Source organism: Polistes dominula, unplaced genomic scaffold (genome assembly GCF_049000335.1).
Source record: "Polistes dominula isolate Pdom_NZ unplaced genomic scaffold, Pdom_raw_medaka contig_73, whole genome shotgun sequence".
Classification (NCBI taxonomy): domain Eukaryota; kingdom Metazoa; phylum Arthropoda; class Insecta; order Hymenoptera; family Vespidae; genus Polistes; species Polistes dominula.
The window spans coordinates 5,220,035-5,462,329 of NW_028300951.1; the positions used below are offsets into that span (position 1 = coordinate 5,220,035).

At 29.1% G+C, this 242,295-nt stretch overlaps 6 protein-coding genes, 6 long non-coding RNA genes and 1 other non-coding gene across 32 annotated transcripts; 5 read left to right on the top strand and 8 right to left on the bottom strand.

The window, feature by feature from the left end:
- Positions 1 to 9,869: 9,869 nt before the first annotated feature.
- Positions 9,870 to 89,138, bottom strand: LOC149032659 (uncharacterized). Its single transcript, XR_016176433.1, has 2 exons — positions 89,004 to 89,138; positions 9,870 to 10,222 (listed from the first exon to the last, which is right to left on the bottom strand). It is a non-coding gene; the product is annotated as an uncharacterized LOC149032659 (long non-coding RNA).
- Positions 20,777 to 61,442, bottom strand: Tis11 (Tis11 zinc finger protein). The gene is made up of 3 exons (XM_015316192.2): positions 61,296 to 61,442; positions 59,885 to 60,309; positions 20,777 to 32,250 (listed from the first exon to the last, which is right to left on the bottom strand). The coding sequence occupies exons 2-3, from the start codon at positions 59,942 to 59,944 to the stop codon at positions 30,919 to 30,921; spliced, it is 1,392 nt and encodes a 463-aa protein (XP_015171678.1). The 5' UTR covers positions 59,945 to 60,309; positions 61,296 to 61,442; the 3' UTR covers positions 20,777 to 30,918.
- On the top strand, positions 83,150 to 126,004 carry LOC149032660 (uncharacterized). 4 transcript variants are annotated; one of them, XR_016176428.1, is made up of 5 exons: positions 83,150 to 88,491; positions 89,035 to 91,666; positions 91,958 to 92,013; positions 106,864 to 109,239; positions 124,330 to 126,004. It is a non-coding gene; the product is annotated as an uncharacterized LOC149032660 (long non-coding RNA). The 4 variants fall into 4 exon arrangements; XR_016176429.1 differs by lacking the exons at positions 106,864 to 109,239; positions 124,330 to 126,004 and adding an exon at positions 92,279 to 94,689 and having other exon boundaries at positions 83,183 to 88,491; XR_016176426.1 differs by lacking the exons at positions 106,864 to 109,239; positions 124,330 to 126,004 and adding an exon at positions 92,279 to 94,689 and having other exon boundaries at positions 83,179 to 88,491; positions 89,035 to 92,013.
- LOC149032661 (uncharacterized) lies at positions 109,275 to 112,233 on the bottom strand. The gene is made up of 3 exons (XR_016176408.1): positions 110,400 to 112,233; positions 110,191 to 110,286; positions 109,275 to 110,097 (listed from the first exon to the last, which is right to left on the bottom strand). It is a non-coding gene; the product is annotated as an uncharacterized LOC149032661 (long non-coding RNA).
- Positions 126,005 to 128,315: 2,311 nt separating the features above from the next.
- On the bottom strand, positions 128,316 to 131,131 carry LOC149032662 (uncharacterized). The gene is made up of 5 exons (XR_016176432.1): positions 130,282 to 131,131; positions 129,959 to 130,185; positions 129,440 to 129,864; positions 129,046 to 129,348; positions 128,316 to 128,945 (listed from the first exon to the last, which is right to left on the bottom strand). It is a non-coding gene; the product is annotated as an uncharacterized LOC149032662 (long non-coding RNA).
- Positions 131,132 to 132,115: 984 nt separating this feature from the next.
- Positions 132,116 to 157,360, bottom strand: LOC107063945 (echinoderm microtubule-associated protein-like 2). Of its 13 annotated transcripts, XM_089172381.1 has the most exons (20): positions 156,913 to 157,360; positions 156,328 to 156,367; positions 148,159 to 148,267; positions 141,600 to 141,830; positions 141,304 to 141,469; positions 140,965 to 141,078; positions 140,527 to 140,655; positions 139,996 to 140,064; positions 136,494 to 136,799; positions 136,322 to 136,394; positions 136,037 to 136,243; positions 135,614 to 135,851; positions 135,371 to 135,528; positions 135,041 to 135,298; positions 134,806 to 134,943; positions 134,604 to 134,720; positions 134,336 to 134,359; positions 133,894 to 133,981; positions 133,588 to 133,814; positions 132,116 to 133,479 (listed from the first exon to the last, which is right to left on the bottom strand). In XM_089172381.1, the coding sequence occupies exons 3-20, from the start codon at positions 148,202 to 148,204 to the stop codon at positions 133,354 to 133,356; spliced, it is 2,715 nt and encodes a 904-aa protein (XP_089028507.1). In that variant the 5' UTR covers positions 148,205 to 148,267; positions 156,328 to 156,367; positions 156,913 to 157,360; the 3' UTR covers positions 132,116 to 133,353. The 13 variants fall into 13 exon arrangements, with proteins under 13 accessions (XP_089028507.1, XP_089028506.1, XP_089028503.1 ...); XM_089172380.1 differs by having other exon boundaries at positions 156,328 to 157,360; XM_089172377.1 differs by lacking the exons at positions 148,159 to 148,267; positions 156,328 to 156,367; positions 156,913 to 157,360 and adding exons at positions 142,614 to 143,073; positions 145,247 to 145,483.
- Positions 157,361 to 159,456: 2,096 nt separating this feature from the next.
- On the top strand, positions 159,457 to 159,538 carry TRNAS-CGA (transfer RNA serine (anticodon CGA)). Its single transcript has one exon. It is a non-coding gene; the product is annotated as a tRNA-Ser (tRNA).
- Positions 159,539 to 161,297: 1,759 nt separating this feature from the next.
- LOC107063947 (MD-2-related lipid-recognition protein) lies at positions 161,298 to 164,808 on the bottom strand. The gene is made up of 4 exons (XM_015316135.2): positions 164,648 to 164,808; positions 162,568 to 162,693; positions 162,123 to 162,292; positions 161,298 to 161,484 (listed from the first exon to the last, which is right to left on the bottom strand). The coding sequence occupies exons 1-4, from the start codon at positions 164,793 to 164,795 to the stop codon at positions 161,401 to 161,403; spliced, it is 528 nt and encodes a 175-aa protein (XP_015171621.2). The 5' UTR covers positions 164,796 to 164,808; the 3' UTR covers positions 161,298 to 161,400.
- A 4,129-nt stretch (positions 164,809 to 168,937) lies between these two features.
- Positions 168,938 to 198,390, bottom strand: LOC107063948 (uncharacterized). 2 transcript variants are annotated; one of them, XM_089172389.1, is made up of 14 exons: positions 198,174 to 198,390; positions 182,088 to 182,389; positions 177,242 to 177,379; positions 175,456 to 175,526; positions 175,030 to 175,325; positions 174,059 to 174,351; positions 172,646 to 173,978; positions 172,124 to 172,304; positions 171,807 to 171,937; positions 171,424 to 171,572; positions 171,169 to 171,348; positions 170,426 to 170,530; positions 170,149 to 170,349; positions 168,938 to 169,987 (listed from the first exon to the last, which is right to left on the bottom strand). In XM_089172389.1, exons 2-14 carry the CDS (start codon positions 182,169 to 182,171, stop codon positions 169,826 to 169,828), a joined length of 3,324 nt encoding a protein of 1,107 aa, XP_089028515.1. In that variant the 5' UTR covers positions 182,172 to 182,389; positions 198,174 to 198,390; the 3' UTR covers positions 168,938 to 169,825. The 2 variants fall into 2 exon arrangements, with proteins under 2 accessions (XP_089028515.1, XP_089028513.1); XM_089172387.1 differs by lacking the exon at positions 198,174 to 198,390 and adding an exon at positions 182,831 to 183,378.
- A 1,467-nt stretch (positions 198,391 to 199,857) lies between these two features.
- LOC107063865 (uncharacterized) lies at positions 199,858 to 202,121 on the bottom strand. Of its 2 annotated transcripts, none has more exons than XR_016176497.1 (4): positions 202,020 to 202,121; positions 200,684 to 200,897; positions 200,488 to 200,580; positions 199,858 to 200,329 (listed from the first exon to the last, which is right to left on the bottom strand). It is a non-coding gene; the product is annotated as an uncharacterized LOC107063865 (long non-coding RNA). The 2 variants fall into 2 exon arrangements; XR_001475418.2 differs by lacking the exon at positions 202,020 to 202,121 and adding an exon at positions 201,112 to 201,226.
- A 1,356-nt stretch (positions 202,122 to 203,477) lies between these two features.
- On the top strand, positions 203,478 to 215,981 carry LOC107063968 (neuroglobin). Of its 2 annotated transcripts, none has more exons than XM_015316180.2 (3): positions 203,478 to 205,747; positions 214,188 to 214,368; positions 214,831 to 215,981. In XM_015316180.2, the coding sequence occupies exons 1-3, from the start codon at positions 205,554 to 205,556 to the stop codon at positions 214,984 to 214,986; spliced, it is 531 nt and encodes a 176-aa protein (XP_015171666.1). In that variant the 5' UTR covers positions 203,478 to 205,553; the 3' UTR covers positions 214,987 to 215,981. The 2 variants fall into 2 exon arrangements, with proteins under 2 accessions (XP_015171666.1, XP_015171665.1); XM_015316179.2 differs by having other exon boundaries at positions 203,481 to 205,747; positions 214,188 to 214,419.
- A 3,784-nt stretch (positions 215,982 to 219,765) lies between these two features.
- On the top strand, positions 219,766 to 225,369 carry LOC149032664 (uncharacterized). Its single transcript, XR_016176529.1, has 3 exons — positions 219,766 to 221,802; positions 222,336 to 222,365; positions 223,844 to 225,369. It is a non-coding gene; the product is annotated as an uncharacterized LOC149032664 (long non-coding RNA).
- Positions 225,370 to 226,171: 802 nt separating this feature from the next.
- LOC107063970 (protein gooseberry) lies at positions 226,172 to 240,185 on the top strand. Of its 2 annotated transcripts, none has more exons than XM_015316182.2 (6): positions 226,172 to 226,993; positions 232,517 to 232,830; positions 232,949 to 233,075; positions 236,958 to 237,132; positions 237,241 to 237,525; positions 239,311 to 240,185. In XM_015316182.2, the coding sequence occupies exons 1-6, from the start codon at positions 226,930 to 226,932 to the stop codon at positions 239,699 to 239,701; spliced, it is 1,356 nt and encodes a 451-aa protein (XP_015171668.1). In that variant the 5' UTR covers positions 226,172 to 226,929; the 3' UTR covers positions 239,702 to 240,185. The 2 variants fall into 2 exon arrangements, with proteins under 2 accessions (XP_015171668.1, XP_015171667.1); XM_015316181.2 differs by having other exon boundaries at positions 226,176 to 226,993; positions 232,946 to 233,075; positions 239,311 to 240,183.
- The last annotated feature ends 2,110 nt before the right edge of the window (positions 240,186 to 242,295 follow it).

The window sequence follows — 242,295 nt, forward strand, 5'->3', positions numbered from 1 at the left end:
TTTGTTTGTTTAGAACAATACTATCGACTTAAATTTTAAAAGAAAACATTTCAAACGATATGCTATTTGATTCTTGTTGACATATAAACATTTCTAGAAGGTTTTTTTTCTATTATGCTTTAAAGATCCTTTAACTCAGGTTAAATGCTGTAATTACTGTATCGAGATGGTTTTCTATTATTTTTTTGTTCTTTTTTCTGGAATTTTAATAAAATCAATTAGAAACGATTCTATGATCGTTTTTTATGAGTCACTCTATGTACATACGTAGTATCTATATATGTATTAAGTATGTATGTACGTAGTTACGTTTCTATACATATGTATTCTATACATATATTTCTATATATATATATATATATATGTTACAACAGTATACAGGTCGCTGACTCGGCGAACTCGACGATGACGGAAGTCGTCTCGGTGGAACGTTAAAAGGTCGTCATTTTTAAACAATACGGAGACCTCCACTTTGTTAATCCACTCGTTTATGTATATTTCATTTTATTTTTTTTTAATTTTTAATCAATACAAAATGATTTACGAAATATACAGAGACTTCCAAAAAAACAAGAAAAAAAACAACATGTGTGCAGATCACACGTGTTAAAAGTGAAACCTTCGAAAAACTAAGTTTCGAGAGAATGAGACAAATGCAGAATATCAGGTGTAAGAAAATTTATCTGTTATTTTTTATATTTATTTAGTTTTTTTATTATATATTATTATATTATTATTATAATATTATTATTATAATATTGTTATCACATTCAAAAATTATTTTACGTTTTATTGACATATAATACATAACATATTACACAGTAAGCACGTTCTCAATTTTAAGTTAGTAGTACTTATACTAACAAAGTACTAGTAGTACTACTTAGTATATTAGTACTACTAGTAGTACTACTAGTATACGCGTTTCGCATTCAGTGTACTCGGGCCTCGTAAACTCATTCAACATTCATAATTCATAATTCATTATGCATCATTCATCATTCATCCTCGTAAAAGAGCCTCGCAAAAGAGCCTCGTGAAAGAGCCTCGTAAAGGATCCTCGTAAACGAGCTTCGTAAAAGAGCCTCGTAAAAGAGCCTTGTAAAAGAACCTCGTAAACGAGCCTCGTAAAAGAGCCTTGTAAAAGAGCCTTGTAAAAGAGCCTCGTAAAAGAACCTCGTAAAAGAGCCTCGTAAAAGAGCCTCGTAAACGAGCCTCGTAAACGAGCTTCGTAAAAGAGCCTCGTAAAAGAGCCTTGTAAAAGAGCCTTGTAAAAGAGCCTCGTAAAAGAGCCTTGTAAAAGAGCCTTGTAAAAGAGCCTCGTAAAAGAACCTCGTAAACGAGCCTCGTAAACGAGCTTCGTAAACGAGCCTCGTAAACGAGCCTCGTAAACGAGCCTCGTAAACGAGCCTCGTAAACGAGCTTCGTAAAAGAGCCTCGTAAAAGAGCCTCGTAAAAGAGCCTTGTAAAAGAGCCTCGTAAACGAGCTTCGTAAAAGAGCCTCGTAAAAGAGCCTCGTAAAAGAGCCTTGTAAAAGAGCCTTGTAAAAGAGCCTCGTAAAAGAACCTCGTAAACGAGCCTCGTAAAAGAGCCTCGTAAAAGAGCCTCGTAAACGAGCCTCGTAAAAGAGCCTCGTAAAAGAGCCTCGTAAACGAGCCTCGTAAAAGAGCCTCGTAAACGAGACAATCGTCAATAAATTTTCCCTGTTTAAATAATTAACATAAAAAAATATCCGGTATCCTATTTACAAAGTTAGAACATCGATCGAATATAACGAAGATAATTTTAAATTAAACGACAAAACAATATTGTAATTGTCACCATTTTAAATAAAAAAAATATTATACCATTGTAAGAATAATAAATAAATAATTACGCTTATGTTTAAATTAATTATTAAAATTATTTATGATTTATATGTAATATTACAAATATATTAATATTATGTAATTATCTATTATTATATCATAATACTATATATATATAAAATATTATAAATTATAATATATATTATATAATATAGTAATTATTATATATTATTATAATATAATAATACAATAATAATATATATTATATATAAGTTTCCATATTTAATGGAGGAGTGAAATAATATTTTCTCACAGTATAATGAATTTTGGTGTATGATAATTGATAAAAAAAAAAATCAAACGACGTTTGTAACACCGATGAGAGTAAAGAATATATTTTTGATCAATAAATAAAAGAAAAACAAAAAAGATAAATAAAAAAGGGAAAGTTCCAAATTATCGATTGACTTTCAATCGTTTCTCAATCACATCCTGTGTAAAGATTATTATGTTATCGTGGTCGTTGGCAAAGTAAATAATTTATATTACTACTTATCGTGTAACGTATTTTGTAACGAATTAGTCTTCTTCCTTCGTGTGTGCTCGTCGGTACGAATATTAAGCTCGTCGAAGCGTCAAACCGACTAGATTATGCGAATTAAGTGGCCTTCCTCTCTCCCTCTTTCTAGTTCCTTTTCTTTCCCTTTCTCTCTCACTCTCTTTTCACCACAATACTAATGTAAGTAAGTTCCATTTCTATTATGTAAATAAATGAGAATATTACAACCTATGTCAACTATAATAATAGTTATATTTGATTATATTGTAAACAAGTTATGTATTTAAGAGAAATTCGTATCTAATTATCTGGATAATAATAATAAGAATAATAGTAATGGTAATTAATAACTATGACGATGACGAAGATTAAAAAAGAAAAAGAAGTAGCATAATTTTAGTTCTTCCTTTTTTTTCTAAATAATACCCGAGGCAAATATAAATTTATTATTTAACTGATCGTTCTATCGTAAACAGAATTTTTTTTATTAGCAACGAAAAAAAAGTCAGCTTGACGATCCTTGAAATTGGAAGATAAACGTGATATATATATACTTATGTGTATCTAGAAATAGTTTTTCTTTATGTTTTATAAAAGTTTGTGCGTATATATATATTGGGTGTGTGTGAGTATGTGTACAAGAAAGAGATGGACAATAGGTAACGCCCACACCTGTTCATAGTCGAGAAGAGACGAGTAAGTAGCTGAAAAACCTGATTTCAGAGATGAATCTAAAACGTGTCTAACGTTATAATACATTGGCGCCACAGCGTTTTTCTCTTTTTTTTTAATTATAAAATAAATTATAGAAAGTTGTTTTTGAATCGTTCTCATTAGATTCTTATATATGATTAATTAGATTAGTAAATTTTGCTTTAACAAATTTTTATTTCGTTTGAATAAATTTTCTTTTAAAATGATTCTATTTTTAATGTTTGTTACATAATTACGAGCAAGATATTTTAAATGTGTCGTGTTTATTCGAATCGAAAAATTATAAATTATATTTGATTGATATTCAAAATTTACGTTATCGTGGATCTTTGAAAAAATTAATCTTTGAATAAGACTTGCAAAATTTCATAGTGAAAACTATTGTAATTATATTAATAATTAAAATATTGTATTATAAATAATACAATAATATTGACATAATATTTCATTAATTATTAATTAGAATTAATTGATGAAATATTGGTAAAATAATATATTATTATATTACTTTTTTGTCTTATTCGACGCCAATGCGTTAGAAAGATACGAACAAGGTGAAGAAAACGAAACTAAAAAAAATGAAATGAAATGAAACTAAACAAAACGAAACGAAATGAAATGGAAAGAAAAGAAACGAAACGAAACGAAACGAAGGTTAAAAACGAAGGGAAATCTAAACGAAATGCAAAACTATTTTGTACTCGTTATCCGCCTTAAGTTCCGGTTTGTACGATATTCCATATGGAGACACGTGAAAGTTCGATTCGGATTCCGGATTAGATCCTAGACCATATACTTTGAATACGATCTAAACTGAATCAACACACCGTGTATATTTATATATAAACTTGACACTCCTTTATTTTGATTCCAAAATTTATGGAATAGTATAAAGGGTGGGTTTAAGAAAGTTTCCAATTATCTGTAAAAACAAATACTTTTATTATTTCTTAATGTTAAAAGAAAATTTAACCGAAATAAATAATTGTTACTATGTTATATATATATAATAAAACACATTATATGTATAGTATATATACATATAATATTATATTAAATTTATATTAATATAATTTTAATATTTAATTATAGTATTTAAATTTATTATAATTATATTTATATTAATATAATTTTATAAATATTAATATAATATTATTAATATAATATGAAATTGTGTGTGTGTGATATGGTATATAATATTATATGCATATATACTATGCATATAATATGTTTTATTAATTATATATACAATATACATATAATACTATATACTATATACTATATATACTATTATACGTATATAGTATTATATAGTAGTAGTGTATAGTATATATATACAATTTTATACAATAACAACTCAAATCCCATTTATAATTTTACCATAAATATCTTTCCAATTAATCTCGTCGTATTAATAGTACAAAAAATACTACGATATTTCTATTAACGAATCAACCATACTATTACGAACCTTTTTTTTTCTTTTTCTTCTTCTTGTTTCTCTTTTAAATGAATATACATATGTATATTACCCAACTCGAAACACATATTTAATTAAAATCAAAACCTTCACAAATGAAGTTTTCTATGTTTCTATACCGAGTATTCTATCATGAATAACATCATCATAATCATCATTATCATCATCATCATCCTCATCCACATCATTATCATCATCATCATCATCAACATCATATACAGGGTGACCCGAAAAGAATGTACATTATTAATTTGAAACGTGATTCTCCTCTTACTTCGTAGAAAAAGGGGGAATTCCATAAAAGAAGAACTAACGAAAATTGCTCGAAAGAGAAGAACGACGGTGGGTGGTTATGGCGGTGAGGGGGGGAGGAGGTGAAAGGGGGAAGGGAAGGGGTGAAAAAGAAGCCGAGACATCGCGAACGTTCTCGCGTAATACCGGCTTAATATTCCGGTCGACGAAACGACCCGATTACGAAAGCATGTTGCAAGATACCTGGTAATTCGATAATAACGTACGTGGTGGCTTTACTTACTTACTTATATGCACATACACATATAGAAATATACATATATGTAAGGAACAACGACAGAACGTTGACGGAATCATCATTGAAAAACTTTCGAAATTCGAATCCAAGTTTCTCATGTTTACTTTGATATAATACTATTCGCGATGATCATTCGTGATGAGGATAATAATGATGATGATGATGATGATGATGATGATGATGATGATGATGATGATGATGATGATGATGATGATGATGATGATGATGATGATGATGATGATGATGATGATGATGATGATGATGATGATGATGATGATGATGATGATGATGATGATGATGATGATGATGATGATGATGATGATGATGATGATGATGATGATGATGATGATGATGATGATGATGATGATGATGATGATGATGATGATGATGATGATGATGATGATGATGATGATGATGATGATGATGATGATGATGATGATGATGATGATGATGATGATGATGATGATGATGATGATGATGATGATGATGATGATGATGATGATGATGATGATGATGATGATGATGATGATGATGATGATGATGATGATGATGATGATGATGATGATGATGATGATGATGATGATGATGATGATGATGATGATGATGATGATGATGATGATGATGATGATGATGATGATGATGATGATGATGATGATGATGATGATGATGATGATGATGATGATGATGATGATGATGATGATGATGATGTGTGTGTGTGTGTGTGTGTGTGTGTGTGTGTGTGTGTGTGTGTGTGTGTGTGTGTGTGTGATGATGATGATGATGATGATGATGATGATGATGATGATGATGATGATGATGATGATGATGATGATGATGATGATGATGATGATGATGATGATGATGATGATGATGTGATGTGTGTGTGTGTGTGTGTGTGTGTGTGTGTGTGTGTGTGTGTGTGTGTGTGTGTGTGTGTGTGTGTGTGTGTGTGTGTGTGTGTGTGTGTGTGTGTGTGTGTGTGTGTGTGTGTGTGTGTGTGTGTGTGTGTGTGTGTGTGTGTGATGATGATGATGATGATGATGATGATGATGATGATGATGATGATGATGATGATGATGATGATGATGATGATGATGATGATGATGATGATGATGATGATGATGATGATGATGATGATGATGATGATGATGATGATGATGATGATGATGATGATGATGATGATGATGATGATGATGATGATGATGATGATGATGATGATGATGATGATGATGATGATGATGGTGATGATGGTGATTACGTGATCAATGTTTCACATGTGTGTGTGTAGTAATTACTTATTTATTATATTATGTATCGTTAATTATGACAGCAAACTGAAAGATTGAAAATGTTTTTAATATATTGTCACGATGAAATAAATTGATGATTGAATATTGGTACTTAAAAGAAAAAAAAATGCAAGATAATCTGAGGTCATTCGCTCGGACATTTCGCGGACGCATTTATATAGGAAATATTTGAGATTTTCTGGCGGTCATCCAAATAAACTGAAACGTACAAGTTCTTCTTCATATTTATCTTCATATATATATATGCTGATTCAATCTATTGAAACGTAGAACAAATTTTCTATTTTAACGTCACATAAAAAGAACATATATTTTACCCTTTTCCTCACACATAAAAGTTTCAATATAATAATTAACGAAATATATGAGACAGAAATATTAATCAAACTAATTATATTTCCATTTATTTCTTTAATATTTTTCAACACTTGTTATAAAAAGTATTTATGTAAAATAATATAGTCTGTACATTGTATACGATTTGTCAAGTATATTTTTGTATATTAATAATAAGAATTTATATACATATATATATATTATAAACCTTCACTCGATATTATATATATTATATATACATATAATAATATATTATACTAACATATATATACTAATATATACTATAATATATAGTATAATATATATAATATATAAAATATATAATATATAATATATAGTATAATAATATATACTATACTAACATATATATACACACTATATAGAATACTCGATAAATTAATATTATATTTTGTTAACAAACATTGATTATTTTTCTATCCAATCGGTATAACAATAATCATCGATAATTTTTTTTCATTAAGAATATTATATAAATTATTTAAAATAAATACCTATAATTAATATTATTAAAAATTACTATCAACGTGTGTGCGTTAGAACGAATAGAAAGATAATTCTTCGAGTTGATAAAAAGTTTGAGAAAGAAAGGTAGTTAAATCTTTATTATGAGCTTCCTTAAGAATAGAATAAAAATTAAAAAGAATAAAAAAGAAATAAAGAAGAAAAATAAAGATACGTATACACACGGAAGAAAATAACACAGGATAGATGATTCTTGATCATTCTCCAAAAGGTAAACGAGCCGCGAGGTCGCGTTCCTCTTGCTCCGTTCTCCAGTCGTCGTGATGACCTTGAGGCTCGTTTCCCTGTTCCGCATTCTAAAAATATTTACCCACTCGAAGGGTTTGCGTCAGGATGGATGGACGGACAGACGGACGGACAGACGAACACTCGAAATCATCCTATATCTTTTCTCTTTTTATTATTTTTTAGTTTTCTCTCTCTCTCTCTCTCTCTCTCTCTCTCTCTCTCTTTCTCATATTCTTTTTTCTTTCGAATTATTTTTGAAAAATACGATCCGAATTTCGATTACAATGTTATTTAAAATTATATATGTATCATTATAGATTTTATATTATTTAGATAATTGTAAAAGAAATAATATGACGCGTAAAATAATAAGAAAAGGATATGTTAAATAAATGAAATGATTTTTGGAAAGGATCAAAAGTTCGTGCGTTTATTGTGTTGTTTCAGATAGTATAATTCTTTTTTAAAGTCAATAAAATTAATTTTACATGCAAGTGAAATATTAATGAAAAGCACTCGAATTTTTGATTTACCCTATATATGCACACATTGTGGATGAATCGTGAAATTTAAAGGAAGAATTTTGATAACGACAGTTTGAAAGCAGTCATTTATATAGAGATTACTTAATCTAATGTTAATAATATAATAATTCATTCTTATATTTATTTTTATTTTTATTTAACATTTTATATAACTAAACTAATTACTCGTATATAAGGTAAGATTAACAATAATTCACAGTGCTGGAATCTTAATGAGTTTTTCGAGTACATGCGATTATTTACAATTTAACGTCGCCATTTTGTACGCAACGTTTGTACGCAAGCTTAAAAAGTTAGATTTAAAAATTAAGAAGAAAAAAGAAAAAGAAAAAAGAAAGAAAATACTTGTGCAACATCATGACTAATTACTCGAGTAAATAAGAACGATTCACACTTTCCCATGCCGTGGTGCTGCATACTATGCACACCACAGTTTAAGCAACGTATTAACGTCCACCACACTACCTCTTCTTGGACGAGGTCAACTGAACCAATCGTTTGCTGAAGAAACGTACGATGAAGATGTAAGTAAAAACTCTTGCCGATCGTTTCTCGTATCTTCGTGGAAGGTCAACCGGTTTACCCTCCGACGACCCTGGACGAACTACGTCACAGTATGAATTTTCGAATTCCCCTGACACTTTGACTTTTCCCGATCATTTTATTTAATTATAATATTTTATTTCATTAATTTTTTTATTTTTTTTCTGTTGTTTTTTTTTTTTTTTTAACAAGAATGAACGAACTTATTTCCATAGTCATGACAAAAAGAAATAAACTATATTATCTCTTCTGCTTAACCACGATATTAGATTAATCAGAAGGTATACATGCTGACTTATAAACATATATATTTATTTATATTATTTAGACTTGTTATATATAACAAGATTTTATATAGGCTAACAAATTTTTTTAACAAATTAATGCATTAACTTCCAATTGATCACGACGTGCATAAGCAAGAAAAATTATTAGAAAAAAAATTAGAATTTGTAATACAAAATTTATAAAAAAATTTTGTTATTAAATAGAAATTAAAATTATTATTTTCTCTTAAATAAAAAAAAAAAAAAGATGGCAAACATTTGCCATCTCATTTTTCGTCTGATATCACCAGGAAGCGTGCAGGATTAATTTTGTTTCGTAAAACGTCACACATAGGCCCAAAGTTGCTGGGAACATTCTTCTATAATTAAAACTCGTTATTCGCACCAATTTTTAATTGTATGCAGCGTAAACGAGCAAACGCTTTGCACTAGCGAGAACCCTTATTTATAGGGAAAGACGCCGCAAACCTATACTGGGACTCGATCTACTGCCATTGGTAGTCTTAAGGGACGCAACAGCGTTCTACCACCTGAGCTACTCAGGGACTACCGGTAAGGCAATAAAAAAATTGGAAATATAAGCTGTCTTAGAGCGAGACCGTGTAATAAGATGTCGTGCTGTAGGAGGGTTCCTACAATTTATGAATCGTGTTGTAACGAAACCGTGCTATAAGATGTCATGTTGTAAGAGAACTACTTGTATACATATATTTATTATTTATAATATTGATAAAGTATAGATTAAAATATATAAATATATATATATATATATATATTTACTCGAAATAATTCATAAATATTAGCAAACTAATTTTTCTAACAATCAATGCACAAACTTATGATTAATCGCGGCGTGCATAATAAGAAAATTATTAGAAAAAAAAAAATTACAAATTAGTAATGAAAAATTTATGTGACAATTTTGTTATTAAATAGAAATTAAAATTATCTCTTAAATAGAAAAAAAAGGATGGCACTTTTGTGCCATCCATTCTTTATCTGGTTTGTTTTTCCACTGTGTGGAGACAATTACTTTTTCTTTCAGAACAGTTTAATAACTTTATTCTTACTTCTCTTTTGTAACTCGTTATTTGCACCAATAATGCATGCAGCGTAACGAGCTAAACGCTATGAGAGCCCAGATTGACGTCAGGTGCGACGTTAGGATGTTGTCCACAGCTTCGGCTTTCTTTGACTTCACCCATGGCCAAAGTCAAGAAAGGGACCTCCCTTTGCTGGGACTCGATCCAATGATGGTTAGTAGTCGTGATGGGATAGTGCATCGCTACCATCTGGGCTATTCACGACTACCGGTTAGGCTACAAACAAATTGGAAATATAAGCTCATTCTTATTCATCATAAATAATATTTTTGTTTTTTCTCGCCCCCCCCCCTCAAACAATAATATAATTATAATATAATTGTACCAATAGTAATTATTGATAAAAAAATAAAAAAATAAAAAAATATTGAAACTACGAATATATTGTTATTATTTCATAATTACAATTATGTATTTTGCAAGAAAAATCGTCTAATCAATTTTTTGGATAATTAATTTCAAGTCGAATGTATTTTTCGAGTAATTATATGAAAAATAGATATCGTCGTTCGATTTTTGATTACTTTTTTTTGGCTTTCTTTTAATTTTCTATATTTTATTTTTATATCGTTGTTATATTATTAACAGACATTTAATTAACACTTTTGAAGTTTTTAGTTAATAAGTCGCATTGATAACGGAGAAATAATAGTCATTAAATGAAATTACGGGAGTTCGCGCAAATGTAATTAATAGATACGTCAGGGCTGCTTTTTATTAATATATCAGTCGTTCGTTCACCCCAAACGATCGCAAAAACAACGTCTCTCCTTTTATTATCGTTGCCAACATTAAGAAGAATCTCGTAGTAAAATTGTCGACCGTTACCAGTTATCCGTACATTTCCGTATAGCGTGTTTGTCGGTTTCGATAAGAGTTAGTAAGAGATAGAAAGATAAAAAGGGAGAATGAGAGGGATATATATATATATATAGCATACATAGATACCATAAGTCTATATAGGTATATATGGAATACCGTTGGTGAAACTGAAGTGATCGTCACGCACGATCGAACATTGAAGAAAGGTGGTGGTGGTGGTGGGCGGGTTTGAAAAGCAAAATCATAACACACCTTTCCTGGTTTGTATTTAACGAATAACTATGTCTAATTTCTGGTTAACTTTAAAAGTGAATATTAATGAATATCTTTTCATTTAAGTACTATGTAAGTCATTGATGACTGAATTTTCCATTCAGGCTTCCTCAATCTAACTATATTTTTTTTCTATTACTTATAATATAAGCTTATTCTGACGAGATTTTCTTACAAATTCGATCGGTCCTCGATAGGGTTGACAAGTTTTCATACTGACAGACAAGACTAGATTGAAAAGTTTTAAGCTTGACAAACGATAAAAGAATTTTCTTGTGTGTCTCCTTTTAAATAGAATTATTCGAAAATTATTCGAAATCAAATGAATATATGTTGCGTCAACTACTTTAAAATGATGAATATCGTATTTAATTATAAAATACAATGAATTAAAAATATCAAATATATAAATATATATGTATATATATATATTATTATTTATTTTTGATCCTATGAAAAATCATGTCAATGGAAATCTGAAAGTTTCGATTAATTTAATTACAATAGAACAAATTTATTCACATTGGTCCTTACTTTTTTTTTCAACGAAAAGCATTTCGATTTAAAAGATGAGACAAGTTCGAATAGAAAGACGAGTGTTGTGAGCGTTTGGATGTAACCGAGTCGAGATCCGGTGGCGACGACGACGAAGACGACGACGACAACGACGATGAAGACGAGATGGGAGAAAGGGTAAAGATAGCGCATTCGTGAGAGTGAGAAAGACAGAGAGATACACAGACAAAAAGAAAGAAAGAAAGAGAGAGATAGAAACAGAGAAAGAAAGGGAAAAAGAGAGAGATATAGTGCATTCGAGAAAGAGAAATAGAATGAGAAAGAGAAATGCAAAGCGGAACGATGAAAGAGAGAAAGAAAGAAAGAGAAAGAAAGAAAGAGAGAGAGAGAGATAGAAAGATGACTGGAATATGCAAGAGTAAGATAGAAAGAGAGAGACAGAATGGATCCCGAGAATGCGTGAGAGAGAGAGAGAGAGAGAGAGAAATATAGAGAAAGATGGAGAGAAAAGAGAGGCGAGTCAAATGTTAGCGAGTGCAAGCCGATGGAACGTCTTTAAGAAGACCAAGGAGGGACTTATATAAGAAACCAAGATGGCAACCGGTTGTCCCTGAGACTCACGACCACGCCACGTCGATTTGCCTTTATTATTATTTCGTGGATTTCTTTTTTTCTTTTTTTGTTTCTTTATCTATACTTATTTTTCGTATAAGCTAAAAGAAAAAAAAACGCATCTTCGTTAAACGTTAAACCATTCCTCAGCGGATGATGGCCCATATGGGTCCAACTGTTTCCATCATCAATGCCATATGAGTTTTTCTTTTGCTCCTTATCACCCGCCTTACACCCTCTCCCCTTCCTATCACCACTCTTATGAACGAATAAACGTTTCTTTAATTTGATCCATAGCTCTCTTTCGTATATGTATATTACTGTCAATTTGTTCGAATTCATCTCTCTAAACTCGTTTTATACTAACACTCCAGCTATCAATCGTTCAAGTTGCTGTTAGAAGTTAAATATATATGTGTATATGATATATTTTTTTTTTAATAATAAATCTATCGATAATTGCATGTATACTTACTTTTTATCTTGAACGGTCAAATGAACGCTTCAAAGAAAAATTATATACATATATATCTTTATATGGAATGAGTTTTTAACCCTTTGAGTGCTATGGACGCATATATGCGTTTGGTAAAAATTACTAACCTTATATATTAACCTATATATATATATATATATATATATAAAAGTTATTAATATTAATATAAAATAATTTAATATTTCTATTAATCAATGAAATTATATTCAGAAACAAAAACTTCAATTATTAAATATAATTTATTATTAGAATCTGGTTAATAATAAATTATTATGTTCTTAAAAAACATTTTAGGTAAAAGTATTCAGCACTCAAAGGGTTAAAGCCAATTTGATAATTTGAACAATATATTATATTTTCTTTTAATTTAAAAATGAAAATAATGTACATTTTATTTGATATTTTATATTAATCGAATTTTTTACAAATTACTGAACGCAGTTCTTTTGATCACACGTGGTGATTGGTTTCAGTGTTAATCAATGATTTTGTTCCAAGTTTAATAAGTTTTTATACGAAAATTTTTTTCGAATAAGAAGTTCCTTCGAGTGTAATGGATATTTATCTTAACTAGGTAGTCATTTTTTAAAAGGAATATATATCTTTATATATGTATACGATAAAACGTGTTCAATGACCGATGAAAGTCGTTATTCGATAAATATCTATCACCTATCGTAAGGTTTACGATGATATGTGTGTTGGTGCGTGCGCGCGTGCATACGTTTTTGCGTTAATACGCGTATCTCTGTGTGTCCCTGTGCTTTATTCGATAAGATAAAGACAGATAAATAGATAGATAGACAGATAGATAGATAAATAAATAGATAGATAGATAGAAAAGATATGACTATTGTTTAAAAATTATTTTCACGTTTCGTATTACATATACTTAATACATATAAGAATTTTTCTTGAAGAAATTCTTGTCTTATTGTTTTTGTAAACGAGTATTTTAAATAAATAAATAAAAATATTGGAAAAGAATAAAAGAAAAAAAAAAGAAATAATTTTTCTTTTTATTATCTCCTACAGCTTGTTATAGTCATTGGTCTTTTTATTTTTTTATTTTTTTTTATATTCTCTATCTTTTAATTTATCAGACAGTACAACTTTTATTATTATTATTTTTTTTTCTTTCCGTTTCTTTCTTTCTTTCTTTCTTTCTTTTATTTTTCTCGACTTTTTCACGGTACATTGGAAACGAGCATAAGTTACAAACGAGCACACAACTGAGCTCGTTAAGCTCGAATGAACGTACGATACAGACCAACTTGAAGTATTTTAAAAAGAGTTTGTATCAAATGTGCGATTATAATTTTCACGACTATAATGAAGCCTCCTCGGGATCCTAATGATGTAATATTCAAACAACAATTCTCTCTCTCTTTCTCTATTTTTTGTCTTCTCTTTTAACCAACTATGATGTGCTCGTTCGTCTGCCATACGTTCATCGTTTGCTCATCGTGTTTGTTCACATGTGACGACGCACTTACACGACATATCATCGTTGTGTGTCGTTGTCATCGTTGTCGAACAGAACACACCACTACTACCCACCACTAAACGAATATTATACTTTTCTTGAACTATATTATAAACCAATACAATGATAAATATCGTGTATGTCGAATCAACGAACAGCGATAGATGAGGGGTTAGTTACATTCTCTTGTAATTTTAAATTGATTATTTATCAATGATTACGGGAATGGGGGTTCATTGATTATGTATTTTTAAATGTTTATTTTTTTTATCTAGTATTTATCATAAAATTTATACTGTATCACATTGTATCATTTTGAACGCACAAACTTTTGATAATATATTAATTATTACAAAAATAATATAACTATAATAGATAATAAATATAATTCAATTTATATTATTATTCACGATATTAAATTATAATATATATGAATTATTTTATAGTAAATAATTAAATTAAATACGAAGTTGTAATCGTATAAATGAAATTTTGTGTTATCTTTTTATATAACTAATATATAATTAATATATAATCATATATATTAATTATATAAATAATATATAATTTATATTTATTTATTTATTTATATTTATTATATAATCATATATATATATATATATATTATCGTTGCAATCGATTACAAATTAACCGAAATTATAAAACTAATATAAAATATTGTAATTCTATTAAAATCAATATTGATCTTTTAATAAATTAGATAAAAAATATTCGATACTTAAATAGATAGAAAAAAATTAAATAATTTATTAGATAAAATAATTTTCCTTATATTATTATCTCTCGTGTAGATAATATATATATATATATATAAATTATCGGTCGAATTCTTCACTCGTTTTTAGATGAGATTTAAACGGTGGTATACCTACGTGACTGTGAATTCATTTTTTTTTTTAATTTTTTTTTTATTTTATTGCAGCGATAACACTTATTCTTATCTTCGCAATACTTCGTTCAATCGGATAGATAAATATCGTTCTCGATCTGTCCCGACTAACGTAAGATAATTTTGTGAAAGATGTGGAAGTGATTATTCTCGATAGTTACTCGATTACGATAAAAATATCTCATAAATTATTATTATCAAACTGGTTCCTCTTTTATATCGCAAAGCAATTAGATCAATTAAGATCCATGAAGAGTTGTTCCTAAGTTTTTCTAATTTTTTTTTATCTTTTATTTTTCCTTTTTTTACGCAGACTATACTACGGAGTCAGAGTAACTTCTTCACATTAAAACGTAATTCTACTTGTTTTCTTTTTTCTTTTTTACCCCTTTCTTTTTATCTTATTCTTCGTCAAAGTTAAAGCAAACTCTTTTTTTCGAGAGAAGAAAAATATTTGTTAGAAATCGCGTTAACATAAGTTTTCACACGAACAACGTTTATTATCTCACTACGGTAAGAAACCATAAGACCAAATCAATGTAATGTATATTATTCAAAGTATATGAAATTATAAACTGAGAAAAAGGCAAAAAGAAAAGAAAAAAGAAGAAGTAATGTAGAAAAAAAAAATTGTATTTTAGAATAAGTAAAAAATATATTAACGAAATCAATTAAAATTTAACGAAAATTAATTAACGAAAGGATTACAAGAAAATATTTTAGAACATATACTTTAAAAGTATTTAATTCATTTGTTTTTACAAATAAACACACACACACATACACACACATATATATATATATATATATATACATATGCCTGAAAAATAAAATTATATATATATGTTACCGTTAAAGACCGAAATTGGATAATGTTAAGATTCACATGGTTGCTTGTTGTGTGTTTGAAATATTAATGTATAAAAAATACATCCAAATATTCAGTCATTCACTGACGTATTTGATATGTGTTGATATTCCATGTGAATCCCATGTGAACCTTGACATTATCAAATATATATATATATATATATATATATATATATATGTATGTTATGTTTGTATGTATGTTAAAAACATGCACACAAAATGAGAAAAAAAAAAGAAAAAAAAGAGAGAGAGAGAAAGTAATATTGCATTAAAGAAAGAGAAAGAAGAGAGATAAGACACCGAATGGTTAAAGAGAGAAAGAGAAAGAGAAAAAGAGAGAGAGAAAGAAAGTAATAGTGCATTCAAGAAAGAGAAAGAAGAGAGATGGAACAGCGAATGGTTAAAGAAAGAAAGAGAACGAGAGAGAGAGAGAGAGAGAGAGAGAGAACAATCGAAAGAAGGGACGATGGAAGTCAAATGGCATCCGGGAGAGAACTGAATTATGAGTATGGTTGGGCTCGATCGTTGGCTGCCAAATTTCTTCCGACGTTACACATACGCCCTCGCTAATTTTAGTGTATGCTCGATGCCAAAGAAGAAGTAAAGAAAAGAAAGAGAGAGAAAGAGAGAGAGAAAGAGAAGAAGAGGGATGTTCGAATTTACTCGGAGGGGCGATACAAATAAAAAGAAGAATAATAAGAATAAGAATAAGAATAAGAATAAGAATAAGAATAAGAATAAGAATAAGAATAAGATAAATCTACATCGAGCAAAAGTATCTTCTCCTCTGGAGCCCTTCACGAAATTCCCCCCCCCTTCGTATGCCTTTTCGCATATCCAAGATCATTTTCTCTCCGTTGGTACATAAGATGAAGAGGAAAAGGGGGTTCAACGAACCTGTTGCAAATAAGAAGGAAAGGAATAAAATGCATGATGGTAGTTATACTCGAGTGGGTGGTGGTGGTGGTTTGTTGGTGAGTTGATGATAAACTCATTCTTATTTAACCCATTCCCTTCTGTAAATGACATATTTTTTTGTTACATCTTTTTTTTTTTATTTAGACACACGCGATCGTATAAAAGATCAAATTATATATTTGTATGCTTACGTATACATATGTGTGTGTGTGTGTGTTGGTTGATCCCCTTGGTTTGAAATTGGAAAGAGATACGAAATAAAAGATATACGATTACACGACACTCAGTGGGTGGTGAGTTTTTTACATGTGGTAATAAAAAAAAATGTTTATTGTATATATACATACATACGTACATATACAATATATATATATATATATATATTACAATTTTTACAACGATACAACGTCGAGATACAAAGTAGAATTTGATGATACAAAAATGAAAGAAAAAATATTTTCAAACAAAAACAAAAATATATAAATAATCGAATGAACGATTTTAATCAATTGTTCTTCTTGTCCATTTTATTTTTTCATTAAACAAAAAAATAAAAATAAAGATACAAGAAAAATTCTTGATCGATTATTAGAAAACAATTACTAGACGATTTTAAAACACGCCACCCGTTACATCTATCCTATATTTATCGATTAATGTAAGATCTCGATTGGTCTTCGGTACAAAAGTATAAATTAAAATTGGTTAGTAACAATCAATAATCTCTTGCAAACTCGAGTTGTTGTCCGATTGGTTCTATTGATGCAAACTCGGGTTCTTGCTTGCATAAAGTCGATAAGATTGTACCAAGCGAAACGGAACTCGCAGCTTTAAGAAAGTTAAACAGAGAGAGAGAGAGAGAGAGAGAAAAAAAATAAGAAAAAAGAGAGAGAAAGAGAGAATGTATGTCCGCATATGCATTCGAAAGAGAACGCAAGTTTTGCACCCAGTTCGTAAGCCAGTCCTTTGTGTTAACTATGTATATAAGTTACTTATACATAAATACACATACACAACATATATATATATGTGTATATCGACACAAAACGACATTCCACACGCGAGCTGATTTTTCTTTGACGCGTAAACGTCGTCGTTGTGTAGTCGTCGTGTCGGATCTTTTACCGGATACGATATTATATACTACAAAGCTAAAGACGTTTTATTCTATGTACGTGCTGTTCTTTCTCACTTTCATTTGTCATGTCAATTATATTTTATTTAATTACAACATCTGACGTTTTATTTCATTTTATTTCATTTCATTTCTTTTCTATATTTTTTTCTATAGAAAATTAATTAAATAATAAATCCAACGTTACTGGTTTATGTAATTAAGTAAGATAAACGACACCTGTACATACAATGTTATACGATCCTTCTTTTTTTTCTTTACTTTTCTTTTTTTACATCGTGTAATATGAATCTTTGTTATATGTAACCCCGTGTGTTAAGGTTTGGGGTTTATTATAAATGAAAAAATCATCTTTCATTGTTTCGAATGGTAGAGGGAATAAAAGGGAAAAAATCTCGTTTACGTACGCACACACACACACACACACACACACACACATCATCATCATCATCATCATATATATATTATACACATACAAACGTGACACCGATGATCTCATGAATATGAGAAATGTTTGTATTTCATTGATTCGAAGGTAATATCTTTAACTATCTTTTACTATGCAATTTTCTTATTAATGTCGGCATAATTTTCACCCGCTCACGATTACGCGTGGTATAATTATTTTGATATAAATACGTGTGTTTAGTTGTATTACTAAACCTCCATGAGTACAAGGGTCACAAATAAAATGATACACACAGATAAAGAGAGTTTCTTTGTCTGTTTTATTCGAGATATCGTCTGCAATTTTAGTTTTAAATGTACAATTGAAATATATACAATATTATGTTTTTTAAGATAAAACATACAAAATAATTAAACTATAAACTTGACTGTAATATATTTTAATAATAAAAATAAAAGAAAGTACATTTTCTAAAAGTTCATTGATGTATCCGTAACAAAGTATCGAATTAACTAATAATTAATAATTTATATTTAAATAAATAACATATGTTGTTAAATATTTTGTATTGGAAACAATCGTTAATAATTATGTTTTTAATAAATATATTAATTTATATATAAAAAGATTAATTTATATTTTTGTATTGTATTATCGAAAAAATGATATCGAATATTTTAATTGTTAAATAAAAATAAAATACTAGAGAATATATTACGTTAATTTTTCAATATTTTTATTTAATTATTAAATAAAAACAATACTAATACTTTTTATATTAAAAATTTCGACACTGATTATCGGTCAGTTTCAATACGCTTGTAATATTTTTAAAAAATTTAATTATTATTTTATTTTAAATGGAAAAAAATTAATAATAATAATAACAATAATAACAATAATAATAATAATAATAATAATAATAATAATATTAATAATAATAATAATAATAATAATAACGCTTTAAAACTATACCTGATTAAATTTTTCATTTGAGAAATTGAACGTCATAATTGTTTCTTTTTAAATGTTCAACAACTCCCGTTCTAACTTACCAATTGTAAGTTGTTATTTTTTTTTTTTGTTACTTTCTTTTCTTTTCTTTTTTTTATTAATGGAATGAATCTACTTTTTCGAGACTACTTTCAATCTATCGAAGAAAGAAGAGTGAGAGGAAGTAGTTTTCCAACCGGCTTTGTCTGCTTGCAGTTTCTCTCTCTCTCTCTCTTTCTTTCTTTCTTCCTTTCTTTCTTTCTTTCTTTCTTTCTAAGTCGTGAACTCTACTATGAAAAAAAAAATAAAATAAAAAATAAAAAAGGAGTGACGTTTAGCCGCAAGGAGTGCACTGCACTTCCTGTGACTCTTCCTGATCGAGCGTATAAATAATACAACGTATGTATGCATCTATATATATATATATATATATATATATATATATATATACTATGTGTATATATGTGTACACATACATACGTGCTTGCAACTTCGTTATATTCTTTTTTGATTACTCTTTTCTTTTTTTTCTTTCAATTGTTTCTTTTTGTAATAACATTAAACAAAATTAACTTGTTTCTCTTTCAAGTTTTTAATTATAAGATTTAAAATCTAAATAAACATCTTTCTTAACACTAGATTTACGAATTGAGCCAATTTGACTCATTGAACATTTGATTATTTTATATATTTATAAAATTTAAATACTATTTTTTGAAAACTTATTGGTTTTTAGTTACGTAATGAAATATACGTAAATATTAGTTCAATTCCTTTACTCAATCCTTTATTCAAACAATGTTATTACGTCATTAAAAAATAATGAACAAAACATCCGTAAATCTAGTGTTAATCTTTTTTTTATCTTATTATAAATATTTCTTGAAATTACTAATTATTTTTTTATATATTACGAAACAAATCTTCTGGATTTTTAATGGTCAATTTATAAGTTTATATTCTTTACTTACCTGCATATATTTAAATTTATTTCTTATTTCTATCTCTTTTTGCATATAAATATACGTGAAATGTTTTTTTTCTTTTAAACATTTATAGATAAAAAATTTCTTTTCAATTAATTAATTTTTTTAAGGAATAAAAATGGCATAAGTTTTAATCACTTATTTAATAATTATTACATAATATTAATAATAAATATAAGTCTTATTAATAATAATAATAATATTAAAGGAAAGGACAAAGGATAATAGGAATGGACGAATGTTTTCAAAAGCTTTATGGTGATAGATAAATAGGAAAAAAACAGAAAAGAACAAAAAAATTAAACAAAAAAAAAGAAAAGAAGTAAAAAAAAAACAAAACAGCATTACCAGTTTGGTTAATTTATTATAATAAAATTGTATTAAATAAATTCTTGTAGCATAATTATCACACTACGAATAAGAATTGTTTTTAAAGGAGTATATGTGTGTGTGATCATTGTTTTAATCGTTTAATTCGCATTATTTATTTATCTTTCTTTCTTTCTTTTTCCTGTTTTGACAACAACAAAATCCAAAAGAAAAGAAAAAAATAAACAAAACAAAAAAAATAATAAACCAAACGTAAGATCGCAGGAAAGGTTTGGCGCACGCAAAGTACAAAAGGAATAAATACAACAAAAAATTATAATAAATATGCATATGCATATATATGTAGTTAATTATACTCTGTGGACATAAAAAAAATTCGTTCTTGACATAATATATCTTCCAATCATTATTTCACATTCTCGTACACTCACCCTTTCCCAATTATAGAAACATTATTTTCCAAACTTTCCATCTATTGTTTAAACACGTATGTAAATATGTATATGTATGTATATTTTTATTATTATTTTATCACTTCTATGGTCCCATCAACGTGAAATCGTTCGAGTACTAACATAATTAACGTCCCACGGTACAAATTTTTATTCTTAACACGTTGAGCGCCACGTTAGTCATCGGTGGCTGACACTAGACTTTTCGTTTAGGCCGTGTCAGTCACTTGTGACTGACACGCTCAACTATTTTTTCAATACAAAATAACGTCTGTGGCCTGACGAGAATTTCTCTAAGAATTCGCGTGGCGCTCAACGTGTTAATTAGAAATTCAGTGATCTAAATCTTTTACTTTCATCTAATACAAATTTAATAATAATAATAATAATATTATTATTATTTTAATAAAATATACCATCAATATTATTTCTTTATTTTAAAAATTATATTCGTTGTAACTATTTAAATAAATGAAATAAAAAAAAAATGCAATATCTGAATTCATTTAGTATTAAGGATTATTAAAATATGTAAAAGGGTTGTTGAGAAAAATTAAATTTTATATATATAAATAGAAAAAAACAAGTAAAAACGAACTTTTAACTTCTTTGTACCGTCGACGTTCTTGTTCATGCGTATTTCAATTGAAATTAGTTTTTCGAACGATTTCTGCCAACCTATCATCAATTGGCTTTCGTACATACAATACAGATGCATATGCAAACTAATGCACACGCATTTAACAAACCTTTTCATTTAATATTGTATCACACCGAAGACGTTCTTAGCAGCTCGTAATTTGCACTATTCTTTTCCCTTTTAATTTCCGTTGTTATATTTACTAATCGTATTACGGTTTATTGAAAAAATTATAAATAATACCACTTTCTCTTCTATATATATATATATATATATATATATATATATATATATAAAAAATAAAACAAAAAGAAAAATTAGGTCGTATAGAAAATTAATCGAAATTGAAGAAAAAAATAAAAAAGAAAAAAAAACATGGGGGAACAGTAAAGCACAAAATAAAAAGAATCCCATAAAAATATATAGTGTACATACTTTAAAAAAAAATAAAATAAAATAAAACCAGAGGAAAAGAAAGAAGAAAAGAACAGGCCAATGAGACAGAATTTTGATCGTCTTCGTGAAGGGAAAATTGATTGGTGATTAGGTAAGAGGTGAGAGGAAGGAGGGGCGAGGGTTAACATATCACAAAGAGTTAAACATAGCAATTATTTATATCGTTTATTTGTATTATATTATATCGGCAAGTACGCTTATTTTTTTCTTCCTATAAATGAAATTTTCTCTATATGGTATCATCGTTCAAAAGGATATGAAAAAAAAAACAAAAGAGTAAATAATTTTGATCAAATATGTAAATTCACAAAATCAGACAATATCAGATAGTTAATAAAAAAAATTGAGCGAATTATAATGAATAATAAAGGAGAAAAGAACAAAATTGAATAAAAACGAAAATACAACGTAATTGCGTACCCCCATAATATTTTTTTATTATTTATAATAATATATATATTATTATAATTATAATTAAAAAAAAAAAAAAATTGTTGGCTTTTCCCAACCGAGAACAGAGATCGATATATTCATATGAGTAGCATTTTTCTTTCTTTATTTTATTTTTTTTATTATTTTTTTTTCTTTTTTTATTTATTACATGTTAACGCGATATACATACTATATATAACGCATTACTATGCTTTTAATGAACGTAGTATAAAATATTATATAAATATATAAATACTCAATTGAAAAAATAAATATATTAAATTAAAAAGAGACATACATGTATAAATGTATATTATATTTATTATTAATATTATATTTATCATGTATAAGTTTATGTGGGGGTTTTGGGGGTAGTATTTCAAGAATCAAGTCTACAACGGAAAGGTAAGTAGGGATAAAAATATTAATAATAATAATAATAATAGTAATAATATTAATAATAATAGATAATAATAATAATAATAATAATAATAATAATAATAATAATAATAATAATAATAATAATAATAATAATAATATTGAAGCGTAGGAAAAAGGGTGGAGACTCAAGGGGGAAGCTCGGAAGCTGAAAACACTGGAAACACGATACGAAATAATAAAAAGAAAAAAAAACTATGTTTTATTATATACGTTTATCGCTTATGAGTGTGTGTGCGCGTGTTGTCTATGTGTTTCGTGTTGTTTCGTATCGTGGCACAACTTGGGGGGGGGACCGCAGTTTTGATTAAAAAATCTTGTATGAAGGGAAACAGAATATACAATATGATATAATAATAATAATAATAATAATAATAATAATAATAATAATAATAATAATAATAATAACATAATATTAATAATATAATAATAATAATAATAATAATAATGACGATGATAACGGAAAGGAAAAAAGATTAGAAAAATAAAGAAAATGTAATGGAAGAATACCAAAAGGGGATGATGGTGATGGAAAACGAGATCAGAATTTCGAGGGTGCGCAAATGTGAAGAAAATATATATTAGCGTTGATAATAATTAACATTTTCTATTAGTTTACTACATAAATCGGTTTATTTTCTTATGAAAAACGTGCGCAATCTTTCAATTCTTGTCTTTATGCGCACCGCTCGTTGACAATTGGCCCCAAAAAACAAAAGAAATCTTTTAAGGTATCTTAAATGACGGTATTGAAAAATGACAGTAATCAATGTAAAACAACGGTGGTAGAGGAGTATCAAAATAGATAGTAAATATTAATAATATATAATAATTAAAAATGAAAAAAGAAAAAAAAAGAATGTATATATATATATATATAAGAGAGAAGAAAAAAAAGGAAATTAAATAATCATTAAATAATGGAAATTAATTAGAATATGTTTACACTAAAATTGCATACGTATGTATATATAGATGCATATATGTATCTATATATATATACATATGTATGCATTATTTGTCTTATTTTTTATGTTATATATGTATGCGTACATATATATATATATATATATATATATATATATATATATATATATACATACATACATACATATGTTAATGTATTGATATACTTGCGTGTATCATAATAAATTGTATATATATGTATATATATATATATCATGACCCAGGGCCAATCAATAAACAGTTTACCCACAATTACAAACGTATTATATATATATATATATATATATATATGCGTGCAGTTATATAATAACGAGCTTTAAATGCGTTCGGTCGCACACATCCTTTACGCAAAAATTTGCTCTCAGATGACATAAATTAATTAATCAATTCGAAATTAACGAAAGATTTCATTAATTAGAAGGGGTTTGGATTATAAGGATGATACACTATATCATATATTATTACCATAATATTTAAGAATATATATGGCAATAAAAATGTATATTACCTCTTGCATACTTAAATATTAATAATAGTAATAATATATTAACATTATTAATAATAATAATTATATAAATAAATTTATAATATAGTATAATGTAATATAATAATAATAGTAATAATATTATATTAATGATTATATTAACTAATAACGCTTACATTGTTATTAATTATTAATGATAGAGAGAAAGAGAAATAGTGTGAAAATGATTTCGCGTTCGTATGTTGAATTTTTTAAATTCTCTCTCTCTCTCTCTCTCTCAATTTCTTGTGCTTTTAAGAGTAAAAAGAAATGAATGAAAAAAAAGAATCAAACATTTTGGGAAAAGAAGAATAATAATTTATTATCTTCCTTTCATATCATTTGTTATCTTTTCGTAAAAAGTAAAAATAGAAAAAAAACAAATTGTGTAAAAAAACGTAAAATAGAGTTAAAGAAAAAAAATATCTAGATTCCTTTTTTTTTTTTTTTTTTTTTTTTTTTAATTTAATCAATGCACGTTGTACACACTTTGTTTTTTCTTTATAATTCTTTCCTTCTGAAATCATTTTTATTTCTTTCCTCAAAGTAACACCCTTTTTTCTTTCTTTTTCAAATCAATCGAAGTTAAGAAAATGGAAAATAATTCGAATTTGTTCTTATTCCGAATCAATCTAATAATCTCTTTTATAGAGACATAAAAAAAAATTGAGAAATTTTCATTTCAAAAAAGAATAAAAATAACATTGTTCGTTATTTTCATTAAATCGTCGTGAAACATGTATGATTTGTTTCTTTATCAATACAATAATAATACAATAATGATAACTATAAGGATAGTATTAATAATAATAATAAATTTAATAATTAATATAAAATAATAATAAAGCTTAATCTACCTTTAATATATGGGTATAAATTAAATGAAACTTTCTTTTAAATAGTAATAATAATAATAATAATAATAATAATAATTAATAACAGTTGTTGTGTTGTTGTTGTTAGGCTAACTATCTTTCGATAAGAAGAATATGACAGTTAAAATGTGTGTCTGCTTGTGTATGTCCTATGTGTGTAGATATGTGTTTGTTATATTATATGTGCGTACGTATATATATGTACAGAATGTATTCGATTTTCACAAACCACGTCATGTAAAGATTTGCGTTTTCCTTTTCTTTTTTTGTTTGTTAATTTTTATCGTTTATATTCTTTCTACTTAAATTATTGTATATTAAATATCTAGGAGTAGCCAAGGTGACGAATATAATGCAAAAAAAAAGAAAAAAAATTTTTCTCTTTTTTGTTTTGTTTTTTTTTTTTTAATTTTGCTCTCCTTTTGAATGATCTTTATATACTTAATAAATCTTTTAATTTATTTTTTTCTTTTCCTTTGTTAATAATATATGCAGTCTTTTTTCAATGCATTATTTTAATTACTTCTTCGAGTCGGGTTTGAAACATAACAGTTTTTAGTTTATCCAAAATAGAAAAAAAATAGAAAAATAACATATAAATTGAGAAAATAGAATAATATTAGTTGGAAATATATAATTTTTTTGTCTAACGACAATAAATTCGGCACCTTTCTCCTCCTCCACCTCCTCTTAACCATTTGTTTTTTTCTTCTTTTTAATAATAGAATATGTTCTATTAATATTAATAAAAAGATATCACACATCCTCCTTCCTTAGCATTTATGAAAAAGAACAGTATTATATATATATATTTATATATATATAATATTTGCATGGATTTAAATATACTACAAAATACGATTTTTGCTCTTTATCACGATGTATTGTATTAATATGTATTTTTAAATAATTATATATTATAAATATATATATTTATATATATATTTGTTTTGTATCACTATTTTTATTTACTTAATATTGCTTCAAAATAATTTATGTACGTATTTAAAAATACAATCAAATATATATATAGTAATAATAAAAAAAAAAATAAAACAAAAATTAAATGCAATTACACGAATGACAATATATTCTTCATCACGATAATAAACAATCAAAAAAATATGCATAAGAGAGGAAAAGTGAAGTGACCGATTGACGAGTTGGAAAGGGGGAATAATTCTACGAACGAATGGAATAAATAGCATTTATATAAATTATATTATCGCCGATATAAATAACAATTCAACTACTCCTCCAAACACCCACTTACGTACTGATGTTACCAAAAAAAAAAAAAAAAAAGAAAACATTAAATAAGAAGCACACGTGTATGAGTAAATATTTATGACTAAATTTGTTTTGATTCGTTGAAAATAAAATTCTTCGCGCCCACGCAAACAAAAACCCCCCTTCTTCCCAAACCTCATCGCACCACTACCCGTCTTATACCTTTTTCTTGAAAATTATTATCTTGCCTGAAGAACATAATGTAGTCTTTCGTATAATAGTACCTGGGGGGGGAATACTTTTATACTCAAAATTTACACCATTATGCAAATCAAATTAGATCTTTTCCCTTTTTTTTCTTTTCTTTTCTAATCAAATTCACTAGATACAAAATTTATTGATACATAGATTTGAACAATATTAATTGATTAATGTTATTTTCAATGAATTCGAATAATAGTTATTCTTCAATGTGTGTTATTGAAGAAATAATTATTTTCTTCTTATTTTCAAAAGTAAAATTATATGCAAGAAAATCAATGTGAACATTTTGTTAATTACTCATTGAATATATTATATTCTGGTAATTACTTTTAAATAAATACTCAATGTGATTTTTTTTCATGGTAATAATTAAAATGTTGCATTTCTTAAACAATAATTTACATTTGATATTAAAATTTACAAATTTTTGCTTCTTTTTCTTTGTTCTTTTCTTATTATTTTTTTTTATTTCTGAACAAAAGTCTTTCTAAGAAAAAGCAAAAGTTTAATATTTTTTATTCTTTTTTAATGAAAAATTTTGATTTGCATAATTTATGTTCTTTTTTTTAAATCAATTTTGAGCGCAAAGCAATCACTGTATCTAAGTATTTAAATATATATTATTTTTAATTTTTTAAATTAATACTCGATTTTAATAATTTTTTTCTTTTTAAATAAGAATTTTTGGTAATGAGAAAGACAAGACAGACAAAATATTAGAATAACTTTTTTTTTTTTTGAAACTAGTGTGTCATTCTAAATGTATTTCTTCTTGCACATGATGAATTTTTTAATTTTTTGTAACAAAAAGAAGAAAAAAATAAATAATAAATAATCTCGGGATATTAGTCATTGCCGTTGGATATTTTTCTAAATTATTTAATTATCATTCCCTTTCTTTTTTTTTTTTTAAATAAAAGAATAAATCGATTTCAATTCCTTTCATTTTTATGCAAAGTATTAATTATTAAAGAAAAATGTGTATCATCTCTTTCTTTCAATCATTCATTTTTTTTATATCTTGTTCTTTCGCATAATTACAACTACGATATAATTTATAATAATAATGGAAGACGAACGAAGCTTATAATAAACGATTATTATTGTTATTATTATTATTTCTTAAACAGGGAAGGGGTAAGAAGATTAATTGTGCATGGATATATATCTGTATGTATATATATATATATATGTATATATAAAATGAGAAAAAATGAGAAAAAAATGTAATAAATACAAAAAAAAAAAAAAGAAGAAAAGAACTAGAAAAAGGGGGGGGGAAATTACGCGCGTCATAATATATTAATATTAAATGTTTTTTTATTTTTTTTTTTTAATCTAATCGTGTTTGCGCAATTGGTCGCAATTTTTTTTGTTCGTCTTCTTCTTTTGTGTTGTTATTTTTTTTCCTATCTCTCACTTTTTCTCTGCATGTGTACGCACAACTTAGCGCATATTTTTCGCTAACACAGATAAAAAATTTGATTAAAAAAAAAAAAAAAAACAATACGCAATTTATAATTTGTTGCAATTATTGTTACGTTAGTTATCCGTTTTATATTATCATCGGGCGTCTATATATTATATTATTGTTTGTTGCACACAAATCAAATCTTGTCAATTATTGTTTTTTTTTTATAAACCCCGGTGGTAGGGCAGTAAAACCCCTGTAGTTGTTTTTTTTTTCGAAACCTCATCTCTAAGTCGTTATACTAATTTTCAATTAGTAAAAAAAAAAAAAAGAAGAAAATTTTCGTTCCGTTCGTTCGTTCGTTCGTTCGTCCGTCAGCTTGTCTGTCTTCCTTTTTATTTATTTTTTCATTCATTCAGTCGATTTTTTTTCCTTTACCTCTGGAGAAAAGAGTTGTGAAGAGAGATAAAAAAAAAATGAAAAAAAAAAAAATTCATCAATTTTCTTTTTTTCTTTTTAACTCTCTTCTACCTTTTCTACGATAAAACATCTCACAACTCATGTCAAAACGACAGTAGTTCACGATAAAAAACAAAACAAAAAAGCAAAAAAAGAAAACTAGCAAAGAGAAGAAAATAATTAGAAGGGGGGAGGGAAGGGAGACACGATCAAAGAAAAAAAAACCCGAAAGAAATAATCAGTAAATAAATATACCCGAAGAAACGAAAAAAAAATTATCATTTTGTTATTGTTGTTATTATTCCTATTATATTAAACGTTTTTTTTTTTTTTTACAAATTCTCAATGGAAATTATAATATTGCAACGTTATACCTGCCCCGGATTTAAAATGTAACTGTATTTTTTTTATAAGATCCTCGTGTGAATCAATTATTTATTAATTAATAAATAAATAAATCAAGGAAAGAAATACAAAAGAGAGAGAAAGTGAGAGAGAGAGAGAGATGGTTACATCTTCCATAGACGTTTTTGTTTTGTATTTTTTTTACCCTTTATATATTATTAAAAAAAGAAAAATAGTAAGAAATAAAATTATTATTAATAAAATAAAACTAAAGTCCAAAACACGTGGAATAAGAAAAAAAAAAGGATTTATTCTCTTCTTTTTTTGCCATCTTCCTCCTTCCTCTCTCACCTCTTCTACTCTAATCCTCCTATCTACAATGAAATTTTTATCAATTATCTCTACTTTATGTAATGATACCATTTTTTTCCTTTATTTTGTTAAATAATATATAAATATGAATATAAATAAAAATATAAATATAAATATAACTATATATATATATATATAAATGTGTACATATTTATATATATATGAAAGATTCACACGAGATGATCCTGTCACGATATTTTTCCGGGATAATTTTATTCATTGTTCCGAGACGTAGTTTTTTTTAAAAACCAGATATTTAAATCTAATGAGTAAAAAAATATGCAAAGAAAAGAAAAACGAACGCCTATCAATTAGTTAGAGGGAAGAAAAAAAAAGGGGGGATTAAATCTCTCGTTTAATTATCATTGAAAGATTTTCCTCTACTAAAGTTTTTTGATTGATAAAAAAAAAAAACGCACGATCTAATTAAGAATAATATGTTGTTGTTATTATTATTACTTTTTTTTCCTTGTTCTTAACTAATTTAAAATAATAAGAAAAAGTTTTTAAGAACGCGATCGCTAATTACAGAATAGATAATATTTAAATATATTGAAATATTTAAAGTGTTATTAAGAATAATAATAATAATAATTAACTTATCTAATCTAATTTAATGATGATAATAATAATAATAATAATATTAATATTAATAAGAATAATAATATATGAATTATTTAAAATAGTTAGTAATAATAATAATATATAATAATGAAAATAATTAAATTAAAATATTGAAAAATAAGGATATGAAAGGTGGGGAAAAAAAGAGAACTTTAAATAGTAGTTTAATAACTAATAGTAAGTAAACTACTTTTAAAGATGAGTTGCTCAAAAAAAAGAATTCTCTAAGAAAAGAGAAAAGAAAAGAAAGCACCAGAAGAAATAGAATTAAAGAAGTGAAAGAGAAAATGCTTTAAATAATAAGCGTGAAGAAAAAATAAGAACGAAGAAAAGGAAGAAAATGATCGATCTTAACCCTCCCCTCCTTCGTTCTTATCGAAAAACAGTAGATAGAGTAAACAAAAAAATGAAATTATTTTCTTTACGTAATTTCATCCTCCTACTCCTAACTCTATTTCTCTCTAAGGAAATATTTTTAAAAAATAGCTTTTTTTTTAAATCGATGGAAATTTGCAAAAACGTCGTTTAAAAAAATACGATGTGCGAAAAAGAGGAAAAAAAAAGGAAAAAAAAACCAAGCGCATATGTTTTCTTTCAAGATGTTGCAAAAAGAGAAAACACATACAGGCGCACAAGTGTAAGATAGTGTAACGATTAAGAATAATTAATTTAGATCTTAAGATTTTCAAAGTCACCAAGGTTGCTACTGATCCTATTGAATACGGGTAACCTTGACTCGGCGTTAGGTGATAACGGTGATGGAGTTCTAGGTGCAATGTCATCGGAACTGAGGGAGGAACTGCAAAGATTCGTGTGAGGACTTGGAGTTTGTCTAGGTTCGATTAATCCAAAATTATGTCCAAAACTGAATGCAGTTGTCGACAGGCTATTACTGGCCGTTAAGTTTCCTTGTTCGTCGCCAAAGAAACTTGCCATTGAATTGGTGGGTGATTGACTGAGACTAGATGGTGGTGAACCGGAATCCGCAGAACTACCAAGTGAGAAAGTTGGACTGAGGTTCAATGGTTTTGGCCTGGTTGATCCAACGATTGAACTACTCCTGACGACATTGGCACAAGTTTGACGATGATGATGATGATGGTGATGATGATTATGTTGCTGCTGTTGCTGTTGTTGTTGTTGTGGCTGGTGATGATGTTGCTGTTGTGGTTGTTGTTGAGTCGAGCCCAGGCTTAGAGAATTGGTTCGGATCAAGGGTGGAATAAATACATTAGCTGAACTATAAGCTGAATTCAAAGAATTTGTTCTAATTAGATTTTGGGATGAATTGTTAGCGGCGGCTGTTACTGCAGCAACTGCTACTTCTTGAGGCGAACTAGCAACAGCAATCCGTTTGAGCAAACCGACGTTAAAATTGGTAGAATTCAGGGTAGGGATGTTGTTGTTATGAGTAGCAACAGTACCGGAAACTACCGTGACTGCTGTTGTTGCAGCATTACTGTTGGTGTTGTTGTTACTTGTTGTAGTTGTACCAGCATTGTTAGATACGGCTGCTGCTGCGGCTGCAGCCGCCAGAAACGGATTAAGACCCAAGATGTTTGGCTGAGGTAAGCCTATCTCGTCGCTAACCTTCTGATTATGTATGCGTGCCTCTTCGAAGTTGTGAATGAAGTGGCACCGTGGTCCGTATGGACAAAAACCAATTGAATGGAAGGTGCGACATAGCTCAGTCTTATATTTTGGATGACGAGCCAAATTTCGTAATTCGGTATACCCATGCGCGAACTGACACTTGTCCCCGTATTTGCAGGCGCCACTTTCCTCGAACGGTCGGCAAAGTTCTGTCTTGTAACGGGACGTTGGTTCGCTAACGCTCCTGTCGAGTTTACGATGTTGTTCAATCAACGTCGTCACAAATGATGTGTAACTACGACGAAGAGGTGCGTGACCCCCGCTCGTTGCATTGTTACTGTTGTTGACAGATGAAATCGGTACCACGCTGGTATTTGCTGTTTCCTTGCTCTTCGTAGAATTCGTGTTCTGCAAAAAGAAAAAAAAATTACTTTATAATTGTAATCAATTAGGTGTTTTTTTTTTGTTATTATTCTTGTTGTTATATTTTAATCTACATGTAAGTTACAATACTACATTATTAGATATACACAAAAATAGAAAAAAAATCTAATGGGAGGAAGGAACCTTGACAGAGATTACAAAACGAATTATTACGTAAAGCTTTGATTCGATAATGATAGTTATAGTTTAATAATAAAAAAAGAAAAAAAAATATAAAATAAAATCTCACATTATTTTCTGATTCTATATGATATTGAAAACGGAAACCAGTAAACACACTGGCAGTTCGATATTAAAGAAAATTACTTCGTTCAAGGTTTTTCTTCTTCTATTTAATAGTCTATCGGAAGTATTAATCTTCTTTAAATAACGGTGTTACTTATAGTCGTATTAATTGATGATAGTAGAATAAGAAGAACGTGCGCTTGGTAACTTCCTGAAGATTGTTCTCCTTAATTACGATTTTACATTTTTATGTTAAAGACGGGATTAAAACTTGGGATCGTAATTTCCACTTTTAGAATCTTTTACAGATAATAATACTTGATACTTTATTTTATATTTTTTTTCGGGTAAAAACTACCCCCACCCCCGTAAATGTTTAGATAGAAAGATTTAAAAAAAAATTAAAGAAAATTGTCATTATGGAAAATTTTCTTATATTGTTGAAACAAAATTGTAATATGTGTGTGTTAATATATCGTCAACAACGTTCTATCATCTTCAGAAAAACATAATAGAAATAAAGATCTTTTGTTGATTATATATTTCTTTCTCTCACTTCTTCTCATACAAAACTATTATGATAACTAGTACAATACTATTATAATTATATACGTGTATACGTGAAAAAAGAAGACAAAAGTAATGTAACTATGTGATTTATCTTTCACGACAACGTCGTGAGAATTACGCCATATTATTCGAGTTGTTGACACTTCGAAATCCTCAATAAGACCGTATTTTCTCTTCTGATAAGAACACGTCTTGAAAAATAAATTGTTACAGTTTTTTTTTTTCAACCGACTGAATTCTAATAATATAAGCAACAAAGAAGTATATAAAAATAATAAAAAGAAAATTATAAATATAATACTAATTTTATTCGAGGAATTATCTTGAAAAGTATATTAATTCAAGTCTCTATTTTCTTTTCTTTATTTATTATTTAACGTTTCATCGACAAGGTTGTTGTTTTCTTGCTGAAGTAAAAAATAAAATTTTAATAATTTAAAATTAAGATATAATAATAAATGGGAGTTAACGATGTCAGTAAATCTAAAAGTTTTGACTCTTCTATGGAACTAATTTTTTTCTAATTAAACTTCGATTAAAAAAAGAAAAAACAAAACTAAAATCAAATAAAAAATATTTGGTCAATTTGTTTTGTCGAGGTTTTACATTTTTTTTTACTAATCAACATTCTCTTGGTGCGCGCATAAAGGAAATTTTGCTTTGAAAATATCTCGATGCTACTTTTTTGCTTAGATAAAAAAAAAAACAAAGAAAAAAAAATCTAACAGGTAACACGGAGACTACATTATTCTCGAGTATCGCAAAACTTGAGAAAGAGAGAAATCACGCAAAACACTGTACACACAACAAGACGCACATACACGGTTGATGAATTTTTTTTCTTTTTTTTTTTACACGTTCCTTCATCGTTAGTTTATCATCACGTTTATAATACCAAAGTCCTTTTAACACAACGAAAAGAATAACGAGCTTGTGTGTATGTGTGGTGTTAGATTGTAGTAAGCTTCGGTTTCTTTAAATGACACATAACCAACCAACACATCGAGAAATCGTATTGTCATAATCGACGACGATATAATAACCGTCCAAGACCGATTTCTCATCGAAGTATACACACATAAACATCTATCCGTACGTGTACGATACTCACACAAACACAAAACATCATTCGAAACACGCACACAAGAATACATATAGGTTTACATGATATAAACGCGAATGGAAATTTCCAAGCACGAAAGATAAGCAGTCAGATATATATATATATATACACACACACACATATATATATACACACATGAACGTGCGGGTAGTCAGTCAGCAACCGCCATTTTACATTCTCAGCCAATCATTTTTGTCCCCTAAACCCCACTCTCCTTTCCCAAACTTTAATTCGATTTATTTTTTCGATGTTTATTATTCTTATTTTCTTTTATTTAACATTGATTTTCATTCCTCCTTCCTAAACAACAATAACTATTTTTAAATCGTATTATTGTTGTGTTGTTGTTTTTTTTGTTATTATTTTCGAAAAGATTTAATACAAGTTTGGTTTCATTGGTAGTCGTAGTCGTGTTGTCATCATGGCTGACCGGATATGTATGCGCATTATCGCATTTAACGTGTTTCTAAATTATTATTTATATAACCAATGTTTTTTTACGCAAATATATACATATATACATGTTCATACTTATTTAACGTAGCACACCTATATACGTATTATAATAATACGTTTATAAATACTCTTATTTGTGCATTGTTTTCTTATCGGAATATGTTCGATGTATTTATTACGTATGTATATATGAGAGAACAAGATACGAACGAACATAATTTTTACTTCTGTAATTTTTTTTTTATCTGTTATCTTTTTTGTGGTACTCAGTAAATAATAGAAAAAAAAAATAATATCGAAAGTGTATATGTGTGTATGTGAAGTTTATATTACAGAAATACACAAATGATCTTCCTCAGAATATATTATATTCAGGTGAAAGACAAATATTATTTGAATTTTCGCGGTATTTATTTTTTTTCTTCAATATTTGAATGAAAACATTCAACATTTATCCTTGCTTGGATAATTTCGTACGATCTTTGAAGGAGATATGCAAAAAGCCGTGCCAATTTTAACGTTTGCTCGTTTATTAACGAGCTTATAAGAAAAAAAAAGACCACGTGTTACGCATGATAATACACACGCAAACACACACACACGCGCATATATATATATATAACTATAGATTACAATAAAGAACGAGAGAGAGAATGTTAATCACGTTTCCAGATATATTCTCAACGAATTTTGATGCGTACCGTTGAAAAATTACGTCACGTGTGTTTGTCCATGTTTAATTTTCTATACGATGAATAAAAAAAGATGAATGAGAGAGAGAGAAGGTATATATGTGAAGAAAGAAGAAAGACAGGAAAGGGAAGGGAAGGGGGGATTTGGGTGAGACGTTAATTGAGAAAATAAACCATCGAAATTTTCCCAGAAATGCTGACTCTCGTTTAGATTATATTCACGATGAGAGTAAGTTCCTGAAACTATTAAAGAGAAAGAAAGAGAGAAAGAAAGAACGATGGTGTGTAACAGAACACATGTTTCGTAAAGTAGCAGAACAGCAATAACCTTCGAATACCCATTTACTATATTCTCGTGGAGGAGAAAGAACTTCGTTTTGTCTTGTGTCTTCGATGATTCACCGAACAAGACGTTTCGTAGCATCGAGACTAGACATCACCAACCCAACTAGTCATTCTTCTCTTTCTCTTAAAATGATGACTTTCCATCTAAACTACCACACGCTTCTTATTCACTTTTTTCTTATTCTTCTTCTTCGAACACACACAACAAGTGTGTGTTTAAGTGAACACTGCTGGTTGCTAATAAAGACATAGGTATGTACTGATATGTGTATGTGTGTGAAATAGCACGCTTGTGTTACACGAAACGGAAATAGAAAGGGAAACTTTATGTTAGAAGAGTTATTAGACAGACTAAAGGGATAAATTTAAAAATAAAGTTAAAAATATATATTTTGTGTTCAATGAATAAGTTAACTTAAAATATATACTACGCGAATCTGTAGTATATATAAATAGTTTTCTTATTATTAAGATTATTTTAATAGACAGACATATATTGTTATACGATAAATTATAATATTATATAACATTAATAATATAATATAAATAATATTATAACATAAATAGACAACATATTGAATATTTGAAAGAGATTATTTAATTTTCTAACTTTTAAGTATACTAATCATTATAATCTTAATATAATAATTCAATAGTTTTGGTATTTTTTTTTATCTTTTCAATATTTTTAATATACCACATTCTATTACAGAAATAAAATATTACTGAAAAAGATTAAAAAAAAAGTATTATCACATTTTCTTTTTAATTTGCGTATTGAATTATTAATAATAATAATAATAATAAAGGTAATTTAATAATAAATATTTAAACATATTGAACATACTATATATAATATATATAAAAGATAAGCGCTCAGAAGAAACGCGCTGAACCGCACAAAGAACCTCTCTCAAGGTTGCAAAAGTAGCAGTAACAGCACAACGCACGCACGCACGCATGCATGAATGCACTTTCGTGTGCGTGCGTATGTAGTAAATACATAAGATGCGAAACGTAGGACGAATGTGCGAGCAGTGCACTGGCCGTCTTTTCTGCTGCTGCTTCTCTCCCTCCTTTTCCTCTCTACCCAACTCCCTCCCCCCACAACCACCCTCTCTATCTCGTATATTTTTGCTTCCACACATTACGGCTTCCACTTCGATATCCAAGGAGAAATAATATCTCCTTGGTTGTTTCTTGCTTGCTTTTGCTTGCTATCTTCGCCCACTCCTATTGGAGATCAACTATATGTGTGTGTTGTGTGTATGCATAATTCCTGTATATATATGTATGTGTTATATGTGTTAACAAAACTCGATTGCTAGCTTTACTAAGTTTGCAGTACATAATATGTATATATGTATGATATGCTGTATATATATATATACGTATGTATGTGTAGCAAACTCGATTGCTAGCTTTGCTAAGTTTGCAGTAATACGTATGCTGTTTATATGTATGTATGTATATGTGTATGTATGATATATGTATATCTATATGTACGTTTGTATATATATCTATATATATGTATGTATGTATGGATGTGAGTATATTTATTTCTACCTCTCTTTTTCTTTCTTGCTTTCCTTGTACGCAAATTAATCAGAATTCGAGTATTTCATAATTAAGTAGAATTTTGTGTTTGTAATAATATTAATAAACGTTGTTTTATCGAAATTTAAAGAAACGAGATGATAAACGCGTCAAATTTTATCTGTGACAAAATTTTAATGACGAAACACAATCGAATGGTGGAGAGGTGGGTAGTGTTAAGAAGGATAAAACGACCGACCGTTTCTTCTTTTTTTCTCTCTTTTAAAATTGAATTGAAAGAAGAATATATTGTCATAAAGATTAAATGAAACATATTATAAAAGAAAGTAAATATAAAACAAAGGAAAAAATATTTAAATTTCTACTAAATTAAATTACAAAAATATGAATATAGTCGATTAACCCTTTACAGGCTTTTAAAGATTGACCTTTCAATTCTTCCATTAAATAAGGAACAATAAATACTAGTAACTAAATATACCTTCGAAATTTGGTTTTAATTATTTTTTTGTTGAAGGGTAAAAAAATTATCTCAAGAAAAAAAAAAGCACATTAAAAACGAAACATTTCTTTTGGCAATTAGAAAATACAAAAGACACGTTTAAAAATAAACGTGTGACTTAAAAAGTAACACGTTTTAGGAATAAAATTATTATAATGATCAGCCTCGAACGGGCAAAAATTACAAGATAATGCGAGACGTTATGAATTTACATAATTTTTTTATTTCATAATAACAAAATTGAAAATAATTAATTAGATTTTTATCGTGTTGGTACAAGGTTGCGATCGGTTTAAATCGTTGCAGATCGATGATTGCCACTGATATGCAACGACGTCACGTTGTTTACGTTGCAAATCACGCGTGTTACACACTGATTGTGAGATCGTGACGACTAACATTCATGGTGATACTACTACTACACACAATCGGTGACTGGTACTACCAACCTTCTATCTCTCTCACTCTCACTCTCTCTCTCTCTCTCTCTTTCTGTCAAGATATATATATATGCATCATCGTCGTCATTTTTCATTCCAATTTGTTCTTTTTTCCTCTTACAAAGTACCATACATATATATATATATATATATATGATAATATATGTTATATGTATGTTGATAATATATATATATAGAGAGATGTAATCTACAACAACCAATCTCTTTTGAGTATTTTCTAAAAAAAAATACAGCGATGATGTTTTTTTTCTTTTATCAATTATTTCGATAAAAACATTAAACCAGAACCGAATATACGATTAAACAAATGAACGTTTATATTGATTTAATAATAATGATAATATCGAGTTGTGCGTTTTGCAAAAAACAAAATTGTTGATATTTTATTATTAAAAAAAAAAATTTAATTGATTAAATAATTTAATACCATTCAGCTTATATAACAACAATCAATAAAATAATTTATTCGAAATTAATATGTGAAAAAAAGAAGAGGAAAAAGAAATTTAAATTAGAACGATTGCCTTGAAAATTAAATCACAAAAAAAAAAGAAAAAAATATATGTAAAATTAGTTTTTTTTATTTATAAATCGGCTTAACTTTATTTATCGATTTGAAAATAAATTAATGACGATTAATTAATACGCAAGCAAGCAAGCAAGCAAGCAAAAACACACAAATACACATGAGAATTTCAGGTGAAAGTATGAAAGTGTGTAAAAGATAATCGAGTCATCTTAATTTGTTGTAAAAGTAAGTTGCGATTTATTCGATCGATCTTTAAATAAATACGCACATTTTCTTTACCGCAACTATTTTTTTTCTCCCCCTTCTCCTCCCTACCACTTTTCTCTTGTATTTCTTCTTATAAGCAACATGTATAAGAGTAATTTTGTACATAATATACAAGTCACGCCATATATAATAAATCGTAAGTAGGAATTGCGACACGCGATGCGAACCCAAACCCAAACCCAAACCCAAACCCAAAACCATACCCGAACCAGTTTCCCTTAAGAGATTCAGAGATTCAGAGATTCGTTCTCGTGATCGGAATCTTCGTGTACGAAAAAAAACCAGAAATGAATAAAAAAAAAAAAAAATAGAAAAAAAATACGAAGGAGACGACTATAGCATCGATCAAGAATATGATAATTATGATTACGATAATAATGATGATGATGATGAAGATGATTACGTAGTTTCAGTGTGAAGAACCAAATGAGCAAGGGGAAAGGAGTTTACCAATTTGGCAAGAAAATTCATACTAATAAAGTTGCAATGATATTCATTATTGTTATTGACACATGACACATGAAAAAAAAAAAATGATTAAGAGATCATTAGAGTGCAATATTGCGAGAATGTGTACTTCGAAAAAGTATACTTTCGACGATCATATGTGTTTATTTGTTAGATGACAGTATCTGACATAGAATACTACCGGAAAGTAATTTATGTTTTTTTAAGTATACAAAAGGTGACCTTGTATAACCCTTTATACAAAAGACCTTGATAAAGTCTTTAATAATGCATAACATAAAAATAGGTCTTGTTAGTACAATGGAGGAGGAGCTTTGACTCGAAACCATAAACGAATTCAATTATTATTGTGTATAGTAACAACTTAGAAGATTCTCTCTTTTAATTTTATTATTATTATTATTATTGATTCATTTTAATTATATGATTATATTTAATTATAGACTTATTAGTTTTGTTACATAAATGATGTTGAATCGTTAATGATTCCATATTTATGATATGGTTTACTATAATTACTGTGTTATGTTTTTTTATATACTATATACTGTAATATTCTAATATAGCATAGAATAATATTGCATAGAAAAATTCTTTATTAATAAAAAAAAAATACTTAATAAATTAGTAATTATTTTTTTATATTTGTTGAAAACCGAAACTATAATAATTAATTAATCTAATTTATAAAAAAAAAGAAAGAGAAATCTATAAATATATTATACTACGTATAGTATACTACTATGTTAATATACTTTACATACTATACATTAGTATATTAGTAATTTTAATTAGTAAATTATATTATTATGGTATACCATAATAATATAATTTATTATATACCAAAAGATAGAGTGAAAGGGGTAAAGAAATCTGGATGCGTTAAGAACAATGCCAATCAAAACCCATAAAAAATTTTCGAATTATTTGTGTATTAGTGGAATATTTTAAATATCATACTATACTTAAAAAAAAAAATTTTAATAAAATAAAAAAAAGAATAAGTGACAAAAGATTTTCTCAAAATAATTGATAGATTATTCTGATCAATTTTCAATTGGAAATAATTTAAACTGCATTATTAGACTTTTCTTCTCCACCCTTATTTCTTTATTTTTCTTTTCTTTTCTTTTTGTTTCACTCTCTCTCTCTTTCTTTCTTTACTGTTTTTCTTTCACCGAAGAAGGAACAGAAGGAACAAAAGAATCTCAAGCGGAGCAAACGAAGGAACGTTTCGCTTTCCGGTGCAGACGAGCGTATCACCCCTCTGACTCACCTTCGCAAGAAGGTACATAGATTCACATATATATATACACACACACACACACACACACACACATATATATATATATATATATATATATAAGAATATACACATACATTTATAACATATTTTTCTTTGTGGAACACACGTTAACTGCATTTGCTTCATGATTATTATTACTATTCCATCGTATGAACAACAAAAAGAAAGCAAAAATTTATGAATAATCGAAAAAGTAATAATATATTGTTTTTTTTTTATATAATATAATATAATAATTTAATCATTAAAAACTACTATTTCTAAATTAAACTTTCTCCTTTCGCTAGCCAGTTTACCAAGCAGCTAATTCCTTTCTCACCTGAACAAATATTTTCTCGTTCTCTTCTGGATATAGATTTTATATTATCTTATTCTTTAGTTACTTTAAATTCATAGGGGCATATTATATTTGTAATTTTGCCAAATTGGTTTTGAATCAATTATCAATCGTTGCGTGTTTCTAGGCATGTTTTAATTTTACTAACAAATTTGCTGACCTCATATATAATATATATCATATAATAATATAAATAATTAATTTATTTATTTTATTATATATATTATATTATATTTTTATATTAATATAAGTTAATAAATTAGTAATTACTATCACACACAAACAAACACACACGCACGCACGCACGCGGGTATTTTTTAATAGATAAATTACTATAGATTATTAAATAATATCTGTCGTTAATCCTTACTTGGATTACATAATTTAAATCTTTAATAAAAATAATATGCGAATGATTTATATTGAGAATGTTTCATTGAATATAAATAATAATTTCAGTTTAAATTAGAGTTTACGTATATATATATATAAAAGAAGCAAATATACTGTTATGGGTCCCACGGTTGAGCAACCGGATTGACAGTGATTCACCCCACCCCCCCGAGTCCTTCCCCCATTGGTCAGTCGTTCAAATTGCTGCCTGTGTTTCAAAGATCACGGAAAGTGGTTTCTTTACTGTTCTGTTCAATTCTGGTCTTCCTTGAAATCCGGTTTTTTCTTTGGTTCATTCTTTATCTACCCGTTCGACACATGTTTCCTTTTGTAATCCTTACTTAGACCCATCTTCACGAATCTTTCTAACGAACAAGTTTAAAAAAGTAATGGGACGAGAAAAAGATCATTAAAAAAAAAATATATATAAATATCGCGGATAAACTATAAAATAATTTCAAATAACGAGCTGTATTTTAGATTAGTATGAATATTTAAAATTTTTCTCTCCCATTTTATTGTAATTTTTTTATTTAATCACTTGCGCTACAATTTAACTTCACGGTTGTGGGGTTCTGTACGGTACAATATTGCACTTTTTTGAAACAATATCACTGAGTTTACTATTATTTTTCATTTTACATATGATGGAAATTTGATATAATGTTGATATAATAAAAATAATATAAATCTATTTACGCGACGTGTTCACCACGCGCCTATCGACGTGATGTAACACGTCGCTCGCAGTTTTGAAACAAAAGCATCTCGACGTGCGTGACACGTTTTTATAGCGCAAGTGGTTAATATTACTATTAATATTACTAGAAAAGAAATGATTAAATTAAAAAAAAAAAAAAGGGAAAACAAAAAAAGAAACAATTTTATAATTACAAGTGGATGTATTATACAAAAAAAAAAAAGGAAAAAATATTTTGAATTTTGTGCTAATAGTTTTGTTCGATACTGTACCCTAGATATACATAAACCAGGAAGTTCTTTTTTTTTAATTTTTTTTTTTTTTTTAATAAATCATTCTTTGAAAATACTTTCGACGAGACATAAAATTTGAATAAAGATAAGTGACAAAAAAATAATTATTTGCATATGTTTCATGTAATATGTATTACATATTAAAATATTTAAATTAAAAATTTAACTCGGATATGTATTCATGTAAGCTTTAAACGATTCGAGGAATCTTAAATTTATAACTATTACTGTTCGATCATTATTTTGCAAAACTATAAGAACTAGCAACAAAAAAATGTCTTAAAATAAGAGGATAAAATCAAAGGTTAAAAAAATAAAAAAGAACAACTAAAATGTATGAAGATTAATCTTTCGAAGAACACTTCCTTGTGCGAAAGAAAAAAGAACTTATTCATCATAATTCGTTATAATATCAAGGTCACAGTATATGTATATATATATATTATATAAATAAACACACTACATCATGTTTATGTGCGTGTGTTAATACAAATTATCTTTTAAGTCTATGACACACCCAAGATGCACGTTACAAAAAGACAACAACAAAAAATATCAAATTATTTATTAGAAAAAAAAAAAGATTAAAATTGGAATCGGAAAAAGAAAAACCTGTATGAAGAAAATATTTCAACTATGAAGAAAATAAAATCGTAAAAATAATTTTTAAATTTATGTTAATTAAAGAAATATGAGAAGAATCCTTCAAGAAAGTTAAAAGTTTCATAAATTCAAGAATATCTTCTCACATAAACACCACAAACGTGACAAATCAAACTTTTCTATGGATAAGAAAAAAAAAATTCTCATAATGTATGTAAGATACGTGATTTTGTATGTGTGTGTGTGAGAGTACAGTGAATGAGCAAATGTGAGTGCATATTTATGTCTATATGTATGCATATAATGCACTCATGTATGGGTAAAAAAAGCCAGTCAGTCGTTTCCATATATATATATATATATATATATATATATATATACATAATATACCTAGTACACACATACATTAACAAACACATATGCATAGGTAATCTTTTATGCGTGTTTCTTCTTTGTCTCTCTTACTTATATCCTATAGCACAGTATTTTTTGTCTCCCTTCGTTAACCAACAGTCTTTCTTGTCTAACACTCTTTTCCTCTTCCGACGTTTACCCCTTTCGTTCTTCTCCACAGATTTCCTTTCTCGTAGAATACTTTAAAAAACAAGAAGAAGAAAAAAAAGAACGTCGTTGGAACACAACGTCTTTCTTCTTTAAACTTCGTAGGAAGTAACGTGGAAAAAAATATAGAAGGGCGCGAGTTGTATTACGTACAACACTTTTTTTCTGATTGATTTTTTATTTTTATTTACTTCCTTGAAAGATATTTTTTTATTTTTCTTTTGTTTTATATGCACACGCATGCAACACGTAATATCGTGTGCATAGTTATTGTTTAATATGTAAAATAAGATGAAATATTGATCAATTATTTGTTTGAAATAAAACAACAATTAAAATAAATTTCAAAACAACTATAATAAATCTACTAAAATAACTTAAGCAAATGAATATGTATAATAAACTCTAATGTATAACTCTTATGTCGCTAATAATCCCTAATGGTTGATGCGACATTAAATAAAACTATATATAAAAAAAAAAAAAAAACAAAAACAAAAAAAATTACAAAATAAATTATTTTCAAAAATATTTTTCTTGACAATACTGAAATACATTAGAGATTAGAATTTTAATATTAAAGTTTGGAACCTAAAAATGTTGAAAAAATATTTTTGTCCATCAAATTCATTTTGATATTAAAGAAAAGAAAAAAAAATATTTAAATCCTCCCTTGTATGTTTCAACATATATTTTTTTCTAAAAAAATAAATAATGAATGACTTAAAATATTAAAAATATATTTCTTATAGTAATCTTTATACTATAAATAAATTCATTAGTAAATAAAATGTTAAATTGAAACGTAAGATGGAATATAATTTAAATTTAATAAATAATTTTGATTCAATGAATGTCGAAGTGTAAAAAAAAAAGAACGCTCCATTGGATGCTTAGAAACGACGTTTAAAAAGTATCGACATGTCCTTGAATAAAGACCACCACACGTCAGTCGGGTATCGATGTCATTGAGAGAATAGAAACGACCTTCCTTACTTTTTTTTTTTATTCTTTTCCTCTTTTCGAAACTTGTCCTTGATACGACAAAGGAAAAGGAAACATGACTAAAGGTGTAAGCAAATTATTATAGCAATGCTAACCCTGATTCGTTCATGATCTTTTCTTCCTTAGAATTAGTTCTGATAAATTTTTATTAAACGTTTATTTAAATTCTTTTGCAATTATAAAAAAATTAATTACAAAATAAATTATAATAATTGAATATATAAAATAATTGAAACTTCTATACAGTACGTTTTTAATATATTATAAATAATATAAATAATATAATATAAAAATAATTTATTAATTTTTTATTAAATATTTTATTTAATATATATAATAATTATATTTTATATATAAAATTAATTTTATATTATTTATTATATAATTAATTATATAATAAAAAAAATTAATGATATTAATTTAACAGTATAATTATCTATTAAAATATAAAAGTTATATTTAAAAAAAAAACCCCTAAATATTAAATAAAATCTCTATGAAAATTTTTCAATATAAAATTAGATAATTATTAATTGAAAAATATTATTTTTTAACAAAATAATTTTCAAACAATTAAATAAATAAGATATAAAATATACGTGGAGTAGAATTAAACAGGTTTATGAAAAGTTTCCATATACGTAGAACGTTATAGGAAAAAACCTATCATGTTTTTTCCCCTTTAGCCTCTTAATACTTTAAAAAAAAAAAAAAAAAGTTCATACCTAAAGAAAACATGAATTTCAAATTGTTTTACTTAGCAATATACGCGTATTAAAAAATTCGCAACAGGTCGCGAGACAAATTGCATTCGAAGAAATTACTTCGAACATTTTACTTTGACGCAATCATTTCTAAGAGTTAACAGTTTTCAATGGAAAAACCATAAGAGCAATGTTAATAATTATCTGACAATAGAACAACTACATTTACATAAAATAGTGTTCGTTAATATGCTTTTATAAAGGTACATGAATTAAATATACATAAACCTTTATCCTATACGATAAGATACGTGTCTGCTGACTTGTATAGTTAGCGTATGTAAGTATAAAAGAATTATGAATCATGGGTACCTGTTAGATACATTTTATGAATGTATATAAGCTGGTCAAAAGGCCAAGTTCAATAAGATATGAATATTCCTGTTGAGTCATCAACAATCATCAAATTCTCTCCATTACCATTACCTTTACCATCACTTCATCCCTTCACCCCTCACAACAACTACCGGAACACTCTTTACCCACTCGTTCAAAGTTACCTTCTTAATCTTATAATGATTTTCACACATCGTTATCTGACGTTTTAAATTCACCTAAATCTTTATTTTATTTTAATAACATACGTGTACGATGATATTATACAATAAGAAAGATTATTATTAATTGGTAGCAGCAGTTTTACATGCTTTGTGTATTTTTTTTTTTTTTAAATAATTAAAACAATACGTGTTATGATGCAATTTCAATGGTATATGTATTTTATTTTTTATTTCGAAATAATTGATAAGTCGTTGTGAAAGAATTTAATTGCATTGCCTTTTTAAATGTATTTTATGACGAATCTAGATTTTTTTTCTACACGAGTATGATGATGATGATGATGATGATGATGATGATGATGATGATGATGATGATGATGATAATTAAACGATGTTTCTTTTTTTTTTTTAATTGATAATGAAAATAATATTTTAATTATTTTGTTGGAATCTTATTTATCGATAATGAATTTATGAGAAAAAGTTAGAAATATATACTTATTTATTTTTTTACGGTCTTAGAGAATATTTCATCGCTATATGCGAGTATATTATTCGATGCCAATATTTAATGATTTCATATTTATAATATTTAAAAAAAAAGTCATTTTATCATGATTATTGGATATTGATATATATGGATATTATATTAAAAAATACTGATCAAACATTTCTAACTTAGATAATTTTATTATCAATCTATGCAATACTGTTCACCTAAACTATTAATATTTTATTACAAATATTACTTATTTCCTAAAAAGAAAAAAAAATAATTCGAAAAATTACAAAATATAATAATATATTATATATACACTCATTTATATTATATAAAATATAAATAAAAAATATAAAAAAATATATATATATATATTATTTTGCATTTATTTTAAATAACTTTAATAAATATTTGTTAGAGATAAGAAATAAATAAAAGAAGGAAATACAAGATATAAAATAAGAAGAGAAATGTATATATGCGTGACCTTCGATCTTGCAATCGCATCGAAAAGTCAAGTAATCTCGAATTTTTATCGTTAAATAAAAAAAAATAGGAATTTATTTTCCATCTAACATAAGAGGCATTTCTCTCTTTCCTCGTCGTTGAAAAGGTCATATACATACACACACATAATTGAGGGAGACGTGTGAGGACGAAAATAAAAAAAAATAAAAAAAAAGAAGATAAAAAAATAAAAAAATAAAAAAATAAAAAAAATAAAAAAACGAAAATGAACTTATGTTTATGTACACACAAAAAGGTGAAGTTCAAAGATCGTCTTGTCTGAATGAAAATGGCGGAAACTTAAAACCGCCTTATGTAATATAAAACACGGTAGACGCATTTCTATTTTAAATTTAAATTTAATTCATTTTTATTTTGTTTCGTTTTGTTTTTAATAGTGAATTAATTTATTTTTCATCCCAGCAAACTTCTACGTATATTTATAATGTATATAAGTTATTACTATACAGATATGCGTAATCACGTACACATAAGTATAGATTAGTGGTTGAGCAATGTAAAATGTCAGATTGACTAATGGGCCATGTAACGATTTTCAAATAATTTATTTTTTATATGAATAATATTTTTTTAATTTTTTTTTATCGGAAATTATTCATATCTTATATATACAAATAAATGATAAAAAATAATATTTTGTCGAGAAAGAAAGTTATCTTGTATACCTTGATAAGAAACACTATAAATATTTCAGATCTTGAAGAAAAAGAAAAAAAAAAGAATGCTTTTTGATATTATTAAACATTTGATATTTTTTTATTTAGATCTAAATAAATTGTATCGTAAAAGATTACCGATCAACCAATCCAATCTAAAATACTTTTCAATGAAGCGTGTAACGAAACACACTTATTGCAATTTTCCTTGCAACAAGAATGACGTAAGTAAGTAAATAAGTTAACAGTTAATTGAAATGAATAATAATTCATTTAACACTGCTAAAAAGTAATAATAATCAATTGTACGAGTAATTAAAAAAAAATACTATAAAAGGATGCTTTTAATAATAAACATTTAATATTTATTTTCAGATGTAAATAAATTGTACCGTAAAATATTATTGATCAACCAATCTAAATACTTTTCAATGAAGCGTGTCGCGAAACACGCTCATTACAACTTTCGTTTCGACAAGAATGATGTAAATGAATAAACAAGTAAATAATTTTACAGTTAATTGAAATAATTGATAATTAATCTATCATAATATATAGGGTTGACAAGAAAGTAATTTCAGTTTTTTATTGTGAAATAAAACTCAATTGTTTCTATAAAAAAAAAAAAAATGAACTTTAAATTAAATAATTAAATTTTAATAACTTTTTATACAAAAAATGAATTTTAAATTAAATAAAAAAAATTCTAATATTAACAAAAGAAAAACGAAACAAACATAAAACGCTATCTATTGATGCAAGCCGAAATTACTTTCTTGTCAATCCAATACTAAAAAGTAATAATATAGATAACAAAAAACAACAAATAAACAAAAAGTAAAATAAAATAAAATAAAATAAAATAAAATAAAATAAAATAATAATTATTTACACAGATCTTTTCGTTCGATTCGAACAACAAATGAATTTTATAAGAACCGACTTTACTTTCGTCGTAGTTCGTAGAGTAATGTGATCATTGCAACGATAATGTTTAAAATAACATTTTCTTTCTTCTTTCTTTCAAATGCACGATATATAATATTTTAATGAACGAGATAAAATAAAAAAAAAGAAACAGATAAGTAGTACAAGAGACACGTTTTCGAAGGCGCGTGTCTTTGAGTAAATCAAGCGTGAAAGTGAAATCGAGAGCCGAGTTCTGAGAGAGTATATAAGAAGTAGAATAAGAGGGTGGGTAGGTAGGGGGAAGAGTTAAAGAGAATGAGAGAAGAAGGAGGGAAAGATAAGGAAGGAAAGGAAAGGAAAGGTAAGGTAAGGTAAGGGAAGGGATAGGGTAGAGAGGGAGGAGGAAAAGAACTACAAGTATATTCTCTTTGATTCGACACTCTCGCTTTCTGCACTTCGTAAGCATGTAAAGTAAGGTAGTACGTATGTAAGTAGTATGTATGTAAGTAGTATATATGTGTGTTAGTACGTATGTATATCTATGTATGGTGTGTATATATATGTGACACCACAAGTATGGTATAGAGTAAAACCAATTTTTTGAGGCGCCATTTTTAATTGACTTTCGAGTTTCTCTTTCTCGCCTCTTTTATATACGTCATTTAAGAGGATAGATATATATATATATATATATATGTGTGTGTGTGTGTTTTGCATGTGTGTTGTCTAGTATATAGGTCAGAGAATTAATGGGGAGGTGAGATGGAAGGGATATCGACCTAAATATTTTCTACTATTTATTTCAACCAAGAACTTGTGATTATTTTGAAGAATAAAATTATTTTGAAAGAATTAAATTATTAAATATTACAGATTATCTATACATTTGTTTATTTTGTATTTTTTAAATAGAAATATTTATTTTCCTGTAATATCTGTAGGTGTGTGTGTGTGTGTGTGTGTGGTTTGTGAATCTGTAAGAAGTACGATTCCTTTGTACGAAAGATGGGGTTGAAAAGTTTTGAGCAAATACAAGAAACATATACGTATATATAACAACAAAAAAGCAAGGAAAAAGAAATGTTTTTTTAATTTAATAAATAATATAAATTAATTTTTATTTTATATTAATATAATAAAATATAATAAAAATATTTAATATTAATTAATTAAGATAAAGTTCAATACTTCTTCAACCCACGTGTAGTAGGTAGAGGTAATGTTTCTCATAATTAAAAAAAAAAATAAATAAATAAATCAAAATATATTAGTTAGATGTTACAGAAAAATGTTATCCGTGTCAATGGCATTAATTATACGTGAATAATAGCTTTTAATATACTATGGGGAAGGGGGAAATAAAAAAACGACAGATATGAATGTAAAATGCTGTTGAGATAAAACGAAAAGAAAACAAAAATATTAAAAAAGATAGAAAGATTACTTTCTTATACGAATCATATATATATATATATATATGTATACATACACTAAACATACACATGCATATACGTTGCAGAGTTGTACGATAGAAACGTCTCGTGTGCAAATGCTTTATATCTCCGGACAAAAAGAAAATATAATTTAATACACGATACAAGAGCAATATATCGAAGAACGCGAGTATTATTATATCGCAGATCAATGGCGCAAACAAACTGAATAAAAAAAAAAAAAGTGATAAGTACTTTTTATCGAGTCTACACTTCTCGTAATAACGGAGATTACTGTGCAACCAACACAACCACGGTATAATAATAATATTAATAAAAAAAATTCATATTGAAAAAAAAATAAATAGAGAAATAAAAAAACTTATTGTGGTTAGCTATTTCTCTCTTTTTCTATTTTTACTACTCGTATAAACACGCTCGATTCTCGATAGAATGCAAGTAACAACAACAACATCTCTCTTAATAATCATTTCTAGACAGGTGGGGAAAAAAAAAAAATATTTTTGCACTTTGATCTGATGATAATAAAATAATAACCATCTCTCTACTATGTGACACTATTACACGAGATTGCTTTTTCTTTTTCTTTTCTTTTTCATCACCCAGGTAACGCGTGGCTCGTTATGTGTATGTGTGTATGTGTGTACGCGTAAGAAGAGAAGAAGAAGAGAGAAGGGTGTTCGTAATATAACATCGTCAGAGAAGTGATATTTATCGAAAGGTTTCTCTAAATAACATCTTGACTTTTTCAATCTAACGAAAGATAAGAAACAAGGTTACGTGCACTTGGAGAAAATTAAATGTGTCGCAATCGATACGTTAATGGAATATTCTTTTCTTTTCTTATATCTTTATCTTAAATTATCTTCTGTAAAGTACTTAAAAAATAAAATAAAATAAAATAAATACATACATACATGAAAAAAACTAACAACAAATTATTTAAAAAAAAAAAAGGAAAATATCAAAAAGCATAGGGTTCCACGAAATGTTAGATACGGTCATGTTTACAGGCGGTGTAACGCGTTCGTTCAGCAGAACTCTTGCGCACAAAGAGTTGGTAAGGTCTTCTCTCTCTTTTACTCTTTTCCTCATGGACCTCTCCTCCCATCACCCCACTTCCACCTCACCCCCTATTACTATATCTTTCGTTTGCTATCTCTCTCTTTTGCTCGTAAACCTGAAGCCAACAGGTTCCTCCTATACACGCCTCCTCTTTCTCCCCTCTTCACCCTTCATCCTCCGCTCTTGTGGCTTGCGTTCACCGAGAGAGTATGTTTTTTGTTGTGTTGCTGGCTTTTGCTTGTGCTCTGCGTTGCTCCTGGGTTGCTGAACAACACGTTGCTGCTCTCGCGCTTGGGGCGAGGTTTCCGCTTTCAGAAAAATCTAGAAAACCTGGCTGATTTTGCACGTGCAACCAATACAGATATACGCTGACCGATACATGGTACCAATATATATATATATATGCTTTATCGTGTGATAGACCGAAATTGAAGAATGTCAAGATTCACATGGTAAAAAATGTCAATGCATACCAAATGCATCGATGAAAGAACAAATATTTGGATTTATTTTTTTATATATTAATATTTCTGACATATACCAAGCATTCATGTGAATCTTGGCATTCTCTAATTTCGGTCTTTCATGGAAACATAGGTTATTCGGAAAGTTCGTGCCGATTTTGACGAAAGATAGAAACTCAACACAATTAAGTTTTTTTTTTTTTTAGTATATATTTATTCAATTATATATAAGTGCTATTTTATTTCATAACCTTTTTTTATCTTAAAGGGTAAATTAAAAAGTTTGTCCCGCCAGAAAGAACTTTTCAGGTTTTTTTTCAGACAACAAATTTTGTGCCATCTACCGACAATCAGCACGAACTTTCCAGATAATCCAAAGATATATAGAAAGACAAGATGATTTTATTTATATTAGTTTAATGTTCATTTTAAAATTCTAATTAAAAAAAAGATTAAAAGGAATATTATTTAAAATGGAAAATAATCTCGTTTATAGTATTATCGTCTCTATTATATTTGTTTTACATTCTGAAAATCTTTCGGAAAGAATTTAGAAAGAGAAAGAAAAAGAATTATACGATTTTTGTTTAGTTTAATGATACTTTGTTCTTAAAAATACCAATTTTTTTTTCTAGTCATTAAAAAAGAATTTATAGAAAAAATAGGAGATCAAGAACAGGAGACAGGTTGTTCAGTAAGTTTTTCTTATACATGCTCACACATACACACACATGTAACTAAAAGATTAGTTAATCAATTTTTTGTTCAACCATAATCGAAAGAAACGTGGAATGCTCTTCTAACTATCTTTATTTACTCATCTATTGTACACATAATTTATAGACTTTCGACATACAAGTTTATTTTTAGAGAAAGAGAAGAAGAAATGTGGTTGACCATGCTCGCGATATTTAAACGAATCATCGACCTTTGCTTTTACGATGACGATGATTATGACGATTAAAAAAAAAACTTATGTAATTAAAGTTGTATTATCTGTTTTTCTAATTATCTAACTAAAAAAAAAAAAATATTTGCATGTTTATATGATATTCTATATAAATCTTAACTGACTTACTACTATCATCAATGTTATATATTCTACTACACATATATATGATAATGACGTCACTCGAATCGTAAATATATGGAAAAATACTTATCATACTTTGGCGCCGGAGAAAAATACAAGATTATCTTTTACTCTTTTTAAAAAAAAAAAAAAAAACAAAAAAAAATGAGAAAAAAATATATACGAGATCCTTTTTTTTTTTTGTATTTAGACGCAAGTAAGTTTTTATTTGCACGCATTAATATTCATTTATATTCGTATGTTTATATGGGCGTATATGTACGAGTGTATCAGAAAAGCCCACGAGATGATGTGCATACGCATAAGCGTATACACATAACGCATCTTCTTTTAACTATTTACGTACGTGAATTTTATACTTAAACGAAGTGATCGGTACGCACAATCAAAAGAAAAAGAAACAACGAATACCACCCAACGATTAAAAATAAGAGGAAAAGAAGAGAACAGTACACCACACCACACCACACCACACCGTGGAAGAGAAGAGAGAACATTGGCAGATACATATATTGCATTATTCATCAGTAAATACATAGTTAGATTACAATTACAAATTACCTTTAGCTATGTCACAACCAATACTCTTTCATTTACCATTCAAGCAAACAAATTAGTCAACGTGTTCTTGGTGATCTTTTTTTTTTTTACACTCCTTGGGCTTGTTTTTATCATTTTATGATTTACATCTACCCTTGGATGAATATTAATTATTTTTTTCGTATAAAAAAAAACGAATCTAAAGTTATTTCGTTTCCCGTACGCAATATGTTAAAATACATATGAAAGCATTAAATTTGTATGGTTCACAATTATCTCCAATAATCCTACACAAATTGTCTAACATCGTATAATATAATTATTTTATTATTGATCATTACAAAATATTTATTAAAAAGTATAAGAAAAAAAAGAAAGTAAAGTTTTAAAAGAGTGAAAAATAAAAAGATTTGTATTGCACAATTAATAATAAATAAATAAAAATAAATACGATAAAAATGAATATTATTTTAACATATATACGTGTTCATATTTGTAACGACGGACAAAGTAATAATGTTGAACAAATTGATTCGATTATATATATAACAAATAAAATACTGAAAAAACTACTGTTATAATTATCAATAGAACACATATACACACTAATACATCAAATAAGTAACAACTAATCAATAAAACAACGTTCTAATCTTTAATCGAAATCGAAAGGAGGCGGAAAAGAATTGAAGAAAAATAATTTGTCATGAGAATAAAATGTGTGTACACTTGAAATTTCATCGTCATTCGCATCGTGAGTAAACCAAAGGCAGTAAACCAATTAGGAACTTTCGAACGTTGGAGAAAATGGAACGAAGGAAAGTGAAGGTAACGTCGTTTGTATATATACAACATATGTGTGTATATATATATATATACGAAGTTTACTATATATACTACTCTTGGTGTGTCACAATCGAAGCCTAAAAATCCGTATCATTGCGAGACGTTAGAAAGTTTTAGAATCGTTTCGTCGTGCTTCTTCTATGAAAGGCACGCACGTTTTAATTGTGGTTAGAGTACGAAATATCTATTCAAACGTGACCAGAAAAATAAATATCGTTTCTAGAATAAGAAAAAAAAAAAAAAGAAAAAAAAAGGAAAATTTCGAAAATATAATAAGATAATAAGCTATTCCAAAACTTAGCTTTCTAATCTCCGATTATAGGCCTGCCCCGAAAGTCGGTGTATCGAACTGAAAAATGAGAAATGTTGTTTCGAAGAAAGGTGGTATTTAAAATGGCAGCGTATCGTGAATCCAATAAAAATTTATACCTTCAAATGAACATCCAACTAAATATTGTAATTCGATTATTAATTCAATATTCATTTTTATATATAGTTTTTTTTTTTAATAAATTAATTTTTGGAACACACCTTGTATATTATTAGAAATTTCTTCTTTTACGTTTTATCGAGATCTTGTATGCATTTGTTTGTTTGTTTATTTATTTATTTTAGTCGTTCATTAAAGTATTTCAGATCTCTAACAATATTAGTAAATAAACCTAATCTCACTCTCTTTCTCTCCTCGTTTTTCTCTATCTTTATGATTTTTGGTTTTTCTTCTACAGGAACCGTTCGCGCACGTCATCATCATCATCATCATCATCGTAGTATTTTCCCTCTTGCTACGAAAATATGCTGGCGGGAAAATAATCTCACACGATTTACGTAAGAGCAAAATTCGAAGCGCGTAGGTAGAATTGTCGAATATCTTTTAAACGTATAAATGTTCTTTTTGCCATCAAACAATGACGATTATAAATGATAATAAGAATCGATGATAATCTTTGTAACATTTTTAACGAAAAATTAGGTGAAAAAAAAAAGAAAACAATTTATATTTCCCGGACTTTTTTTTCACGTCGTCCGCCCTCTTTGATGAGGTGTATCACATGACACACACAGTTGGCGGGAAAACGGCATTGCATTCAAATACTATTTGCATTAAATGTTGTCTATATATTGTGTTGCGTGATGCTTCTTTTTCTTCGAGAAAGAAAAAAGAAAGAGTATTTTCGACAATGTAAACCAAACAAGTTTTCTCACACAACCTTCCAACACGAAAGTCGAAAGTATCCTAAACGGATGAACGAACGAATGAAAGAACGAAAGGAGTTTCGAAACCGGAGAAATTGCCGATGAAAGTGTCTCGATGTGCGAACATAACAACATTGGTCAAGTTATATACATCAAGAACGTTTTAATGATCGTTGTGTGGCATTTGGCATTTTAAAGAAAAGAAATATAATAATGTCAAAGAAAAAAAAACAAAAAAGAAAAAGACAAAATAAATAACTTATCGATGATCTATAATTATTTCTTTATGAGAGATATAAACAAAATAATAATAAATAATTACTATTGAATCGTAATTGTAAGAATACTACAAATATACAAATTGATATATATATATGCTTATACTAATAATAATAATTATTATTATTAATACAACGACTTTAATTGTGTGAATGTGTAATTTCAAAACAATTCATACCGTTGTTGTCTAATCAAGATAAAATTTGCTATAATTATATTAATTTACACAATACGTCTTTATAACGTGACCAACTTTTCACATTGATCCCTACGTAAAAAAAAGTTAAGAGAGAAAGGTTCTTTTTTTTATTTCTCCACAATTAAAATCTTATAATTAAATAACTTTATATTTCTTCGCGTTATAGAAAAGAAATAATACCAAATTTCACGTTTCAATTTAAAATGTAATTATAACTTAAAAATCTTTCATATCAATTACAACAATAAATTTCTGATTTTCTTTCACTTGGTGCGACTTTAAACCAACCGATTTCGATGAGAGTAAATAATAATAAAAGACGGGAAATGATAAGCATGTTCTCTTTCATAAAGGGGAAGAGAGACTTAAACCGGAAGTCGTTTCAACTGTTGAAATGAGAGTAAGTAAGTAAGTAAGTAAAGTAAGTATGAAAGAAAAGAAAGAAAGGAAAGAGAGAGAAAGAAAGAAAAAAAATAAAGAAAGAAAGAAGGAAAGAAAAAAAATAAAGATGTATGAGTAATAATAACGAGAGTTAACGACGAACTAACGATAAATCTTCGAGAACGAAAACGATACGTCCTGCTGATAATATAATGTTGGAACACTCGATGTACTCGAATATAAGGGGAATAATATTGTTGGTATATATGGTGTGTATATTTAATATATGTGGTTCACAGTGTGTTCCAGTAACTGAGGACTTTCGTGCGTTACGCTGAATGAAAAAGAAACGATAGCAAGAGGAACAACTCGCGAGAAAGGGAAAGCCATCGTGTAAATTTCCTCGCTTACTTACACATACACATTAATATATACATTAACATACACATAAAATATTAACGTATTACGATAAATTAAATCAATTTATAAAATTAATATATACGTTTATGTACTCGATGATGATAGTTAGAAAAAGAAAAGAAAGAAGAAGAAAAAAAGAGAGAAGGATAAATAAAAACCTCCTTGAGGATTAACTTTCGTAAGTTCTCATGTGGAAAAACGAATGTCCTCGATTTCCTGCGACCATGAAATTATGTCACGGAAATATTGGCTCTCTCGGAAAGCACGAACAACGAGTACACACCACGTTTATTCTTCTTAAACAATAATATATAACGAATGAACGAAAAGAAATAATCAGTTTTGAATGTATGTGTGTATATATATATATATATATATAACACGACACAAAGAATATCCGGATAATTTTGCGTTACGTATTTGTAGACGATGCGATAACTACACTACTACTACTACTTTTAAAACTTCATTATTTTATTTGATAATAATTTTTTTTATTTTCTATTATTTCCTCCACCCACACACATATATATATATATTTTTTTTAACTTTCTTTTATGAATTTTGCTATAAAGAAAAAAAATAAAGAAGCATAGTAATAACGAAGTGCACAATAATTTTTAATTTTATTTATGGACTTTGTTATAAGAAAAAAAAAAGAAGATAAAATAAAGAAACGTGTAATAATAATGAAATATATATGTATATATAGGAATAACACGTGTGTGTGTGTGTGTGTTGTATGCATATTTTATGTATCGAGTTAACTTGTTTCTTCTCTCTTTTTATTTTATTGAGTCTCACACACACCGATCGTCGATTTCTTCTTCTTAGAGTGTAGACTATAGTCACGGTCCGTTGCTTCTCTACAAGTGCCAACAAAGTTTTCTATCCCTCCTTTAACAAGATACCTATCTTTCTTAGCCATTCCCTATCCTTCTATGTAATAATGTATGCGTTGTACGTGCGTGTATATATATATATATATATATATATGTATATGTATGCTGTATAAACTCATATAGAAAAGTGCGCATGGAAAAAATGTAAACACGTTGGTTGGGAAACGCAAGTAAGAAAGGCAAGAACGATTTGATTCAAAAACATGTATTATATATATATTAAATAAAAAAAAGAAAAAAAAACAACAAATATAATCATCGAAATTCGTTAAATCTAAATTTAATTATTACACAATCGTGAAAAGGGTTTTTAGGAATAATTTTGTCTAACGATCGAGTTAAGTACGAACATAATTTGTATTTAATTATTCTATGCTAAACCCTTTTTGTTTTTTTTATGTTCCCTTTGAGTCGAGGAAGAATACAACGAAAGAGTAAAGGTTGAGTAGGAGGTTTAAAAAAAAAAAAAAAAAGAAATAAGAGACAAATAGGAAAGTTTATAGAAATATATGTGTATAAATAAAATGTCACGAAAGTACGAAGAGCTTTTTCTGCTTTTTTTTGTTTGTTTTTTTTTTTTAACGAGAACGATAGTTCAAGAACGTTTGTTTTATTTTGTTCCCTCTAACCTCACCACCACCTCCTTATCTTCCTCCTACCCCCCACCTCTTCTGTTATTCTATTTCTCAGAAATTTTGAAAAACATTTCTCTAAACTAATCGTAGATAAACGCGAAAATTCGTGACTATTTTTAACACGTGTTATACAAATCTTTAATAAGTAATCATCAAATACAGATAAATGTACATAAATGATAATATTGTTATCTTCTTTCATATTAATTATTATTATCGATCATACGAAATTTCGTAGAAATTTTTGTCGATAGAAAAAGATTTCGATTTTCTCTTTTCTTTTAAATATCGGTAAAGTAACGTTTGAAAGTTCTAATAATAATTTTACATCAATCAGAAACAAACATAGTTTAATTATTTACTTGTTTTTCTTTCTTTTTAAAATGAAATATTCACTTACATTCTTTCATATATCGGTATGTAAAAGATGCGTTATAATCTAGCACCCCTTTACCCCTTTCTACTTTAGACATGTATTTCACGTTGTCTGTCATGCGATAAATTACGTATTACCAAAAATAAATCTATCAAAAAAAATGGCGGGCTATCGAATCGTATCATAAAAATGACGTGTTTAATTCAACCACTTTCATTACACTAATATATAATAATAAATAACCAAAATAGTATAATAATTCCTAAACTATAATTTCTATCTAATTCGTAATTAACAAAAATAAATAACTAAATAAATAAATAGATATAATCAGAAAATATAGCATTCGTATAGAAAAATGGCGGGCTATTGATATCTTTCTATAACGAAAATTCGATAAATAATCGAACCGAAATAAAAACCCTGATTAAAAGCAAAATAAATAAAAGAACGTATAATCCAAAAATTTCCCCCTCCCCTACCTAGTCGATAAAAAATAAAAGTATATGTTATAGTTAGATATATATATTGAAATAAAGAAAATATTGAATAATAGAATAAAATAAATATAAAAATAAATATTGCATGTGTAAAAACAAGGTGCTAGATAAAAAGATAACAAAAAAGAGAGACAGAGAGAGTGAGAAATAAAAAAAAATGTTTAAAAAAAGAAAGAGAAAAAGAATCCCAAAGAAAAAGTGATGGGCCATAACGAAATGTCTCATCGTAAAAAAATGGTACTCGAGTGAGCAAAAGAGAGTCCCACCGAGAGAAACTCGAAGGAGAAACTGAAGAGAACGTTCCACGTTGTGTTTCGTTAAGGTGAGAGTAGTCGTCGTATAGGTTTCTCGTATACTTTTATTTACGTCCCGATGAAGAGAGTCTTCTTTCTCACTTAAACGACGTTCCTTTTTATTCTCTTTTTCTTCCTCTCACGCTCTTTCTATCCTTACTATTATATACATCCATCCATCCATCTAACCTATCCAACCTACCCAACCCAACCAAACCCAACCATCTTTCTTCACTCTAAAATCTTTTTCTTTTCTGATCCTTTCCGGTTGTCCAAGAGAACCGGAGAACTGTCTCTTTCTTTTCATTTTTAAGAAAAAGAATTCGAAGGACACGAATTCTTATCAAATAAATATGATTATAAAGTTTCAATCTATACTACAAGAATAAGAATAATAATAATGAAGAAAAATGTATATAAAATAAACAATACACCTAAATATTGTTTTTTTTTTTATTTTTTACACGATTTTGATTCAACACTATTTTTATTTTTATGAAAAAAAAGTTTTTCTTTAAACGGAATTAATTTTTCTACGTTCATTCGAGAGTATAAACAACAATTATATTTATAAAAAGAAATTATTCTTCTGAAAATGCTATATATATATGTTTTTTTACACGTATTCTTCGAGAACGTGTCTATCGTGTAAAAACATAAATTAGGTGTATACATAAGTATAGAATAAGTGTTATTGAGCATTACCTTAAAGAGAGACTCGCTGCATTCGAATACGGACGAAGTAGTCATGACGGCAGTCGACATGTTCTTTCAGATTTTCTTCTCTTTTCTAATTTCTTTTTTTTATTATTCTCCTCTTCTCCTCTTCTCCTTTCTTCCCTTTCTTTTATTTCTGTTGTTGTTTTTTTTTTTTTATTGATGCACAAAAACACTACGTATCCGTTCAATCTTGTCTTATCTTCCCTTTTTATTTTTCTTCTACTTGAACTTCAACACTTTTTAAGAAAAAGAATTATAGTTTTTTTTCTTTCTTCTTTTTCTTCTTCTTCTTCTTTTTTCTTCCTCCCTCCTTGTCTCTTTGTCTTTTACTATTTAGAAAATAAAGACCAAAGAGAGAAACTCTCGTTCTTTCTCTTCCTCGTCGTAATCTCTTCGTAGTCAACGAAAAACTTCAAAAGAGCACAAAAAACGAAGATGAAAAAATTAATTATTTAATATTAATTACATGTATATATATTTTTTTATTTAATTCTTTGTTAAATAATATTAATAAACTGGCACAATTCGACGTTAAGCGTCGTCGATTCATCGAATGGTATATTTACGTCGAAAACACAACACGTCAAAAGTACACCGGGAGAAGACAAGTTATTATTTGTCGCTATATATGTGTAGTAAGTATAATGAACGAAAATAAAAGTTTTTTTTTCTTTCTTTAGAAAGGAGAACGAAAGAAAGTAATGTTTAAACAAAAAGAAAGAAGAAAAAAAAAGAATAGAAAAGAAAAGTATTTTCGTTGATATATTATATTTGTATCATTACAAAAATTTATAGTTTTCTTCGTATCCCTTTGAAGTGTTCGTTTTAAAACGAAACAACAATTATCGAAATAATCTTTGCGATTATTATTAACTATTACTACTATATTTCCAAACGTTCTTCAATTCTATAAATATCGTAAGAAATTCGAAGTTAAAAATTGTTCTTCTTCGTTTAAACTACAAAGTCTTTCTTTTCGTTGATGTTTTGTTGAAGGCACGTACATAAATATATAGAGTAGTACTTTATCTATTTACGATGAGAGAAAAACACTTCTTTCTTTATTCGTTCTCCTTTTTTTTTATCTATTATTCTTTTCTCTTCTTAGATAGGATAAAGAAGATAAAGAAGATAAAATAATGACAAAAAAAATATCAACGTGGGAATACGAACGAAGAGCACAACAACAAGTCGACGATAATGTTTCAGTTTGTTAAATGGTTTTTTGTTGGTTATAAAAAAAAAGAACTATAATAACAATAATTCTAGTAATAATAATAATAATAGAATAATAAGTAATAATAATAATGTGTACGTAATGATTAATATAACGAAAACAGAAAAAAAAACCAAATAAATTATTGTAACAAGCCGGTTAGGCTTTTGCCACACTTACTAAATATATCTGTTATATTCTTTCGTCGAGGAGATGTTCCTCGTTAGACGCCCGATTGTAAACTGCCGCGTAGGACGTCCGCCGCTCCTAGCGTCGCACACTCGTATGAGATGAGAAGAGTGGGGGGGACGTTCGGAAGCCCGATTGGTGGGAGGGTTCCCGGGACGCGGCACAGCTGATACCGGCCAATCGTGAGGCGTGTCGCTACCCCTCATTTTATCGTCCCCTCTTTCTCTCCAGTCTTACGGATTACGAAGCATCCAGACGCAAACCGGCAACGCAGCATCCTTTCCAACAACCAATCGGAAAAAGCTTCCCCCTTTTCGGACCAACTTACTCGTCGAGTTGAGGCTGTAACTGCTTTCGCGCGCCCATAGAAGAAGAACCCTTCGATTTTCAAATCTTTGTATATTCTCTTCTCTATACTCTGGATATAGTGTGACTTGTAAACTTCTTTGTAGTTTGGTTTCACTGCTCAAAGCGACGTGTAACACCTCAACTTAACTTTTGACAGGAAGACATCTAATATTCCAATGGTTTTTCCCCATTAGTAGAAAAGTTGACAATTAGATGAGTAACAAAGAAAAGAAACAAAATATATCGTCAGAGAGAGAAAGGATAAAACGATAAAGAATTAACGTGTTTTGTTTATCTATTATTGATTATTAAAATATAAATGTATGTTAATCATAAATTTTCAATCTTTAAACTCTATGTCACAACAACTTTTACTCTATAATGACTAACTATAAAGGAAAAGAAAATAATTTGAATCGTATGAAAGACTATTTACGAACACCATTTTCATTAACTATCACTAATTGAATTTCTTTTTTTCTTTCATTAAACAACTTTAATTTAAACACATTACAGTTACAAATTTTTGTTCTTTTAATTAATCAATCTTTCATCATCCACTTTAACTTTCCCTCTAATACGGTTACATCTTTTCTTTTGACAACGAAGAAATAAAAACTAAAAAAATAAAGAAAGAAAGAAAGAAAGAAAGAAAGAAAGGAAAAAAGGAAGGAAGGAAGAAAGAAAGTTAAAAAGAAAAAAGTATTGCATAGAAATGTCAATGGTTGGTTGTGCATCGTTCTCAGACATAACAGAGCATCACGAACGATCCGTTCGAATGAAAAGATCCAAGCGTGAATGAAGTCCAGCCTTTGCCCTCACCACCATCACCATCACCCCTCTTCTTCCCTCTTTGACCCTTCTTCTCTTCTATCTTTCTTTTTTTCTCTCTCTCTCTTTTTTCTCTTTCTTCTTCTGATCTAAAGCGGTGGTAATTGGTGGACATTATTATGATCATTGTGCCTCTTATACATCGGTGTGTATCGTGGACAAGTATCGTACTCGTTTGAATCGGAGATTCGTAACAATACGACGACCTCTTCTTTTCTAGCCGTCGACCCCAACGCCTCACCGATCCCTTCTAATTCCTTTCTATCGAGGTTGGTTGTGTTGAATCACCCAGAGAACAAACCACACACGAGAACAACCTCGTCGTCGTTGTCGTCGTCGTCGTCTATGTTCTGTTGAACTTTTCCAATCGTACGTAAGATCGACACTTTCTTAGATGATCAATGAGAACCCGTAATCATAATAATAATAATAATTATTATTATTATGGTCGCACCTACGAGATATTTTTAATTTTTTATTCCAAAGGATATCTAATAGATCCAATAGATCTAAGAACATTATGTTTATTTATTTGCATTTACAATTAATAAGTTTAGTTAATAAGTTAAGAAAGAAAAATATCTAAATGAATAGAAAATAATTTATTTTACATGTGTCATTATTATATATTTACATGTAAATTAACGAAAAATGTGCCTTATTTATAAAGCTATTAACTAATTGACGAAACTGAATTAATTTTGGCAATCGAAAATTATTCATGACTCGTTCGTGACTAGTATATCAAACGGATTTTCCACAAAAGAAAGAAAGAAAGAACCCGCATGGGTCAAGCTGATAATATCCAAACGACACGCGTAACACGGCCACCATGAAATTGAACTGATTCCCCATTTGTCGATATATTTAGCTTCATGAGAATCTCTTCGGGGTTGAAAACACACCCCCCATTGGTAAGCGTTGGAATGGAGAACCCTTATATGCCCGTATGTTATAAGTAATAATCCAAGTTCTCTCCCTTCTAATCTCGGAAAAGAGGTTTCAATCATTTTCCCATAATTATTTGTAATGATTATATATATATATATTTTTTTTTTAAATAAGACTATCATGTATATTTTATTATTTTATGCATTGTAATATTAAAATAATAATTAGAAGAAAATTAATTAATCGTAATAAATGTGAAACAACTATTCTAAGAATGAATTGATTTTTTTTTTTTATTGATCTATCAACAATTTTATACGAAGTTAACTTTCTATTTGATGATTTAAAAATCATTAATGCTTACTCGTTTTTCTGCGACACTGTTAATCATCATCCGATGAATTTATAATATTAATTTTCAGTTTATCGTTAAAAATAAATTAAAATTTACAGTTTAGGAAATATCTATTATGATTTGGAGTTCATGAAAAATATTCTATGTTTTGAAATTTTAGAAATTATTTTATACGACGATATGAGTAATACACATTTGCTCGAGTCCTCATTAAAGATAATTTATTTTATTTTAAAATGATAACTACCCTTTTCAGATAGAAAATCGAATTGTACGAATCGATAGATCGAAGTTGAGATTCTTCTGAGAATCTTAAAGGCCAAGGTAAAGACACGCAGCCGTAAAGAGCACTATAACGATGCAGGTAAATGCACGCAGGTAAACCGGATAAGATTGGCCAGAAGCGATTGCCAATCGGGATCGTTTTAACTGCATCTTCGAGTCAATTTTCGTCTTTCTTCAATTTTTATTATATATGTTTATAATATACATTATAAAAACGTATATATATATATATATATATATATATATATATAATGTATATGGAATAGTTCTCGTTGCTAATTAATAATAAATAAATTTTTGTATATTTATATCGTTGAAAATTGTCCTCATTTATGAAGATTGTAATAGTAGCTGATTAATGTTGATAAAATAATAAATATATTTACTAAATTATTCGTAAACATATTATCAGATAATACTAACATCAACAACTGAATAGAAGTCCAAGTAAATGTTCATTATTTTTAATTAGTATAACAGAAGAATTTTTATAACGAAATAAGAAAGTTTTAATATTTTTGAGGAGAAAATTACTAATATATATATATATATATATATATACATGTATGTATAAGAAAATAGTTCAATTTAGAAATAAACACCATTAAATTGATGACGTTCAAATTTCTATAAAAATGAAATCTGAACGAAAGTTAATTATAACCGATAAGATAATTTCCAATATAAGTATATATTTATTAGTTTGATTCATAGAAATCGCGTAAACAAATTGTCAGATAGTAAGACACGTAGATAACTTAATATTCATTCAATTAAAAATGAATTATATTTTTAGTTGCGATAACGAATAATCTTTAAAAAAAAAAAAACTAAATCTTTCGAATGACGAAACGGAATTAATGCTAACGTATCATCAAAATGATTTATCCTTGAATAAATTTTTGTTTTTCTTGCGAATTTAGACTAACATATTATACATACGTACACGCACATAGCATATAAATACGCGTATACGAAATATGCTGATGACGACGAATTATTTCTTTTTTATTTTTATTTTTATTATTCACATTCAAGATTGCGCTCTTAGATTAAATTCGAATAACAAAGCTGATCGTGCACGAAAAAAAGAAAATAATATAATATTACAATTACAATCTTTACTAACTCGATGGTAAATTCATAAGCAGTCTCATTAAAAAGTTAAATATAATTTTATGTTACAATACTATAAATGTTTATTGTGATATATATTAAATTGTCGTCTTATTAAAAATTTGTAAATAATTTACGCACGTGTTGATTGATAAGAGTTTTGACCGTTAGCATAAAATAAATTTCTTTTGAACCTATAATTTGAAAAAAATTAAAAAAAAAGAAACGATGAAGGGTTTAAAACTGTTCAACCCAATCTTTGATTGATACATTAATAATATAATACATATTCTACAAAATTATGTACAAATAATATAATATTTTATCAACGATCGTATAAATGTACAAAAAGATTGTGCATAACGATATTTGTTTAATAAATCAAAATAATATCGCGTCAAATAAATCAAATTTACAAGATCGTTGTTACTTCCAATATATATATGTCTTTCTATTCGATTTTAAACGTTTTTAAGATCACATTCGCTCCACCCACGATACCCTAACTAACGACGCATATAACGTCGCACTTCATAAACGTATGCGTCCTGTATGGCTCTCACTTCCTTACAATTCAACCTGACAACTTTCACATTTCCTCTATTGATCTCGAATTAAGAAAGATCGTGTAGTCGTGAGCGCGTTTTAATTTAAACGTCACTTCGTGTCGTTTCCTTGTAATCCACCGGACCCATGCAAACAAACACACACATACATACATACACATATATTCAGTATACGTTCGCATACAACGTCATTATCGTATTCTTTCGTTCTCTTTCTCTTTCTTTCTCTAACTTAAGTATTCCTTTCCTCGAATGAACGGTTCTAAGGATCTAACTTTGCTCGTTATAATCGAAACGAGGGCTTAATTTACCGTCTCATTGTGTCGCAGTTTTTTATTTTTCCTTTTTCTTGTTCATTTTTTTTTTTTCGTTCCTGTCTCTTACATAGCACGTGATTTATATCATCATTTTTATCGTTAACGTAAAAGGCGATCGATTCGAAACGTTAGAAATGTATAGAGAGGCAGGCCGGTTGACGTGTAACTATCCGTTTGTGTTTGACTCTAGTTTTTTATTTTCTTTCTTTTTCATTTTTCTCTTTTTTTTTTTTATCTCTTCTCTCATTTAATTGACTTTATTTTATTAACTTTATATATTTACTTATCTTTTCATTCCCCAGAAGAGGTGACATATTTTATTTTTCTTTCTTTTTTTTTTTACCACGCCTTCCGAATGAGATTTCATCCAAGCTCCATGTTCCAGACTCCATCTTGTTTACACTTCCCCCTCCCCCTATTTTTGCGAATCCCTCGGGATGATTACGAGGGGTGTGACTAGCACCAAAAATTTCGACCTATCGTGTTATACCCTTTTCCAATATAGGGTCTTGACTTTATTGTTCGTATTTACTTTTCAATTGTATTGCACAATACATATAATAATACCTTAAAGGGGTGAGATATTTATTGTAGGATATTTTTGCAATTTCAAAATTAGACACATACGAAATAACACCAATTTTATAAAATTGTATAAAAATGACGATAATAATATTAATCTTTAACGACGTGTTAATTTTGATTTTAAATACTACAGTAACGCTTGTTAATGATTGAGGAGTCGAATTTTTGATTCGTAATAATTACCAATAACGATCCAACTATGTATTTGAAGCAGAACGCCAAAAATCGATGGTGCCTGAGGCGTTAAGGGTTAATATAATAATCGAATATAATTTGTAAAAAATGATGAAAAATATTGTAAAAGAAAAAAATTAAAAAATAAATTAATGAAACAGAGTAATTATTAACTCGAATTGCAATGAAAGAAGAGAGAGAACCGACCGGAAATGATGACTCGGAAAAGAAATCGAAGGTTGTCAGTGCATACGGGTTTAAGGCCGTACATAACTACTCTCTCGGCCACGTAAGAGAGGTGTTTGCGAGATAAACAGACGCAAAACTATCGAGGTTAGCGATACCTCTCTCTCTCTCTCTTTCACTCGATTGACTTTCCCTTTCTATCTATGTGTATCGTCCCGAAAGCTAATTCTTTTAAAGAATACTCTTTCTTTCTCTCTCTAGAGAGAGAAAGAAAGAGACTTTTTTTCTCATTCTACGTCAAACGATACCATAAATGTATTATATCTATATATATATATATATATTATATTTTAATTTACTCGAAATATTTCATAAATATCAGCCAACTAATTTTTCTAACAATTAATGCACAAACTTACGATTGATCACGTCGTGCATAATGAAGAAAATTATTAGAAAAAAAAAATTTACAAATCTGTAATAAAAAATATATGTGTAAATTTTGTTATTAAATAGAAATTAAAATTATCTCTTAAATGGAAAAAAAAAGGATAGCACTTGAGTGCCATCCCATTTATAAGAGTAATAGACTTTCTTGGAAAATTCTTTCTTAAAACTAAGATATAATTTGCTCGTTATTTGCACCAATGTAATGTATGCAGCGTAAAGCGAGCAACGCTATATTTGTGGCAAGCGAACTTTGTTTATCCCGCCGTACTTCTTGGCTTTTTCCAAAGCCCCTTGGAGATAATCCTGGCAGTGGTCAAAGTCAAGGAGGGGATCCCCACCACTTATGGTACGCTAAGGATTCGATCCTGCGCTGGGTCTATGGGATCACTCGGTTCGCTAGCAGTCGTGAAGGAAGAGTGCCTGTCTCTTACCACCTGAGCTATTCAGGGACTACCGGTTAGGCTACAAACAAATTGGAAATATAAGGTCATTCTTGTTTATCATAAATAATATTTTTGTTTTTCCTCGTCTCCCTCAAACTATAATATAATTATAATATAATTGTAGCAATAGTAATTACTGATACCAGTCAATTAAATAAGAAAAAAAAATAAAAATTATTGAAACTACGAATATATTGTTATTATTTCATAATTACACTTAAGTATGTTGCAAGAAAAATCGTCTAATCAATTTTTTGGAAAATTAATTTCAAATCGAATGTATTTTTCGATCCATTATATGAACATATATTGTACGTATTATATTATATGTATTATATGAATATAATAAACATTGTCGTTCGATTTCAAATTACTTGTTTTTAGTTAGAGTATATAATATAACAAAGTATTACACAAATTCTCTTTTCGCAGCTTACTCTTTCTTTCTACACGCCATAATTCAAAGGCCTTTATATGGTTTATCCATACTATAGATAACCTCTACAGTGACCTGACTTCTGTAAACGATAAAAGAGACGAGAGAGAGGATGGTGCACGACAAGACAGGACGTTTTCGTTATCGATTATAGTTAAAGAAAAAAAAAAATTATAAAAAAATTAAAAAAAAAAAGGAATCACTTGTTCTGTTGATAAAACTTTGATGTTCACGAAACCACGCACATAAAATGTTATAATTTTAAATTGTATAGATAACACAACGTGAAATTTTCTATTTTGATAATTACGATTAAAGTTGAAATTCAATAAATAATTATATTATTCGAGAAACGTTTGTAATTTAGTAGGAATTTCTAAATGATTATTAAAATGAGATCTAACAATGAGTTAGGCAATAGGATCTAGATCCAAAATGTATCATTCTATCTCGTTAGAAATGAAACGATACATAGAGAGAGGGAGGGAGAGAGAGAGAGAGAGAGAGAGAGTTTCCTTTTTTTCATATTATTGATTATGGTAATGAAATATTCGATTTTAGTATTCTTTCTTCTTTTCTTTTTTTTTCTACTATTTTAACATAACACGTGTCGAACATCTGTCGATAGAATTTGTTTTTAATGATGTTAATTTCGACTCATGTTAATCGACATTACGAGAAGTATAAATTAATAATATTATAATCTATTACACAAATTTCATATTATTTAAAATTGGAATATATCGATCAAAATTGTATTTTTATATGATATAACATTAACATAGATATAATAAAAAGAAAATATACACAATTTAATGAAGTGACTTTGTATTTAAAATTAAAAATTTGTCAAGAAAATAGTGAATTAAAAATACTAATGTAAGGGAAAAGAAATATACAATATCAAAATAAAATTAAATGATTAAATGATGAAAATAAAATAAAAATTTAAAAATTAATTTAAATTAATTTAATAAAATTATAATTTTATTATAAAATATTATTATTATTATTATTATTATTATTATTATTATTATATTATTACTATTATTATTATTATATTATATTATTATAATATTAATATTAATATTAATTATAATTAAAATTAATAAATTAATAATAAAAATAAAATTAAAAAAAAAAATAAAATTGAATGATAAAATAAAAAAAATAAAAATAAATAAAGGAAAATGTAGACAGGAAATAACGAATGATCGATTAATTTCAGTTCGTCACAGAAGATGTTTAATTATTATTATTATTATTAATAGTATTACTAATAGGTAGGTTCTCGCTACATGATCGCATACAACTTTATACACAGATGTAACTATTTTAATCCCAAAGATCTGTTTTCGCGAGTGCCCTTCGGCCACTTCCGTTGCCGAATTAGAAACTCCAATAAACGTTCTCTTTCCACTAAGCTTTCACAAAGAACTCCTTGTTTGACCAACTGCAAGAAGTTTATCCCCTTTTACTCATTCCTCTTTTTTCTTTCTTCTTTTTTTCTAATTCGATCTTTTAATATTATATACTTTTTTTATAATAATATACATAAGTATATTTAATAAATTTTGAATTTATTTAAATTCATTTATTTTTAATTTTTTTTTTTATAAACTTTTACGATTGAAATTTTTTTGACAAAAATGAAAAAAAAAGGTATTTTAAAAACAATAACAATTACTTTTTCTTATGTGAAGCAAATAAATAAAGTGTTTTGAAAAACACGTGTGTGACAAAGATTATTTATATTTATAAACATTATAAAAATTTATATTAAATATTACATTAATCATGATAAATTAAAACATTATTTTCTTCTATCGTACATTTCGTTTAATTTCCAAAAAATAATTAATAAAATATATTATAATATAAATAATATAAAATACGCGTAAGACCCATGATTATGATCAAACGGTAACCATTTACAAAATATCGATTAATTTTCTTTATGAAAAAAAAAAAAATAAAAAAAATATAATAAAAAGAGAATTTAAGAATTAAATATTAAATATTAAATTGCAAGTAACAATATATTTAATTTACAATGAAACTTCCTCTGGATTTCTCCCATCCACCTCACAAAAGATTTTAATATCAAACTCTCAATTTGTTTTAAATAAAATTAAATACAAAATTAAAATGAAACGTTTAATATTTATTGATAATATTATTTTTCATAAGATTTTTATGAGCATGTAAAGTGTTTTTCTTTCTTTTCGATCGAAATGCAGAGGGTTGAGGGAATAATTGAGAAGACGGGGAAAGGGAGGGGAAAAGGGGGAAGGCAACTTTCGCTTCTTAAAAAGTCAAATACGGTTTTGTCGACGAATTTGAAGTAGCAAGAACAATTTCGCGAGTTTATACAAAACCGTGGTGCAAAGGAATATGGGTTAAACGTTTTCTTACATATGTATGACCGAATACGAAATATATTTAACACTAGTCGATCAAGAACAAGGTATCGATACGTATATCGAAATAAGAAACACGATCGTATGTAAAAGAAAATTTGTTGAATGAAAAGAACAAAAACAAAAACAAAAAAAAATAGAAAAATAGGAAAGAAATAAAATAATCGTTATTTATTTGCAATAGATATTATCTCGGTAAGTGGTAACAAGAAAAAAAAAGAAAAAAAAATTATAAAGATAACGATTTGAATGTGTATATCGTATATTATAAATATAAATGTATTTATGTATTATATTTTTTCTTTGATTGAGCATGACGTCATAATTAAAATAACATCGAATTGTTATACGAAGAAATTACTCATATTTTCGTATTTCTCTTTTTCTTATTATTACTTTTTTTTATTATTTTATTTATATATATATATATTATATTATACTATTTTATATTTATTATTATATATTATATATTATATATTATATATATTTTATATATTTTTTTTTTACTATTAATACAAAAATTTGGATATTTACCTGTATTGTTAAATAAACTATTTTTAATATTAATAATAATCGCAGAAAAAGTGGCGCATAATTTTTTTTTCTTTTTTTTTTTTTTTGAAAAGCATAAAGGTCTTTCAACCACTGTGAAAATTGGGACTATAATACATACATCGTTTTCTAGATGGGTGGTACGACCATATTCGACAGACCTTAAAATTCTCTTGTCATCCTGCTTTATGGTAAATCCTTTCTTATGTTCAGGTTAAAAAAAAATAATATTATAAAAACTTCTAATATATTTTCTATATATATATAAAAATTAATGATCCCAGGGTTTTCAAGGTTACGCAGATTAGTTTGAATCGTTAAGATTTGAACGTGACGATGATAAAAATGACATGAAAAATGTACGGAAAAGTGTTTGTTAGAATATCGCCGAGAAAATCTCAAGGAAATCCTAGAATGATAATTAATACTTATTGCTGTTAAATTATCCGTTATATAAGACAGATGGAAGAGTTACGAGTTATCTTTACCGATTCACTTCGCTGCTCATCATCGTTCCACCATTTTTCAATCATTTTACATCTATTTGCTCCGTGACCTTTTTGTACGTTATTTAAATAAAAAAAAAAATAAAAATATTCATAGATATATATATATTACTAATCTGTATACTATAATCGAATAAATTGGAAATAAAAAAATAAATAAAAAAAAAACAATCAGTCAGCTAATAAAACGTGATTGATTTTGTTAAGATAATCATGCGTATGAATTTATCCAAAAAAATGATGTCAAATGTGTATATATAGATAAATAATAATTAAAAATATCTTCGCGTTGTAGAACTTTCACTACAAAAAAAAAAAAAAGAAAAAGACAGAAATAGAAATTGATGTAAAGATAAAAGTGAAAGTAGAGAAATAATATCTTGTTTAATCATAGAATAAGAAAGAAAGAAATAATAAAACAAAAAAATAAGAGAATCAAAGATAATTTTATCGCCAAACTGTTAGTAATAATAATAATAATTGAATTTATTAATTGTACTACGTGAGACGAGAATTAGAAGATGATATCTATAACGGTTCCTTTTACGCATCCTTTTTTTTTTTTAATTCTATTTCTTTTTGTATTTTTTTTTATAGAAGCCACATGTGAAAAGAGGGTTCTACGCACCCCCATATTACAGACTTTGCAGGTCCCTTAACGGTCCCCTAGAATACGTTGAAGTCGTGAGAAAGGAAGGTTATATCTCTGTAACTGATTTTTCTTAATTGTAAATAATTAAATATAAATGATTTATATTTATATTATTATTTATAATAATATAATATACAATGTAATATAGAAAATATATATTTTATATTTTATATATTAATATAAATAAATATAATAAATAAATATAATAAAATTAATATAATAAAATATATATTATATATTTTCTATGTTATATATGATTTATATTTAATTTTATATTATATTATATTATATATTATATTTATATTTTTTCTTAATTATAAACGTTTAAATATATTTCTTGTAGAAACAAAATGAACAAAGGTTAAGAGAAAGGGTTAAAAAAAAAAAAAATTAAAAATGAAAGGAATTCATTTGTCATGGCAATTGATATTTCCAAGAAAAATTTAAATAAGAAACGTATAACATTCTTCTTATAAAATATATTTTTTTTTCTATGAAAGAACCCGATGGTGTTGTGCAAAAGAAAAAGGGAAATAAGGTTTTATTTCTGTTAGATGTTCCGAAACGATAGGAACTTTTAAACGGTCTATTCTAAAATTCGAATAATATTGAAAGAAAATGTTAAGAAAAGCATCAAAAGACAGGATTCGTTTTACCATTAGGTAGAAAAATTTTTCCAAGAAAGGAAAGGAGAGGAAAGGCAAAGCTAAGAATGAAATATATTCAACTATAAGAGAAATCTTTTTTTCCATTCCGAAAGAGGATTAGTCGAGATAGATGAAGTAAAAGTTATTTTTGCCAGTTAATATTCTAAGAATATTTCAAAGATTTATTCCCGATTAAAGCAGGTAAGTAGGTAAAAAGGATAAATTCGACATAGCAAATCTCTTCTGTTTGAACGTTTTACGACGCAAAAGCTCTTTTCATTATTTTATTTCTTAACAATTCGATAGCGATATGATTTATTTTTATTTTGTGTGTTTTTTCTTTTTTTTTTTTTATAGAAATATTTAAAAATTTCGATTTCAATATTATTTTTCAACATTGAAAATAACAAAATTAATTGCAATCCAATGAAATCCATAAAATGTGAAAATCGTAAGATTTTTAATATTTAAATGATTAACACATGAATTACTAAATAAAAAAAAAAATAGAAAACTATTTCTTAACACTAGATTTACGAACTGAGCCAATTTGACTCATTTCAAATTTTTTTGATACAAATATATATAAAACTTAAATATTATATTTTTAAAAATATATGTTGTTTTTTTAGTTACGTAATAAAATATATGTAAATATTAATTACTACACTCTATTCAATCCTTCATTTAAACAATATTTGTAAGTCATTAAAAAATATTGAACAAAACATCCGTATATCTAGTGTTGGTTATGTTGTATAATTAAATGAAATTTTGTTGGGGATAAGAATTTTGGAACAAACCACAACTTCCTTGAATATAAGATAACATATATACATATTTATTGATTAGATGAAAAAAAGAAAAAAAAATTGAAACAAAGAAAGGAAATAAGAGAAAGATCATTCAACGTCCACGAACCGCAAGTTCCGGTGTAAAGTTTTCGCATTTCTATGAATCCTCGTTAAACGACGAAGCATGAGTGTATCCGTGAAATTGTTTTAGTGTATACAAATGTATATTCGACTGTATTCAGAGAAGCTTTGAGAAATCCGAAAATAAAGCTTCGATATGCATGGCGTTGAGCTTAATAAAACGTGCATAATGCGCGACCTCGAATTTTGAGAGACCTATTCTGTATTTATACATGAACATATATATACACATGAACATATACACACACATATATATATATGTTAATGTTATAATATATAGTTGTTATTGAAATTCGTTAATTCGTTATAAATAACCAGCTAAACTATGAAATAATTATACATGAAAGTAAATGTGGTTATATTACTTCAATTAATTCTAAATAAATTTATAAATATAAACATTAATTATAAAATTGAAATTAGATTTTGTTTTAATATACTTGACTGTAATGTACTGTCATAAATTCTGAGATAAAAGATATGTAGTTTTTATTTTAATAATTGATTAAAATAAATTTAAAAATAATATGAAAATATTACTTTTTATATATATATTAATTAATTAATAAAAATTTAATTAAATTATTATATTATATTATATATATTATTTTATTTTAAATTTAACACTATTAAAATATTAAAACAATTTATTTTCCAAGCAATATTGATTTGAAGAAATTCATTTGCGTTTCATTCGAAAATAATTAATATAAAAATAAAACAAACCCGAACAATAGGAAACTCGTTTATTTAATTATTCATTTTTTTCTTTTTTTTTTTTTTAAATCTCGTTCTGTTAATTGAGAAAAAATTTTGTGTTGATAAAAAAAAATATTTCTTTTGGAAAAGGAACCAAGAACATACAATTATTCTTATTAAAATAAAACTTGTGGAATAATTAATACGAAAGTTTAAAGAAAATTTACGAAAGTTTCACGAACGTAAAGTAAAAAATTTAAATGGATTAGCAAAAATGATCATTATCGGCGCCATGAGAAAGTAATTAGTATAACCATGAGAGTTGTGGACGGTTCAACGTACAATATTAATCCTTTGACTTGTATACAAGAGGATAGAACAGGATTTGAAGAAAAAAGACGGGAATAAAAAAGAAGAGTGACAAGGAAGAAAGAAAAAAAGAAAGAAAGAAACAAAGAAAGAGAGAGAGAGGAAGAGCAATAAAAGGGTCGTAAAAGGAATGGAAAATCCGGGTTCAGTATCTGATAAAGAAAAAGAACGAGACAACAAAATTTCTTAGAAAAAAAAATGGAAGAAAAATTCTAGTAATAAGAAACGCATCTGTATTTTCCTTCCAAACTTTTATTTCTGTCTCGTTCTCTCACACTCTCTTTGCCTGCTCATCGGACCCTTTAGAAGCTTCACGAAAGTTGTTGCAAGAAAAATGAAGAAAAAAGAAAGGGAGAAGGGACTCTTTCCTTCAATATCCCTTAAGTCCTATTTCATCTTACTAACATCATAGGTCTTCTCTTTTCTTCTTTACACATAACACGCACACATATACCTTTTACGTACATATACAAGCACAAATATACTGGTATTTATATATCTACACGTTTTTCCTTTCAATTGAAAATCGTTCCTTCTATTATAAGACACCTGTTGTATACTTCTAACCCCTATCTCAAGATATTTATTTATCTCTGGTCGTAGAATGAACGTTGTTCAAAACTTACGTTATATGATATATATGAAAACGTTATTGCATCGAGGATTCTCAACGATTTTTCTCAGTTTTGTTATTTAAATTATAAATTTTTCAAAATACAAAAGATTCATAGGAAAAATATGTTGAAATCGATTAAAAAGTTAGACTAAGGAGTCAACATTTATATTAATCGAACAAAATAATTGTTCTTTTATTTATAATATTAATTACTTTTTACTATACACGTTGTTACACACTCCTTTAGAATTTAGAATATTATTTTTTTTATTATTTTTTATTTATAATATGAAATGTTGTATTTTTATATAATTTATTTTTCTTTTTTTTTCGTAAAAATATAAATAATATTTCTATGATATTTCGAGAATCTATGGATGAAACGATTATTGAGAATCGAATTTTTAGGATTTATGGATAATATTTGAGAACCCCTGTCATAGAAGAATGAATGATGATTGTGGTAAGGAAAATGGTATGTGACAGAATGAAAAGGAATAAGGGAAGGTGGATATTATATATAGGACCATGAAAAGTTTCTAACAACCTGTAGAATTCTGTCCGTGAAGTGCATGTGCACCTACCAAGACCTTTGACCTAGTTCGAATCTTCCCCCATTTTTCTTTCCCCCAATTCCCTTTTAGGTATTTTTTTTTTTGTTAGGGAAACGTTTCTTTTTTACCTTTTTCTTTCTTTGTTAAGTCCCCTTTCAGAGATTTTCCTTATGTAATGTTATACTAGGCACGTTAAAATTTTCACGAATAGCAAACACTTGTTGCTGCTTTCTTAAAAAAAGAAACGGATATCAACAGATCATAAAATTTTTATTAATCGACCTTTTTTTTTATGTTGATGCATTGTATTAAGCATGTAATATCGAAATTAATGTAAAATACTCCAATCGAATTTCTCTGTAATTTGGAAATATTATCAAAAGTAAATTTTTGTATATTTATAATATTATTTTTACGAGAAAGATATATTTAAATACTATAAAGAACAAAAAATAGTATTATATTTTAGATATTATCATTATTATTATTATTATTATTAGGTATAAAAAAATAGTATAATAGGTATAAAAAATAGTATTATATTTTATATATTATTATTATTTAGGTATTATATAATATTGAACAAATTGATACGCGCAAAATTTGTATTGTTATATTAATTTTGTATTTATAAATATTTTTTTATTTCATATCGTTGATAATGATAACTTTTTCCAAAGTTTTATGTATTTATACTTGACAGTTGTATTGAATAAAACATGAAAAATAAAAAAAGAGAAAAATTACGTATAAAAAATAAAAAGAAAATAATCTCTAATCAAAATAAATTGAAAATAATAAAACAAAGAAGCATCTTAGTATGTGGCAAATTTTCTATAGAAAGTGAGAGGCATACAAACCTGACATTAGATCTTAATATTATACTAGGCATGATTCTCGTTGAATAAGGATATATAGTAAATGATTATTTCGTCTTCTCATTCACGAGAGAGAATCAATCTTTCTCTCTCTCTCTTACGTTCCTCCGATGACTCGGGAATAAATTTTTGAAGTTACGCTTATCAAGAGAACGCAAATATACGTATGATGAACGTATATACGTAAATGTTTACGTAGAGCACACATATGTATCTAAGATACACGTATGTATGTAAGATACGCGAGTGTAAAGTATAAGTTAAAAAAAAAAAAAAAAAAGAAAGGAAGAGAAAAGAGATAAACAGAAAAAGAGAAAAAAGAGATAGCAGTGTGCGTGGGATTAGATAAAAAGAAAGAAAAGGGAAAGTTTTTTTTTTTTTTGATAAGACAAACCAAGAGAAAGAGAGAGAGAATGACTCTTCCATTTGATAAAAACACAACGAGAATAAACACAATAATCATTCGAATGAGATACACAGCCCCCAATCGTATTTCCTGCGTTTTATATTTTTCTCCAAAAATTGATTATGACAGTGTTGAAATAAATATTAGAAATCAATGATATTTTCTCAATGTTAAATTCGAAAGTGCACCTAATTTTATCTTCCTTTACGATTAGTCACTGTCTATTATTTTCTTCTCGTTGAACCATTTATCTTTCTATTTTTTGTTTTTGTTTTAACTTTAATTTTTTTTTTTTCGATATTAATATTATACATTTGATATTTTTATTTTCGATACAGTACATGTATATTACGTAAAATATTATAAATGATAATGTAACAAATATTACGAATATATTATTTTTCTCATTATTTATGAAAATATTAATTAATAATAAGAGTAGGATTCGTATCACACACATAGTTGCATTACAAGTTGGATTATAATTGAAACAGAGTTTTATTTATTGATACGATATTTTATTATATATATATTATAAGTATATATTACATAGTATATTATATTATACTACTGTTACTATCTATATATATACTAATATAATATTAATATATTATAATTAGTTCAATTAAATTAAATTAATATTATAAATATATATATATATATATATATATATATACTAATAATTTATATATAAATAAATATATTTTACTAATAATTATATATGATAATAATATTACTATATATTATACTATATATGTGTATATACTTGAGTCTGACATTTAAATGATTGACAATATTTTCACTTTCTTCTTATTTTTTATATTTCACTGCAGTATACCGATATTTTTACACTAAAATATAATTCGTACAAATAGCTACATATATTCGTACAAATTTTAGATATCAATCCCAATAATACTATCTATGATAATTAATACTAACATCTAAAACCCTGTCGATATTTGATTAAAAAATATTCTATCATTTATTTCAAATATTACCGAGACAAAGGAAAAAGAAATACTTGAAAAAAAAAATATTTAAAAAAAATAATAGTCTACCTAAATAAATAAAAAGAACAAACCCTTACCGATTGTTCGTATTTTAACGTATTATTGTTGTATATTTTCCTCCCTTACTCTTCCTTTTTTCTTTCTTTTTATTTATTCATTTTCCTCGTACGTGAAACTCGAGAAATATTTTTCGAGAGTGTCGTTTCTCTCAACAAGACAGAAAACTTGACTTCTATCTTCTCTCTTCTCTCTTACGAAACGTGAAACGGATTCGTTTCTCTTTCCCTCTCTCTCTCTTTCTCATTCTCTTTCTCTTGTACCATCGGCAGCCTCGCTGTTCGAAAAGATCAACGAGCACTTTCTCCAGCATCGAATTCTCGCTCGTGATCGCGACGACGAAAGTCGGAAACGAATCTCTCTTTTTGCTCTCTTCTTCTCTCTCTCTTTCTTTTTCTTTTTCTCTCGTATATACATATATACATATATTATATACATAAACGAGAAACATTTACAAATTCATTTTAATGTGTATATATGTACCACATCTTCTCATGTGAAAGAGAGTTTCTAATTTTGGCTTGACCTTCGGAAAAAGTGGGTTAAATAATCATAACTACCAAGCTTTTTGATTATAATCCATTTAAGAAATAATCATTCATCTAGATTATCATAAAAACCTACCGTAGAAACCATTTTTTAAATTCTTGCAAAACCAAAGAGTCACTCTCTTTTATTTTTTCACATTTTATTATAAACTTGACTTTTAAAAAAAGAAAAATTAGGTAGGAAACTTTTTCAATTCAATTCTTCCCTCGCATATATTATATATTTATTATTTTATATTATTGACTAATATACATATAATAATAATAATAATAATAATAATAATAATAATAATAATAATAATAATAATAATAATTTACAATATATAATATAATAACCATAGACTGTATAGAAAATATGCACAATTACTTTAATATATTCGGTCGGCAAGAAAGTAATTTCGGTAGTAAGTAAATATATATATATGTATATATATCTTATAAAATTATATACATATATTAATATATAAAACCGAAATTTCTTTCTTGCCAACCCAATATTATAAACAATCGCGTTTAACATAATACAAGTTAAAAAAAAATAAAACAAAATACTTACAATCCGACGTAATACACTTTCACTCAAATATGAACGAACGAACAAAGTTATGAGTTATAATTTAACCTTTTTTTGCATTATGTGCCACTATAGCGGCTTTTGCGGATAACATCCTTTAAAATATATATCATACCTAATTTTAATTATTAATTATTATTAATAATTAATCTAAATATTAATTTTTAAAGTAAATTGTTTAAGTATAGTATATGTGTATTATTTCTTTGAAAAAAATTATAATTTAATCATGAAATACTTCGTAAAAATGTACTCGTTTACAGAGCAGCCATTGTTCGTCACACATCGTAGTTTTATCGTTTACACGTAATTCTCGTTGAATTAATAAGTAATATTAGAGTAATAAAAGTAATATTAAAGAAAAAAATAAAAACGACCAAGCGAGTAAAGGGGTATAATAATAACAATAAACAAAAGAAAAACAAAAGATTACGTTTTCCTTTCTTAGAAAAGTAGAAGCGGTTGAGTCTGGGAAAGAAGGGAGGGTGTTTGTTGGGTTATCGAAGATATCGTTGGAAGAGGGTTTGCTATGTTTACGCTTCTCTCGAGTCTCGACTCCTAACTCACGTTTTTTATTCTCTTTCTTCTTCTCCCCCTCCCCCTCAAGATTCCCCCCGCCCTTTCCACCACCCCATCTTTTCTACCTCCCCGTTTGCTCCCTCACAGTTGCTAGAATCGTGATCCAGACGTAGCCATATCGAAGGGGTCTGACCTTGAAGGGATAAAAGATCTCTCAGAGATGGTTCACAGGGGGAAGAGGTTCTCTCTCTCTCTCTCTCTCTCTTTTATCTGCCATCTTTATCTCTTTAGTCCTCACTCTCTTTCAACTGACTCCTCGTTCGTTCTCTTTTTCTCCCTCAACTTCTCTCCGCTTATACGATCAGTCATTTCCTCCCCCTTTACCGCCTACCACCACATCACCCGATCCCACCCTACCTCTCCCTTTCTCTCTCTCACTCTCTATTTCTTTCTCTCTCTTTCTTTTACTACTCTTACTCGAGTAAAGAAAATCATCCTCAATGAGTCTGCGTTTATTCTTCCTTTTCTAACAAACCACTCTTTCTTTCTTTCTCTCTCTTTCTATGTGTATTTTTTTTTCCTTTTCTTTTCTCTTTACGTCTTCCTACTTTTATTAACACAACATCTTGTTATTCAAAATTTATAATTGATTTACGATAATTCGAACAAAATAATATTTTAATAAGATAGATAATAATAGTTTTTTTATTTCTCCATTTTTATTTATCTGCACATATATACGTGTGTATATATGTATTTATTTATTTTTTACATTTTTTTCTCTTTCATTTAAATAATACAATTTTTTTTTTCGTCTTTCTTATTCTGTCTATTTATTTCTATCTCTTTCTCTTTCTCTTTCTCTCTCTCTCTCTCTCTCTCTCTCTCTCTCTCTCTCTGTTGAGTCAGCGAGAGAAACTGGCTCGATTCTATCGACAAAGATACTAGATGAGGAACACGATCTCTTTTGTAGGTGTTCAAGTGCATACGTAAATGCGTGTGTGTGTGTGTGTGTGTGTGTGCGTGCGTGCACGTGTTTATAAATGTGTGAGTTAGTTATATCAATTTCTTTAGAATAACAGAATGATGGTAGAAGAAACACATTCTCTCTCTCTCTTTTTCTATGCGTACACTTGCTTGCAATATTTTTTTCCTTTTTTCTTTTCATTTCATTTCATTTCATTTCCTTTCCTGTCCTCTTTTTTTATTTTGTTCTATTCTTTTCCATTTTTTTATCTCAACATCTTTTTATTCGACACATTTAACTGGTTAGAAGAAGATCGTTAAGTATAATTGAATAGGATCAACAAGTTTTTATTACAACGTAGAAATAAATTCCTTTTTTTATTTTTTTTTCTACAAGGCTTACAATTTTTCTACCCATCTTCTTAAAAATTGTACGTTTCTATCTTTTTCAAAATTATTTTTTTGAGCTTTTTTTTCTCGTTTAATTATATTGGGTTGTTCGGAAAGTAATTTCCTTTTTTTTCTGACACAATAAATGCATTAGTTGATGTAAGCCAGCAAATAACGTAACGTGAGATCGGTGAGAAATTAAATTTATCAAATTCAACTGTTTATGCCCATTTGAAAGGCCTAGGTTTAACCACGAAGCGAAAATTGTTTTCATTTTCATAAAAAAAAATCGAAATTACTTTCCGAACAACCAAATATATTATTTTAATCGTACAATATCTTATTATATAACACATTTAACAATTTTTAAAATTGCAATATTAGTTGTTGATGGAATCCAAGACGAGTATAATATATTCAACGATACCTACCACCACAGTCAGCTCAAGTAGCTAGTCGTATAAGTTTATATTTACAAAAAAGAAAAAAAAAGAAAAAAAAGAAAAAAAAAGAAAAAAAAAGAAAACGATATTCATATATTTAAATGTATTTATTTATTTAACCGTCAATATATAACGTACGACTATACAATGATAAGAAAATACGTAGATGTATATGTATATAGGATAAGTAAATAAGTATGTTTTAAACGTTGAATTTTTCCAAGAAACGAGAGACTTGTCTCGGTTGCTAATTAATCATTCGAAACGCGCGCGCCTATAGTAAACGATAGAATAATATATTTTACTATTGGTGTTCTCGTACGTTTTTTCCTTCTAACCAAGATTTCCTTGTAACCAAGATTACACCGATCGAGATAATAGACATGGATGTAATTATCTGTTTTGTAAAAAAAAAAAAAAAAAAAGATAGTGATTGGTTAAATCAAAATTCGTATACGCGCGCATGATGTATATTTATACTCGTTTACGTATTAAAAAAAAAAAAAAACAAAAAGCAAACAAGAACATATGAATCATTTTCATTGCAAATAAAAACATTATAGATGTAGTGAAGATTATAAAAAAAAAAAAGAAAACTAATTGACAATTAAATTATCGATCAGTTATAGTCATCGTCGTACAAATAGAAAAAAGAAAAACAAAACTTTATGAAAAATATTTTACAACGTTTAAAAAGAAAATACCCTACGTATACAAGGGTGGATGGCTTTTTTGTTTTTTGAATAAAATTAAGCGTTCAACGAAAAACAAATTTGTTTCCACAAACATGGTTATTTTACTGATTTTTATTCACAGAACAAAAAAAAAAAAATATAACTAATCTATGAAAAATAAATAAAATTGATCGTCAAGCATAGAACCAAAACCAATCAGTCGTCGTTATAGAAAATGACAAATCATTGAAAAAACGTTTAATAAGATTTTCGAAAAATATTGTATACGCGGTACGTGTAAGATCTGCCAGATATATATCTACATAAGTATATACGTAAGTTATTTTTCAAACTATCGGTAGGGTAGGAATATCATTCTCTCAAAAAAAAAAAAAATAAAATAAAAAAATAAAAAAAAAAGCCCAACAAGTTATAAAAGAATCGAGTCAGAAAGAAAGAGAGAGAGATAGAGAGAGAAGAATGAAAGAATAAGAAAGAAAGAAATAAAGATACTGTGGTGCACGTGAGACTGGTCTCACGTGTAAGGTTTGCCGTATTAAACTACCAATGGACGAGGGTAGCGAAATAAGAAGTGGGGATAGATAGGGACGAATGAACGGAGAGGTTTCGTGTTGAAGATTTCACGGTAGGCGACTGTATACTTCGATACTGATCGTCATCGTACGCGTAGAAATGTATATACGAAGTGTCGTGTTTTATCTTTCTACAGTTTTATGGGTCTCCTCTTTTCTTCTTATTATTTTTCTTTTTTTTTCTTTTTCATTTTGTTTTTTTTTTCCTTCATTTCTTTCCCTCTTCTTATTCCATTAACACAACACAACCATCGTCATCGTCATCGTCATCGTCAAAACTTCCTTCTTCTCTTTTCCACCATTTTATCTTTTCTCTACCCCCTTTATTTTTTTCTACTTGTGCCAGGTTAGTGTTCATTGTCGTTTTTAAACGCCCATTCTCCTCGTGGTGTCACGAACAAAACACATAGCAAAGAATGATGATAGTAGGAATAATTTAAACCCGATAGAGAGAGAAAGAGAGATAGAGAGAGAGAGACGTATACATATATAATATTTATTTTAAACGATCGTCATCGTAAATTTCATTCGAATTGATCTTCTTTTCTTACCAATCTTTTCTGTTCTTTTATTTTATTCAACTTGTTGATCCATCGTATAAGAATCTGATCTTTTCAAATAGAACGAATGTGATCCTTGCGTCGTTCGATTTGTATCTCATTAGAATTTATTGACACGGTTATCGTCAATTATTATTATTTTTATTATTATTATTATTATTTCATATATCTCCTTACGAGTTTATCCTTACTTCTTATTTTTTTTATCTTGACCATTTTTATATTTCTTTTTTTTTTCTTTTTCTTTTGATCTCTTTCTCTCCCAAAAGAAAAAAAAATTATATTATATATATTTTTATATTATATATTATTATTAATTATTATATTATATATTTTTCCCGTCGGGGATTCGATACAGCGAAGTCAAGGATACTAGATCCCGACGTTAGCCATTACAGTATTGACGTAAAAGATACTGGTAAACGTAAAAATTTTTTCAAATTTCTAACCCTTGTTTTTTTAAAAATACTTGACCACAATTAATTGTTAAAAGGTGCAACATATTATATTCTTAATTTCTACAACAGGTTTTAAAAAAAAATTAGAGGTTGCATATGATTTTCCGTGTTCCTGTCAGTCAACAGCGAATCATCCATATCAAGGTTCAAAATATATATATATAGATATCACTTTTAGTTATCTTGTAAATTGAAACGATAGGAGGACGATCAATTTCTCTTAATAATCGAATGATCTCAATTTCCAAAATATCAAAGAGACATAGAAAGAGAAAGAGAAAAAAATACGTGTTAATTTGTTTTAGGATACAGTTCGCGATAGAATTATGAAGGACAAAGTTTATAATTTTAACACACTGTCATAAATATCGAGGCCTTTTCTATTATCGTTTATTTATTTGTTTTTTTTTCTTTTTCCTTTTCATTCTCGTTCTCGTGCAATTTGCACAAATTAAATATGCGCTTCAGACCATTTTTTAAAACAATATTAATGAACAATGAACAGGGCTTTTAAATTTATTATACGTGCTTGTTTATTTGTTTGCATTGTTATCGATTAAAAAAGTATTATTTTATTTTATATTTGGAGGCCGTTCCTGACGTAATTCTTCATTTGGTTGTTAAAGCAAATCAGTGATAAACAATTATATTTTAAAAATTATTGTGTAAATGGTTTACATATAATGTGCACGTATTTGTGAATATATGTACATAAATACGAAGAGATATTACAAAAAAAAAAAAGAAAAAACAAAAAATATAGTAAATCAGAATTGAGGTTAAAACAAAATGTAGAAAAATAAATTCTAATGCTAAAGGTTACTTTTAATGATGAAATAAAAAAATGATTTTACATTTTATAGTCTGTTGATAATTTAAAAGAATGTTTACAAAATAGATTTCGTAAATGATCACAAAACTCGCATGTCGACGTAGACAATTAGTAAATAATGAATTCGCTTTATCTAAGAAAAAATGTAATAAATCGTTAACTAATTACATCGTAAACAATAATTGCTCCTATTACGTGATCTTCGTTTACGAATGAAATCTACAGATTTTTAAATAATATATAAGGCACAAATTCGAAATATGAAATAACAAAATTTGTTCGAAATTTTTTTTTTCGGAATAACTGCATATAAAATTTAATTCATTTTATTATTTACCTACGTATAATAAAAATAATAATATAGATATAAATAAATATTATATATATAATAAAATATTATTATATATAATAATTATTAATATTATATATTAATATATAATTTATATATATATATATATCTATATCTATATATATATAGTATACTAAAAATATATATATTATTCTTACTAGCATATTTTGTTACTGTGTCATATAAGTAAAAAGAAAAAAATAAAAAATAAAAGAAAAAAAGAAAATAAAATATATACTAATAATCGTAAATGCGAATAAAATGTTAAAAGGTGCCGAAAATAAAAGGAATATTTAGTTTTACAGTTATTTCTACATTAGTCCAAATGAAGAAAATTTTTTCCATCGTAGAAAATTTTGTCTCAGGTTAGGGATGCTTTCTTAAGGTTTTCTTAAGAAGACCCACTGTAGGGTCTTCCCCCCTTACTCTTCTTTATACTTCGTTCTGTCCTGCTGTGACCCTGAACACGTGGGAGATTCATTTTTCAAGGGATCTAAGGACCTGCTCGTCCACTCCTCCCTCCCTCTCTCTTCTCTCTGAAATTCTTTTTTTGTGTTATTTTTTTTTGTTCCCCTCGTTCGAACGCCCTGCCCTGCCTTCTCAGCCGTTTCTTCCAGCTTCACTTCCATCTTCTTTTCCATCTTCTGTCTCTCTCTCTCCCTCTCTTTCTCTCTCACTTATTCGGTCTTCTCTACATGCCGGTTTCTCTGCCCCAATGGTGCAGGACTGTCCAAAATCTTTTCTTATTATAATTTTTATTTTACTACCCTTGTTCTTTTTTTTTCTGGTTTTTTTCTATTTTCTCTTTACTTTTTCCTAATCACTTATCTTAAATTATTTTATATTATATTTTATATTATTTAATATTATTTTCACATCGTTTTTGGACCTTTCATAATGTTAATTTTTAAACATAAAATTCGATTTATTTATTTAATATTTTTCTCTGATTAGGAGGAGGTGAATTTTTCTTTTTTCTTTTACAATGTTTATTTTTCTTTTATTATCGACGATCAAACGATTAGTAGTTACGATTAATTTCTCACTCTAACCTTTTTATAATTATTTATTATTATGAACGTTATATATAGGTTCGAACAAAAGAGCAAAGGCGTAATGACGCTCAATCTAATCTTCCTAAATGATCTAAACGATTATAGCGCGTAGCGCCGTGCACGGAAACACGTGATCGTCGTATTATTCATTAAAGTCGTGCTATATAAATGCATACACACACACATATATATATATATATACATCTATGTATATACTTACGTCTCTACCAATAATAACACTCTCGAAATGATTATTGTCGATTGTAACAATACTCTTGTGTATGCGTTTGTCGACGATGCGATAAGTATTATATTTTCGTATTATAAGGTTTTATCTAACATAAATAAAAAAAAAAAATTTTTTTTAACTCAATGACAAATAAATACGTTAAACGTAAATGATTGAACATGAACATATGTAATTATGAGATGATAAATTACTTCGAAGTGTTTCAAAATTATTTTAATTTTATTAAACTCGATTGAAAGAAAGAAAACAAGAGAGAGAGAGAGAGAGAGAGAGAGATAAGGAAAAAAAAGAAAGAAAATATTCAAATAATATTTCTATGGTTTTATATTTGAAAAAGGGAAAAAATAGTTAAATAAAATTCCATGAGTTTATTGTACCTGTTCCCATGGTAAGGAAAACTTTTGAACGTGACTGTACCGCACTGGGTTGTTTACATTTTAACCGATGGCGATGTTGCCAAGTCTACGGACCTGTTGCCCACGCCGTCGTTCATCGTCGTCGTGGTTACATTAATCAATTCCTTAAATGATGTACGTGCCTAATTAATCCATACTTTGTAAATTTGGTAGTCTTTGTCAAATTTGATAAGATACTTTTTTAAAAAATTCGTTTCAAAAATTATCATTTTATGTTATTCAAGATACGTACCGTTTATTATGAAAGCGATGTAATTCAAGTTTGAAACAAATTGGAAAAAAACATAATTTCAATGTTTTATTTGTAATTAATATAAATGATGTTTCCATAATATTTTGTTCAAAAATGGTTTTACATTGTATTTCCTGATAAACGGTCTATACATGTGTATGTGTATGGATTGATTATAGCTAGTGCTTTATTTTTGTAAAAAGAAAAAAGGTATCAAAACGTAGTTCCAATATGTTACATCATAAAAAATAATCAATGAGATTATAGATAAAACATTTATTGAAATGTATCGCTATGTGCATAGTATCTTTTGATATTTAAAGAAAAACAATTGTGTAAAATTAGAAAAGATAAACACATTTACACAAAGACGAGATAAGAAAAAGAAAAAGGTGATTAAGATCAGCTAAATCAAAGAAAATATATTTTAGGTCTTTTGAAGAACGTCTTATATTAGTTAGGATAAGTATCTTTAGAGGTAAACACTTGAACAATGATAAAAGACCCTTTTCTGATAGTTTAAATTCATCTTTTCAAATTTTGTTTGTAGAACGATCGATGTATATCTATATACGTATTAAAAAAAACATATATATATATATACACGTTATGAAAATTAATATGAAAAACAAAAAATGTTTCGTAAGCAAGAACAACATTACTGACTGTTCTTCTCTACCGTTTATCGTTTCGTATAACTTCTCTCTCTCTCTCTCTCTCTCTCTCTCTCTCTCTCTTTTCTTTATCCTTCTTTTTCTTTCTTTCTTTTCCTAATACATCCTTCACTCTTTCTACCATCTTGAAAACGTTTCGCGCGCTACGAAAATATCTTTCCAACACAGGGGGGCCCCCCGAGAAAAGGTTTAGCGCATAAAGATATTTTAAAACTGCACAAAGCCGCCACCGGAGAGAGTCCCACCGGAGAGGACGAAAATATCTCTTCTCCTTTCTTTGCCGACATGAACGAAGAAAGAAAGAAACAAACAAAGAAAGAAAAAAGGACGGAGGAGTGGAAAGAAATTTTCTTTAGGAAAATTAACGGTATAGTTTATAAATTTTGTGTCTAAATAAAATTTATACAATTATATATTTATCGCAAATGAAAAGAAGATAGAGAAAGAGAGAGAAAAAGAAAATGACGATATTTATTTATTCGAAACAACGATAAAAACAACAAGAATAAATAATAATAATAATAATAATAATAATAATAATAATAATAATAATAATAATAATAATAATAATAATAATAATAATAATAATAATAATAATATATACATATATAAATATTATTTATTATTATTTATTAATATTATTTATTATATTAAATATTAAAAATACGAATAATATTTAACTAGTTTATTGTAGCAAGATAAAATAAGAATAATTTTCATAGGAAAGAGGAGGAAACGTTTTCCCATGATAATTCTTTTTACTTTATCGATATATTGGACACAATAGAAGAACGAACGATAAAAGAACCCTCCCCCCGCCTGTGTGTATACGCACGGGCAGTACCGGCTACGTGTGCACCGCTGCTAGGCGACTAATACCTTTTTGTGTCTCCCCCTCTCCAACTATTAGATGCCGCTACTGCGCACCGGCACCCGAGACAACTTCCACCACTGGCCGTCGCCGTCGCCATCTTGCCGGCAACCGAGACTGCGCTCCCCACCACTAGCTGTCGTCGTTTCGCCGGTAACCGAGACTGCGACCCTCCACTACTAGTTGTCACTGTTTCTCCGGTAACCGAGACTACGCCCCCCCACCACTAGCCACCGCCTTGCCGGGAACTGAGACTACACCCCCCCTTACCATATGTGCCCCACTTGGAGGCAGTTCTGTGATAAGGTGCTTATCGTATCCGGTTCCCCTTACGACCGCCTCGTCAGCTCGACAAAGCTCAATATTCTCGCGACTTTATATTATATATGTACGCGTTAACACAACTTCCACACCATTGGGACTGTAGTATAAGCGAAATCGTTTTAACCTTCTCTCTATCTTCTTTTTTTTCGCATAATCGTTACTTTAAGCCCTTATCTTTCTCTATCTCCTTTTTCTTTTTTTTGCTTTTTTTTTGCTGCCGAGTTTGAGAAAATTTTACTATCTATTGTAGAGAAAGGTTTTTCACACGGGTTCTTTTTCATTTATTTGTTTTTGTTATTTTGTAAGTTGACATTTTTCATTTTTCTAGAATATACTAGGTATTTGATATAAAAAATAATTTCTATAATTTTATAATATAATATTGAATGTGTTGTATTAAAAATAAATCTTATTCATTAAAAAATTTGGAAAGTTTTCATTTATTTTATTTCTTTTTCTTTTTACTTTACCATTTTTATCGGTGACTGTGATGAGATCGAAAGTACCGGAAATATCGATCTTACGTTTTTATCTTGTCGAACCTTTCTCTCTCGTCTCTATCACCAATGTGGTTTAGTCGTAAACGTCTTGAATTCAATCGAAGAAATCGAAGTTGCACCGAGTCCGAACTCATTAATCGTACTATTTCGTAACTATAGTAAATACGTAAGTGATATTTTTTTAAATCATTGCACTAGAAAAAAAGTATTGGTGTTGCGTAAAAATCGTAATAAATTATGATCGAATCAACTTGCACATAAGTGGTGCGAGTTACGTAAAAATAAAATAATTCAATTGTTGTTTGATAATCATTTGATTTTCGGTTCTTTTTTTCTTTTCTATGATGTCATAACCAAATTTAAATTACGTCATGAGGTCGAGTAAGTCAACAAATTCCTGTATAAAATCGAATGCATGCAAATGTTTAACTCTCAAGATTTATAAGTTTACAAAAATTACGTGAAAGTAAAAAAAAAGTAAGAAAGGTAAAATATACAAATGATAATGCAATAAAAATAATAATAAACTTATATAAAATAAGATAAAAATTAACATGCAATTTTTTATATTGCAATGTAATCGATATTTTTTTTATATTTTTTTTTTATAACTATTTTTTTACTTGTAATTAACACGTGTATGTATTATAATATACCATAAGAGTTTTTCGTTCTTATTTTCAATAGCTACGAAATTTGTCACAACTTTACCTTTCGTAACTTTATTTGAATTTTCTTAACCAACATGACCGTAATACATAGTATAAATTTGGTCCTGACTTTGTGGGACATCCTGTATATGCTATTTACATGAATATATGTATGTATGTATATATACATATGTTAAGGTCGGATCTATTACGAAATCTTCGCACGGCTTTCGGCGCATTTCTTACACACCAATGACGATGTTTATCGTTTTACAAGGACGATTATAATACTTACTACATAATACTACTTAATGACTTTTTCTATGGATTAAACGAATTATTATTTGGCTTATCTAACAGTGCTTTTTTATTTTAGCTCACTTTGATAAAAAATCGAATGATCAAATTATTAGAAAAAAAAAGAAAAACAAGAAAAACTATTCAAATCATTTAAAAAGAAAAAAAGAAAGATGATAATTAAACGTACGAGAAATAATTTCATTAGAGTAAATATACTTACACACAACTACGACACTTCGACTGTATTTTTTACGTATATATAATTATATATAAATATAATATACATGTTGACAAATAATACAGTATACAAGTATCAAATGAGTAAACTATTACCAAAGAAAAGATACGAAAAGTCAACTTTGGTCATGGTTCGTTAAAGTCCTTCGAAAATAGGTGAACAGGACGTTATGATGTTGCGAAACGAGTATGTGAATTGAAATAAAAAATAGCAAATAAAAATTAAAAGAAATAATAAATAAAAGAAAAGGACAGATATATATATTATGCGTAGATTCAAATTAACCTTTGTCCTTTCTGTCTCTTCCTTCCTTTCTTATTATTTGATATCTTTTTCTTTTTTCTTTTTTATATTTCTTTATTCTATAATTTGATATGGTTCCTCGCAATCTTGATAACGTCCAAATGTCAAGAGGTAAAAATAATGATAGGAAATTTTTTCATGATGTTTTCGTTGTTGTTATTTTTATTTTTTATTTTTTAATTTTTATTCTTTCAACGTTTTTATTTATTTCTCTTGTAAACTTTTTTCCTTTTCTTTCAGAGTCGGTGTAAGAACCTAGCCCGTAAATCGTGATTTTAATGTCTTTAGAGAAACAACGACTTAAGAATAAGAAAAAGAGAAATAAGAAGAAGAAGAAGAAGGAGAAGAAGATGAAGGTAGGAAATGAACGTCGCCGTTTCCTTTGGAGTCGATGGCCACAAACGTAAAATAAATTTACGTTTGAGATTTTGTTAAATATTCCGCGAAGAACCTTTAGAAGTAGTTAGACATGTATTTTAGTTATGTATTAGATATGTAAATGCAAATATATATACGTGTATATGTGCGTAACATAAGTACTTAAAATTTTGAAAATTTCTTTAACGATCGTCGAATATATAAGTAAATAATATATAATATATATATATTATTTTTTGTTGTTGTTATTGTTGATGTTTCTTGTTCAGAAGAAGAAACGTTCAACGTTAAAAGCCGAATTATCTGTTTCTCGGATATAACCTGGGTATGTAAGTACTTAGGTATGGTAATCTTCTTTCACACGTTGAAATTTACATGTCTATCATATTCGTGCGTGTAGAATATATTATATGATTATATCTTTTTTTTATATTCTCTTATTTCGTATTTAAATTTTATCGAATAAAATATAATTAGAGAGAGAGAGAGAGAGAGAGAGAGAGAGAGAGAATAATTATTGACAAAAAGTATATATTATTATATTATATATTATATAAATATAATATAATTTATTTCTAATAAATATACAGGGTGATCTGTAACTGGTGGTACAAGCGAAAAGGGAGTGCAGAAACATGAAAAAATAAATCGAAAATGTAGAATAAATATTTTTCGTTCAAGGCTTTATTTTCAAGAAAATCGACTTTGAATTTTCGCAAAGTACGCGTGCACTTGATCATGCCTCGTTATAATAGACTTACGAACTTTTCATATAAGAATAGCCTAAATATATATATATAGGTTAATTCCGAAAAGTTCGTAGGGTATTTCTGAAAAGTTCGTAGGGTAATTCCGAAAAGTTCGTAGGTCTGTTATAACGAGACATGATCAAGTGCACGCTTACTTTGCGAAAATTCAAAGTCGATTTTCTTGAAAACAAAGCGTTAAAGGAATAATATTTATTTTATATTTTTGATTTATTTTTTTATGTTTCTGCACCCCTTTTCGCTTGTACCACCAGTTACAGATCACCCTGTATATATCTGGTATATAAAAATAAATTATTTTATAATATAAAACAAATACACACACATACATTATATATAAATCTTTTCATGTATCACATATCATTTAAATGCGAAACGTAGATCGTATCAAGTATAAATATATAAATTTGTTCACCGTAAATGTATAAAAGAAGAAAAAAAAATTAAAGTAATTTTATATCAATAATTAAGAAAGAAAAAGAAAAACAAATATTTCTTGTTAATAATATCATCGAACGAATAAAGTTTGAATTCGTTGGAGAGTTCGGTTAAAGTTCGACATTGTCTTTCTTTTGAAATGGCACGAGTTGACATTAAAGAAATTTATTTTTACATTTGAAAAAACAAAAAGCATAGAAAAGAAAATAAAACAAAAAGAAAAGAAAAGAGACAAAACATTGGAAGGAAAAGTGACGACAGAATACGAACCTTTATTTGTACACAATTTTTTGGAATATTTCGAACACCCGGTATATATTTTATCACGTTAGAAAGTGTCGTACTCGCGTGAAAGAGCGTTCATCGAATGGGAGAGCTAAACGGGATAAGAAAGTATACGTTATGGTATATGTATGGTATGTATATATATATATATATATATATACCGTCAATGGAAACTTACATCGTCCTACGACGATACATTATATGAAGTAGAAATTGTTATGCTCGTCCGATTAATCGAGACAAATTTGATCTTAAAGAAAAATAAAAGAGTGGGAGGGAGAGAGAGAGAGAGAGAAAGAGGAAAGAAGAAAAGATCGAATGTAAAAATTGCAGTAAAAGATACAAAAATTCGATTGAAAAAAATTTGAATGTTTTTATCATTACAATTAATCTTCTTACAATATGATTTTGCTATAACACGATTCATATATTGCAAGAAACTTCTCTAGTAGCACAAAATATTGAAAAATATTGAATACATATGTATTTAATATTAAAAAGACATTAAATCTCTTATACATACAATAAATGGCATTCTATAAAACGGTTTAGTTCTAACACGATAAGAGAATTGCGAACAATATTTGTACGATACTGTTACTTTTACAACACTTGATAACGTAATTATTGCTTGACATATTTAAAAAGTATATTATCTTAAGCGAAGGAATAATGAACTTCGGGGTCACGTATAATAACACGGTTTCACATAATGCATATCATTTTTTCGGAACTTATTTTTACCTTGTTATAGAAGAAGTTTTTTTTTTATTATTAATAGAGGAATATACAATTAATTATCAGCGAGAATTATATTACTGACGTGATACATTGACATGAGTTGTAAGTTCAAAATAATATTACATTGATAAGTGTTAATTATAAGAGAGTTATCTGTATTTAATTATACTTTATTTATTTATTTAGTTTTTGTTTGTTTGATATAATATAATAAATCGTCTCGCAAAAGTTTCTAGTTTCTTTTTAATAAATTTTAATTATTAAGTAATGTAGTAAGTAATGAAATTTCTTTTGATAAGCTACACTTTAAACATTTTCAAGCAACACGAAAAGTGTAAGCTCTCGAGAAGGCAACGATGTTGTTTGTTTTTAATGTTCATAAAGGGTTATTAGATTTTGAATATGTATGAAGGGAAAATTAGGTATATATGTCCTGCTATATCATCCTAATCGCTTATCACGCACGATTAATACCAATTACATCGTGCCTTTTTTATCTCGATCATTTATCGAATGAATCCCGTAGAAAGCCTCGCTCGCACCTCTTACACACACACCTCGTTCTCATCGATATTATCTCGAGAAATTATTGCGTTTACCGTAACAGGTCGTGTGCATTTCACTTGAATATCGCAAGTCATTTCCTCTTGTAGGATTTCATTTATTAGTTCTATTAATTTTTTCTTTTTTCTTGCCTTCTTTTTCGTTTCTTTCCTTTTAACTCGATCTGACAATTTCTTGCAAACATAAACACGATAATAATAATAATAATAATAATAATAATAATAACAAAATAATAATAATAATAATAATAATAATAATAATAATAATAATAATAATAATAATAATAATAATAATACTTTGTATTGATTTAATATTATGTCGGTAAGAATTAATTAAAATAAAAAAATATTTTATATTCATATAATTCTTTGAATTACGAATTTTTTCAATTATATAAGAACATTCTAGTTCTTGTCATAATTAATTTCAATTAGTAAGCAGATTTCTTCATAAAAAGCTATATATTTCGCAAAACTTGCAAACGTTTTGGATTTTGAGTTTTATTTTATTTTTCGTAGCATCTTTCGTATTTCATTTGGATTAGCACAAATAAGCATATTCGTGTTAGAAAAGATATTTTTATGAAGAAAGAAATTATACTTTATTTCACTTTATTTTATTTTTATAAATTCAAATATTCATTTTCTTACAGTAATAAATTATCATAACGAAAAATTTAAGAAAAAACGATTAAGAATCTTATCATTCGATAAAGATATTACCCCGTCAAAGCAAAAATACTCGAGTTATATTTTTTAATGATACGAACAATTATTATTTATCAATAAAGAAAAGATTTAACAAATACATTTCTAAATAAAGAGTATATAAAAAGTCTATAAAAAACGTATTATACGTTTTTTTCCTTTTTTTTTTGGATATATCATTTTAAATATATATATCTTCCAAAGAAATACAACGAAATATCAATATAAAATTTAATTTGCATTATTGACAATTTCTTATCGTTGTTTTTCTCAATATAATATATATTTATATTGAATATATTTAATTAAATTTAATGTATATTTTATAATATTAATAAAATTATATATTTATTATATTATTATAAATTAAATATATAATTATATTTAATATATATTTTATTTAAAATAAATATTTCTTTATCAATATATATATTAAATTATAAATATTATATATATTAATATATAAATATATATATTAAATATAAGAAATAAATGTTCTTATACCTTAACAATTTTTTACTTATGCTGAAATCACATATTTAAGAAATTACTGATAAATAATATCTAAAGAAAAATATTCACGAATTCATATAAAAAAAAAAAATAAAAAAAAGAAGAAACTAATAATAATGATCGATGCATTTGATTCGATAACTGTTATTCAAAGAACAAAAATACATACTAAAAGAATAAAATAAAAGAGTGAAAGAGGAAAAATGCGATAAGGATGGAAAGAAGATCGAAGTAAAGAAAAACAAGTAAAAAGATTAAAAATTAAAAAGAAATCAAAAACAAAAAAAAAGAGAGAAAAAAGAAATATAAGCATGATCTTCGGTGGTTACATGATAACGGTTGAGAACACCGTTCCACGGTCAGGGAGAAGTCACGAACGCAAAAGGAAAGAAAACTAAAGGTAAAAGAGCTTTGTTTGGAGAGGAACGAAGAGGGACGAAGAGAGGAAAAGGGATGGATGGATGGATGGATGGACGGATGGGTGGATGGAGAATGAAGCCAAGAGAAAAGGATAGAAAGAAGGAGGAGAAGAAGGGAGAAAAAAATGAGTAGAAAAATAAAAGGAATAAAACGACTTCAGAAGCTACGAGGAGTCAAGCAACCATCACCATCGTGGTTCACCATCACCATTACTAACACCACCACCACCATGATCAGTATCACCGTCACCAGGTCATTGTTGTTGATGATTCTTTGTCGAATATATTATCCCATGAGTGTTTTGTAATTAGAAACGTTCTTACAGGAATGATCTAGATTTCGTTAAAATAGAAAAAAAGGAGAAGAAGAAGAAGAAGAAGAAGAAGAAGAAGAAGAAGAAGAAGAAGAAGAAGAAGATTAAATGGAAAGTTTCCAAGTAGAATGATCGAAATAATTTAGAGTTTTGTATACGTAAGTAACTATATATACATATATAGATGTATGCGACAACACATATGTGTTACACATGTTCTCACGTTCGACCAATTATCCTTTCTCAAGAGCGAAATTTCACTTCCTGGAAGAGATACCTAAGATCCTTTAGAACCCCCCTCCTAATGCTAAAACATGCAGTAGAAGTAAAAACAAAAAAACGAAGTTGTCCTTTTTTTCGTAGCATTATTTAACATAAGTGGCAGCCAGTAGTTCTGTTGGATTTTTAATATGTTTATCTGGTTTATGTCACTTACATTTGTTTCCGAGAAATGACCGTAGAAAAAAAAAAGAAAAAAGGAAAGAAAAGACATAAAAAAAAAAAAAATAAAAGAAAATTTTTAAGTTTACGATATACAACAGTTGATCATTATTTTTGACAGAGAATTGTCGAAAAATAGAGAAAATGAGAGACAAAGAGAAAAAAAAAGTTTCTGACCTGATAAAAGAAACCCTGGACCTATCTTTTAGACCATTTCTTATCCGAGAAACGTTTCGAAGAGTCTTATCTTCGTTTCAAACGTACTACACCCCACAATGTGTGTGTTGTCTCGATCTTTCAGTCTATTTCTTTCTCTCTTTCTATTTCTGACTCTTCTACTCTCTTCTTATATCTCTCTCTCACTCTCTTTCTGTCTTTCTGGTTGTCTATCTATTTTGTTCTTACTGTCTGCATAACCATCACCAAAGCCGGTTTTGCTCAGGAAAATCCTACTACGTCGTAGTTATGATCCTGTCGTACTGCTGAGTAGGACAGGTGGTAAAGATGTTTATTAAAATTTCTTTTGTATTTTTTACCATCATTTATTATACCGTTTGATATTTGAAAATATATGTATTTCGATATCCCCTACTATTAGGATCCAAATAAATTGATCCCCATATGTGGGCTGAATTAAAATTCTTGTATATAACTATAATATAGAAATAATTTAATTCCATGGATAAATTCATTTCTGTTCATGTTTGGTTTTTTTTTTTTTTTAATATTTGAGAAATATTGTTATCGATACTGGCCATAGTTTTATTTATAAAATACAAGAACGCTTATTTTTTTCTATCGAAGTTTTATACTATTTTTAGTTCACACTCATATAATATGAGTATTTTCAATATAAATAATAAATTTTGTCAAAAGATTTTCAATAGATCGTCTGTACCGATTGTAATCATTGGGTCAAGTTTATGTCAGATTTATATAATAATATAGGATACTATTTTTTTTATATAAATACTAACATTAATTAATATTTTTTTTTCATAATACTGATCATTTATATTATGTGTTATTATCAGTTGTCAGGTTTTTATATTGATAATTCTCACCTGGTAAGTTATAAATGGCTTCAATAAATATTGTTCAACACACAAACAAACAATTGTTAGTTTTTTGAAGGAATAATACAAATATATGAAATTATTAATTATTAATAATTTTTATTATTTGTAAGTCATTTTCCACATGACTTAAAACCGATAAGGGTTAATATTGAAATTATTCGTAAACTTGTATAATCACTTTCAATGTAAGAATTTTTCACAAATTTTACATGCTTCAATTAATATTATTTTAAAATAAATTTCTGACCAATAATAACGATGAAATATATATTTGAAAATTTTTTTACCCTTGTCTTGTTATTTTTATTTGTATTTTTTTCTTATCCAAATCAAAATGTAAATATGCATGGATCTTTTACGGCAACATGAAATATCCTCGATATATGATATATTTTTCCTTTTTTTTTTTTAAATCTCAAATGTACATATATATCTTTCGTATCAAGAGTTTGATATATGCACGAAACGATAAAGATAAGAAAGTAAATATCGCTCATCTTTTATAAATTTATTTATTTTTTTTAAATTCGATAAACTCTATCTATCTTTACGTTCGATCTTTTAAATAATCATACCAACTACGTTAAGAGAAACATTTTCTCGTTTTTACGGACATAGAAAAGAAAATGTATAAATAAAAAAAAAAAAAAGAGGAAAAGCAAAAGAAAAGACATTAAGGATGTCTTTTATATACTTTCTCAGCATGAGGTCTTCTAGCAAAAACATTCAGATCATACTACTACAATTTCTTGCATCATTCAAACATTTGTAACGAACATCTTGACATTCATTCTTTTTATCTATTAACCTCTTATTCCTTATACAATGAACATTTAATATACGTTTGCAATACCTCCACGAAAATCGTACCATAAGTATAGATTTCATCATAAAAAAAAAAGAAAAAAATAAAGGATAAATTTTGATATTAGCAATCACTTAGGTTTTATATTCTTTGTTCATTTTATACGATTATTTTCTATTAATGTGCTGGTGAAATATTTGTTTCTTATTTTTTTTTCTCGTTATCAATGACCTTGCACTTTTCGTATCGTACTTTAAATTGTTTTTTAAAAAGTCATGCCAGAAAATCTTTCACTTTTCGTTTTGTTTGAAAATTTTCTTAATATATTTTTTTTTCTTTTCTAAAAAGAAGTTTTACTTTAAAATAAGAACGAGAGAAAGAGAGTTTTAAGACAATGGGCGATATTTTAGTTTGAAAAATACACGAGTATACTCGGCATACTCGCATATACTCGCGTTTTATATTTGGCGACATGAACGTATCCAAGCACGTGGGCTGACTCGTATCGGTGTCATTCACAAGAGAACAAAGAAACCAAAGTATATAAGCAAGTGTGTATGCATATAAACGATGATGTACACGATGACCCTATTACTTTAGAATGGAGAGAAATAATGTACGTAATTTATCTATTTTTCTTTATTTTTTTTTTTTTTTTAGCATAAAAAACATTTCCATTTTTTTGAATATTTACAAATATAATCATATAAAACATTTTTCGTAACTGTTGTAAAAATATATAACAAATATGTTCTCGTATTTGATCAAATTGATCGGAATGTTAATTATAAAAATAAATGGAAAATTTTCTAATCTACTATAGTAAAATGATAAACTTATTCCTTATCTTAAAAGGCAAATAGTAGTATGTTTGGTAAACGATAAAACGATTCTTTCGTTAGAAAAGGAGAGAGAGAGAGAGATAGATAGAAAGAGAGGGCTTCGTTGAGATGGGTAAAGGCGAATGCACAAACGGTTCCTTGTCCTTCTCTTTCTGGTTCTCTCGTATTTCGTTTTTTGGTAAAAAAAAAAAATGAGAGAAAAAAGAAGAAACATTTATGAATACACCCCTTTCACGTTCGTAGTGCGTAGTACTTACTTGCTAAAGTTTTATGTACACACGTATATATGCGTATGTATATATATATATATTTTATATGAAAGGAGAAAACTTGATGATAAAAATAAAATAATAAAATAATAATAATTAAAAAAAAAAACGAAAAAGAAAAATAAGTAATGTAACATCGAAAGAGGAAGGATTCAAAAATGGGGAGAAAATTTTGTGATTTTTTCATCACGTATGGTGGTAATATTTTTAGATACCCCTACAGCAGTTCTCCACTGTGCTTTTCCCTCTGACTAATACTTCTCAAGAAGTTCTGTTAGAGTATGAATAACGTAGCAGTATTACCAACAAGATTAAAAAAAATTAACTAACTAACAAACAAACAAAAAACGAGGTTGGGCTAAAAAAAATTTCTACCCTTCCTGCATCCGTTCTCTTTTTCTTTTCTTTTCTCTTTTATACAGTAACATTTGAAACATTGAATATTGTTTGTTTATCTTGCAATTGAATAAAAGAATTTTAATTGTACAATATATTCTTGCATTTTTGACATTTGTAAATAAATTTATAATAGAATATTTAGAACAATTGACAAATAATCATTCCGTTACAATATATTTCCAACTCTGTGTTAATCAATAATAGAAATAAAATTAAAAATATTAAAACAATTGTTGGTTACTGACAATGAATTATATATTAGAAATATATTAGAAATAAATGAATGAAAATCTCATATACATATATGAGAAATATTATATTAATATTAATATTAATATAATAGAATATAATAAATAATAATATATGTAGTATATATTTTAATATAATAAAATATAATATATATTATATTATATTATATTATATTATATTATATTATATTATATAATATAATATAATATAATATAAATAATAAAATTAAATATTAATATTATATTTGAAATATAATGATCGATAAGTTGCGTACAATTTTTGCCACATTTATTTATTTAACAAATAATCGAATTGATTTATTGGACCAACTAAATAAAATGTCCGATTAGCAATGAGTTAATAAGATACTCATTAAAAAAGAACACTTTAAAACAACGATAGACATTTAAAAAAAAAAAAAAGAAAAGAAAAAGAAAAAAAATGTTTTGTAAAAAACTTTTCTTTCGTAATAAGAGCCATGGAATGGGATTATAATCGCGACAAAAACAATAACAAATGTTACAGAGATGTGTCAAGTAACTTTTCTTCGAATACTCGATATGTTCTAGAACGATGATGCAGGTCTACCCCTCCCCCTTCCTCTTCACCCTCTCCACACCCCTAAAGATGGTCCATCTACCCCACCTCGAAAAGGCAACAACAAGACGAGGACCACCACCGAGCGACGTGTTTTCTTCTTCTCTTCCTTTCTCTCCCTTTCTCTCTCTTTTTATCTTTCTTACTTCTCCTCCTCATCCCACCCTCTTTCTATCTTTCTCCCTTCGTCGAATAAAACCTCGTTCACTTTTTCCGATGACTGTACGTTTCTTGGAATTACATGGATCTCTCGCACCAGACTCTTCAGGCTGGTTCTTATACGTACACGCACACACATATACACATAAATATATATATGTTCACGTAGAGACACAATAAAACGCATATATAACGCAAGACCCATAAATGTGTAAGTACACCGCCTTGGACCATCGCTTACCTCTGGCCGGCAATGTTTCTTATACGTACGTTACACATATGCATTTACACACATACTTATACATTCTCACACACACACAAAATCATACATATAAAGAAACCTATAGAAATGTATGAGTGTACACCGCCCTGGACCATCTCGCTTACCTCTGGCCAGTAATGTTTCTTATACGAACGTAAACACATATGCACTTACATACACATACAAAATCATATATATAAAGAAACAGAAAAACCTATAAAGATGTGTAAGTGTACGCCGTCCTGGACCATCTCGCTTACCTCTGGCCGGCAATGTTTCTTATACGTACGTAAACACATATGCATTTACACACATTCTTACACCTATTCACAAACACAAAATCATACATATAAAGAAACTTATAGTGATGTGTAAGTGTACACCGCCCTGGACCATCCCGCTTATCTCTACCAGTACAGTATTTCTCAGACTCCAGATGCTTTCCTTCGAGAGATCCACGATTTCCTTAAACCCTTCGTGTCCATCCACCTCCCTCTTATACTCCTTTCGTCCTTGTCTTTCCATTGCAATTTCTCTTTCCTTCTCTCTCTCTCTCTCTCACTCCTTTTTTCATTTCTTTTTCTTACGATCTTTTTATCGATCTCTCTATCTCTATCTTTACTTCTTCGATACTCGTTCATTCACTTCGTCATGCATCTTTCTCTCTTTCTCTTTTTCTTTTTCATTTTATTTTCATCCCTTTTTTTACATTTATTCGAACTATATTCTCGTCTTTCTCCCTCGCTTTCTCGTGAACTAGTAGACGTGCTCGTTTATCTTTTCTACCAGCACGTTCGTCTCGTTCCTGGTACGGCTGTGTATGTGTGTGTATGTGTGTGTGTGTATATAAACAACCATTTCTCGCTCTTTTCATTCGTCCGTATCATTAGTCTATCTCTCTCACACTCATGTCATCGTTATACCACCAGTTTATTCTTTATTTCATTCTCTTTCTGTTTCTCGTAATACTACCAATATACAACCAACACAACGTTGAAGTAAAAACGTATAACACACACGTCGCACACACATACATATCATACATGATACATGATACACATGAACACAAAAGTTGGATACACATACTTACTCGAGATACGCGAATTTGAATACTTGAATAAGATTTATATTATATGTATATTATTTAATATAAGCAGACGATTCTCGTTATTACTGTTTCGTATAATCTTTTTTTTATTCGTATTTTAATTTTATTCGTCCATATTTCTTTTCCTTTTTGTTTTTTATTATTTTCAAATCAATGATAAAAATAAACTCTGTGAAATATATGAATCCCGATCCTCCCTTTTCGCTCGGTTCAGCATAATTACATGTACGATGATCGAAAAAAAAAAGGAAAATATAATACATTGTACCTTCCAACCCTTATTTTGAAAAAGGGGACGGAAAAAGAGAAAGAAAAAAAAGATAAGAGTTTAAAGGATGATGAGGAAGAAAAAGAAGGAAGCAAGTTTGAGAAGTCGACGTCCCTGAAAACGGCACGACCCTGACACCTTCTTCTTCTTCTTCTTCTTCTTATTATTATTATTCTCCTTCTTATTTTTTTATGTTTTTTCTTTTTCTGGAAGATCCGAGAGATGGTTTATGAAAAGTTGAAGGGATGAAAATGATTTTTCGGTCAATCATAACTGACAGGAGACAATTTCAATATGCAAACGTAACTTATTGTTAATTGTGATTTATAGAACAAAAAAAAACAAAAATAGTGCTGTGGTATTTTTAGTATCTGTTGCGAATTATATTATGAAATATTTCAATAAAAAATATTCTCTTTTTTTTTAATTCTTTATCCAAATGATGGTATAATATTAGTATACGCCTGATAATATTAAATTGAGTTCTTTTATGGTATTTTTTATATCTTAAATATAATAGATGTTACGGGAAAAATGATCGAGAAAGAAAGGAAAACCCCTTGGTAAAGCTTTTTCTATATATGTCTTCCAGTTTAAAGAAATTAGAGGTTGTATAAAGATCGTTTTGCTATATTTTCCGAGTGCATCTAATAATATAAAATAAAAAAGAAAGTAACTTTAATATAAAATATATATCATTGAAATTAATTATTTATTGTTTTTAATTTTATTATTCTCAATAGTATCACAGTGGTAATATCGTCTAATTGTAAAAAGCGTGAATTTTTGTGGACAATACTGCTGTACAAAAATATCAAATTACCATCTATTTAATATATATTTTATAAATATATAAATAGGAGAGAGTGGATCGAAAAGTTTTGAATTTCAAAGTGAGTTTAATTGAGATCAAAAGAAAATTGGTTCTATGCTAAGCTAAAAAATTTGTCAACCCTCACCCACGTAAATGCAAACAGCAAAAAAAAAATCTAATTTAAGAATAAAAATAAATCGATAAAATATTTAATTAAAATAATATTCTGAATCGAACATGTTTAGAAATATCGGTCAAATAAATATAGTAAGTATAAATTTAGAATCTGTTGCCAAAAAAAAAAAAATAAATAAAAAAATTATAAAAAGAGATGAAAAACAATGGTGACCAATGGTGAATTCATTCTTTTACTTGGTTACTTTGAAAAGCACTCTGGTTATATCGTTCGACTCGCCACCGTGCTCGCCATCGTCGCTTTTTCTTTGTTTCGCTATTGGAGGAAAGGGTTGGAGAGACTTGGTTTCTTTCTTTCATTCTTTTTCTTTTTCTTTCTCTTTCTCTCTCTCTCTCTCTCTCTCGAAGTTTGCCGAGCCTTGCAACGACGACTCTCTATCCAACATGGCGCGAGGAACGACACGAAACGATAAGAACGAGCTTGCTGCAACCGAGAAAACCGGCCTGGCTCCCTCTCGTCTTTCCTTCATTTTGTAAATTTTGAAAAAAAAAAAGATAAAATAAAGATAAAAGAGAACAAAAAATCGAACTCGATCGAACCATTCGAGTATTCATTTATTATAATATAATTTTCTTAACTTCGTTCTTTTCTGATAATTATTATTATACGTGATTTTTATTTTGTAAAAAAAGTAATATAAAAAAAAAGAAAAAGCATTGATATTCGTTGGTTTAGTTAGTATTTTTTTTTTTTTTTAATATTTTCAATCGATATAATAAATGAGGATAAATTAAACGTTTATTGCAAGATAATGATACGAAAATAAATTGATATTATAAAAAAGAAAAAATATACTTGTAAATAACCCATACTTTTTTGATTTTCATCTGAGTGAAACGAAATAAACTGCTACTACTACTAATTGTAAGTATTTTATTTTAGAAATTATTTATGAATAATTAATACAAATATAGAAGAAATAAATAAAAATAATATTAAAAAGAAGAAAAAGAAGAAGAAGAAGAAGCAAGGAAGATTCAAATAACAACGAATTATTTGTTTTATCTCATGATAATAATAATCATCTGTAACGTCATACAACTTTGTTATCTCTTATCACATATCTGTATTTTGAAAAATGTTATTTAATGTTTTTTTATTTTTACTTTAACATCTCTGAATAAATTATTCATTCATATAAAAAAAAAGAATAAAAAATTCCGTTTTCTTACGTATATAAATTATATTGTATATAATTTCTTTTTAAATATATATATTTTCTCTTTTTCATATAAGTTCATTAATATAAAGGAAACTTTATAATATGTTTAACCAATAAATTACGTTCAGTAGTAAATATTTTTAATTGGGTTTCGAAAAATCTCCATGTTTTTGTGTATCCGTGTGTATATGTGTATATATTATTATATATCTTTTGACGTAAAATAATAACAGATCGAATAACCGAACATAGAAAAATTTCAATACGTATTTCTCCTTCAACTGACCAACGAAATCTTTCTTCTTATTAGATGTTTGGTCTAACATAAGTGAGCGAGCTATAACACCCTAAGAAAAGTTGAAAACTTTGCGTGGGTTCGTAGGTGCACGATTGAAACATTTATGGGGGTCAAACGTCACACAACGACGAGTTTACGCACTCGCCCTAGCACGTACACTCGTACCGAACTCTTTGAAAATGGTTTTTTTGTTTTAACCAAGAGTACACATATGAGAGAAAGAGAGAGAGAGAGAGAGAGGAAGAAAGTGGGAGTGTAGGTGAATCTTTTTTTGGATTCTATTACTCGTGTTGAACAAAATTAACCATCACGGGTATATTAATTTATATTTTGATATATATTATTCTTATAATAAATGTAAATAAATGATTCTATGACTTTTTCTTTTTTTTTTAATTACGTCTAATCTCGTGATTTAATTATTAATTATAATCAATACCAATGTGAAAAACTGTGTGGTATTATTTTGAATAATATTTCTTTGAAACGTTTTATTCATTCATCAATATCCAAATGATTCAATGCATCTTCCTTCCTTTCGTTAAATTGAAAATTAATTAATATGCACACACGCATACGCAGGTTAATTCTCGTTAGGTAAAAAGAAAATTTCTCGAGAAACGTCACCTAGACTCTTCCCACGCTTATCCATTTATAATTATAGCCTGGTGAATTCCCCGTTACGTTACTTGCGGGAATTCAATGATTTCTGACGAGACAGGTTTTTCGATAAAAAAAAAAAAGAAAAACAAGAAAATAAAAAAAAGAAATAAAAAAACAATAAGGAAAAGAAAAAGAGATTATCTTCTTATTCGACGAGTTAATTATTATTATTATTGTTTTTTTTTCTAGATCGACGACAGCTAGCAAACATATTATGAAACTGATCTAATATAATTTGCATAATTTTATATATACTTTGAAGTCATATATGAGACTTTTACATACAAACCAATTAAACTAATTCCAATTTAAGAATTTTCCTTGTAACAACTCGTTGCGCTCAATGCAATTTTTCAATGATCAATAATATTTTATATTTGAAATAAATGTCACTAATAATATAATTATGTTTCATCGTTGGATAAAGATAATTGTTATTGAATAATTATTAACGATACGTGTCAAGGTATTTAATTAGATTAATTATTTATATCATATTCATTCCGTTGAAATAAATTCTATTTTGAAAAAATGAACGACTAATATTTCTATTGTTTGTTATAATATTGTTATTGTAATAGTAATCAAATAATAACTCGAAATAATTTCTGTATTTTCTTTTTCTTTTTCTATATGTTGCATCAAACGTTTATGTTAAATATTACTGATGCAAGGGCAAATTTCACGAATGATAATGCAATTTTTGTTCCGATTTTGATAATGTTGTAAAACTTAATGTAAGATTCTAATTTAAATTATTTATTATGTTATGAATTAAGTATACATAGATGTATATATATATTCTTATATGTACAGATCGGCATTGGACAATGACAATTTAAAAGCAGACGTGTGTGTGTGCGTTCAAGCAAATTTTTCAATTTGCACCAGTGCAGCACTGTTATTGTCGCTTCTTCGGTGAATTACCAATTAACGGGTTAAGCGTTCGGTTAAGCAATACGAGCAATCGACGATAAACGTGTGTTGTTACTTCGTATATTCCATAGATGATGATAACAAAATATATTTCTTTTATTCTATTCGTCTTTTATTTATTCTATCGATCAAACTCTATCACTTCCTTTTTTATTCTTTTCCTTTCTTTCTTTATACGAGACTGAAGCTATTTTACCTGACATTTGAAATTCAAGTTTCTATTGCCTAACCTAGCCGAATGATCAAAATCGTTGATCGTTGATAGTTAAACTGGGTTCCATATTATTACGTTGGCCAATAAGTAATGTCGAAATTTCTTCTAGTTTTTATTTAGTATAAATACATATGTATGTATGTGTGAATGCATATATGTATATAACGTATTGTATTTTGTATTTTATATTCAAATAAATAACGATATTATAATATTTTTTGATTTTAAACATCTTTGGTATTATATATCTAAACAAATAATAATAATAATAATGCGAAGGTTGATTGAAAAGTTTTGAAATCATGTCGAAAAATAAAAGTTAAATTTTTTGTTAATCGAATTTTTTCTACCATTTTATATCTCTAAATAAAATTAAATTTGTGTATTATGTTGTTAAATATTTTGTTCTTGTTCCATTGTAAAATATTTTATATTTAATATCTGTATATAAACGATATATGAACAATTTCGACGTTAATTATTGTTCAATATGATATTATTATGAAAATAAAGATTATTTAAAAGTGATAAAATAAAAACAGAGATAATAAGTAACAAAGAAAAGATCAGATTAAACGTTATTGCATACGATAACAAATGTTACCCGACACTATCGTTGGATCAAATTTTTTCTCGCACAAAGAACATTTCATTCCTTTTAATTATACAACACTGAGGACGAAACTTTTACGAATGTGCGTTTGTAAAATAAATCAGAATAAACAAACATAAACTGCACTATCTGGTAAGAAAATATATTAACGTATAAAACTTCGAGATGTTCTATCCAATTAAACATTTAATTACTACCCACCTTTTACCTCAGAATGTGTTTAGTCTACATTTTGCATTATGCTTATGTCGTAAGCAGGTTCAAAGTTCATCAGTGTTTTGCCAAACCATTAACAAGGGATGACTGCAACGAGATAATGCTATTACAAAAATTTATTGAAATATATTCTCGAAATTAATTAATGTTTCTTTTTCTAATTCGTTTACATTAATAATAAATTAATATTGTATATATAACTTATATAATACTATTATTATTATTATTATTATAAATGATATTAATGATGATGATAATTATTATTATTATGATATTTACTATATATTTGAATATTGGTTATTCTATTACAATATGAATAATAAATATAAGTTTTGAAGGATAGACAAAAAAATGAATTTTAATAAAAGTTTCGAAGGTACCTATAATAACAAGTACATACGCCATTGTGGCTCACCTCGAGCCCACTAATATCTTTTCACTGTGGTTTTGAACTTTGCTTCGCGCAAGCGCGATGACTCGTAAGAGGAAAAGCCAGGGTAGGGAGACCAACGTGAAGAAGAAGAAGAAGAAGAAGAAGATGATGAAGAAGATGAAGATGAAGAAGAAAAAGAGGGATGCATTGGCGCAGGAGTTCTTTAAGGTCTCCTCCTTTATTTCATTTATTCACTTCAACATTTAAAAAAAGAAATATTATATTAAATACTATACCAACTCTCGACAAACATTTAAATTATACTAAATAGATTATTGTCAAATCACTATTACATTATAATTATAGAAATTTAACATTTTATTTATAATATTGATGAGAGAGAGAGAGAGAGATCAAATGACGGATCAATGAATTTGATTTATTATTATTTTTATTTAATTTATTAAATAAATAAAAATTATATTTTTTATTTAATTATTACTTTTTTATTTTATCCTAAGGATGTATGATTTTTTTTCTTTTAAGTTTTAGATACGTCAAAGCTTGCAATTAATTGAAATAAAAATTAATGTAAGTAAGTATGTAAGAACGAAATATATTTCTTTGATAGATAAAAAGAAAGAAAGATAGAAAGTAAGAAATAAATGATAGAGAAAAGAAACTAGAACGTTTACGTAGCAGCAGAAACAGCCGGTGGCACGACCTCTTCAGCCTCTACTGATAACTTCAACTGACTCGACAGAAAAATCATATTCCGTTATCACTGCAACGTCTGCGTCAATCCATGTTTATCTAAGAGACTTGTCGAGATAACAATAAGTAAGTTATACTTACTTACCTATTTAGAAATTTGCTACGATAGACTTTAAAACGCGTGTAACCTTACATATATTTGTGTGTGTGTTGATAATGATGATAATCTACTAGGTCAAAAAATTGCCAACACATTTATTGCGTTATATAGATTTATTTTATAATATAAAAATAATCATAGAGTAATCTATAAAAGTAGAATTACCAGTACGGTAAAAAATAAAATGAAATGTTTTGGAACTCTTTTCTCGTTGAACTTTTTATTAAAAAAAAAAATATCATTCAAATGAAATTTAAAAGCAGCTCTTTATTGTAATCTTAACTTAAATATTAATAAAATAAAAATAAAAATAAATAGAATTAAATATTAATTTAAAAACAGCTTAATTTTTTATGTCACATACGTACACACTTCTGAAATTTTATTTTATTTCAATTTTAATTATTAATATCAATGCACTTTATCGATATTTAACTAATTATATTACTATATTTCTTTAATAATTAGATTCAATCCATTTACCTAATAAATAAATAAATTCATACATACATACGTACGTACGTGCATTTAATCAATGCATTCGATATTTGGACATTGATGAGTTTCAATATTGGCAATTTCAATTTGTTGTGTCCCTTTTTTTTTCTTTTCTTTTCATTTCTTCAACAAATTATTTATAGAAGTTTAGATAGGCAGAAAAATGTTTTATTCTAAAAAAAGATTATGAATCTGTGTGCACTCACGTTACCGTTATCGCGTTTGTTTTCCTTGAAAGAACGCAACGAACGAACGAACGATTGCATGCTTGGTGAGGCTGTGTAAATGTCAGCTAGATAACGGGCTGCTGTCTGGGAACGATTATTCTAATGTAAAAAAAAGAAATGAAAACGTTCAGAAAAAAAAAGAAAGAGAAATATATTATAATCAAATATATTATAAAATATGTTACGTCCCACCTCAGATTTTCAATAAAATTCTGTATTGCGGTAAAGCTAATTAATCTTTTTTTCATTTTTATTCTCTCGTCAAATATTTAACTTCCATCTTTCGTCCTTGGATAAAAATAAAAAAAAATAAAAATGATATTGTACAAGAAAAAACAATCAAATAATAAAACGTTTCATCTTGATATTGAAACGATCGTGTCAGCATAAAAAGTAATTACATTTTGTTTATATATATTTTTGTCCTTTGTTTTTTCCTTTCGTCGTTATAATTAATAACACAGGTGTTTTTATGAAAATAAGAAGAAAATGGTACTTGTAACACTATTTTAAAAGAAAAATCGAATGGACGTCCAATGATTTTGATCGTAAGAATGACGTCATTTGAACGACGCCAACCAGGGTTCCAACATTATTACGAGAAGGGACTATTTGACCCCACTCATTGTTTCTAATCCCACAATAAATTGAAGCAGCTGTACTGGCAATTGATACAAATTTACGTACAGTCTGGCTCATAAAGCAGAACGATCTTACTATTATAGAAGAGAGAGAGAGAGAGAGAGAGAGAGAGAGAGAGATAAAGAGAGATGTCGTTTGAGTTCAGAGTTCGTTTTTCTTTCTCTCTGTCTTTTTTACTCTTTCTCTCTCTTTTCTTCATATATGCGTTGATCGAACAGCCGCTCTTCTCTTTAATTTATTTATTTTTCCTCTTATCACCACCGCCGTTCGTTTCACCCATCTGGTGGCCAGTTTTTGTCCCTGTGACAAACTTTCATTATACTAAACTCGAGACTTAACCCTTTAGAAACTCAATTTGTTTCTTTTTCTTTTCCTTCTCCCGGTTCCAAGTAAAAAATTGTTTTGGACAAAAGTCGTTTATATTTCTTTCTTTCTTTCTTGTTTCGTTTTTTTTTTTATAGTATACATTGCCATTAAAAAGAGTTAAGGTTTCGATTATAAAGTAGACCAAAAAAAATCCACAATAACAAAATTAGCCTTGAAAGAAACACGAAATCTTCCACTACACACACACACACACACGTAACACATGATAAGTGACATAATATTCTTCTCTCCTTAGAAATTAAATAACTTTGGTATAAACGATTTTTCTCGATAAAATGTCATACATTTTTATCATGAAAATGTACAAAACCATAACAGTAAGTACACATTTATTACAATAAAATAATCATCATTTTCTTTAAAACTCTCATATTTTCGTTTTCGAATAAAAACAATGAACGAGTTCCTAACATAATTTTCTATCGAATTGATTGTTTCAAATTTATGTAGAAACCTGAACCATTTTTACAATGACCATATTTTCTTTCTCTTTTTTTCATTCTTAAAATCAACAAAGAATCCAGGGGGGGTGGTTTGGTTGGAGTCAGACACATAACCAAAATTCCGTCATATGTTTTCTTCTATATTTTTCTCTTTCTATCTTTCTTATAGCACCTTCTTAAAGCCATAAAGACAAGTCGTGAACACATGTAAAAACAATGGACATTATACATGCCAGAGACGAGACGTTTCCTAACCCACCCCCTCCCATTCCTCTCCCTTCCTCCCTTTCCATATTCTCACCATCTTTTTCTACAGACTCATATCACTCCCTTTCCTTTTCTCTCAATTTTTTTATCTCTCTTTTCTTTTATCCCATTCCTCTTTTCTCTTCTCTTCTCTTTTTTTTTTGCTGTCATAATTTCTTGCCTCTTTTACCCGAAGTTGACATCAGCGTCACGTAGGAGACTTCCTACGAACCGTGTGCCTTCTTGAATACCTAAAGTCCCTTTCATACATACATACGTTTACCCTTAGTTGAAGGATCATCTCGTATGTCTTACGAGATCTTCTATCGAAATAATGATTGTTTATTTCATTCTTTTATTTCATTCTATCCGATCGAATACATATATGTATAAATACATTTTCTTTATTTGACTCTCGTCTATTGTAAAATACAAGAATAAATATTTAAAATTAAAAAAATTTCATTAAATATTTGAGTAATTAAAATTGAATATTATTGGTTGTTCGATGAATCAAATATTGATATCACTTTTTATATTGTTTTACAAATATAAAATATTGGAAAAGTTGTTAAAAATATGTTTAAATATTTTTCATTTAATTAGGAAATTGTATTTATAAAAAATACCTATTTCCATTTAGAATTATGGAAAATGACGGATGGTTTAATAAACGATAATTACATCGTTTAAAAATAATTTTCTAACTATCTGAAATATTGTTAAATATTCATAATATTCAAGTAAAACGTGTTCAAGTATTTTTTTATTTATCGAAGCATCTTAATGGGAATTGGAGTACTTAACGGATTGGATAGGTAATAGCGTTCTAATAAGAACAAGTTTGATTATAAACATTTTTCAATCATGTTCGCGAGAAAGTCTCGATATCGCAATCTTATTGAATTTGAGAACATCATTGATCGAAGGATAGTTGGAATCGTATTGGAAAAAAGTATGTCATTTAGACTTCGAGAAACTCGACCTCTCTGCTTGTTCGACATCTCTTCGCAAACGTTCGTATATAAGTAAGTTATATGTGTGTGCATATATATATATATATATATCGCGAAGGAGCACGCGTTGTCCTTTTCTTCGCCCATTTCACTTTTCTGCTCAGCTGCTGACTGTTCGAGTACGATACTCGTGTTCACGATGCGTTCACTACGATGAATTACGTTACTACGACAAAGACAAAAACGACCAAGACGACGACAACAACAACGACGTATTGGAATTCAAGAAAGTCAAAAAATTAGCATGTGGCAGCTGATGTTAAACTATACAATTTTTATTAAATTTTAAATCACCTGCTAACATTTATTTTCTCTATCGAATGATATATAAATATTAAACATTCTCTGTTTTTTTTTTTCAAACGATCCAATTCAACTTTAAATATAATCATTTTTCTATTTCATTTCAATATTAATAATAATAATAATATTTATAATCAAAATATTATCAAAATACTATAATCGCTTATTTATAATAATATATTTATTCAAAATATATATTGATTCAATACGTGAATGATTAATGAGATTTTTCTTAAAAAAAAAAAGAAAAAAAAATAGAAATACCGTAACTATTTCGAGAAGATTTGAATAAGGAATTCGATGCCAGAATCCTTAGCTATTTGCACTTAATTTCCCTTTTAAGGCGAGCCCTTGTACGTTCACGAGTGCACTCCGCCTCTTCAGTAAAGCTCCTCTAGCCAACGTGCACTATTTTGTTTTCGTTTAAGTGTACGTGCGTATGGGTGCGTTAGTGTACAATACATGTGTATTGAATCAGAAATGAATTCTCACATGCAAACACGGTACTAACTAGTGCCAATGTATGCATTGGTAATATATATGTATATATATATAATGAGTATGTGTGTGTAGCTTTTGAACGAGTGCACTCTTGTACAGTCTGTGCGATAAGCATAAGATGAGTACACTCGATCGATCGTTTTCTTATCTATACGGTGAAAGATATTACAAACATTCTTAATCTTTCGTTTAATTGGATTCACAATACGTCAATGTGATAAGAATATTTTTTGAAAATAAAGTTAACATTTTTTAATTTTTTTTCCACGATTTAAATATTAAAAAGTATTTCAATCGAATGATTTTAAATTAAACGTATCAAAAGTTATTACATTCATTTTATACGGTTTGTTTTCTCTTTGAAAACCATGAAATGTTATTCTCCATTTTATTATAAGGAAGAAAACGTATTTTTTTTTCGTACTACATATGTTTGTTTATTTCGCAATAAATAAAAGAAATTAATCGAAAGTATGAATTAACGGTAAGACATATTTAATAAGAGGTTTATGAAAGAGGAATTGGAGGAACGTAAAGAAAGAGAAAAGCATTCAATCGAATGTCTCGCGTATCGAAAGATAAATTATATACTTGAAAGATTATCACATTGATGACAAACTATCATACCTGCCATTTCATTGCTTATATCTTTCTATAATTTAATAGCTTTGTCACTTTCCCTTTTTTCGATTTCACTTGTTCATTTTCCTCATTTCCATATTTCTTGTAAAGTTTGTCTTTTTTTCTTTGTTAATTTCATTTATTTGAGCTTTGTCTTTTATTTGGTATGTTCTTTTAATACTTTTATCTGATTGAATAAATCCATCCCAAAAAATGTCTATTTTAAAATTTAAAAAAAAGAAAAAAACAAAAAATGAAGATAATATATTAAAAAAGTAAATCGTAATCGTTTCGTCTTATTTCTTCAATAAATTATTGACGATCAAAATGGCGCGTCGCGAATTTGCCTCACCCTTCTCAGCGTTTTTCCAACATGGCGTCGTGGTTAGAAATGACTCTCGTAGTTACTACGTTAAAGAAAAAAAAAAAAAAAAAAGAAAAAATAAGAGACAAATAAAATTCTTGAACAATTTGTAATGGTTTATAGAAAATTTTTCCGATCGTTAAATAAATTCACGTTCAAGACAGAAGAATAATCGTCGTCTCTCGTAATAAAACGATAGGTCGAAGGCGAAAGTTTCCTTCGTTTCTCGCTTTCTCCTTGAGAGATGATGACGTTCGAGTCTCTCGATGGTCGAAGAGAAAAAACGTAAATATATAATTATCGATATCGTCGTCATCGAAGAAAGAAGATAAAATAAGAGAAGGAAGAGGAAGAAGAATAAGTAAAGAAAGAAATTGAATTTGATGAAAGCATCTACTAACTTCAACGCAGACTTTCAAAATACACCGTCAATTGCTAAACACCTGTCGTAATTTACCGGCCATTTATTTGCATGAGATGACGTAATCCGAGGATCTCTCTTTAGAGGCATAGATTTAAAAGAAACAAAAACAAAAAAACAAAAAAAAAAAGAAAGAAAGAAGGTGAACAAAAAATCTCAAATAAAATGAGACATCATTGGAAGGTAATCGGATGAAGATTAACATTCGAGCCTGATTTACAAATTTCTTCGTGTTTTATTATTATTTTTTTAAATATATTCTCGATCTTTCTATCCAATAAGTAAGAATTAATTTCGGAAAGTTTCTGTTGAAAATTTTAAATATACATATTAATTATACATGAGAGAATGATACTGTCGAATGAAATCGGTAAGATTCAGAGAAAAAAGATTTAATAAGAACTTTTCGATCTCGTATTTCTTACGAAACGATTCTAACCCCTCTCGTATGTATCTACGTAATTTGCCTTATCGTTCTATAAACTTCTTATCTACTTATGTTATTTCACTCCGGTAAATGTATCTCTGTTATAACTGATAACTTTTATTGTCGAAGTCATGATTAATATATCTACATATATACGTATATGTATTATAAATTAGTCTAGAAAGTTCATGCTGCATTTTAAATACGAATACACCTAGGTGCATTAATATATATAATAGATTAATTAATACAAAAAGTACAAAAAACATTTTAAATATCTATGATCAGTTTTGATAATAAAATATTAATATCTAATCTGAACGAAACTATTTAAAAAATATTTACCATCTCATTTATTTATATAATATTGATAAATAATTATTTATATCTAACAAAATATTTATCAAAATACTAACCAAATGAAATTTAATTAACCGTCTGGTTCTCATAAATTTCTATTTTTATTAATTTTTAATTTATAGAATAATATCCATTGGATATTTCAATCGTCAGGAATAATTTCTAGAAAGACAATACGATTCTTGGTGTGTTAATTATAAATATTAAATTATAAATAAAAAAGAAGAAAAATAATAGCCAATAATAAATCTGGCACATATATTGATATAGATAATAATAATAAAATGTTTTCCTTTTAAGCGATATATCACAAAGATTTTCTTTTTTTTGGTTTTTATCTAACGTTTTTGACGACGATACGAAGATGATAACGATGACGAGAAACGTTTGTCAAGTCACGCTCGTTCACCAGTGTAGAATCGGTCAAAGTATACTTAGAAGACGTTATGCTAGGACGATCATATATTTAAACTCTACGATTGGTCGATTCGCTTTAAACGTGATGCTCTCAAGTGGTTAAAGAGTTGACGCTGATACCTAATGACAAGCGCCTCGTTGTGTTCACCGCAGTCGGTCAACGTCGAGCAATTACACAATTCACCTATAATAACAGATATATTCAATCGGATAGAGCCAATAAAACATAACGAATACGATTCGCTTCGTGCGTCGATCAACATTTTTCTAATTTTACTTAACTTTTTTCTTTTCCTAACCTTTCTCAATATCGCATTAACAATTTTTTTTTTTTACACGAATTCGTTTAGAAATTTTCTCATTTTTGATGAAACGGTATAATGAATAACATTTTATGAAATGATTGTAAAAAGTAAAACACGGAGTGGTTGGATTTTATAAAAGAAATAAAATATATAAACGTATAATAATTTAATAATCCAAAAAAAGAAATAATCAATGTAAAAATCGTGGAAGAAGTTTCGTTGCAGTCGCATACTGAGTTCTCCATGCATTTTTCTTATTTATTCTACGAATTTGATTTATTGGAAGATTAGGTCAATGTATTATTGTTTATTACTTAAAATGAAATCATAAAAAACGTTCTACTATACATACATACATACATACATACATTTATATACTCAAACAAATATAATATACGTGCATACAATAATATCAATTAGTATATCAGTATTCATTGAATATCATAGTTATTTCATCTCATCAATACGTCTTTGAATTTTTGAAACACTATATACATATATTTTATGTATATCTATAAACGAAACTTCATTCAAACGGTTATTAAGAAAAAGAAGAAAAAAATTCTCGAAGAAAATAAAAAGACTCATGATAGTTTACGATCGTTCGTTGCATTGTCACCATCATCATCATCATCATCATGACCATCATCGTTCGTATATACATATATATTTGCTACATACATGGTTCGACCGACAAGATTGAAATACCACGGCGTATGGCTTTTCAGTGTGCATCACAAAGAGAAGCCTTCAGTGGAAAAAAAGAAAAGGAAGAAGAAGATGAAGAAGATGAAGAAGATGAAGAAGAAGAAGAAGAAGAAGAAGAAGATTATGAAGAAGAAGAAGAAGATGAAGAAGAAGAAGCAGAAGAAGAAGAAGATGATGAAGAAGAAGAAGAAGAAGAAGAAGAAGAAAATGAAGAAGAAGCGGCGGCCATGACGGCTTTTGCTGGGATGAGTTGCACGAAGGGGTCAAAGGCCGTAAACCCGCTCCGATGAGCTTGCTCGACGCGATAAATACTCTCTTAGGAGGACTATTCTTCTTCTTCTTTTTCTACTTCTTCTTCTACTTCTTCTTCTACTTCTTCTTCTTCTATTTATTTTACTTATTCCTCTTCTTCCTTCATCTTCGTCGTCTTCGACCAAACTACGATACTTATGAACACGTTTAAAAGTACTAATTGATGTTAACCATCCGAAGTTGTATTATGTTGTTAAAACAAAAAAAAATACATAAATATATATATACCAATAGAACTCTGTATAAAGTCTCTTATTTAATGTTACACACGAGATATATAATATTTTTATAATAATTCATAAATTTAATCAAATGCTAAAACTATCATTAATTAAATGTATACCTCTTTCAATTAGATATGGTGTCAGAGAATTGACGTTTCTCTGTTTAAAAAAATGCGGCTTTTTTTAATTTTTTAAATACAAATTTTTTACCATATAATCAGTTACCGACAGTTAATTCCTTTTTCCCCCTCCTTTTTAAACTGAAAAAGAATCGGTAAAGTAAATTTAAAAAGTTAAGTAGATACGTATAGAAGTGTGTAATTCATAAACGCCTTTTAATTATTAAAATTTTATAAATTATTATTTAATTTTATAAATAATATTTATCAATATGTCTGATACACATATATGAATATTTCTTACAATTTCATTCTTATATACATATACAAACATTTGAACAAATACGAGTAAAAATCTTCATTTAAAAATAAAATTAATTAATAAATAAAAAAAATATCAAACATATTAATAACTCTGATCGAAAAAGAAAAGAAAAGAAAAGCAAAGAAAAAAGAAAATAACAACAATTTTAATGAGATTGAAATTGTACTTGATTGAATAATTTTCCTTTTTGAAGGAAAGTTTCTAAACGCAAACGTCCAACGTGCGATCTCGTAAGTCATCGAGAAAGAAACGGTTTTCTAGGTGAAACCACGTAACAATTACTCGACGGTGTGCACGAGCGAGTTTGGTATAAATACATCGTTTCCTTAAACCACCACGTGCCGGAAACCGGAATTCTAGGCAAAAGCACGACCGGTCGTGCGTGATATCTCGCGAGCACGTTTTATCCTACGAACTTATAGTACATATATATACATGTATTTATGTATGTTTCATACATAGATACATGCTATATGTGGTAGCAGTTACACGGCTCACTTTCCATCCTCAATTTAAGACTCCACGCGAGCATCTCGAGTTTTAAAGTATATACCATGATGTATTATGATACAATACTACTAAGAACGTTCATTTTTTCGTAGTGACTAACATATTTATTGGATCAATATTTTTTCAACATTTTCCATCAACATTTCAAATAAATGATCATTATTTAATATTTTATCAGTATTTAAATATTTTACTTTATTTTCATTGAAATATTTTATTGCGGTGGATTAGAAGTTCAGGGGTTGAATCTATTAGGATTGAAAGTTCAAAGGTGATTTGAAAAATTGATTGAGATTTTTGAAAGATTTTGTTTAGATTTATCGTTGGATTTGCAGTTTTATAATAAAAATGTTTACAAATATATTATAGTCGCAATAAATAGAAATGTTTTTTTGTATCGAGTGATGAATTTAAATAGGATTGGTATCGAGGAATTATATCGAAAGATAGATTTCGAAATTTTACACAAGATTTTCATTGAACGATAAAATCAAGTAGTAATAACGAATTTGTTTGAAACATTTAAAACAGTAGGGGGGGCTGATGAAAAATTGTCCATGTGTTTTTCAAGGATAACTGGAGTGTCAAACGATTGGGAACGATCCTATTAAAAGTTTAAATTGTTAGGTTTAATTCCACATACGCTTACGACCAGGCTATCTGACCATCTTTCGTTATAATGAATACAGATTCTCTTTCGTTCGATAAGCGTGGAATGAGACAAAAAAAAAGAAAGAGTCCGACGATAAAAAAAAAGAAAAAATAAAATAAAAAATAAAGTAGTTGGAGAACGTGTAAATAAATGTAACGAAGTAGGCACAATAAAATACGAAGGTAATTTGAAAATCCGCGGCTTATTTTATATTGTTAATATATGTGCTCATAATAATGAAAATGATATAAATCAAAATTTGAAAAAAAAAATTAGTTTATCAGTTATTTTTACACTACATTATTTTAAACTGAATAAATTCAATGTAATTTTACGATATTATCAAAAAATAAACCCTTAGATAGTGTTTTTTATTTAAATATTATATAGGAATCATTTAGTGTTCAAATGTAATCTTTTAAATATTTCAAAACTAAAGATATATAACTTACCACCACTTTCATAATTATGGACACATATACATTTCATTTCTGGAAAGTGAAAAACAAAGTAAAAATTTATTTTACCAAAAGCTTACTATCAAAATTAATAAAAATGTTGATCGTGCAAATAAAATAAAATAAAATAAAAAAAGAAAAAGAAACAAAAAATTAAACTGCTCGATCAATCAAGCGAAATGAAGGTAAAAAAAAAGATGAGGTAAGAAATAAAAATTCCCATTATTTTCGGCTTTTAACACGAACGATCGACGAAAAATAAGAATAAAAAGATGAAGAAAAAATTATAAAAAGAAGAAGAAGACGAAGGAGGAGAAAACAAAAAATAAATAAAAAAGATGGAGAGCCAACGAAAAAAGATGAAACCGAGGGAGGGACGACCCCTGAGGGCCAGAAGAGAACCCGTTTTACGACTTTTACTTCTTCTTCTTCTTTTTCTTCAACTTTTTCTTACTCTTTTCTTCTTCTTCTTTCTTTCTCTCTTTCTTTCTTCTTACTCGAAGAGCTCACCGCATCGCCACGTTCCGCGCGGGTTTTTTTTTATTTTTTACTCCTTTATTTCGCTTTCGTTACATCGCGGACATTTTCGAACAGGGAGAACCGCGAACAAGTTCGCTACTACAGTTTCGCTTTACCAAACCTTCGGTCTTCTTCCATCTTGTCCGTTTATTCGATCAGGTATTTAAAAGTCCTTGAAAGTTGATTTTCATCGATACGCGTAATAATATCCATGATCGTTTTGTAGAAAAGTAAAAAAAAATAAAAACCTACGCTATTTATTGGGTCAGTATTTTTTTTAATCGTGTCCGGTCAACTTCAATAAATAAATGGTCTCAATACACGTATAATAAATTATTAATATGTAATACAAGCGGTTAGTATTATAACCATTAATACAGAAACTGACATAAGTTATAATAAAGTGTAATATATATATATAATCCTGATGTAACCTTGATGCAACGCTGGCCCTTCTATAAATACTGATCATATATTTAAAATATTGCCTCATAATTATTATTTATATTGCAAAAAAATATATTTAACAAATAAATTATTAACGAAACATAATCATTGACGTAATATTGTGAAGATGCGTGATAAATCATTGATAAATTATTCCATAAATGTAACCTTTTTAAAATTATTGACAAATTGTATCACGTTGTGAATCATTGACTAATTTATTCTGTAGACACATTGCAAAATCATTGAACCATTTTATTCGTATACACGTCGAGAATCCTTGATTAACATTGTAAAATCATTGAAATATTTTATCCTTAGATAAATCGAGAATCATCGATGAACTGCATCCTAGACCGATATAAGATAAATTGTGATTTGAAATTGAAATTATTCGAAATAATTTATAAAACTCGAATAATATAAAATTACTTGTAAAATCAGTGATTAACTTGAACTTTCCCCGCGGATAATAGAATGACCCCGTGGGTCATGGATTGGCCATCCAATGCCCTGGGACATATAAATCATTGCATCAGTTTATTACAAAACAGAATCACATTGACGCACAAATACTAAACTAAAAATCGCTTATTCATTTCACTTATCGTTTTTGATTAATTCTTCAATATGGTAATAACACGGTAATAAGAAAAATATGTAGAAAACAACATTAATATCACGAAGAAGAGAAGTTTTTGAGTAGAGTGTTAAAACCTATTAGTATTATTATTATATTATCATTATAGCCCGCATCTTGATGCACGAAAGTATAGTATACATTTAATGTATTAATACACACATACGTATATACGTGAATACATACAAAGGACGAAAATAAACGAGCACACGACTACTCCTGGTCAATAGGATTTAGAAATTTCTTATTTTCCCAGCCCTTGTCAGCCCTTACTCGACTTTATTCATCCACGATGTGGTTCCTTTCTTTCTTATTATTACCGGACGAGCTGGTCGCGTGTTGCTAAAATACGGGCTCTTAAATTGGAATAAATTGCTATGGCGTTGGTACCGTGAACGATAAGAGTATATACGATCGCACGACCCTCCCTCTCTTAGCTAGTACGCAAACCTCGTCATACGTTTTTTTCCCTCTCTTTCTCTCTCTTTCTCTCATTCTAGATCATTCTTCTTTCTTTTGTGGTTCAAGGGTTGCATGTTTGCATTCAAAGCTCGAATTTCTTCCGACGAAATTCTGTTTCGCGTTTATCCTCGTGAAATTCAAAATCATTTTCGTTCGGAGAACCCTTAGAAAAATTATTTCAAAAATAACACTCTGAAATATTTCTTCCCCTACGATAAATTCGTATTTTATTCATTAACTTTCACGGTAAAAATATATTTTTTTTCTACGAAAGAAAATTCCTATATTCAATATTTGTGCTGTTTATTTTATAAGTGGACTAAATCCATTTTCCAAAAAAGGCGAGTCATTTGTTACCTATATTTTTTAATTTAATTTAACGCAAATTCTTCAATATCTCGATTAGAACATAAATGGATTTAGGCTACTTTTAAAATAAATGGCTTATTTATTTGTTCCAATCATTTTTACGATAAGAAAATTTTCTATTCCATTTTCGCATTTATCGTGTTAAATTTGTACGATAAATTTGAAAAAAAAACTCACAAAAAAAACAAAAGGAGTATTATTGTTATAGAAAAGAAAGAAATTTCTTTGATTTATTTTTTTACCAATGTATAAATAATCATAGAATCTGTTTTGACAATGGGACGAGGGAAAAATATTGTATCTCCTTGTATTTCGTAGTACGTAAGCATTGAGATTCGCGTTTCATTTCAATTGGTAAATTCCACGACGCGAAGCTCACCAAGAGCCAAAGTGAAAGTCCATTAAGTGGCGATAACAGGTGCGACAGGTTCGAAGGATTCGTTCTTACTCGAAACGACGTGCATGCCGTTTTTGACGAATAACAGAGATCGTCGATCTAACCAATCAAGAAAGATGGAGAGAGAAAGCAACAGAGACATTAATGTGACTTTCCGTTTTTACGAGAAAATCGTTTAACGGACTTGAATCGATCAAAGTTTACGTAATAATTACGAAACTTTTGGAATTTCATGCGTGCGTTAGAAAGAGAAAGAGAGATAGAGAGACATAAACGAACAAAGGCAAAAATTATAAAACATTTTTTTTGTTTTTCTATCCGAAAAGATAAACCCAATTTGAATTTAAAATCAATTTCAATAAAATTATTTAAATACAAAATATATAATTGGCCGTATAATTGGTCACACATTTGTTTTTTATTACATTATTAACATTTTAACGAGTATTTATTTTTAAAGAGACGAATTGTTTTGTCAATGAGGAATTAAAAATAAAAATAAAATAACAAATTTTCTCATCATGATGCTAAATAAATTAATAATACTGACGGAACGTAATAAATTTGTTAATTAAATGTTAACAAACGAGAACATATATTTTGTATTTAAAAGAAAAAAATCCCTACACAAAACATATATAAAACAATTTTACCTTCAAATATAATATTATAATTCAAAATAGAAATTAAAATCATCTTTATTATAATTACACAATTACGCCATTGCGATCGGTAATCTCAAACAACAACGCGCGACGACGACTTTGTCGTCTTCAAAAGTGTGGTCGATCGTGAATCACGATCGTGTGTTGTAAGCTCGTGTCGCGTTATTATAATAAGCCGGATAAATATCGGCAAGCAAAAGGCACGACACAATGAAGCAAAAGAGAAAGAGAGAAAGAGAGGAGAATATTTTCCTCGTACGATTTCGTTGTACTCATGACTTCTCGAATAATAATCCCAGAACGGAAGGAAACGTTGCAAAGAAGCGACAGGAAGTAACTTCCGTGTTATTTGATAATAAACGCGACCGTATGATACATAGATGAGTCAAAGAGGTAGAAAAGAAATAAAACGATTACTAATTATTAACAAATTATAATTTACATAAGAAAAAAATAATGATGAAACTGATAAAAAATAGAAACAACGAATGTTAACGATTTTCACCGACTGATCATCGTGAATTCAAAACTCACCACTTACGTAATTATTATACCCGCTTTTTTAATATCTTATTTCATTGTTTAATCAACGAGTTTTAAATGAAATATTAAATTAATACCAAAATGAGAAAAAACAATTACCTAAAATATTTTCTTATAAAAAGAAAAGTAGATTATAAGAGGGATTAAATCTGAAAAAAGAAAACTCGTACGGTTTAACGCGGAGCATATGTTATAATGTAATATGTAAATTTTAATCCGTTGTAAAATTGATATCCTTATCATAATAATCCTAATATTTATATAATATTATATATATTCTTATATATAATATATCCTTATTATATTGTAATAACGCTTACTTACATAAATAACATCGTATTTAAATGTGTGTAGTTTTCTATTCGTTGTACTCGCGAATTCGTAAACAAAGATTCTTTTTCCTAGAATCTGTAAATTCAAGAAGGAGAGTTCGATGAATGCTATTCCCGTCTTATGTGAACGCATTCGAACGTTCGAGAAGCGTCTCTGCAGTTCGAATAATCGAATAAAACTTTTTTATGCTCCTAGGTGAAAGAGGGGAAGAAGGAAAATCTAAAGAGAGAGAGAAAAAGAAAGAGAAAGAAAGAGAAGCGTAGAATGAGTAGGGGAAAGAAAGATAACAAGTATAAGAAAAATAAAGAAAGCTTTAAGTCCAACCACGAAGAAGCACCTTTCTGTCTTTTGCATTCGAATCGGGAAGCCGTGCAGCAATGCACCTCTTTAAGTATTCCTCTCATAATGTCCCTATTGCCGCGTCTGATTTCCTTCTCTCTCTTTCCTTCTCATTCCCATTCTCTTATTCTCATTCTCATTCCTTGGCATTGCGAAGATATTTACAAAATGTATCGTGGCCGATGAACGAGAAGCAGAAGAAGAAGAAGAAGAAGAAAAAGAAGAAGAAAAAGAAGAAGAAGAAGAAGAAGAAGAAGAAGAAGAAGAAGAAGAAGAAGAAGAAGAAGGAGTAGGGTTCGGTGATCCTGAATAAATATGCTGAATCACCTTGAACTTTCTCACCTCGGCCGAAGCTGTCAATCGGGTCCATGCAAAAAATAACAACAAAATAATACTAGAATATTAAGAAGAATATTTTAGCTATAAATATAAATATAATAATTCCAATTTTATTTTCCCTCATTATCACGTAAATTAAAATTATAAAAAGATAGAAAAATTAAAATTATACAACAAATTTTCAAAAACATGTTACACCTTATACATACGTTAACACAGCTATACATATATATAGTATACTTGAGTCTACATAGTTATGTGGTACATATTTACATAATAATAGCATATACTTTTTATAATTATATACAATAGTAGTGAAGAACTTGCGGGGGTCGTGAGATTTAAACTCTCCTCAGGACATTTTTGGGCAGCCCTCGTTGGACACCTGCGAGGATCACGCCGTGTATAAACGATGGGTTTGAAAGAAGAACAAGGAGAGACGGGAATAAGAGAGAACGAGAGAGAGAGAGAGAGAGAGAGAGAGAGAGAGAGAAATAGAGGGGAGGAGCAGGAGGAAAAAGAAAGGCGGTGACCGTGGTAAAAAACGAGATAAAAAATGAGACGCATCTCGCAGAGGGGTAGACCGGTTCGTCTGGTCCTTGATTTGAAGCCAAGAGTGTCCTTTTTCTTTTTCCTTCATTTTTATATTCCCCCCTCCCTCTTCTTCCACCCCGCCTTTCCTTTTCCTTACCTCTGCTTCTATCTCTCTCACACTTGTTGCTCTCTTTCACCTCCCTCTTTCTCGTTTTCTCTCTTCGATCTCGATCCTTCTCTTATCCCTTTCCTCTCTCCCTTCACTCCCTATCTCTTTCTCTTTCTCTCTCTTTCTTCTTTTCACTTCATTTCTTCTTTTTATCTTTCTCTCTTTCTCTCTTTTATTTCTCGTGTCTCTCCCGAGCCCAGTTTTAAGGGCGTCGCCTGGTATCACGTCACAGTGGTTGGTAGACCACATACAATTTATATTTCTCCCCATACTATATCGAAGATTTCCTCTAATTGGATCTCTTCCCCGTTCCTCCCTACCCTCCTTTTCAAGCACCGCTTCTTCCCCCCGGTTTCCCTGACGCAACCTTGTTTAATGTAACGACCTGTTGCTGCGCATTGCTCCTATCGTTAAAAACATTTTTCTCTTTTTTATTTGCTACATCTTTTTTCTTTTTTGCTTATCGAGATCATTCCATATGATTTTCATTTGGTTTAAATTTAATATATTCATCTATATTTTTATATTTTAAATATAATATATATTATTTTATAATTATATTATAAATATAATATATTGTTTAATATATTTATTTGAAATTTATTGAGATAATTTTTTAATATGTCTTGTATAAAAACCAATTTAATCGAAATAGAGCAAAATTGTTTCATGTGTTGGCACAAAAAAAGAAAGATTAATTGAGCACGACATTTATTAATAAAATATTTTTCAAGATGTTTAAGCGAAAAGGAAAAAAAAGGACAAAAAAATTGTAATTAATTTATTGGTAGATTTAAATACCGATTTATTCAAAAATACGAAAGTAATCGATTATGACATTTATTTTAATGCATTTAAATGAAAGATGATTATTTCACGAGATTTAAATACGAATCTCATTTAATATAAATGATATATTTAACGAAAAAACATTTGTTAATTCGATACGTTTGAATAAGAAGAGATAGTTTAAAACACTCTATCGAGTTTAATTATGAGAGAGATTGTAAAACACGACGACGTCTTCGAGGACGCGTTTCCATGGTGTAGAAGCGTTTCATTCATGAAAATCTTGCAACACGAACGTTATACGATTGATTACATAAAGCTGTATTTAAACTTTCTGAATATCTCACAGTAATAGAATCCGGAAATTACTTTTAACGAATCTTATCTAATATATTGGTATAAGTATTTATTTTTGGTACAATATAATATTTATATAATACGTGGCTGTGTATTAAAAAGTTTTGAACTTCGACAAAAATATTTATTATATTTTTTTTCTTATAATAAAAATTAGCTTGATCCAAGAAAAATTGTTTCAACGTAGGGCTCAATACTTTTCAACTTTCTCACTTGTAATATAACAAAATGATTTTCACACTTATTATTTATATTTAATAATAATTAATTTAATATAAATAATAATGATAAAAAAACGACAGATGACAATAAAAATTTCGGTACACCTACTGCATTTACATTATATACTTATATATTTCTATCTTTTAAAAGGTCAATAGTTCTAAAGAAAACAAAATAGTTGAAACAATTCATAAACGGGGAAAATTGCACAAGTATATTGCCTTAATTAATTTCAAAATATTTCATGTACTAGCAAGTTTAACCAAATTTTTATTCCATAGTGTACATTTAAATTAAAATGTATTTACATATATAATATATGTATACTATATATACCACTCCTTAAAACTCTCATTTTCACTATGTCCCGAGATTAATCATAAGAACAAAGAGAAAGATAGAGAAAGAGAAAGAGAAAAAGAAAAAGATAACTACAATGAACACACGAAAGTGAAAAAGAAAGAGAGAAGGTAAGAAGCAACGAGCAATCTAGGGAAAGTGCTGTCCTACTTGCGCGCACCGTTCACTGTTACCATCGTTTCTCTACCAGCCATGACGATCATCATCATTGATATTATTATATTTAACAACAAAAATAGAACATTGAAAGAACGATTGTGCATTGGTTAGTTTTCATGGTGTTTGATAAAAAGCTTTGAAAAAAAAAAGAACTATTAGGGGTACCGAAAAGTAATCAAAATTTCTTCAATGAGTACACTAATATTTACTTTGTGTCAATGAAAAATCGAAGGATTTTTAAAAAAGGAATTGAACAATTTCAAGATAATAAAAAAAAAACATATACAAGATATAAAAAGAAATACATAAAAAAAAAAGACTTTTCCTTTCAACGAGTTCCTCAGACCCGACCGGTTTATTCTTAAACCTTTTCTTATCGTCCTCGAAGAAACTTAAATCGGAACTTCACGGTTATGTGGAATGCGAGAACGTAATGCATTTATAGTTTCATTATCTTCACCTATCTTTTTCTCTTCACTCCCTATATGTAAAATATGACGTCAAATCAAAACATTGTTTTGTTATATTCGTCTCGCGGATCTATCAAAAATAAATTTCTTATCTTATCTTATTGTTCTTGGAGAGAAAATAAATTCGACGACTTTTATATTTTATTTTACAATTAGATTAATGATATACATATACTTTTTATTAAAATTTACTTTATAAAGAACAAATTTTAAAATTTAACTTTTAATTTTGATTATCAAAATTTATACGCGAAAATGTTATATATTTACAATTTGATATTTGAAATCGTTCGTACGCGAGTTCTATTATTTTGTTATAATACGAGAAAGAGAAAGAAAAAAAAGGAAAGAGAAAAAAAGAGAGAAAGAGACAGAGAGACAGAGATCATACATAAAAAAAATAATCATTTAAATTATTTTTATTTCTCGACTCGGAATATATATGTATACAACTTCGTTATCATGACGGTCGAACAACTTGTTTGTCAGAAAGAATCATTTGCAACAACTCCAATGATTAGGTTATGTATTCTCTCGTGAAATGTAAAACAATAGTTATGCGTTATAAAAGATTCCTCCAACGAAATTGCGCGTGACAAAACTATATTAACAATATAGAGTGTAGATGATAGGGACAATTAACTATTATGAATGACTGAGCCAATCGAATGGTCAAGTGGTAACAGAACGTTAACCCCCAATAATGCTATGTTAACTATAAAGTCTATCAATATAAGATATACACATAAATCTATGTATTATATTTTATATACCATCCGTACAATACATCCATAAAAAAGAATTACTCATATGCTCGTCAATAATTTATTTAAATAATTACAACCAGTAACTCGTGCCGATTAAGACCTTTCATCCTCGGCATAATTGAGCACTGGAGAGACTTTAAATAAAAACTCACGGTTTAGGAAGTTCTACGATGGCTCCAAAACACTCCTACTTCGCAGCAAGTATTGTAGTCTGACCATGAAAGACGATACTCGATTAGCCATTGAAGAAGATCCATCAAAGAATTCATCCAACATCATTGAAAGGAAGAGAATCCATGGTTATATCTGTAAAATAAAATAGAACAAAATGATAAATTATCTAGAATATTATCCAAAATTATATAAAATAAAATCGAATAAAATGTAAATAAAAATGAATACTTACAATGCATTCCAATGGGACGAAGCTCAATGGCATCACGGTGATGCACACCTCGCGTGAATCTAATAACGCGGTATAAAGGAAAATAAGAAACTATAGATGAGTTTCTTATCTCGAATCCGAAATTTTATTATACGACGAACAACACTGACTCTATAATTCGCGTTTGATTTTAACTTATTACTCGCCCGATCACTGATTCTACAACTAATTCAAAGACTGCATTGCATGCAGTTTGATGATACCACTATAACCACTGCTTTGGTTATTACATATGGGCCATTCGTGCACGATTGCAATCTGAAACTGAAATAAAAAACAATACTATTAATATCATTACTATAACAGAAAATCATTAAAATTTTTGAGGAATTATTTAATACAAAAATATACTCACTTTAAATCTTTATTGATGAATGCACAATGAGTTTCCATCCTTAGGATGACGATGATAATACACAAATAATGACTATAAAACTGCATTACATACAATTAATTCAATTAACACTAGATTTATGGACTGAGCAAATTTGATTCATTTCAAACTTTTTTGTTACATATATATAAAATAGAAATATTTTATTTAATTTTAATTTAATCAAATTTAAATTTAAATAATTTTAAAGTAGAATATTTGTTTTAAATATATGTTAATTTTTAATTCTGTAATGAAATATACATAAATATTAATTCCTCTTCTCTACCCATTTTTTCATTTAAACAATGTTTGTAAATTTTAAAAAAATAGTGAACAAATCTAGTGTTAAACGAATTTTTAAATGAATTTAATTAATAAAATGTGAATACCATTCCAACGATGATCTGAAACACAAATAAAAATAAAATTATATAAATCATTGTTATATAAAAATTACTATAGTTATTGAGAAAATGTTTAATACAAAAATTGACTTACGTTTTTTCTTCATTGATGAATGCACGATGGGTCTCCTACCCTTAGGATGACGATGAGCACATGTTTAAACCGAATAAAAGAAACTTGCGAGTTTCTTAACCGAGCAAACGAAACTTTAACATGCGACGATCAACACTGAATTTACTTGTCGACTTTTTTATATTTTATTTTAATACGATGCAACACACGAAAACCTCATTGCCTACGCGCTCGATTGCAATGATTTTCTGAAACGTAACAAGAAAACGAACAATTAGTATCATTGTCGTAGTAAAAATCCATTGAAATTATCATAGAAATATTTGATAGTAAAATATACTTACTTTTAGTCTTCGTTGATGACTGCAGGATGGGTATCCTACCCTTAGGATGACGATGTATAAAATAAAATTAAATAAAAAGTCTGAAAAGCTGAAACATACTAAAGACTATATTACAATATTTCCTGTAAATCATTTCTGAAGGCAGGGCACACATTAAAACCATTGAATATTTTATCAAAAATATTCAATAGTAAATAGAAAGAAATAATTTAATAATCTATGAGAATTGACATAATTAAAAGTTAAAGTTATTAAATATTTGTGAAATTGATCAAAGTATGCAACTATTTGCTTGCAATATTATATACCAAGTATGTAATGTTAGTAAAAATATTAATGAAAAATCTTTAAAGTTTTCTAAATAAAACAGTAATTGTATCAGTAAACTCAATGAAGAGTAACATAAAAAATAAACCAATTTTTAAACCATTCTATGCAATGAAAAACTTTTTAAACTATTAAAATCAAAACGATAACGTTAAAAATAAAATGATTAAATAATTTAATACGCCTCATTTTCGTTTATGTTGTCTCGTCGAAGGATAGAAGGCGAATAGGAAGTACGTTACTACGTAACCTTGCTAGAGGAGACTTTGGGAGTGTCGAACGCTCGGCTATTATACCTATGTTATCGGCTGTTTTCGTTTTGTCGTCGACTCGAGAAATACCTGGAAATATAAATACACATTTATAATAGCCTGTATGTCGAATGTATTGTTTTCTTATTCTTCCTCTCTCTCACTCTTACTCCTTCTCACTCACTCTCAATTTCTCTCACTCTTTCTGTCGTATTTCTATATGCGAAATATACTTAAAAAGAAAATAATGCTCACCTCGACGTACATAGAGAAGATAAAAAAGTTGCCACACTAAATATTAAATAAAATTATTTAAACTTCTATAACAAATATAAATTTAAATATGTCCGTGATCTTTAATGTGTATTTAATGCTTGAACCATGATATGGAATAAAATTCCAATTTCGATTAGGTAAGTATATTCTTTATCAAGTATTTAATTATATGTTAGAAAAACTGTTTACTGAGCTTTTCATTCTTATTTTCATATATTCGGATTTTTTAGGATGATTTATTTTTGTTTTGGACCTTTCTTTTTATTTCAATTTCTTCCGCGAATCTTTATTTTTTTGTAGCACGATGCATTTGCTATTGTTCGAAATATGATTGAGTGCTTCCATTTAGATTTCTTTTTGAAGATATGTTTGTTCCTTACATTTTTGTTGCACTTATAATTCATACTTAGTCCACATTTGTTGCTGAAGTCGCACACGATTCGAATAGTAATTGGTCAAAAGCTTTATTTAAAATGAATATTATTTGCTCGTATTTAGACTATTGTTCAATTTTTATTTTTCTACTACATTCAGACTATTTAAATACTTGGAAACAGTTAGCTCGTTTATGCATATTTTAAAAATTAGTTTTGCAGGTTATTTATAAAAAAAAAAATATCAAAGTTATTTTCATTCTTTCTTACTAACAACTGCAAAATGTATATTATACATACTTACCTAAATATATTTATTTAAAGAAATGGAAGGCCAACAATTAGAGAATACAAAAAAATACGAACGTAAAGAAACCCGACGTGAGATGATGGAGAGAAAAAGATTGCATTTGAGACAACTTTTTGCAAAGGAATTAATTGAACAGGAAAAATTATTACGTGAATTGGGCTATAGTTTCATTAACACACAATATTGATTATATTTCTTTTTATCGTATTTTTGCGTTACTTTTCTTTTTCTTTATAAATTGAATAAAGTTTGTTTACTGAAATATATTTTATGGTAACAATCGTGTAAAGAAAATATTGCCTTAGGGAGCATTTATTATAATACGTTAATGTTACATATACGTGTTTGCATTTGTGATGTAATATAAATAAAATAGAGATATATCTTACAAGGTGATAATGAGTGAAAATAGATTGATTCTCCATATTTTTTCTTAGACTTTGAATCCTTCATTCTTAGACTTTGGTAAAAGAGTTCAAACCCAAAAATTATACAAAATGCCAAAAGAAGATCTAAAAGTTTAAACTCCTTTAAAAAAATCTTACTGTATGTACACTTTGTAATAAGATTATACGGCTAGAGACCTATTATTCTTTTCTCTTTTTTTGTTTGTTTTTTTTTCTGTTGAATTTTACTTGTACATGATATTTTCATTAAAAGGTATATAAATGGCAGATATTTCCTTGTAATTAAATTCCTATGTAAATGTTTTGAGGCTAATCATGAACAAATACAGTACAAGTCGTGTCTTATGTAAATTGAAATGAAACATTTAAATAATAATATTATAATAATAATTATAATAATAATAATGGTAATAATAATAATAGTAATAATCAATTAATGAATCTGACTTGCACACATTAGATCGAAAAGTTCTGCATTTGAAAGTACAATGCAAATTGAAATCACTAATTGTAAATACAATATACTTTCTAATGGACGGCATAATACAGTATGCGCGTTATATTCAACGTTACGAGCTTTCTACGAGTTCCTTCTTTTTATAATAGGACATTCCATATTTCTTTCTTCTTTGTCTTTGGATTATCTCAATCGTCTTTTATATCGTTAGGAACATTGTAAATTTGGTGTATAATATAATATATAGAAATATAAAGTAGTTGTACAGATCGGTTAACATTCTTCAAACAACAATTATGAATATTCAACCATACACGGAATGTCCATGAAGTTAATTTTTGATTCTTGACAAACATTGAAACATTAATATTAAATGTGCTACATAAAAGAGAGTAATTATTAAATTATCACATTAATTATTCATTAACAATATATTTTATCTCTTTCTTATTAATGTTAAATGTACGTGTATACCATACCATTTCGTTAATCACAAATCATTTTAGAAATAATAATGACATTTTCATTACTCTCTCGGTCGTGTTATTTTACAAGTAAAGTAAGCTCGCTACGTGTCGACAAAGTGCACTTTGAAAATATATGTAAAAATAATATATATGTTCTATTAATTAGAACAGAATTTATCTTCCGTTTAGTTTTAAAGCGTAAATTAATTTACTATCCATTGAAGAACACTGGTGTCGCCTCCACCTGTAGACACCAGTCTTGTGTCATCTTGAAGGAACGATACATTTGTCACATGACTTGAGTGACCACCATAGCTATGATGTAATGACTAAAAAGAAATTTTAAAATGTCTCATAAATGTATAATTTTATATATTTATAATGTTTTTATATTCGTAATTCTTATTTTATATATGTATATATATATATAATATTACTTTTGGTTGACAAGCAGGATGTGAGAATAATTTGACTTTTCCAAAATCATCTCCCGTAGCAAGAAGTTTCCCATCTCCGCTGCGACTACAATTATTAATATCTGTACCATCTGCACCTTCTGGCCAAATACCAATTGTTTCAAAAGATATTATGCAGGTATGTGTTGCCCAATTGACATCTCTAAGGGTGGAGGGTTGAGATATTTGACGACAAATACCAGGATTCCCTATAATATAATTCATAATATATAACATAAGCATCATTTTTTTAATGTGGATAATTATTAATGAAGATTATATACTAACAAAATAGAAGTTCATAATCTCCGCTATTGCTACGTAAGTATTGTCCATCTATCGACCAATCCAAATGAGTTATGAAACTAGAATGTCCCTGAAATAAATAATGATGCACATATATATTTCAAAATGAATCATAATAATTTGAAAAATCATGACAATTTGTGGGAAATTATAATTTGTTCATTCGTTAATTGGAATCAATCTTTTTAGACAGACGTGAACAGTTTCTGTTTCGATTATTATGCGTTTAGTCATTTTTAACGGATCGTGAAATATATTGTGAAAGCGGGAATTACTATGCGTGCTCATGTGAAGCAATTTATCTACAAACTTGTAAATAATATTTATTGTAATGTGAGAGTCGTGTTCTCTTTTTTTTTTTTTTTTTTAAATATTAACATAATATATTTTTTGTATTTTCAAGCAACCCAAATATAAATCTTACTCCGTGCCTTCGTATCCGCTTGGGCTAGACAGGAAGAAAAGAAATACGTTAAGTAGCTATGTACAGTTGAATGTATAATCATAAAAATTACCTAATTTAGCGTTTATAACACGACCGTTAAATAAAGTAACATTAAAATAATTAAAAGTAAATTTACACAAGCTATAAAATGATAATTATTACATGATATAAAATGATCAATATACAATGAATGATATGCAATCAATGATGATGATAATAAATATGACAATAATATAAATGAACATACCATACATCTGCCGACTCTACTGTATTTAGTAGCATCTTCATTAACTTGATATATATAAATATAATTATCTCTTGAACCAAGTGCTAAGAGATTTCCATTTGGGGAGAATGTGGCCACCTTTTAACGAACAGAAAAATATTTTATCATTTAAAACTTCTTTCATAAAAATATATCATAATAATTTATCTAAAGAGAAACTAACTTGAATTGGTTCTGACCCGTCTGTATGATGAGTATAAAGTTCACGCGTCTCGCTATCAATGGCCAACCATTTCCCAGATACGCAACCAACTACCATAACGGTACCCTCAGGAGAGAAACCGATGCTTTGTGCTTGTTCCTGTATAAAAATTTTTAGTTAGGGCTATTCTGAAAGTATTACTGCAAGTTTACGAATAAACAGACTGTATATATAATATTAAAAATATCAGACGTACCCCGATATCTTTACTCCATACCACAGTATGACTAAGACTATCCCACATTTGTAACAATCTATCATGACCTGCTGTTGCGAATTGAGGTAATATTGGATGAGCTGCCAATCCCCAAACTTCTTCTGTATGTCCTAACATCGCCGGATTGAATCCCATTTCTATATCTCCAATGAGAATGCAATTTTTGGTGGTACCAATCAATAATTGTGATCCTCTACCTTCTGATAACGTTCGAATTCCACCAAAATGATCTTCAATCTATAAATCAATATTCAAATCATTTATACTCTGCGATAGTAAATCGTGAACATAATTATCTTATTAATTTACTTGTGCTTCTTCTCCTGTTGGATTTAATGATCCATCAAAGTGCAATATTCTGCCATCCTTTCCACCTCCAGTAATAACATTTCCATTTTTCAAAACGCATATAGAAAATATAGATCCTTCGTGTAGATTTCTGACCAATCTGGATATGGTGTTGGTACCTTAATTTAAAAGCAATTTTTTTTTACATTTAATATACATTTATTTTATTTATATTTATATGTATTAAAAGTAAAAAAAGAATACCTCTTGCCCAAACAATAATGTTGCCATTACTGTCGCCAGTAAGAACATCTCCATTTTGATTAAAAGCGACACACGTGACGTATTTTGGTTTCTCTCTACTTTCAAATATACCCATTCTTTTATACAACATACCGCCACTGTCCAAGGACCAGAAAGATACGTGCCCTTTACCGCATGAAACAATTTGATTTCTTTCGAGGGGATGCCATTCGGCACAAACAACCGTGTCGACGGAACACTGCAATTCATTATTATTATTATTATTATTATTATTATTATTATTATTATTATTATTATTCAGATATTTTGTAATATTATCATTCAAAAATATGCATATTTATTTTCCACAGTATAATTCAGAAAGATGTTATTTTATAAATGAACAAAATGATATGTCGTAAGAAATATTGTAACATGACGTACCTTCGTTTCTGTCAATTTAGAACCTTTGTCACTTTTTTGCCAATCCCAAATTGATATATTATGATCGGACGTTTCGTCGATAGCACATAAATAATTACCACCGTCCGCTTTCGAGAATGACAAACAACAAATCGATCCGTCAAATTCGCCGTTACCAATAACGCTCAGTGTGGCTAAACTAACCGAATTCCATATTCTGATGCGTTGCTATAAAAGGAATATAATATTTATTTATTAATATGGCATTATTTTTCAATAATTCAATTTCAATATTCACAATCTTACCAGTGCATCACGTCGATCTGAACCACAGGTTTGCCCAGTTGCAACTACCATTTTATTTGGGTGTATCGCAATACTGAAATTTCAGTAAAATCGATATAAAACAAAATTCAATTAATTTAAATTTTAGTTAATTCAGGCTATATTATGTCAATGTAAACGAATTCTAACTCACCATTTAACATCATCCGTGTGACCCAAATAATGTCTTTGACTGTGTTCTTCCATATTATAAAGTACCACCACCGCAGCAACGAAATAAACGATCTCGCCAGTTGGTAGAAGATGTAAATTGCTACGGCAATCTCTCCCTCGATATCCATAGACCCAATCTAATTTGAGTTTACTTTGCGGTGGTGTTGTTACTTTGTGAAGATCGTAGTGATCTATCATAGGTGTTGGAACATATAAAACGACTGGTCGTCCTCGCAGGTACATACGAACGGTACCTTCCTCCTCGTTATACTGCATGTCTCTGGTACTGTCAAATATAACATTAATATTGTTAATTTTATATAGTTAATTAGAGCGAAAAATAATTAAATTGAATTAATGATCAATCATCGATAGATCGTTCATGCTGACTTTCACAATATCTTGAAATAATTTTCTCTTTAATCTTGACTATATATATGTATAATAATGTATATATAATGTATATATCTGTATGTATGTATACATAATGTATATATAATGTATACATAATGTATATATAATGTATATATCGAAATAATCGAACGAGGAATATAATAACATATATATTTCTCGTTCGATTATTTCGATACTAATAATTAAAGCAATTAGTTCAATCACTTTCCAACATTCTCGTGTGCGACCAGAAAATTTGAGGGATCGTAAATTGCTTTCCAAGGGAGTCAGTAGACCGCATGAACCGAACGTTTTCCTTCTGAGGCTCGATTCACGTGGGTGTGTCTGACACACGTGTTATCTATCTCAACACGTATAAAAGGTATCAGGTCGTAATTACATCGTGTATGAGTTACGTCACCCTACCGGTTCAGAACGGAACACACAAAAGACGTTCTCTCCTTTTTTTAGACTCGATCGAAAATTCCTTCAAAGGTTTTGTGAATACTTTTTTTTTGTTCGTTAATTTACAAAATCATTTTCTCTTCAATTATTGTACGTAAAAATTTTCATATGACAAATGTTTAAATGATTCATTAGAAAATCCATTAAACTACATCACAAAATGAATTTTAATGTTAAATATTTAGAAATTTATACAAGGTAAACCATTCAGAAAGGATTTGATTTTGAGAATATATTTGGCTAAAAAATACAATTTATTTTAAAAGAATATTAAGAAAATTTTACAAAGAGAAATCGGTTGATGTGGGGAAGGGGGGGAGGCTTAAGGAGGTTTAATTTTGGTTACTTTCTCTTACTATATCTACAGATTAAATCGTTCGTATAGGTGATTTTTTCACGAGTATATAGATTTCCAGGTAAAAGATTATTATTTATAATTATTGTTCGATTAAAATTTATTGCAGGAAGGACGAATACTCATTGAATTCTTCTATTTCGTCATAATTGGCGCAATGATACGTAAGCGTAGATTATTACCTGTTATATTGAATCGGATGATCAAACGATGATTGGCCTCGGTTGGTAAAACAGAATAAGAGAAAGAGACAGCAAGGATATACGTTGTCTGGCTCTTTCTCAAACGTGTCCTTCGAGTCTTTCTTTTCGATTTCGCAAATGTACGAGAGACACGTTACTTTTTATTATTATCGTTATTGTTATTATTATTACGTATGTTCGTTGAAATGAAAAAAATTTGTTCGGTAAGAAACGTTCGACTGTGCGGCTCGCGCATTACTGCAACCGAGAAACACTCCTGATTTTTCATAATGACGCAGCTTCTCCCCTCTCTTTAAAACTGGCTTCTCAGTGGCGTCTCTTTATTTCTTTTTGCCCTCTTTTTATGCTTTTTTCTTGTAACGATCGTATAAACCATTTTGGCACACTGAACAAAATTCTCAGACAGACAAGAAGACTTTTCGTCTTATCGATTTTTGTACGATACAAGATTTCATTTCAATTAGATTTTCATAAATCGTAATATTAATTACAGTTAATTTTCATGCGGATTATTTTGTTATAAATTCGACGAACACGACTCGTGCAAGTTAATGAATGAAAAAAACGTCGACTTAAGGTATATTCGTTCAGGTGAAAAGGCAGACACGAGATTTTTTTAGAAACTTTGATTCACTATATATATGTAATATATATTTTTTAGAAACTTCGAATTTTCGATTCACTATATTTTTATTCTTTTTTACAACACTCTTTCTATGTAACTATGACGTTGATTGTATGTATGTATGTATGTTGTATGTTCTCACTTGATTATGTTAGCGTTGAGATAATCACATTAGATTGAAGGTTTTCCCGATCAACCTGACCTTTCATTTCGTATATCCACATCACCGATGTTCAATCAACGAGAAAAAAAATACAATACCTTTTCCTGTATTTTTTGTTCTATTTTGTTTTTTTGTTCTGTTTTTTTTTTTTTTGAATAGAGAAAATGACCTACTATGAGATTATAAAATCACGACCCTCTCTCTTTTCTCTTTCTCTGTCTCATTCTTTCTCTCTCTTACATTCACACAATCAGTTACTTCCCATGAAGGCTATCAACGATCACGCTTGTAGACACAACGAAAACGACGTTGTGTAAGAGTAGGAATCATTCTACTCACTTTCTTCGGTAACGCAATAGTGCACTTCGCACTGCCGTGTTAAATGAGACCGTCTATCACGTGGTGTTATGGCTTCGTCATGTTTGCCACTGTAAAACGATGCTTCGCAAAATCTTCTATAAATATTTGAATTATTATATTTTTCTTATTTATTATCTTTTTGCTTTTCTTTCTATTTATTTATTGTTCTAATTCAAAAGAAAAGAAAAACAAATAGAAAGGCAAAAACAGAAATGGTTATTAAAAAAAGAAAAAAAGCAACTGTAAATCATTTCATTGTTTTCTCTCGTCTCGGTAGAACGAGAACAATCCTCTTTTAAGGTGTTGCGGTATTTAAATTTTAAAATAGACATTTTCCTTGCAACAGGCCAACTAGGCCCAACCAACCAATCAACGGATCTACATACATCACCCAACTACCCTTACACACACATATACATACACAAACACCCCTTTTTTGTTATAAATTATGTATGCACGCCTTTTTCAACTTTCATTTCTCTTTACAAAGGCGCGAACAAGCATTTCCTCATCTTCCTGAAGAAGATTTTCGTAGTAGAATAATTTCTTTGCATGCGAGGTCGAAGGTCGGCTTACCAAAGTTACGTTCAATTCACGTGTGCTAATAGGAATAGGGTATATAAGGTTGGATAATGAACGTTTATCGTGGCTGCCTTTTGACCTCAAAAACTTTTAGGATTCTCGTAGAAATACTCACGAGAGATAGCTGGAATAGCTGGAATTCCCTTTCTAAATAGTTGTCCGTTGTCCGTAAAACACTCACGTATTATTTCCAACTCGTGCGATTGATAGCACGTGCGATAACGAGATAATATAAATACGACAATAATAATAATAATAGAAACTAGGATTGCGTGATAGTGTTAAAATGAAAAAAAAGAAAAAACAACTAGGCAAAACTTTTTCTTCTCTATTTACCCGTGTTTGACGTTGTTCAGCACCGCGGGCTTGAAGAGGTTGAACAGGGACTTGGTGGATGCCGACAATCTATAATGAACGAAAATGCAAAAAACGAAAACCATGCCGTGCAGAACAAAGGAGAATATTACTAAACAAAACAAAAAAATAAAAAAAGATAGTAAAACACAAAAACGATCCACGAAAGCACGTCGAAAATTTTATTTATTATAATATTATTCCACGATATATCGTGTAAAGGTAAATATTGTTAATTATTATCAAACATGAAAGAAAAAGAAAAAAAAAGGAGATCAAAAAAATGATCGACGAGCTTTGAGTATCGCGTTAAAGTAAAATAATAATAATTAAAAGGTAAGCAACGATTCTTTTGCAGTGTGTTGTAAAACAATAGTTAGATATTAAAACACGAATATAATAGAAAACCAAACAAAAAGAAAATATAAAAAAAAAATTAATAAAAATTAATAAAGTGCGAATATTACATGTATTACTTATGCATTATGTGCATAATGAAAATCATAGACCTACCTAGCACCAACGAGTTGAGAATTGCTTCCTTGATTTTGAGGAGAATGCGTAAAGTCTCCAGTTGATGACCACCTTTTTGCTCTTCGCAAGCTACTCTGTGGTGGACCATTTGACCTTGTCGTGGGTGACCTAACGATCGAGATTCGAATTCGAATTTAATGAAATAATAAAATAAAATAATCTACTAGCATAAGCCCATTGTCTTAGTCCTGTTTTTTTGTTATTTAAATCGTTTAAATCCTTACACTTTCGTTTGGTTTATTACGCCAGTATTCAGGATACACTTTCGTTATGGCCGAGCAAACATATTACATAGGTAAATAGTACATACTCTATTAGCATTCCAAGCGAAGTTTCAAAGATGGAAGCTGATAAACGTGAAAGGCTCTCTTGCTAATTTATAGAGAAAGAGGGTAAGGGAAGGGGGAAATGACTTACCTAGCAATTGGTAATGGCGTGGCTCGTGGACTTGGTGATGGCACCGGTGAAACACTACTACTGCTAGGGCTATCCGAATGTAAAGAACCCGTTGATTGATAATGGACCGATCTTCTGAAAATGTCATTATACTTTTCAAATATTGTCCGAAAATAACTTTCAATTATTATTATCGTCAATGTAATAATATATTCTAAAGAAATAAATGATTATCTATTAGATTTTATTAATAATATCAAATGAAACGAATATTATCGTAATATCATTTATTGGATGTATTCAAATGTTATTGGCATTTATGATTATTTAATTTAATTATGAATTATACAATCATTATACCTCTGTGGAAGTTGAGAAGAATGCGAATAACTGACCGGTCTCCTAGGACTGGAGTTCGCATCCTGAACATCCTGAGACGATCCAGATGATGATGAGTTTCTAACATTGGTACCACCACTTTGACGTAATCGCAAATCTTTCTGAGGCACCGAATTTTGTTGATTATCTGAAATAAATGTACGATATTATCGAGAGAAAATACACACACGAATGATTTGTAAAATATCAAAGGAATGTTGTTTAATTTATATTATCGAAATAGAAAAAATCAAAAAGAAAATAAATAATAGTCTTACTTCTAAGAGAAACATGGCCGTTTCTTAATGGCGAGGATACCATTCTCTCGTTTCTCCTCTCATTTCTTTCATCCTCTCTCTTATCTCGTCCTTCGAGCTGAGAAATTCGCCTTAACGCGTCCGCCAAAGTAGCACGAAGACAAACTATCTCGTCTCTTTGCGCCAAGGATTGCCTTTCGAGGTCTGCGACTCGACCCAACAAGGATCCAGTCTCGCATTCCAACATTTCGTCTGGAAAAAAAAAAAACAAAAAAAAAATAATTTATATATTATAAAAATGATATTATAACATGATAAAACACGATAATAAATCAATAATTATTTGTTATGATGTTATATATGATACTTTTATTTTATTGATTAAATACATCATTTATGATGTTCTCAAGTATTAAATAAATTTACAACTTTTTTTTATTATGGTTGAATACGTTAGGTTGTTTGTATTTTCTTTATCATATAAAATTTTTTTTATCAATATTAATAATAATTGTTTCCTAATCAGTATTCTAATATTGTTTTTAAAATCTTTTTGACAGATTTTGATATATTTTTATACATCTTCATATATAAAAAACGAATAATTTTCGTTTTAAATAATAATTTTTAAATATTGTTTTAGTTATTGTTCAACACCACAATATCAAATTGATTATGATATTTGTATTGAATTTAAACAAAAATATAACATTAGTATGGATAGGAAATATGCGAACTGTCGGTATAGATGTAATGTCAATATAACAATAAATGATATCTAACCAATCCTAACGTATTTGAATTTAAACAGCTGTGATAGAAGGAAAATCAGAAATATAAATACGTAATCACTCGACAATATTACCAAAAGGAGAAAAAATATCATGAAATAACGCGAATAATTATTGACTTACCTTCTTAATTTCTCTAATATATCCTCTTTTTTGAAATAAATTCACAAATGCCAAATATATATATATATATACGTATAAAAGAAAATATTTGGATGAGTGTTTTCTCGTACTATGTACTCACGCCATGCTTGCTCCGCCTCGTCGATTGTATCCATCGTGTCCGGCGTGGACATTGCGATTAACCCTTGCGATGACCCCGGCGTATTAATACGTTATTCAATTGAATAGATTAACGAACGCAAACAGAGCCAACGTACTCTCCGGCGCCATACTTCTTATTCTTTGATTATTTTCAAACGACGAAAAAAATATCTTTTTCTTTTATTAACTTTTCAATGAATTATTTTTCCAATGAAATTTTTTATTTATATCTTTTATCGAATTATATTTTCATCCAAATTTATTTATTTATTTATTTTTAATAAAGATTCTTTTTTAATATTACTAAGATTTTCATTGTTTCCGTTTCTTGTACACTTTCGACGTAATCGTGTTGTAATCGTTTGTGTTATTATTGTTGTCCTTGTCATAACAATACTCTCGAACGAAACGAAACGTTTCAATAGCATCGTATTTGTAAGCTAACGAACGAGAAAAATTATAAACTTTTGTTATTAATCTGTGAATCGAAGATAGAAAAGATCGATATCACCATCGATCACTTTTTTTTACAGATGAACGTAAAAGGAATTGGAAAAAAATAAATAATAATAAAAAGATATGGTATTGGAAAACATTTTATCGGTCGAGTAGTCGTGACTCGTCGGTTTCGTCGCCGATAAATACTAGCCAATTAGCGTCGTGCAATTAGCGCTAGAAAGCTTCTAGTCGTTGCAAGTTATGTACACAGAAACGCATACACTCACTCACCCACCCACCCACATACACATACACATACACTTGATTCTTTTCTTGAACAGCACGAGGTAAAAGATAAGAATCAACCTTTTCTTTTTAAATTAATTCTCTCTCTATGTTCTATCTTGTTTTATCTTTGTAAAAAACACGAAAGATCACTCGAAACTGAGATAAAAGATTATTTAAATATTATAAAAAAGAAAACAAGGAATGTTGAAAAATCAGCGTGGAAAACGTCCGCGACTGTTAACGTATAGGCGAACGTTTTAATAATACTCGTGTTTCCTCCTCGTGTAGTACCTCTCCGAGAGGCGTAGTTGGACGAATTGCGTTATGTAAGATAACATATCTATGTCTCTTTCTCTATTTCCTCTCACTTACTCTCTTTCCTTAGACTTCTCGTTCAATTCATTCACTCACTCACTCGTTCGTTCGTTAGTTCATTTGCTCTCCTTCTTGTCTCTACTACCAACTATACAACTGCAACTACACAACAACAACAACAACACAACTACAACAACTATCTCTTTTTCTCTCTCCTACTTTTTCTCAGTCACACACACTCTCTCTCTCTCTCTCTCTCTCTCTCCCTCTCTTTTTTTTCCATCTTTCTTTCTCATACACTGTGGCTCGTTTGCTATTTCTCTTTTGAAGTTACGGAAAAGCATATAGAGCCTTCCTCTTTCAGTTTTTTACGCGCCGGTGCTTTCCCTTACCGCGTGGAAACGACGATAACCGACGAGACGGATGGATGATCGACCGACGTTCGTTCACTCTCTCTCTCTCTCTCTCTGTCTCTCTCTATTTCTTTATTTTTTTTTGTCTTCTACTAACCCTTGTAACTTCCCTTCTTTGTCTTTCATCCCTAACGAAACATGTCTTTTCGAAAAAATAGAAAAAAATGAGTATCAAAGGGTACGACTCTATCCAGCTTTTCCTTTTTTGCTTTTGTTTTTGTTTTTTGTATTTTTCAAGGGTGGATCTTATACGTTCGTGTTTATTTCGTTTTTACTTTTACGATTTTACGAATCGTCCTTTCGTCAAATTTTAATCTTATTTTTTTTATTTTTCGTTTACTCGTTCGTTATCATTTTTTTTTGTTCTCTTTTTATTTATTTATTGTTCTTCCCTCGTTAGATTTATTTGATCAATAATCGCAAAAAATAATTAAAATATAAATTGTATTGAAATACTGATTTTTAAGATTTACACTGGTCGATCGAATTATCATTTTTGTTGAATTTTTATTTTCTTTCTTTTTTCGTTTCTTAATATATTTTTTTTGATTTATTAGTTCTTTCTCTCTTTCTCTTTCTCTCTCTCTCTTATTCTCTTTCGAAATTTCGACAATTAAGATATAATTAAAATATAATATTATATTTAATTGTGGATTTGTTGTACTATCGAACAGATATTTCATAGAAATATTTATTTAACGAAAAACTTTTTTATAATTTTTTTATCCTTTGCCGTTAATTTTGACTTTTTCACACAATTAAACTTTTCATTAAAAAATAAAATCGAATTTAAACGTTAAACGCATTTTGACGTGTTGAAGGATGAAGAAAATTAAAAAAAAAAGGATGTTTACTACGAGTTTGGTAAATGTAAACAACGATCGACACGTCTACTAGTGTTTTGGACATTCGTTTCTATTTGTATTTTTCTTTGAAATCGATTGAAAGTTCTTTGAACGCGAGAAACCTTCACTGCTTGTATACGACTTGAGAAAAATGAAAAAACAAATAAATAACAAAAAAACGATAAAAGACCAGATAAATAAATAAAGAAATATATCAATAAATAAATAAACAAATAAATAAGTTCAACAATAAATAAATAAATAAATAAATATAATATTATATTTTACACGATCGCAGTTTTATTTTCTATTACCACCGACACTTTCTTCGTACGGTCAAACAAACAAAAAATATATATACATATATTTAATTTATAAATAATATTTTCTTCTTCTATCTCTCCCCCACATACTTCCACCTTATTTATCGTTAAATATAAAATAAATAATTTTTCTTTTTCACGAAAGTAACACGTTCGAAAACTCGACTGAAATTCCGCACACCGCGACACGTGTGTTTTCCCTGCGGTCGCCCCGACGTTACTGTCTGAGCTGACTCCAGCTGCTTTAGACGCGATCAATACGTTCTAGATAGTCGAGATGAACCAGATAAAACGCAAAGCGCGTTAACTGTAGGATACCGAGATCACTTACATACATGTACACATAATATATATACACATTTACATGATTATACGTACGTGAGTATACATTTACGCATTTACCAAATCAATGGAACTAATACTTGACTATTTCGAATAATTTTCTGAATAAGATAGTTTATGTTGCCTTCCCTCTCAGTCACTCCACCATCAACACAACTATAACCCCCTTGCACCGCTCTCCTTTTATTTTTCTTCCTTACTCTTTTCTATTCTTCTTTCCTTTCCTATAACCCTCTTTCGTCTTCTTCTATTTTATCCACGATATTTAAACTTCGATTTTTCTCCCTTCGAAGATCGTCCTGAATAAAGGATAGGTCGTATCCTGTATTATAATGGCGCACCCTCATTCGATATATTACCAATCATAATGCATGAGGTCCGGATGTCGTTTCGATTTCATTTTGCAATAATAAATATGATCGTTTTTTCTATTGCATTTTAACTTGATTCTTTTATCATGTCGTTTTATTAATTGATTTTTCTTTTTTACTAATTTTATTTATACATTTAATTAGATGATTTGTTTTACTTCGTATTTTATATATTTCACTGTATCTTCCATTTGTTTTATTCGACACAATTATTATTCCTTTTATTAATTTATTTCATTCGCAAAGTTTTACTTTTTTCTTCTCCTGTTTCATATTATTATTATTATTTAATTTTAATTTGTCATCTCGAGTACTTTTTTTATTATTCTACTGATTCACGTTTATCCAGGAATTTATGGGGGTCGGATGGACGCAAGGGTAATATTTGCGACGCCAGGATTCTTCGTCGGTCACCATGGTTATCTACGAGCTGTCATGGTACACGTTTCATGTTATACGCGTTCTTATATTATATAAGAGTAATATGTCTGATCATTTTCTTTTTCTTCTTTATTTTTTTTTCTCTCATGAGTCGAAGAATTTAATATTAGTACATTATAATTTAACGTGTTTAAATATCATAGATTTTATTATAAGTATAATTTTTCAAATTTTATTTCAATAAATTTCGAAATTATTTTTTTCTTTTTGTAAGATTTAAAATATAAATTTATTCTTTAATAAAAAGAAATGTTGAATAGAATGTTAGGAACAAATTTCATTGTATGAATAAATATATAAATGTTTTTTATAAGAATATTATTATCTATCAACGAGTTAATATTGTTTATTAAATTATACATACAATAATTATTATCTCATTTTCTCTTTCTATTTAGAGTGGAATATCACCATGGGGTGATTAATTTTAAATTTTAAATACTTTAATTCAAAAAGTTATTCAAATTTATTTCTCCTTTGTGACACTTTGCAAAACTAAGTGTGTACTTTATAATAATCAAAATATACACTATTTATACATACAAAAAAAAAAACGAATAAAAAATTCCATTAAATAAATACATGTTGTATTATTTTTAAGAATGTTTAGTAATCAACGTGTTAATTATTCGTTTATTAAATTATAGATAAGATCATTGTTATCTGTTTTTTTTTGTATCTAGTTGGTATGTATAGATAAAAAAATAAGATGAAGAAAAAGAAAAAGAATTAGTTCGACGAAGACGAAGACGTACGCGAAGATATTTATAGGCTGAAAATTCGCACATATGTATTTTCATCGTAGGCGTGACTCGTTTCTGCGTAGGTGGCGCATAATTAGATACGTAACGTTAATAATAGAGTTGAATACGATTGAAAGGAGGTTTCATCAAAAGTGCCTGGCCTTTTTCCGGGTTCTTCTTTTTTTCTTCTTTTTTTTTCCCTTGTACATTTCGAACAATCCAAAAATTTGTCGAACTTTCATCACCAATCGAAACATCATTTTCTTCATTTAATTTGGTTTTATATATTTTCAATGTTATTTATAATGCATTTGTATAAAACAAAAAAAAAAGAATACAGGGATAAATTGAAATTCTACTTAAAACAATTGGATGCTATAGTTAGATCAAAAATTGATCGATTGAACGAGCAGAAAATTAATGAAAGAACAGGATGAGTTCGGGCACACCTTCGTGTAACGTCATCGTGACACCTTGAATGGCTTATATAACGAGTGCCACTGTGTGTTACACCAGTGAGTAGTGTCCATCGTATGTATATCTATGTTTGTATAAGTAAATTTATGTAGACGCGTATGTATGTACGTGTACAAGCATACGAGAGTGGATATTTTCGTGCGAGCACCTTCGTCTCTTTCGTCCATTGGAATTTTTTTTTTTTTTTTCTAACAGCACGATAACCTTGAACGTTAATTTCGTTTTCAACGACTTCTGCCAGAAACTCTCTGACTTTATTCTAGATTTTCAAATAATTCAGCACGCGAAATAAAATAAAATCAAATTATAATACTTTCTTTCGTGTTACGATTATATTAAAAATGACAAATTAATTAACAATTGAAATTATCAAACAATCGATATGGTTACTTCATTATTATTAGAATAATGTTAACAGAGAGAGTTTTTAGTTTATAAGATAAATTAGAAATGTGTTAAAGAATAAAATGTATGTGTGTCGAGTGTATAAATAAAGGTGAACACAAAAAAAGTCAAAAAATAATTTTACCCATTTCTTGCTTCGCTTCGTGTGTCTGATGCCCGTTTACGCGCATCGTTGACTTCGAAGTTTCCTTTTCATACTTCTGTAAAACTTCGTTGAACGATCACTCGCTTTTCTGTAAAATAAATAAAAAGAAATAATAATTAATGAGATGAAAGGTAAGATTGCTATATAATAATCGTTTTTCCTATCAGTTTCATTTATCATTTTTTTGTAGATACTTAGAAAAATATTAAATAAAGTTTGTAACATAAAAATAGAGAAAGAAAACGAATAATAATAATAATAATAATAATAATAATAATAATAATAATAATAATAATAATAATAATAATAATAATAATACTTTCTCAAATAACAAACAGAAGATAGGATAGCGTTGAGACAATAAAAATCAAATAAAACCTTTCTTTGAAACTTTTTTTCAGATTTGCATGTTCAAGAGTTTACAGATATTTTCTTTAGTTTAGTTTTAATAAAATATCACGTATTATTACAATGATCTAGAAGAAAGAAATAGAGAAGGAGAGAAATCGAGATTATTCGACGACCAGTACCGTTTGTCAACGGACCGTGTATAATACAAAAATACATGGAATGTGGAAAACGGGTTGTTGAACGTGCAGCGAACTTGCGCTTCGACCAATGCATGGACCCGCATATCTCGCGATTTAGAAAGGTGCACATGCACGACCGTATGCACGTGTGTTTCCAGAGATACTTGACTGACAATTTTTATTACTTGCTTGGGCGCCGGATTATTCATATATTTTCTTATTCCTCTTTCTTCTTTTTATTTTACAATTAAAAAGAAAAAAAATATATTAATTTTTTCAATCAAATGTCATTTCATGACATGTGCAAATGAAAGTTTTTATAAATGTTTATTTTTTACATTTATTTTATTTATATTTTTAAACATTTTTGTGTGTGATCGATATTTTGTAAAATAAACTTACGTTATATTTATATATGATAAGGGCAAGGTTGCATCACGAGTTATAAATACTGACGATTTATTTAAAATAACCTAATAATTTATATATATATATATATACATATAAAATATTTATTGTCAGTATTGGTATAAACTTATTATCGATTTGTAATAAATCATATTTTAATGTAAAATATTTATTACGTATAAAACAATGAAATGTTATTTTACAATTTATAATATCAAATTTAGATATTACCTGTGTCCCTAAATACCATTTCATTTGAAAACTTCTATTTTTATTATTATACTATGCAAATAACGAGAGAATTCTTTTTTACGGATGGAAAAGGAAATAATAAAAAGCGATTGAATTTCCTGCAGCTAAAAGCCATAATGGATTTGAAGGGGGAACGAAAGTACACCGTCAAAGCTGCCAACCCTTTGAGCGTTTCGAATTTTGCGTCGTGAGCTTCGAGCCTTCGACCCTTTTCATGCTTCGAAGGCATTTACGCTTTTGACCCTTTTTTTAATTTTTTTCTTTTTTTTCTGTTTCCTCTACGTTCGTTCATTCGCTCGGAAATTTGTTCTCGGCCTACGCAAAGCGTAAAATACGAACTACACGTATTTGCGTGTGTATGGGTTTATGTGCGTGTGAATGATACGGGAAAGATAATTAATTTCGTGTTACTTTGTCGGTAAAATCGTAAAAAGGTTGATCTTATTTTTTTTTTCAATTTTTCTTTTTAAAACGATCATAAAATCATTTATATATATGAAACTAATACGATAATCTATCGTATCAAAATATCTTTATTCTGCCCATGAAATTGAATAATTAAATACATTAAAAGTATACTTTATTGGTATTCATTTATAATTATATAGTTTTGTTGGTTCAAAAAAGAAAGTAGTACATTATTATTCTCTATACTATATTAAAAGCTTGATCTAAATTATATGCATATAGAATTAATTTACATTCATATTTAAAGTAGTTAAATTACTGCTATAATATTAATTATTTTTTCCGTATCTTTCTTTTATTATACTTTATTCACATTATTCATAATACTCTCTATATATATTAAAATTTTAATTAAATATAAGGAATACATCAAATGTATGATAAAATTCTAATATACCATGCATATGTATATAAAAATTATCAGACAATTCGCTTAGAAGTAAACTTACAGAGAAACCGTGTCACGTACAGATCGGAATTGCAAATCAATAGATTCGAGATTAAGATCATCTGCTAACGTTTAATTACCTCTATTAAAGAAAAAAAAGAAAAGGAAAATAAAAGAAAAACAAATCACTAGTAAATAACTTTTTCTTTCAATGGAAAATATCCTAAAAAGTTTTGTGTGATTTAAATCGAAACTTGATCGTCGGTCTTGTAAGGCAACTCTTAAAGAAAAAATAATCGTAAAAGAAGTGTCAGGTTCGGCTATTTCTTACGAAGCTGAGAGATCGTTGAAAGTCCGAGGAGAGAAGCGAAACACAAAACCAGTAAGCATTGACCCGGCCAGAATGCTACCTTATTGGTGCATAAGACCAGACCCCACGGAGCTTATTTTACAAGATATCGTGTGCGTACTTATCTTTATATAGAATATATATATTCTTGTAAATACAAGAGTGATGTATGTGTTCTTTATTCTCCACTTTAAAATTACACATACGTTCCTTATATGTACTTCAGACGACGATGGAAAATTGGTTCACCGTTCTTCGATCCATAAACAGATACGAATCCTATCATAATACAATTTTCACTTAATATATCTTATCAATAATAGAACATCAAAGTAGATTAAAAAGTAAAGATTAGACAAATTCGTTCGAAATTAGTCATCGTAATAATAATAATTTTAACTCGAGGAATTCAAAGAAAAATAAAAAAATGAAAGAAGTTGTTAATTATTTTGTCTTATGTTAGTTCATTAATTCAGTCAGTCATTCAGTCAGTCAGTCACTCAGTCAGTTAAAATATGAGTCTGCTAAAAGTGAACGAAACGAAGGTTAATTAACATCAAAGCGATTTAACTTTACGTTAATTGAAAGATATATGATATGTTAGTGAAGAAAATAACTTTGCACGTATACATTAATATTTATGCACGTATTTTATTATACATATTTTGTTGACGTTTTATATAAGGAAAATGGTGTCACTTTATCGTACTTTCGTGACTTTCGACTTCTGCATGGTCGTCGAACCTTTTTAAATAGAGCTCTCGGTTAATTCGAACGATAGGAGACTTCATGGTGTATTTAATGAAACGATCCCGTAGCTGAAAGTAGAGCGTCCTTTCATTTGAAACAGTGGGAAAGCACATGTTCGTAATACCGTTAAATACACCTAAACACACAACACCTAAACTTCCGCTCGTTCTTATGATCAACGAAGCTATTTTTTGTTTTCTTTTTTTCTTTTTTTATTTCTAGTTTTATTATCAACAAATCGAGTTCATTTCCCGTAACGTCAAATACGAACATTATTATTTTATTCCATTATTATTCTAATTGAAATCGTTTAATATCACATGCAGATGTTTAATTTTTTTTTCTTTTTAGGAAAATATAATATTTTATTTTGTAAATTATAAATAATATATTCTTTCGAATAAATAATATATATATATATATATAAAGTTGAAAGAATAGAAACCGTTAGGCAAGATATTAATACGTTCGACATAGCATCAGTATTATAGGAAGGGAAATGCGTGATTAGAAACTAGAAATGATGACCGCTACTAAGTACAGTGATTTTATTTAACGTCACTGTCTATGCTTCCACGAGCATGTTAATAACGTGAACGATATAACGTGCGAAAAGTGGCAAATAACTGTCTGCATCTATCTTCTGTTGGTCTTAAAAAAAAAGAAAAAATGATGAGAGTTTAAAACACAGTTCTAAACGATCCTTTCAACAATCGTTTCTAAGCATTAAAGAGTATCGTTTCTCGAAAGAAAGTCATCGTAAGAGTCTTCATCATCGTTATTCTAGATTATAATTGATCTATCATTTGCTAGTATATCATGTATTACATCGTAAATTAATTTAACATAATTATATGAGTACGATTGATAACAAGAACAAATTTTTATTGTCATTAATTTTAATAATTATATTCGAATTCTTATAGATAAATTATTAAATTAATAAAAAAGGAATAATTTTAAAATAAAATTTTATCCTCAGGACGACAGTTAACATCAAACTCGTGGTATAATAAAAATACCTTTACCGGATGTAAGAACAATTTTAAACATTTTTTCTTTACAAATCTAATAAAAATATTAATAATACGTGATTGAAGAAATATCGAGTTAAAATAAATAAAATAAATTTTTAAAATAGACAGAAAAATAAATTACTTATTGTAAAATAATTATTTCACTTATAACAATTAGTAAACCAACGTGTTTTTTTTCGGTAATATAATTTTTATTGATACACCAGATAGGGGATATAAAATTGATCACACAGAATTTCATGAATCTAAAACACACATGATTGAAATATATTGAGTTAAAATAAATAACATGAATAATCTTCTTAAAGTCAGTTGGAATTCCAAAGGATTCAAAGTATCGGTACCCACTCGTGGACACCCACTTAGGCAGCTATTCCTAACGTGGATAGTGGACATCGAGGTCAGTCAACTGCAACGCGATGTAAGCTATGCGTTAGCAGCGTGCACACACGGTGGAATTAACACATAAGCCTCTTATATATACGCGATTGCATCCGTGACTCTCACCGTTTCGTGTTCATTACGATAATTCTCGTTCGCTACCTTGGAAGGTCAAGGAAGTTACTGAAATATTTTTCTTTTTTTACCTTTTTTTTTTCTTTTTTTTTTTCTACAAAAGTATTTCGTATCGTTTCGTTTTGCAAATATGTAATAAATCAGGACGTGTTCTTTTTCGTACGTTTAGTATTATGGGTAACGAATGCCAACCGGTTTAGACCTTGACACTTATCGCAAATAGATAAGAAAACGTTGTCAGTACATTTCATTACGATACATGTATTTGTCTGTCTGTTTGTGTAAATATGTATATATGTTTGCATGTATGTATACATGTATGTGGGTTTATATTTGTAATACGTATCGCAATATTATGTGAGATAACAACGCTTTGCGTGAGTACTTATATTTTATTTTCTTTCTTTTTCAATGTTGCATAATAGTTTTTTTTAAACAAAAAGAAATACTTGTAATTTTGTCCCCTCCCTTTCTCTATTGTTCTTTTAACGAGTTGTCCATATAAATACTTACGAAAATTTTTTTTTAAATATTCATGAAAAATAATTATTTAAGATTATTGTTCAATAATAATGTTATTATTTTTATATTTTAATATCATTTAATTAGGTCTTATAGACGCATTTAGGTATATTTCATTAATGTTGAAAATTCGATGGAGGCGTTTCTTATAATCGCATGAAATAAATATAGTAAATGTCGTTAACTACAAGTGGGTCATGGCCAGTTATTTGGACGACGTTCACTTCATGAACGTGAACTTCTCAGCGAAATATATTCCTCTTTACGATTATGATGCGTTTTAAATGGAAAAAGAAAAAAAAAAATTCAAACGTTTTTTAAAATGTTTTTTATTGTAATACGAATAGAGATAATAGTTTCTAGGACGAGTATATTAATTGTAGATTTTGCGTGTTGGATTTTAATTGAAAATCAAGTTGTTACGTACGACGAAACGTTGCTACTTAAAATACTTACTTTATACCGCGAGAATTTCTCACGACATTCAGCATCGTAATTTTTTTTTTCTCTCTCTCTCTCACACACACTATTGTTTTACCTTCGAGTCAGCAAATTCCGTTCGAAAAAAAGGAATTAAAAAAAAATATATATATGTATTCTCGTAACGTTTCATTCGGAAGAAAATAATTAAAGTACAGTAAAGTACAGTGAATCTCAGAAATATTTGAATATTCTTGAAAATTGAATAACATTTTTTTACATTGTAAAAAAAAACTTTAAATTTGTTTAAAAAATTGAAAGATATTATTATAGCGTATATATGTAAACAATATAATTTCTTTCGTTCAAATAAACATTTTCTTTTTCTAATGATTATTATTAAATTTATATATAGTAAAAATTGATAAGTCCTTAAAATCGTAGTAAAATGTTTTACGATAGTAATGGCAATATAATCACGATTTTATAGATCATTTAACAAGTGTAACACCACACGTTCTAGAATTGGCCAATTTCACAGATACGCATGAAAAGCAAACATCAAAAGTTTCGAGCCAATGTTTTTTTTTTCGATTATACTTTTATTACTTTTTAAATGTTGTTTTTCGTTTAATCTGAAATCTTTTCAACTTATTCTTCCGTACAAAATAACATAATAATATAAAGAATCGAAATATTTCTATAGAATTCAAAAAAATAACGTATATAAGAAAGTTCACTTAGTTTTTATTGATATACTTTCGAAAAATAAATGAGTCAAGATCGATTTTCTTCAAAGGAAATACGATGATCGACCACTTCCTTTCGGCGTCTGGTATTCATCTGCCAGAACGGGATGGCTTTTCACTGGTAAGAACGACTTTCTCCGTGTCGAAGGAATAATTGAAGCACGTAAAAGCATTCTTATATATGTACTTGTAATGAATATAGGATAAACAGTATAAATAAATACATACAATATATATATATATATATATATATATATATATATATATATATATATTTAACTATTATACGAGTACGCTATTTAATGAATGACTATAATAACACAACACCTTTACACAAACATCACGTATCACAATTATATTTATATAATAAATACATATACATGTAATGTATATGAATGTATATATGCAGGTAATATATAATAATAGTTAATAAATTGTGTTATGCACGAATGCAATCGAGAGTGATTGGATCCGCCATTGTTGCGGTTGAAATGAAAAATCACCTCGACCTTGGCGAACGTTGGACAGATTGGAACCAAGTATAATATTAAGTAGTAGTAACAACGATGTGCCAATTCTAATCGTATGATTTAACGAAACAACAATGAGTTCTCAAAATAGATATGAATCATGGATCGTAATAAACGTTTTGTAGAAACTTTAATAACTTCATCGCGATTATCTTTACCTATCTAAAAAAATTATCTATGATAAAAAGCTAATCCATGTATCTGATTATTAATGTTAAAAACATAAGCGTACGTACGTCACGTGCCGATACATGTATTTTATTATATATACGTATATGAATAATTGATTAGTTACTTTGAAACGGTATTACAATCTTTATTTTTCTAATAATAAAAAAATACTTTCTATTGATATACGTTTTAATATCGTTCATAATTATTTTAAAGATAAATAAATTATTTTTACTTTCAGGCACAAGTTTTTTCAAATAAATTAAAGAAAAATAATAATATTTGAAAGTATCTTTAACTAATCATAAGATTATATATCACGTATTTCTTACGTATGTATTTGTGTCATTAGAGAGTAAGAAAAACAAAGGATCAATTTCAATAAGATCTTCATCTTAATCATGATCATCATCATCGGATTTATCTTTCTAATTATTCGTGTACACCGATCACGATATCCTTGTGCATGTATGCATATTTCACGTTGACGTCACTAAAGCTCACCTCGTCCACTTCTTCTTCCTCTTTTTCTTTTTCTTCCTCTTCTTCTTGCAAAGGTATTCGGCCATTCAATAGCATAGCTTCGAAATTTAAAACCAGCAAACGATAACACGAGAATCGATCGTAATAAAAGTTATCAAGTTTAAAAGATAATTCATCTTTTTAGAAAATTCTTCTTTAAAATAACAAATGAAATCATCTTTATTTATAATCCGATAATAAATGTAAGTAATTATCATACTAATGCCTACTCTAACAAATAAACAAAATACCTTTTAAAAATTTGTTTCTTATCCATAAATTTCTGATATCACCAGATAAAAAAAAAACAATTAATCGTACTTTTCGAAAGAATCCAGGTAAAATGGTAGAACGATAATGTGTTTCAAAAAAATCATTTTTACTCGTAAACTCAAAAATAAATGTAATATATCTACTCTAACATTTTCGTAATAGATTATTTGTGAAAAAAAGAAAAACTCGTTTTTGTTATCGACAAATTGACGACATTACTGGATAGAAAAAAAAGAAAGAATATTCACACTTTTCGTACATACCCAGGTAGGAGGGAAGAAGAACACGTCAAGCGAATCTCCTCTTGAATGGTGGTCGCAGCAAACACAAATACACACATACACGGTTTTAAATAGATTACAAAAAAATGTATACATATACATATACATATAAATGTATATAATATATAACTATATATAAATCTATTTTATATATATATATATATAATATAAAGAGAAACACACACGCGAATAAGGTAAAGAGAGTAAAGTTATGGGTTAGCTGTTTTCTCTCATAGCGGGAGCACAAGCGAAACGATTTTATGGGCGGAGTCGGTGCAGCCTCCCGAGAGGATATTTCCCCAGGAATTTGCATACAATCCTGCCGGAGTACGATACTACTCCCGACACAAGTATTCCGCGAGTGGCAAACAGTTCTAGCTAGCTAGAACAGTTCTACCCAACTCTCTGGAAAGTCGCCTTAGCACTTCCTTTCTTTTTTTCTTCTTTTTTTAAAACCCTTTTATAAAATATATCTATTTTTCTTTTTTATATTTTCACATTTGAAAAAAGAAAAAACGTCCTTTGTGTATGATAAAACTTATTTGTCCAACAGTATATTACCCGTACCATTCACTTATTAACTATTATAATATTTATAAGTGTCCTCTTGCATCTTTTAGTCGACTACTTTTTTTTTATTATTCGTCTCCCCTCCCCCTCGGTGTATGTAAAAACGAATTGCTGACGAGAAGGAGGGAGAGAGAGAGAGAGAGAAAAAAAAAAGAAGAAAGAAAAAGAACGAAGGTCAAAGGAAGATCCTATGGGTCCCCCTTATGATGAGTTCTTCTTGAAGAAAGTAACGTCAAATTTTTCGAGGAGAATGATACTTGTGTGGAAACGATTATGCTTCTTATTTTTATGTGTTCTCTATCTCTCTCTCTCTCTCTCTCTTTTTCTTTTTTTCTATTTTTTCTTCCTTTTTTATTTCTTTCTTTCTTTCTTTCTCTCTTTACTTGTATCTATTGAACAGCACCGTATACAAAGAGGCAACCACCACCTTACGCTCGAAAACCCAAGCGAGCACTGCTCGCGCCAACAGGTGAGCCTCGGCTTCAGCCACTGTCGACAATTTTAGTTCCCAGTGACGTATCAACCGGTGTGGCGTCCTTAACAAGGGCAACAGGTGTTTAAACGGATATGTTTCTACTATCTTTTTTCTCCCTCTTTCTTCTTTCTCTCTCTTCCTCTCTTTCCTCGAACCCCTCTATTTCTTTCTTTTTCTATCTTTCTATTACTTTCTCTCTCTTTTTTTCTTTGTCTACTTTCTTTCGTTATTGGTTTAATTTTCTTCGTTATTTAATAACTCTAACAATCGTTTGTCTCTTAATTTAATTTATCGACCGGTATTGTTTTGTTTTTAATTATTTCTTTTTATGTTCTATTATGTTTTTTGTTGTTCTTTTTCTTTCAATCTGTCTATGAGAGATCGTGTTTAATTGTTTAAAAAAGAAAATATTGTATATAATATTGTATATTGTTATATTGCTGAGATTAGTACTTTGTGTTAATTAATATTTATTTTCGTGTTTATTAAATTATTTATTATCGTTGAGGCAAAATAATAACTATATATTGAAGTCAATAATTTTTTTAAATTAGTACTTTAAATAAATTATTGGTATTTATAAAAAAAAATATTTATATGTGACACTGATTCAACGTTGTTCATATTATAAATATTGACAAATTATTATTTGTATTGAACAAAAGATTTATATATTATATTATTTTACCATTAGTTTTATAAAATATTTACAAAAGAATTTTTAACATATCGATCAAATAAATAGAAATGAATAATAGTATTCTATTTCTTTTCTTTCTATTTATGGTATAAATTTGAATACTAATCTTTACTAAAATTGGTCGTAATAATTATTTGTATCTATATTTTCATTCTTTCCTTTTTCGTTATAATAATTCTACGTTAATGGAGAATACAGCCAATGACAGTTGTTAAATTTCTGCTAGCAATTATAAAATATACTCACGGTTTGAGTCATCAGTCCAATGAGAAACGCAAAACGCACTTCGTTGATTTTAATGCGTGTCTTTTTCATTTGCTTTTTTTTCTTTCTACGAGTTGTTTTCGAAAGCAAAAAGGGGGAGGAATTTATCGAAATTATTTCGAATGTTAACTCATTCGATGAACGTTGCGTTTGTTTGGACATATTTTGAAAAACGATTGTGATTCTTTACTGTGTCTTCTAAAAAAAAAAAATATTAACCCACGTCGAAAATAGTTTTCATTGTAATGTGTCCTAGTTTTTGTGTTAATAGATACAACACGTGTCGTCGATCTCATCGTTAGATCATTCGTCTCTTACCATTTTGGGATCGTTCAGGGAATATCATCATCTCTTATTCCTATTAATTTTTATTTTTAATCTGGAAAATATAATTTTCTTGAAATTCTACATTTTATATAGCAATTATAATATCGGCTTTTATAATTTTTAATTTATTATTGAACGATATTAGGATAAAATTATAACGTTCAAAAACAACGTATAAAAAAAGTTAAGTTAAGAAACTTTTATTTATTTTTAATGAATTTTATATTAAGAAACAATTGAAAAGTTTAATTTATTAATATGAGGATTGAGTTAATGAAATATGATTGCAGTTTATTTATTTCAAAATATTTACAAGATATAATGTAATTTGATCACACGCCATCTCGATCTTTAATTTGAATGTTTTCCTTACCGACAGAAAGCACAAAATTATCCGTCAATGATAAAACTGGTAATTACCAGATGGCGCAGCTTATATCATTTATTGATTTTTTTTTCTTTAATAATTTTAACGAAATGCATATTTAATTATAATAATAATAATTAAATTTATTAAAACAAGAATGAAAATATGTGTAGTATAAAATAATTTTGAAAACTTTGATAAACAAAAAGCGAGCAAAATTGAAATCAAAGTTTAATAATATTTAAAAACATTTTGCATTTACAAAGTCTATTATTCTACGTTAAAATATATACAAATTAATTGTCTACATAATAATACTTTTATCATTTAATATTATTATTAATTTAATAATTTTTACAAATTTATATTACCTTATTAATACCACTTTTGAGCTTATCCTGTACACGAGCTGCGGTGTCCGAGTGGTTAAGGAGTTGGACTCGAAATCCAATGGGCTTTGCCCGCACAGGTTCGAATCCTGTCCGCAGCGAACTTTTTTTAAAAAATTTTTTTTACATTTATACAAATCAAAATATACAACGATATATTTATCTTTAATTAAATGAGAGAAACAGAATTTTTTCGTAGTTTTAATGGATAAGTAGTTTTTTATTTATTATTCAATTGCTACACAATAAAGCGGACAAAAATATATATGTATAATTACTTTTTTAGAATATAAATATTTTATTCTTGAATAACGAATCTGTAAAAATTTATATTAAGATCCGTTTATTATTTATATTAAGAATAGGATCCATTGTTTAATAAACAATTAGAATATTCTAATTATTCTTCTACGATGTCTGCATTTTTCATACAAATTAGACAAATTTTTGTTTCCTTATCATTCAAGCAAAACAATAATGATCAAAATTAATTATTAAAATGCATTGTTATGTTATTACATTTAAAATAAGATTTAACTAAACAATTTAAGTTTAATTATATACAGGATTAAATTTATCATATCACTGTCCTGTCAAAAATTAATACCATTTTATGTGATACGCATTAGGAAAAGTTTATTTTTTCAATGTAAATAGAAAATAGGGTAAAATACGAAATTATTTTTTAATTATAAATACAATAAAAGTTTAAAGAAATTGTTGTTTTGTTAAGATTCTGTGAGTATAATAAAACGATTATTCGTCACGAATTATTTCTAACAATCCATAGATGGCCTCACGATCTTTTTTTCATCAAAGTTTGACGAAAGAAAAATACTAGAAACATTTAATGCACTTTTTGTCATGAATATAATTTAATTTTAAACTTGTTAAATTTACATTTTGAATAATGATTCTGAAAATATTATTTATTATGGTGGCGGCTACCAGAGTAGAGTTTACAGAAGAACATTGTACAATTATTATTTTAATTTGTTCAAGAAAACCTTTGAGAAGAACTTGATGCAGTAGCATGATATTTAATTCATTAACGAAGTGTTAAGAGTAAACGAGACGATACACATACTACTTTTATATATAAGTATTTATGTACATATATGTACACACGTGTATGTATATAGTTGTATAGAAATGGTCGGTAGTTTTTACAGAAACTTAAGAGACGTTAAAAGGAACGTTGATTACTCGTTTCTTTTCCATGACCCCGCTGTTTGAAGAGGCATTGAATATTTCTTTCTTATTTTTTTCTTTTTTCAATTTTTTATTTTATTTTTTTTTTTAGATGCGTACGACATTTATTTACAAAAGAAACGAACAAAAAATTATTATCTCTATTATTTATTAGAATTCCGTGTAATCATAATAAATAATTAATTAACTTACACACACATATAGACGAACATGTTAAATGGAAAAAATAAAATTTATTTTGTTTACGACAAATAAGGGAATTTTTATTAATTTTATTTTTTACTAAAAAAAGAGGAGAAAAGAAAAGAAAAAAAAATTATAAAGGTCTCTCATAAATATGAATTGTACATCAAGAGGAATTTTTATCTCTATTTTTATAAACAGAAAAGTGAGAGGACCGATAAACGTGAATTTTCTAATAATAAAGATAATTTTATTTCACATCCAAATGACATTCGAATATTTCTTTTTTCTTTTTCTTTTTCTTTTCTGACAAATAATAAAAATTCTCATAAATATAAGAACACAATTAAAATATTCTTCATTATTTATTTTTATCGTTCAAATAACTGTCGCATTGTTAAGGGAATCACGTAAAATTGAACGAAAAGTTTATAGAGAAAAAGGTAGGATTGAAGAAATAAATCGTAAAAATTAATTTTTATTTTAATTATTAAATCACAATATTACAATGGTCGAAGTTGGATGATGATTAGAAAATGGACTTTAAATTATAAGCCTATTAACCTCATCATTTGTGTAACTTAATTTGGAACATGAAACAACATTCTTGTTCTTTCTCATTCCACATTTTCCACTTGAGGTCGTACGTTCTCTGGAAATGAAAAAAGAAAAGATGAAATCGTTGAAATAAATTTGGAGTACGAGTTAAGCGTTTCGTTTCATACGAGACAGGATTTTCCTCTCGTTGCACAAGCTCTTATTCAATATATATAGATATGTGTGTATGTGTATGTGTATTTAAATATATATATGTAGTATATCTATACGTGTGTTATCTCAGTACGATGATAACAAGAGAGAAAATGGCGCCATATTCGCTTTTAGGAAGATAAAACGATGTCACTTTTATCTTTCTTTTTGTTTTTCACATTACGAAGAGGCGAAAGGCCATGGAAATGCGTCTCGTCAAAGGACAATGGGTTCTTTTAACAACGTTAAATATATATTTACATGAATTGTATATGATACTCATGCATATATATATATATATATATATATATATATATATGTTAGTGTCTATATATTTATATATTTACTTATTCATCCATTATTTATGTATTGTATTTTTCTATTTATGTATGTATATGTATGTGTATGCGAATTAATTAGATCTAGGAAAATATTTCGCGAATAATTGTGATCGAGAGTTAATTAAAATGATTGCCAGAGAAAAAGAAAAGAAATATATAAATATATATACGTATAAATCATTTCAAAAGATGCACTTACAACTGGGAATTTTTTCGAGATAAATAATTGAACATTGTAAGTTTGTTTTTGACCTGACACGACCGGACATTTAGTCATCGTGCAAGCATCACTGTTCATTCCTAAAAATGGAAGATCAGCCAAAGCACTGGCCCAATATCCTCGAGTTTCTAATTTTTCTCCGTCGAAGTCTGCAAAAAGAATGATTTTATAATTAATTTCAATTATGTTTAATTAAAATAAAAATATTTCGATACTTTATTTAAATATCGTATTATTATGCTATGGTAGATTAAACAAAATATATATATAATAAACTTATTAAGCGGTAATAATTAATCTAGTGACGATGAAATGAATTAAATTTGAATGTTACGGATTATGTTAATATAGGTATACTTAATATAGTTAAATGTGCGACTTGAAAGTAATATGGCAATTATAGTGAGTTAAGCAACCTACTTACTTGGTGTATAATCAAAACTTATGCTCGAATTATGTCCCCTCTTAATTTTGCACGGTTTGTTTTCAGCTGCTTCTCTGCAAGGATCTACTCGTACCTCGTGTATAGTGCAATTGGATACTGCATCGGCTGTAGAAAAATAAAATTATTATACACCATTAACGTTACGTTTCCTTATTCAATTTTGGAAATATTCTAACAATTTCTTAGAACTAACACACTAGTATTACTAGCATTCCTGTTATTTAAACCAAAAAAAAAAAAGAAGAATTCTAAAATCAATATTTTAAATTCATAATTATTTTAATTTCACAATTAACGATAAGAAATATTTTTTAATTAATCTTAAACATTACGCGTATTTTATTTAATTCATTGGAAAATCATACAAATAAGATTTTATTCTTGAAATAAATTGATAATCAATATTTATAACGATTATCGCTAATATTATTTTACGTATTTTGATTTAATTTTATTAATATAAGTTCCGTAAACAAAATGATCGACAAATAAATTGAATCATTTAATTAAAAAAATTAATGAAGAAAGTTAAATTAAATTCGTTTAATAATATTTGTAATTTTTGATGGATGTTTTACATCAAATATATTATTTAAAATATTTTTATGAACACACAAATTCGACCAATTTTTTATTACGTTAGAAAATTTATCGAACAACAATTATTTCTCAGTGTGATGTAATTTCGTAGAAATAACTAAACCAAACTGAAACTAGATGAAATCGATGTGCAGGTCAATGTACGCCGACCTTTACGACATTTGATAAGCAAAAATAAAAAGAAATCAACGAGTAAACATTTTTAGTTGGTTTATCTAATTTGTAGTCGTTCAGTACCAATGTACTCAAAGATAAGCAGTATGTATTTTTCCCTTTATGTAAACAATTAATAAATAAACATTCCTTGAGTGCATTTTGAGTACTATCAAACGTACGATTAATGATTAATCGATTTGTTAACTTTCCAATTATTTCGATGCTGTTGGATAATATTTTATTTAATGATTAACACTATTAAATAAATGAATGTATATCTAAAAACTGGCTAATTCAAAGTATAAATGCGATAAAATTACTAGGAAATTGTAAAAAGAATTTATTACCTATCGTAACAAACGAAAAAACATTTAGTGAAACATAATTCCTATTTTAATAAAAAAAATTTCAAAATATAATAAATAAATAAAAAATAATTGAATTAATATAACATCAATTTTATTATCGACATTTCATATAATATATTTTTCCAGACATCTGTTCAAATTTAATTTGAAATATTTCAATTTCGAATAATAATTTGATATTATATTTATGCAAATAATACGATACGAAGAAATTAGTTATTAAATTTATAAAATCAGATATAAATATTTAAACGAACTCAATGTTTAATATTATTTGATTGTTCAAAAAATTCTTGATGATATAAAGAAAAATGTATTCAACCATTACAAATATTAATCGACTCTTGAACTTATTGGGCAATCCACATCTATACCTTTTTTATCATTCATGCATACATGTATACATCTAATTCTGTTTTTATATTATTTAACACGATCAGTCCAAATTCTAAGAAGAAAATGTTGAAAAAATTTATAATTTATTGTATTATTTTTGCTGATTTTTATTTTTTAGTACTGGAACTAATTTTCTATTTTTCGATAAATTTAATATATTTATTTTTTTACACGAATTTTCGTTTAAACATCGGGTACGTATCTATCGTGTAAAATATATATATATATATACATCAGATTCAGTTTGTACATTATTTAACACGATTGACCCAAATTTATAGAAGAAAATATTGAAAAATTTCATATTTTATTGATATTATTTTTGTTGATTTTTTCATAGAACTAGAACTTTAATTTTTTAGTAAATGTAATATATTTGTTTTAGTTTTACACGAGATTTTCGTTTGAATGTATTCTTCAGGTACGTATCTATCGTGTAAAAACAGCATTAGACGTCTATATTTTTATTTTTTAATACAATTTTGTTTTATCTTTATATAAATAAAATCGAAAATATAAGACTTGTTGAAAACACTCACGAGTTGGTTTGGGACACTCGCGAAAATGTACGACTTCCGCATAGCTCTTGAACGATGACAAAGCCAGCAAAAGCAGAGCGACAAAGACGAATTCACCGTTTCCGTTCATCCTCGGTCTACGGTACAGAGACGAGTGAAAGAAAAGCATCGTCGAGGGTCGCCTCAGAAGGCGGATAACGATTGAGATAAAAAGTAAGAGAGAGAGAGAGAGAGAGACAGACAGACAGAAACAGAGACAGAAAGAGAAAGAGAGAAGGGAGACGAGGCCATAGGTCAATTGAGATAGTATATCTTTGCTCGTAAGGAAGTTATATCGGACCTAGTATTTCGTTTATTCGTTCTCTTTTCTTTATGATGAAGTAAAAGTAGAACTTGTGTATATATATATATACATATTATGTACATAACCATGTGTATTTGTATTACATGTTTCTCTATCAACGTCAAACATTTATCGATGTAGACTTTCAAACGAGAGGGAAAATATATATATTCGATTAACGAAGAAGAAACTACTCGAAATATGTACGTTTGTAGGTATTTATACATATATACATATATACATATATAGATGTATTTATTCTCACGCGAATCAGTGGACAACGCGTGACCCAGAAATGATGATGTCATATTTACTTGACCTCTCTTTCTGTCTCTCTTTTCCTCTTTATTAAATCACGTTTCTTCTCTTTTTCTGACAAGTACTTACATGGAAACGATATAATATCTCTTTTTTATTTTTTTTTCTAGTTTCTTTTTGTTATCGTTCGAAAGAAAATGTAATTTTTTAATTGCAATGATTTTTCTATCTTGAATTATTCGTAATGTTAAATTATTGGACATTTTGTGATAGTTTATATATAAATAGATATATCGCTGTTATTATTATACATTATAAAAATGAATAATAAACATAGTCCTTTTTTTTCTTGACGTTGTAACCACGTGGCTGTCTTGTCTTCGGAGTTCAAAAGTTTACTGCGTAGATGCAACTTTTCAATTATTGTTCGCTGATAGGAAACTTATCACGTATACGAAACAATATTTAAAATTTATATATATATATATATATTGAAGTTGTTATTTTATATTTTGTAAATTGAAAATTATTGAAAATTATCTAACTAAGAAAGGAAATAAATATTTAAAAAAAAAGTGATTTAAAAACAATTACAATGTTTGTTACAATGCTTATATGTATAGATACTCTCTCTATATTAATTCATAATTATTTATAATAATATTTTAATAATTAATAAAATATATATAATAATGTATAATTAATAAAAAATAATAATTTTTCATTTTCGAGTATAGTATAAATGTGTAGAAAAAAGAAAGAAAAAAATAATTAATAATTCAATAATTAGTAAACTCGATAAACATTATCAACGTAAAATAAGTTTGAAAAAATTAACTTTATTTTTACATTTTTGTTTATTCTTTTTGATGATATTTCTTGTCACGGTTAATAATCGTCTTCATTGACGCACATACGTATATATATGTATATAAACATATATATTATGTATATGTATGTGTATCTTTGAAGTATATTGTCAGACGTTTGGCACATTGACCCGAAGCCATTTCACCCTATTTCATTCGTGGCATGAGATCGGTCAGCTTTGATTCGTCGCAGACATAATGAACCTGTCGTATTTGACGATGATAGTTAAGCTGAAAGTTCCCAAAACCCTTCCCGTTCCAACCACTCACCCAACCCTGTCACCCCTCCTTTTTTTCCTTTTATTCGTGTAACTATATTTATACTACTTACGTGTCGCTATCATTTAAAGTATTATTCGATCAAAGAGATTTGTCAGTCACGCATTATTATAACGCATAATTTATCGTCGTTCAATCTTATTCAAAGATATACGTTCATATATTTGTTTCTTTTACTTACGAAATAAAAATTATATATTATACTTTAATATTTTTGATCGGTATGATTGAATTATGAAATTTAAAATTTAAAAAATCAAATCCTTGTGTGTTAGAATTTTCGTTGCAATAAAATTTTTTAATTTAATATTTTGCTCGTCTCGAAATTTACTGATTCGTTTTGATTGGCATTTGTATTTATCCTACTTCATTACTCTTAACTCTAATTCAACCCTAATTTTATTCTGACCCTATTTTAAGTACAGATCATTTATTTAATATACTTTTTACCTAGTTTTATAGAACAAAATATTTAGATATATAAAATTGTTGTTTTTTTTTTAAATACTTGCTATATAGTAAATCAAAGTATCTATTTTTATAACTCATATTTATTGTGTTTATTTGATCGTACATAGAAATTTTTATTTTCATCGATACGTTAGAAAAACAAAATATATTCTATATATGCATTCATTAGAGATTCATTCGATATATACACATTAATACATAGTGTCAATGAAAAATATTTGTACAATAAAGTTGAAAAATAAAGAGAACAAAAAAAAAAGGACCAATTTTTAATCGGAAAATATATCTTTCTAATCTATAAATTAAAATATACATAATACTATTTAAATCATGCTGATTAAATATATGTATTTATTATTCCAATACATTTATGATATAATAAATGTAACCCTTACAATCATTTCTCACCCCCTTTCACCCTTTTTTTCTCATTCACTCGCATCATTTGGTATTCAACAAGAGAATTGAAATGAAATTAAATCATAAAACATTCGTAAACTATTTCAGAAGTTAGTAGTAGTCGTAGACAATACAAAACTGACAAACAGAAGGGTGACGGGGGAGGAAGTGGTGGCAGGGAAAAAAAAATAAGAGAGAACGACGAAATGAAAAAAAAAATCAAAAAAAAAATAAAAGAAACATACTCAAGCGCGGGAGTTCGACGATCGCACTTTTGTCCTCTCTCGCAAGGAAACGATCTCTCATCTGCGTCAGAAAGAGAGAAAAAGAGATAGAGAGAGAGAAAGATAGAGGGGTGGGGAAGGGAAGAGAACTCGGCTTGAACGATGGCGTGGCCTCGGATGACCAATCAAAGACGAGTTCACTAGAAAAAATAAATGGCCACAATTGTTAAAGTATGCATTTCCTGAATAAAATACTTACTTCTCATTTTTAAACCACTTACCGATTCTTCCCAATATTTTCAATTTCTTTTTATTCAATTTTTTTTTCCTTCTTTTTTTTATATCTCTCTTTTCTCAAAATCTTCAAAAGTTTAAATTACTTTCGTTCATTCTCAATTATTATTATTATTTGTTTGTGGGTTGGGGTTTGGGGTGTTGGTTAGGAGTTAGGGGTTTAGGGAGGAGGAGGTGGAGAACGAAGAATTTGAATTATTCGTCGAAATGATAATGACGTGAGTCCAAGTTCTAGTAAGCCTATTATTATTTAATTCTCGTAATTGATATCGATTAAAGTCGATGTATGATGATCATCATAAGGCTAAATAATTATGGATCGACGAGGCGTCAATTATTACGTTCTATGGCCGAGGTCAGGGGCCATAATAACGGATCACTTTGTTCGACTTACGGAACGGCGAATGTTCACGTTTAGAGAACACGTTGGTTTAATATGCGATTATTCAATTGAAGATGACGATTCCTGGTCAAGTAGAAACTTCATCATCGGGCTGTCAAAGTAAATCATTTAAATTTCCCGCCAAACTTTTGTGAATTCTTCATATTAGGATTCGCGTAATACATTAAGATACATTTTATACGACCAATACCGATAAATTTAATATTAACTCTAACTATGTAGATTACAAATTTATAAATAGAGTATTATATATAAAATTTGGAATTTAATTAAAATCGATATATGTGCCTATAATTATGAAAGTTGTCTAAGGTAAGTCATATATCTCTAGTTTCGAGATATTAAAAGAATTACATTTGAATACTCTAGATGAATCCTATATAATATTGAAATAACAAACATTATATAATGGTTCAGTTTTGACAATATCATGAAAATTACATTGAATTTATTTAATTTAAAATAATGTGGTGTTAAATAATTTATAAACTCATTTGTTTTGTATTTTGACTTATACCATTTTTATAATTATGTGTGGGCACAAATGTATATTATATAAATATCAATAATAAATGTAACGTGCGCGAGATAAAAGCCACGAGTTAAAGATTATTATTAGCTTGACATTATTTTTTTTTTAATATTATTTTCATTTGTAAATTTTACATCCAAGATTTGTATTGATATATTTTTAATAAATTAGAAGGATATATTATGTTTTAGGAAAGAAGAAAAAAATTAATTCAATAAATAAATTTATTGCTTGAGAAAGCTTATGTCGAATCGTTTATTAAATACAAGATTTAACAACACAATAATAATAATAATAATAATAATAATAATAATAATAATAATAATAATAATAATAATAATATTAATATTAATAATAAAATACAAATATTCGTAGCTATATGTCGTCGTATATGTCATACGTCTCTCTTTGGCAAACATACATTTGCGGATCTTGATTTCTAGAGCTCGCAAGATTTAACTTACGTGCTTTAAAAGTTTGGGAAAAAAAATTTGAATTATAATAAAAAAATAACGAGGGAAAAAGAATTCGCAAGAGCTGGTATATTGTTAATCTTATGTTTTTCTAAAATAATCTAGCCATTTTGTTCATTCGACTTAATATTATATTATTATATTATCGCTAAGTGTTATAATAATTACTAATCAATATTAATTATCGTTAACCATTAAAACATTACCAGCTGTTGCTATTCTTAGAAAATATTTACTATACACGTTATATATATATAACGCAAATAATAATAATTATTATTATTACCATTGTCATAGCGATTAGTATTGTATTAAAAATGTTTCATTTAAGTGATTTGTATCAATAATATGATTAAAATATCCTTTCAGTCGAGGCACAGATACACACATACACACATTTAACGTGCGTTAGATCGATCCTATGTACATTTTGGTACGCTTAAAAACCTGTCGGATTGAATAAAAAAAGAAAAAGAAAAAGGAGTAAAATAAAATAAAAGAAATGTTAAAAACAAAGATAAAGAACGTGAAGAAAGTTAGACAAAAAAGAATCGTAAAGAGAAAGATAACAAAAAAAAAAAAGAAAGAAATAAAATATAATAAAAAAAAAAGTCTCTCGTTATCGTCGGAGCGATAAAAGAGGGCGTTATCGTTTCATACGACGTATACAGCGTCCTTGCACACGGATATCCTTGCCTCCTGTAGGATTCTCAGCCTTGGTCCCAAGGGTATTCCCATTTTTTGTAATCTTTCCTCGCTCAAGTAGGGCAACTCCACCATACCGACCTTTTCCTTCTCGAAGGCACTCGCGTATTTCTATGAAATTGGAAAAAAATAACCAGTTTCGTTTTGAATTCAACAAGTTTATCATCTGAATTTTTTCTACCTTCGGAATTAATGCTTTTATATATATATATATATATATATATATATATGTATATATTTTCTTTTATTTTTTTCTTTAATCATTTACCAACCTCATACCCAAGTTCCCTGAGGAATAGTCTGATGAGGGGTGGTTCCGTTCCGAAAAATTTCGTCAGTTTTTTCACCCTCGATGGATTGGAAAGTGCCGGTAATTCGGAGTCCTTTATCAACGGCTGGGACTGTGATCTCACCATTGCCATGCTCGTTTGGGTTCGAAGTGCTGCGATTTCTCCCCTTATGTTCTCCATTTCCTGCGAAAACCTGGTAGTAGTGGAGTCTTGCGACAGTCGTTTCGATTCCCGTTACAATTTTCGCGTTCTCGCTCACCTGCATCATCATGTGTTGGGTTCTCATCTCCGAGCTGAGATGTGCCACAGAACGTGCCAGCGTCACCACGTGAGATTCAAGCAATTGAAACCTTTTGTTGATACTCTGAAATAATAACGATAAATAACACAGCTAATCGATTTCTTTAACGATAATTTTTGCACAATTATTTAACGATTATTATTGCAATAATAAAACAAGATCTTTTTTATTAACTCTTATCGATCTTAAGTCACGTAGGAAGTTATTTATAAATAAAAATATGTCATTAATAATAAAATAATTAATAATCTCATATATTTGTAATATTCTTTCAAAAAAAAAAATAATAATTTCTAATAAATAATAAGTTATTTTTATTGCATAGTTACTGAAACCACTTTACAACTTATGTTTGTTAGAATCATCAATATAAAAACCTGACGAGAGACCGATAAGGATTAATATTAATTTTAATAGTTTTAAACAAATTATTTTTGAAACGTAAAACCGTTCCCTTCACGCGTTAAAAAGCATTTGTAATAAATTGTAGAAGTGACACCAGTTTATGATGTAAAAAAAAGAAAAAGTAGTACATAAATAAAAGTAAGTAATAATATCATCCTACTTTTCGTTAGATATTTTATTAATATTTAATAAAAATTGATGGCAGGAAATGGTGGTACGTTAAACTTGTGACATTTATATTTCTTACACACACATACACACGCGTACACATATATAATCTTTTCGCTGGTGCTAACCTTGATGTCTTTGGCTTTTTTCATACGATCGTCGATCATGTGTGATCTACGTTTATCGTGATGTCTGGTGACAGGTCTAGAAGATACCGATGACGTTGGTAAAGACGAAACGGATCCATAACTGGTCAGCCCTCTCGTTTTTCGTCTCTTTTTAACACTCCCACCCAATAGTTTCAATACCTATAAATACCGAATTGTAGGAATTGGGGATAAGAAAATATATTTGACAAGTGTTTTATACTATTAGATTATTACCTCGCTGTACATATTTTCTAAGCCCTCCAATTGTTTTCTAATCGTTCTCGCGTCGTTGGTACTAAGATCGGAATCACTGCGATCCAACATCGAATCCAAATCTAGTCCGGTCGTCGTTGACGTCAGATCAGCAACTTTCCAGTCAAAAACTAACATAAGTTATTCTCATTCGTCCATATGTATCATGAATTATTTAAAACAGGACTTTCATGTGCAAGGTTTATTTATATAAAATCATGAAATTTATTAAAACGTGTACGTGTATATTAATTAATAACAAGGAAATTGTGAAGAACAGTCCTGATTTAGAATTTCTTGGGGTATCTTTTGTCTTTTCTTTTGATTATTCATGAGAAATAAACATAATAAATCCTTGAACTTACGATGAGAGAACTTTTTATTCGAATCTTTTTTCGATGTCGAAGCACCACGATGTTTAGAACTGTTTAAGAATCCTCTTTTCTCTATTGCTTTGCCATAATCACCGTAACTCGGCTTGGAACCATACGGCAAACTGAAAAAGATATTAATACACGATCGATTATCCTTTTAACGTTTACCATGTAGCAAAAGGGTCGTCGATTCGATTTGAACGAATCGACGGGTTAATAGAAATTCGAAGGTGAATTGATGCAATGACCGGAAGTAGCATCATCTCTCGTTTATAGAGGAAGATGGGATCCGTTTGAAGTCACGTTACCTCGCCGAGTATCGATTTCTTGGCGTTCGTGGGCTTTCATGGGGTGACAGAGGTGGTAGTGGCGGTGTCACAGACGATACACTTTCGGATAGAGTCGAATGTGCCATAGCTGGTATGTCTCTTGGCTCTAAAATGCTTCTCAATTCAGATTCCACTATATCGACCCACTCGGAATCTTGCGCTGTTGTTAAGTGGGACAGAAAATATAGCTTTTATAATCTGCTTACTTATTTTTGTATCTGCCAAAAAGATTATCCAAAATGTTTTTTTCTTTTTTTGGTTTCATCTCATTTAACGATCGAAAAGAAGCTAAACGATAATTTTAATAAAATCCAGATTCGTATTATAGTTTTTCAATAATTTTATATTAAGAATGATAGAATCAAGATATTACAGTATCATATAATATATGTTGGTCAATCAATAATCGTACCCTTCATCGGACAGATAATATCTGTTTGAGAGATTATTTCAAATAGAAATGGAGGGGGATGAAAATAAAATATGTATGAAAATACGTACTTTGCGTCAAATTTCGATCCTCCGGAGGTGGGCGCCTTCCACTCGAATAAACCGCAGAACCTCTTCCCGAATCGACGTTCGAAGAACTCTGGCCAGCTTTATCGTAATCCGAGCCAGATCCTTGATTTTGTATCTTAAGTCGAGCGATACCCTGTTCCAATTCATCCTTTCGACTGTCAGATTTCGCTGCGGAATCTTTAACCGAGTAGGAGGAACCAGATTCTAGTCTTTTAGTAACGTCCAATCCTAAGGTTTTTGAACTGGCTCCGATTCTCGTACCTTCCAATTCGCAATCTTTCGATATTTTACCAACAATCGAATGATTATTATCGTGTTCGCTTCTCCTTTGCAATTCTTCGATCCTTTTTTGTACGGATATATTCTCCGGGGAATCTTGATTATCCTGTTGTATCATGTTAACACTAGAATGTTCATGATCTCTCGTGGAAGATCTAATCATTTCATCCCTGTGTAAACCAAAGCTAGTTTCTGGCCTATAATCCTCCTTTCTCTGTGAACCGTTCCTACCAAACTCGTTTTGTCCTCGATCTTCCACGGTGATCTCGTACTTCTCCTTATCCAATTGATCCATCGTGTGATTCTTTAGCCCATCCACCACTCCACCAGGATTTCTCGATGCCTCGCTAATGGCTCGTTCTTCTTCGTAAGAGAGCTGAGGTTGAGAGGCTGCCTTTTCTATTCCCTTAGCCGAATTTCGCCTTTGGAACTCAACCTCTTGATTTGTTTCCGATTTCATATAAACTTGTGGTACACCGTACCTTGGCCTACCTTGAGCATAATGATAATATACCTCTTGACTGGATATCCTTAATTCTTGATTTTGTCTAGAGGTACTTGGTAAATCGATTTGCGACCTGGACATAGCTTGTCTTGCTTGCTGATACTGTTGGTACGATACGCTGTTCGGGAAATATGTTTGCTGTTGTTGCTGCTGCTGTTGTTGTTGTTGTTGTTGTTGTTGTTGTTGTTGTTGTTGCTGCTGCTGTTGTTGTTGTGGTTGCGGTTGAGAAGTATTTCTCGCACCGGTTTGTTGACCCGTCATTTGTTGCTGATGCATCTGCTGAATCAATTGACGTTGATGCATGTTTTGAGCGTGCTGTTGCGCGAATCGCGGACTTTGGTGATGATTTTGGTTCTGATGCATTAACTGTTGGGTACTTTGGTACGGTTGACTCATATGTTGCATGGTATTTCCTGTTTGTTGTTGTTGTTGTTGTTGTTGTTGTTGCTGCTGCTGCTGCTGTTGTTGTTGTTGTTGCTGTTGTTGTATCGGTAATCCGTGCTGTTGTTTCTGTACCGCACTATTCTGGCCCTATTGTATTAGTTGAAAATAATCAAAAGCTTAGTATATTTGTATTTATTAAATTCTAAATAAAACTTTGATAATTATACCTGTCCCTGAGTAGTAGGATTCGAATGTAGTCCTGGATGAGATTGTTGGTTGGTCAATTCGACGGTCCCTTGAACAACGTAATCTCTGGCTACATTTGGCACCTGTTGACCACCTGGCGTAGATTGTACAAAAGAAGGTAGTTGAGTTTGATGGACCGTTTGTACTCCACTAACCGGTGCATGATGAGTTACGTGAAGTTGCGCACTTTGCCCCGGTAAGTTCGGTTGAAGTTGGCCAGGTAGTGGTACACTTTGTTGATTGCTCTGGTAACTGTACGAATGCCCGTATTGACCTAAATCATCGATATCATCCCAGATAGTACACGTGTCACCTATGTTAATTATTTTCCGAGTAGAGAACACGATCAAAGATCGAGGAAGTTAACAGACACAATTGGTCCAATTCTCATACTTAGATTTACAATTGTGTAACGAAGTTATACGACGAAACAGAAAGAAAGAAAGAAAAAAATCAAATCCAATCGAATCACTCACGCGAGAGTTCTGTTATTTATCGCGAGAGTTCGTTGCACTGCGCATTGACCGAAGAGAACGCGTACGTAAGAGTAATGCGCGTTTCTCATTAATAAAGATTGTGTTGCTAATTATAGCAAAGTACATTAAGTCTCGCGATACGCTCGTTGTGCATGCTTATATTATTATTATATATATATTATAAATATATTATAATTCCATACCCAGTCATAGACCGTGTCAGAGAATTCTTTTTTTTAATTTAAATTTCATTTTTCATACGATCGATCAATTCTGACATATACATATTATATTATTTATTTTTCCCATTATTATTATTATTATTATTATTATTATTATTATTATTATTATTATTATTATTATTATTATTAATCTACAAAAAATATGATGACGATAAATAGTCCTTTTCTTTTCCTTCCTCGATCAATCGATAACCGTTCGATAAAATAAATCACGATCGGACGAGCTCGTTTTACCGTAAGCGTTTTTAGGATATTGCTGCATATTGACAGGAGGTTCCTGAGCACGTGGTTTCCCGTAAATGGCTTCCTTCTTTTTCGCTTCCTCCTCGTCGATACTCTTACTGGGTTTCCTTAACTCGTCGGCAGCGTTGTTCAAACTCGCTTCCGGTTCTGGCTCAACGTCCTTACGATTTTGACCGAATCTGCTTGATATCATGTCCTTTATAGTATGATAGGTCCTTGACAATGACTTTGATTTATCCTCGTCGATCTTTGTCGATCTTGAGACCGTGGTACCAGTTGCGGTTGATCTAATAAACATTTCAATGTTTCAAACAAGAAAAAATAAAGTTATTTCCTATCGACCAAGAATAAAAAAAAAAGAAAAAGAAAATGATTAAATGAAACTAATGGAAAAAAATGTAATCGTGAAATATTTACAACGAAGATTCTTGAGTCTGTTGATAATTCCTCGTTTGAGTTTCTTGCCTGATCTCGTGCATTTGATTCGCCTGCAAAATAAAATAGAAAAAAAACAAATAGAAAATAATTATATCATTGATATTCGATCAATAATCAATAGTTTATTCTTATGGGATTCTAATCGTTAGATATCATTTGATTTGATTCATATATTTCTCTTTTTATTTCTGTCCCTACGAAAGGAATGAAAGAATGAAAGAATGAAGAAAAGGAAAGGAAAGAGAAAAAAAGTATCAAAGTCATTACAAAGACTGACAATTTTTCCAACAAAAGTGATTCCATCGGTGAATCCCAGAAAATGATTCTCTTTCGTAAAGGGCAGTGGACGGCTAATGGCTCGAGGCGGTTGTAAGACCGAAGCGCGTGTGCGCTTAAGCCACACATGGAATTTCAAAGTTGTCGGACTGAATTCTCCGGTTCTTAGGAAGGGATGCGCTTGGAATAACAACGCTTTGCTTGGTGCAAAGTAAGAAAGAGAAAAAGAAATAAAGAAATAAAGAGAGAAAGAACCTCCTAGCGTGGTGGTTCTCTTCTCTTCTCTTCTCTCAAGCATAGGGCCCTAAAGCAACGTATCGTGCATACGGAAAAAGCTTTTCTGACTTATGACTCTGCACGGATACCATCGTCAGGATTACGCGCGTTTCAAAGATAAAAAAAATGATTATTTTTGCTGCTCCCCCTACCCCTCACCCACACACCCCACTCTCCCTCTCAGAGAAGAAGAAGAAGAAGAAGAAGAGGAGACCGAAAAACGTCACCCCCGCGGCCATTCTCTACGGAATTCATGATCTTACTAAACCTAAGGGTTTTCTACGTTCAGCTTTCTTTTATCATTCATCCTTTTTCTCTCTCTCTCTCTCTCTCTCTCTCTCTCTTTTCTTTTCTTTTCTTATTTGATCGCAAACTTCTTCTAAACGCGACAACACCCGAGATTACTTTTATACATCTGTACATGTATATATATATATGGATTTTCTATCACATATTCACGAGAATCCCACATTTTATTTTCACTTTTCATTTTATCATATTCCGTCAAAGTATGTCATCAGGTACGTGTACAAGTATATATGTATATGTAATTCTCTTCACAAAGAAATACGGATTTTTCAGTATGTATTTGCTATTATTTTTTTTTCTTTTTTACCTTTTCCCAAGTAAATTAGATTGTACTTCTAGAATGGGAAGGTAGATAATATATTTGTTGTTACTATTGTTATTATCTTTCGTAAGTCTGTAATGTTAATATTGCGTACAGTAAGATAGTATATTATAACGCAACTGAAGAAACTAAATATAGTATATAGTGGTAGAAAGGATTGCATTAATGAAAGGATATTGTAATATATATTCTCAGCGAGTATGTGATAAAAATCTAAAAAGAAAGCTTACTTGACTGTCTCTTTCTCTCTCTCTCTCTCTCTCTCTCTTTATCTTTTTTTTGTTCATTCTTGTCCGCCTACAATAAAACCATACTCGAACAATTAGTTATCAACGTGGGTGTCGCGTTCGATCGTGAAGTTTGAAAAAGATAAATTGTGTTACGTACGATTCTTCGGATGTGATTCATTAATTAAAATTACCCAAGAGTACAAGTAAGATAATTAATTGTCACGAATGTTAATGCCGAGTTATTTTCATTTAAAGATACTCTAAGGTGTTGGTTGGTTAGTTGGTTGGTTGGTTGAAACGAGCTTGGTAGAAAGAATAAGATTATGGTTATATTTTTTTTTCTTTTTCTTACCTCTTGTACCCAAGCTTGTTGCTTGATAGGAGCATCCGGTGCGATCGCTACTCTTCCGGCAGTCCTCTGTTTGTACTCATGAAGAATGGGAATCTTGGAATTCTTGTCTCCTGACGACAGGACCACCTCTCGTTCTATCTGTAATCGGAAATGCGCGAATTCCTTTTATACTTATTTTATTATTTTGTTTTGTCTTTCTTTTTTTTTATTATCGAAATAGAAAATGGATGAAAATTTGATACCGGATTGAAATGTAAGTGTTATTGTATATGTGTGTATTTTATAATGAAAAAGAACATTTTTCTTTTACTTATCATATTCTTTTTTTTCATTTATCAATCATTATCAAGAGAGATCAAATGAATTTATTTATAATATTTATATTGGATTTTTAAATGGATTTATTATTGATTCAATTTATAATGCAAAGATTATTAAGATAGATAATACGAGTTAATTTAATACTGGATTTAAATACATTTAATTATTGTATGTAGGAGAGATTGAAAAGATTTTACTCTTTTATATATTTTTATTTCACATTAAACTCACTTTTATTTAAAAAGAAAATAAAAAAATGTTCTTTCTCTCAGAACACTAGTGTAATTTATTAAAATGAAAATATATATTCAATTCAACTTTATTTATCTTACGAAAAAAAATAATACCATTTTTTGAGTCATATAATTAAATATATATATATAGGTATAATATAGTTAATATTATCAAATCAAATTAAATTTAATACATGAAATTGTTAACACACGACAAAAAATAAGTAATATTTACGATTTCATTAACTTTAAGCATGAAATCTGAGATCCAAAAAAAAATATATAAGTGCATACATATGTACATATAGGACATCGCATTTATTCTAATTTAATGACCAGAACAAACGCTTATGTATACCGTGTAACGAGAAGTTACAAAGCAAATTTTGAGGAGACGCCTAGCATACTTGTGTTGTTGGTATGGTGAAAGGCAGTGAATTCCAATAAAGAGAAAGAGAGAGTAAGTGAGAGAGAAAGAAAAAGAGAGAAAAAGAAATAAAAGAGAAAAAAGAAAGAGAGAGAGACAGAGAGAGAGAGAGAGAGAGGGAAAGATTCTTTACTCTAGGAACATGAAAACGGAAGGAACAAGATCTTATAGGAGACTATATCGTATACATATATACATATATATATGTATATATATTTTTCTCATTCGCATTCGAGATTGGAGATTCTTGCATTGACAATGTTAATGCGAGAAAAGACGACGATGCACATGCGCTTGGTACCGAACGATTCGATCGGAAGGTACTTCTTGCGTCCATTCCCATGATACACGACGAGAAGTCCCTCGGAGAGAGATACATCGAGACTAACCTCGACGTATGTTCTATATACAGGGTGTTCCATTAAAGTTCTTAAGGAACGTATAAGAGTCATTTAGAGGAAAATATATAGGTCAATCGATGGTCTCTTATATACTTCAGAAGAGAAACAAACGTCCTTTGAGAGAGAGGTAGTACTTAAATTTTATCCAATCGTAGATGGATAAGATTCTTGTACGATAACAAGGGACAAATAACTCTATTTGTAGTAAAATATTTACTAAAGACGCTTTTAAAAATGTATTAAGAAAAAAAAAAAACAACAACAAGAAAAATATTCAAATCTCGTTGTACTTTAGAGATGATTGAATGTTTTTATAAAAGTAATAACTTCGTGGCATAATATTTTAGTAACGATTTTAAATATTCTTTTACGAATATTATTTTTTTGTCTGTATGAACTTCTTTAAATAGAAAAAAAAAACAAAACGTTAAATTGAACACACCCGTTATATGAGAAGATGCATCTTGTGCGTGTAGGTGTCACTGAACCAAGAGGAGACGACTTCGGTTAAAAGCACTTATTGTTAGTCGTACAAAAATTGTGAAAAAAAGTACAACGAATTGTTGTTGTTGTTGCAGTTGTTGCGAATGAGATTATCAAAAATCTTGGAAATTAAGTAAGTAGAAATAAGTAGGTTTATGGATAATTGAGATGTAAATTAGTATTATATAATATTGATAAGACTTTGTTATTGTAACAATACTGACTCACCTAATTTGTTTGACTCGAATTTCACGCGTAATGAAAAAGTGTGTTTAAAAAATCTTTCGGTTTGAAAATCTCATCGATGCTAAACATAATCTAATTGTAAGAACAATTTTACCGTTCTCTGTGCTAACGTAATTTCCATCGTATATACAGCGATTATTATCATGGACGGATAAACATCTACTTTTGCGGCTGGTGCGGAATAACGCATTACATTGCACGCGCATAATTTCGACAAATACGGGAATTGCATATTTGTTTCGCGCGAGTTACATTTCCGCAAGAGATGAAAGATCACAAAATCTAAGATGTTCGTTTGTTAATATGGTTACTACTACGTAATCATCATAATTTTCTTAAGAAATTCAACTTATTTTTTTCCATTTAGTTCATTCTTATTTATACGTTAGTTAGCAAAACTTGAAGTAACCTTTTTTAAGAATCACCTTATATATACTTCCTCCTATTTAGTTAATTTTTTTCATAAACTAATTTATACACTTATTTCTTTCTAATAATAGTAAAAAAAAAAAAAGGAAAAAAAATAAGACAACACATTATATTCTTTTTCATTTACACAAAGTTATGCAATATATTAGGAAATTTATTGAAAATTTCATAAATTATCCTTTAAATATTTATTATCACATTTAAAAGACTCTTTAAGTATACTTTTTAAATAATATTCATGATAACAATTTTTATATCCATCCCCTTTAATCTACATTATCTTAAATTCAATACAAATACGTATATTATACTTTCATTTTATAAAACCTTTTTCATAAAAGATTATCTAACACGTTTAAATGACCGATTACGATACAGATAATATAACATTGATAATCATATCTAATCGATGGTCGAGAATAAAGACAAAAAAACATTCAAGAAGGCTTATAATAGATTATCATAAACCTATATAGATAACGTAGACGAATAATAATGCAAACGATTGTAATCGTTCACCGAATTTTTTCGCCTTCGGGGACTTCCATAAAAAAAAAGTGGACTATCTAAACGGCTATCGCAACAGTTCTGGCTTCCGGTAAACGGTAATAACGACTGTATGATGCCCCCCCCTCTTTCCACCCCCTCCCACCTAACCCTTTTACCATTTTGTACCAATGAAGTCCTGAGAATCTGAGAATCTTCCCAAGAAACTAACACACTGTTAAACAAATAAAATACAATGGAATGCTATTTGAAAATTTCACTACTAGTCCAGTGTCCGTGTTTTTTTAATTCGATCATTCTTAGCTTAAGTATTATAATATATATTATATTATATTATACATAGTTCTCTCATTGCTAATGAATAAAGTGTTAAATCAAAAGAAAAAGAAATCTATGTATAAGCATGATGTAGAAGATAAACGAGTTTAGGCATATTATGGAAAATAGATCGAATTAATTTGATTTTAAATTTGCAAATGTATGCATAATTGGGAGATGGGTGGGAGGGAGGGAGGGGGAGGGGTAAAAAACCGAAGATACCAGGATTAAAGGAAAATAATTATTTCTCAAGTGAAAAGAAAGAAAAGAAATCTCAACTTGTTATATATATAGGGATACTCATATATATACCTACTTGCTCAACCTACGTATAGCGTATAATATAGTCGGTGATCTTACGGTGGCTTTATACGGGAGCTCTTGAAATAAAGAAAATAAAATTATCGTATCTTTTCGATAATAATTTTACCGGACGTTATCGAAACCTCGCAGTAAAATTCACCAACACACTCGAATGCGAGTTTGCTCAGTTGAATGCATATATATTTATAAAAAATATATATATTTATATATAAGAAAAAAGTAAAGTATAAAAAAATAAGAAAAGAAAAAAGAGAAGGAAAGAAAAGAAAAGTTTAAAGGATCGTAGAGAGATACGAATAAGGTTGATGTCGTAGGACGTAGGGTATATCGTGTCCTATATATATATATATATATATATATATATATATATATATATATATATATACACTTAGACACATGCTCGTTTATGTTCGTGAGCATGTGGAATAAATGCAGTCAGTCCCTCGTTAATTAACTTACCGCACCATCCATGACGCGTACCACCACCTACGTTATTCTTTACGTACCTACTATCTCCTTCGTTTCTTTTCCTTCTTATTTTTTTTTTTTAAATCTCTTTCCTTATTTTCGATTTTTCAATTCGAACAGTTCAAAGATCTCTCGACAAAAATTTCTCGTTGAAGTATAACAAGTTGAGATTTTTTTGTTTTTCATTCGAAAAATAATTATTTTCCTTCAATTCTTGCAATTTTGGTTTTCTTATATACATATATGTAAATATATTTTTTTTAAATATTATTTAATACATTATATATATTTATATATATTAATATTTTATAATATAAAAAAAATGTACACATATAATAATGAAATTAAAAATAAGTTAATGTTGAATTATTATATATATATTTTTTTATATTCTTATTATAATAATAATAATATATATATATATATATATATATATATATATATATATATATATATATATATATTATTTTTTCTTTTCTTCGTCGAAATACCTTAAATTGTATTTTGCAATTTTTCTCATTGTAATTGAAATATTTTTCATTGTAAAAAGGATTTATTTTTAAATATTCGTATCACATTCAATGAATTCATGAATGAAAAAAAAAATTGTTGTTTGAATCGTCACATATTTGTTAATATACGAATCTGTCTCTCAATATTTATTTATTTATTTATTTTATTAAACTTACCGGAAATTTGCTACTGTGAGTTTGCAAATTGGCCGCCTGTTGAGCCTGACTCGAACTCTGTTCCTCACCGTAAAGCGGTGGCATCCTGTATTCCGGTGCAAACGGAATTTGCCCGGAATTTTGGATTTCTGTTTTAACGTTAATCGAGTCTCTCTTTTCTGTACCGGATGTTGGTACTTGCGGATGTGCAGAGGTTGCTACCGGTTGTTGCCGATCGCCCAAGAACTGCTGCCCGTTCTGTTTCTTTTGATTGTTTGGCACCGGTTTCGGTGGTGGTATTGCCTTGTAAGGTCCTTCCTCATCTGCAACCACGACGAACAATAATAAACTTCTCTTCTTTTCTTTTTTATTTCAATTTAATCAAATTCAAGAGTTAATTTTTTTTTTTTTTTTTTATAAATAAGTATATTTGTCGAGACAAATATACGGACGTCCATAAAAAATCATTTTATGGTATAATATTTTATCGAATATTTCATACGAAACGTTCGTTAAATCAATTTTTATGTTTTTATTTTTATTTTTGAGAAATAATCGTTATAAAAAATATCATTACTCGTATTTTGTAGTATGCGTTGTAAAATACAACCAACGGTGTAAAATACCGTTGAAACGCACGTTGATCTATGTTACAGGTAAACATACACACACACACACACATGTGGACACATGCAGATACACCTGTATATAAAAATGTCAGATGTGTTCTCGCTAAAAAAAGAAAAGAATGATCACACGTATACCTTGACTATGATTCTGTCGCCTAAGACGATTCTCCTGCTTTACTTTGCGAACGGTAGTTGCCATTGCGTGTTGGCTGACCATCTCTGAAGGGTTGTTTCATAAACGTACTCTGGTCTCCTCTTCCTCCACACACCCCCTTCCCTCTCACCCTCAACCTTACAATCGGATCTTTTCACACTTCGGTCGACAACACGCGAACTTTATTCTCCCTTATCACTTAACGTGCCTCGTGAAAATAAGAAAAATAGTAGACAGAAAAACTAGATAAAAAGAAAAACATAAATACCCTGCATCCCTATACACACGATTTTATCGTATAATAATAATTAATAAAAATTTAACACACAAAAAATTGATCTATCCCTCCTGAATGATTATCCTTATTTAAAAGAAAAAAGAAAACTGGACGGGGTTAGGAACAACAATGTGACCACTTCTGCTGGTAACGTACTGAAAGAAGTCTAACTTTCCATTGAGTGAACGTCTGGTTCCGCCATTCTGACTTCACTTCCGGTATCGTCCCACCACGCCAAGAGAAATCATTACTAACTACTACTACTACTACTACTACTACTTTGAGGGAGAAAGATCGAGCTCTAAGTAAAAATGAAATAAATGAAGAAAGAAAAGAAAGAAAGGAAAGGAAAGGAAAGAAAAAAGGGGTGGTGGGAGGAAGAGATGGATGTAACAGTAAGAAAGAAAGGAGACAGACTTATCGTGGATGAAAAGAGGATGAGGATATACATGATGTGGTAGTGGGAGTTTTAAAAGAAAGAAATAAAGAGAAGAAAACACACAGACACCGAGATAATTTATTCCAAGTCCATACGCAGCCGGACTCCGTGGCGCGCGTCGGACGAATATCAAGCTGCCGCTACTGTCACCGTGTCCCAGACGATCTCTCGATCCTCGATAGATCTTCTGGTACAGCAAGAAGAAGGTATACATATATACATATATATACATATATAGCTCTCCATCTTTCTTTCGAATATACTCACGCAAGAGGAAAAAGGATAAGGAAGGGATAGACGTGTGCCATCTCACAGTACTCCACTTTCTTAATCTTTTTCTAAGAAGAAGATGATGATGATGATGATGATGACCGTCCGCGAAAATCATCCAAGATATTTTATTTCGAGTACTTTGTATAACATATTTGTAGAACATTTTATTTGGTCTTTTTTTTCTTTTATTACGTTGATGACTCATACGAAATGTTATTTAGCAAGGTATATATTCGTGCATGTTTAGGCGTGTGTTTTATTAGAAACGTATTATTCAATTGTTTCTACTTTATTTTCTTTTTTTAATTATTTTTAATTTTTTTTTTTTTTTTTGTTAAGAAGAAATATTTGAGTTACATTGTATTTATTGAAATATTGTATACATAAATGTTAAAAAGGTATTCATATATTATAGTTATGGTTTAAATATTCTTTATGGATGTTTGTGATGGTTGGTATTTTTAATTGGGTTAAAATTATTTTTTTAACATTTGACAATAAAGTATTTTAAATATATGTGATCAGTATTTGTATATAATCAATTATACGTATTATAAGTAAATTTTATATCAATTGATATGAAAAATTTTAAAGGAATTTTAATGGAAATATTTTTAAATATATTTATTATTTTATATTGAACCACAAATATTCATACTTATTAAATCATTTATTCTATAATACCTTAAACCATCAATTTAAAAATACTAATTATCTTTATATCTAACTAATTTAAGAAATATCTCGCTTATATCATCCATTTTAATCAAATTAATACAACAAATTAAAAAAAAAATACTCCCAACATTTCGTTCGAGTATCAAAAAAAAGAAAACAGAACGAGAAAGAGAGAGAAAAGAAAAAAACCTCGATATAAATCAAGATAAATTAAACTCATAGTAGTATTATAATATCATACAAATTATATCCACATCGTCGGTATGAATTATTTGCAAATTAGAATCGTGCGAAAAAGGATAAGAGAGAAAAGAAAAAAAATGAAATATATAGAATTAAAAATTATTCTTTAACGTTCTTAATCAAAAAAAAAAAAATAATAATAAGAAAAAACAGAAAGCCATTATCGCGAGAATTATAATGCAAATAGGCGTTAATAGTGTTTTGCGATTAAAACATAAAAAAAAAGAAAAAAAATATCAGCGAACAATTACGCATAAAAAGAAAAAATTTACAAGGATGACCCGTTAAACGAAGGCTAACGTTCTTCGTGGAAAGAAAAAGATCGAATGAAAAAGAGAAGAGAGAAAAAAGAAAGAGAGCAAGAGAGAGAGTGAAGAAGAAGCAAAAGAAGAAGAAGAAAAAGAAGAAGAAGAAGAAGAAGAAGGCATCGGCCTGCAACGAAGAAATCCTTCGGTCTTTTCCTATTTTCTCCTTGCTCTCTTACCTCTTTTCTACGCGAGACTTGTTTCGCGTTTCTCTCTCTCTCTCTCTCTCTTTTTCTTTCTCATGTTCACCTGTGTAACACGCTCAAAGCACGAGTACACGCGCCGAGGAGAGGGGAATCACGCATGGTTGAATCGTTTAAACGGCTTTACCTTCCAAGTCGTTCTAGCTCCTCTTATGTTAGAGAGTTCCTATACTACCATACGTTCTACCCAATAAGGGTTTCATATGTGGATCACTACTACAACAGTCTTTCTCTTTCTATCTCTCTTTCTTTCTCTTTCTCTTTCTCTCTCTCTCTCTCTCTCTTTCTTTCTTTCGTGTTCTTTATTGATCAAGCTCACTCCAACGTATTTTCTCACGACACACAAGACTCCTGTGCGCGTCATCTTCTTTCTTTTTCCTCATTCCTTTTTTCATTGCTTACGTATTCGAAAGGAAGAACCCCGTCTTCGAAATAGCCGAACGACACTTGTGTCTTTTTCCATTTGCCTTTGCCACCCTACAACTTACTCCTCTTCTTCCTCCCTACCACCACCATCACCATCACCACTCCCATAACTTCCTTTTCCTCGTACTTGTTTCTCGTGTCAATTCTCGTTCACTTCTTATTCCTTTTTCCCTTTCCCTCGTGTTCGTTCCCACAACGACGGAAACATCCTAAATCTTGGCCTTCCTGTGTTTTCACGACCTTGAATTTTATTCCTCTATCGAGGGAACTATACCAGGCCTAACCCTCCTTTTTCCCTTCTTCTACTTCTCGTATAATATAAAGAATTGTTTTATTCTTTTATTTCAACAGCAATATCATCGTAACGTTTATCTTCTTCTTTTTCTCCTCGATAAATATTATTTTTTTCCCTTTACTCCTTTTTTTCTCTCTCTTCTCCTCCCCCAAAGATGATTGCCGTTTATGGGCTGGAGTGTCAAACCCCTTATAACCCACCATCATGTTTTTTTCTTCCCCGTTTCTCATTTTCATATAATATTTCATTTTCGTGTCTCAAGATTGGAAAATAGAAGAAGTTTGAGGTGTGGGGGCGTTGGTTGGTGGTGATGGAGGAAGAAGAAAAATTTGGTCGATCTTTTTCTCATTTTCTGCTCTTACGGATTTTCATCGTATCATCCCCAATCGTGTATATCATTTATCGATAAGTTTACTGACGTATTTCGTTCGGATAAAACGAACTTTTCCTTAGCGGATAACAAGCATGCCCCCTCCCTTTTACACAGTGGTACACAAAGTATAATGATATCGATCTTATGTATTCCTATAGCCTTGAGCAAGTGCAATCCTTCGTGGTGGTTGTTTTTTTCTTTTCTTTTTTCATTCGCCAAGATTTCTCCTTCCTAGTTTATCCCGTAACGATCTCTCGGATTTTCAAACGACGTTCGTTCGATTCACTACCATCCGATGATGATCATTATTTATCCCCATTTCAATCTTCCAACTCGACTGGCTGATTGACAACTCATTTTGAATTTTTTTGTTCTTTTTTGATTTAAAAACGAAAAGTAAAGTTTCTTTTTGTTTCTCTATTTTTTTTCTTCAGATTTCTTGTTTCATTCTCCTCTTTTGGTTTATTTTTTGTTTTGTTTCTTTTAAGCGAAACTTTTCGAGATAACGTTGAAAGTAATTTTTCAAAGTCGGTTGTTGGTCAAGTAATTGATAACGTCACGTGGGAGGTACAGAAGGTTAAGCGTTTGGTTGGTGGCGAGAAAAATGTTCATCGTAAAGTTTGTATGATGGTAGCAGGTGTTTTTTCAGTACATCGTTGTTTGTTATATTAAACGAATATGTTTTTGTAAATGTATACCTCGGTACCGTATATCATACATAAATATTAATATACAGCGAGTAACGGGAAATATTCGTATACCTGTCGTTCCTACTGTATATTTGAAATAATTTCTATTTGTTTTTTTTTTTTAATGAAAACTTTCACAATTTTTATAAATAAAAATCTATTTCGGTAAATGTTCAATATTCGTAACGATAACAATTTTGGTTGTTGTTGTTGTTGTCGCAGAAAAATGTTCTACTCTTTTTGTAAAATATCATTCTCCTCCATACTAATTTTGTAAAACAAAGAAATTCAACTATCGTCCGTTCTGCACAAACTTGTTATCTTTTTCTTTTTTATTTTTTTCTTTACTTTGTCCTTTTCAGCAAAAAATAAAAACACAAAAAAAAATAGAAAAAGTAAAGAATGAAGAAACGAAAAATGCAAGAAAATACGTATTCTTCAAACGTTTGTATATTTCGGCTACTTGGCATTAAATAACCACGTGGTATCAAACCACCAATCGCTAACGCTCGGTTATACCTTACATTCGCGATTGGTGCTTCTAAAGAGACAACTATTATATATCACTGTATCACCGTGTAACTTGACATACTAAACGCGTGTGATGCGTACTATACTAACTTCACACAAATGTAATGTTCAAGCAGTATCATTAAAAGAAAAAAGAAAAAAAGAAAAAAAGAAAGAAAAGAAAAAAACACCTTGAGTTTCGGTGTGAACGTAGCTTTCTCCTTCGAATACAACTTGTGACGTTGTTGTCAGCCTCTGGGCAACACCTGAATAGCCAATTTTTGTTCCTCCTTCTCCTCGCCCCCAGTCCCCTCCCCGATTATGGTAAATTTATCGCGTAAATTCACCAATCGTTTCCTTAAAAACACCGATGACGATTTTTTGTTATCTTTTTCTTTTTTCGCTGTTCGTAACTTAATTTGAATGATACAATATTGAATAAAAAAAAAAACATTGGGAAAATAAGAAGAAAAAAAGGAGGGGGAAATTGAATTCCATAAGGATTTCGATATAACGATAACACATATGTAATTCACGAGATCCGAGATAATACATTAGTTAGGTATGTACTTATGGTTCTTCTTCTTCTTCTTCTTCTTGCGGTTAGTAATAATGTTCATGTAACACTGTATGCTGTGGTCAGTAGGAAAACACTTTCTCGCGAGGTTCGACGAACATCATCGCGACAAGGATCTCGCTGGATCTTGATCTTGAGATAAGTTTAACACCGGGGGGGAATCCTCGGTAGTTCTCTTGTTGACGGCTTTTTTTCCTTTTTTTTTTTTTTTTTAAATATCTCTCATCAACTTTCGGTACTTTACCTACTTTTACTCTTGACCAATGTGTGATGGCAAAATCGTTGATAGAAATAAATTACATGTTACCGAATTAGGGACGCAATTAAATTGCCCATTAAATCTCTCAAATTAACTCAATAAATTCCTCTTCCATATATATGTGTATAAAAAAAATATATTATATTAAATAATAAAAAATATTCTTCTTATAATGACGTCAAAATTTTTATAATTCTGAATTAATTAATTATTATAATATTATAATTTGAAATTATAATAATATATTAATTCAAAATATATAAAAATAAAATATATAAAATTATAATAATATTATTGTTATTATTATTATTTTATGCTTTATAACCATGTATCGTAATTCATTAAATCCGATAAATATTCCATATATTATAATATAATTATATATTATATAATTATGAATTAAAACATAGAATAAATATATATAAATTATATTAAATTATATATAATCAATTATATAATTGATTCGTAATTTTTTTCATAGATCGTATTTAAAATTTAAATTGAAATATTAGATAGAAATGGACAAAAGGTGTTTTTTAAGAGAAAGAAACAGAACAAGGTAGAAAAAGAAAAGATGATTAGATCAAAATCAACGATTTTCTTGAACGGTTTAACGCGGTTCGAGTAGAAGAGCTCCTCTCATTGCTTGCTCATCTTATGGTCGTCTCACTTCCGTTTTTATTTTGCTCCTATTTCGTCAGACTTGCGTTCCTTCCTCTTCCCTACCTCTACCCGCTTCTCTCTTTCTCTCTCTTTCTCTCTTTACTTGACGCTTTATCCTGTACACTACTCTTGGGAGGAGAGGTTCAACTCCTCTCAACTCGTCGTCGTCGTCTTTCTCTCGTACGTCTCCGGTTTTTCTTTTTCTCCGTGAGCTACAAACGGCCTTTGAATAGCGTCTAGTTTTTGCCGAACAACTAGTTTCACCGAGGGTTTTCATTCTACGACGACGGTATCGACTTGCTATAGCGAGCGAATGAGCGAGCTAAACGAAAACCGTCCCTTCGTTTATTTCACGACATCGTGAGAATGAAGCCTTTACCTTTAAAATGAACCTATATTGTAAAAGTATACTAACATTAGGATAGATGATATTTCTTTTCGAATCATCTTTTCGTTTTTATTACTATTACTACTACTACTGCTACTACTACTACTACTACTACTACTGCTACTACTACTACTACTACTACTACTACTACTACTACTACTACTACTACTACTACTACTACTACTACTACTATTACTACTACTTTCTATTTATTCGATCAATATATTCTCTATTGATTAATGTTTAATATACATTTTGGTTTTTTTTGTAACGTAATGTATGTTTTTTGTGTGTTTTTGTAGATATAAGTTATGGCATTTAATCGATGCTTTTTAGTAATATATTTTTAATTTAAATATTGATATTTTATTTATTGGAAATATTTCCTCCCACAAAAAATATATTCGAACATTCGTTAATATTTAAATTGTAAACAAATTTCGATATATAGATTGTGTGTTTTATATATTAATTTATTTATTTGAAATATTTTAATAGATTTCCTTCGGCCCGATAAATATGGTCAGGACAATTTTCTTAATTTGTTCTATTTAATATTTTTATTATTGCAATTTAATTGACTTCGTTATTTATTTACAAAAAGAAAAAGAAAGTTTAAGTAAAAAATTGAAAAGAAACTTTCTTACGTACAAAATTGAAATGAATTATATTATGAAATTTGTTTTCTGTATTAAAAAAAAAAAAAAAAAAAAAAATAGACAACAATTGATTTCAAAATACTTTTTGTTAGATCATAGATTTTTTTGGAGTACTTCGATATCTTATTGTTAGAGATATGAATGTGTTATACATATATATACAATAATACCTGCCTAGATTCGATCAAAATTACAACTACGCGTAGGAGGAGGACGCGGAACGAAGCGTGACACGGAAATCGAATGAAATGCACCGTTAAAACCCGTCACGTAAATAAACCTATTTTAAAGCCGATATGAAATTTTCAAGCTCTAGTATAATATTTTCATACTCATTAATCCACTTCGCGTATACTTCGAAAGAAAAATCGAAAGAGATAGGACTCTAAAATCGTTGATGCATTTACAAATGGTTACCACTTATGAGTTAAATCATCGCTAAAAATACGAATAGCTAGTTTGAAACGTTTAACATTACACCAGTGTATTGCCAATAACGTTAAATTTATCTACGTGTTAGAATACATTTGTGTACGGAATAGAAATTTTTATTAAAATAAAAAAATTGTTTTTTTTTTATAATAATAATATATTTGATATAATAAAATATATCGTTTCTTACAGATGTGTTTTATTATATATATATTTTTAATAGAAAATAATTAATAATACATATAATATTTTATATTATTCTAAGTTTATTATATGCTTAGTATTTTGATTATATCACTTTTTAAAAATATGTGAATGTTTACGATGTGGATAAACTATTTTATATAAAAATTCTTATTCCAACGTCAATTATATCACATTTTGAAATTCATCAAATTCGCAATTGAAATAATACGAAATAAATGTTCATTCTATTTCTTTCAATATAATCGTACGCCCGAAGATTCTTTCAATTCGTTATTTGCAAAATAGCTTTATAAGTCTGTTATCATCGTTCCTCATTCATCCATGACCGAGTTTGAGTAACAGATGGAACATGAATTCAAAACGTTCGATGTGGTTGTACTATGGAAGTGACGACAGAAATGTTAGAGTGAAAACTAATAGTACACGGTTTTGGAACAACGTTTTCAAGTTGGAAATGATTTTATCTGATAAAAACGATCTATAGTAGGATCTTTTTTATTTCTTTTTTTTTCATTCACCAATTTTCTTTTTTCTTTTTTTTTTTTTATTCAAAATAGAACAATCTCGAGGTTAACAAGAATTTCTTCGATGTACATGGTAATACTTTAGCATCGAACCTGTCTAACGATTAAATATTTATTCCTTTTCTTTATTTTTAAATTTATTTTTCATCTCCCTCCTCTCTTCCTATCTTTGCGTCTTCCTCGAAAACAGGTTTTCATTCTCGTCCTATCTACTGTAGAAGAGAATTAAAAAAATGTAAACGAGATCGGTCCACTTTTCCGATTATAAAACGCCCTTATGCATTTGCTAGATATCTAACGAGTACCTACTCATCTCAACGTTAATCCTTCAGGCGTATTATACGAATAACTAACTAGTCTTTTCGTTCATTAATTCGATTCTCGATTTGTAATCTTTTACAAATTTTGTAATACCTTCGATGTATATACGCGTATGTATATATATAATAATAATATAAATAAAAAGAGAAACACGGGAATAATAAACAATAAATATAAATTGGAAAATGTATAATATCTTAGCAACATATATATTAATACATTTTATTAATTATAAAAATAATTGGTTATTATTTATTAGTATCATTAAAATTGATTGTTTTATATTATATAATTACATTCTTAAATAATATAATATATATCTAAGATTATACTATACTAAAGGTTTATCACTGATATATATTATATTATATATTATATAATGATATATTTATATTATGTATTATTTTTTACACGAATGATCAAACAAGATTATTTTAATATTACTAATAAAAAAATTCATCGATCATCATCATCAATGTTCGTTTTTTCGTAATTCTAGTATTTTTTCTTGACACACGACTAGACCGTGTGTTTATGAATTCTTTTTTTTTAGTTTTTTTTATTCGTAGAAGTTGCAGCAGAGTTCTTCAGAGCACAACAATATTTCTTTGGTTAGATTCAGAGTGAGAGATAGAAAGATAGGTATATATATATATATATATACATAGAACTACCTCGCACGATGACACGCGTCTTCAACGGTACGAACATCTGCTGCTTGCGTTTTGTCTCGCTTTTCTTAGTATATCTTTTAAAGTTAGAATCTAACTGTACAGTGTTACGCCAAAGCATTCGATCTATTCGTCCTAACATATAAGTAAATTTTAAAATTGATTGGAGAATTATCCAAAGATCTTTCACAAAAAATTCTTAAACTTATTAATATTACATTATTTTACAATATAGAATATAATAGTATAATATAATTTGAATGAGTTAAAAAAGTTGTACTATCTTAACATAGAATTCAAATTTTTCATCGATCAAACTCGTTTTAGTTTTATTAGAAAAAGAAAGAAAAAAACTGACTCACAAAATTTATAAAATTGTGATTATTAATCGATATTTTTTCTGTTTACTTTATATTCTACTTTACGTTCTACAATTATACGAAAAAAAATATTCATGTAAAATTCATATATTATATATATATATATATGAAATCATATATATCAATTCAATTCAATGTGTTCACATATCCTATGTGTATATATGTATATATGTTAAAATTCTCCAAGCGACGAGAAATATCTCGTCCCTTTCTCCGTAGAAAAATAATTTCATGGTGTTCCACCGTACTATACGAGAGAATTTCATATCGAATGTTATTTGTTTCTTTTTTATCGGACATTTATATCGTTTTGATCAAAATATAACATCTAACACTCTAATGTTTTTATTAAAATGTTGAACTCTGTCCTATAGCACGTTTAAAAAAACAAAAAGAGAGAGAGAGAGAGAGATAGAGTAGAAAAAAGAAGATTCACGTAAACATTCTCTCGAGATTTAATAACCGTTGAGAATTCAGAAACGAATGGAAGAGAAAACATACAGAAGGAGGAAGGAAGAAAGTAAGGAATACGGTAACGAAATGGGTAAAGTGAATTTCTCACTTTGCCTTCGAAGGTGTCGTCGAAGCTCGTTTACCAACTCGTTTAAGTAACGTTCTAACGTCGTATCTATACGTAATAAAATAAAGTTGCAACAAGATGATGAGTAGCCCTTTCTCCTTCTTTTTCTCTCTTTCTCTTTCTCCCATTATATTATAAACACACGTATATGATTTCTCAATTAAATGAGATCATTTTTGATGTAATGGTCATCGAAACGATTGCAAATTTTTGTAATATTTTGCAAAAGTATCGGTAAAAATGATAAGGTTTCATTTAAAAAAAAATTAAAAGAAATAAAAATAAAGAGAAGAAAAATAACCTCGAGAAAAAAATGTCTTCCCACTATTACATTTCTCTACCCCATCACAACCACCACTCACCCTCGGTATAATACAACTCTTTTTTCTTTCGAAGTTATTTCATACGATATTATAGAAAAAGGGAGAGATGATTTAATTTAACACTTTGTTAACCGGCTATATTTTTAATAATTTATCTCATGTCACCGGCTATTACTTCGTAATTAAATTGAAAAGTAAAACAATATAAGTTTTTTTTTTAATAATTTTAACTTATTATTAGACTTTAAATATTTCTTCTTCGTATGATAAACAGTATAACAATAGTAAAAAAAATCTGTTACTATTGTAATATTTATTTTCGCTGCGTTTTCCTTTTAAATAGCGTTATGCGAAAAAAAAGCGCATCGCAAATTAACTCGTGACCGGTCAGCAACGTTCGGCTACAGAAACATGAATAAACTCGAGATCGATCAACAAAGTGTTAACTGAGACACCCTGTATACGCATACGTTTAATTCCAGTATATTCGGTTATATCAAAGTTTCGAGAGGAAAACAATTAAATCTTGTGTTAATTAGTTGGAACGCGGTGAAATTCGTGTCATCCAACGAATCTAATTAGCTAGAAACGAATCTAACTAGAAACTCGAGAGCAAATTGGCAAAGGTAACATTTAATAAGTAGTTAAAACAAATTAAGTAAAATGATTAAAATTATAACGTACGTTAGATTAAGATAAATCATATAATAAATAAGATAATCGACATTTTTTCTCTTCATTTTTCTTTTCAAAAAGGATCGTCATCATCAACAGGACGCGATAAACACAATCGTCACGCGAATTTAATTTTTCTTTTTTTTTTAATAGGCAAATTAGATAGGAATATCTATGATGAACATATAGACACTCGTCTATTTAGTTTCGTAAAACTGGTTTTCTCCTTTTACCCCGCTATTTCTCATTTGCTGAAGGTTTCCCCTGGCAGGAAATCGAGGAGTTACTGCGTTCCCTTTAATAACAATGCCTCAACTAGGGTTTCCTTAACGTTCTCAGACAATCCAAAATATCTTATTACTATTTTCGAGAAACATTTTTTATATCGTTATCCTTGAAATTTAATTTGGTTAATTTAAAATTGATGAACTGACGTAGTATGACAGTGATATTATAATAAACGGACATTTCGTTCAAACGTTTTTAAATTCAATCAAACAATTTATAATTATATATACTTACATACATATATATGAATATATGAATCATGGAATTGACTATTAATTTTTATACGAGTTAAATTTTATGGTATTTAAAAAAAAAAAAACATAATTTCAATGAAATAGCATTGACTCGTTATTTAAATATATAGATAAAATATGATTTAAAGGATATAAAGGATAAAAAGAATACATCAAGTATATTCTATTTCATTTTCATTAAATAAACGATATCTCGATTAAATTAAATAAACTGTTAATTCGAAATGAAAATCAAATGCATATATATATATATATATACAATTACTATTTATTTTCCATTAAAGTATAAAAGGAAATATTTTTATCAAATATATATTTTAAATTGTGTTTAAACTCGATAAATACCTCATGATATTTTCCCTCACGTGAAAGATATAAACCCCCTATTTTTTTCCGGGTTATAAGAAGAAGTACCATAGCATATATTTATTTTGTTCATCCCTCAATCATCCTACTTTGAAATCCATCATCACGTATGCAATTTCGTTCACATAGGAAGTCCACCATAGTTCGTAATCTTCCTAACTGTTTTTTCTTTTTTTCTTTCTCTTCAACGTAAGAGATTAAAAGAAAAGATAATAAACCATTTTTATTACACGAAGTTGCCCGCCTAAAGAAGAAGGAAAAAAGGGGGAATTGTTGCTAACGAATTCGACGAGGTGGAAAAAGAAGGAAGAATATAAAATGAATATAAGGAAAGTAGTTAAATTACACCTACTACTTTGTAGAAAATCTTCATTTCATTTCCTGTGTATCTCAACGAAACCTTTTCTCGAACGTCAAGTAAAATAATCAGGGTTTTTTCTTTGATCGTCGTTCTCAAACGTTACGAAAAAAAATTTTTCTATCTTGTGTTGATTTTTTATTTTTTGTTTTCATTCGTTCTTCTTCTTCTTCTTCTTATTTCGTTCTTTTTCTTTGAAAAAAAAAAAATGGTTGCAATGCAATACCTATTACCACCTTTACCATCTGGTAACGTTTCTTTGACCATCGTTTGCAAACGTTTCAAAAGGAATTTTTAAATCATGCTATTTTATTTTCTTCTTCTTATTCTTCTTCTTCTTCTTCTTCCTATTTTATTCTTTTTCGTAGAAAAATTTTGCAACGCAATATCTAACACTACCACCCCAACCACCTAACACCTGGTGACATTTCTTACATAAAGTTTTTCCTCGAGGCTTACGAACGATTTCCCGATGCTTGGGAAACTTGGCCGAGTGCCTCTCATGCAATACAGAATTCGAAATAACTCGAGAAGATCGATTCGAAAAGTGGGTTATCCACGATCTGACACGGTCGTATCTCTCCACGGCCCCCTTAAATATAACTGTATTGTATATAGTTACTTTATTTCTCGACATGACTCAATTCCCCTTGCGCGTTACGCTACGTCGAGTAAAATCGAGATTGTTCGTGAATAACTAGATCGATTCTAAAAATCTTTTAAATTAATCATATGTAAATAAAAAAAAAAAAAACAAATCTTCTGATTCTGAAACATTGATAAAAAAAAAAAAGGAAACAACAAAAATCTGATAGGATTACAATGTAACTTTACGTTAGATTTAAAATCCGTTTCATTATTTTGTTTATGTTTTAAATATTACGTAAAGTTGTATTATTCGGATTAAGTTGTCCTAACTAAAACGCACACATTCGACTGACAAAACATCGACGAAGTTGTGCAACGAACATCGATAGAATCGGGGAAAAGGGGGAGGGTTGCACAATCAATAACTCCAACGTTGATTCATCTCAATGATGTTTTTTTTTACGCAATCATCCAACTCTCGTCTAACTTGTGAATCGTTCCTTCTTAACCGTTATAATTATTATTTTCTTTTCGTTTATCTTTTCTTTCCCCTTTGAGCACGTGGCTCAAATTAATAGCTCAACTCGAGTAGTCGGTTGGATAATAGAAAATGAACAATTCATTTCTACGAATCTTCTCTGATACTTATAATTACAATTCGTAGAAGAAAAAAAAGAAAAGAAATCATAATAAGAGTAAAATGAAAATGAAAATGGCAAAAAATGAACGGGTTTATTGCACTTGATACTGATATAGGTACTGCGTATAACGTAGAAACAAGGTAAATTGTTGTTACACGTTTAATTGGGTTACAATATCCATCCATGCTTTGTACAATCTTTTGCTGCATCCTTAAAATCCTCCGAGTTACTTTGATTAACATTGAAAGAGGAATTTTACCTTTACAACCAATAGTTATATTGAGAAAACAGAGATTATCATTCTCTTATATACCAACAACAAAGCTCGTGGAAAGTCTTTTAACGTTTAATAGCTTCTCTACAATTTTCTTTTTTGCCTTCAATTTTCTATGCCATGAGAAAATAGGAGAAAATACATCTTATTCCTTTATAGTATATACATAGTTTACATAGGTTCGATGTTTAATGTAAATTAACGAGACCGGTTTCATTTCTTAACTGTTTCTTTTTTCTTTATACATGTATATACTTGAACCTTTCAAGGGAAAATATTCAACATGATTCTACTTCTACTTCTTCCTCTTTTTCTTTTTCTTCTTCTTATTCTTCTATATTTTCTTATTTCTTATTTTAAACTTTCTGACTTTCTTCGTTGATTTCTTTTAGGAAATAAAATACTTTCTCGAGTTTTATAAAGTAAACTTATTTTTTGGTTTGTTTTGTTTAAAATAAACTTTTCCGTTTTTCTCTTCTTTATATTTTCTTTTCTTTATTTTTTATCACGATGATAAATAGTAATAAGACATAAGTTAGAAAAACAAAATGAGAATAGAAATATATATATATCTGTTATTTAAGAAAGAATGAAAAATACGAGAGAACAATCAAGCGTTTGCCATTTCGCATGGTTTTCTATTGGAACACGCTCGGTCATCTCGGAAGGGACAATATTACCCTCGAGAACGTTTGTGTTCTCGTATATATGTATAACTATATACATGAACTACTATTACTACTACTACTATTACTACTACTACTATTACTACTATTCATACATAGGACGTACTCTTACGTTATACTAAGGTGTATTAGGTGTATTGTAAGCGCGCACATGTTCATTCGGAGAACACATTCGCTGCTGCCGCGCACCCAGAGTTCATTCTCTTACGCTGATTCACCTGCTCTTAGAATTCTCCTCGGGCTCTAATGCGATGTGATTTCGCATTTCGCATTTTCAATCCTTTTTTTTTTATATGAATTTCAGACGAGCAATGGAAGAAAAACATTGGCGGGGGACGGAAATTAGAAGAATTTCGAAAAATCACGATGAGATAAGATCATAACTTTCAAGATAACTATAAAAGATACACGTTTATGCTTATTTTTTCATTTAATTTAATTTTTATTTTATATAAAATCTCATATGTACTAGAAACAAAACAATTTTGATTTAACTTACCTCTCTCGGCTATCTGTCCTACGACGAGCACGTAGGAAGAGGGATTGACATGTTTGGACCTTTTTGAAGATCCAAGTCGCGTTCCTCGATTCGTTTCACGTTATGAAAGATAGATGAATAAATTTGATAGATCGAGTTATATCATAGTATAAGAGTAAAAGAGAGATAAAGAGAGAAAGAGAGAGAGAGGGAAAGAGAAATTGAAAGTGGTAACACTTCGGAGTCTCACAGAGAAATATTGAAATCCCTTTCCCCAGCCCACCACCCCACCATCCCCCCCTCTCCCTAGAGAAAACGTATCGTCGAAAACACTGACACGAGAATATCTTCTTTCTCTTTCTCTTTCACACGAGACAACACCGTACGATCCAGGGAAATTGAGTCGCGGTCATATTAAAATCCTTTGGTAAGGTGGTACGTTCTTACGTTGAAAGAACACCGATTATTACAAATCCGTAGTAGTAGTAGTAGTCGCTTGATCTTCCTTACTTTTACTCCTCTCTTATGTTTCTTCCATTCACCCACGCATTTATTGAAACGTAAAATAGTTTCATTCGTTATCGATAAAAAAAAATTGTCCCATATCGTTGAGAAACGTTGTGATAACAGCGTGAACAAAAAGTTAGACAGAGAGAGAGAGAGAGAGAGACAGACAGACAGAGAGAAAGACAGAGAAAATAATAAATAAATGAATGAGGTTATAGTTATAATAATGAACTATAAGTTCAATAACTTTTACGAGACAGTGAAAGAGATAGAGATGGATTATGTAGTATGAGAGAATGAATGAACGATAATAAGGAGGAGGTGGTGTACAGATAGAGAGAGAAAGGAAGAGAAGAAGACGCGCACCGCACTCGCGGGGACCGACGTAGCACTCAGCAGCAAAGGTGCTTCAGGTGAGACGCCAGGTGGGTGTCGCACGATGGAAGAAGGCAGCCGGCTTCCTCTCCTTTTCCTGCCCCACCTGACCACCACCACCACCATTACCACCACCACCACAACTACCATCACCATCACCACGAGATAGGTTTATGGGAGAATGAGTGGAATCCCATATACTCGCTTTAGTCCCAACTAAGGACTCCCATGGCGCCTCCTTTATTTCATTCTTATACACCAACCTTTCAAGATATCTTAAGGCCCCGTTTTGTAGTTCTCTAACTTACCGACCGCGTTCCAAGAATACCAGCTACCGTCGCCATTTTTCTTCACTTCGAATTTTCTTTAATTTATTAATGACTTCTTACATTGAGTTAGTTGTTTTTTTCGAACGATTAGTGTTAGTATAAGACGGCACGAAGTGTATTTAATTGTGAAAAACTAAATATACGATTGATCGTAAATAGCTTACTAATGGGTTTTTACAAATTAGGTATGGAGTCTAGATTTCATCGAGTTCATGAAACTTTCATAACGCAATACATTGAACGTACCACGATGAAAACTTACTATGACTTTCATGATTGTTTCCATTCGTATGTTGTTTCATCTTGTAATCATCGTAGTCTTCATCGTCTTCGTTGGTTTTGTTTTACTATGACTATACTTAGATTCCTGCAGTACCAACCGATACATTGATATACAGACCGAATCAAAAATAAGTGGACAATAAATGATAAAATAAGATTTATTGAAGTGAAAACTTCTTTAGAATGTTTTATATTTGTTTTATGACGTTTTTCTTTACTTTGGTCGATACAGTTTTCAATGTTTTTATTAGTCAATATGATTTTACATGTAATATCAAAATAAATTTAATTTATTTATCGTTCACCTACTTTTAATTCATCCTGTATGTTTCGAACACATAAAAACTTGTATTTTCTTTTAATTTTTGCACAAACAACGATTCAAATGTAAATGATTATTTATTCGCGTAAAGATCAAACATAATTGTTCATTCATCTGTTAACTTCGACGCCTTATTCAGATATTTTTCTTTTTCTTGTATATCTCCGTTATGATTTGGATAGTTTGTAGATTGGTAACTGGCAGAAATAAAATCGACTGATAGTCGTCTTACGTATAAACAAGACTACAAAGCCCAAAGTGAAGAACTTCCTTCGGTTTCGTGACCCGAAGTCATTATATGGCGAAGCATTTTCTCACGAGATACCTCCACTCTAATTATATGTCTAGCTTGCTCCTGAAACCTACAGGTTTATTGTTAAATGTGCCTGGCTCCAACGTATTCGGAATAAAAAAGAGAAAAAAAAAATTAGAAAAACGAAGAAGAAGAAGAAGAAAAATAAGCAGCAAATAAAGATATACCAAAAAAAAAAATGATCTAATTTTCAACTTCTTTACTTACTTTTGCTTCTGAAAACATCCCATTTTCGAATTCAGTTCGTGCGAAGAAAAGGTTTCGAAACTTCGTTTAAAATCGACTATTCTATTCTCGTCACTACAAAATAATTACTTTTTCGAAAATTCTCGTATAAAAATAATGCGTTAAAAAAATACGAACGTTTGTAGAAAGTTAATTTACCAATTCTTACACATTTTACCTGATAGAGAATATCCTGTGCCGTCAATTTAACAGAAGATCGATCCTAATCCTTTTTTTTTCTTCCTGTTCCTTTTCCTCTCTTTCTTTCTCTCTGTCTCTATCTTATCTGTTACGTGTCGAAAAATTGAAGGTGCTGGGCATTCGTTCCCTTCTCAAAAAAACGTTTCTTTTCTTCCCGACAATTTTCATATTGATTTCATTCTTTTAAAAACCTTGGAATAAAAAAGAAAATTTTATTTATTTTATACGAATGATATTTTGAACACATGCACTTAAAAAATATTAAAAAGGAAAACACAAATAAAAAGAAATGCAAATAGCAACTTATGATTTATAATACTTGTTGAAGCAAACGATTCAAGGTGCCGTTATTAAAAATTAAAAAATAATAATGTTACATATGAAAATCTTATTCAATAACGTTACATTGCTTTATGCATTGTCGAGCACGTAGAATTAGTTAATTCCTTCATATTCGGAACAATGTATTCCTGTTCGCACAACGATACAAATATATGTATGCTTCGTTTCGAACGTGAAAGCATTAAACTGCTTATAATTTATACGAACGAAGTATGATTATGCAGATTGCGCGTATACATTTTGCAATAATCAAGTTGTTCATTCCTAGTTTACGTCAATCTGAGATTTTCGATTAAACTAACGATAGAGAGAAATTATATGTATATGGAGTAAAATATTTCAATCAAATTGTAAGAAACATTTTATCGCGGAATATAAAATCAAATTAAAAAGTGTTTTATTTTATCTAAACATTATACCTCTTGTATATATACATTTATAAGTAACGTTTTTATGTTATCGCTTTATTAAATTGTAAGGTAAAAAAAAAAAATAAAAAGAATTTCATTTAACGATATTTATTTTAAAATTATAATTTATTAATACTGTTGTAAAATAATATAAAAACAAAATATTTGTATTGTCACTTTTTTACCAACCCCGTATATCGTAATTACCGGTACACAAATGTATTCGAAATAAAAACGATTTACGTTTTCTACATAAACTTTTACAATCCCATTGTCAGTAGTAACATTAAATATGTAAATATAGTTTATAATGTATATGTTAATTTAATACACGAATATATTTACAAGTTATATAAACAGAGAATTATATCTCGTCGTCTTAAACGAAGAATTTAAATTCTTACTACGTTAAGGTGTTCTTAATTTTCTCTTGCAAAATAAAAAAAATAAAAAAAAGAAAGAAGAACAAAAACAAAAAAATAAATATTTTTATCATTTAAAAAGATATAACATTAGAGATTAAATTAATTGTATATCGAATTGACAAGTTGTTCAATTTACGTGAAAGTAGAACGGAAGAAAGAAGGGTGCAGCATTTTCGTTTTCGTTAACGGCCAAGGCGTTGAAGTAAAACGCCCATCGAGTTTCGACCTCTCGAGGCCGCGTCTGTGCCTAGAATCATAATTTCAGTATGGAACGAAAGTTCTTGGAAGAATCCTCGAGGCATTCTGCCTACCAACTATCGAAACAGAATATATAAGATTTGATCACATTGATAAGAAAAAGGACAAAATTGGACTTTCAGTTTGAGGAAAGAAAAAAAAATACTTTTCTTTTTATTTTTCCTCGAAATTTTGGTCTCGACCGTTTAACACCCAAGTCTTTTTTTTTGATCCTCTTGGATATATTTTACTTTTTTTTCTCTTTCCCCATCTTTTTATCGAGATAACCTTCTCCAACTTTAAGAATGAATCGATTTGCATATAATTTGCTAGATTTTATATATACAAGATCTAATCCGGATGGATTGCACAAACGAAGCGTGGGGTGAATTGTATGTATGATAAGTTGAAAAAAATAACAACAAAAATAGAACAACATTTTTTCGAGATTACTTTATTTTTTTTTACCGATAGATCTTATTTACAAACGATTATTGCAAGTAATTATTCTCTTTTTCATTTTTTTTTTATTAAAAACACAATAATTATTTCTTAATATTCATAAATCTTCAAAGTTATATATTACGTTAAAGGGACTTGACGTAACAAGTTTAAATATTAAATACACAATTTTCAAATGCGATTCTTTCTTTTATTTCTATTTATTTTTACACGTTGGTTATATCATTCTACCACCCATCTATCCGCTATTTCAAAAATATAAATAATGATACAATAAAACTCACACACATACACACTTATGCAAAAGAAAATCCCAACTTAACATACAATTACAAATTCAATCTCTTACTTTAAATTAATGAAATTTTTGTAATTTATATAATGCACACATATTTATACAATATAAATCTTGATAACAATACTCAAATATAATCAAATCAAAAGAAACCTTACTTAATATATCAATATTATTATTCGACAATCTATATAGAGATCAATTTTAAGGACATGTAAAATATTGGATCAACTTAAAAAGAAATAAAGATAAGGAATGCAAAAGAAAATAAATGAGGGAGGGAGGAGGAAAACAAAAATGGAAAGTGGCCGATTAATTGGTCTCGTAGTTTGTGGCAAAGGGGAGGATACGGGTGTTGTGGGTTGGGTGTTGAGGGTTGAGGGGGAGTTTGGGGGTTGGGGTGGGTTGGATGGAGGCTGATAGAGGTTGAGGACGAGGATGAAAATGAGGCTGAGGATGAGACTGTAGATGAGGCTGAGGGTGTATGAGGATGAGGATGAGAAAAGATATAAAGTGTAAGTATGGTAGGGGGATGATGGAAGGATGGAAAGGAAGGGTCCCGGCGTCGGGACGCATGCGTCACCACCAGAGGAGCACTTGTTATGGGCGCCTCAGTCTCGGCTCGCCTGGGCTCTAGGCAATATCGTTTACGTTCAAGAATTGCGGTAAGCTCTTTATCAGGGAGCCCCGGGAAACGGTCTAAAGATAGAAAACAGGAAACTCTACCTTAAAAGGAAGACCAATACAATAATCCGAGTTTACTGAACTAATTTTTTGGTGCAGTGATAACATATAAAAAAAAAAAAGGAATTATTAATTTAATAAAGATAAATAGATAGATAGATAGATAGAAATAGAAATAAATGATGGGTGGTGAATTGTACGAAGAATCTTTTTGCAAATATGAACGATAAATAATTGTGAAGAAAAAAGATTAAATAAGATATCATCGATGGACGACGAGATTCATATCAGAATATCGTTTTGGATGTTAATGGAAGATGATCGGAATTAAAGGATAGTTTTTTCTATCATCTATCTATTTTTTAATTGTTCATAATATACTTTTTAGACTGTTCTTTTTTGTATTCTTAAATTTTATTTTTGTCTATTCGTGGTGTTATGATGAGTTGAAGGAAGAGATATCAGTTATAACGGAGAGCGTGCGTCAGGTGCTCTCGATTGGCTCGATATCAACGAAGATAGGAAGAGAGGACAGGAATCGATTTACAAAAGAGAAAGAGATATATATATATATGTATATATACATATAAACGCATTATATATATGTATGCAACGAGTTAGCGAGAAAAATGGAAAAGAAAATAGAAACAATCGTATCTGAAGAAATGATCTTTCGATGAGGACGTTTGATAATCTCGAGAAACACGTTAAAAACGAACGAAAGATAGGAAAAGAGAGAGAAAGAAAGAGTGAAAGGTTTCTCCCGCCGATACTCGACCTCCTGTCAATATCATCATCCTCCTTCCCGATACTCGAGAGCAACCACCACTTGTACTTCCTTTACCCCTCAAACAAGCTCACGTTCTTCCAACTGAACCAAAATGAACATTGCGGATCATCCTGACGTATCATAAATGACGTGTTTCTTTCTCAATTCGTCGTCAGGCTTATTTTCGTTCATCTTTTCAAAATCATATATTGATTATTATTAAAGAAAATAATAAGACAACCAATAGACATCAACGAGATCAACAAGAATCGTATTCACTCTCGTTGTGTTTTCTCCTTTCTTCTTTTTCTTTTTTTTTTTTTGTTATTTTTTGTCCTCTCTTTTTCAACCAAATTCGAAAATTTTGCAATGGAATTGACAGAGACTTATTTAGCGACTAGCCACGAAGTGTATACAACCGGTGTGTCAGAATTTCAAACAACACGTGTGTTGCGTGTCTAAAAAGAAGAAGAAGAAGAGAAAGAAGAAGAAGAAGTAATAGTGAAAGAAAAAAAGTAAGGAAGATAAAGAAGAAAATTTGTAGATTTTTCGTCATAATCGCAAATGCGCGTGTGCGATAAAATGAGTTAAAAAATAAAAAAAAAAACACACAGAAAAAAAAAGGAAGTGTGAGTTGTTTGCCGATTAAAATGACGATCGTGATTTATATCGATCGTTTAACGATCAAACGTTCTCGATGACAAATCGAAGAAAATTAAAAATGTTTCTACAGAATTGACAGTTTCGAATCGAACGTTATACGTTTGTTATATAACTGGACCATTAACAATTGACAAAAAAGGAAAAAAACAAACAAAAAACATTTAATTAAAAAGTGAAACATTCGTTCAAAAGAAGAAAAGGTTTAAAGTTGCGTAATGTTAACCATCGATAATAAACAAGAGAAAAGATACGAGCGTTTGCGATCGATGATCCACCACGCTCGTGGATTTTTTCGATTGCCATTTTGAATCCCAATAGAAGATTCAAATTTTGTGGCTGGAAGAGGGAGGTGGGAGGGAGGTAGGCACGAGAGAAAAAAATTTCTATCGCACATTGCGTTGCGTTGCGTTGCTTTGCGTTTTTTCTCGCAAAGTGTAAAATTAACAATAATAATAATAACAAGAAAATAACAAAGAAAGAAAGAATAAACCAATAAAGACACTTGTAAAGAGATAGGATTAATCGTATAATAACGTTAAATCAATTTCTCACAATACAAAATGGGTTGCGAACTTAGCAAACTTACAGCTACGAAATCGCGAAATCAAAATGCTCGCGAAGCTTCGCCACCACCACCACAAAATACTACAGATCCTAGACTTCCATTGACGGCTAGGCAAAAATTTACAGTTATGGCTAGTTGGAGGGCCGTAGGTAGAGCCCTAGAAGCTACCGGTATCTACATGTTCATAAGGTTTGTTATATCTATCTACTTCAACTCTATCTTTCTTTCTTTCTTTTTATTTCTCTTTTTGTTTCTTTTTTTTCTTTTGGGGGTAGGGGTGAAGGGGATTTTGTTTTATCTATTGAACTATCTCAAACACCATTTATATCTGCGTGTGTTTTATCTCTTTTTTTTTATTTTCAACGAGAATACTCTAGGAACGATCGAACGCTTTCGTGCTGCTTATTCTTCAAGAGCGCACGTTTCAATTTTAAAAATAGAAAGGATCTATAGTTACATGAACTGTAATAGATATACGTCGTCTTTCGATCGATTGTGATATCGTTGAGAGTAGCATATAAATGACAAGTTTGTTGGATCGAACCTCGAACGTTTACTCTTTGAATAACATCCGAATAATTGTCTTTATCGTTCTACGAAAGTACTTGGAAATAATATATTTCTAATTATTTTGAGAATCAAGAAGATATCGATTAAATTAAGTATAACATTTTTAAATTGTTTTTTAGTTTATTATTATTTTAATATTATCGTATCAATTAATATATACAATCTTTCAATATAATTTTGTTCTATAATCTTTCGAAATCTTTTGAATGTATATAAATAAATATTAGTTTGAATAAATACAAATAAATATTAGTTCGAGAGGTCTTTTTTAATTTTCAAATAATTTAAATTTTGAAAATAATTTCTCCCAAGAGTTTAGAAATGTTTTTTGTAAGTTTTGGTTAGTTTTTATTTTGTTTTCAATAAATCACCGATGACGTTGGCATAAAAAAAAATCTCAAGCATCAATTTCTCGTGTCAGTGTTAGCTGTGACGTTAACGATTTTCTTTCTCTTTCTTTCTACAGGTTTATGTGTCACTATCTATCTATCTGTCTTTCTATCTATCTATCTATCTGTCTATACATCCATCTCTCTTTCTCTTTCCTACGACACCACATACATTTTCCACGGTAGAACAAGCCGTGTTTCTTCGCGTCACGCGCCATTACGTGATTAGCTGAGCGTTTAGGCTCTTCAAGGCCGCCATCAACGTCAAACACAACCCTGAAAGTAGGGTGGATTATTCAGTGAACCACCCTGATCCTTTGCTTTCGAACGACGCCGATGATGTGCTTTATCTCTCTTTCTTTTTTCCTCTTGAGATGTAGAAGAAGAAGAAGAAAAAGATGATGATGATGATGATAATGACTAAGAAGAAGAAGAAAAAGAGAAAAAGATATTTTATCATCTGACATGAAACGAAAAAAAAGCCTTGAATATAACGCAAGTCATATATGCATTGAAAATGTATTTTCCCATAAAAGGAATTATTTTCTTTCACATTTTATCTTATTTTTAGATAAAACGATCATGACCGAACATAAAAACTGTCCGAACATAAACGTAAAAGGATATCATTTTTTATTTAACGTTAAAAATAAAAATAAAACAAAATCACGACAAAGGATAACATTTTATCACATTGTTTGGATTTCATTGAGATATTAAATAATTAAGTTTTACTTTCTCGGACCTTTAACGGAAGTATACAAAATTTCTTACCGAAAAGTACCTTGAGGTTTTCCAAGAACAGCCTTTTTACTAGTCGCAATATATCCTTTCGACTTAATTCAACGTGCTTGCGTCGGCTCGCGTGCTCGTTTCGCATCCATAATTGAATTGTTATGTATGTATATATACATATATAACATATATATACATATGTATATACGTTATGTACATGTAGTATCAAGTAAAACTGAGCATGTGTAGGTAATACATTCGTTAGTGTTAATAGGTATATAAGTATTATAGCATGAATAATATGTGTGTGTACGTACGTACGTACGTACATAGAAGCCTGATATCGTTCCACAAAATTAAACAAAATGTGCCAACGTATTTTGTGATTCAAATTTCCCGCTATGTTATATATTCAATTTCTCTCTCTCTCTCTCTCTCTCTCTCTCTCTCTCACCCTTTGCATTTCTATTATGTACATAACGCTATTAAACTAATGACAGTTGTTTTGTTCTATTCTATTCGGTAAATGTGAAAACGGATAGGTATAAAATTCATTTTGAGAGATTAATTTTATTCGTGTCAGAGTAATGACTAAAAATTAATTAAACGGTTAAACAACACTTTCAATCCTTTCGATTCTCTATTATAAAATTAATAATCGTTTTTTTAATTACGCATTAGTAATGCTTCATAAATTATTGACATCTTTTTTTGTTATTTATCAATTGTTCTATATAAATTAACAGTGTTGAATCATTTATCAATTCAATTCGTCGTTTCAATCGTAGGGGTGAAAACGTATAACAAATAGTTTCAGAAACATTATAATATAGATAGAATGAATCAAAAGAGGGTCAGGAATTATTCCCCTAATGTGCATTTTTAGTTTCTTGTTTCCTTTTTTTATGTTCACTCTTGTGTGACCAAAATCATACTCATCTCTCATATTTGTTGAACAACCTTAAATACTTCGTACATTAAAAATGTATATTTTCTTTTTTTACGAACGATCAAAAGCACGTTTACGTTTGACTTTAAAAAATATTTTTTTTCCTTTTTTTCAAGTATACTTCAGAAAACGCGTATTTCCTTTTCCTTTTTTCTCTCTCTCTCTCACACTCTTCCCCTTTCTTTAAGATCTCTATACACGTTGACACATGTAGCGATGCATAAATCTACACCTTGGTTATCATGAAACCTGCATCAGTTTAAGTTTGCCTCAACATTACCGATTCTATTCAGTTTGTCGAACGTTATCAACGTTATAACAAGTCCGTAGGTGTTTATTTTTTCTTTTTATTTTTTTTCTGTATCGATGCAATTTATTTCTAATAATGAAATATTATTTACACATATTACAACCACAACACGTGTATACTCAAACCTTTCATATAACACACAATAATATTTCAAAAACATAATTTCTATATAAGAAAATTCATAAATTGATAACAACATGTAACACAATTTTCCCCATACACATATATTTCGTTAAAACACAATTTCTATATAATACAAATTTCATACGCCAAATTTTGTATTATCTTGAAATTTCGTTCTAAACACGATCTCTTAATACAACTCATAACGATATAACCATGTTAACATGCACAGTTAAGTTATCACAAAATTCAGAGAATTAGTTTACGCGTTCCCACCCCCACCTCCTCTAATATATTACGATAACGAAAGCAATTTCATATTGAAATTACATATATATATATACAAATGATGGAACACCTATCATTTTTTTTTCTGTTTGTCTACATTCCTCTCTGCTTGTCCGTCATTGTTTATCTGCAAAATAATTATTAAAAAAAAAGAGATGTATGCATATAAACGTTTCGTTGTTAAGAAGTTACAATATCGAACAATGGAATTTTTTGAACGTGTTTTTTTATCTTTTTCACTCACTCTCTCTCTTTCTCTCATCTTTCTCTTTCCCTTTCCATCTCTCTCTCTTTCTCTCTCTCTCTCTTTCTCTCTCACTCCCTCGAAAGTGCGTAACGATTTTCGATAGCGCAGGAGTAATAGCGAGGTAGGAATGAGGCCGGGGTTCACAGCACAAACGTCGTCGGTACTTACTTCGACGAAGTAGTATAGAAATTTTGATCGTTCATTGCGAAATATCATTGATCGGTTCATTTTAATCGAGAGAAAAAAAAAGGTTCAATATTTTTGATTCGCAGATAATAATATCTTCTCCTTTTTTTTCCACCCCGTCATCCTTCTTTCACTTCCACCCTCAATTCCCTTTCTATTTTATTTTTCTCTCATTTTTGTCTGGATTTCGTTTCTTCAGTTCAATTTATCGCAGTCAAATAATAAAGGAGTGTACCATCTATAAAAGTAAATATATTATAGTAACATCTGTAAATTGTAATAAAAATCAGTAACGATAACGTTGTCGATAAAACAGGACCAATAGTCAAGGATTTTGGTCATGGTTTCTTTCTTTTTTTCTTTTGCGTTATTCATCTGATATCTATTCGTAATTATCTGTCTGTCCTTTTTTTCTTGTTTCTTTTTTTTTTAGGTTTTTATCATTGGTTGAAACACGTTTTCGCGTATTGATTATTGTTTTTTTGAATCTTGGTCACATGAAAGTTATATAAGAAACAAAAACTACTTCAATTATTAAATATAATTTATTAATTGATTTGATTTAATAATATCAATCAATATATATGAATCCCATGCAAACAGAGTTGTATTAATAACTAAACTATTCCGTCCCTACAAAATATACTTCAGCTTAAAGTATTCAACACTCAAAGGGTTAAAACATTGAAACATATGTAGGGTAACTTTGGGTTCTTTCTATTCTATTTCTTTTTTATCGTTGATCTATAATACAGATATTCGTACTTGTTTGCGAAGTTTTTCATCTTTTATTCTATCTTTATGTTTTCTTTTTCTTTTTAACTCGCTCTCGCAAAATGAACAATAGATTTTCTAGTATTCGTAAGAACCTTTAGGTAACTTTTACAAGAGCACCATGATTCACATCAGAACAATCTTATCAACGCGAGTACTATTGAGTTGCTTGATTTTTTTGTTTCCCATGAAAAACAAAAAAAAAGGAAAAGAATAAAAAAAAATTGACACCTTTTCGACGAACAATGTTGATTGATAGAAGAAAAGAAAAATGATAGAATATTGTCAATACCAAAATTAAATTCTTAACAACTTCGTTTTACATCGGAATGATATATTTATTTCCCATTTATCTCACTATTTTTTCTTCACTTCATTTCCCTAAAAAAGTCTTTATTGACGATTATTCGATCATTGGATTATCATTTTTTCTTTTTATTCTTTCTCTATTATGTAAAGAAAATAAATAACCATCTCGAGTTGTGTTTTTTAAACCCTCTTCCCCCATCACCCCGACAACGATAGAATTTCGTTCGATTCGAAAAGTTAATCTTCCGTATAACTACGTATAATACTGTGTAATGTTACAGTTAAATATAGTTAACTTACTTTATAAGTTTTCATTGTTTACTCTAGATAAAAGTTAAAATAACTTAAACTTTGTTAGTTCATACTTAATTGATTGCTTGAAAAGATTCTTCAAATTATTAAGAAATTATTTAAAAGTTATATATAATAAATTTCGATAGATATAATATATAATTAAAAAAAATATATTTATTCGTTCGATTCGTTAACAGATATTTCAATAAAAAATTTGTACAATATAATATATATATTCTATAAAAATATTGAATCTCCAAATATTGAAATATTGAATATATATCAAAAATTGTATTTATAAATTTACTTAAAATTTTTAGGAAAGAAAATAAAATGAACTAAGCGTGCTTGGTTGGATGGAAAAATTTGTATCATCGTTATTTAAACAGGAACGTAAACGAAGTTACTAGGGGGATTAAATTTGAAATGAAGTTTACGGTAAAGCTAGTAATCATCAAGACACCCTTAATTTTTTTTTAATCATCTCGTTACAACGTAATTTTCTTCCCTCTCTCTCTCTCTCTCTCTCTCACTCTCTCTCACTCTCTCTCACTCTCTCACTCTCTCATTCTCTTTTTCTGGTAACTGGCAAGATTACGATGATGAGTAAAACTACTAGGTCCAAGTTAGTACGTTCGAGATGAAATTACACTAATCGGAAGAAAATTTAGCCCAGGCTCCTCGTACAAACTCATTCCCAGTTCTTCCAACAAGGTACTCCACATTGATTTCTGGGGATTTGCGGAGGTTGAGCGTTAGAAAAGGGCACGAAAAGTTTGAAGGGAATTAAAAAGAGAGAGTGAGAGAAAGAGATAGATAGAACACGAATGAGTTCGAACATTTTGAAGTTTCCTTCTACTTACAAGCGAAGATAATTGAAATTGAAAGTTGCAATCCACAAATTTCGTATTACATAGTTAGGTCGACACTTAGGTGCAATTATTGCCATAATTTTACTCGTATACTTCCGTTTAACATTCGTTTTTATATTACATATTTAATTTACGGTTCCTTGACTCATTTATAAACCGTCGAGTCATCCGATAGACGACGTTCAAAGGGTCAGTTGTCTCTTTCCCTTTTTCTTTTCTTCTTATTTTTTTCATTTTTTTATTTTTTCTCTTTCTTTCTTTCACTCGCCTATTTATTTTTAACGCTAATACATACTTCGAGTATGGATACGAGATTTAAAAATATCTTTGATCATTATAATATCTTCCTTACCTTTCCAACTACGAAACAAATTGTTTATCCTTTTTATTGTTTTTTTTCCTTTTTTTATAGTATAATTTTCTTACTATACAATGATAGTTTTACAAAGGTGTTTATAAAAATAGGAAAAGTTATGTTCTGTTTTTTTTTGATTTACAAAACGTGTATATTGGAAATAAAGTAGAAAGAAGACAAAAGTTTTGTCATTATTAAAATATACAAACGATAAGTTTTATTGCAAAAAAAAGAAAAAAGAAAATCAAGAAATTGTACATGAAAATAATATCGAATAAAAAAAGTAAATGGGTTTAGGTTATCATAGACAAAGTTCTTCTCATATATATATACATACAATATTTTATCGAGAAAATAAAAGTCAAACGGGAGAACAAAGTTCTTTATCTCGTGCTGGCAAGCAAAGTTACCAAGTTTAAATAAGATGCTTTGAAAAATAATTCTTATTCCTTCAAGACATTTTTACTTTACCGCGAGTAATTTCCCAACAAACCTAAAACAGGATTTTTCATCCGCATAGGATCACTTTTTAATGGTACAAAACTTTAAAGAACAAAAAAAAGGAACAAGATTATTTTCTGTATAGATCGTAGATAGATGTTGCATTTGAAAAGAGACGATAACTTGATTATTAATTAAAGTGCAATCGGAAGAAGTCCTTCAGCACTTGTTCAGAACTTTGATCGTATCGCTTCGTCGTTGCTTTCGTAGTACTAACTAATATAATTAAATGTCCTACCATCGTAAAATAAATTGCAAAATTTTACTAATAACTGTTACTTATAATTATTATTACTATTATTATTAATTCGTACCAATCTTTTTTTCTTCTATTCATTTTTTTTCTATCATCCATCTATCTTATCAATCTTGAAATTTCATCTCGTGGAGAAAAAAAAATGATTTTTTTTTTTTTTTAATAAATATATATATATATTTTTTTAAATATATTCATACCGTACATATAGTACTTTTCAGACATGATAGAAAAATAATAGTCGGATATAAATGGAATTGAAAATTTTTGTCGAATTTTCAACAAAATATCTCGTTTTTTTTGTCATAGTCGCGATTATTTTTCTCTCTAGTTAGCTTTTGACGTAGCATAATTAAATTCGATCGTGCTATTTAGGTATATCGCATAAGCGAGAGAGAGAGAGAGTGAGAGAGACGAGAGAACATAACTACGTGTATTTTCTCCAACACAACAGCTTCGGAAATCAATAAACGATGTAGTAGATGTACGCCAATGTATCAACCTATTGTTGACAACTATAATTGTTTTTTTTATTTTCTTTTTCTTTCTTTTTTTTTTGTGATTTGTTGATTTTCGATTTCGTCGTTAAACGAAAGAGATAGATAAAATATCTGCTAATTATTTCGTTCTCTTTTTCTTTTAAAATTTTTCTTCATATTCAATTAATATATTATAACGTATTGATTACGTTCATTTTGTTGATTATGTGTAATAAAAAAAGATTAAAAAAAAATAATAAAAATAATCTATATCAATTACTTTTTGTCGATAATTGAAATTACGTCGGGTAAAAGGCAAATTTTTGTCCAAACCCTCGTGTTACGTAGGAACTATAAAATGCATCGTCGTTTATTGGTTTGCAAGTTAATAGAAATTTCTTATTAGTCGTGTAGGTAACAATCAATGCTGTTAATTATCGAACAAATAAATACGAATTACAAAATATCATTAATGCGAACGATATATACGTATTTATTTTTATTTTCCAATAAATAATTTGTTTACTGGTTATTAATTTATTTTCTCGATTATTAATCATTAAAGATAGAATTATATCAATGAAAATCATCAACTATCGATCTTTAATTTGAACATGTCTCGTGACAATTGTCTAGGAGAATAATAGAGTAAGGAATAGCGTGAATCTATTCGATCTAATTAATCAGCAGACCCATTCCTTGAGGTTAGCTCGGCGGCTTGTGATCGAATTCGTGACGATAATGCAGAATTAATTTGCTTCTTATCTTTGATTAATTGTAGGTGAAATTACACGTATCCATTTATTGATTCATGAAATTGATTGGATCAGAAAATTAATTGTTTTTCTACTTGAAATAAACAAAATATCTAAATAAATACGGAGGTATATTCATTATCGAAAGAAAAAAACAACTAAAGTATAATAACAATTATAATTGATAATAATTTAATTAAATAAATGCAATTTGACGATAGATATTTGTACTTGCAGATTATTCGAAGAGAACGCAGATTTATTGAATCTTTTCACTAAATTTCGTGATTTGAAAACGAAGGAACAACAATCGTCGAGTATGGAATTGGCCGAACATGCAAAAACGGTCATGATGACTCTCGATGAAGGAATTAAATGTTTAGACGACATGGATACATTTCTGGAGTACTTGCATCAGGTTGGTGCATCGCACACTAAAATTCCGGGCTTCGATCGAGAATATTTTTGGGTATGTCCCAAAATTATTTATGCATTATCGTACTTTCTTTTATTTTTTATTTTCTATTAATTGTCATCATTTTTCACATATCCCTCCAAATATAATTTTTAAATTATGTTATTATTTTTACTACATTAACATTACAGTGATCTATCTTACCAAAGATCGTAAACTATAAAAATTGTGTAAAAATATTTTTTAAGAACAATTTTCATATGTATATACATATATATTATAATATATATTTTATTTGTATATTTTTATTCATGCATATATTTATAGAAATTCCATGCACTCTTTGAATTCATTTTATTTCCATTCGTTTTCTTTCTCTCTCTTTCTCTCTCTTTTGATATCTTCCTTCAATTTCGAATTTCTTTTTGTAAGAAGATAAGCGAAAAACAGAAGATCTGTTTTCAGAAAATCGAGAAGCCCTTCCTAGATGCAGTGGAACGAACGTTGGAAGATCGTTATTCGGAGAACGTAGAAAACATCTATAAGAAGACGATCAAGTTCATCATCGAAACGCTTATAGATGGCTTTGACAAAGCACAAAGCGAAAAGGCCAAGTCCTAGTCGTACTCATTTGATTAGAATCGACATCCTTAAAAGCGCCCTTTCTTTCTCTCTTTCTCTTTCTCTCTTTCTCTCTCTCTCTCTTTTCATCTCTCTAACTCTCTCTCTCTATCTCACGGACCTGACGTATTCGAGTATACGTTTTCAAATAAACGCAAACATACACACACACACACACACACGCACACAAATATATACAAAAATAATCGCACGCATTACTCTGCATATATAGACAACAAATAATAGAGGAAAAAGTTTCATAGAAAAGGGGGGATTTACTTGTATTACGTATTTCGTATTTTTTTCGATAAATCGATCCGATCCGATGGTCGTCAAAAGAAGAAAACAAAATTTAAAATAAGATAAAAAGAAAACGGAAAATATCGACGGTGCTAGACGATTTGTCATTCTGTTCTGTTTTCTTCCTTTGAAGACTTCGTCGTCGTTGTGGGAGCTTTTTCTTTTTTTTCGGCAAAAATTTTGTGGGACAAACGAAAGGAGAGAGATCATCTTTTGGAAAAGAAGAAGAAGAAGAAGAAGAAATAAAAAAAAGGAGAGAAGAAAAGAGATAAAAAATGACCGACATTTATAGACGTAGACGAGAAATGATATCAGTAAAGGTCGCGTCCTCGGTCGATAAAGAGAATTTGCACGAGCGTCTGTCCTTTTTTAATTACGCTCGCTCGTTGTGTGAATCTATGAATGTATGTATGTATGTATGTATGTACGTATGTATGTATGTATGTATAATGTGTATGAATGTAAGTATGTAAGTATGCAACTATAAATATATGATGTGCAAGTGTATGATTATGATGTACCTCGTATACGTGTGTGTGCATACGTGGAAACACATATACACGTTATAAACTTTTATACAGTGTACGTCTCGAGAATATTCGTCTCGTCCGAGTTCTCGAGAAAAGAAAAGAAAAGAAAAGAAAAGAAAAGAAAAGAAAAGAAAAGAAAAGAAAAGAAAAGAAAAGAAAAGAAAAGAAGAGAAAAGAAAGGGAATGAACAAAATAATAAGAATCATATATGTGGTAGTACTATATAGCCAGTTGGCTTAAGAAAAAGGTCAAAAACATAATGGTAGGGAGGACATCGTTTTCCGGTTTTTGAAGAAAACTTTGTTCGTTATGAGCATGTGATATAATTTTCTCTTTTAAAAACCAACATGGTTTTATGTTAATTCGCTTGCTCGAACCATTTTATTTTAAAGTTAGAACGTTCCTCGAGGATTTTATATAATATTTTCTTATTGTTTTCTTTTTTACAAGTTGAAGACACTATTATTCTATTTTTTTATGAAGATATTATTCTAGTATAGTTTGATAATAGTATTTATTTTATTATTATGATAATTAATTGTTGATAGTTGTATAATTAATTCGTAATTAAACGGTTGAGCAGAACGTGTTGCGCAGTATATTTGCGTAGTACAATTTGCGCAGAACGGACGAAGAAACTTTGTCCTCTAACTTCATCGATGACTCTTATACTTATGTAAACTTGCAATATAGTACTATTATTCATGAAACAAGAATATATTAAAAGACAGGAAAAGATCGTAGAAGAAAAAATTTCGAATATTTTGTGAGTAAGTAAATAAATAAATAAGTACCTAACCTTTATCGACGTAACCGAGGTTGAAAGATTTTACTATGTATTATGATATTACATATACATATATTTGAATATGATCGCACACCATAGTCTTTGGTCGATTCTAAATATCGCGCTCATGTATGTATGTATTGTACAACAAACGTACGTTTTTACACGTAATTAAATAAGTCTAAAGTGACTCAAGAGGAACAAGAAAAAGAAGTAGAAGAAGATAATGATGATGATGAAAAAAAAGAATATAAGAAACAACAAAAAATAAAGAAAGGGTAAATAATTTAAGATACACTCTTTCTCATAATGTCAATTTCCTATATAAATATATATATATATATACAATGTATATGTATACAGGATATATCCGAAAAAAAATTATAAAACCGAATGGAAATGATTCTACGTGTAACATTATATCATAAAGTAAAATACGAAGACTTTTTACGAAAAGGGGATCTCAAACAAACAAATATCCGAACTGCTAATACAATCAGGTAAGGTCTGATTCTATGTTTAACCCTTTCAGTACGAATACCAAATATATGTTACATCTTACATTATATGTTTCTTTCAATAGGGAACTCGTTCAATCGAAAATGGGATGTCAAACGAAATATAATTTTACTTCTTTCGTTTGCCCTATTTTTTTACACGTAGAATCATCCCTCGTTCGGTTGCACGAAACTTTTCGAATACACCCTGTGTACACATTCTTCTCAATTAATTTATTTCTGTCGATATTCACGTCCGTACCGATCACAGCATCTTACTGCGGATGGTATAATACAAGAACGTGGTTATTTTTTTTTGTTTTCCTATTTCTTATTGAAAAAGAATAAGAAAGAAAAGAGACAGAAAAAGAAAGATAGATAGATAGAAAAAGAGAGAGAGAGAGAGAGAGAGAGAGAGAAAAAAGTAATAATATTAATAATAAATGTTCAAACTTTGTCGTGTTTCCGTCGTCGTAGTCGTCGTCGTTCGTTTTTGATTAGTGCGATCGGCATAGAAAACATACATTTATATATATATATATATATATATATATATATATATATATATATATATATATATATATATATATAAATGTATTTATGATTACCTCAGAATGCGTGTTCAATATGATGAAGAGTGTAAGAAAACTCCTGGAAAACTCGTACGTGTTCCATTATCCGCGACTTTATGACGTGCATGCGCGAAAGATGAAGCAAAGTAATACTTATATACATATGTATGTATGTATTTATCTACAAGAGTAAGAAAAATGTTGGATAGTAAGAAGGAATACAAAAATAAGAAAAATGATAGAAGAAAAAAAAAGAAAAAGAGAGAGAGAGAAGGGGAGAAATATAAATTTGTATTTTTCAAAATTTTAAAATCCTCTTCTCGATCTTGGAGAATTGGACTTGACTATAATTACGGAAACTATATTTCTTTTTTTTATTATCAAATTGTGAAGTAAAAGACGAAATGACTGTTTTAAAATAAAACCAAACCACATTTGGTAGTAGAAAATGGTAAAATAAAAAAATGAAAAGTATGGTGTCCGTAATTATAACAAAAAAACGTATTCCGATAGGATTAATTTATTGTCTTGAATTTGTGTTTTTTTTTTTTTTAAGTGTCCTAACACGTCGATCAAAAATTCTTATCGAGAATGAACTTTCAAATCGAACGACGAGCGTTAATTACGACGAGAATATTTCAAAAAAAATTAAAGAACGGAGACACAACACGAGGACGTGACGTAAAAGTATAAATGTAATTTTTGTAGCGTGAAAGAGAACAAAAAAAAATATAAAGAGTAAGAAAGTAAGAAAGTAAGTAAGAAAGAAAGAAAGAACGAACGAGCGAATGGAAAAGGAACAAATGCACAAAAAGTCGTACCTTCCTTTTTTTTCCCCATATGTGGGAGACCTATGTAACCGAATGTCTTCATTACAGCGCAAGAGACGCATTATAAATACAAGGATTACAAAAGATAAAGAAAATAAATGAATAAAAAAAAATAAATACCAAATAAAAAAAGAAAGATAAATAAAGAAATATATATATATATATATATATATATATATATATATATACTATAAAAGTATACATATATCGAGACTGCTAGTTTACCTCGCAGTCATACGAATGTTACATGTCTCTGTCTGTTCGTTCTATAAATACATGTACACATCATGCATACATACATACATATATACATGCATATATCCATACAAACATACATATATATATACATACATACAGGACAACACATAGACTCACACCGATGTATTTATTGTATCCAATGGAGAAACAAAATGAAAACAGAAAGAGTCGCGCCAATAATGTCATTTTTGTACTTGCTCGTACGGGGACCTTTTACCCTTTTTAAAATGTTACATTTAACATTTCATTTAAATTCGTCCTCGCAGCTGATTAATAACGGGCCTTCACGGAATAGTCTACTCTATTTGGGTTAAGCACGTAGGCTTGCTAATAAGGTAAGAGCCTTTGTTAACTGGCTCCCCTATTGACTGTTAAAAAAAGGGACCGTTTGGAACAGGATACTGAAGAAGATCTTGCTGTTGTGCTACTCGACAAATGTGAAATCACTTTTTTTTCGTGTATCCCCTAAGTTCATCAAAAGAATATAATGTAACGAACACTAAAAGTCCAATCGTTCCTCGCTACTTTTATTTATTTTTTTCTATTCTTATTTTATTGTTAGATTTATTTTTTGTTAATTATACAGTCAGTCAACCAATTTTTAAAAAGCTTTTTATTTTTAAAGTTATTTTATATTTACATTTTATTATAATTGTGCGAATAATGATTAATTACTTACAAATACGATATAAATCGCGTCAAAATAAAAAACATGGAATGATGAAAGTTTTTATCGAAAAAAAAAAAACTTAAAAAAATACAAAAAGAAGAAAAAAAACATCCCACGCGAGCTTCGTGCTCGGGATAAAAAACTCTGTCGAAGTAAAATAAATGTGCTTTTGTTATATAACATCTTGTTCATTTTTAATCGACCTTGGCATTATATATATATTATCTCTCTTCTACGTTTAAAATGCATGTTTTGATATGCTGCTTATGCTTATATGACGCCCATATAACTTTACCCCTATAACCATTTTTTTCTTTAACTTTGCTAGCATCTGATACTCGTCGTTTTAATTTGGATGTCAATCCAGATTAATTGTTTTCATCCAGGATGGAATGAGAAAGTTATTTTTCTATTTTAAGAACAAATCAATAAAACGGTTCTCGAGACATAAAGATAAAAAAAAGTAGTATTACGAAAGTGATATTAACAATTGTTGGTAAAATCAATGCTGATAGGATGATGATCAATATTATGAATATTACGTCGAAATAAATGTATAATCTAAAAGCATTTTATTAAATTTCTTCAAAATATTTAATAATAAAATGCAATTAAAAAAAAAAAAACAGAAAAATAAACGTATTTCATAGTTATCGTGCATGGACTTATATTTGTTTTTAAATAAACTAAAAAATGTGATCGAATATTACATATTTGTTACATTTGAATAGTTTCGAGTTTATCAATATTTTTCTACCATACCAACAGTAAGAAATAATCTACGATTCCTACCATACCAACTGTCAAATCCTACAGTACCAACTGCTTATTGTCGAATTTTACTATACTAAAAGTCTACAATTATTGATGATTCCTAACTAATACCAACAATAAGTAATTTTATAATTACCTAATTCTTACAATTATTGACAGTCGGTATTTTTAAATAAAAGATTTCCTCTATTTTCAACAATTGATAATATCTTAATTACAAATTTCCAACATACTGATTGTTGATAATTTTTGTACGTTGAATTTTGATATATTCTACAGGTTTAATATATTAATATTATTTACCCTGTTCCGATTATTTATAACCAAAATATTATCTAGAATGGCACAATTGTATCGAAATGAAAATTTTTGCTAAGAAATTTGATAAAAGATCATTAAAATTATCTTTTAAAAAAAATATTAAAAATTATCATTATGCGTAATGATAAAAATGTTATTAAGTAGGAACTTCAACATTCGCATTCATTTAAAAATCCGACATATTTTAATAACATTCAACCCTAATAAAAGAAAAAAAAAGAAAAAGAAAGTAGTTGACAGGAAAACAATAGTTGAGAATACGCGTAGCGATTTATATATCGTAAAATATAAGCAAAAGGGTTGGAGAGGATAATGAGAGTAAAACGATAAAAGATGTGTTCGGGCCCTTTGAAATCTGATTTTTCTATGGACACGTGGGGAAAGGTCACTACACCATTCCACCTCTACCCTACCCCCTTTTCAACTGTCTGATCGTCGAAACGAGTACTTCTCGCTGAGTTTTTAGCAGAGTCAAACTAATATCTCAATCGTTAAAGTGCTTTTCGTCGGTGTGCGAGTGGGATATAGAAGGAAGTAGAAGGGTGGTCGGTTCGATAAATACTCGCAAGAAACCATTTTTATTTTTCGCCATCTACACACACATAAACACACACATAAACACACACATAAATGATTACATGAACGCATGATATGTTAGCAGTGCATGTATACGTATATGCATCATACATTCGAGTACCAACTCACTTATTTCTAAATATGCATGTGTAGGTTTGTAAATAGGTATTGGACCCAGTGGTGTTGTATACGGTTGGTGAGTTGGTACGCGCAGTCGTCAGAAAAGCATCGGCCATTACGACTGGCTGTGCTGTGGCGGTTCGCGCGGCGCGTCAAAGAGCGCTCATTAAATGCTGGCAATTAACTGCGGGCCAAGTCCGTAGGCCGAGAGACTTCCCTTTTCCTCTCTGTTCCTGCACGAATCGTATAAGAAAGAAAGAGATAAAGAAAAAGAGAAAGAAAGAAAGAGAGAAAAAGAGATAGTTTCGTATACGTTTTCTACCTATCTCTGTCTTTCTTTCTTTCTCTTTGCTTCGTGCCGTTCCATCTTTCTTTCTCCCTTTCCCACATTCACACGTACACACACATATATATACACACATATACACTTCGAAGAAACATCTTTCTCCGTTTCTCCGGTTGAACACAACACGTATGCAGTTATTTCGCGTGTGTGCGAAGAAAGTCGAGAGCCCACGCACTTTTAATGGCTCTCACCAACAAGAACGATTGGCATGCAAGCCATCTCTACTATCGTTTATGTGAGCGTTAAACTCGTTATATTTAATTTTTCTAACCAATCGGATATATCTTGCTATACGTTAGATCGTAGTATATATTAGATTTCTTTGATCGTTCACTCTGTGTGTAATGTCTTTTATGTATCAACTAAAAGAGAAAAATAATTAATAATAATAATAATAATAATAATAATAATAATAATAATAATAATAATAATAATAATAATAATAATAATAATAATAATAATAATAATAATAATAATAATATAGTAATAATAATAATGGTACAAGTGTGATATTTAAACAATAATATAATATTTCTTTTGATTAATTAACATTCATTTTTAATACTCTAATTTATTCTACTTATTTCAGATTTTTTAAACGCGTGTACATTTGGATTGAATATTACATACCATTTGACATATTTTATAAGTGTCATACTTAAAAATTTTAAATAATAGCTTTTGTCTTTCTTTAATTTCTATTTATTTGTTAAATATAATTAATAAATTTTCAGTATATTTTATACGAATGATCAACATTTATTACAGGAGCAGGATTACATCAAACCTACTTACAAGGTAAATACTAATTTTAATTACACGTTTTATTGAAAATATCGATAAAAAAATGTTTAAAAATATTAGAACCAATAATAAATATAATCCCTTTTTTATTTCTTTTCTCAAAAACATCATTAATCGTTAGAAAAATTCTCTCCTCCTGTTAGAGTTTGATTCTATGTATGCAAATTATTGTTACAATCACTAAGAATTTATCAATAAGAGTTAGGGTAAACTTTTGCCACTGTTTGCTACCAACAAACCCGTCAAAATACGTCGATACATCTTAACGAGTAATAAAAGTTTGAAGGTAGCTACTTTTTCAAAACCATAAGAAAGAAAGTATCACAGATTGTAAGAAAATAATATAGACCCCAAATAGTTGTAGAACTGTACTGAAGTATCCTACGAGAGGAAAACGGGAATGAATGGGGAACAATTAGGTGGACTAGGATTCCTTCGGGAATTATTTTCCTTATATGAAAAATGATCGGGAGAAAGGATGGGACTACGACGATCTTTTGCATCACGATTCAATTTCGATACCCATGGGTACGTTTCTTCTCAGCAATGACAACGACATCAGCCAATCGTTTTACATTATATACCTAGGATAGATATATGGTTTAAGAAATATCTTTTTATATATGGAACAGTTACAAAATCATCTTTCTATCTATAAACATTTCTTTTTCCTATCTTTCTAACTCTCTACCAAAAAAAAATAGAAAATATCTATCCTCATATTTCAGACACATCCTACATCATCTTTTTCTCGTCCATTATGACAATTTTAAAATACGCCTTTCCCCGACAGACCAATTGATCATCCTAACAGCGGGTGTTTTGCGATTATTCGCCGACGTTTTCGAATCTCTTCAAGGTTGACCCTTTGGAGACTGGACACATTCGATAAATAGATAACGAATCTGTCTATCGAATCCTTAAGATCGATAAACTCTGACAAACGTTATATTTTCATTGTTATCGTATGTTTTATTCGTATTTATCGATAGTGTTATATGCGTGATAATTCGAAAGTATTGCAATTATTAGACATTATCAGTAAATTATCAGAATTATACGAATCCTAAAACTATCTATCAGAAAATATCAATAAATTATAACGCAAACGAAAGTATAATAATTGCCGTCAATTTGATCACGAAAAATAAGTGTTTAAAATTAGAATTGAAACGAAATGAGTATCAATAACCAACGTTACAACAACAACAAGAAAATTGATTTTAAAATACGATAACATTCCTTTAATATGTATTTTACAAAATATTAATTGAAAAAAGTGCTTTTAAAACGAATAAATAAATAAAATGAGTATGTTAACGATTCGATAAGTATCTCCGATTAATCATGATAAAAATTCTTAGGTAAATTTGATATAAGTTAAGAAAAAAAAAAGAAAAAAAGTAAAAAATAATCATCGAGAAACTGATACGATAAAGTCAAAGGCGTATTATAGAAAATTTATGTTTCAGTGTGACTTAGGCCAAACGATTTCTGCTCGCGAATCGGACACGCTCTCGCGACCACGGTTGCTCGTCATTAAGAGTATAATGCATATCTTAATGATTACGAAACGAAACACTGACACTGGAATGGATATGTAAGAGGTGGAATGAATGGACTCGGAACACTCGAGCATGTTTCGTTGCATCCACACACTACTGCAACCGACCCACGCTCTTGACTGCAATCAGCTCCCCATAAACTACAATCACGACACGTGCTATCGTACTGAACTCAGCGCATCCTCCAACCACCCTCTCTTTGAATCTTCCACCTTCTTCTCCTGTTTGACGATTGCACCCGTACTTACTAACACGATCTACGGAAAATTATTATTATTATTTATTCTTTTATATTACGATTATATTTTCTAATAAATGTTGTTAATGTTTATTAGTGTAAATTCGTTCAGATTTCATTTTATCGTAACATTTTTGTTAGAAACAATTCTTTTGTTATTTCATTCGATTAATTAGTTTACTTGATATAATATTTTATGTGTGTGTACAAGGTTTATATCGGCTAATTGATTTTCCAAATTAGTTGATAATTTTAAATAATAATTGATTTTATATAGAAAAATACAAATCGAAAATAGAGTGTTATTATTTGTTGTTATTATTTCAAATCATTTTATATGTAGAAATAAATAATTAAATGTATCTACTAAATTAAACTATCATATAAAAGGTATGTACATATATAATAGATGTAAGGTTCATGATTGTTCTTTTAAAAAATTATCCTAATGTAAGATTGATATGTATTCAGAATACACGTGTACGATACACATTCGTAAATATGCGTAAACAATTTTTAAACACCTTCACAGATTTGTGTCAAAAGATTTGTATTGTACAATGAGTTTGATTGAAAGTCGTAAAAATAGATTATAATTAGACATTTTATAGGATTATCCACGTTCCGATATGAAAGAAGAGAAAAACGATACTAAAAAAACATATTAACTAATAATATAAAATATAATATTCTTAATTATTCCTTAAATTATATTTCAATCGTCTGACGGTAGGATATTAAGTAAAAATAAAAAAAAGAAATTAATTTAAATTATTTTAATTCTATCACAAATTTAACGTACACACGTGTAAAAAGCATACATGTATGTATATTTAAAGAAAAAGTGTGATCATTGTTATAACGTGGCATGTAATTCGTTAATAATCTGAAAAATTTGTAAATAATAACCTCGTTGATCGTTTAACATTAAAATGTGGCGAGGATTCGTCGCACTTGACGAAAGTTTACCGGTCGTACGTACTCTGTCCACAGTACCATTTCACAGCAATTCAATTAAAACATACGATTTTACACGGTCAACTCGATTAATTATAATTAACGATGCGAACCAAATTACAAGCGACGCTTCACCTTCTTTGAATCAGATGAAACGAGAGAGCAAATGTGAGTATGTAAAAAAAAGAATATTAAAATACGAAAACAACGTGAACAAGTTTAAGCAACAACAACATATCTCATCTAATAAATTATTTAATTACGTCTATATTTCTATATGTAAATGTAATTATTATTACATAATAATTAAATACAAAAAAAATCACAAAGATTTTAATAAAATTTCCTATACTTATATTACTTTTGTTAGTTAAAAAACTTCTTCTTTTTCTTCTTCTTGATAGGACTTCGTCCTGTTGTTTATAGTTTCATAGCTTATTAAAAATCAAAACCCACAAATCGTATTACACGAGTATTATTACAAAAACTCGAAGAATCGATTTAAAAAAAAAAAAATTAATAATGATTTATAAGTAAATTAATATTACATAAAACGTATAAAAAACAAAATTATTTCGAATAAAAAATATTAATTAAATAATAGATAACAAACATAAATAATTTTATCTATACATTCGTATTAATAAATTACTGAGTTTATGAATATAATTACAATTTTTCAAAAATAATATATATAAAATATTTTAAAATACACACACATTTTGAGATATTAAAAAGATACTTTTAAGCATAACCATCCTTGAAAGGAATTAAATATATAAATACTTTCTTATACATGCGTATTGTTTTAATGTATGAAAATAAGGAAGAAAGTAAGTAAGGAAGAAGAAGAAGAATAATAAGAAGGAAGGTAAAATACGATAAAGAAGAAGAGGAAGAGAATAACTCGGGCGGAGTCAAGATTGAGACCACCTCCGTGAGGTTGGAATCAGCTAACATGGTGACCAATGCCAATACACTGTTCACAACCATGCTCCCGTTTGACTTGCCTTCAAGTAGAGAAGGTCTGGGACCAGTGTTGGTTTCTTATAGAAAGGGGCCTCACGAATAAAGGCGGAGCCTTCATCATGGTCTTTCCTTTTTCATTGGAAAGACTTACCATATATCCATCTCTGTCTATCTCTTAGTTCTTTCTTACCTTTTCCTTAAGCAGCATCTCGCTTGCTAGAAGAGACCCCTCGAAGACTTGGTTTCAACCTTTTGGCCAGTCCGAGTCGAGAGTCCGTAGGAAACAGGTCCTCCTCGTTTCAATCTTCTCCGAAATATAATATTCTGTTATTCGTTGGTTAACTAAATTACGTTCTTTTGAGAGTACTATTAAATAATAGCAATTAAGTACACTCAGAATTCGTAAGCGGTGTTTTCAATCGTGCAATTTTTAAAATTCGAAAAAGAAAGTATTAAAGAGGAATAAGAAGAAGAAGAAGAAGAAGAAGAAGAAGGAACATACATAATTTGAGGACACGATCGAGTTTTTTCTTTGTTCTTTTCTTTTTGAGCAATTGGAAAAAAAAATCTCTTCGACTATAAGTGTTTGTTATATTATTAAGAAAATCAATTCACTGGGTGGAAATATTAATTATTGTTGATCATTAAAATATTCTTTGTTATATTTTTTGTTTTATTCTATTTTCTTGACTATTTCTTTTTTTTCGTTAGTTTTTTGTTTCTTAAACAATATTATTAATTATTCAAATATCACGAAAGAAAGAAGTGTTCGGTGAAAACGTGGAGGGAGAAAATAATTTTGGCTTAAAGATAGATTAGGGGGGTCCAGATGGCGGTCAGAGCGCTTAGTCAACATCGAATGACGCCGTATTTTTCTGGATACGCTTTTCAAGGTAAGATGATTATGTAGATTGTTAATATATTTTTTGTTTTATTTATATTATATACATATAATATTTATATATAAACGAAAATTTCAAAAATCGTTCCCTCGATTCAATTGTTTTTATTACGTTGATTCCAAAGATATTGTTCAACTTATTTTTGAACAATTTAACACCGATATTCTTTAACACCGATTTTTTCGAAATCGTTTTTCTCATACGTAACATACATGTTCAAGGATAAAACGATAGATGGTCAGACGTTTACGCCGAAACTTTTTTAACGACTTACAAACAAGTTTTACAACCAACGATATAATGACTGACAGGATTTAGTTTCGTAACGAGTAAATAGGTATTTATTTATGGTACCTATAGAAAACAAAAGAACGATCGAAATTTGCATTCGTTGATATTTTTACGTTTAGATATCCATTTGGATAAACTATGAAGATAAGAAAAAAAGATTGACATTAAAATTTATTTATACTTCCATTTATCTATAACATTCGGATCTTGTTATAAAGATCATTGTTAGAAACTTTAGAATAAAAATTGTTTCAATATAATTCTAGCACCCTTGGAACTACAACTTAATCAAATACCGTAATACGATTCTAAGAACAAATTTATAATAATTATAATAATTTATATTGAAAATTATTAGCGATCTTATTAAAAAAAAAAAAAAAAAACTTCAAAATAATTTGTGACAAAGGGAAAACGTTAGTACATTCTTTTTATAAAATAAAGAAATTTAATTGTACAACCACTTCCTTCTGCTCTAATTATAAAAATGTAACCTACTTAATGTTATCATTGGATTTAAATTATTACAAAAATAAATAAATATATATATTTTGAAAAGGAAAAACAGAAAAAAAGGAAATCATAACGGAGTTAAGTTTAGTATTGTAGGCGTTGAAACGAAGACAAGTTTGATGTATCGAAAGAAAGAAAAAAGATACGAAGATAGGAAAGAAAGGAAAGGAAAAGAAAAGAAAAGGAAAGAAAAGAAAAGAAAAGAAAAGAAAAGAAAATGGTAGAGAAAGAAAGAAAGAGAGAAAGAGAGAGAGAGAGAACTCGTGGGTACCTAATGTCCGATATCGAATTGGCCCCAGGCGACGGCGCGATGATTGAGGCCTTGCAACTCGGAACTCACACCGAACGCTAAGTACATGCATCCCTTGGCTGCACGTAGATAATCGCACATAGTCGTGTACACCTCTCTTCCTCTTGTAATTTCTTTAGAACCCTTCCTGGACGACCAACGACGCAAAGAATATTCAATCTTCTTGGACAAAGAGATTCTGACGGGTTCGATCCTTATCTGATCCTTAACCAAAGATCTTATCGATCTTTTCTTTCACGATCTTACCTTCTATACTTTTCTACTATCACGCTTAAATAAAAGAAAATCAAATATATATATATATATATAATACCTACTGTTAATAATTTTCTACTAACAATCATATGATTGTTTCATGTACAAAGCAAAATAATAAAAAAGAATATTATTCAATCCATTTATTAGGCTAACTATTTTAAATCTGATTAAATATTTATTTGTTCAATTTTTACATACCTGGAATTACAATTATCTAAAACCAATTTTAAACGTATCATATATATTTTTTATATATTATTATTAAAACTAAGGTGTATATATTATATACACGATATTATATTGCATTATATTATATTATTACATATATACATATATATTGTATACATCTGTTAAATATGTATATACATATAAATAACGAATCTGAATCCAAATAAAGATCTTGTATGGAAAAACTTTCTCTTATAAACGTAACCAATATATAACTTATCTACGTGAAAGCTGAACAAATTGTCTTCACGCAGCAGAGGAATCCTTTTCGTGATCTTGTGACAGTTCATTTAATCGATGAGATCTACGATAAAGTTAGATAGCAGGATCTTACCAATTCACCTGGTAGTATTATTATTTGATACAACTTTTGAAATACTTTTGAAACTTTTGAAAAAAGAAAGATTGTTAAATAGAGAGAAAGAAGGGTGGAACTGGGGGCCTCCTGGAAGGAAAGTTTAATGACGAGCGATACATCGAGCGTATTCAAATCGGTTCGATCCCCCCTCTCTCTCTCTCTCTCTCTCTCTCATTCTCTCTTTCTCTCTATCGCGTCACATCGCTGCCACCGATCATGGTTATTAGCGTGGATCGCTCACAATCAATTGCCGCTTATCAATAATTCATGCGTTAAATTATCTCCTCGTCGTTTCATCATTTCGCTCCACGCTTGCAGGGTGGTCTTCTTCTTCTTCTACTTTTTATAAATATTTTTTATAATTTTTCTTTGGTTTTTTGTTTTTCTTTTTTCTCTTTTTCCATCAAAAACCCCAACTCCACAACCCCTTGCTTCTCCTTCATCCTATGAAATTCCAAAACACAAAGATTTTCTTCGATGTCTTTGAAAATCTTGATTTTTGTGATTATTTCTTTTGTTTGCAACCTTTCGTTGGTTTATTATAAGAATTTTTGTTTTTAAATAAGAGATAGGATATTTAGAAACGAAAAAAATTGATAAAGTGTTGCGATTAGTATGAGGTGTCGAATTATAAGTTATAATTGAAGAAATTTACGTGACGTATGTAAATTTGTAGTTAGTAAGTATAAGTGACAAATATTTAATTCAATTATTTATTCATTTATATTCGTGCACAATAATGTTAATCGTACGATACGATAAAATCAATAAATTGGACTTATTATTAATTCATCAAACTTTTATCATCGTGTAAATTAACATTCGCTTCTATGTATCGATGTTGTATTTTTTTATTATTAGCAATTTAAAATGAATCGTTATGATAAATGTGATGGAAATGATTCTACAGAGTAGTTTGTTAATAATTTAAATATTCATCAAATTTTTAATTTCTGGGCAAAAAATTCATCGATGAGTTGTATACGAAGAAAATAATTCAATAATTTTTAATATATATCCACTAAATATTTCATTAATTTAAACTGGTATATTGTTGAACTATCATATCATTTTATTTATAATAACATTGATTAATTTTATTCATAGACACACCATGAATTATTGATGAATTACATTGTAGACATACTAGATCATTGAATCGTTTTATTTGTAGATATATCATAAACCACTAACAAACTGTTTCATTGAGTAGTAAGTCAATGAATTATTCTATTCATTAAATTATTAAATTTGTAAACACGTCATTTGATCATTAACAGCAACTATTGATTTAATATTTCAATAAAACATAATATGTAATAATAAAAAAATATAAATGCATAAAATCCAATATCTATTTTACGACATTGAACAAATTAATTACTTACAATTAATCAAATATATAACACTATAACATATTCTAATTAAAATTTAATAATTTGTCAAATTTAATCGAAATAAATATTGCTCAATATTAATGCATAAATCAATTCCTTCTAATTCAAAAAAAGAAAAATTAAATCAAATATAAAAATACACACACACATATAAATAAAAACAAAAAAGAAATAAAATGACGTAATTTAAATTTAAAAAAAAAATATATATTCTTTAACGATTTAAATTAATCAAATATTATTCAACTCGTGTACAAAATAATATAAGTAAATTTATTTTCTAACGTTAAAATAAAAAAAAAATGCACATGACAGACCTAGAGAAATAAATCAAAGAAAATGAACGAAGAAGGAAAAGAAAAAAAAAAGAAAAAAAAAAATAAAGGCAATGGTGTACACCTTCTTCTATTCCGTAATTCGCGGAGTGTGTAGGGCGCGCATTCAAAGGCAAGTCCTCGTCATTGGCGGCGGTGTCGGCGGTGGCGGTCGGCGTCTTTTGATCTCGCCTGTAATCCCGTCGGGCCCCGCGGCCCGACTGACGTCACATACACGCCGGGACCGTACGGGGTCTGGCCTGGCTCCCTCACGGATGTGTGTCCTTAGGATCCCAAACGTAAGAAAGAAAGAGACAAAGTGAGACCCGGAGAGGCTTGCAGAGACCTGACTTTGCCTGTGAACAGAGAGAAAGAGAGAAAAAGAGAGAGAGAAAACGAGAGAAAGAAAGAGAGAGGAGTAGGGAGAGAAGGATGTAAATCTCGAAGCGTTCGATGAACGACGAAACGGGACTACGCTTTGCCCTCTCACTTTTTCTCCCTTTCTGTCTGTCTTTTTTGGTGGGAGGATGGATGGGATCTCCTTTCTGAATCCCCGTCCTCGTGATAATTAGCGAGACCCAACGATCACACCATCTCTAGATTTCTCCTGGAATCCGATTAATCCTAAATATTAGGATTAATGAAATAAACGTTATCGTTTTTGATTAATAATTATATTTTTTTAAGGAATAATGATTTATCGAGTTTTTCTTCTTTAAGTTAATGTTTTTAATTATTGTAAACAGGGACTGGGAAAAAAGGGCAGGGGGTTGGACACAGAAGTGTACCATTTATTTCTCATTCTGGGTACCTTTTTGTTTTTCCTTCTCTCATTCCTTGTACATTCCTTCCTTTACTATTTCTTTATTTTTTTATATATTTATATTAACACGCTCGAATATGGTTGCAGTTGCAGTCTCTCAACTCCGTCGCTTTTACTGCTTCGAGCAAAACCATAAGATAGTACGCCATAAGGAGAGTTTAGTATTATACAAAACCTTCGCAAACGCCTTCTCCTCATCTTGAGTCCGTTTCGCAAAAGGCACGCGAGCTTGTTCTTTTAACGCTACGGTCTTTCGGGTCCCTGCTTGAGACTTTCTCTTTCCTTCTTTCTTTCTTTCTTCTTGACTCAACTAAACTTAACTCAACTCAACTCAACTCAACTCAACTTGACTTGACTTGACTTTACTCGACACGAAGAACTCGCGCATCTCATTCGTTTCTTTACTCTCGGTTGCCGCAAAGGACGCGCGTAACACGCGGTTTGTTTGACTTCGTGATTATAATTAAGTTAATTAAGAGGGACCCTAATTACCGGTAATTAGGAACGTTTGAGCGGCACCTTGCGTGTCACTGAGTTCTTCCAAACGACGAATCTTATGCACGATGCAGGTCCATCACTGTTTTCTTTATTTCTTTCTTTCGTTCTTTCTTTCTTTCTCTTTCTATATCTCTTTGTACATCCAGTAGAGACGAGTTTCGTTGTTTCTTGCAATAGGTACACGCCCTCGTCTCCATCTTCTCGTGAATTACAATTTCGTTTCTACCTTACTCTTGAAATTCCCATCTTTTTAATTGTTTCTTTCCTTACTGCCACAACTACTTCATACTATTTAATAAGCAAACTTTCTAGTTCAATTATAATACTAATCTACAGGATGATTTTATTGATATTAAAATACAATCTGACACTATTTATGGTAGCCTGAAAATTTCATCGTAGTTGAATTTAATTGAACAAAGATAATATTTAATTTTGTATAAATTTTTATAATACGTATAAAATATAAATCAAATAGAAAAAAAATAATATATTAATTGAAAATCGTTTGTATGACGTTTCAGGACAAGGTCGTGTTAATCAATTAGGTGGAGTTTTTATAAATGGCCGTCCACTACCAAATCACATAAGATTAAGAATCGTCGAGTTGGCTGCTTCCGGTGTTAAACCTTGTGTTATATCAAGACAATTACGAGTATCTCATGGTTGTGTTTCAAAAATTCTTAATCGGTATCAAGAGACTGGATCAATTAGGCCAGGTGTCATCGGTGGAAGCAAACCAAGAGTTGCAACTCCGGAAGTTGAGAGCAGGATTGAAGATATTAAAAGACAAAATCCTGCTATTCTCAGTTGGGAGATCAAAGAAAGATTGATAAAGGTCCGTTGACACTTTTCCATTTATTTAGATAATTCATAAATATTTATCTTTTTTTATATGATATTATTAATTATTATCAACTAGTATATTAACTAGTCCAATGTGGTTCTGCCAGCAGGATGGCGTTTGCGACAAGGCATCAGCACCATCGGTTTCTAGCATTTCAAGGCTCCTTCGTGGTTCACCAAATAAAATTCGTCGTGTTGATGATCTTGGAACGAATCATTCTATCAATGGAATACTTGGTAAGATAAATATTTTTTATTCTAAATTTTCAACACGATTTCGAATCTCTTTTCTATGAATACCTTCTCATACTTATCTAATACTATCAAAAAGGTCGCATACTTTTACTGCCTCTTTGTAGTCAATAATATACAGTTTTTTTCTTTTCTCAAACGGATCACCGCCTATTTTAATAACCATGCCCACGTTTCTTGACTTTAGTTGTCTGACATGAACTAAAGTGTAATTCTTATTTATAATTAATACACATATATTATATAATAATATTTTTTCTATAATATATACCAAATTAATCGTCACATTCATATATCATTTGAAATTAATTTGAAACAAAAGAAATAAACTATTAATACAATAAATAAATAATTTTATAATTGTAAATATAGAAGAAATATACATATGTGAATGCGTATTAATGAATTATTTAATAAGTCAATATTTATTAACGCCGATTAGTAAAACTCGTTGAAACGTCCAGTTAATTATCCGCGTAACTGTTACATCGAGTACGTATTTAGGTATAACGCAAATCATTTCGATGGGACGCAACAGTACCGATGATACATCCATCTCATTGTCAGAATTATTCAACGACTTGTATGTATGTATTACTTACATATTTTACCTGTAGCCTTTCGAAACATATCGTACGACGTCGTAAAATCCTACGCCCGAGTAACATTCTCTTCCGAGGAGAGAAAAACAGACGTTCATATTCCTTTCCGTTTATGAATTCCACGAAATCCGTTCGCTGTGTTTCAATGCAATGTGTTAAGCAATATTTTATTCAATTAACGAAGTAATGTTTACTCAGAGTAACGCTAATTATAGAATTGAATTTAATTAGTTATATAATTATACATTGAAAAAATAAGAAAAAATCTTCATTGACATTTTCAATTAATAATACGTAATATTAATTAAAACTACGTAAATGAAATTAAATATTATTCTATAAAATAGTTGGTATATATATGTATAGATGATTAAGGATGTATCTACAAAATAAAACGATTCATGATTTCATTAACGAAGTAATTCATCAATGTTAATCAATGTAAATTAATTTTTAGATTTATTATAGTATTGTCTTTATTTTTTTTTTTTTTTTTTGACAGATCGGAAATAGTGAAGACATACACACACACAACAGAAAATATTATTATTGCAATTCTTTTAAAATGGATTCTCAAAGAACGCAAGAAGAAATATAGGAATAGCAGAAATATAAGTTTGGTTGGTAGGGAATACGAAAGAACAAAAAAAAAATACAACAAGAAAAAGAAAAAAAGAGGAGGAGGATTCATTGGTTTCTTTCGTTTCTTTATATTTTATCACCGACGGTAGATCGCTCGCGAAGAAATATTAGGCGTCCCGTGGCGCGTAGATGTGTCGAGTTTATTACCTTGTCGGAGAGATTTAGTTTTGATTAGACGTATACTATAAAATTACAACAGAGAGAGAGAGAGAGAGAGAGAGAGAGTGAAAGAAAGAAAAAAAAGAAAGAAGCACACTCCAGGACTCTTAATTTTCAGGTTCGATTAACACCACCATCTTGGTAAAGATCCGTTTTATCATTTTTACGGGCTCACGTCTTAGTTCGTTGGTTGTTCTCTTCTTCAAAATTCGTTCATATGCATGTTGACACGTCTGTAGACGATGACGAAGTCAAGCACGCTTGTGTACCAATGTATATACTTCTTTAAATTCGAAGTCAAGTTAAAAAATAAGAAGAAGAGGAAGAAGAAGAAGAAGAACGTCTTCGAAACTAAGAAAGAGAAGAGTTAAAACGAAGAATGGCAAAGCACGAGGAGTCCAACCCTATCCGAAAAGGAACAATAAGTACCATCTTCATTCTCTTTTACCTTCTTTTGATTTTTTTTTCTTTTTTTCTTTTTTTTTTTAAATTTTTTTTCACACTTATTCCGAAGGTTCTCCACAGGGGAGTCCTTTATTTGTTAACAACGAGAGATGGTTTAAAGACGTGATGATTATTCGTCCTAACGAACGAAAAATAGTTCCCTGGACCGATGAAAGAAGAAAAGAATATATATACATATACATATTTTTTTTTTAAATACCTCTTTGCGAATTAATATCTCGTGTCAGTCGTAAGAGAAAATAACAAAAAATAAAACACAACGAAGATAAAGAAAGAAAGAAAATATTTTGCGGTATTTTTCCCATCCAGTGATACAAAAAAAAAAGAGGAAAAAGAAAGAACAAACTTATGGGGATAAATAAGTTTGTAAAGTCTCGCGTTCACATTGCGAATCGTAGAGGAATGGGATGAGTACGATAAAAGAGATCAGACGAAAGGGAAAGAGAGAGGATGGGGATGATAAAAGAAGATTGGAGGACGGGTGTTCCCTTCCTCCTCGCGCGAAATAAGAGGAAGAAAAGAGTGAAAAGGGGGGTGAGAGAGAAAAGGGGGAAGAGAAGAAACTTGGAGAAGTATACTCTCGCGGCACACGGCGTGTGGTCTTCGGCTCGTAGTCTGCCTCTAATCTTACAAACCGCCAACAACAGCTCGGTCTGCCAGTTTGTTCGAGGAATAGCAGCGCCCTCTATTGATTTAGATGTTCTTACTGCGGGGCAAACTTGCGGTCTTCCCATGATTGAGACGTACTACTACTACTACTACTACTACTACTTTTACTACTACACTACTACTCTTTTCTCTCTTTGCGGCTTCAGCCGTTGATGGTGTCCGTTTAAATTTTCTTCTCATATATCTTTCCATTATCTCTCTTTTTCTATCCATCTATGTTCTTGTTTTCTTTCAATCATTACACGCGTAAACCTTTCCGCATCCCCCCATGCTCCAAAAATACTCGACCATCTTTAAAAATTAATAATCTCACAAACAAGTGTTACATTTCCATATCTTTGCATATTTGAATATTAAAGTTATGAAATATAATTTATTTATATATTTTTTAACTTCAATTTGGGAATATTAATTAAATATTATTAACTACGAGCAACGTTTGAACAATTATTCGAAGAGGTTAGGTTTGTTATTGATACGATAATACGGTCACGAGATTCGCGCGGATTATTACGCTTCTGAACGCAAATATGGATTAATTAAAAATAAACTATTTTTTCTATTTAAATATCAACCATACAATTTTAAAAATAATTTAAAAAAAAAAAAGAAATCTTCGTCGCTACTATATGCGTTAATAGATCTTACAAAATCGTTAGCCCGGCTATAAGATTTATGGCAAAGTTTCAGTTTCGTGGTCTTTAATTTTCTCGATGATACCGCACCTTGGCGCTTCTGCTCGAATTTCGACAGAATTTCGTTGATATATTTGATAAAATTTTTTCCCCGACAATTACTATAACGTATAGATATTTATTTTTTTTTAATTCAAAAAAAAAAGAATAGAAAAAAGAAAGATTAATATTCTTATTGATCGGTTAAATAAAATCGAAAAAGTTCGACGAATCTCCTTCATTTAGCTCAGATGGGACGGGACATGTCAAAGAACTTAATTTCTTCTCGTGGCGGACCCTAATTTCTCCGGTGTTTTAGTTTAGTATAGGTTTGGCTGCCACGGCTGTAATCAGGCGGGTCTTAATAGCGGGTTGCTCAGTCCGGCGTGTGAACTGTGGGCGGGTACGACTCGCTTCCTATCTTCGGTATCTGACGTGCAGCACGTGCTGGACTGAAAGATTTCTTTTTCTCTCTCTCTCTTTTTTTCTTTCTCTTTCTTTTTATCTTTCAATCCCTTTCACTGTTATACGGTTCATGACACGTACCTTCGATACTCGGCAAGTTAGACGCGATCGAAACAAACCCAAGTTTAAAATATATATCTAAAGGATTTTAATCAACACACGAACGCAACAATTCTTGTCTGTTACTTCAGGTGGAAGCGACGGCGGGGACGATTCCGAGACGGAAAGTGAACCTGGTATAACTCTGAAGAGAAAACAACGTCGCAGTAGGACTACCTTTTCGGGTGAACAATTGGAGCAATTGGAAGCTGTGTTCATTCGTACTCAATATCCAGACGTTTATACGAGAGAGGAATTAGCACAAAAGTAAGCATAAATCAAAATTAGAATTAAGTAAAGAAAAAAAAAACAAATTCTTTCTAATTATTCTACTAAATAAACTAAATAAAATTTCGTCATTGTTATTGTTTTCAGAACGAAGCTGACAGAAGCACGAGTTCAAGTATGGTTCAGCAACAGACGAGCGAGACTACGGAAACAGATGAACAGTCAACAAACGAACGCATTCAACCCGATGAGTTTACAATCGTTTCAGAGTCAACATTACGGTAGCGCGGCTGAGAGTTATCAAAGTTATGGTCAAGTCAGTGTAGCAGCGGCAGCAGCAACAACGGCTGGTTATCCGCAACATTACAACTACGGGGATAACTATTACGCGGCACAACAGCAATGGACCAGAGCGACGGCCGAGAACTACGGGTAAGTCGATTTAGAAAAAAGTTAAAAAAAATTAAAAGTAAGGAAGAAAAAGAACAAGACCAACAAAGCAAACCTTTTCTTCGGACTAAGTTTATTTGCGTTAAAAGTAAGAGAAAGTAAAATTCCATGTTGGGGGTCCTATGGATAAGAAGAAAAAAAAAGGAAGGAAAAGAAGAGAGAGACCTCCCACGAGACTTCGTGTGAGATAGAAAAAGATAGTTTCCCCCATGTAATATCCCAACACACCGCTAACGTTTAAAAACGGTTTGAACCAGGTGAACAGAGAAAGCCGAGCAAAGGTTGTTCTCGAGCAGTGTTGCGCGCACTCTTCAACAATTAATTCAGCCATTGTGCCGTAATAACAGGTTGCCGGGGTGATCGCGTTGTTACAGTGTGCCATGCAACCTTGTGTTGTCCTCGCACACGTTCGTACCCAACATCATCCTTCTCGTCGACTGGTCTTCTTTTCTACTCGTTCATGTTCCTCTGACTCTTCTTCTTCTTCGTCTTCCCTTTCCCCGGACGTCTACCGACACCGTTTTCTGTGTGGTCCTCAATTATGTTGCTTCGGCCTCCGTAATGAAACGCTACCGGCTAATAATCCTCCGGTCCGATCCAAAGACCCCTCTACGCGGGACGCATACTCTTTCGCGATCGATCTCACTCTAACTCGTACGTCCCTACGAATGGATCTGTCACGTTTCACATTCTTTCTCTCTCTTTCTTTCTCTTTCTCCCTGTCTATCTTTCTCTTTATCTTGTTCCTTCTCGAATTCACCCACGTGCATACATCACAGTCATTAATAACTCAACGTGTGTCCCAAATAAGAATATAATTATGATTCTCGACTCATTTTCAGATAGACCTTTCCACGACGGTTTTTTTTTGTTAATTTTATTGCCAAGTCATTAACGCGGCATAGAGAAAAAGATGATTTGTGGTCGTTAGAAATCTACTATCGATATTTAGAAGAATAAGCTTTTAAACTGACTCTAAAGGACTTTCAGGAAAAAGGGTGGGGGGGGACACAAATTCGATAAATCGGCCGAGGCTTCCGCTACGTTCTTCGCGTTTCCTTTCATAACTGTTTCCCCCTCAAGGAGTTTTAGAAGATAGAGAGAGAGAATAAGAAGGGAAGAAAAAATATAAGCAGGGGTCGTGCATCGGCACGATTTAGAGTCCTTAACACGGTTCAAAAGGTACCGCGTTCAAAAGCGCGGGAGTCAAAACGTTCGGCACGCCCCGTAGGAAACACACACAGAAATCGTACGCCCACGCGCATCTTTTATTACTTTTGTAAACACCGAAAAAGAAACGACTCTTCTGGGTAACGAGATCCCAGGATTATGGTTAACTTCAACATAATTTTTCCTGATTAGTTTAGTCTAATCGTCCATATCTTTTTTTCTCAATTTTGTCTATCTTTTTTTTTTTTTTTGAGAAAATAAAAACTCTATTGAAATCTTGCAATAACTTACATAACGAATGATATAACATTTTTTTTTATATCGTTTCTTAATACAAATTAAACATAAAATAAAATCAAATTTTTTATAAATGTTTTTCATGTAATCAATATTTGAAATAAATTTGTATTAATCGATATTGAACGAATAATGAATTTTTATATCGAGTAACGAAATTAACGAAAAATGTATTCGTTTTTCATTTTTAATGGATTTAATATTCAAGAAACGTATTAAATTTGAATAAAAATACGACGAATAAGCAATCAATTCTTCTCGATCTTCTTTTATAAATTGTTGACGTGCTTTGGTTTGCAGAATATTCAACGCCTCCCACTATGGTAGCAGCAATTTGAATTTGAGTAGTCTTGGTGGCAGCGTCAGTCCAACGGCTTCGGACATGAGCGCTTGTATGGTACAAAGTGCGAGTTCAACAGTATCAGGTAGCACTGGTGTTGCTCATCATCATGTTGCACCTCACAGTCCTGGTGAGGCAAAAAGTGGTTATCCATATTTGGGTGGAATCGATTCACAAGTTTGCGGAAGAGTACACGGTCCGGATTTCGTCTTGTCGAGTGGAAGGACGAACGATTTCAATGTTCCATTATCGCAGGCTCGAAGTACATTAAACGGTTACACAAATGAATCACTTGATCAAAGTCAGCTTGCTTTTCTCAGCCGAATTGGAAGCAATGTTGAAAAACGATAAGGTTTTTATTTCTGTTTTTTTTTCTATTTTTCTTTTTTAACCAAAATGTGATCACTGTGCTTTTAATAGTATGATCTTTCTTTAGTTTAATTATGAAATTTGAAATAGTTGTAAATACATGTAATTATACGTAAACGTGAACGTTGTAAAACCTAAAACGTATTGTCGGTGTAAATTATATTACGGCAAATTAATTGAAATAATACGAGAAAAATAATAACTCGAACAATTATTTATAGTGACGACCAACAGAGTGCTAATAACTTACTTTCTGCATTAAATTATTATCATAAGTAATTTTTTTTTCTTTTTTTTCTAATGTTGATTTAAATTTGTTTATAAAATGTTTTAGACAAATCAAATATAAATAAGCGTTATTTATAATGAGCGGGATTTTAAGTAAAGCTTAAATATTTAACTTTGATACTAAAGAAATTGTTATTATTAATATAGTTGCGTGATGATTATTATAAACAGTTTATTTAATTGTAAATTTATATATATATATATATTATTATATATACACATATAATTATTGTACATAAAGAAAATATTACATTTTATTCATGTAAGAATATTTTCAATTGATAGATATAGCTATGCTGTATTAATTCGACGTTATGAAATAAACAAAGCTTACAATCCGCATTCAAAAATCTAATCAAATAAATCTTACAATTATAATTTACTATTATGATTGTTTTAACATTGTACATATGGTAAGTATATGCTTAAACGAAATTTTTTCCTGTATTAACAAAATTATAAAATGTTATAAAACAAAAAATTACATATACATATATATATATATATTGATTATATTAATGATCGAGCTTACCGTGCTTGAAATCGTACAGACAGGAAAATAAAAAGATATACAAAAAGTGAAAAGAGCCAGAAGGAGAGCCGACAATCGGGTGTACAGTGACAACGAGCAATCAGCCTGCCGTATATCTACGAGTCCTGTCGCCACGCATTTGTGGCCTATTGTGTTCGCCAAGTAGGTGGTCGGACCTTCTTCGCTTTTCTCTATCATGACATAAATATATCGTCCCGTAAACGGAAAGACACGGTTGCATTTTTCGAGGTTCACATTATTTTACCAATCTTTTCTAGATTTAATTATTTAAACAATTTCGCGAAACAACATGATGAAATAAAATAACAAATAAAAAATATATGATTACTCATGATCGAGATTAATACAATAACAATAAAATAAATATTTATTTAATGAGAATATTATAAATTCTAATTAATTTATTATTAGATATATAACAAATGTTTCGTTGTAAGAGACCCCTTAACCTACCGCATAGTAACATAAGGGTAAGAAAATTTTGAAAGCAACAGATTGGAGGATAGTACATAGGCCAGGATTGGTGATAGGGGCTGAAAGAAAAGGGACTGAACTCAAAGAAGCCGCTTCGAATGGCAATCCAGAATTGTAAGCTATGAGGGGCTTGAAAATGGGCGGGGAAATCCTTCAGTTGGTTGAAAGCTATATGTGAGGTCCGAAAAATTCACAATACCAAAGATCGTAGACGTTTTATTGGATTTCTGCTAAGGATTGTTTTCCATTTATCCGATTATAGTCCTTGGTAAAACTCATACAACTGTTATTAATTTAATCTTTGATCATCGTTTCTTCAAGTATCGAAAGAGTTTCCAATTTTATATAAAATTTGTTTCAAATTCACATATTTCGTATACGTACGCGAATGTATATCCGTTACAATTACATCTTTTTTCTTTTTATTGTTATCGAAACAAATTTAACAATAGTAATTGTAGAAAATGTTTTTTTAATTACAAAATTCATTCATTTCTAAAGAAAATACATAGAAACATTTGTACAACATTAAACTGTTTCGACAGATGTATCGTCTACGAGAAACCTTAACGAGCGTAACGACCTACGAAACTTTGAGTTTGCACCCCGTGGATAGGTAGGGGAGTAGTAGTAGGTACTTACAAATATCCATGAGAACATATTACGAATTCAGCATCCTGCTGGTAGTCAAACTTAAGATACAAACTACAAAGTTAGAAAAGTATACCGAGTTAGTAAATTTATCGAGTGTCGCGATAAAATATGTGAAGAATAATAAATAAAAGTGTAAAGGTAAGAAATATAAAAATAAAACTAGTAGATGGTTTCTTTTTGGTTTTATTTTTTTTATTTATTTATTTTTTACCTTTTTTTTTTGTTCAAATCAACAGCCATTTTCCCTATAGGACGTGGGACGCCTTGCAAACGGGGCACAAATCATCGTCGACTTAACTGGCGTAAGGGTAAGGGATGGGAGGGGGGAAGAAGAAGGGTGCAAAACAGGGAGAAGGAATAAAATGGGCAGAGCGAAAAACACACAAAACCAGTTCGGTCGTGGCTAGTAATGGCTGCTTGCACGTCTTCTCCCAGCCTTAATGGCAAACACCATGGACCCCCCAGTAATAGGTGTACATGTATACACATATATGAGAAGGTCTTATGCCAGGCAGCCAATGGGACACGGCGCGGTACGTTTCGAACAATGGTGCAACCGATTAGATTAATCAAACTTAACCGAGCCAATGAAAAGCGTGCAAATCGA

Excerpts from the sequence above, each read along its gene's own strand:
- LOC107063948 (XM_089172387.1), bottom strand. The coding sequence starts at position 182,912 with ATGGTCAGCCAACACGCAATGGCAACTACCGTTCGCAAAGTAAAGCAG. Across the intron at positions 175,326-175,455 it reads CAGACTCAAGAATCTTCGTT|ATCAACCGCAACTGGTACCA; the intron begins GTAAATATTTCA and ends AATGTTTATTAG. Across the intron at positions 171,573-171,806 it reads GAATAAAAAGTTCTCTCATC|TTTTTGACTGGAAAGTTGCT; the intron begins GTAAGTTCAAGG and ends AACTTATGTTAG.
- LOC107063970 (XM_015316181.2), top strand. The coding sequence starts at position 226,930 with ATGGCGGTCAGAGCGCTTAGTCAACATCGAATGACGCCGTATTTTTCT. Across the intron at positions 226,994-232,516 it reads TTCTGGATACGCTTTTCAAG|GACAAGGTCGTGTTAATCAA; the intron begins GTAAGATGATTA and ends ATGACGTTTCAG. Across the intron at positions 233,076-236,957 it reads TTCTATCAATGGAATACTTG|GTGGAAGCGACGGCGGGGAC; the intron begins GTAAGATAAATA and ends CTGTTACTTCAG.
- LOC107063968 (XM_015316179.2), top strand. The coding sequence starts at position 205,554 with ATGGGTTGCGAACTTAGCAAACTTACAGCTACGAAATCGCGAAATCAA. Across the intron at positions 205,748-214,187 it reads GGTATCTACATGTTCATAAG|ATTATTCGAAGAGAACGCAG; the intron begins GTTTGTTATATC and ends TTGTACTTGCAG. Across the intron at positions 214,420-214,830 it reads TCGATCGAGAATATTTTTGG|AAAATCGAGAAGCCCTTCCT; the intron begins GTATGTCCCAAA and ends ATCTGTTTTCAG.
- Tis11 (XM_015316192.2), bottom strand. The coding sequence starts at position 59,944 with ATGTCGACTGCCGTCATGACTACTTCGTCCGTATTCGAATGCAGCGAG. Across the intron at positions 32,251-59,884 it reads GCAGCGAGTCTCTCTTTAAG|AACACGAATTCTACGAAGAG; the intron begins GTAATGCTCAAT and ends TTCTTTTTGCAG.
- LOC107063947 (XM_015316135.2), bottom strand. The coding sequence starts at position 164,795 with ATGCTTTTCTTTCACTCGTCTCTGTACCGTAGACCGAGGATGAACGGA. Across the intron at positions 162,293-162,567 it reads AAGTTTTGATTATACACCAA|ACTTCGACGGAGAAAAATTA; the intron begins GTAAGTAGGTTG and ends TTCTTTTTGCAG. Across the intron at positions 161,485-162,122 it reads TCTCGAAAAAATTCCCAGTT|AGAACGTACGACCTCAAGTG; the intron begins GTAAGTGCATCT and ends TTTCATTTCCAG.
- LOC107063945 (XM_089172377.1), bottom strand. The coding sequence starts at position 142,665 with ATGTCCACGCCGGACACGATGGATACAATCGACGAGGCGGAGCAAGCA. Across the intron at positions 141,831-142,613 it reads CGAGGCGGAGCAAGCATGGC|ACGAAATGTTGGAATGCGAG; the intron begins GTGAGTACATAG and ends TTTTTTTTCCAG. Across the intron at positions 135,299-135,370 it reads CAACAGGAGAAGAAGCACAA|ATTGAAGATCATTTTGGTGG; the intron begins GTAAATTAATAA and ends ATTGATTTATAG.